The sequence below is a fragment of the Neodiprion fabricii genome, chromosome 4, assembly GCF_021155785.1.
Source record: "Neodiprion fabricii isolate iyNeoFabr1 chromosome 4, iyNeoFabr1.1, whole genome shotgun sequence".
Taxonomy (NCBI): Eukaryota; Metazoa; Arthropoda; class Insecta; order Hymenoptera; family Diprionidae; genus Neodiprion; species Neodiprion fabricii.
The window spans coordinates 37,230,898-37,439,670 of NC_060242.1; the positions used below are offsets into that span (position 1 = coordinate 37,230,898).

A 208,773-nucleotide genomic window follows, 5' to 3' on the forward strand; every position below is an offset into this window, starting at 1 on the left:
TCCCTGGAGCAAGCCTTCGTCAATTTTCCTCCCAATTTGCTGAGTCCCTTTGCATACGTTGCTTCCAATTCGGCCCTTTGCGAATAAAAGGTAATTTGTTAAATCTTAGATTCGCAAGCTGGATTATCGAAAAAATTTCGCTTTACCTTTCGTGCAGAATAGCAGCGAGTTCCTTGCAGAAATCACCGCCCTGTTTAACGTATCTGCGAACATCTTCAAACCCGCCTTGACCACCCTGAAAGATAGAAAATTAAAATTCGTAGACATTTTTTTTCACTCGCGAAGTGCAAAACCAAGTATCCGTATCACGTGTACGTTCTCTTGCAATTATATATGTACTTAACGAGTGAAAGTATTCTCTGGGTGTAATAACATTTTCTTGTCGCGTGTAAAATGATTTTTTTTTTTTTTAAATCGTAATTTAGTGCATTATGAAATAAAGTGGAAAATAAATATCAACACGTTCTCTTTACATTTAAGAAAGTTACATATAATACCAAGCGTTTAATACTATAGTTTTATTTTCGAAACAGTAAGAATTATTGGATCGCCAATAAATCTTAGTTTAATAAAAAAAATAAGCTTGCCTTTGTGATAGATTTCAAACAAGATGGATTTTTAACAGTAAATGAAAAAGAAAGCCCAATAAACTGTGAAGAAAATTTCAGCTTATTGTTGCGAGTAAGAATAGACACGATATTACACTGCTCTATTTACGAAAGGATACTTTGGGAAAGAAAAAAAGGAATAACAACGATTCCTCGCCTCGAGACGCTTGAATAACCTGAAGAACCTGACGGTAACCGTATTTCGTGCCGGGTCAAACGTTCTCCACTGTCTTTATTGTACGACCGTTACTTTAGATTTTCTAGAGCCTAGAGAAATTGCGAGCGACTGCATAAACCCGAGTTATCGCGAAATTCATCGAACGTTGAAGAATATAAAAAGAAAAATCATCACAGTTCCGTTAATCTCTTGTCTACATCGTTTTACCGATTCGGTTTCGCAATCAAACCCAACTCGACTCTACCACAGCTGCGCCTGCAATTAAAGACATTTGCCGATCTCCTCCGCGATTCTCGATTAACCAGAATTGGAGCTAAACGGTTGTAAGAGGTGTCGCAAAAGTCGTGAAAGTGTATTTAATTTCTTTTCCCAATCGATGCAAAGAAGTAGCCGATGAACTAACTTCGATTTTGCGGTAGATGATTATAACAGCTTCAACGTCTCGTAAGACTTGTTATATATACCCGCGAAGCCATCGCGTTTTTACCTCCCCTCTTCGGAAAAAGAAAAGCCCACGTTTTTGCTTCTCAAATTAATCGACCCGTTGCATTTACCGATTTACTTCCGTTTGACATTTCGCCTCGAATCAATTTCACTTTTCACTATGTACATATTTACAATGTGTGTACATTGCACGTATAACAATAATACATTGGCCATGCCTCACGCGTCGCTCTGGATATCAAATAGAGCCAATCGCGGGGATCGATTTAAAAATAAAATTACTCTTTTACAGGTACGGTACCGCGTACGAAAGCAGAAGAGTTCCTTGGCCAGATTTGACTACCAGGTCTTCTATTTGTTCATGCGTATGAGCTCACGTGGTATCGGGGATATATTTACACCCGTGTATACCATCTCATGCTCGATGGGCGCGATCGAGTCGTCGACTTGGCATAAGGTCATGCTTGGCTAGCATTTTGGAGGAGTATAACAGTGACTGCTATCCTACGGCAGGCTGATCACGGTTCAGATAACTCGCGAACAGCTATAACCAACAAATCTAGTTTTACTACCGTAGAGTGAAACTGTATTATAAGTTATTCCGCGTGTATAAGCCCTGTATATATTCGCATTGGCGATCGGAATGCGAAAAATATCGAAGTTCAGAATTCTCAATGCGATAGATTCTGTTACGCGTTACGTTATACGTACGTTTATCCAGTTCTGCAGTAATCGTAAAAAAAAATAAATAAATAAATAAACTTGCTTTTCGAAAGAACAGAAAACGTGCCGTTTTGTACAGCGATTTCTCTCTCTGGCGAATCTGCCCCCGGAGGCGTGTGTACCGTACTATTATATTATATTGTACACCTGTAAGTCACTTGAAAGAAAACTGTTCTTCGAACAAGAATCGCGTTAATGCGAAAAAGACTCTCGCCTGCATGACTACCTTGTATCCTTTACATCTGCACAGTGCACTCGACTCGGCAGCGGTTATAATCTTAAAATTACTGTTTACGATTGTATTATGGTTGCTGGTTTTGTTTGGAACAAAATTAACGGTGCACTTTCAAAGAAAATGTTATATTCCTATACACTCTATGCGGCCTTAAAATAACGACCCGCAGTCTTCATCCTATGACGAACTCGCCGGGGACTAATGGAATTGTAAATCTTACCACAAGCCTTTCTCAGATATCCGTACTATCATTATGTACCTACGGAAGTAGGATTCTTACCTTCCAGCTAATTCGAACTTACCCATTCTATGTGCTTATTTATCATACGTACATACGAGTGTTCAAGTCTCGCGACGAATCTATACCATTTTGCTATTTCATGTCAGAGTCGACGTAGAAAAATCGGGCGCTCGACTTCGCGGAATGAACGAACAGCCATAAACGTACTAGGTGCATAGATGGACGCGTGATTCCTGAAATGCTTTCTTTTCATTTAATTTTGCATTGCACGTACGTACAACGTCCAAGAGAATTTCTCTAACGCCAAACCGTGTCTTGTCTGCAGACTGCGTAGACAATCATCACGCGATCGAGGAGGTTCAAGGAGAAATACATATACTTGTACATGTATACCAACAGCTCTAGGTATGCCTTTATAAATGTATGGATGATGCGTACGCGTGTGTATGTGTGATATATGTATGCGTGGTATAAATTGTATACGTGCGCCTGCCTGCGTACGAACACAGATATATTTTCTCTACACCACTTTCCCACACTTTCCATGACAAACGGTTGCACTCCGCGGCACTACACCGCGCGATTTTTAAAAAAACTCAATTGGATACTTAAAACTTCTGTGATATGCGCAGCGCGTGATTTGCGAATGAATAATTTCGGAATAAATGTGCGAGAGAAAACAAACAAACAAAATTTCAAACTTATCCCGAACGAGACTGCGGATCTTCTTCTTCGGTGTCACCATGCACAGACTGAGAGTGTCGTTCGACACTTCGCTCTGGTGTAATTATATGTTCCTTTGAAGAATACAGCCCACAATATACGGCTCTGCTTGAATTAACATTCGCGAAAGGATGTTTCTTGTTTCTTATTGTTTTTTTTTTTTCATTCACGTTATTTTGTTTTTTTTTATTGTTCTCCAAACTTGTGCACCGAAACGATATTCCACTTACAATATCTGACCGAAGCGTTCTTCCTTGCTGATATGCAATTGCCTTGCCAGCTCGATACTGACCATGTAAGATCGGACCAGCGAACGATCATCGTCACTATTTGCACTACCATATACGAATATGAGTAATGTGTAACGTTTGTTCTAACGGTTGACTGACCTTTCATAATAATTAAATTCTACAAACCGAACCTCCACCCGCGCCCACATTTATATGTATATGTACATATAGGTATAACATACCTATGCATATATCTATGCATGTTACGTATTACCAAAAAACCGTGACGCGCAGATAAGTAGATGTAAATATGCAACCTGTCGTCCTCGGACTCTCTACCTGTCTTCGCCAATATACCTATATTTAAACCGTAACGCTTGTATTTATCCGTGACTGTTAACTAACTAAATGAAGATCGCTATCCGCATTCATTTGCGACATGTAATGATCATTAATAGGTTCCCTGTGGATTACTATTTTTTTTTTTTTTTTGGACCAATACTCGAACGAGTTTCCTTTCTAATCAAAACTTATGTGCCAGTGATTAGCGAAGGAAATGACAGGAGAAGCAAACGATACGTTCGATACGTTGATCATAGACACGTGACATTTCTATACATATAGAGAAAACTAGTTTTAATTTTGATTTTAAAAATAGCGAGTCACTGAAAACCTATTGATGAACAGTAATGTTCATTAATGCCTACCTCTAATTCTGGCTACCTTGTTTTCGGCCCGAAACAAAATGCGAGTTCGATTCTATACGAATTATGTGACAATGACTGGCGATGCAGCCAACGTTAGAGATTGGAAGTCATTTCACATAATTCGCATATAATCGGAACTCGCATTTTGTTTACGACCGAAAACAAGGTAGTCGGAAGCTTAAGGCATTGACGAACATTACCGAACATTCCTGAAAGACTGCAATATTTAAGTTTATTCTGCCCAACGCGATAGAACGTCGCTTGACATTTAAAGGACAAATTGAGTTAGTTAATCGGTTAATGACAATCTCCTGATTACACCCATTACCTCCTCTATTTCGTGAGCTTGCAACAGATGGGTGGACGCCATTAGCCCCCTGATTGACCCGAGCATTCTCCGCCTGATTAGGCCCGGAGCCTTTCCTCCCGATCCGGTACCAGCAGCGACATTCTGATCCTTTGAGACGTCCGACTCATTGCAGGCAGCCGCGGTGTTATTCTCCTCATTCTCACCGTCCGAACAAAGCTTGTCCATACTGAACGAAACCGGTACGAATTTCAGCCTCGTACCGATCAAAATATTCTCCGTACTTTTAGTCTTTTTACCGAGGTGAAACGGGCTCGGAATCGTCAGCTTGACGCCGCCACTACGCCCGGTTCCCTCTCCCGACGGCGATGATTCTCCACCGATCTTTTTATCCGGCTCAATTGGCGATTCGCGCGAGTCTTCCTCCGGACTTCGGTTCAATCGAGAAGGACTCGACCCCTCAACGTCGGTCTCCGATGCCTGGCCCTCCTCGGATACCGAGGACAGCCCGAATTCCTCGACCCTGGGCATCGAGCCGGCCTCGAACTTTCTCTGCCTGGTCAGGTCGTAAGACCCGGTCTGACCCTGAAGCCGCTCGAGCTCCGGACCGTCCTGGCCCATCGCACCAACGGCCTGCAGCTTGGCGTGTCTCGTCACGACGTCGCCCAGTTTCGTCTTCTCCTCCTTCAACCAGCTCCGCATCTTCCCCCAGGCCTTGCCGATCCGTCGTTTTTGCTTCTTCATCCGTCTTTCCCGGATGCCACGCTGTGCGTCCGGAGGACCGTCGACGCTCTCGAGGTCCGAGGAGGATCCGCAATTCGAGAGGACGCTGTCCCGCGTCCCGGACGCCTGCGTGTCGACCTCGGACTCCTCGAGGATCCGATTCGACGTCGAGGATGAGTCGGTGTTAGGCTTGTGATCTTCGTCCTTCGAGGCAACGGTGGCTGCTTTGACGGACTTTGGAACGTCGTACCATTCGTCCTGCACCACCGATTTCTGTACATCCGCGGATCCGTCCTCGAGTATCCTCGTCGGGGATTTTTCCGTCCCATTTGTACTCTGGACTTTTAAAGCCTCCCGTGGAGTTTCGGCGCTCGCAGTGCTCTTCGGGAAGTCGTAAAGCTCGTCCTGCGTCACCGGATCGTCGTCGGTTTCCGGGGTCTCCGGGTTGACGACCTCCTCGGTGCTCCGGGTCACGATCACATCCGGAGTCCTCGAGGCAGTCTCGTCCGCGCCCAAAAAGCTGAAGCTTATCCTCGGCATTCCGTCATCGTCGACCTTCAGGGAGGTCGTCGCTGTAAGCTCGACGCTAGAACTGTGTCTCCGGCGTTCTCCACCTGTCGATTTTTCCGCCCCGGAAACCTCTTGAAACTCGATTCCGTCCGCCTTCAACGGCTCCGCACAGACCTTGCTCAGACTGTTCAAAGCCGCCTCGACGTTGTTCTGATAAACTACCTCCTCCACGATCCGCACCTCCGCGTCCTTCGGCAGCACGTCGAGGCGATTCGTTATCACCTGCGGCTCCATTTTCGACTCGACAAAATCCCGGCTGTGAACAATCGTGGGAGACGGTAAGTCGTACCAGGTTGTACGCGGGTCTACGGTCTCCGTCATCGACGATCTTGACGATTTCGAGGATCTAATCGACGTCCAAACTTGTCGAACTTCGTTCATAGTTTGTGTAAACTGGCCTCCTTTCCTCCCCTTCCCCCCGCCCCTATTACCTCTCGCAAACTCGCAATAACGACTTTCATCGTAGGTTCGTCATCGGAACAACGACGACGACCGTATCTCGGGGTACACAAAAATTTTCGCAATTTCTTTGTTTCTCCAAGGTAAACAAGCGTTATCTCCTCCTCCTCCTCGTCACCTCGTTCATCGCACCGATGACTATCCTCGCAGGGATGCAAGTACCAGGTCTGTGTTGTTTTTATATCGTCAATGCTCTTGTCTCGCGAAAATTTCTCTCTTTTGCAAATTCGACTCGTCCGTGATACCCGTCGATATCACCCACCTGCAGCGGTAAGATGTACGATCGCTGAATACCTCAACTCGAACTTAACCCGTGTAGCATAGCGGGCTGCAGATAAACACATACCTGTCTATAAACTACCGCTTATAACATCCAGACACACACGGCGGAGAATCGAAACTCAACAAGCATACATGCACGACACTTTTTGCGAATGTAGTGAGTTCGAAACGTATCAAGCTCATAACATCGGTTCCCCGTCGGCCGGCTTGTATTACGTAAACAATACGCTCGTTCTCTTCTCTCTCTGCTTAACGTTTGCTCCTTCACCTCTCCTCCAGGCTACTCGACATTCGTATTTCAAAATTCTTTTCCGAATAAGCATCAAAATTGTCGCCAACATGTGGAGAATTTAGCGTAACCGTCTTGTCGTGAATCGAATCGGCGCTGTAGATCCCTGACGATTTCGCGCATCGTCGCCGCAGTCCGAAACCTCGGTGTAATCGTCTCGTGGAAAATGAATTGTCGATGTTTTTCACGAGGCAGTGACGTCAGGTGGTCGGTATCGAGATTCCGTGGAGCGGTTGAGACGGCTGTAGCAAGATTCAAGATAGCGAGATCAGGCGCGAGTAGCGACCTTGATCCCGGTCGTAACTACGAGCCAATTACTTTTCTTCGATCGTTTCGCAAGTCGGATACAACGTATTAACAACGCGCACATTTATAACGTGATAAAGTTGTTGGTTACACCTGTTTCAGGCGGCCGTTTCTAGGGAGAAATATCGCGGTTGAAAAACTACCGCGGAAACCAGGATCGCCGCTGGAACACGACTGGTGTTTCACGTTTTACGTAGGTTGTTAGGTACGAGCTCGCATCAGAGTACCGAGAGACGAGGCGTGGGACCTCGAATTACACAACTGAACAAACGCTCGGGCGTTATCTGTGCTAAAATAACCCGTCGCGTATACCGAAATTGGTGTCATTCCAATTAAAATACACTCGAGACTGTCGGAGCGGCGTAAGTTTCACGTTCGACGATTATCCACGGCTGCAACTCGGCCTGTACCGGGACCCTTCGCATTTCCCGCGATGATCATCGATTACGATCATTTAACAACTGCGGAGAGAATTTCCTGCCGCCGCCTCTGCACACGCCAAGTTTAAAAGTCCCGCCCTCTTCCAGTTCTTTGTCGGCTTTTAAACGCGACTCCCGAAATCCCGAGGGTGACTGAAGCTACTCCCGAAGCAAAGAGTCACCGAGATCTGCAGGGTGTAGGGACGTAGACGCGGAGAGTCAACTCCGGGACGAAAACTAATGCGAGCGCAACTCTAGGCGGGGGGGCCTGCTCTTATACTCTTCTGTGATTATATTTAGCTGCAACCGCACTACCAGAGACTCACTATTATACTCGGGCACACTGCGCGTGGCATATGTAGCTGCTAGTCGTTCCTGATAAACGGTCCGACGATGTATTGTCCGATGTCTACGCAGCCGCGTCGAGAACCGATCCTCGAAACCGCGATGCAACGACGCTGCAACCCGATGCATGCCACTCGATGTAGGTCGAAACATGCTGCCGCCCAAGTTCGAACATTAACGTTAACGAACGTTAAATTGTCACGAGCGATAGGCGAGCTGTTCGCTCAAGACACTGCGGTAATTGCTATTAATTTTTATACGTTATTTATTTATTTTTTTTTTAACGATTGCACGATCGAGGTTTGACCCCAGTTCAAATGTTCTTACGACCCACTGCTTGTATAGGTATATCTACTAATTCGTGTCAAATGGGAGAGAGGAGAACGGTAATTACGATTCGTGGTTTTGCAACATCTCGGAAGAGTTTTCGTTAGTTTTTAATTTTTTTTTTCACTTTCAGAACGCAAAGCAATTAATCAGAGAAAATATTATACCCATCAGCGTTGAATTTTGTTTCGTGAAAATCGGCTTTTGCTCCCATTTTTTACTATTATATAATATATATTCATTAGCTATGTCAAGAGACGTTTTCTTTGCTACGATATTCTTCGAGGTACTTTCTTCCCTCCTTTTTCACATATTATTCCGAAGTTCAGAATTGAATATAATATAATTTATAATAAAAGATTATATCTTTGAAACGTTTTGCTCGCAGTTCCTAGACGAAGACAACAAATAAGGATGAAAAGAATGTCTGCCGGCGGGCTAACGGATCCCATGAGAAATGGAGAAATTTATAAAATTCCGTCTCTCTGCAGGCTGACTGAGTTGTGACAAATAGAGAATAAGGAGCAACGCGGCTGTCGTCTAATTCCGGGACAGCCGTGTCCGGGAGGCAGCAAATTCCAAGGCACATTCAGAGGATATCATCTTCGCGGCACGTCCGTCTATTATAGACTTTGAGAGGCCGAAGCACGGTTTTGGACCGATCTTATTTACTTTTTGAGGGCAGTAACATTTGCAGACCAATCGACGCCATGCAGGTGTAAATTGTCTAATTCCAAAGTGGTACGTAGGTACTTTCAATACCTTTAAATCCAGACATCGAACTGGTCGACGAGTGGCGATGATTTAGAAACGGAAAGTCCCTGTCGGTTAAACTGGAAGAAGAAAAAGAGAGGGAAATAAAAAAAAATTTTTAAAAAATTCAAGACTTGTTTAATCGGCGGGACGCGGCCTCATTATAATAATTTCTACAACGTGTGCTACTTGAAAGAGCACAACACAAAATTATATTATAATATATCGTGGATATTATTCTCTTTTTTTCTATGTGTATACATACGTACACACGACGAGAGAGGGGAGAAGAAAAGATGCTCGCAAGTCCTTCACGTGTTTTGTGTCCGGTTTAAGCGAGGAATAGTACAAAAAATCTTGTATGATATACAAGAGCCGGATTCAGCAAGGGTACGTATATCGAGACACCATGTAGACACATGGTGTATAATTCTTATGTGGGAACAAGCAAACTACGAGAATACTTAGGCACAGAACCGTTGAATGGTATTATTAAAACAGAATAGGATAAAATGGAGAAATTTTTCAGTGAAACCGACGCTCAAGATTTTGCGATTACAATTAATTGCTCGACTAGACTTTGCACACGGGTATATAAGTTATACCTAGTTGTCGGTGCTTTTTCTCTTTTTTTCTTGTATCTACTTTCGAGTATGAAAAAGGCACAGGTGTTAGACTCTGTGCTCTCACATTTTTGGACGCGATATTTATCGCTGTAATTGGGTCAACGAACCGATCCGTCATTATAAACACCGTTAGGTTCATCTCGGGAGGGTATCTAACCCTCGGTCGGGCGAAAATTACTTTCTCTTCAAGATTTCGCCCGCGGGTTACAGGTGAACATTGGCACAATTTTAAAAGGCCCACATCACTTAAACGGTGAAAATCGCGAAGCTATAGTATATTACATTTTGCGGTAAAGATATTCGAGACAGCCGTTTATGAAGTTTCACGAAATTGCTGCACACTCGTTGGTGCAGGGTCATTTATTCAAAAACTTATTTTTTATTCTCCAGAATCCCAGTACATAAAATACATATTCAAGTAATTTTTGTGAAAACTGTCCTCAATTTCGATTTTGTGATGAAACCTAGATTACTGTATAGTAGACGAGATAAATGAGCCGTACAGTCCGAATTAAAAGTTGGTGAAAAAGTTAAAAAAAAAAAAAAAATGTTCAAAGAATGTCCAGTGATGATATTTGGCCAATGGTAGTAAACCCAAATCAATTAATATTCCGATTGCGTGATGGAGATAAATCTGAGCAAATTCGAATAACACAACTTAAGGTATAAACGAATTAACGAATGGTTTCTTAATTAGTACGTTGAAAATATTTAAACTCTTGCGTGTTTGATTGGATTCTAATGTTTTTGGGCTTATTTTGCGCGTTTATCGGACACCCACAAATTGTCTGTAATACATTTAAAAATCAGACATTATAATACAGTTATAACGAGCGAATGTGATTATTAACGAACATTTGTTGTCCCGTATTAATGAAAATCTATTTTTATGCTCTACGAAGAAAACTGTGCGTAAAATACTTTTCATGCGATCCTTGGAGATCTCTATAATGGTGAATAAAATCAACAGACATTCAGCAAACATTAGAAGTAATGAGATAAAAAACAAAGTACACGAGTACAATCACTTTGAACGGTCCAATTATAAAATCTTTTCTCAAATTGTTGATATCTTAGCATGTACTGATCTAATTTGCCAAGATCCATTCTCACAACGCAGTATTTTGTTTCTTTTGTATTTACCATCATTGACGCATATAACATTTGTGGATAGTTTCAAACGATATTTTCACCATATTTAGACATTTGGTGAGTCCCATTCGTACAGTCAATTTCACTCATCAATGGTCACATGACTTGAATTTTTTTTAATTTCAAAGCGAGTGCTAAAATGAGGATTGGAACGTTTCCAGACGTTAGGTATAGGCATAACAGCGCAGTTTAACGCAGAGTATTCTCTCGCATATTAAAACTTATCCACACAAGTCAGCATGCGATAAGGTATTTGTGCCTTATACTGGCCGTGCATGCGTGTGTCTTTATTATGCGATGGTTTCAGCCACGCATCACACGTGCAGAGCCATGGATGGCGGTCCGCAGCAGGCGTAGATTATACATATACTTTATTAAAATAGCGGTATCGGACGAGCGACGTACACAAGGACAGACCGGAAATAACCAGGGAACCGGAACCGGGATCTTTCACAATGAATTCCCCCTCCTCCACAACGACGTGCTTAACCCACGTACGTATCGTGCCGCAATGGAGATGCGTTATGCGTGTACGCGACGTATGGATGGACGTACGTAACTGCAACATGGTTAAAATTATAGACGCCGCCTTGTCTGCAAGTTCGTCTCGCCATTTTGCGTTGTACGCGATTATTGAAATACAGTCGAAGGCTTTTACGACTTTGTGCAAGTTGTTTTTGTTTTTTTTTCTTTCGAAGGATAAATCACGTCGCCATTATTATAACAGATGTGAAAAGTCAGATTGCCATTTTTTAGGTAGATTTGTATATATATATATATATATAGGTATATAAGCGCTTGGTCTTCGCTGCAAGGTCACTATTCGACTGACTCGAATTGTCAGGGTATCTGATCTCTTCGAAAACGAAGCCTGCATGTCGTATCATGGACGAAGGAAATCAGAACAAGGATCAACTTGGCTGGATGGGATAATTTATACACGTCTGTGTAACTGTGATCATGATTCACTATATAGTGATCAATAAGCCCAAACAGTTAACTCACACCGAACCCCGCAGAATTTTTCACCGTTTAATTTCGCGACGAAATTATACCTAGGTGATATATTCCGCAGACTCCTGACGTGTGTAAACAGTCTAAAAATTACCCGTACCCACGTGTTATTTACCTGGTAAAATATTTTTCTCGACATTTTAATCAAGAATAATAATATATGCAGTATTATGTTATTATACGATTGAAGCAACGGTTCGCAATGGGAAATTTTGACACGGTTTTCGTAAGTTGAATAAAAAATAGAGGCATTTTTATTACGATGTGAACAACCGACTGACGAATAGGTAAAGTAATGTTCATTAATGCCTTGAGCTTAAGGCTAACTTGTTTGCGGTCCGAAACAAAATGCGAGTCTCGATTCTATACGAATTTTATGACAGTGACCGGCTGTGCAGTTGATATGAGATTGGGAGGCATTGTCACATAATTCGTATAGAATCGAAACTCGCATTTTGTTTCGGACCGCAAACAAGTTAGCCGTAATCTCAAGGCAATAATGAACATTACTGTACAACTATTTGGCTCATGAATTACATGAATTTTTTGCCAGTTTATTGCAAGAACTAAAAACATACGAAACCGCTGTCTGATCGTCTCGATGAAAACTGATGGTATTTTTCTTGCGTTGGTAAAGCAATAAGGGGAGAATAATTTTTTTTTTTAAATTTGGTATAAATTACCGTGCAGGTTTACAAATGCCTATTTATTCGTCTTTCCTACCGCTCGACAGTCAGATGTTACGTGGTTTAGAGGAATCGAAATAACCTCCGGATCATTCGAAGACGAAATGTGCGCGAGGGCGGGCGATAAGATATCTTCACTATTGTGGGCATTCACGCCTATACACCGCACTTAATCGCTAGATGAAGTTTCGTAAACAGTTCTATCGCGTTGCTCAATTGGTAATAACCCGCTCACAATCATAGGAAGTTTACGATACTCTTGAACGGAAAGTATAGTCTTGTACACTATTTCGGAAATATTTACTTCAACTAATCACGAAGTCAGACATGCGTTTCGATTATTGTTTCAACATAACGGAACTGAAAGAATCAAAACCCTGTCCTCTGCTTAAACGAAATAAAAAATTAACGGAAGCCAATCAAAGGAATATTCGGTATTGTCATTTTAATTGGGAATTAAATTCGGAATGGCAAATCGTAAAGTCAAGCCGCTTTAACGATTCTTTCCAAACGGTTTTAATTAGCTGGGATGTTCCCGGAACATCTCTCTGCAGCACTATCTCTGTATTAAATTGTGTAATTTTAATGATAAACAGGAAAAAAATCTTCGCCACTGTGCGAACTGTGATATTTCAGTAACGAGTCGATTCAATGCAATAATATTATAAATCTGTGCTGAATCTGCGACGGCGACAATTTTGTAGGCCACAATCAACGCGGAATCTATAAAAATGAAAGAGAATCGTAACCTTAAAGATGGAACGGTTTTTATCGAATTTCAAAACACGCTAAAAGTTAATATATCGCGTTGATTACTGTACGCGTATTCGCTTACAACATATGTATAAGTCGGAGTTCGAAAGAGAAATGATATTTAGGTTTACGTAATTATTGTATGCCTATCTGTATGTATGCATATATATATATATATATATATATATATTATATGTACAAGAAAGAGATACATCCGTATGTACACATTACACATATACATATGTATAATAACTGAATAAATTTTACAGACTGTTATAATGTCACACACGTGTGTGCTCGTCGTGCGGAGGAAGACGTGCCAATTTGTGTACGTATAATATATGTAAACACATTAATATGCGTATCCCTCTTGTTTTACTCCTCTCCTCATATTATATGCAGCCGTTTGCGTGGGAGGCAGTGGTCCAGTATAATAAAACAAGATGCAAACCTCTGACATAAGACTTTCACCCCTGAGGGCCCTTCGATTATCAGGCTTGTATTAGACCACGATCACGCGTTACGTTCGTAATTCTTCTAATCTATTATCCGATCCCTGTATAATTATGTAACGAAAATAAAAGACAAGGAAGTGGAAGCCGGTTGAACTTTGCGTTTGTGAAGCAGGCTATAAGGCTAAGAGCTGCGGTCTTAGTACTGTTAAAATAGACTCGTGGGAATGGACTTGCAGGCGTAGACGCACCTCGATCGTCGAAGGAAATGCAAACACTGCACTTCATTACACTTATAGATCCAATAAGAAAGAGGAAATCGTCATGGCGTGCGAGAGCGCCGATTCACACCGTACGTACGAAATTCGAAGTTAATAAATATTATACGCTTTGTGTGAACATCGCTCCGAAGTATAATATACACACACACATATATATATATATATATATATGTATATATACAATATGTATGACGTATAATAAAACGAACCTGTTTCTGTAGGTTAGCTGCACTTTTTTTCCTTCGTTTGGCAAATTTTTTTTTAAGAAACATATATAACAGATATATTTATCCCTGAAGCTCTTTTGTTTTTTTCTTCACTCGACTAAAGTGTGTGCAATTTTTATACATTTATTATTATCACCGTACGAAAGTTCGATTTATAATTATTTATAAATTTTAACCAACATTGCAACAGTCGAACAGGAATGTCCAGTTTTTCATTCGACTTGTACTGCACGTAGTCATATATATTTAGGCAACAGATTATAGCTGATAATTTCACGATAGCATCATTTCTCCTTCTCAATTTAACGGCACCACGTGACATCATGATGTGTAGAAAAAAAAAGGGAAAAAATAAACAACAACAGATACGAAACCTGCGAGCTCGCGATGCATCGAATACGGTGCGTGTGTAACGGATTGATCAACATTTAGTGCCGATTAAGAAAATTTATTTTTATTTCTACATGCGGTATCAATCTGTTCGTGTATCTAATTATATACATACATCTACTTTCTGTTTCTGTATCGAAAGAATTAAACATAAAGCAATAAATGCATCACGAAGTGTATTTCGTATTTCAATTCATTTCATTCAATTCAGTAGTATCATTTTTGTATTTTTATTAAATTGTCCAGTGTGGGCAGTTGATTGCTGCGTAATTAGCAATTAATGCCTGCGCCGGACAGGTGATTCACATGAAGTCATGCCTGCATACGGATATAAAAGAATAGCTGAATATAGGTACGCATATATGTAACGCGATGTGCATACGTTGCAATACGCATAGGTGATTACGTATTAAACCTTCTGGATCTGCAATAGCGTTAAATAAATATACTCACCGCATATTTGTCCTTGTAGAAGAGCGAACTTGTAGACATGGTGTTAATTTTAATTAAACAAACAAGCACTGATCTGGGCTACCTCAAACAAACAGCAAGTCAATACTCAGATTTGATACGGTCGTCATGATTACTTTATTTAAGATACATGCAATACGATACTGACTACATAGTTTAACACACTGCAGTCCACTGGCCACTGACGGATTGTACACATTGAACCGAACCGAGTTTTATATTTATAAAGAAAAAGCAAAACGAAAAAGTACTTCGCTGATCGGAGATAATGATGAGCGCACAGTGTCTGTCCATGCCATGGATGTACGTATGTGGCAAGGCATCAAAGCAGACGCTCGCCGTGTCGCAACTATAATTATTTAACTAATTTATTATGTATCTCAAGTATATAGTAGTGGACACTCGGCGGTCTATTCGTCACCTGGATTCAACTCGAAGGAGAAAGAGACTGGAAAACCTACTGTGTATGTCCAGTTAGATCGTCGCTACCAGAAGGGTACAGCCCCTCCATATCCATTGCAAGTGACCTACAATCTAAGTGCTGTTCCTCCCTACCACCTTCTCATCTCTTACCGATCTTAAGGAAGATTGGAGAGTTTGGTCAATACGGATTCCTCGATACAAACGGGTGGATTCGGCTTCTACGATCGTTTCGACACAAAACGTTGATAAAAAACTATCATCCAAATGATAATTATCACTCAAACGGAAACGCTGTAAGAGGGATAGATTTTTCGAAATATATACGTTTCGCGAATATTTATACTTATCGCGGAAGTGCAAATTTCAGAATTTCATATATTTCTGTCCTCGATTTTTGATATTAATTTATTTATGTTGCAGCTATACTCCACGTGCGTAAATCTTCTACTCACTACCTGCGCAATAGATCGAGAAAGTTCATCACTTTTTTTTTCTCTCTCTCTCTCCTTCTTTTCATTCTATTTTAGTCGTACGTTCAACTTTGCTGCTTAAAAATTATTATTGTAAAAACTTTGACGGAAGTATAGAACATGGCGTATGGCAAACGTTACTAAAGAATCGGTAGATTAATTATTTTTAGAATTGTTGGGATTGTGTGATGTTACACTTTTGACTAAAAGTCAGTTGAAAAGATGCAAACATTATTGTGCTGTGAATTTGAAATTTTACCGCATCGATGCAAATACGTATAGCACGCAATTGCTTTCGTTTACTCTTAGGTAAACCGAGATCGCCGAGAGATCATACTCGTATATTGATGCAGGTAGTCATCTATTATTGAAACTGACAATATGTATCATTACAAACGCTGGGTAATTCGAAAATGACTCAGTTATATTATAATTGATGTCTTTCTGACTCAGTCACGATGAAACGATTCATCCGATTTTCTTTACATAACGATTCTGTGAGTATATGACGATGAGAACTATTTAGCATAATCGATTAAATAATATCCAATGTGGTAACCTGTGCTTACCTATAAACCGTAATAGCAGTCAACATCCATCTTTGTCGAAATGCCGGTTTTCGCATCAAGATACTATTACGACCACATTCAATATGCGTTGCATCATTTTGCCACTTTGAATTCCCCGGGCTGAGCGTATCCTTCGATTATCTCGAAATCGATTTCGATTCGGATGAAAATCGATCTTCTCTCGTATCGAGATATCGAACCACGAATACATTGTTGATCGCACGGCGATAAAAATATATTTTTAACCTGTACACTTTTTGCTCGCCGCTAACAATTGCGAAGCGAGGGATACTTTTAGAGTTATTCCATCAACGGGATTCTTTGTTCTGCGGTGTTACAGGCATTATTATACGTTTTAAGTTTCGAGATTTGCCCAATAATAATGGCCGACGCTCTATTGTCCTGTCGATATGAATACACCTCGAAGATTGAATATCGAAAACATTTCTCGAGTTAGTTGTGCGGCGCGGTACGTAAGTCTTGCACGTTTGTTTCTTTTCGCTGGAAAAAGCAGCTACAAAATGACTCAAGAGGGACAGTAAGTAGCTAATAATTGACTTAAGCCTAGTTCAAAATGTAGAGTTGGATTTCGTGTCGAAACCCGGCTCATCGTCCGGTATATTATTCGTGCTAAATTGATTGTAAAAATACGCCTGCCGCCCTGCAGGCTTTCGAAACGCCGCCATGTTGTGAAATGGTTTTATTGATTCTCGAAATTTCTAGAAAACTAGTTCTAACCGACAATATTTACCTCGGGAGGGCTCCCTTATTAAATTATCGAATAAACTATTATGTATTCCTGTAATCGACGTCATGCCAACCGAATAAAACACCCTCTCGACCTCTCGAGTCGCTTCGAATTCCCAAGCGGCTTGATGCGGCTCATGCTCGTAATCGTGTAACACGAGAGTACGGAAATGTTTTCTCTACTGATAAATCTGTCTTCTTATCAGCAGCCCCTCGTTATTCGATTGCTCGCTCTCAGTGTCTACCCTGGATAATTTACGGCGCCATAAAAAAAAATACTGCCCTTGGTCGATACATCAATCGCCATTCGCACTTCCGGCGTATTATGACTTGCCATTATTTTCCTTCCCCATGACCACGTTTTGAATACCACGAGTTCAATAAACCAGTCACATTTTTTCGTAATTCGAATATCTAGCTCATTCATATCGCGGCTCGAAACGTCATGTTCATAACCAAGAATTTTTTTTTTACGTTTTACTTGATATTTACGAATTCTTGTTGTCCTTGTTTATTCTCAGGGTGACACCTCCGCCGGTGATGTGGGCGCAAAGAAGTAACGTAGTGTACGTTACTATATGTCTGGAGGATTGTAAAGATCCCACAATCAAAGTTGAGCCCGATAAAATATATTTCTATGGTATTGGTGGCACTGAACGTAAGGCGCACGAGGTAACAATCAATTTGTACAAAGAAATCGACCCAGAAAAGACAATCCAAACTCCAAAGGGCAGAAATTTCGAATTGGTCCTTACAAAAAAGACTCTTGGACCATACTGGCCGCACCTGACGAAAGACAAACAAAAGTATCACTGGCTGAAAAGTGACTTCAACAAATGGCAAGATGAAGACGATAGCGAAGATGAAGCATCCTTCGGCGGTGGTGGTGGCGGTAACCGTGACTTGGAAGAGGTAACATTGATTGATCTGCTTAATTAATTCATTTTCATGAAAAGAGTCGTAATGTTTAGTCTTTTCACATGAAAATTGATAAACTGTACACGAGGGTGGTTTGTGGAAAACAATTGTGTATTTTTCCATCCTTCAAATATGTCGTTTCAACTGTATTTTAAAAATTTCACAATTCCATAAATCTGTTTCTAAATTACCCAATGATACAACAAAGTAAAATAGAATGTTTTTCAAATTTATAAGTGTGCATTAACTGAGCATAGAGTATAAGTTTGTCGATTCTCTTTGTGAATGATATTGATGGCGGAGTATAGTCTTTGGCGTTGTGATGACCAGTCAGGCGTCAAACAACAAATTTCATCCAAGAAAGCAGCTTTAAACTAAAATTCTCTCAGAAGTAAATAGTACTTTATGTGGCATACCCTGTAAAGTTGGTGTTTTCACGGCAAGGATAATGAACGAGTAAATTTCGTTACAAGGTAAAAGCTAGCCAAAAGCGAGTAATGAAATCATTATACGAGCCAAAAATACTTTACGGGTGCACCCCGCACAATGTTTTTTTCTGGCAAAACATGATAAGTCCCTTTGATGTCTGTTGAAATCTATACCTCGGATCGTGCAACAGAAGTCGGAACTGCTGTATAAAGTCTATATGCCAATTCTGAGATGCACACTTAGAACTGGGGATCGAAACTGCCGTATAAAGTCTTTGTATTCTATTCTGAGGTTAGCGGTACAAAGTGACACTTTACAAATCAAAAACAAGCGTCAAAAAATGACTTTTTCATGCCTGTGTTGAAAAAAACGAGTATATATGTGATATTCTTTATCTACAATTGTCGGTAGCTATTTAAATAGAAGAAACTTTGATTTATAGCTTCATATTCTTAAAATAATCGGTATCTCGTTTAAACAATTTAATTAAATGTATTTTGAGGTTTCACGTGAACTTAACGCTATTGTATGTAACAAAGAAATGTTTCAAGCTTCAGGATTTTTAACTCAATAAGAGTTCAATATGTCTTTTGTTTCATTTACATACGCTTAATGTTGAGCATACTGCATTGCCGAATGACAAAAAGCATAATATAATCCGTCGAACTTACCATAAAAAATAATGTAATAGTATATTGCGATACGAGTGCGTGAAGTTGGCGATACCTGACGAGCGTGAAGTTTGTTGCTCGAGCCGAAGGCGAGTGCAGCAATGAAACCCGTATTTATGACTCGTAATAATTTTTGTAATACCTGTAATGGGAAGTTTGACTTGAGACAATTGTAAACGTGGTCTAATGCTAATGTAGATGTGTTACTGCAACACAACCGACGAAACTGTAGTCACGAGTCGATCGCGTCAAATAGCACTAGTTGTACTAGTTTAGCTCAGAAAACTGTTAAGAAAATACCAGTTCCTAACACTTGTGTGATATTTCCCAACAGTTTCTGAATGTGAGGAATGGGGTACTTCGCACATCCGCCACAGTGCACAAAGTCGAACTTCCCATGCAGGTGTTACAAAAACATCTTTTCATTCGCGTTTGGATACAGTTATAGTATTTCGTTATTAAGTCTTGTTGGCAAAGTACCCACTGTAAAGTTACACCTTAAAACTTATTTCATATTTTTTACCTTTAAAAGGCCTACCCGGCTCTTTTAGGAGTCAGCAGATAACTCTGAACCTCCACCTGATGTGTTGACTATTTATATACATAAATCATACCTCTAAATAATATTGATTTTCAAGGACAAAATGCCAGCCCTCTAAAAGATAAAAATTATTTTTGCCAGAGTTGAAATTTTGCAAAGTTTCTCATTGAGCGCTCTAATACAGAAAGTTCATATTTTTTTTTGCTTCTTCATTTTACAGATGATGCGCCAAATGGGAGGTTTGGGTGGTTCTGGAGACCGCAAGCCAAGTTTCGACGATTTAGATGACATGGGAGATGACGCCGATGGTCCAGACAGTGATGACGATGATATGCCAGATTTGGAATGAAATTGTTTGAAAAAAATCAACTTACCCTCTCGGAAAGAATTGTGAGCTAAAACAGGTGTTCTTTACAGGCGGAAACTTTCGCATGGCCGTCTTGTTTAGGAAAAAAAAAAAATTCCATTGCGAATGCTTTTTGCAATTTTAGAATCAATGGCCAACAACGTAATACCTAACTTTTAGCTAAGCGCGGTGCGCGAAAGACCGAAAACTTGAAGAGAAGAAAAAATATATAATAACATCTCATAAAAAAAAAATAATGTTGCTGGTAAACGACGAGCAGCCGTACAGTTTTCGACCTCCCCCACCACTACCCATCCCTTAGTCTTTAGCTCGTAAACTAAGTTATAATGCAAAAGCTTTTTTTTTAACAATGAATGAATTAAATGTGTAAAATATTAAGAAGGATATAAAGAAAACCAATAAATGGAAAAAAAAAACAGTCTGTTTATTTGATAAAAACTGTCGAGGCTAGATCTCCACACGTGTGAAATGCCTGCTCACACTACGTTAAGAAAAAGAAAACCGGTACATGAACGATTTATTTGATTATTCATGTAAGTGAATAACAAGGAAGTTGATTTCTTTTATATGTAAAAAATAGTTTATACCAAAGCAGGTTATGAAGTACATACATAACCATTTCATCAATATTAAAAACTTCCATCAACATTGCGTACAGTAGAAGATAAATTGCTGTACCAACGACCACTGCCTAAAATTCAATGTATAAAATTTGTAACAAAATATTCAATATAGAACTGTAATAAATTCATTTACAGAGATGACTTTCATGGCAGGTGTCATAACTGATTTCAGAGCTATAAATGTATTTTGTAAACCTAAAACTCACACTGATTATACCTTGACTTTAATTATAATTACAATGATGAGTTTCACAGCCTGACGCAGTATGTTTGCGTGAATAATTATACTTAAAATATAATAATAGTTATTTTTTTTTTATTAACTAAACCATGTTTAGCCTACAATGCTAGATGCGCCTCGCAATGCTAAATATCCAGCTGTGATGTCCATTGGTAGACTTCGTACAGTTGCATATTCTTCAGCGGTAGCGAAATGCAACTTTGTCTGTGGATCTGTGTACCTTGACTGAAAATAAATATAACAAAGGTTTATATAGAATATAGAGTGCACGAATCTAATTAATAAAAATAATCATTCAACCTACTAGGTAACGAATACTTACAGGAAGGCCAGATATGTCTGAATATTTTTTGGCAGGTTTGAAACTGGGCGGTGCGTTGATTGAGCTATCTGAGAGCAAAAACATATATGGTTACACACAAGTTTGAGTTTCAGTTTAATAATTGATTTGAATATTATAACAGAGATATATAACTTGCTGTATTTACTTACAGAGAACAACTTCCGGAGACCAAGGTAATGATCGCTCTTGAGCAAGCACCTGCTTCAAGGATCGCCAGATTCTTTTTTTTCCCGAACTGCTTATGGGGCGAAATTTTTGTTGGAATGTTGGATCCTTGAAAACCGGTTGCGGTTTTTTGCTCAATTCCACAATCTCCTCATTCACCATGTTCCCAAATTTATTTGCAGATTGCAGGAAGCAGAGGTCAACTGATTGATGGTAAAAAAAATTGCCTGATTTCTGTGAGTGTGATAAGCGAATGCAAAGTACGGAATTCGTCAGACCTGATTAAACACCAAACTCAAGTTTACGAACATTTCGGTATTGTTACCAATGACAAAAGTACTTTGAACGAAAGTGAGAACTTTGCACATCTCAAAATAACAGGTTGAATTAGAGGTTATGTATGTATAGAAGTTACATGACAAATGCATTACGGAATAAGGTTACAAATTTTCGATTCGTAGATAAGTATACTATACCTTTATATCGGTATTATTAAGCTTGAAATGATGAATCTGGGATTGGCAATCGAATTGTATTTACCAGATTGTAAATTTCAAACTTACGCTCGCCTGTAAAAAAATGGCAATCTGCAAATTCGGTTAGATTCGTCGTTGACTGAAGATTATAAAGCCAGTTAACCTTATGGGCTTTGGTGTGACCAGTGACAATTGAAATTCGTCGCGCGCTTGCGCCCTCTGTGGTGATCCAGCGGCAGAGTTGGGAACTTATTGCAGAGCATCAGAGGGTTACCGATCACGATATGATGTTGGCTGCAATAACCTTCCGAGTAACACAGTCGTCGTAATGGTAAGTCCAAGTCAATATTTAGCTTGTGCGTACTTACCGACTTATAACGTTACCGAATCGTCAGCGATTCAAGAAATTAATGATGAGAATCAATTTCTTCCAAAATTCGTAGCAAAAACGTGATTTCATTAAAGTATAGGTACCTGGGAAAAGTATGTATACATGGATGATAAATAATGATAGATCAGATGTCATAATGATGCAGAGACCAAAAAGTATATGTGTATATGCGGTCCATGTACGATATTAATATATATGATCCATTTACGATTAATACGTGATGCATACTGTAAATTTTAGAATTTTCCAGGAAACAAACTAGATTATCTACAATAATACGTTTATAATAGGAAATTAGAACAATTATTCATTTCGAAATGGGATTCTTTTCGACACGCGCTCGATGTATTCCACAATATTAATATTCGTAATTATTCCAACAACTTTTCTTTTGCTCTCTCGATCTTGAATTTTCGTAGGCTTAGAATCGAAACGCTGTTTTAGCTAGTCGCAAGTGATGTACCTACGTTGGGTAAAGAAGCAATGTTGTCTTTCGAAAAGTGTTCGTATGGAAAAAAATTCAGAGTAACTGTAATACATCACGGATGCGCTAATTTTGGTGGAGATGTAATGGGATGCTCCGTATATGAGACAGTATTGAACGCAGTGTCCTGATTTAGAGGCCTAGAAACGTGATTGTCGGCGATTTTTTTTTGATAGGGAGAGAAAGAACGAAGGTTCTAAAAACTTCTGGTGTAATTTAACACACGTTTGAAAGGTATGAGCAAAAGTTTTTATCATCCAACTGTCGCAAAATGGCAGCATCATTAGCTGACCCGTTAACTGTAGAATATATCTTTAGTCAACGGCTGACCATCGAAGAGCCTCGCTACTTGAGCCTGGATCGGCAGGAGAAAAAACGAGTGCATAATTCTTGTCTGAAATGTAGAAACTAAACTTATTTTTAATTCTCACATCATTTTATTATCGATGTACCAAAACAACCCAACAAACCGTGATATCATATTAATTGTCGAGCTCGAACGTACAAAGTAACGATTTTTACAAAGAAAATTCTGAACGAAAATGAATGTGATTTAACAGTTTTTTCGGGGTTTTTTAGTTCATCGATGATAAAAATATATGTCGATTAAAAGTAATTTTAGTTTTTACATTTCAGACAACAATTACGCACTCCATCTTTTCTGCCAATTCGAGATTCCAACGGCGCACTTCAATGGTCAGCTAATAACTTCGCCGTTTGCGACAATTGATGATAAAAAATTTTTCTAGTACTGTCTAAATGTGAATTAAAATACACACGAAATTTTAAGAAGCTACGTTGGTTATCTCCGGATCCAAAAAAAACCGACAATCACCGTTTCGTATTTGATTGAGTAAATAAAAAATATATGTGTACTTTTCCCGATCTTTCATACGGCATCATTTAAAGAACCCGGTTTCCAATTTGACTCGACGTGCAAGATATTTTTTCTTCATTATCTGACTTTATTATTCAGACCATTCTTCGTTGTTACTTGTTAATTTAGCTACACAATTATTGATTGCTTTCAGTTTTTAACCATTTTTATACGATAATAGTACAGAATAAATCATTACAATCAACTATTTTCCTTTAAACCAATAATAAAAAGCGGATTTGGGCTGACTGTGAGCCAGCCTTTGAACTTCCCGTTATTTGTGCTCGAAACTAGTATATTTCGATACAAGAGGCCAAACGAGCGTTTCGCGCACTGCGAGTCTGACTAGCAGCACGAAGCCGAGGTAGAGCCTCGACTTAATGCGGCCTTCAGACGAGTATCGAACACGTGTATCAAACAGACGGCGTTCTCAATATCACCCGACTCGGAGCTTCGACGCTACCGCGAGTGGACTTAAATCTAAACTTGACAACTTGAATTAAGATAAACGTTATTCTCTACTTGCCTCAACCGAACAAAATCTTCCTTCGAAATCGTCGCTATTCCGTCACTCCGCAATTTCCTCGGATTCATTGCCGACTTTACTGCTTGATGCTGTTGGAACTCGAAAAATAATAAAAAGACAAGAAGCCTGAAATATCTTATTCGCTATATACTCGCTACAGTGCCCCCTTTCGGAATTTCGGATGTCCAGGGGTTCCAGGGCCTCTACTTTACCAACAATTTGTCCTGAATGTGACATAACTAGCATTAGAAATAAAATAATTAAATATCTGGTCGTTTGGTTCATTCATAACGTCTTTATTGGACGCGAAATTTCACCTGATTGTGAGCTATTGTTAGGCGAACCGGAAGTCCGAATCCACCAATTAGCCCGTTGTTTGGCTAATTTTTCATTATTCTGTTCAGTTTCTCTTCTAACTTTCCGGTACCCTGTTGCTGATAGTTTCTTCGGACACATTTCAACCGAATGCCGCATACGTGTGAGTCGGTACACATCGAAGAACGTACTGGATTACCAGTTTTTGGTTATTGAGCATTGGGTAGCGCGTATACGAATCGGGTAATTATTACAAGGATACAGGAATCACACGGAGCAACCTTGGTGATATTCATTTAAACTCTAAACTAGCACTGATGCTCAGCTGAATTGTGAAGTCTGGTCATCCCCGAATTGCGATCGAAGAATCCAATTGCAACGTTCACCGAAAGAAACCAATTCACAATATTGGCAGAAATACTTGTACACGTGTGAACTGAAAAATTCCAACGATCAGCCAATTGCACCACTTGGCCAATTGTGTTCTGCGGCAGCACGTTTGGCACATATGTAGCAATAATGATGATAATGGTAACAATAACGACAACGAAAATGATCGTGATAATGATAGTGATAATAAACAGGCTAGCTCACCTTCGGTCATTTTATTGGGGCATGACCACCTTGGATACTTCTGAAATATCTTGTTTCAATTTTTCTGCCGTACTTCAAAAATCATCAGAAAATTTTGCGTACCATTTCCTTAGCTCACTCAAATGATCGATGTGTTGTTATCACCTGCACCTTCGCAAGTCATTAGAATCGTTGATAGCATTCAATTTCTCCCGTAGAGCCATAGCGTAACGAAATCCGTTTTACATGGCCAGTGGATAGGCAAATCGCCTAGAGTGCTTAGCTCGGTATTGCTTATGATGCAAAGAGCCAATGACCCAGCCATGAACAAAGTCGACGGCCTGCTCCCTGCCTTGAACCTGGAAACGTTTGGAGTTGTACGTACATGACGAGCCTATAGTATAATTTTAACTTTTCCACAACCTAGCTTAACCTTCGTTATCTACCAGTTTCTCGTAGATCGCAACACTGCTCGACATTTTCGACGAGTGACTACGGAAGCAGATAATCCGTAAGGTCACAATGCTTTTGTAGCATCAAGGTATGTACACCATCTTCCGCGTATGTGCCAGTCCGTCTAGTGATTTACACTCAGCAGCCAGGTGACGAAAATTTGATTCGTCCGTTGTTCCCCTTTTTCACTTTACGTGATAAAATCGTTATCCCTAATATGAGATATAATGCGAAAAGCAAATAAATCAAGTTTTTAACGAGGTATTGCTCAGTGAGACTTTGGAAGCTGGCAGGTGTATTGTGACGATCTTTTTCAGTAAAACATAATAGTTATGTGAAAGATCGAATGCAACTTTGGTTCATGTGATCGCAATAGCTGGAACGTAGAATACTCTGGAAACCATAGAATAAACGAATAATCGAAACCACTAAAAAGAGCGTCAAGTGTAGTAGAAATCTTGGTGAATTTTGCAGCAAATTTCATCCAGACTCTGCCCACATCACACACGTTTTTGCACAAATCTTTCGAATACTTTTATAAAAGTGGCTGATCGGCCGAATCGTTCCAGATCGTGAGACCCGGGTGAAACGGTTGCGTCGGTCATACTCGTGTTCCGCGACGACTAAATGACCCAGTACGTGTAAGAAATGTCGGTGTGTAACAATCGGAGGTTATATAATGTTTCGAAAGAGTCGAGAATATAAAATACATAATTCTACAGTTTGCGTAATGTAATATAAAATGATGAGAAAGGCGACTCCAATTTTTCAGAATCATTCGAAAATCTGAAAGGTTCACAACCTCGTCTACATTCTAATCGATGGAAATCAACAAAGCGCTCCAGAAACTTGGAAGACAAACAATCGAATTTATCAGAAAGCGAATTGCAATTAAGTAAAACAGAAGATGCAATTATTGTGAATTGATCAAAACCTGTTCTATTATGTAAACTTCGTTTTTGAAGAAAAAAACCATTAGAACGTGATCTCAGATTACAAGCTTACTCCGAATACACTAAGGCAGTTGAGCACGAGTACAGCATTTCATTGGGCTACTTGTAACCAGCGTGACTTATTGTTAGTTGGGGCCGTGGCAACGTCTCAACAAAATGAAAACGATATTACTCGATGTCGCGTTCAATATTCGCGGAGTCAAATCGCCGCCAAGACACTGTAGGCGAAGCTTTCTACAAGTTATCACGTCGCTGCTCTTCGGGCACCGATAACATTTTGATCTAGGTCTTAATGGAAAGTTTCGAATCTTTGTCGATTGGGAAGATCTTCCGATACGCGATATTGAACGGCGTCGAAGTATTACGGAGAAGTCGATGGCTGCTACTCCCTTCGAGCTCCTGCGGCGTCCATTTGGCGTGAGACTTCTTCGAGTATCTCGACGGATTCGATTTGGTGGGACACCGTTTCGTATCGTTACATTATTCTTAGTCACTCTTTTTGTTCGCATTGTAATTGAATGTGCAATTTGACAGCAGAGCTCTCATGTTATTCTGTAAAGTTGTATCCCCGTGAATTATGTGTCCACGTACGACGTTGCGTCCGACGAATCTTTTTGAGTCGCTGCATTCATATGTAAAATAAAAGCAACAAATCGATCTGATAAATTATCAAGTCCGTAAGTACCTCGTAACACATAATTGAATGTACATTAATCAGCGAACAATTTATCAATAAACTTCAACTTCGCAGCTCCCGTGTTCCCACACAAGTGCGAATTCCAGTCAGCTCTGCAATTGAGCCGAGTAATTCCAAATTTCCCAATCAACCGTTGATGACAACGACTGTATGTGACAGAGACTGAAAGGGTACGACCATAACCATATTCAACGTAGCAGAATGAGCCAATGGTTTTCGAGATGTGTGGTTCCGTTGATTCTCGAGAAGTATAAGAACTCGATGGGTGGTCGGTCGAAGTTGACGAGAGAAAAAATTTTCTTTTTTTTCAAACATCCATGCCGTTGTAAAACTTGTAGGGATCTCCTCGCGGTTGAACATAGTGCGTCGGGTCGCGCGCGTTCATGTTTTCATTGTACTTGGTGCGATTGACGACCGCCGATCTTGACCCAAAAAGGATATAACTTATCGAGCGATAACGGCTACCTTAACACGTTCGTACAGTCATATGAAAATAACATGGAGGACGGAGAATGTTGTACGGACGCTACGTTGAGGAACGTATCGTGAGGAAAGACACGTGTCGAGACATGAGTTGACAGGGTCCGCATAAATGCGGAATAATTTTAATAACGTAAGTGCTGGGACGTAACGCAATGCTGTCGATGGAGACAGCGTCTCTCGATATCAAATCAATGCTGAATCTTCGAACGTTGAAAATGATGATATAAATTTCACTTTCCCAAAAGTAAATCTGGTACATTATTCGAGGATGCTATCAAATAATGAAAATTTGTGTAAATAAGTTCATCTCCCTGCCTTTTGTCTTGTCAATAATGAATTTTGAGAAGAAAATTTTCATGAAAAATTAAAATACATTCAACTAGATAAAATATTTCGATTTGTCATACGGTTGTTAGACGCTGATGTGGAACATCGGTTGAAAATTCGAAATAGGTACGCCAAAATTACGCACCGCGGGGAGGTAAAGTCGATCTCATATTTCATGTGCCTTTTTTCCTCTCTTTTTCACCATTTTTTTTCCGTATTCAGGCCAACACCGAGTCTCCTGTCATATGAAGGCCGAACTCATTTCAACCTTTGGGCTTCGACTGGGACTTCCGTGTTTTCCGTACGGAATACGGTAAGCGCACCAGTTACTGAGCCTGTCCCAATTATTGACCTTTTTTGGTTGTATCTGTTTAATCCTTGGATCTAAAGTTACCAAAAAATGAATTTCTACTGTGTAACTCTCTAGCAATTGGTTTTAGTCATCGAGAAGTTCGCAATTTCTACCCTCGATTCATAATTTTGGAGAATAAAGGGTTCGGTAGTTGGGTCTAAACCTGTCGATAACTGGTACACTTACCATAGTGTGTTGTGGTTATCTCCTTAAGGAAGTCAAAACGGTAATTTTTTGCTCTTCAAATTCTCATTATCTCGGTGATCGATAATCAATTGTCGAAAACAGACGCCACGGATATCGTACTGTCAGTTCCTGATATTGCGAAAACTTGACTCCTTCAAAGTCATTCGAAAATCGCGAAATAGTCGATTTTTTCTTCGTCTTCCGGTATGACGACGTTACTAACTTCAACTTCTATTATATCCTCTTGTCACATTGGATGTTTCAAAGTGCAAAAATTCGTCCGTAATGCGGCAGAATTAACACAGACAATTATTTTTCCGCATTATTAAGTGTTGTCCTTGACCTGTCATCCAGACGAGTCACACTCGCATGTGTATATTGGCTAATCATTTATCGCCGTTGTGGTTAAAAACAAGGCGTGACTCAACGGTCACGTTGCGTACAACGTATCCTTGGCTTAAAGTCTGCGAACCAGAAGGCCCCCTCCGCATACTTGTTTCAGTCAATAGTTAGCCAGGAATCGCCGAGTTCTACCTCGTTGGAATTAAACGGCTTTTAGCTGCGTGCCGTTCTGTCGACGGACTGCGCAAAACACGAAGCAGATATTTCTTACAATCAGCGTAGATCCAAACGGCAAGTAAGATTCATTGCCTTCTCATTGTCGGAGAAGGAAAGAACGGAGTAGCAGACCTTGAGTTTCATTTCTCTAAAATATTTACTGTGAAATGAAATTACTGTACGAGCGATGGATCTTGGAGTATTCTGACTGAATTTCGTAATCCCTGAATAACGAGTAAGTAGCTGGTGAATATTTTAACAAAAAATATTCACGTTGATCTTCATAAAAAATGTCTAATGGGCGCCAATCGTGGTACATGGAATCATTGTAAAGTTCAATAATGTGTTCATGAATATTACTCATGAAATCTCCATCATTTTATTTTCCGAATGTCGCAACGAAGTTGCATCCGTTCGTTGAAAAACAAAACCAGTTGTTCGACGTATATGATTCTTTAACTCACGCATCGTTAGTTTCGCATTCTATGAAATCCTTCTCACTGCATAATTTACAAATTGACAAAGTTTTTCAAAATCCGTGAATCTAGATCCTCCTCTCTGCTAAAACATTCAATGCATTATCATTCTTCAGTCTTACGGCATTTAGGATATTCTCGTGGAATACATCGCAGGCGCTCAACTTGACCACAATTACGACAATCCAGTTTCCAATTCTTCTCATAGCACTTCGAGTCAACACTCATTCGTGTGCGCTTGTCGTTGTTAGTGAAGCTAGTTTTAGCTACTATTCTGCGGGTGTGCTGTCGAAGTTCCGAATTGTCAAAGCTCCGACAGGTTGAAGTTCCGGAAATCTTACAAGCGAATTGTCACTGCCACAATTATTTAGTGTACGAATTCAATTTTTTTTGGCCTCGGTACGTATTTTTGAACACGCTGGTTGTTGACTGTTTTACAGCCGTCGGAAAATAACTCCACATCTTGATGAAAAATTTTCTCCTCGGTTTTTTCTATGTTAAATTTGAAAAGGATACCTTAACCTGCAATTCCGTTTTTTAGAAAGTTTCGGACGAAATTTGTGCGCCCAAGGATTCAATTTTTGACGGAGAAAGACATGTTTCAGAAACAAAGCTGCGAATCAATAACTAGGGGGTTTCAGAGAAAATTTCTCGAGGGTAAAAGATTGCACGGGTTCATATTGGAAAAGTTTTAACGTGTAAAATTGGCAAAATATAAAAAACTTCGTATTTAAAAACGAGGCATGATTATTACTGTACGTGATCAAGGCATGTCATATCTAATCATCGTTAAAAAATGAATGTATCCATGATTGTGGGCTGGTCGGCGAAAATGCAATTATTTATTTACAACAAAAATCTCATACTGATGAGGAGAGAGACGCGATTGACCATTTTCTTTTTTAATGCGTAAAGAATCAAGTGCAAAAGCTTCAAGTTTCTTGTCTTCAATATTTTATTTTGAATCTAATAGTTTTCGAAACACAACAATTTAACTGACAAATTTGTAATTAAAAGAAGTATAAGTTTTCATTAATGGATTATCTATTTCTGCTTTCAATCAAATCAACAGAATTACGGATGAGCGTTACATTCGGAAATAATATTTATTTTCGAGTATTCTTTGTAATGAATCAAAACGTGAAAGTTACAGCACCACTTCTCGCGCTGCACATTCGTTCATAAAAGTATCCAACTGGAAAGTTTACAATGCAAGCTTTCCAGTTCGCTCACTATATTCGTCAATATGCCGACATGTGACGATTAATTATCAGTAGAAAAGTAGGTGTCGTAAATATGCATTTTTGAACCTCACGCACAAACCGCAATGTATTTCAACAAGGCGCGATTCTGTCATACCTAGCAATACTTCAGGAATTTATTTCACATTATTTGTTCAATTTCACCCTATAATTTCTATCCGATTGTATGGAATCTTTGATTAATTTTCTTCGAGTTCTTCGATGATTTATTTGATCGTCAAACGTAATAATCATCCGATTCTGTTTCTTTAACCCAGCAACGTCACAGCATCAACTCCATTCTCGCATTTCGTTTCGTATACTACGTTAACAGAGATAACTGAATCACAAAAACCTCGCAATGTTACTCAAACTTCGGCATAACGGTTATAAGGTTTTCGTAAAATTTTGTCACTTCTCGTGCTGTATGAGTCCACACATACCGAAATCGGCTGACGATGACCCGTATCTTCGCAATATTTTCACGAAGGTAATTTTAACAAGATTTCTCAACGTACGTCGATGCCACTTCATCTCGACGATGATTTACGATAGACAGCTAGCATTTTCATACGATATCACCGATTAAGTATTCTCTGAGTTCTCACTTGTACCGACGCTTGGCGCCCATTATTTACGGCATGCACTGGTATCCTTTAGCTCACGTCAAGTCTATTTGACAATTGGAACAGACTAATCCATTGGTGGCTCCTCACCACCCAAAGAAGAATTTGAAATCCGGACAAAGTTCGACAGAAAGAAGAACTCATAAGGATGTACTTGTCGGTAGAGACGACGATTCGCTTCGTAAAAATATTGTCGAGACTGATGTTCGGTTGGCCGTTGCCTCTTGGCACTGAGCCTATCATCATCCTGAAACGTCAGATTTTGAAGCTCTTATCGATGGCTCATATGATACTTATATTTTTAGCACAGATATTCTATGTTTACCGCAACAGAGAAGACCGCCTCAACATCTTCTTGTGCATGACAGAGTTGTCGGCACTATGTGGTACGATAGCAATGATCTTCATCTGTCATACCGACGAAGACCGCCTTCGAGTTGAGTATAAACGGCTCTTCATTGCCCTATTAATATGTGTTAAAAGAAAATGAGTTACAGGCCGATGTTTAATTTTCTGACAGTGAACGTGAATGGTCAATTTCACGCGGAGGGAAATTCTGTGTCTCAGTTATGGTCGATGAAAATTATAACACTTTTTAAAACTTTCGCTGTACGTAGCACAAACTGACTGGATATTTTCACTGCAGCAATTCATGTGACTGATGTGACTTTACGGTATTTTGTCCATTCTGTCTTAGTGGGTCTCGGGATTTCGAGCTTTGGAATCTCTGTTTGGTCGTTAGTAGTATAGCCATTAGAGTTCTACACGCAGATTCCTGTTACCGACACTTACCGACATTCTCCCCAGACTCAAACCCTTTTCCGAGATGACGTCACAGTCTGCCGTATCGACTTGCGGCCAAAACCGTGCAACCTTACCGACAGTTTTATCGGTCGACGGTGAAAAATCGCACTGCTTTACCAACAATTCTCATCGGTCGAAGGTCAAAATCATGCTGTTGTACCGATTATCTTACCGACCGAAGATCAAAGTCTGTAGTGCTCGCCTGACAACGGTAGAGGGCGCAGCGGGGGCGAGAACTTTTTTACCGTCCCGCATTCTTTCTCCACGATAGGACTGCTGATGTGTAACATCAACCACTCCACATCCCTTTCCCAGGGTAGGACTGCTGATGTGTAACATCAACCACCCCCCACATATTTTTCCCACGTTATCAAACACGTGACATTCCGAAATTAATAGTTCCGAGAATTGTTTTTTATCCACTCGGATATCGCTGATGTGTAACATCAGCCACCTCACATTCCTTTCCCACGTCATCAACCACGCGAAATTCCAAAATTAATGATTCTGAGAATGGTTTTTCACTTACCCGCATGTCGGTTTGATATCAACCACGTGACATTTGTTTGGCTTGTAACTGTCATGTGAATTCAACGATGAATTCTGAACGGATTCATTTAAGACCAGAGTGCAAGGTCGACCGATAGCCGCGGTACATTCAGAGCCATGGATCTGCGGTGTTGGGTTACTATCGCTCTAAGAATGCCAAAAGGTGCGCGCGCATACACAAACATACGTACAGCTGTCCCATAAAAAGGACGCTCATCACTGCAAACGATAACTAAGTCAAAACTTGTCAAGTATACGTGAGGAAAAAGCTTAAGATGGTATCCACGAAGTGTTTGAGATTAATCGATATTATGGAATCGGCGTACAAAATCTTGGACAAATCATCATCGACAGCAGAGATTCAGAAATGGATAAAATTTGGAAGTCAAAATTTTCGGCTTCTGAACAAAATTTTGCGAAAGGTTTTCCTTTTCCTGGAAATCTTCCACCGTTTTCAACAAACGTTCCGTCGCTATTTCGATGAACCATTCGTTGATATCCGTTATCTGGAGGATGATTTCATATCTCGTATTAAAAAATTCGATCTCTTCCACCGTGTGATCATCTTTTCTAACTTCAAAGTTACAAGCCAGGATAACGTTGGCTTTCAAGCTCCTGTCTTTCTTCAGAGCGTTTTTTAGTCTCGTCACAGCTAGTACCTTTGCGTCTTCTAGAAATCTCTCCACATCTTTATGCTTCAAATTGACGATGGATCCAGTTTGAATTCTCCCCTCGAAAGCTGATTCCAAATCTTCCGAGTGAACTCGATCGCTTCTTCTTACTTTCCGCGTACCTCCACCCGTTTTCTGAAGACGTTTGAATTTTTTCGCGAGCGCTTTCAATATTCCGATCGTTGTGATAATTCTCGTCTTTCCTCCAATCGATGAAACCTTTAGCAAAATTTTGTTCAGAAGCCGAATATTATGACTTCCAAATTTTATCCATTTCTGAATCTCTGCTGTCGATGATGATTTGTCCAAGATTTTGTACGCCGATTCCATAATATCGATTAATCTCAAACACTTCGTGGATGCCATCTTAAGCTTTTTCCTCACGTATACTCGACAACTTTTGACTTAGTGAACGTTTGCAGTGATGAGCGTCCTTTTTATAGGACAGCTGTACGTATGTTTGTGTATGCGCGCGCACCTTTTAGCATTCTTAGAGCGATAGTAACCCAACACTGCAGATCCATGGCTCTGAATGTACCGCGGCTATCGCTCGACTTCGCACTCTGGTCTTGACTAAACCCGTTCAGAATTCATCGTTGAGTTCACATGACAGTTACAAGCCAAACAAATGTCACGTGGTTGATATCAAACCGACATCCGGGTAAGTGAAAAACCATCCTCAGAACCATTAATTTTGGAATGTCGCGTGGTTGATAACGTGAGAAAGGAATGTGGGGTGGCTGATGTTACACATCAGCGATATCCGAGTGGATAAAAAACAATTCTCGGAACTATTGATTTTGGAATGTCACGTGGTTGATAACGTGGGAAAAATATGTGGGGGGTGGTTGATGTTACACACCAGCAGTCCTACCCTGGAAAAGGGGTTTGGAGTGGTTGATGTTACACATCAGCAGTCCTATCGTGGGAAAAAAATGCGGGACGGTAGAAAAGTTCTCGCCCCCGCTGCGCCCTCTACCGTTGGCAGGCGAGCACTACAGACTTTGACCTTCGGTTGGTAAGATTGTCGGTAAAACAGCATGATTTTGACCTTCGACCGATGAGAACTGTTGGTAAAGCAGGGCGATTTTTCACCGTCGACCGATACAACTGTCGGTAAGGTTGCACGGTTGTGGCCTCAAATCGGTACGGCAGACTGTGCCGTAATCGCGGAAAAGGGTTTGAGTCTGGGGAGAATATCGGTAAGTGTCAGTAGCAGGAATCTGCGTGTAGAACTCTCATAGCTATACTACTGTGCCCGATTCTCACATTTGCAAAGTCAACTTTTTGATGGTTCGATATTTTTGCAACTCAATATTTTTCCCTTCGTGATATTACCTATTCTCAAATAGTGATAAAAAAAAAACAAATCTGTCGGTATAAGTTTGATCGTGGGTACATTTTTCCGTTCTCAACTTTTATTTTTCTACAAGTCACCTTCTCGTATTTATGGTCTTCATAGAATTTTGACTATCGTTAGTTTAACTTTCGGGGTTTCGTCCCGTCGACTCTTTGGACTTTCGCATTTCTGTACACCACCCATCACCAAGTACTTGGAAACATTTGGGTCTTTGCAAAGATAGTCGCCACATATTCGGTGAATTCACATCCTGCCTGTCTTTTTTATGCCCAAGCAGTTTCCGAATTTCTCAACCTACGATACGCAGAAGTGTTCACATCGTATAGACACGCAAAGCTGCAAAAACTAATTGTCGGTTCTGTAATTCATGTTCTGAAAATAGCCGTTGCGTTGAATGAAAACTGTGCGATTTTGGTACGGATGCATGATGTTTCAGATGATTCGATGGAATTTTCCAATTTACTTGTCGCAATATCAGTGAAGTGTCTCGCATCACGAATACATGAAACTAATCGTAATTCAATTATTTGCAGACTCGCGCACCAAGTAATTGTACGCACAAATTACCTATTATAATGCCATGTTAAATTATTCACAAAAATACGGGGTTTATAGAAAAATACTGGTTAAAAACTGTACGCATCTTTCCCAAACTTGCAGTTAGAAGTCGCAATTTATATTCTTTGTCATGGTAACAAAAAAGTGTTTTCATTTCAAAACCTTTTTACCAGGCATTGATAACCGAAATGACGACGTTCGTGAGTAATGCTACGGATCAAGAATTAGCTGTGATTCGGTTCTACGTGAAAAAGTGTTCATTACTCCATACAATGGTTATGGCAGTGATCTTTCCCGGTGGGGTTGTGTACCTTTTGGCACCCATTGTTCTACCTCAGCCCTTACCGATTAAGGCCGCATACCCGTTTTCAATAGAGCCATTTTGGATTTGGGCTCTTCTGTACGGCTTAAATGTTGTCATTGCTCTCCAAGTTTCATCCGCATTGTTTATGAGCCTGATCTTCGTTGTTTTAACCTGGTTCACCGCTGCCAGATTTGATATCCTGAACACGGAAATCCAAAGGGCGAGCAACCTGAATGAAGTCAACAAATGTGTTCTACGTCACCAAGAAATGCTAGAGTATGATTAATTCGTGTCCGTGTCAATTTCAATTTTTTGATGCACCTTTCACAAAAATAAACGGGGCATTCCATACCATTCCGACCTGGGCCTGACCCTTGAGCTCTCGAATTGGGCTCGTGATTATTCGTGTGATAGTTCTCACGTTAAAGGGCGTTCAGTTTTCGAAAAATATTTTTTCGACTCGACTTGAATTTGCTACAACTTTTTAGAACGATTTTATTCATCGACGCAATTCGACGATCTGACAAAATTCCAATAGATCAAGTGTCGAGTATAATGAAATTTCACCATCGCCTATTTTCCATGTTCGAATTTTCGGGAAAAACAACATTTGTAACAACAAATGCATCTGTTGTCCTCTTGCCCCAAGGTACTCGACGGATTTGTACCTCGGGCAAATGGAACATTGCGAAATATCGTCGTTTGGAAGCATCCTCTTTTCTTTTGCCCTCTGAAATACTTTTGACAGGTGCATGAAACCTCGAGAAACATTTATTCGTGAGTTCGATAATTTTTTCGTAAAAAATGAAAAAATCACCGATCTCCAGCAATTACATTCCAAGGCCGATTAGCTTTTCCTGCATTTTGCAGTAGAGCATCAATGTACGCCCTAACATGAAAAGCCTGTTTTCCAACATTTCCCTGCTTCGTAGTTTTATTTTCTGCAGAGAAATACACACTTTAGTTTTTGCGAAACAAGCGTTCAGCTTGTCTTTCCGGTTTAGTCGTATAGCAGGTGAAATGAGGAATCATGGGCAATTCAAATGATCGATGTCGCGTTGAGAAAAAAATGATGTCAACTCTTTTGATACTGCGCCACCGGCTTGAAAATGTTGATATTTCCCAGAAAATTAAATGGGTTTAGTTAACGTTTTTACAATTTCCAGGTTTGCGAGCAGACTGTCGAAGACTGTGGGTCGTATGGCTTTAGTGATTGCCGCATCGAACTTCACTGCAGTTATGTTTGGAGGAGTCGTGATCACTTTTGTAAGATGGATTTGTAACGGATAAAATTATTATGGTCTGAAACGTTGGGTGCCTATTATCCGTGCAGTCAGTCAAAATTTTTTAATTTTATTTTGCATTCCATGTCAATACAGAAGCAATTCTACTCAATTGATTTCGTCAAGGTGGTGGCCTTCGAGATGGTATCCATGGTCCATCTTTTTTTGTACGCCTGGCCAGCGGACTACATGGCTCAGTTGGTAAATGACTTCAGATTTGCTTGTCGAATTTTTCTAATCACGTCTGGCAAGACTTCAGTTTTGTGATGCTCGTGATTTTCGAACTGACCGAAATCGTACGTCAGCAATCGTTATAAATGAAATGATTGAAGCTCAACAGTAGATTGTCCATAGCGGAGGCAAAGAAGGTCTTTTTAAGCCGAGGGTAAGTTTGCGATATGAGTCTCAGACGAGCGTCTGCGCCTGTTGAACACAAATTTGCAAGAAAGACTATTCTGCGTTACCTACGTCGACAACTAGGCTACTTTATAGTTTTTATGACCACCAGTGCTTAAAAGTCAACTATCAAGTAGTGACGCTTATTAAAAGTACCAGTGTTCTTGTTTTTGAGAGAAGGTGGTACGGAACATAGGATTTGTAGCATGAGCGCATACGGCGTGTCACATTAATGTATATCTGGTGAGAAATATGTATAATTGAAGTCCGGTCTCCGTCTAAAGGTTGGTGATTAACAGAATTAAATGGGGTTGATGTTTCAACATCCACAGAAAATGGCCGAATAAAACGCAGAGAATTCGTATGATCGTACGCCGTTTAATAGTGCAGCTCAACAAATGCAGGTTAACGTTTTGGTACGCACAACGCAAACATTTTGCTCGGCATCTTTGGTGCTTGACGAAGTAGGAGTAAACGAAAAATATCTCACCCTCCTTTCCGAGAAGTTTCGCGAGCACAATCTTTCACGAAAATTTAATAAAAAATCCTCACCTTCTCTCCAGGGTTAATGTTATTAGGCTCTAAGTGAGCGTGAAGGTGTCGAATGACGGTATTAAAGCCCGGATCAATTTTTGATCATTCGTTTGCAATATACCACGAAATATTCTCGTTCAAAAGCTATATTTGTGAAGGCAAGAAGTTGCCACGGTATCGGAAGTTCGCTCGTTGCAAAGTCATTAGAGTTGAGTGTAATGTTGGATGTGTACAAATATATCGTCAGTCATCCAACAACAGTGTCCACAGTCAGGGTAAACATGGAAATATCAGAGAAATTGACATTGATCACGGAAATCAAGAAAATGTCAGAAAGTTATGTCAACGGTGAGGCATTTTTCGATTTTATTGCGAAAGATGAAAGCTTGTATCAATATCCGATGCGATAACCTCCACTGTTGATACATTTACGGTGCTGTGACCAATGGACGTGAACATACGTGTGAGTCGTTACACATCGGAGAACGTACTGGATTACCAGTTTTTGGTTATTGAGCATTAGGTAGCGCGAATACGAATTGGGTAATCAGCACAAGGATACAGGAATCACGCGGAACGACCTTGGTAATATTCATTTAAACTCTAAACTAGCGCTGATGCTCAGCTGAATAGTGAAGTCTGGTCATCCCCGGATTGCGATCGAAGAATCCAGTTGCAAAGAAACCAATTCGCAATATTGGATGAAATACTTGTACACGTGTGATCTGAAAAATTCCAACGATCAGCCAATTGCACCACTTGGCCAATTGTACTCTGCGTCAGCACGTTTGGCACATATGTAGCAATGATGATAATAATAGTAACAATAACAACAACGAAAATGATCGTCATAATGATAGTGATAATAAAGAGGATAGCTCACCTTCGGTCATTTTATTGAGGCATGACCACCTTGGATACTTATGAAATATCTTGTTTCAATTTTTCTGCCGTACTTCAAAAATCATCAAAAAATTTTTCGTACCATTTTCTTAGCTCACTCGAATTATCGATGTGTTGTTATTACCTGCACGTTCGTTAGTCATTGATATCGATGATAAATTTCAATTTCCCCCGAAGAGTCACCAAATATCGGAATCCGTTTTACATGGCCAGTGGCTAGGCAAATCGCCCAAGATGCAACGCTCGGTATTGATTATGATGGAAAGGGCCAATGATCCAGTCATAATCAAAGTCGACGGCCTGCTTCCTGCCTTGAACCTGGAAACGTTTGGAGTTGTACGTACATGACGAGCCTGTGGTATAATTTTAACTTTTTCACAAACTAGCTCAACCTTCTGATTTTCATTCTTTATTCCAGGGGTTATCAACCAGTTTCTCGTATATCGCAACGCTTCTCGCTATTTTCGGCGAGTGAATACGGAAGCAGATAATCCGCAGGATCGCAACGATTTTGTTGCATCACGACACGTACCCAATTTTCTGTATATCCGCTGGTCTAGTAATTCAAACCCAGCAGTCGGGCATCGAAAATTTCATTCGACTGTGATTCTCCGATTTCATTTCACATGACGAGATGATCATACCTACCTAGTCTGAGGTATAACAGGAAAAGCAGACGGTTCAAATTTTTCATCCGTCTTTGAATTGCTTGGTGAACATTTGGGGAAAAGCCGGTGTATTGTAACGATACTTTTCAATAAAACATAACAGGAACGTGAAATATCGAATGTAACTTGGTCTCACGTGATTACAGTAGTTGGTACGCATCAACCTAAGGAAGAATGAATAACCGTAACAATCATAAATAGTGCTAGGTGTGGTAAAAAACGTCCGGATATTTTGAATGTACCGCCAAAAATGGATAATTCTCATGTTTCACCAATTCGCGAGCATTGATATCATTTCGTGAACATATGATCATAATATATGAGAAGCTACCAAAGACGAATCAGTGATCGAAAACAATAGATTTTCTCACCAAAGGTTCTGAAACAAATACAATTGCATGTTTATATATAAATCATTCTGCGTATTAACGAACAAGAAAGAATTTTTTCGTCAAACGTTCCCGGAATGACGGTATCTCATGACATGTTCTCTATAAATAGCTCTTAACCCCTTATGCCACGAATTACGAAGAAGATGAAATAAAAATCTTACATTTACTCAAATAATTTGACAGTTTGCGCTTAATCTAGAATACAAAAAATAAAAATACCTTGCGGTACACGAAAAAATATATAATTATTATTCAAAGTTGGTTTTGAACAAAATCTTTCAATATACTGAAAAAATATTACAAGCAAACATGGTTTTGTATGTAATGAAGGGTTAACTAACGTGATTCTAAATTCTAAGCTATACTTCTTTAGGCGCGTTATGAAAAACTGATGAGAGTGAAATTTCAAGATGCGCGCGCATCACTGTAACACAAAATTGTAACACAAAATTAACAGGATGAAGTTGCCCACTCACCGAATTCATTAAGTCTCGAAACAAGATGCGCGCGCATCACTGTAACACAAAATTAACAGGATGAAGTTGCCCACTCAACCGAATTCATTAAGTCTCGAGTCACAACACGTGTTTTATATTCATACAAGTGCGAATTATACATGTGGCAATGAAATATATTCAGTAGTGATTTAAATTGAATATTTGGATTAATATTATTTACTATTGGTGAATATTAGTGAAAAAATTGTGCTAAAATACTTTTTTAAGTGCTCCAATATAATTGAGGTTAGTTATCCGTATGTATTATTTATTGATATAAATTAAAATATCATTATTTAATATAATTAATACTATATATTATTAAATTATCAATGTTGAATATTTATTATTGGTTTTTTAATATTTACAAACTGAAGAAATAAATTTAATAGAACATTTAATAAAAAGTTCGCGACAAAAATTTAATAGGTTGATTAAATATAATGTAAGACATCCGTTATTTGTTTTATTGTTTTTTAATGATGCCAAAGAAGTATAACTTCTCACGCGCGTACATAAGTACACGCACCCGATTTTTTGGTTATGCACTGAGAAAAATTTCGTTTGTTACAGTGACTAGAAAAATTCTGTGAAACAGGTATCGTTGAAAAAAAAAACTGTTTGAATATTGCCGGAATTACGAAAATCGAGGTACGCCTAACCATTTTGCGCTATCGTCGCTCCTTTTTTGGTTATTGCAACTCAAAATCAGTTTGTCCGGTTTACTCTACTTTTTTAGCTGAACTAGGCTTTAACGTCGATTTATCGTTGCACAAGCGTTAAATTTTCGCAACAGTTGCAAGAAAATATAGTAACAGTGATCGCAATGAGAAAGAATAGTAACGTATACTGGACTTTCCGGTAACAGCTAGAAATCTAATTTTCTTTCTCTACCTAGAACTATATTTCTCGATTCTGGTAGAAAATAAAAATAGTTAAGGACTGAGCGATAACCGGAACTAAAAGTTTTTCTCAGTGCACATTATTCGACGTTATAATAATTCCTTTTACCAAAATTGACGCCCATTCGATATTGTGTACGAAAATCACAAGAAAAGAATTTGGTTTTTCAAAATGTTCGAAAACTACTAAACCAATCACAGCCAAAGTCTAGTCAGGTCTAAGTCTGAAAGAGGTGCGTCGATTAAGACCAAGTTCGTCAAAATCTAACTACTCGTTCTCGAGATATCGTCGGACAAAAAATTGATCACGCACGTACATACACACTGTAACCAATACTTATTTATTTAAACTTTAACTTTAAGATAAAGTGCGAGGGTTAAAGATAGGTTACCCTACGGCGCAGTTACTAACCTGAATAATTAGATACTGAGAGATGATGAGAGAGAAAGATATGATCGTTGGGCGCCAGACGCACATATGCGTCAGAAAATAGATAATTAGAAGAAAGGATATTGATGAAGACAAGATCAGGTTCTACGACGGTTTTGCACAGCTTGCTCAGTAGAGGCAAGATAATGGCAGAGGGTAGGGGTTGAATCCAACAGATAAAATAAGAGACAGGTGAAGCAGAAAGAGTATCAGGTATATTGACCAAGAAGCGATAAGTATTAATAACAAGCGAATAACTGAAGAGATTCAGATACACTTAAGATATGTGAGACAATTAGTTTACAGCCAGAGAAAAGTTAAGCGAGAGATTTGACAAATAATAGAACGTTTTCATCATAAACGAGAAATGTGCGTAGGCTCGCGATACTATTATTCGAGGTAATAATTAATGCGGTTTCGCCATAAGTCTATCTAGCACTAACAATGCGTAAGTAAGAGTCAACCAGTCGCGAAGTTACTTGTAATTAGAAATACAAAGGGATAAGATGAGAAATAGAAAAGAATAAGATACGAGCCCACGTGGCTCGCGCAGCACAACTGCAAGAGAGAGAGAGAGAGAGAGAGAGAGAGAGAGAGAGAGAGGGAGGGAGGGAGGGAGGGAGGGAGGGAGGGAGGGAGGGAGGGAGGCAGGCAGGGAGGGAGGGAGGGAGGGAGGGAGGGAGGGAGGGAGGGAGGGAGGGAGGGAGGGAGGGAGGGAGGGAGGGAGGGAGGGAGGGAGGGAGCGAGAGAGAGAGAGAGAGAGAGAGAGAGAGAGAGAGAGAGAGAGAGAGAGAGAGAGAGAGAGAGAGAGATTTTTTAGATTTAGATTTATTTTGATTTTATGCCGTGGCCCGTAGGAGCCAATGGGCAAGTTGAACAGAGACAGAGAAAATAGAATATAAAATAAAATATCTAATAAAATATAATAAAATAGAATATCTTAATAGTATAAACATAAACAGGAAGAGTAACAGCAAACTTATAATACTAAATAGATGTAATACTATACAGTTATAAATAGGAAAAGAAAATAGAGAAGTACATTTCTCAGAATTTTTAAGGGCAATGTAGCAAGATAACAAAATAACACTTACAATTACGATAATGAGGTAGGGAATAGACTTAACCTAAAAGGGGGTGAACGAAAACTAAGTAATCAAAGCCTCGGCGACGATGCTAGGTTGACGGCTGCTAACTCCAATGCGAAAAGCCGATCGAAGAGTTTAGCCTTGAACACCGCCAGAGAGGAGGATTGCCGGAGTGATAGAGGTAGGCTGTGCCAGAAATATATAGCCGACAGGAGAAATGAATTTCGGTAGCAAGTCGTGCGATGAGCAGGGATATGAAATGATGCTGGGTAGTCTGTAGTTGCAAGCCTCAAAGAGCGACGTACGTCGGGATATTAAAGAAACTGCAGTCGAGAGTGGCATCAGGAATAGAAGAGGTGGAGCCGCAATCCAGTCCAACGAGGGTAGATTCAGATGGCTTCGACATTAGTCAAGTACGATGCGAAAGTAGTTGAAGATCGGCCTCAGATTTTATCAGGATGTGATCAGAGGACGCATCCCGCTTGACGTATACTAATCCATTTCGGGTCCAGATGAAGCGATAGCCTCTCTCCTTGGCATAGGCTCTCACCTTTCCTAGAAATTTGGAAAGAGTAGGGGGCAGATGCTCGTTGATGAAAATAGGAGTCCGGGGCTGATCGTGCGGCAAGCCAAGCTGATTTGCATAAATGGGGCCTTTAGCTCTTTTGGCGGCAAGTAGGCGATTTCGACATTGGACGGATCTGAGTTTGCATAGAATCAAACGAGGCTTGTTGGAATCCAATGTGCTTTTGATGCGCCCAATCTCCAGAACATCGGTAGGCGGCACGTCAATAGAGAGTTGGGTTGTAAGGGCGCCAAATGTAGCCAAGAGATCCTCGCCTTCTAGCTCGGGAACTGCAGAGATAATTAAGTCGCTGTTTAAAGAGTTTCGCTCCAGAGACGCCAGCCTGTCCGTCAGATTTGTGTTGCACAATTTTAACTCGGTATTTGATGTCACAAGACGGGTGATCTCAGCCGCCTGTGATTTACTGGTATCCTCGAGGTTGTCGATACGAGTACTGAGAAGTGCATTTTTGTTGGTGAGATCCTCTACTTTTGCCGTGAGGCTGCTGAACATCTCCGTTGTGGATATTGAGAGCTGATCAAACTTCGATGTCAACGATTCTAATTTAGCTGGCAGCAAGGTCAGACCATCGATTTTAGCCAAGAGCTCTGCGGACTCTCGAGCACGGGAGTGCGAATTTTCCTCTAAACCTTTCACTTTAGTAGAAAGTTCACCAACCTTATCAGGCAAGGTTACCAATTTGTCAAGTTTTGCATTGATAGCTAACGACTGTTTCGAAGAGGCTTCAATAGCTGCAAGGAGCGTTTCGAGCGAAGGCGAACCTGTGGGAGGAACTAGAAGCGATGCAGGTGTGCCAACCTCAGGCAGAGGAGTAACAGTTCCAGCGGTATCGACGGAGAAGGGAGCAGCCGGTGTTGAGTATGTGGCAGCAGCTTGGGCCGTGCAAAACTTGCATCTTGCAGCCGGTCTACCATTGGCCTTTGTAACTTTCGTCGCTTGGGCGCAACTGGGATGGAAATAACCAAGGCATTTGTAGCAACAGATAGGTGTTTTGACATCCTTTTTGCATCCTTTGCAAAATCTTGTTGCTGCCTGTGCAGAAGTCTCGGTATTGTCGTCGGACATGATAAGGCTGATGTGTATAGAGTGGAGAGAGTTAGGCGGATTTACACGTGACGACGTGAAGAACGGGTTAGAAAGAAAGTAAACAAATACGCTATGGCGATAATAGAGTGTGTTAATCCTCAGAGATCAAAGATCACAATAGCACAGACACAACCACGCACTGACACACTACGTTTGCACATGTACACCAGCTAGAATTTGAAAATTGTAAAAGTCGGCAATAAATGCAATGTATGCACACTAGAACTGGACACTGACAGTATTGAAGGGAACGGAGGCGATTTCACTACAACTTGTCCATAGGTGAATAATTGAAAATTTGATTTAAAGGTGACAAAGAGAGTTTGACTCAGGAGGCGAAATTTACGTGACAGTTGACGTTGACAGAGAGAGAGAGAGAGAGAGAGAGAGAGAGAGAGAGAGAGAGAGAGAGAGAGAGAGAGAGAGAGAGAGAGAGAGAGAGAGAGAGAGAGAGAGAGAGAGAGAGAGAGAGGCTTAGTTGAAAACGTACAGTGTCGTCTCGAGCGATGATCCTGATTTTCCTCGTGCTGCTGTCACGTGCTTCTTCCTCAAATCTGCGTTATTCTAATTGGGCCAGTACGTCGCGTAGGTCGGGTCTACAGGTAGGCGGCGATAATCCCTCCTTGTTTGCTTTCTTCTTCTTCGCCGACAGGTATCGAGGTTTCGCGACGTCGGACGATGGTCGGAGATGTTTTCACTCATCTGTGCGGTATCGTTGGTGAAAGGGGAAGTCGTACCACTCGTGTGTTGCGATATTGAAGTGTGCGAGAATATTGCGTTATCGATATTTTGGACTTGCGACCGATTATACTTCACTCCTTGCTTTACTGGTACTCCCCGTTGTGGCTATTTCGTTGGCGCTGCATCCCGGCACTCGCCCATCGGAGCCCTCATGCCGGAACGATCTGGTGGTGATGGCTCTCAACCCGGATCCCCACACTGTATCCACCAGATCCACGTGGTCCGCATAGTCGAGCGTGACCCACGCCACAGCCCTTCGATAAGACGGTTCATTAAGAGACAACCGTCCTTCTTTTTTATAAACAACGTGTTGGTAGATGTCATGGTCGGTTCAGCTCCAGGCTGATGAGTATCGTCGACAGGAGGCTTTATTGTGTTTTTGACGCACGGCCCTGCCGTCGGCGATGCATCCGAGCGGTGGAAGCGTTGATTCGTGGTTCGGCTCCTGGCCGATAAGTCTAAATAGTTGGAGGTACTGTTTGTGCATCACGCGCGACCCTGTGCACAACTTGGGTAGGCATCCATCGGGAGTGGCTTCAGCGGTATTCGTTAGTCCGTAGTCGGTGGTGGTCGGTGTTGAGCTGGTACGTGACCCCTGTCAGACAGTGTCCTGGTATCTCGAAGCGGAAGTCTCGTGGTCGGTTCTTGTAGAGCGTTAAAAAAAGAGAAACTATAATAGAATAAGCTTAATAAAGAGAATTTCACTTGAAGATGACAAGTCGTTCTTTTTGGAGTATTGGCCTCAGACGTGCTTTCGGTATTTTTAGCGAAATTCTGTGCGTAGGGAAGTGCGATAGGTTAACAAATGTGACGGGCTATGAACTACTCGTCACGATACATACATACATCCATATATACATACACACACACAGACGTCCATTTGAAAATGATTGGAGGTGATTCTCCGGACCTCAAAACGTGGAGATCTAGTGAGAACTCAACTTTTCATTTTCTGGGTGATTACAATAACTTCCTATTTTCTCTGAAATCAGAGAAACGGAAAGTTAAAATATAAAAGAAGTGATTCGGAATTCGCTCTTTGCGATACAAAATTAAACAACAGAAAATTATTCGTAACGTACGCTCTTTCTTGATCTACTGAGCTTGCAGCTCCTTGACTAAAATCTAACTCAATATTTACGAGTCACAAGCGCGCAACTCTCAATTCAAAACCTAGAAACTTTAGCGCCACAGCAATAATTGCTCGAAACCGAAACTATAACTAATTTCTCGACGGTGCGCCGCTGGAGTATCGAACAGACGGCGTTCTCAATATCACCCGACTCGGAGCTTCGACGCTACCGCGAGTGGACTTAAATCTAAACTTGACAACTTGAATTGAGATAAACGTTATTATCTACTTGCCTCAACCGAACAAAATCTTCCTTCGAAATCGTCGCTATTCCGTCACTCCGCAATTTCCTCGGATTAATTGCCGACTTAACTGCTTGATGCCGTTTGAACTCGAAAAATAATAAAAAGACATGAAGCCTGAAATATCTTATTCGCTATATACTTGCTGCAGTGCCCCCTCTCGGAATTTCGGATGTCCAGGGGTTCCAGGGCCTCTACTTTACCAACAATTTGTCCTGAATGTGACATAACTAGCATTAGAAATAAAATAATTAAATATCTGGTCGTTTGGTTCATTCATAACGTCTTTATTGGACGCGAAATTTCACCTGATTGCGAGCTATTGTTAGGCGAACCGGAGGTCCGAATCCGCCAATTAGCCCGTTGTTTGGCTAATTTTTCATTATTCTGTTCAGTTTCTCTTCTAACTTTCCGGTACCCTGTTGCTGATAGTTTCTTCGGACACATTTCAACCGAATGCCGCATACGTGTGAGTCGGTACACATCGAAGAACGTACTGGATTACCAGTTTTTGGTTATTGAGCATTGGGTAGCGCGTATACAAATCGGGTAATCATTATAAGGATACAGGAATCACACGGAACAACCTTGGTGATATTCATTCGAACTCTAAACTAGCGCTGATGCTCAGCTGAATTGTGAAGTCTGGTGATCCCCGGATTGCGATCGAAGAATCCAATCGCAAAGTTCTTCGAAGGAAACCAATTCGCAATATTGGATGAAATACTTGTACACGTGTGAACTGAAAAATTCCAACGATCAGCCAATTGCACAACTTTGCCAATTGTGCTCTGCGGCAGCACGTTTGGCACGTATGTAGCAATGACGATAATAATGGTAACAATAACGACAACGAAAATGATCGTGATAATGATAGTGATAATAAACAGGATAGCTCACCTTCGGTCATTTTATCGGGGCATGACCACTTTGGTTGATAAGTGACTTTTAAGTATTGGTGGTCATAAAAACTACAAAGTAGCCTAGTTGTCGACGTAGGTAACGCAGAATAGTCTTTCTTGCAAATTTGTGTTCAACAGGCGCAGACGCTCGTCTGAGACTCATATCGCAAACTTACCCCCGGCGTAAAAAGACCTTCTTTGCCTCCGCTATGGACAATCTACTGTTGAGCTTCAATCATTTCATTTATAACGATTGCTGACGTACGATTTCGGGCAGTTCGAAAATCACGAGCATTACAAAACTGAAGTCTTGCCAGACGTGATTAGAAAAACTCGACAAGAAAAACTGAAGTCATTTACCATCAGAGTCAAGTAGCCCGCTGGCCAGGCGTACAAAAAAAGATGGACCATGGATATGATCTCGAAAGCCATCACCTTGACGAAATCAAATGAGTAGAATTCCTTCTGTATTGACATGGAATGAAGAATAAAATTAAAAAATTTTGACTGACTGCACAGATAATAGGCACCCAACGTTTCGAACCATAATAATTTTATCCGTTACAAATCAATCTTACAAAAGTGATCACGACTCCTGCAAACATAACTGCAGCGAAGTTCGATGCGGCCACCGCTAAAGCCATACGACTCACAGTCTTCGACAGTCTGCTCGCATACCTGGAAATTGTAAAAACGTTAACTAAACCCATTTAATTTTCTAGGAAATATCAACATTTTCAAGCTGGTGGCGTAGTAACAAAAGAGTTGACAACATTTTTCTTCCAACGTGACATGGATCATTTGAATTGCCCATGATTCCTGATTTCACCTGCTATACGACTAAACCGAAAAGACAAGCTGAACGCTTGTTTCTCCAAAACTAAAGTGTGTATTTCTCCGCAGAAAATAAAATTGCGAAGCAGGGAAATGTTGGAGAACACGCTTTTCATGTTGAGGCTTACAATAATGCTCTACTGCAAAATGCAGGGAAAGCTAATCGGACTTGGAATGTAAATGCTGGAGATCTGCGACTTTTTTATTTCTTACGAAAAAATTATCAAACTCACGAATGAATGTTTCTCGAGGTTTCATGCACCTGCCAAAAATATTTCAGAGGCCAAAAGAAAAGAGGATGCTTCCGAACGACCATATTTCGCAATGTTCCATTTGCCCGAGGTACAAATTCGTCAAGTACTTTGGCACAAGAGGACAATTGATGCATTTGTTGTTACAAATGTTGTTTTTCCCGAAAATTCAAACATGGAAAATAGGCGATGGTGAAATTTTATTATACACGACACTCGATCTATTGGAATTTTGTTAGATCGTCAAATTGCGTCGATGAATAAAATCGTTCTAAAAAATTGTAGAAAATTCGAGTCGAGTCGAAATAATATTTTTTGAAAACCGAACGCTTTTCAACGTGAGAATAATCACATGAATAATCACAGGACCAATTCGAGAGCTCAAGGGTCAGGCCCAGGTTGGAATGGTATGGAATGCCCCGTTAATTCTTGTGAAAGGTGCATAAAAAAATTGAAATTGACACGGACAGGAATTAATCATACTTTAGCGATTCTTGGTGATGTCGAACACATCTGTTGACTTCATTCAGGTTGCTAGCCCTTTCGATTTCCGTGTTCAGGATATCAAATCTGGCAGCGGCGAACCAGATTAAATCAGCGAAGATCAGGCTCATGCACACTGCGGATGCAACTTGGATACAAGTGAAAACATGAGTGCTGTACAGAAGAGCCCAAATCCAAAATGGCTCCAATGAAAACGGGTATGCAGTCTTGATCGGTAAGGGCTGAGGTAGTACAATGGGTCCCAAAAGGTACACAATCCCACCGGGAAAGATCACTCCCATAACCATTGTATGGAGTAATGAACACTTTCTCACGTAGAACCGAATCACAGCTAATTCTTGATCCGTAGCATTACTCACGAACGTCGTCATTTCGGTTATCAATGCCTGGTAAAAGGTTTTTGAAATGAAAACACTGTTTTGTTACCGTGACAAAGAATGTAAAATGCGACTTTTGACGGCAAGTTTGGGAATGATGCCTACAGTTTTTAACCAGTCATTTTCTATAAGCCCTGTATTTTTGTGAATAATTTGACATGGCATTATAATAGGTAATTTATGCGTACAATCACTCACTGCGCGATTCTGTAAATAATTAAATTATGAGTAGTTCTACGTATTCGTGATGCGAGACACTTCACTGATATTGCGACAAGTAAATTGGAAAATTCCATCGAATCATCTGAAACATCGTGCATTTGTACCAAACTCGCACAGTTTTCATTCGACACAACGGCTATTTTCAGAACACGAATTACAGAACCGACAATCAGTTTTTGCAACTTTGACGTGTCTATACGTCACTTCTGCGTATCGTAAGTTGAGAAATTCGGAAACTGCTTGGGCATAAAAAAGACAGGCAGGATGGAAATTCACCGAATATCTGGCGACTATCTTTGCAAAGACCCAAATGTTTCCAAGTACTTGGTGATGGGTGGTGTACAGAAATGCGAAAGTCCAAAGAGTCGACGGGACGAAACCCCGAAAGTTAAACTAACGACAGTTAAAAACCTATGAAGACCATAAATGCGAAAAGATGACTTGCAGAAAAATAAAAGTTGCGAACGGAAAAATGCACCTACGATTAAAGTTATACCGACAGATTTGTTTTTCTTTTATTACGATTTGAGAATGGGCAATATCATGAAGGGAAAAATATTGAGTTGCAAAAATACTGAACCAACAAAAAGTCGACTTTAAAAATGTCAGAATCGGGCCTTTTTCGAAAGTTGGCGAATCCGAATTTATCAGTGACTATCGAACAAAGATTCGAAAGCTCGAAATCCCGAGACCCACTAAGGCAGAATGGACAAAATACCGTAAAGTCACATCAGTCACATAAATTGCTGCGGTAAAAATATCCAGTCAGTTTGTACTACGTACAGCGAAAGTTTTAAAAGTTGTTATAATTTTCATCGACCATAACTGTGAGACGGAATTTCCCTCCGCGTGAAATTTATCATGCACGTTCACTGTCAGAAAATTAAACATCGGCCTCTAACTTATTTTCTTTGACCACAGATTAATAGGGCAATGAAGAGCCGTTTATACTCAACTCGAAGGCGGTCTTCGTCGATATGACAGATGAAGATAAATGCCATCACAGCAAAGATTGCCGTCGTCTCTGTCATGCACAAGAACAAGTTGAGGCGGTCTTCTCTGTTGCGGTAAATATTGAATATCAGTGCTAAAAGTATACTTATTATATGAGCCATCGCTAAGAACCTGAAAATCTGACGTTTCAGGATGATGATACGCTTAGTGCCAAGAGGCAACGGCCAACCGAATATGAATTTCGACGATATTTTTACGAAGCGAATCGTCGTCTCTAGCGACAAGTACATCTTCGTAAGTTCTTCTTTCTGTCGAACTTTCTGTGGATTTCAAATTCTTCTTTGGTTGGTGAGGAGCCACCGATGGATTAGTCTGTTCCAATTGTCAAATAGACTTGACGTGAGCTAATGGATACTGGTGCATGTCGTAAGTAATGGGCGCCAAGCGTCGGTACAAGTCAGAACTCAGGGAATACTTAATCGGTGATATCGTATGAAAATGCGAGCTGTCTATCGTAAATCATCGTCGAGATGAAGTGGCATCGACGTACGTTGAGAACTCTTGTTAAAATTACCTTCGTGAAAATATTGCGAGGATACGGGTCATCGTCAGCCGATTTCGGTACGTGTGGACTCATACAGCACGAGAAGTGACAAAATTTTACGAAAACCTCACAACCGTTATGCCGACGTTTGAGTAACTTTGCGAGTTTTTTTGTGATTCTGTTATCTCTGTTAACGTAGTATACGAAACGAAATGCGAGAATGGAGTTGAAGCTGTGACGTCGCCGGGTGAAAGAAACAGAATAGTATGATTATTACATTTGACGATCAAACGAATCAGCGAAGAACACGAAGAAAATTAATCAAAGATTCCATACAATCGGATAGAAATTATAGGGTGAAATTGAACAAATAATGGGAAATAAATTCCTAGAGTATTGCTAGGTATAACAGAATCGCGCCTTGTTGAAATACATTGCGGTTTGTGCGTCAGGTTCAAAAATGCATATTTACGACGTCCAATTTTTTACTGATAATTAATCATCACATGTCGGCATATTGACGAATATAGTGAGCGAACTGGAAAGCTTGCATTGTAAACTTTCCATTTGGATACTTTTATCAACGAATGTGCAGCGCGAGAAGTAGTGCTTTAACTTCTACGTTATGATTGATTACAAAGAATACTCGAAAAGGAACATTATTTCCGAACGTAACGCTCATTCGTAATTCTGTTGATTTGATTGAAACCAGAGAATAGATAATCCATTAATGAAAACTCATACCTTTTTCAATTACAAATTTGTCAGTTAAATTGTTGTGTTTCGAAAACTATTAGATTCAAAATAGAATATTGAAAAGAAACAACTTGAAGCTTTTGCACTTGATAATTTACGCATTAAAAAAGAAAATAGTCAATCGCGTCTCTCACCTCATCTGTATGAGATTTTTGTTGTAAATAAATAATTACATTTACGCCGACCAGCCCACAATCATGGATAGATTCATTTTTTAACGATAATCAGATATGACATGCCTCGATTACGTACAGTAATAATCATGCCCCGTTTTTAAATACGAAGTATTTTATATTTAGCCAATTTTACACGTTAAAAACTTGTCCAATATGAACCCGTGCAACCTTTTACCCTCGAGAAATTTTCTCTGAAACCCCCTAGTTATTAATTCACAGCTTTGTTTATAAAACATGTCTTTCTCAGTTAAAAATTGAATCCTTGGGCGAACAAATTTCGACCAAAACTTTCTCAGAAACTGAATCTTAGGTTAAGGTATCCTTTTTAAATGTACCGTAGAAAAAACCGAGGAGAAGATTTTTCATCATGATGTGGAGTTATTTTCCGACGGCGATGAAACAGTCAACCACGAGCGTGTTCAAAAATACGTACTGAGGCCAAAAAAAATTGAATTCGTACACTAAATAATTGTGGCAGTGACAATTCGCTTGTAAGATTTCCGGAACTTCAACCTGTCGGAGATTTCACAATTCGGAACTTCGACGGCACACCCGCAGAATAGTAGTTAAAACTAGTTTCACTAACAACGACAAGTGCACACGAACGAGTGTTGACTCGAAGTGCTATGAGGAGAATTGGAAACTGGACTGTCATAATTGTGGTCAAGTTGAGCGTCTGTGATGTATTCCACGAGAATATCCCAAATGCCGTGCGACTGAAGAATGGTAATGCATTGAATGTTTTAGCAGAGAGGAGAATCCAGATTCACGGATTTTAGAAAACTTTGTCAATTTGTAAATTATGCGGTGAGAAGGATTTCATAGAATGCGAAACTAACGATGCGTGAGTTAAAGAATCATATACGTCGAACAACTGGTTTTGTTTTTCAACGAACGGATGCAACTTCGTTGCGACATTCGGAAAATAAAATGATGGAGATTTCATGAGTAATATTCATGAACACATTATTGAACTTTACAATGATTCCATGTACCACGATTGGCGCCCATTAGACATTTTTTATGAAGATCAACGTGAATATTTTTTGTTCAACTATTCACCAGCTACTTACTCGATATTCAGGGATTACGAAATTCAGTCAGAATACTCCAAGATCCATCGCTCGTACAGTAATTTCATTTCACAGTAAATATTTGAGAGAAATGAAACTCAAGGTCTGCTACTGCGTTCTTTCCTTCTCCGACAATGAGAAGACAATGAATCTTACTTGCCGTTTCGATCTACGCTGATTGTAAGAAATATCTGCTTCGTGTTTTTCGCAGTCCGTCGACAGAACGGCACGCAGCTAAAAGCCGTTTGATTCCAACGAGGTAGAACTCAGCGATTCCTGGCTAACTATTGGCTGAAACAAGTATGCGGAGGGGGCCTTCTGGTTCGCAGACTTGAAGCCAAGGATACGTTGTACGCAACGTAACCGTTAAGTCACGCCTTGTTTTTAACCACAACGGCGATAAATGATTGGCCAATATACACATGCGAGTGTGACTCGTCTCGACGACAGATCGATTACAACACTTAATAATGCGGGAAAAATAATTGTCTGTGTTAATTCTGCCGCATTACGGACGAATTTTTGTACTTTGAAACATCAAATGTGACAAGAGGATATAATAGAAGTTGAAGTTAGTAACGTCGTCATACCGGAAGACGAAGAAAAAATCGACTATTTCGCGATTTTCGAATGACTTTGAAGGAGTCAAGTTTTCGCAATATCAGGAACTGACAGTACGATATCCGTGGCGTCTGTTTTCGACAATTGATTATCGATCACCGAGATAATGAGAATTTGAAGAGCAAAAAATTACCGTTTTGACTTCCTTAAGGAGATAACCACAACACACTATGGTAAGTGTACCAGTTATCGACAGGTTTAGACCCAACTACCGAACCCTTTATTCTCCAAAATTATGAATCGAGGGTAGAAATTGCGAACTTCTCGATGACTAAAACCAATTGCTAGAGAGTTACACAGTAGAAATTCATTTTTTGGTAACTTTAGATCCAAGGATTAAACAGATACAACCAAAAAAGGTCAATAATTGGGACAGGCTCAGTAACTGGTGCGCTTACCGTATTCCGTACGGAAAACACGGAAGTCCCAGTCGAAGCCCAAAGGTTGAAATGAGTTCGGCCTTCATATGACAGGAGACTCGGTGTTGGCCTGAATACGGAAAAAAAATGGTGAAAAAGAGAGGAAAAAAGGCACATGAAATATGAGATCGACTTTACCTCCCCGCGGTGCGTAATTTTGGCGTACCTATTTCGAATTTTCAACCGATGTTCCACATCAGCGTCTAACAACCGTATGACAAATCGAAATATTTTATCTAGTTGAATGTATTTTAATTTTTCATGAAAATTTTCTTCTCAAAATTCATTATTGACAAGACAAAAGGCAGGGAGATGAACTTATTTACACAAATCATCATTATTTGATAGCATCCTCGAATCATGTACCAGATTTACTTCTGGGAAAGTCAAATTTATATCATCATTTTCAACGTTCGGAGATTCAGTATTGATTTGATATCGAGAGACGCTGTCTCCATCGACAGCATTGCCTTACGTCCCAGCACTTACGGTATTAAAATTATTCCGTATTTATGCGGACCCTGTCAACTCATGTCTCGACACGTGTCTTTCCTCACGATACGTATCTCAATTTTCTTCGCAAGGTCCAACGTTTCCACCGTCCCGTACGACATTCTTTGTACTCTATGTTATTTTCATATGACAGTACGAACGTGTTAGGGTGGCCGTTGTCGCTCGATATGTTATATCCTTTTTGGGTCAAGATCAGCGGTCGTCGATCGCACCAAGTACAATAAAAACATGAATGCGTACGAGCTGACGCACTATCTTTGACCGCGAGGAGATCCCTACAAGTTTTACAACGGCATGGATGTTTGGAAACAAAGGAAATTTATTCTCTCTTCAACTTCGACTTACCACCCATCGAGTTCTTATACTTCTCGAGAATCAACGGAACCACACATCTGGAAAACCATTGGCTCATTCTGCTACGTTGAATACGGTTATGGTCGTACCCTTTCAGTCTCTGTCACATACAGTCGTTGTCATCAATGGTTGATTGGGATACTTGGAATTACTCGGCACAATTGCAGAGCTGACTGGAATTCGCACTTGTGTGGGAACACGGGAGCTGCGAAGTTGAAGTTTATTGATAAATTGTTCGCTGATGAATGTACATTCAATTATATGTTACGGGGTACTTACGGACTTGATAATTTATCAGATTGATTTGTTGCTTTCATTTTGCACATGAATGCAGCGACTCAAAAAGATTCGTCGGACGTAACGTCGTACGTGGACACATTATTCACGGGGATACAACTTTACAGAATAACATGAGAGCTTTGCTGTCAAATTGCACATTCAATCACAATGTGCAGAAGAAGAGTGACTGAGAATAATGTAACGATACGAAACGATGTCCCACCAAATCGAATCCGTCGAGATACTCGAAGAGGTCTCACGACAAATGGACGCCGCAGGAGCTCGAAGGGAATAGCAGCCATCGACTTCTCCCTAATTCTTCGACGCCGTTCAATATCGCGTATCGGAAGATCTTCCTAATCGACAAAGATTCGAAACTTTCCATTAAGACCTAGATCAAAATGTTATCGGTGCCCGAAGAGCAGCGACGTGATAACTTGTAGAAAGCTTCGCCTACAGTGTCTTGGCGGCGATTTGACTCCGCGAATATTGAACGCGACATCGAGTAATATCGTTTTCATTTTGTTGAGACGTTGCCACGGCCCCAACTAACGATAAGTCACGCTGGTTACAAGTAGTCCAATGAAACGCTGTACTCGTGCTCAACTGCCTTAGTGTATTCGGAGTAAGCTTGTAATCTGAGATCACGTTCTAATGGTTTTTTTCTTCAAAAACGAATTTACATAATAGAACAGGTTTTGATCAATTCTCAATAACTGTATCTTCTGTTTTACTTAATTGCAATTCGCTTTCTGATGAATTCGATTGTTCGTCTTCCAAGTTTCTGTAGCGCTTTGGTGATTTTCATCGATTAGAATGTAGACGAGGTTGTGAACCTTTAAGATATCCGAATGATTCTGAAAAATTGGAGTCGCCTTTCTCATCATTTTATAGTACATTACGCAAACTGTAGAATTATGTATCTTATATTCTCGACTCTTCCGAAACATTACATAAGTAGTGTATATATGAGAGTTCTAACTCAAAGATGGCGGCGCTCCCCCCTAGCCCCCCCCCCCCTCCGGACTCACGGCGCACCCTCTTTCACGCGCACCCCCCCCCCCCCCCCCCCCGGTCATTTTCGGCGGCTATTTCCATAGATTTGACACACGCGCACACACACACACACACACACAGTCGCGCACACACACACACACAAAATAATTCCTGTCGAGACTTGTTTGGCGCCGGAAAGCCGCACACAAATCGGATAGGGTAAAAACCCGCTAGATCTATTGAAAAAATTCCAGGAAATTGCTCTTTGAGATGGTGCCGACAATGCACTTAAACCAATCTGGGGCAGTGGTCCCCATAAAAATTCCTCGCACAATATGCGTGTCGAGACTTGTCCAATGGAAAAATTGTAGTGGTGGTGGGTGGTATATAAAGCGTACGTCTATCGTGATCGTCACTCTGTTCTCATCGTATTCTCATTGTGAACTGTTCTCGCTCGTGAAATAACCTCGAAACGCGATGGATCTAGCAAAAGTTAACCACGTCAGCCGCCTGGAGAATCTGCCAACCAAGAAGATGTCGGAACTCGAAATTGGAGGAGTGTATGACGTCATCGGATTACGACTGGTCAAAACAAAATTCGGGGTACGTGTTCTGACGACAATCGATGGAGAATACAATGTCTTCTTACCACCGAGAATCGCAAGAGTTCTACAAGAAGATTCCAGTCAGCTGACTGAAATGTGTAGCATGGCCGGGGAAAATCGTCTGCAAATGAAATACCTTGGTGGAGAATTCAACAAGTTCGAATTTTCATGCAGTTATGCGCCTTAAATGAACTATGCGATCCCCCTCTACTTCCACAAAATTCATCCACGAGGGGGTAAAAGCGGGTGTGCTGGAGATGGAATAGTCAGTCTTCCACATACAATCCGTCAGTATATAATCGAGCGCAACATTCCCACTCCTCAACATGGCGATGATCCTAGACGTGCAATGTTTTATCGGTCATAACATGAAGTTTGTACCCAAGGAAGTGGCAGTCGTGAATGTAAACGGGTCGGGTCTGGATTACATCATTTTCAAGCCGCCCTATGATTTGGCAAGCTTACCACTTGAATGTAGAGCTACCAATGTATGGTTGACGCACAATCACTACGGAATATCATGGAACGCGGGCAACAAATCTCACGAGGATGTGACGAAGATTGTGAGAAAAATGGTTGAAAATGCGTGTTACGTATACGTCAAAGGGGCGGAGAAGAAAGCATGGCTGACGGAGATCGTCGATGGTACAACGAGGGTTATTAATATGGAAAATTTGCATATCATACCCCCTGAAATGGAAAAATTGAGGTATATGGAAGCGGCATCGTAGCACGACGCGAACCATAGATACTCTCCAGCGAATAACCTCCAGCAAGCAGCAGCGCCAGGCTCAATTTGGTATGATGACAACTCTGAATACATCCCGGCATACAATTGCGCCTTTGAAAATGTGCAGCGACTAAGGAGTTGGTATTCGAAGGAGTGTACCAGCTCCCTCGAGAAATCCTTCCGTCTGTACAAAGAATTGGACGGTTTAAGGGGAATGATGTCCGAGGATATAGCTTTTTTACCAAAAGAATTTATCTGCGCGTTCGCATCAAACTCCATCAATGATGCGTGGGATAAACTACCAGAGAATATGAAAATGGACCACGCCGGCGCAAGGTTCCGCAGATGTAGCATACATTACACACCAGGACCCGACGGCGATATCGTGGATGGACCGAATCCTCTAATTAAAGACTGTTTAGCTTGCAATCGCGTGTATAGATAATATGGACAATATTTACCAAAATAACAATAGAATTTATTACGATATATACAATTATATTGGCGTTTATATGTAGAATATTCGATAGAATTAATCTCAATTATATCATAGCTTATACATGGAATTAAAAAAATTTACTATTCGATAAAATTATAATCTAGAAATAGGATACATTACAAATATATATCTTTATAACTTTTACCCATTCTCCTCATACAAAATGTAAATGTTATGAATTTTTACTTGTGAAAAATATATAATCAATAATTATGAATTTAGCGTGGTTTATTTAAACGATCAAACGAACTTACCTGTTGTGAAGTTCGATCGTAATTATATGTAGAGTCTCGTTTGAGATGATTACATCGTAGTACCGTCTACTTCACGTTAGTGTGTCACGAATATTCAGAGCTTATAAAAAAAAGAGAGCGCCTGGCCCCCTGGCGCTGCGGTTGTTCCTTCTCCAAGTCATATTGTTTAAAGTACTCCATAAGGATTGAAAATAATAAAACAAACACATTTCAATAAATAAAGGGGGAGGGAATGATAGAAACGAACGAAAATAAAACGTTCAATGGGTGGGATGTAATCATCTCAAACAAGACTCTACATATAATTACGATCGAACTTCACAACAGGTAAGTTCGTTTGATCGTTTAATTATATTACGAGTCTCGTTTTCGAGATTACATCGTAGATGTTCAGAGAAAAAATTATTTTATTATTTTCTAAACAGCCTCAGGCAACAAAAACGTAACTTTTATCGAGACCAGTGGTCTCTCGAGAGCAAGAATCAGCGGTTTTTTATTCGCTTACTTCGATTGTAACAAAATGTAATTAATAATATCTTATGCAATAACTTATAAATATTATGAGAACACGGTTGCTGCAAAGTCTTTTCTGCCCGATTTAATCGGCCGATTATAATACTCTGCAAGTACCTGCGAGTCCTTTGACCAGCCCGCGGTATTTCTTATCGCGCTAATATCCAACCCCTTTGCCAAGGCAGCCGACGTAGACGCGTGCCTTGTACTGTGCGCCGTGAACTCAGGACCTATGCCGCTCTTTGCCAACACTGACCGGATCCAACGACTTATTGTCTGGGTACTCGCCGATTTGAAGGGTTTTCTCGAAGTGATCGGTACGTTACTGCAATCGCCTCTGAGTGGTTTTGTTATTTCCAAATATCTCTTCATCGTGCTCGCTATGCACAGTCTAGGCTGTTCGCGAAAGTACGGCAATAACAAAAGTGGCTGGAAAGCCCCTGGTCTCGACGTTTTAATGATGTCCGAGATCCTTATCTCGAAGCCCTGTGCCGAGTGAGAAATATTGTCAAGTCTCATGAGCGAGAAAGTTTGCACTCGATGAGCCGTACCTAAAGCTAACAGCGTAACTAATCTCTCTGACAATTGTTGATTGTTTAGTGATTCGAGAGGATATAAGTTCGCAATGTACGTAAGTACGATGCCGACGTCCCATGTTTCGTCGTATCGAGGTTTCGTTGGTCTAAGCCGAAAAATCCCTTTAAAAAATCTACTGATAATCCGATCGTTAGTCATGTCGTTCGTCGATATTAACGAGATCGCCGATCGCGTCGCGTTTAATGTGCCATAGGAGGCTCCTGAACCGTATCTCATTTGCAGAAATTCGAGAATGCGGTTCGCGCTCGCTTTGTAAATGTCTGTTTTCGTCTCTCGACAGAAATTCGCCCATAGTTTAATAGGTCCTGAGTACTGCTTCCATGTACTCTCGGCGAGAGAAGCCAACAACGTCTCGATCACTGAGTCCGAGAATTTCTTGCGGCGGTAAGATTCGCCGACAATTTCCCGGCAATCAAAGTCAGTGATTTCTGTAATGGGTGCTGGAGAGACCTACAAGGAGACAATAAAAGCCATTTAGCTGGAGCGAAGATCATCGGTTTCTCTACGAGAAGGTCCATAAATATAGGGAACCATGGTTGCGAAGGCCAATTCGGCACTATCGCAATTCCGCAGGCGCGATCTGCGATAACTTTTCGAAGGAACCTGAGTACCAACGCGAACGGTGGAAATGCATAAAAATACTCCGATTTCCAGTTGATCGTGAACGCGTCAATAACTAAGGCATCAGGATCTCTGTGCCACGAACAATAAGCTTGACATTTCGCGTTAATCCTGGATGCAAACAGGTCCAATTTTGGTTTGCCAAATTCCGAAATTACTTTCTCGTATGCCCAACTCGACAGTTCCCATTCCGTGTCTATATTCTTTATCCTCGACTCCCTATCGGCCTCGACGTTTTCCTTGGACGCTATGTAAGATGCGAAAATCCAAATTTTCCTACACTCGCACCATTGCCAAATCTCTTTTGCTATCCCGTGAAGTGCGGCATATTGAACTCCTCCCATTCGATTCACATATGCAATAGCTGTCGTATTATCGATTCTTAGTAAAATTTCTCAATCGTACAATTCGCTTGCAAAACATTTAAGGGCCATAAAGACGGCAATTAGTTCGAATTGGTTAATGTGCAGCCCCCTTTCGGTGTCACTCCAAAAACCGTGTGTGCCTTCATTACAACAATACGCGCCCCAGCCCGTTTTTGACGCGTCCGAGTAAATCTCCTTAATAAATCGACAACTTCTTATCGGACCAAATGACGTTGTAATATTTTGTTTCCACCAATCGAATTCGATCTGCAAATCTGCGGATAATTCGAGCTGTGCATCGTAATCCCCCCCGCTGACTAACAGGGCGAAGAACTTTTCTCGTTCGAATCTCTTGGTGTATAACCATCCATACTCAATTGCACGACAACAGTCGACTAACTTCCCGATGAGGTGAGCGAATTCCCGAATTGTACAAAACTTGCGATGGCTAAAGTCGTCGATCACGGCTACCATTTTCTTTCTCTTGACTTCCGGTAGCTCCAATCTCATTTTTCGAGAGTTAATAACGAATCCTAAAAAAGTGCAATCTTTCTTGGGAATCAAGCTACTTTTTTGATAATTCACTATAAACCCTAGTGACTGCAGTTCTTTAATAGTGACTTCTACGTTTGTGCGACATGCGTTAAGATTCGAGCCGATGCAGAGGATATCGTCTAAGTAAATTGTCGAGATGAATCCTTTCCCTCGTAAATAATTCACTACCGGTTTTAGAATTTTTGTAAAAATATACGGCGCTGTGCATAGACCGAACGGGAGGCATACAAATTCGTACATTATATCCCCGAAAATGAATCTCAAATATTTCCGGCTTTCCACGTGCATAGATACCAAAAAATACGCATCTTGTAAATCTATGTTACACATAAAATCACCTCGCGAGATTAGTTTCGTCGCAGTTCTAATGTCCTCTAACTTGAAATGCTGCGTGACTATAAAGTTATTGAGCTTTTTCAAGTTTAACACGAATCTCATTTTTCCGTTTGATTTTGGTACTAAGAAATACGACGAAATAAATTGTCCCGTGCATGGCAAGCAGGGTCTGACTGCGCCCAGATCTAACAATTTGGCGATCGCCAGTTTCATATGTTCAAGATCAATCCTAGAATTGAATTTTTGCTGAGGAGGCGGAAGAGATTGGTGTACTGACTGGTCAAATTCAATTTTGTACCCTCTTACACAGTTTAAAATGAATCGATCCCGCGTGATCTTTTCCCATTGAGGGAGAAACTTTTGCAGCCGCCCCGCTGCTTTATTTACCTCTAAGGCCTGTCCCGCGAGCGTTGGTACGAGCTCTGCTTGCGACTCTGGCTCCAAGCTCGTTGTTGATCTCGCTGTTGATACGACTGATTCGACTTCGGGACAAATTTGACAGTCTTCCTCGATCCTCTCTGGTTCGCGCCCGCCCGAGATCCCCCTCGATACGAGTTGGACGACGGGCCTTTCCAGTTTCCCGAATTCGAGTAACGAAGAGGCGCCTTGGGCACCGATGGTTGAGCCTTCAACTCCAAGCCCACCTTTTCGATCGACTTTGCCGTTTTTATTTTTCCGGGCAAATCCTCGCCGAATAAAAAAGCGTCGGGCTTAGTTTCGTCCAGAAGTCCCTTGATCTTCTTGTCGAGAGACGGCGTAATGCACGATCTTCGTGTAATCGAGTCCAGACGAGAAGCGTGTGCCAGCAGTCGACCCGCGTCGGCAAGATACTCCAACAATTGATACTCGTTAATGCCGTCTTCCTTGGGGGTCAACAGCAACGAAATTCCAGCACCCAATGCGGCCATAACTGAACCGCGAATATTTTGCGCATTTCTCAAGTATTTGTCTCGTTTCGTGGCCGACTCGAAGAGCGATGACGCTACTTCTGCGTTTAACACTGGCGCTTCCAAGCGAAAATTGCCTGTTCGCGCATACTTTGACAACAACTCCTCTAGGTCGTCTTTCTTGAGTCCTTCGGCTATCCATTTTTCCCAATTTTGTGCTAAAGTTGAGTTTAGTTGTAATTCTGGCGCACCAGATTTTTCAAGGGCACCCAGGATACGCAGGGTCTCTTCGTCGAAAGCCTGTGCTGCGTCCTCTGTAGCCTGACTCTCAGCATCCGCTGGAGTTTGTCCTTCGGTATCTCGCGACGGATCAACCGATACGACGGGGAGAATATTTCCCCCATTGTTGTCGTTCGTTGGTGACAAGCCTGCAATGGATTAACCTGCGATAAAGACAGCCTCTCGTATTTGTTACGCAAACGAGTCTCATTTCGCAACAGCCTCGTGATTGACAAAATTACTCTATCTTTGTTCGGCTAATGCCGTCGAGTTACGCGACCGTAACCTTGGGCCATCTGCCGATTCCTCCATACAGGGGAATCGTACTGTTCGACTCTAAGAAAATACTCTGAGAGATTTCCTTCGTACGGCCTGGGCCGCCGAGTCATGTGGCCATGATAAATGCGGAATATGCAATAATCATTCATTTTTGCGAATTACATTCACAATCGACTCAAGGCAGAACTCTGAGAGTCTGCCTTCGTACGGATAAAACCGCCGAGTCTATGGCCCGCTATTTCCGCGAGCGACACCCGCTCAAACCTTTTTATGTTTTGTTCGACCCGAGACAATTTCTGTCAACTTGTCTCCGTACGGCAAAGCCGCCCGGTCTACGGAAATAACGAAAGAAAAACAGAAGAAAATACCTTGACGACTTGTCGATGCCTCCTGATTGCCAGCAATTGTTTGCATAACCTCGCGTCTCGGGCTACTCGAGGTCGTATCTGAAGAGCTATCAGGCATCGCATCAACTATCTTCTTCAACTTTTTAAAGAACTTCTCGCTCTTATTCTCCTTATTCTTCTTCCTCTTGTGTGATTTTCCCATGATTTTTCTTGATTAATAAACTGGAACAATGCTCTAAACGTGCTACACTTTTACGCACGAAAAACGTTATGACTTGGAGAAGGAACAACCGCAGCGCCAGGGGGCCAGGCGCTCCCTTTTTTTTATAAGCTCTGAATATTCGTGACACTAACGTGAAGTAGACGGTACTACGATGTAATCTCGAAAACGAGACTCGTAATATAATCTATGATATGTATGTTCGGTTTCAAATGAGCTACTATAACAAAGAAGCTGAGCCTTTGCTATCGAGGCGTGAATTTATAAACCAAGCTCCCCTTATCGTCATCGATTGCTCCAAGCAGAACGAAACATTGAAAACTGGACCTGTGGACATTCGATTGGAATTTGACTCTAGCACTACGTTCCCACCACACACTTCTGCCTACTGCATGATCTTGCATGATCGCATTGTTGAATATAATCCGATCAGTGGTACAGTTTAAACATTGGTATAAGTCAATTTTGGAATAACAATATGTTTGATTAATATGGATATTGAAAATAATATGTATAATTTGACTCGTTGAAATTTAGAATAAGATAATTGAGAATACAATAAGAAAACTAAATGTAATTGATGTTAAATAAAAAAATTGTTAAAAGCATTCAAAACGCCATTTTAAACCTTCCTTCAGGGGTCATTTCCTAGAATTTTTTCAATAGATCTAGCGGGTTCTTACCCTATCTGATTTATGTGCGGCTTTCCGGCGCCAAACAAGTCTCGACAGGAATTATGTAGTGTGTGTGTGTGTCGAATCCTATGGAAATAGCTGCCGAAAATGACCGGGGGGGGGGGGGGTGCGCGTGAAAGAGGGTGCGCGTGAAAGAGGGTGCGCCGTGAGTCCGGAGGGGGGGGGGGGGGGCTAGGGGGGGCTAGGGGGGAGCGCCGCCATCTTTGAGTTAGAACTCTCATATATACACTACTTATGTAATGTTTCGGAAGAGTCGAGAACATAAGATACATAATTCTACAGTTTGCGTAATGTACAATAAAATGATGAGAAAGGCGACTCCAATTTTTCAGAATCATTCGGAAAAATTTCATTCGACTGTGATTCTCCGATTTCATTTCACATGACGAGATGATCATACCTACCTAGTCTGAGGTATAACAGGAAAAGCAGACGGTTCAAATTTTTCATTCGTCTTTGAATTGCTTGGTGAACATTTGGGGAATAGCCGGTGTATTGTAACGATACTTTTCAATAAAACATAACAGGAACGTGAAATATCGAATGTAACTTGGTCTCACGTGATTACAGTAGTTGGTACGCATCAACCTTAGGAAGAATGAATAACCGTAACAATCATAAATAGTGCTAGGTGTGGTAAAAAACGTCCGTATATTTTGAATGTACCGTCAAAAATGGATAATTCTCATGTTTCACCAATTCGCGAGCATTGATATCATTTCGTGAACATATGATCATAATATATGAGAAGCTACCAAAGACGAATCAGTGATCGAAAACAATAGATTTTCTCACCAAAGGTTCTGAAACAAATACAATTACATGTTTATATATAAATCATTCTGCGTATTAACAAACAAGAAAGAATTTTTTCGTCAAACGTTCCCGGAATGACGGTATCTCATGACATGTTCTCTATAAATAGCTCTTAACCCCTTATGCCACGAGTTACGAAGAAGATGAAATAAAAATCTTACATTTACTCAAATAATTTGACAGTTTGCGCTTAATCTAGAATACAAAAAATAAAAATACCTTGCGGTACACGAAAAAATATATAATTATTATTCAAAGTTGGTTTTGAACAAAATCTTTCAATATACTGAAAAAATATTACAAACAAACATAGTTTCGTATGTAATGAAGGGTTAACCAACGTGATTCTAAATTCTAAGCATGTTTCTCTTCAATGTTATAGACGTATAAACCCATCTAGCAACGATCCAAGCCAGTTTTCAAGAAGATGACTTCAAAAGATATTTGCATCCGTGAATTCCAAGTCGGAATTAGCGTCCTTCGTGATTTTCTGCCATATGTCCGGTTCAAATAATAATAACTATAAAACCAGGACGATATTTGTATTCGAGCATGACTCACATTCGGTGCAACCCGACAGATTATTGGAGAAACTCGACAGCGTGAAATATACCGAAATTAGTTACACATTACGTACGAACATCAATTGGCCGATCACTGGTAAAAACGTTAGGGTGTCGACATTTTCATTGGGCCGCAAATTTGATGTGTTATTAGGCGTACATATAAGGATAGGAAAATCGGTCAATCTTCCTTCTTTTACGCCTTTCCAATTACCAGAAACTTGAAGATATAATCGTCACCGCAGACGACTTACACTTATGTGGAAGGTGTGGAGATCTCCACACTCGAAATGCCTGGAGTGTGGAATTCCACACTCGAAAATTCTCCTGACTAACATTGAATTTCACAAGTATGATCATAACAATTTTCTGTTTGCTTTTCCTGCTTGATTCGATGTATAAAAAAGCGATAGACGATGCGAAAGATCTAGATTTGCAATGAAATGATTGATGAATTTATATAGAAAATCCCCGTCAGAAGTTCTACCTTCGCAATAAAGAAATAAGACCCAAAAAATAATATTCGACTCCTCTTCCCCCCCGCCGGCGTGCCGCAGCTCCACACTAGAAATTATGAGAAGTCGCCGGCGCTGATAATCGTCATGTTCTAACGGGCCAGATGTTTGCTTAGATCGTGTCGCGTCCTTGGCATCAAGAGCCTCGCCTGTATTGCCCTGATCATAGCCTGTCTGTCAGGCGTTCTTCAGAGTCGACAAGTTTAAAAAGCGGTCAATCAGATCGGCGAATGATAATTTTCTCACTTTACGCACCCTCGCCACCTGTTACTTCGAAGAATAATATCAGGGTTGCAAAATTAACGCCGTGCTGGGAAATAAGTGATCGATACGTCAATTATGAGTTCCGCTTCGTTGTCGAGTTTCACTTAAACCTTGTCGTAAAGTTCTCATAATCTCAATATGGGAAGAAATTTGCTGCTGGTGCATTTGTAGTTAAAAATGGAACGTCAAGTATCTTACAAGTTATTATACAATGTCGACGAAACCAGTATACTGTATTATATTCAGATTCAACTTCGTTCTATTGTACCGATTGGCCTTTTTAGTTGTCATTGTACTAATTAAATCATTTCAGTGACTCGATTTGTTTGTAATAAAGACTGTCGCATGCAAGAATACGACGAATGGAAGGTATATGTATAGTAGCAACAGACCGAATCTCAACAAAAAGGTCATCGCTTTTTTTGATTATGCACTGAGAAAAATTTCATTTGTCACAGTAACTAGAAAAATTCTGTGAAACAGGTATCGTTGAAAAAAAAAACTGTTTGAATATTGCCGGAATTACGAAAAACGAGGTACGCCTAACCATTTTGCGCTATCGTCGCTCCTTTTTTGGTTATTGCAACTCAAAATCAGTTTGTCCGGTTTACTCTACTTTTTTAGCCAAACTAGGCTTCAACGTCAATTTATCGTTGCTCAAGCGTCAAATTCTCGCGACAGTTGCAAGAAGATATAGTAACAGTGATCGCAATGAGAAAGAATAGTAACGTTCACTGGACTCTCCGGTAACAGCTAGAAATCTAATTTTCTTTCTCTACCTAGAACTATATTTTTCGATTGTGGTAAAAAATAAAAATAGTTAAGGAGTGAGCGATAACCGGAACTAAAAATTTCTCTCAGTCCACATTATTCGACGTTATAAGAATTTCTTGTACCATAATTGACGATGTGACATGTATATGAAAATCACAAAAAAAGAATTTGGCTTTTCAAAATGTTCGAAAACTTCTAAACCAATCACAGCCAAAGTCTAGTCAGGTCTAAGTCTGAAAGAGGTGCGTCGATTAAGACCAAGTTTATCAAAATCCAACTACTCGTTCTCGAGATATCGTTGGACAAAAAATTGATCACGCACGTACATACACAATAACAATAACAATAACCAATACTTATTTATTTAAACTTTAACTTTAAGATAAAGTGCGAGGGTTAAAGATAGGTTACCCTACGGCGCAGTTACTAACCTGAATAATTAGATATTGAGAGATGATGAGAGAGAAAGATATGATCGTTGGGCGCCAGACGCACATATGCGTCAGAAAATAGATAATTAGAAGAAAGGATATTAATGAAGACAAGATCAGGTTCTACGACGGTTTTGCACAGCTTGCTCAGTAGAGGCAAGATAATGGCAGAGGGGAGGGGTTGAATCCAACAGATAAAATAAGAGACAGGTGAAGCAGAAAGAGTATCAGGTATATTGACCAAGAAGCGATAAGTATTAATAACAAGCGAATAACTGAAGAGATTCAGATACACTTAAGATATGTGAGACAATTAGTTTACAGCCAGAGAAAAGTTAAGCGAGAGATTTGACAAATAATAGAACGTTTTCATCATAAACGAGAAATGTGCGTAGGCTCGCGATACTATTATTCGAGGTAATAATTAATGCGGTTTTGCCATAAGTCTATCTAGCACTAACAATGCGTAAGTAAGAGTCAACCAGTCGCGAAGTTACTTGCAATGAGAAATACAAAGGGATAAGATAAGAAATAGAAAAGAATAAGATACGAGCCCACGTGGCTCGCGCAACACAACTGCAAGAGAGAGAGAGAGAGAGAGAGAGAGAGAGAGAGAGAGATACGATATACTGTAAGTAATTTCGTGGCTCCGCAAAATAGAAAAGGAACCTCACTTACGTGAAAAGAAGATGGAACAGGTACTGGAAAATGCGACACAATAGCGAGAAAATTTTACTAGCGATAGCGATGACACGTCTGGCTTAGTTGAAAACTGAACGTAGAGTGTCGAGACGAGCGATGATCCTGATTTTCCTCGTGCTGCTGTCACGTGCTTCTTCCTCAAATCTGCGTTATTCTAATTGGGCCAGTACGTCGCGTAGGTCGGGTCTACAGGTAGGCGGCGATAATCCCTCCTTGTTTGCTTTCTTCTTCTTCGCCGACAGGTATCGAGGTTTCGGGACGTCGGACGATGGTCGGAGATGTTTTCACTCATCTGTGCGGTATCGTTGGTGAAAGGGGAAGTCGTACCACTCGTGTGTTGCGATATTGAAGTGTGCGAGAATATTGCGTTATCGATATTTTGGACTTGCGACCGATTATACTTCACTCCTTGCTTTACTGGTACTCCCCGTTGTGGCTATTTCGTTGGCGCTGCATCCCGGCACTCGCCCATCGGAGCCCTCATGCCGGAACGATCTGGTGGTGATGGCTCTCAACCCGGATCCCCACACCGTATCCACCAGATCCACGTGGTCCGCATAGTCGAGCGTGACCCATGCCACAGCCCTTCGATAAGACGGTTCATTAAGAGACAACCGTCCTTCTTTTTTATAAACAACGTGTTGGTAGATGTCATGGTCGGTTCAGCTCCAGGCTGATGAGTATCGTCGACAGGAGGCTTTATTGTGTTTTTGACGCACGGCCCTGCTGTCGGCGATGCATCCGAGCGGTGGAAGCGTTGATTCGTGGTTCGGCTCCTGGCCGATAAGTCTAAATAGTTGGAGGTACTGTTTGTGCATCACGCGCGACCCTGTGCACAACTTGGGTAGGCATCCATCGGGAGTGGCTTCAGCGGTATTCGTTAGTCCGTAGTCGGTGGTGGTCGGTGTTGAGCTGGTACGTGACCCCTGTCAGACAGTGTCCTGGTATCTCGAAGCGGAAGTCTCGTGGTCGGTTCTTGTAGAGCGTTAAAAAAAGAGAAACTATAATAGAATAAGCTTAATAAAGAGAATTTCACTTGAAGATGACAAGTCGTTCTTTTTGGAGTATTGGCCTCAGACGTGCTTTCGGTATTTTTAGCGAAATTCTGTGCGTAGGGAAGTGCGATAGGTTAACAAATGTGACGGGCTATGAACTACTCGTCACGATACATACATACATCCATATATACATACACACACACAGACGTCCATTTGAAAATGATTGGAGGTGATTCTCCGGACCTCAAAACGTGGAGATCTAGTGAGAACTCAACTTTTCATTTTCTGGGTGATTACAATAACTTCCTATTTTCTCTGAAATCAGAGAAACGGAAAGTTAAAATATAAAAGAAGTGATTCGGAATTCGCTCTTTGCGATACAAAATTAAACAACAGAAAATTATTCGTAACGTACGCTCTTTCTTGATCTACTGAGCTTGCAGCTCCTTGACTAAAATCTAACTCAATATTTACGAGTCACAAGCGCGCAACTCTCAATTCAAAACCTAGAAACTTTAGCGCCACAGCAATAATTGCTCGAAACCGAAACTATAACTAATTTCTCGACGGTGCGCCGCTGGAGTATCGAACAGACGGCGTTCTCAATATCACCCGACTCGGAGCTTCGACGCTACCGCGAGTGGACTTAAATCTAAACTTGACAACTTGAATTGAGATAAACGTTATTATCTACTTGCCTCAACCGAACAAAATCTTCCATCGAAATCGTCGCTATTCCGTCACTCCGCAATTTCCTCGGATTAATTGCCGACTTAACTGCTTGATGCCGTTTGAACTCGAAAAATAATAAAAAGACATGAAGCCTGAAATATCTTATTCGCTATATACTTGCTGCAGTGCCCCCTCTCGGAATTTCGGATGTCCAGGGGTTCCAGGGCCTCTACTTTACCAACAATTTGTCCTGAATGTGACATAACTAGCATTAGAAATAAAATAATTAAATATCTGGTCATTTGGTTCATTCATAACGTCTTTATTGGACGCGAAATTTCACCTGATTGCGAGCTATTGTTAGGCGAACCGGAGGTCCGAATCCGCCAATTAGCCCGTTGTTTGGCTAATTTTTCATTATTCTGTTCAGTTTCTCTTCTAACTTTCCGGTACCCTGTTGCTGATAGTTTCTTCGGACACATTTCAACCGAATGCCGCATACGTGTGAGTCGGTACACATCGAAGAACGTACTGGATTACCAGTTTTTGGTTATTGAGCATTGGGTAGCGCGTATACAAATCGGGTAATCATTATAAGGATACAGGAATCACACGGAACAACCTTGGTGATATTCATTCGAACTCTAAACTAGCGCTGATGCTCAGCTGAATTGTGAAGTCTGGTGATCCCCGGATTGCGATCGAAGAATCCAATCGCAAAGTTCTTCGAAGGAAACCAATTCGCAATATTGGATGAAATACTTGTACACGTGTGAACTGAAAAATTCCAACGATCAGCCAATTGCACAACTTTGCCAATTGTGCTCTGCGGCAGCACGTTTGGCACGTATGTAGCAATGACGATAATAATGGTAACAATAACGACAACGAAAATGATCGTGATAATGATAGTGATAATAAACAGGATAGCTCACCTTCGGTCATTTTATTGGGGCATGACCACTTTGGATACTTATGGAATATCTTGTTTCAATTTTTCTGCCGTACTTCAAAAATCATCAAAAAATTTTGCGTACCATTTTCTTAGCTCACTCAAATGGTCGATGTGTTGTTATCACCTGCACCTTCGCAAGTTATAAGATTATTTGAAGATTAAAAACTATTCAAAATCGATATTAAGAATCTTTTATAAACTATGAGTAGTAGAGTGAAAATTTTAATTTATTCATAAATATATCCACACATGAGCCGTCATTAGGTTTAAAATTCATTCATTCATCCATTCCACAATTCATTCATTCCAGGTGTATATGGTTTAAAACAGTGTATATGGTTAAAACTGGTGGATATGCTTGAGATTATAAATAATTGTCAATAACCGCCTTTCGTCAAGGCACTATATTTGTATGTGTATTGCACTTTTATTATTTCTCGTTCTATATCGTCTCGTTTTGAATTTGGGCTTGGGTTTTGGAGTGTTTAATTTTTAATTTAATAGGTATGTCCTCGTAGTTTAGATATACTTTATTATTTTTAAATGGTCGATTTTGGATCGATTACGAGTCCTTTTCAGAGAGGAAAACCTCCGCACCTCCTTCCTCCTGGAGAGACGTAGACCAAGCCTCCTAATTTTCTCCTTAAATTTGCGACCAGGTGCCCCACTCCCTGGGTCTAACCTCATCCGATCGTGCCGTGTACAATGAGCGGTTATATTTGAATCATTACAAAGTCATTAGAATCGTTGATAGCATTCAATTTCTCCCGTAGAGCCAAGGCGTAACGGAATCCGTTTTACATGGCCAGTGGATAGGCAAATCGCCTAGAGTGCATAGCTCGGTATTGCTTATGATGCAAAGGGCCAATGATCCAACTATAATCTAAGTCGACGGCCTGCTCCCTGCCTTGAACCTGAAAACGTTTGGAGTTGTACGTACATGACGAGCCTGTAGTATAATTTTCACTTTTTCACAACCTAGCTTAACCTTCGGATTTTCGTTTTTTTTGTTTCAGGGGTCATCTACCAGTTTCTCGTACATCGCAACGCTGCTCGCCATTTTCGACGAGTGAATATGGAAGCAGATAATCCGCAGGATCGCATTTACACTCAGTAGCCAGGCGACGAAAATTTGATTCGTCCGTTGTTCCCCTTTTTCACTTTACGTGATTAAATCGTTATACCTAATATGAGATATAATGCGAAAAGCAAACAAATCAAGTTTTTAACGAGGTATTGCTCATTGAGACTTTGGAATCTGGCAGGTGTATTGTGGAGATCTTTTTCAGTAAAACATAATAGTTATGTGAAAGATCGAATGCAACTTTGGTTCGTGTGATCGCAATAGCTGGAACGTAGAATCCACTGGAAACCATAGAATAAACGAATAATCAGAACCACTATAAAGAGCGTCAAGTGTAGTAGAAATTTTGGTAAATTTTGCAGCAAATTTCATCCAGACTTCGCCCACATCACACACGTTTGTGCACAAATCCTTCGAATACTTTTATAAAAGTGGCTGATCGGCCGAATCGTTCCAGATCGTGAGACCCGGGTGAAACGGTTGCGTCGGTCATACTCGTGTTCCGCGACGACTAAATGACCCAGTACGTGTAAGAAATGTCGGTGTGTAACAATGGGAGGTTATATAATGTTTCGAAAGAGTCGAGAATATAAAATACATAATTCTACAATTTGCGTAATGTAATATAAAATGATGAGAAAGGCGACTCCAATTTTTCAGAATCATTCGAAAATCTGAAAGGTTCACAACCTCGTCTACATTCTAATCGATGGAAATCACCAAAGCGCTCCAGAAACTTGGAAGACAAACAATCGAATTCATCAGGAAGCGAATTGCAATTAAGTAAAACAGAAGATACAGTAATTGTGAATTGATCAAAACCTGTTCTATTATGTAAACTTCGTTTTTGAAGAAAAAAACCATTAGAACGTGATCTCAGATTACAAGCATACTCTGAATACACTGAGCCAGTTGAGCACGAGTACACCATTTCATTGGGTTACTTGTAACCAGCGTGACTTATTGTTAGTTGGAGCCGTGGCAACGTCTCAACAAAATGAAAACGATATTACTCGATGTCGCGTTCAATATTCGCGGGGTCAAATCGCCGCCAAGACACTGTAGGCGAAGCTTTCTACAAGTTATCACGTCGCTGCTCTTCGGGCACCGATAACATTTTGATCTAGGTCTTAATGGAAAGTTTCGAATCTTTGTCGATTGGGAAGATCTTCCGATACGCGATATTGAACGGCGTCGAAGTATTACGGAGAAGTCGATGGCTGCTATTCCCTTCGAGCTCCTGCGGCGTCCATTTGTCGTGAGACTTCTTCGAGTATCTCGACGGATTCGATTTGGTGGGACATCGTTTCGTATCGTTACATTATTCTTAGTCACTCTTTTTTTTCGCATTGTGATTGAATGTGCAATTTGACAGCAAAGCTCTCATGTTATTCTGTAAAGTTGTATCCCCGTGAATAATGTGTCCACGTATGACGTTACGTCCGACGAATCTTTTTGAGTCGCTGCATTCATGTGTAAAATGAAAGCAACAAATCAATCTGATAAATTATCAAGTCCGTAAGTACCTCGTAACATATAATTGAATGTACATTAATCAGCGAACAATTTATCAATAAACTTCAACTTCGCAGCTCCCGTGTTCCCACACAAGTGCGAATTCCAGTCAGCTCTGCAATTGTGCCGAGTAATTCCAAGTATCCAAATCAACCGTTGATGACAACGACTGTATGTGACAGAGACTGAAAGGGTACAACCATAACCGTATTCAACGTAGCAGAATGAGCCAATGGTTTTCCAGATGTGTGGTTCCGTTGATTCTCGAGAAGTATAAGAACTCGATGGGTGGTATGTCGAAGTTGAAGAGAGAATAAATTTCCTTTTTTTCCAAACATCCATGCCGTTGTAAAACTTGTAGGGATCTCCTCGCGGTCAAAGATAGTGCGTCGGCTCGTACGCGTTCATGTTTTTATTGTACTTGGTGCGATCGACGACTGCTGATCTTGACCCAAAAAGGATATGACTTATCGAGCGACAACGGCCACCCTAACAAGTTCGTACTGTCATATGAAAAAAACATAGAGTACGAAGAATGTCGTACGGGACGGCGGAAACGTTGGACCTTGCGAAGAAAATTGAGAAACGTAGCGTGAGGAAAGACACGTGTCGAGACATGAGTTGACAGGGTCCGCATAAATACGGAACAATTTTAATAACGTAAGTGCTGGGACGTAACGCAATGCTGTTGATGGAGACAGCGTCTCTCGATACCAAATCAATACTGAATCTCCGATCGTTGAAAGTGATGATATAAATTTCACTTTCCCAGAAGTAAATCTGGTACATGATTCAAGGATGCTATCAAATAATGATGATTTGTGTAAATAAGTTCATCTCCCTGCCTTTTGTCTTGTCAATAACGAATTTTGAGAGGAAAATTTTCACGAAAAATTAAATACATTCAACTTGATGAAATATTTCGATTTTTCATACGGTTGTTAGACTCTGATGTGGAACATCGGTTGAAAATTCGAAATAGGTACGCCAAAATTACGCACCGCGGGGAGGTAAAGTCGATCTGATATTTCATGTGCCCTTTTCCCTCACTTTTTCACCATTTTTTTTCCGTATTCAGGCCAACACCGAGTCTCCTGTCATACGAAGGCCGAGCTCATTTTAACCTTTGGGCTTCGACTGGGACTTCCGTGTTTTCCGTACGGAATACGGTAAGCGCACCAGTTACTGACCCTGTCCCAATTATTGACCTTTTTTGGTTGTATCTGTTTAATCCTTGGATCTAAAGTTACCAAAAAATGAATTTCTACTGTGTAACTCTCTGGAAATTGGTTTTAGTCATTGAGAAGTTCGCAATTTCTACCCTCAATTCATAATTTTGGAGAATAAAGGGTTCGGTAGTTGGGTCTAAACGTGTCGATAACTGGTACACTTACCATAGTGTGTTGTGGTTATCTCCTTAAAGAAGTCTAAACGGCAACTTTTTACTCTTCAAATTCTCATTATCTCCGTGATCAATAATCAATTGTCAAAAACAGACGCCACGGATATCGTACTGTCAGTTCCTGATATTGCGAAAACTCGACTCCTTCAAAGTCATTCGAAAATCGCGAAATAGTCGATTTTTTCTTCGTCTTTCGGTATGACGACGTTACTAACTTCAACTTCTATTATATCCTCTTGTCACATTTGATATTTCAAGTGCTAACATTTGTCCATAATGCGGCAGAATTAACACAGACAATTATTTTTCCCGCATTATTAAGTGTTGTCCTTGACCTGTCATCCAGACGAGTCACACTCGCATGTGTATATTGGCTAATCATTTATCGCCGTTGTGGTTAAAAACAAGGCGTGACTTAACGGTTGCGTTGCGTACAACGTATCCTTGGCTTCAAGTCTGCGAACCAGAAGGCCCCCTCCGCATACTTTTTTCAGCCAATAGTTAGCCAGGAATCGCTGAGTTCTACCTCGTTGGAATCAAACGGCTTTTAGCTGCGTGCCGTTCTGTCGACGGACTGCGCAAAACACGAAGCAGATATTTCTTACAATCAGCGTAGATCGAAACGGCAAGTAAGATTCATTGCCTTCTCATTGTCGGAGAAGGAAAGAACGCAGTAGCAGACCTTGAGTTTCATTTCTCTCAAATATTTACTGTGAAATGAAATTACTGTACGAGCGATGGATCTTGGAGTATTCTGACTGAATTTCGTAATCCCTGAATACCGAGTAAGTAGCTGGTGAATATTTGAACAAAAAATATTCACGTTGATCTTCATAAAAAATGTCTAATGGGCGCCAATCGTGGTACATGGAATCATTGTAAAGTTCAATAATGTGTTCATGAATATTACTCATGAAATCTCCATCATTTTATTTTCCGAATGTCGCAACGAAGTTGCATCCGTTCGTTGAAAAACAAAACCAGTTGTTCGACGTATATGATTCTTTAACTCACGCATCGTTAGTTTGGCATTCTATGAAATACTTCTCACCGCATAATTTACAAACTGACAAAGTTTTTTAAAATCCGTGAATCTGGATCCTCCTCTCTGCTAAAACATTCAATGCATTATCATTCTTCAGTCTTACGGCATTTAGGATATTCTCGTGGAATACATCACAGGCGCTCAACTTGACCACAATTATGACAATCCAGTTTCCGATTCTTCTCATAGCACTTCGAGTCAACATTCATTCGTGTGCGCTTGTCGTTGTTGGTGAAGTTAGTTTTGGCTACTATTCTGCGGTGTGCCGTCGAAGTTCCGAATTGTGAAATCTCCGACAGGTTGAAGTTCCGGAAATCTTACAAGCGAATTGTCTCTGCCACAATTATTTAGTGTACGAATTTCGATTTTTTTTGGCCTTGGTACGTATTTTTAAACACGCTCGTTGTTGACTGTTTTATAGCCGTCGGAAAACAACTCCACATCTTGATGAAAAATGTTCTCCTCGGTTTTTTCTGTGTTAAATTTGAAAAGGATACCTCAACCTGCAATTCCGTTTCTGAGAAAGTTTCGGACGAAATTTGTGCGCCCAAGGATCCAATTTTTGACGGAGAAACACATGTTTTAGAAACAAAGCTGTGAATCAATAACTAGGGGGTTTCAGAGAAAATTTCTCGAGGGTAAAAGGTTGCACGGGTTCATATTGGAAAAGTTTTAACGTGTAAAATTGTCCAAATATAAAGAACTTCGTATTTAAAAACGAGGCATGATTATTACTGTACGTGATCAAGGCATGTCATATCTAATCATCGTTAAAAAATGAATGTATCCATGATTGTGGGCTGGTCGGCGAAAATGCAATTATTTATTTACAACAAAAATCTCATACTGATGAGGTGAGAGACGCGATTGACTATTTTCTTTTTTAACCCGTAAAGAATCAAGTGCAAAAGCTTCAAGTTTCTTTTCTTCAATATTCTAATTTGAATCTAATAGTTTTCGAAACACAACAATTTAACTCACAAATTTGTAATTGAAAAAGGTATAAGTTTTCATTGAAGGATTATCTATCCTCTGCTTTCAATCAAATCAACAGAATTACGGATGAGCGTTACGTTCGGAAATAACATTCCTTTTCGAGTATTCTATGTAATCAATCAAAACGTGAAAGTTGAAACACTACTTCTCGCGCTGCACATTCGTTGATAAAAGTATCCAAGTGAAAAGTTTACAACGCATGCTTTCCAGTTCGCTCACTATATTCGTCAATATGTCGACATTTCATGATAAATTATCAGTAGAAAATTAGACGTCGTAAATATGCATTTTTGAACCTGACGCACAAACCGCAATGTATTTCAACAAGGCGCGATTCTGTTATACCTAGCAATACTCTAGGAATTTATTTCCCATTATTTGTTCAATTTCACCCTATAATTTCTATCCGATTGTATGGAATCTTTGATTAATTTTCTTCGTGTTCTTCGCTGATTCGTTTGATCGTCAAATGTAATAATCATACTATTCTGTTTCTTTCACCCGGCGACGTCACAGCTTCAACTCCATTCTCGCATTTCGTTTCGTATACTACGTTAACAGAGATAACAGAATCACAAAAAAACTCGCAAAGTTACTCAAACGTCGGCATAACGGTTGTGAGGTTTTCGTAAAATTTTGTCACTTCTCGTGCTGTATGAGTCCACACGTACCGAAATCGGCTGACGATGACCCGTATCCTCGCAATATTTTCACGAAGGTAATTTTAACAAGATTTCTCAACGTACGTCGATGCCACTTCATCTCGACGATGATTTACGATAGACAGCTCGCATTTTCATACGATATCACCGATTAAGTATTCCCTGAGTTCTGACGTGTACCGACGCTTGGCGCCCATTACTTACGACATGCACCAGTATCCATTGGCTCACGTCAAGTCTATTTGACAATTGGAACAGACTAATCCATCGGTGGCTCCTCACCAACCAAAGAAGAATTTGAAATCCACAGAAAGTTCGACAGAAAGAAGAACTTACGAAGATGTACTTGTCGCTAGATACGACGATTCGCTTCGTAAAAATATCGTCGAAATTCATATTCGGTTGGCCGTTGCCTCTTGGCACTGAGCGTATCATCATCCTGAAACGTCAGATTTTCAGGTTCTTAGCGATGGCTCATATGATAAGTATACTTTTAGCACTGATATTCAATATTTACCGCAACAGAGAAGACCGCCTCAACTTGTTCTTGTGCATGACAGAGACGACGGCAATCTTTGCTGTGATGGCATTTATCTTCATCTGTCATATCGACGAAGACCGCCTTCGAGTTGAGTATAAACGGCTCTTCATTGCCCTATTAATCTGTGGTCAAAGAAAATAAGTTAGAGGCCGATGTTTAATTTTCTGACAGTGAACGTGCATGATAAATTTCACGCGGAGGGAAATTCCGTCTCACAGTTATGGTCGATGAAAATTATAACAACTTTTAAAACTTTCGCTGTACGTAGTACAAACTGACTGGATATTTTTACCGCAGCAATTTATGTGACTGATGTGACTTTACGGTGTTTTGTCCATTCTGCCTTAGTGGGTCTCGGGATTTCGAGCTTTCGAATCTTTGTTCGGTAGTTACTGATAAATTCGGATTCGCCAACTTTCGAAAAAGGCCCGATTCTGACATTTGAAAAGTCGACTTTTTGATGGTTCGATATTTTTGCAACTCAATATTTTTCCCTTCGTGATATTGCCTATTCTCAAATCGTGATGAAAAAAAAAAAATCTGTCGGTATAAGTTCAATCGTAGGTACATTTTTCCGTTCGCAACTTTTGTTTTCCTACAAGTCATCTTTTCGCATTTATGGTCTTCATAGGTTTTTAACTGTAGTTAGTTTAACTTTCGGGGTTTCGTCCCGTCGACTCTTTGGACTTTCGCATTTCTGTACACCACCCATCACCAAGTACTTGGAAACATTTGGGTCTTTGCAAAGATAGTCGCCAGATATTCGGTGAATTTCCATCCTGCCTGTCTTTTTTATGCCCAAGCAGTTTCCGAATTTCTCAACTTACGATACGCAGAAGTGACGTATAGACACGTCAAAGTTGCAAAAACTGATTGTCGGTTCTGTAATTCGTGTTCTGAAAATAGCCGTTGTGTCGAATGAAAACTGTGCGAGTTTGGTACGGACGCATGATGTTTCAGATGATTCGTTGGAATTTTCCAATTTACTTGTCGCAATATCAGTGAAGTGTCTCGCATCACGAATACGTAGAACTACTCATAATTTAATTATTTGCAGACTCGCGCACTAAGTGATTGTACGCACAAATTACTTATTACAATGCCATGTTAAATTATTCACAAAAATACGGGGCTTGTAGAAAATTACTGGTTAAAAACTGTACGCATCTTTCCCAAACTTGCCGTCAGAAGTCGCATTTTACATTCTTTGTCACGGTAACAAAACAGTGTTTTCATTTCAAAAACTTTTTACCAGGCATTGATAACCGAAATGACGACGTTCGTGAGTAATGCTACGGATCAAGAATTAGCTGTGATTCGGTTCTACGTGAGAAAGTGTTCATTACTCCATACAATGGTTATCATACTTATCGTTCTCGGTGGGATTGTGTACTTTTTGTCACCCATTGTTCTACCTCAGCCCTTACCGCTCAAGACCGCATACCCGTTTTCAACGGAGCCATTTTGGATTTGGGCTCTTCTGTACGGCACACATGTTTTCACTTGTCTCCAAGTTGTATCCGCATTGTGTATGAACCTGATCTTCGTTGTTTTAACCTGGTTCGCCGCTGCCAGATTTGATATCCTGAACACGGAAATCGAAAGGGCAAGCAACCTGAATGAAGTCAACAGATGTGTTCGACTTCACCAAGAATCGCTAAAGTATGATTAATTCGTGTCCGTGTCAATTTCAATTTTTTTATGCACCTTTCACAAGAATAAACGGGGCATTCCATACCATTGCAACCTGGGCGTGACCCTTGAGCTCTCGAATTGGTCTCGTGATTATTCATGTGATTGTTCTCACGTTGAAAAGCGTTCGGTTTTCAAAAAACATTTTTTCGACTCGACTGGAATTTTCTACAATTTTTTAGAACGATTTTATTCATCGACGCAATTTGACGATCTAACAAAATTCCAATAGATCGAGTGTCGTGTGTAATAAAATTTCACCATCGCCTATTTTCCATGTTCGAATTTTCGGGAAAAACAACATTTGTAACAACAAATGCATCAATTGTCCTCTTGTGCCAAGGTACTTGACTAATACGACTCGGGCAAATGGAACATTGCGAAATATGGTCGTTCGGAAGCATCCTCTTTTCTTTTGCCCTCTGAAATATTTTTGGCAGGTGCATGAAACCTCGAGAAACATTCATTCGTGAGTTTGATAATTTTTTCGTAAGAAATAAAAAAGTCGCAGATCTCCAGCATTTACATTCCAAGGCCGATTAGCTTTCCCTGCATTTTGCAGTAGAGCATCAATGTAAGCCTCAACATTAAAAGCGTGTTCTCCAACATTTCCCTGCTTCGCAATTTTATTTTCTGCGGAGAAATACACACTTTAGTTTTGGAGAAACAAGCGTTCAGCTTGTCTTTTCGGTTTAGTCGTATAGCAGGTGAAATGAGGAATCATGGGCAATTCAAATGATCCATGTCGCGTTGAAAGAAAAATGTTGTCAACTCTTTTGTTACTACGCCACCAGCTTGAAAATGTTGATATTTCCTAGAAAATTAAATGGGTTTAGTTAACGTTTTTACAATTTCCAGGTATGCGAGCAGACTGTCGAAGACTGTGGGTCGTATGGCTTTAGCGGTGGCCGCATCGAACTTCGCTGCAGTTATGTTTGGAGGAGTCGTGATCACTTTTATAAGATTGATTTGTAACGGATAAAAGTAATATGGTTCGAAACGTTGGGTGCCTATTATCCGTGCAATCAGTCAAAATTTTTCAATTTTATTTTGCATTTCATGTCAATACAGAGGCAATCTTACTCACTTGATTTCGTCAAGATGCTGGTCTTTGAGATGGTATCCGTGGTCCATCTTTTTTTGTACGCCTGGCCAGCGGACTACTTGGCTCTGTTGGTAAATGACTTCAGTTTTTCTTGTCGAGTTTTTCTAATCACGTCTGGCAAGACTTCAGTTTTGTAATGCTCGTGATTTTCGAACTGACCGAAATCGTACGTCAGCAATCGTTATAAATGAAATGATTGAAGCTCAACAGTAGATTGTCCATAGCGGAGGCAAAGAAGGTCTTTCTACGCAGAGGGTAAGTTTGCGATATGAGTCTCAGACGAGCGTCTGCGCCTGTTGAACACAAATTTGCAAGAAAGACTATTCTGCGTTACCTACGTCGACAACTAGGCTACTTTATAGTTTTTATGACCACCAGTGCTTAAAAGTCAACTATCAAGTAGTGACGCTTATTGAAAGTACCAGTGTTCTTGTTTTTGAGAGAAGGTGGCACGGAAAATAGGATTTGTAGCGTGAGCGCATACGGCGTGTCACATGAATGTATCTCTGGTGAGAAATATGTAGAATTGAAGTCCGATCTCCATCTAAAGGTTGGTGATCAACAGAATTGAATGGTGTTGATGTTTCAACATCCACAGAAAGTGGCCGAATAAAACGCAGAGGATTCGTATGATCGTACGCCGTTTAATAGTGCAGCTCAGCAAATGCAGGTTAACGTTTTGGTACGCACATTGCAAACATTTTGCTCGGCATCTTTGGTGCTTGGCGAAGTGGGAGTAAACGAAAAATGTCTCACCCTTCGTTTCGAGAAGTTTCGCGAGCACAAACTTTCACGAAAATTTCATAAAAAATCCTCACCTTCTCTCCAGGGTTAATGTTATTAGGCTCTAAGTGAGCGTGAAGGTGTCGAATGACGGTATTGAGCCCGGATCAATTTTTGATCATTCCTTTGCAATATGACACGAAATGTTCTCGTTCAAAAGCTATATTTGTGAAGGCAAGAAGTTGCCACGGTACCGGAAGTTTGCTCGTTGCAAAGTCATTAGAGTTGAGTATAATGTTGGATGTGCACAAATATATCGTCAGTCATTCAACAATAGTGTCCACAGTCAGGGTCAACATGGAAATATCAGAGAATTTGACATTGGTCACGGAAATCATGAAAATGTCAGAAACTTATGTCAACGGTGAGGCATTTTTTCGATTTTATTGCGAAAGATGAAAGCTTGTATCAATATCCGACGCGATAGCCTCCACCGTTGATACATTTACGGTGATGTGACCAATGAACGTGAACATACATGTGAGTCGTTACACATCGGAGAACGTACCGGATTACCAGTTTTTGGTTATTGAGCATTAGGTAGCGCGAATACCAATCGGGTAATCAGCACAAGGATACAGGAATCACGCGGAACAACCTTGGTAATATTCATTTAAACTCTAAACTGGCGCTGATGCTCAGCAGAATTGTGAAGTCTGGTGATCCCCGGATTGCGATCGAAGAATCCAATCACAAAGTTCTTCGAAGGAAACCAATTCGCAATATTGGATGAAATACTTGTACTCGTGTGAACTGAAAAATTCCAACGATCAGCCAATTGCACAACTTTGCCAATTGTGCTCTGCGGCAGCACGTTTGGCACGTATGTAGCAATGACGATAATAATGGTAACAATAACGACAACGAAAATGATCGTCATAATGATAGTGATAATAAACAGGATAGCTCACCTTCGGTCATTTTATCGGGGCATGACCACCTTGGATACTTATGGAATATCTTGTTTCAATTTTTCTTCATTCATCATTATAATCGATGATTAATTTCAATTTCCCCCGAAGAGTCAACGAGTATCGGAATCCGTTTTACATGGCCAGTGGGTAGGCAAATCGCCTAAGATGCAACGCTCGGTATTGATTATGATGCAAAGGGCCAATGATCCAGTCATAATCAAAGTCGACGGCCTGCTTCCTGCCTTGAACCTGGAAACGTTTGGAGCTGTACGTACATGACGAGCCTGTGGTATAATTTTAACTTTTTCACAAACTAGCTCAACCTTCTGATTTTCATTCTTTATTCCAGGGGTTATCAACCGCTTTCTCGTATATCGCAACGCTTCTCGCTATTTTCGGCGAGTGAATACGGAAGCAGATAATCCGCAGGATCGCAACGATTTTGTTGCATCACGACACGTACCCAATTTTCTGTATATCCGCTGGTCTAGTAATTAAAACCCAGCAGTCGGGCATTAAAAATTTCATTCGACTGTGATTCTCCGATTTCATTTCACATGACGAGGTGATCATACCCACCTAGTCTGAGGTATAAGAGGAAAAGCAGACGGTTCAAATTTTTCATTCGTCTTCGAATTGCTTAGTGAAAATTTGGAGAATAGCCGGTGTATTGTAACAATCCTTTTCAATAAAACATAATAGGTACGTGAAATATCGAATGTAACTTGGTCTCACGCGATTACAGTAGTTGGTACGCATCAACCTTATGAAGAATGAATAACTGTAACAACCATAAATAGTGCTAGGTGTGGCAAAAAACGTCCGTACATTTTGAATGTATCGCCAAAAATGGATGTTCTTTCATGTTTCGCCAATTCGCGAGCATCGATATCATTTCGTGAACATATGATTATAATATATGAGAAGCTACCAAAGACGAATCGGTGATCAAAAACAATAGATTTTCTCACCAAAGGTTCTGAAAAAAATACAATCACATGTTTATATATAAATCATTCTGCGTATCAACAAACAAGAAAGAATTTTTTCATCAAACGTTCCCGGAATGACGGTATCTCATGACATGTTCTCCACAAAGAGCTCTCAACCCCTTGTGCCACGAATTACGAGGAAGATGAAATAAAAATGTTACATTTAATCAAATAATTTGACAGTTTGCACTTAATCTAGAAAACAAAAAATAAAAATACCTTGCGATACACGAAAAAATATGTAATTAGTATTCAAAGTTGGTTTTGAACAAAATCTTTCAATATACTGAAAAAATATTACAAACAAACATGGTTTCGTATGTAATAAAGGGTTAACTAACGTAATTCTAAATTCTAAGCATGTTTCTCTTCAATGTTATAGACGTATCAACCCATCTAGCAACGATCCAAGCCAGTTTGCAAGAAGATTACTTCAAAAGATATTTCCATCCGTGAATTCCAAGTCGGAATTTGCGTCCTTCGTGATTTTCTGCTATTTGTCCGTATAATAACCATAAAACCAGGACGATATTTGTATTGGAGCATGACTCACATTCGGTGCAACCCGACAGATTTTTGAAGAAACTCGACAGCGTGAAATATACCGAAATTAGTTACACATTACGTACGAACATCAATTGACCGATCACTGGTAAAAACGTTATGCTGTCGAAATTTTCATCGGGCCGCAAATTTGATGTGTTATTAGGCGTACATATAAGGATAGGAAAATCGGTCAATCTTCCTTCTTTTACGCCTTTCCAATTACCAGAAACTTGAAGATATAATCGTCACCGCAGGCGACTTACACTTATGTGGAAGGTGTGGACATCTCCACACTCGAAATGCCTGGAGTGTGAAATTCCACACTCGAAAATTCCCCTGACTAACGTTGAATTTCACAAGTATGATCATAACAATTTTCTGTTTGCTTTTCCTGCTTGATTCGATATGGAAAAAAGCGATAGACGAGGCAAAAGATCTAGATTTGCAGGAACCCAAATTACCGCGCGTCCGTAGAGCCCCAAAACATTTGGAGAAAGCTCAAGTGCAAGTGTTTAAGACACCTGAATAATACAACCGAAAAATTTTCTACGAGATTCTTGACCAAGTCATTACTTCGTTGCAATTGAGATATCGTTCAGAAACAATGCGATTTTTGAATACTTGCGAAGACTTTGTCACTGGCAGAACAAAGAATGTAGCAGAAGTTGTTGAATTTTACTGAGACGATATTGATGGAGACATGCCGCAACGCCATCGCCATATGTTTCTCGACCTAATTCAAACTCGAAATTTGAAAGTCCGTAATTTGAAAGATGTCGTCACATTTTTCAAAGAAAATGAATCTGCAGCCGACATTCTTACGTCATTTTCGAAATTCATTAGAATTCCGCTAACAATTCCTGCATCATCTTGCACTGCGGCGAGGTCCTTTTCCGCTCTCGGTCGACTAAAAACGTACCTCAGGCCAACCATGCTGCAGTACCGTTTGAACAGCGTTGCGATTTTCCATATACATGGAGAAATCGCAGGAAATCTGAGCATCCATAAAATGATTGATGAATTTATATTGAAGAACCCTGTCAGAAGTTCTACCTTCGCAATAAAGAAATAAGACCCAAAAAATAATATTCGACTCCTCTTCCCCCCCGCCGGCGTGCCGCAGCTCCACAATAGAAATTATGAGAAGTCGCCGGCGCTGATAATCGTCATGTTCTAACGGGCCAGATGTTTCCTTAGATCGTGTCGCGTCCTTGGCATCGAGAGCCTCGCCTGTATTGCCCTGATCATGGCCTGTCTGTCAGGCGTTCTTCAGAGTCGACAAGTTTAAAAAGCGGTCAATCTGATCGGCGCATGATAATTTTCACACTTTACACACCCTAGCCACCTGCTACTCTGAAGAATAATATCAGGGTTGCAAGATTAACGCCGTGCTGGGAAATAAGTGATCGATACGTAAATTATGAGGTCCGCTTCGTTGTCGAGTTTCACTCAAACCTTGCCGTCAAGTTCTCATAATCTCAATATGGGGAAAAATTTGCTGCTAGTGCATTTGTAGTTAAAAATGAAACGTCAAGTATCTTACAAGTTATTATACAATGTCGACGAAACCAGTATGCTATATTATAATCAGATTCAACTTTGTTCTATTGTACCGATTGGCCTTTTTAGTTGTCATTGTACCAATTAAATCATTTCAGTGACTCGATTTGTTTGTAATAAAGACTGTCGCATGTAAGAATACGACGAATGGAAGGTATATAGTACCAACAGACCGAATCTCAGCAAAAAGCTCATCTCTTTTTTTGATGATGTACTGAGAAAAATTTCATTTGTTACAGTAACTAGAAAAATTCTGTGAAACAGGTATCGTTAAAAAAAAAAACTGTTTGAATATTGCCGGAATTACGAAAAACGAGGTACGCCTAACCATTTTGCGCTATCGTCGCTCCTTTTTTGGTTATTGCAACTCAAAATTAGTTTGTCCGGTTTACTCTACTTTTTTAGCTAAACTAGGCTGTAACGTCGATTTATCGTTGCACAAGCGTTAAATTTTCGCAACAGTTGCAAGAAAATATAGTCACAGTGATCGCAATGAGAAAGAATAGTAACGTATACTGGACTTTCCGGTAACAGCTAGAAATCTAATTTTCTTTCTCTACCTAGAACTATATTTCTCGGTTGTGGTAGAAAATAAAAATAGTTAAGGACTGAGCGATAACCGGAACTAAAAGTTTTTCTCAGTGCACATTATTCGACGTTATAATAATTCCTTGTACCAAAATTGACGCCCATTCGATATTGTGTACGAAAATCACAAGAAAAGAATTTGGTTTTTCAAAATTTTCGAAAACTACTAAACCAATCACAGCCAAAGTCTAGTCAGGTCTAAGTCTGAAAGAGGTGCGTCGATTAAGACCAAGTTCATCAAACTACTCGTTCCCGAGATATCGGACAAAAAAATGATCGCGCACGTACTACATACTTACATACATCCATACATACATACACACACACAGACGTCCATTTGAAAATGATTGGAGGTGATTCTCCGGACCTCAAAACGTGGTGATCTAGTGAGAACTCAGCTTTTCATTTTCGGGGTGATTACAATAACTTCCTATTTTTTCTCAAATCAGAGAAACGGGAAGTTAAAATGCTATGTTACTATTTGTGCACGGTGAGTATAACATTTTTATAAAATGTAATGGCAATTGTAATTTTATTTTATCTAAAATTTTTTAAACTTGTCATGTTTACAATAAAATATTTTATTTCATTTTTCGCGCAAACCTAAATTCAGTAGCTATCAATGCGCTAATACAATTTCTATGATTGTTTATAATTTTCTCATAATCTTTTTGGTAAAATGTAACAAAATAAAAATGATAATAATCCTTACACTATATTCTTGATTTATCCTAATTTTTACTGAAAATACCTATTAGTATTCGAGGTATACCCGTCAATGTAACTTGTTAAACGGCTCTTGAACAATCAACTTTTTTGAAAATATGTTACATACGTATTTTCTTCACGTTGAATCCATTACAGTTGTTTACATTTACGTAACTCTCTCAGTGGTGCTGGAAATAGAACTCGCCTTATCGATCACTGTTCTCGGAATATTCGCGATTTAAAATGGAAATTCTGTAAATCAGTAGGAGTTATTAATTATGATATTAAAAAGAAATTCCCCCCTACCTGATTCCGAATTTCGGCCATTTTTGCTGATCGACATTTTTAGGTTGCGGTTTCACGTTTCCTCACGGGGATGATCGAGCTAATCGACATATGGGAGGCAATGTCAGTTGGCCTCCTCGTGGCGTCCCCTGGAAATGCTCGTGAGCAAACGAGTAGCCAATAATTGACATCATAAGTACGTCATCAATATACAAAACAGTAATCACAATTATAAGTTTCAAGTATTTACCTCACAATCTGTTGCATGATCTTTTATATCATACAATTCAGATGAATAAGGAACTAATGATAAGTATATATTATGAAATTCGTCTCAAAAAGCACAATTATAAATCTTTGTGTGTATGTGACATGTTTACAAGTGTATGACACTACTTGTTAAAAGCCACGTAAGACGGTCCCGGCCGTCTATGAAGTGATGCGAAAATACGTCATATCTATTTTAGCGAGAAGAAAAATGCTAGAGAATGTAAATTCGAAAATTTTTGGTGATTTGAAAAATTAACGACGGATCCAGGATCGAAACTGTTGTTTTTATATAATGATTGTAACAAATATAATTATTTGGATAATTATGACAATTTTTCATGTCTCATATTAATTCGCTGTATTCAATTCTGCAAGACATTTTGGTCGAGTACAGAGAAATGAGGGCAAGCGATTTTAGGAAAATTATGTCACATTGGAAAGGCATATCCGTATTATTGGAATAAAATAATGACTATGTCGATAAAGATATCTTACTAGCATTCACAATCGGTACGTAGTTTTACGTACTCGCTTCGTACCGTCTCAATCTGAAGCTTCCATACCGACACTACTTTGGCTGCTACGAATGTCGGTAGAAGCCCATTAGGTAGAGTCGATAGAGCAGAAACCTCCTACGCTCCCAGACCCACCTGGACCCACTTGCCCGTCGAAAACTGATACACAAAAATTTACCCAGGGGTAACTGTCTTTACAGTTTTCAGTCAACGGTCGAACCAACAAACTTGACGATGGAAAATTCTCTACAATTTAATGGTGTACGGACCAATCTGTGGCGTCTGAATACAAACAAACGACAAACGATCAAATCACTACCTTCTTGATTATTTTTTCATTTGTTCAACTGGCGAATCTCGCTATATCGTTGGTACATATATGTCATCTTGAAACAGAAAGAAATGTGCGACGTCGTCGCGAACATTTTCATTTATACTTATAATACGCTCCACGGTGAGATTTAAGCCGTGTAGAATCTGTCAACTGGCACCGCAACAGCGTTTGAGCTAACAAAATCTCGAGAAAAATCCGATCTTTCTATGCACGCAGTTCGTCCAGTCAAAATATAGCAAAGTTCAATACTAGCGTGTAGCATATATTGAAGTACAGTTTTGTTCCATTTTCAGGGCCAAAAGATGTTGTAGATTTCCAATCCGTGGTATACCGTGAGTTTCCGTATATGCGGAACAGTCGTGCGCTTGATGCACTGAAAAAAGCAACTGGAATTACTATCACTCATATTCAGGTTGAGTACCGCATCCAAACGTCAATTATTGTTTTTCGCGGAGTTCAACTTAAAATTAAAAATTATTGCCGGTTGCCTTTCTCAGTGCATCAGGCGCAGGGACACGTATACATATAAGTATACAGAAACTCACGGTATATCACGTTAGAAAGAGTGATAGCGATCATCCGTGCCGGACATCCTGTTTCATTTCAGGATGCAGCAAACGATTCGTCAAGGATGTAATTATTAATCTGCAATACCAATTGTGAATCTAAAATTTATTGAGCGTTTTTCACGGAAATATAAAATTAACTCAATGTCTTCCAGATAAATATGAAATTTATGCAATAACGAATCAAATACTATAATAAGGCAACTTTGATCGTTGCAGATGTATCCAGATACTACTTATAAAATGAGGAGCTTAGCACAACAATCAGTTAGTCACTTACTACAAGCCCAGGTAATTAATTCCATTTTAAATAAACCGGGTTCAGTGAAGACACGGAAAACCAATCTGAAACTTGCATCCAAGAATCTTTTCATTCATATGCTGTGCGGCGATGACTCGAATATACCAGACGAATGGAAGATTGAGAATCACAGTAAGCGGATTGTGTAACGTAGTTTGCTTGACCTACAAAATACCTTAAAATCCTTTTCTCGCAATATTTTAATTGACAATCATTCAACGGCAATTCGAACCGCCATCAGTCTGGAATACGCAACTACTCCAATAAGTTTTTGTTTAGCCAGAAAATATACTCTGGGGCAGCCCAGCTGCGATGCTTGTATTGAAACAAAAAAAATAATAATAAACGTGAATATAATTATCAAAGTAAAGGGATAATATAAAGCGAGGCTAGTAATATCAGATATTGTTGAGGCACAATCATTGTGGCTTGCATCAATAAGCTCAATGCAGTCCGAGTTTGTGTATAAAAAAAATAAATAAAATGGTGAGGAATACGCATTAGAAATCATTCAACGGTCACCATTATCGGATGTTATATTTTATTTTCACAACTGTATATTGTATCTAAAATATGCGTGTAGCGATGAAAACGAGACATGAATTCTGAACATATTCTATTAAACATGACAATACGATTTTACAATCGTGCTTTGATGAGTATTAACGATACAGTAAATACCTATAAGACGTGGAATTGCCATACAAAAATGATGTGATGATATTCTGAGACAAAAATAATGAATATAATGACCGGTAAAAATCGTTGGTTTCTTTCGGAGAACTTATTATCAAAATTCTTTAATATTCAATGTATAATTTCAAGTTACGTATAGATACATACACTTTCGGTTTGCTACTGAATCGTGAGTTGATGAAATTGTCACCATCGATCATTCGATGTTAAAATGTTATACAATATATTGTTTAATAGTAACTAAAGTCACTCGTCTTGTATATAAAAGAACACCCGCTACACTAAATGCTATAACTGCATTGCAAAACTTATACAATAATCAATAAAATGGCATATTCTGTAAGCTTACAAAATAATTTCCATTTGTTAACAATTCTTTATAGGCAGACTGCTCACAGTCAAATTTTACTAAAATTTTCAACTCAGGTATATATAAATTTTTTCTAAAAATAACCTACAACTCGTTTAATTTATCATAATTTCTCTACCCTCGCGATATTTTTTCAATCGAAAGCAACTCGCTAAAATTTTTGATCCTATTACAGGGAAACATCGACTAATATTTTGACTGCGAAATTTGTCGCAATAAATATTTTAATCTATATAGGTATATATTTTTACTAAATCTATAATCATTCAAATATTTTCCAAAAAAATATCTGCCGTATTTCAATTCAGCCTATCTTCCATGTTACATGGTGTTTTTTTAATTTAAAATTATTTATTTCACGAATCCAAGTCAGAAACAATTATGATATTTGAGCACTATGCATACCTATATAAGTATATGTATACATATGTGTGTGTATGTATATATATACATAATACATATATGTACTAAAAGAATCGCACGTCAAACACAATTCAAAACAAGCCGCGATTCAAATATATCTTACGAAATAAATATTCCATTTATTTTTAGCTTGTTTGTTTATTTTTGATTTCTACCAGCCGATCAAAGAATTCTCCATAATGTTATTAAATTTTCTTTTTCTAATTCGGTTTGCTCATAGTTGTTTTTTGATTTCAATAAATAATTCTTACCATTTAAAATATGTAAAACAACATCATTGTACACATCTTATATAATTACTTATGTCATTATTGTTATTATTGTTATTCCTATACATAAATATAATAATAATAATTACTATTAACTACAAGCTATACAGTTTTATACATCAAACTGTTGTATTTACAATCATGACACAAATACTTTTTGAGTAAGTATTTATATGTATGTATATACGCCTATGTGAAATGTAGTACGTTTGTCACATTTTCATATCACACAAGATACAAATACAATAGACAAAGCGACAAACATCATTTCACAACATAACACATAATGTACATATATACATATATTTATATAAATATATTACCTGTTTAATCTTTCCATGGAGCTTTTGAAACAAATTTACGTACACGGATAATACGCGCGATGCCTCTCCACAAAATTGCCTGTACCGTTTTATTATAATTACCGATTCAATCAGATATTCTTTCAATTTTACATATCATCATACGAACTCCTCAAGGTAACGTCCAAAGAGGTATATTTCACGCGACTAGATTGCATTAAAAAAAAAAAAAATCCAAAAGCTTTCAAAGCTGTACAAGTCTCCCCCCTTCACTCTCCCCCAATATGAGGAAATACTGACTACACGTCCACGCCATTCTCTTGACGTATTTTATATTTCCAGGATTATTTGATAATAATATGTGCGACATTCGTTTGTCCATTTTGAATACTAAGTTTTGGCTCCAAAAATAAATAGGAACTAAACTGTTTTTCTTTGAATTATGTAAAGATCGGAACACAATCTGCTCGGAATCCAACACATCCCGACTGTCATTTGACCTTGTAATTTACTCAATTTTGTTTTCTTCTTCATATAATGTAATTTATCAATCGACGTGTAGCACTCGTCCCGCATTACGTATGGATTGTAAAGATCAAAAAATACCGGTATGACTCCTCAATAATCTCAGTGCACATAACGGTCAGGAAATGGGATTCCGGACGTCGCAGCGATCGGATTCGATACCGAAGTTCGTTTCTTAACGAGGTGTAATTTTTACACCTAATTCTATCAACAAACTTGTTCTCATTGATAAGAAATCTGTCTGAACATGCTGCTGATCTCCTCCATGGTCTTGTTCTTTGTCTCCGGTACTTTTCTCCATACGAAAAGTATGAACACCATTTGGAGGCCGGCAAATATAAGGAAGACGTAACCTCCCAGAAGGTTCTTAAGCGGCAGAAATCCCATACTGACAACGAAATTGGCTGCCCAGTTGGTGAAGATCGCCACAGCGGTTGCCGCGGGTCTTGCGCCCTGGGAAAATAGCTCGGAGACCAAGAACCAGGGTATACTTCCGGGTCCGACAGCGAAGAACAGGACGAACATGATCGCAACGAAGATGGACAAGTTAGCCACAACGGGAACGGTCTCCTGTAAGAAAGTTGAAAAATAAAAACGTTAGTAAGTTAGATTCCTTAGACGCTATAAATTATAGGTGCATGTTTTAATGCAAGTCAATTACGTCGTAGATATAATATTCGGCGAAAAACCGAGAGCTAATTTCGTCAACTTACCGCGAAAGCGAGACACGCTGTTAGGACAATACTGCTGACGAACATTCCGCTGAAACCGACGAGCAGCAAAGTTTTCCTACCGGCTTTTTCCACCAGCACAAGAGACACCAGTGTCATGAGTACGTTGACACCGCTGGTTCCAAGGGTCGCGTACTGGGCCGATATCGGGTCGAGACCAGCGGCTCTGAATATGTTTGTTGAGAATATCATCACGGCGTTTATACCGCAGAACTGTTGGGCGAGCATAATCACTATCGATATTATTATCGGAATTCTGAGTGCCGAATTGACGAATAATTCCCGCAGCGTCACCGTCGGAATCATCTTAAGCGACTCGTATTCGGCTCGCATTTCTTCCATCTCATCGTGAACTTCGATCGTGCCACGGAGCCAGGCCAGGGCTGAAAAACAGCGAAAAAAATATTGGTCAGTATATCTGTGCGGTTTAACTTGTAGATAATAATTACGATTTCTCAAAACTGTGATAATTTGAAAAATCGTTCGACGTGATGCTTCGGTTTCATCTATACCTGTCTATAGGGCCGCTCTTCATACGGCATTTCGCCAGAACGTCCTTTTTTAATTACGGTACTTTGTAGATTTACGGCTAGGTAAGCATTTTTGTAAGAAATAGAACAAAATAAAATGCTTTATGAATTAAAAACCATATTATTTTAGAAAAAATTGCAATAGATCCAGTTGACTTTGTATGGGTTGGTGAAAAAATAATTGATTCGTTACACGACTTTTCGTTTTATGGCCAACTTTTCCGTAACGTATCTAGGCCGTAAAGCGATGTATGGGTATTGTATTGACTTTGATTTTTGTCTTTTTGTTAATTACAGGTGATTAATGTCTGGCCGATTTACGATCGGTGAATCCTCACCTTTCTGGGCCTTCAAATCCTGTCCCTTGCTAAGCAAAAGGTATTTCGGACTTTCCGGGCAAATAGGTAAAGTGGCGAGTTGAAATATCGCTGGAACGATCGTGAGGGAGAGAAGTAGAGGCCACTGCTCGGCTGTCCCGAGAAGTGTCTCCATTCCAAGGATTTGGGAAGTCAAGATCGAGATGGTGATGACCAGCTGATAAACGGTCCCGACCGCGCCCCGCAAATGAACCGGAGATATTTCTGCAAGATACATCGGTGCCAGGCCGGCATTTAGGCCCGAATTTATGCCTATGAAAAATCTGCCAATAATCAGCATCTCGTAGCTTCCGGCAGCCTTAGCCGGACCTTCGAACAGCACGGTGAGGAGGACCAGGACGTTGTTGGCTAGCAGGCCTCCCTTTCTGCCGAGTTTGTCCGCCACCACGCTGATCAGGGATCCGCCTATCATTCCACCGATGCAAAATATCGCAACTGCCGTAGACCATATTGTCGTCACCTCCGATTCCGTCGGACGAATATTCGTCCGATTTCCGTTCACGTCTGTTATCCACGCCGTAATAAGCTGCAAAGCAAAAGTCAATTCTTTATCTACTGCTCCACAAATTAGTCGACGTTTATTGCGTGATTTTACGCTATGTCTATGGCTTTTGAACTATTGCTACAGTCCCGACCTCGAGTTATAAAATGAGCGGTCTTATGACTGACGGGAATTGAATTCTGAATACTCATCTTCACGTAGATAACATTACAGCAGAACCATGATAAAAAGAAAACCTAAATCAAAGTTTAGTAACCTCTATAGTTAGCATGTAAAAAGTTTATATAAATCACGAAGATTACTTGTCGGTCATATTTATATATTATCTGCGTTTATGAGTCGGATTTTTCATCGAGGCTTGCGAAACTTAGGCAGAGGTTTAACTTTTTCAATAAATAATTCATTACGAGTGAAATGTGGGTAAAAATGTAAAAATATCAAAAAATATAAATTTCTAAATCTCACCTTTTCCGGCGAATTCACAACTCCGGTGTTGTAACCGTGCTGGAAAGACGAGCCAAGGGCTGCGGCCGCAATAGCGAAAGCCAGGCGCCCATTGAGACCCTGAAACAATGAAAATACAGATGTTTGATTTGTTTTCGTGTATAATCAAGTGGTTAAACGAACTTAATTCTGCTCAGCGGCACTTTCTTGAAGTCGGTGTTGAAATTAAAATTAATTTCGCACATTTTTATTGTTTGCACATCTTGAAAATCAGTCTTGCATGGTTAACGATAAATATACCATGCGAGCTTTAAGATCATCACTTAGTCTTTTGGATTTATCGCAAATATACAGGTGTAACATACAACGGGTTGAAATCCTTTGTTTGTTCTTCAATAAATACATTCGCCCGAGGTTTGAAAAAGACAACTTGCATTGCACGTTTTGTAATCGAAACCTTCGACGTTTCCGCGACAATTTCCGCCTTTCAAATTCAACATTCATTCCCGCGTTGTCGACGTCGTTTCCTCTATACAAGTTACACATACAACCTACAGCAATAGCAGGAATATGTATAATTCAGTATATTCATAAATATTTCCTGATGACCGTCACTGATATTGAAACTGAATTTAATAAACGTGAGCGCCAAATGCAGACGAACGCGATCCTTTATACATCGGTTTCTCAGGTTTTCTTCTTCTGTCTTCTTTTTTTGTGCAAAAAGGGTGATTCAAGCGAAGTATACGATGTTCGGTTGATAGAAAGCGGCCGATCGATCGACTACGATGATACCCCGCGGAGGTAACCGACGGTGACGTCAACGGTCTTCTTTTCCATCAACCTAATGATTTCTAGGCATAATTACTGCACCTTCGTCTCAATAAGGGCACAAAACTTGACGAAACTATAAATCCGGAACACCTTCGCAATAGCCATGAATGATAAATAATAAATTTAAAAATAAAAAAAAAATAAATAAAAAACAAAATATAAAATATTGTCTGAATAATTGTACATGTCGACGACACGTATAAGGGACAAATCATTGAGTTGTCGGTTAATTTAATTAAAACGATAAGAATAAAAATTTCAGCTCACTGCGGATAACTTTCACCAGCATTGTTAAAATATATTTTTCGAATGTAAATTCTTCGAATCAAGGATCAATTATTATACCTATAAATAGAGTTTTCACGACACGGTACATATAAAACGAAAAATTACTTACCGATCTTTTAATGAACGGCATTTCTCGTCAAACGTTGAGAAAACAGTGCAGAGTAAACTGCGAATGTCAAGTGTATTATATTTTGTGCTGCGTGGCAGCAGGGGACTATAAAATCACGGAGTTTTGTTTTCTTCCTTATTCTCCTTCTTCAATTCACTCGAAATGTCTCACGCGATTTATTTCTTAGTCGTACAACTAAAAGTTTTCCAAAATCGACCTGTCGATTCAATGGTTTGTTTGTACGGAGTGTTGTACGGTTGTAGGACACGCGATGTGTACGTACAGCGAAACTGTATAAAAACGCGCGATTCTGGTTACGAAACGTGTGTGCGAAGACGAAATACGCGTTGCCGCCACGTGTTTCAGAGTTGGACTGACGGGAGGCTCGTCGCCGGCGATCCTTTATATCTGAAAGAGAAACTTACGCCTGGTCCAATCGCAGTCGCAGTTTCCACTGCACACCCAACGCACACCTTCCTCCACTCCGAACGACGACGTACGTGAGTTTTTAAAACCCAGTGCTCGCAAAGGCTTAACGGGTTAACACCGCGAAGTCTAGACACACCGAGTTATGCAGCAGCTCGATAAAGTGCAACGGTTAACGACTGGGTAATACCGCCACGTACGCAGATCCACGTGTAGGTAGGTATAATAATAAGATTACCTTAGACGCGGTGGAAAATCCTACGCAACGAGTGGCGAACCACTTGATTTTTCCGTGATACAAGCTTCAACGATAATTATATGCATGCTGATAAGTCGGTATACCGTAATAAATATGTATGTGCGTCAAGGCACCCTTCATGTGTGTCAATTACGAGATAAAAATAAAAGATGAAGGATCGATAGCCGAATTATATTAGAGTAGTAGGCGAAGTTGTTTGCTTTTTTACAAGGTCGCAGGACGCGCGCCTGATAACAACAGCTTCGATTCGAACGTCACGCGCATTGACGAAGGACGACAAAGTTCGTTTAACTCGGCGCAAAATGTTTCCGCGAAATTGAATTCGAAAGATCGTTTCTTGTGTCTTTCGTCGGTTGGGCTATTTTAATATTCTATAAATGCAATTCTTAAACTCAATGCATCGGGAAGTATTTGGTGGAAATTTCGCACGCGATGTCTTATAAAAATGGAAACGGGAAATGTCAAATCGCGCCTAAAGAGTGTAGAAATTCAGATTTTAGCTCAACTCAGCAATTAGTGCAAGAGTGCGTGCATGGAGAGCAACGTCGCTCCGTAGGATTAATTTTATCGTACCTTATATACGCGTATTTATAATCGCGGGCCCCGCGATCTAAGCAAAATTTGATACTTTGGTTATTGTATATGCGATAGTTGAATAAAACCTATGCCCGTGTCTGTAATACCGACGGATACGAGACGCGCGTAGATGTCACGAGATAGATAAATAAAACGTGTTTGCCAAAATGGCACAAAGACGAAGCAAGGTTAAATTTTGCTTGTTAATTCGTACGGGCAATTATTCGGCATATCAACGTCGGTAAATTGAAACACACCGAAGATTACGCCGCGTTGTCTGACGTCTTTGCCGTCTTTTATACACGCCCGGCTAGCGCTCGTATTAACGTGATTTGCACTTTTCAGACTTCCAGATTCAATTAATCCAGTGACTCGGTTCACGCCACGTAGAATAATTATTTTATCAATGATTCGGTGACCGTCCAGAATCCCCCTGCAACGAGTTCTCTCCGGATAAAATCTCGAGGACAAAATCACCCCGGACAAAATGTCCCCAAATAAATGAATAAATAACGGTACCGACATTAATAAGCGTATATTTGGGAAGGGAATTTTTTTCGGGTGAATTTTTTCAAGGGAAATATAGTGAAACTCGCGGCTTGAATGAAGAAACTAAACCGTAAATAAATCTTATTATAATACTTTCGGGGTAACGTCATCGAGATCTGTGACATAATCGATATATTTTACGACAATTGTTCGAACTACGAGGTTTCTCTAACCTTTAGTTTAAGTTTTAATATTTTCCTGTGTTGCATCTGCAGCCTATACAAACTTTTGCCGGAGCGTGTACTTATACTTATAACTTATATGTATATTATCATATACAGCAGCGCTCAAAAGTATTGTGATAATATGAAATTGAATGAAATTCGTTACTACTTTGACGAATCGTTTTCCTTACTTTTCTTTATTTTAACTTTATTTTCGGGCAATCGAGAGTTAGTTTTTTACAATTATGTAGGACATCGAATTTCTTTCAACAAATAATATTATTGATTTTTTTAGTTTATTCTTGCATGTAATTAACTCAATTACTATTTTTGTCAAAATACTTTTGAGCGCTATAAAAATTGGTTTTTTCTAAGTAAAGAAGAACGACAGATTTAACCGTCGATATAACGACGTCGTGGACCATAGAGTTTGGAAAACTATTATTATAATCGGCGACAATATGCTAATTATGATCTCATTTGTGGAAATTAAACCTGCAGCATAGCACAGATTGAAGGAACTTTTACAGATTGAAGATTGTCGACCTACAAGAGATAGGCTTGTGTGCACGTTAATAGCGTAATTGAATATATTTGCGGTGACGACGGAGGCGAGCTATCTGAAAAAATCAGGCTATCAGATATAAGTGTGCCGATTTAATTCTCCGTGGAATGCGGTGCGCACCTTGTTTGGTGAACGGGGTACAACCTGTGCAGTACAGGTATATGTATAGTGTTTCAAAATGTTGTTAGTTTATTGCGACAGAGCAATAGAACGGTAACCTGTCTGCATCTACGACGATATAAACGTTGCAGATTGACTGATAATTAAGCGTATTATATTGCACGTATAACGATTAATGTTAAGTATATTACAATGTATATAATAATAGTGTCGAGAACTTGTTTGTCATTGCAATGTAAAATTATATAGGGTATAATGTCAAAGTTACGCGTGTACGGTATTATTATATAATTTTAATACACTCAATTTCAATTCTAAGCAACTGATTATTTGAACAACATCGGAGTAAGTCCCATTGACCTATAATTATTTTATCAAAAAATTTTTACTGCTGCCAATTACTAACTAACGAAAACAAAAGTTAGATTTTGGATAAGGGCGATGGTTACGTATTTCTTGGCCGAATCCAAACTTTGTCATCTCGTCGAAATACTATAACAATATAATTTCACACATTAGATTATTTTTTATCAACTTACAATCTGAGGATAAAAAAACCTCTGTCTCACAAATGTTGTACATTAAGCTAATTAATATATGAATCGAGTGTGCTTGCCCGTTTTATTAAAATGGCGGAAAAACCGTACACGGAGTTTGAAATTCAGTTTGAAGAAAAAAAAAACGAATCACAAGAATTTGACTCTGTTAACTTAATTATTTGAAATTTTCGATCCCGACCTTCAATTAAATCGATGCACATCAGTTATCGGGAGTCAGTATCAATGAGAAAATATTGTAAAGGTTTGGTTCGTGACCTCTAAGCACCGGCAGAGGACGAGGGCCCGAGTTAACGCGAATCGTAGTTTCCAGACCTCGGTCGGACCCCGATTAGACCAGACGCAATGACGGGGAGAAAGAGAGAGAGAGAGAGAGAGAGAGAAGGAAAAAGGTAAAACCGAGAAAGAAGGAGAGGTGGAATAAAAGCAAAAAGCTAATGCAAACAAAAAAGGAAAGAAAAAAACCGTCGTCGAGGGGGAGCGCCGGTCGCCTCATGCGGCGACATTCCGCGCGACGCGACGGCTGCCGCGTCATCGTAACAGCAGAGCAACGGCACAGCTGCTGACGCGTGGAGGCTCGTCGAGTTGAGCCAATCGGCGTGAAGCAGCGCGCGCCATACCTCCGCGGCAACCAATCAGAGCTCGGCGACACACTTTCGCGTCGTGAAGGCGCGTCTGCGACCTCGGAGAGAAGTTATTGCTGCTCATAAAGTGACTAGGTTCACTTCGACGAGAATATACTCGAACGCGTTCAGCGCATGCGTTTGCGGCAATTATACCCGTGACGAAACGCTGGATGGAATATTAAACCTACACAATCTATGCGTGATGCGATTTGCACGTTTTTTCCCTATCTACGTGTGTAAATGATATAAAAGAACGTGAAATCCCGGTTGATTCATTTCATATATAAACGAACACCGCCGCCGAGATATCGAAGGATCATTATTTGCTAGCAATAAATTCGTCGAAATTAGATTATCTCTCTTCCGCATATTTGCGCACGTGGCGTCGCTGCTGCCTTTTCATATGTACAATATACGTATGTACATACGGATAGGCGTATGTATATATATAGGCGTGTTTCATGTGCGGTGTTTGCGCAGGGTTGCGCACTTTGGACGTTAAAATATTTACATCGTCATCGTTCGTTACCAAATATATCCTCATAAAGGACATTGAGTAAAATTTAGCAAATTACTAGGCAATGACATCAATTTATCTGATAGTTTATATAATAATTTTTCAACCTGAGGGACACATGTGTCGATACGCTGATTTGTATTAATACTGTTCATGATTTATTTTTTTCCAATTTGTTATACACAAATCGACGAACTGATTATCGATTATTCGTAAAAACGAATTTGCTCTTCTCGTTTTTAGTTACTCAATGTTTTTCGAATATGTATTTATGCGCCAAAGTGTCGGTAAAAAAGATGCAGATTATAGGATGGTAAAAAATTGATAACAATGTAGAAAGATCAGAAAATATAAATATCTCAATATCGAATTTTCAAAGACGGTGAAATATATTTGACAGAAATTTGAAATATACAAGAACTTTGAAGTATATAAAAGTTATTATGTACAGTAAGGTCAAATTATAGAAAGGTCAAGATACGTACATACATTTCAATTTTTTTGCTCCGGTATTCAGAATTTAAAAATTCTTTAAAATCGATTATCCCCACCTGTACGAATCGGCAAGAAGGATTCTGGTGGGGGGATTGGGGACAAAATATTATATTATACAGGGCGGATTATGCTGTGTGTGTCGGTAACAAAAGGCGAGTTAGCATATCGATCGCGAAATACTTGCTGCGTCTACCGCTTCGTCATACTTCGCAGCTATTGGTCGAATGGGAAAGGCTCGTCACGGCGACGCGACGTAGATAGATGTAGTGCACCGTACACGTATTTTAAATAATACCACATAACAGCTGTATACACGTCTGGCTGCACGTAGGCATGTTGTGGCTTTGGAGAAAGAAGGATCGCGACGTCGTTGAACGTTCGTTGTTACTAACGGGATTTACCACTGTACAAAGTTTGTTAGATGTATACAATAGAGAAAATAAATATATCTATAATATAGGTTATGTTTACACTTTCCTACATGCGCGTAAATTTCCAGAGGGAAACAACTTTCCCATTATAATTCGTGTTAAATAAATACGTTCTTTTCAAATGAATACTTTATTGTATATAACTGTAAACGATTATAATTCAGTGAATGAATTATTCTTGTTTCTACGTAACATTCATCATTTTACTCGAATTAGATGAAAACGAGAAAATTATTATCGCGATTTGTTAGCTACAATCATATTAATATTCTACTATATTTCTATGTACAAAATTCGATCGTTTTTGATTATCGATATCGATTTAAACATTACCGTGTTAAAGATAATTATACAATTTGATAAATCAAACTTAGTATATATTTGTGTTAGACGATGACGTAAATGCTGTACTTTAGTCCATGGACGGTACGCACTTGTGCATGTAAAAGAAACCTGTCCGCTATGCGAAAAACTCTCCGAATTAATGATAAAAACGTGTTTTTCATCTCTCTTATACTGTTTTACCCTTATAAAGTTGGTACACCCCAGAAGGATAAAATTATTTTCTTATCGCCTCGATTGCAGCTGTACAAAGGCTGAAATTTACTAATAAAGATCTAATCAACCTTTCTCTCATTACTACAAACTCTATAATAAACCGGAAATCAGCGGTCGAGCGTTTATTCAAATATGTTGCGTAGGACACGTTCAGCGTTTCGTACAAGCTACATTACGTATACAATATACATATATACCGTGAGTTTTTCTAGAATGGACTTGCCCGACAACTGCAACCTTGGAACTTGTCTAGTTTATAAGCATAGCCACCTTCGTAAAAATTTTACACTATTCTAGAAAATAGTGAGCCGGCCATTGTTAATGCACCAAGGATTACGGTTGACTGTCACTTGTTAACCTGTCGATTCTAGGGAATTTGTTCTTGTCGGAAAAGGTTTGCTTCAGGCTGGGAGAATGGATGTCGGCCAATCAAAATTAAGCAAGTTGAATTGCGCGCGCTACGAGCAGGTCGTTTCAAGAAGAACTCTCCGTATGAATATGTTCATGACACATGTCGTATGAATTTAAAATTCAAACTCTTGACGAGTTTGCGCGCGTCATTCACGAGGTGGAGACCTTTACATCGGCTATTCTGCATTTCAATTCGATATCTATATACGAGGCCTTCGTCTCTGTTAGCTGAGAAAAGTAAAACGTGTATAAAAAACGACGGTATGAAATACAATTTGAGAATATTCCGACGTTTCAGCGGTACAGCTATTTGTCAGTTTGAGGTTCTTCAAACTTCAAACTCCGTGCCTGTACATATATAACTATACATGTATAAAGTATACGACTCGAAAGTCGAATAATCATTACCCAGGAAATTTGAATTTCCGCCACGTCACGCGTTAACGTTCATTAATTCCTTCACATCTTTCGATGGATTTAAACGTGGGCTGCGCAAAATTCAGCAAAGGCTTATAGGTGTTAGGTGCAAATATGTATGATTTACATGTAATAAAATACTTGACCGACTGTCTATTGCATTCAACTTTTGGCTGAACGTGCAAAGAATTTCGTCCGTCGGAGTCGAGTTGATTGGCGTTATGAATTACGTTCTAAAATCACCTGTTATACGTTTGTCGCTGTAGCTAACTGCCGATGTATAAAAGTCAAGACTTATTATGTTGCAATTCCTATAAACCGTCGGCTCAGGACGACATTCAAAGATCATTATAAACTGCAGCAGAGAGCGGCACCGAAATCCAATCACTTGTAACGGCCGTGAACTTACAATAGCGTCTAGACGATATTATGCATGATTATAGTACGTCGAAAAAGAGACATCACGTACTTATTTGCTGTATGCATAATACAACGCGTAGCGAAATCGAATTTGAAGTTTTTTTCTTCATCTCACCATACTTTTCATGTATAAAAAATAATTATTTCTGTACATACAAGATTGAAAAGTGACCTTTATGATAAACATCAACATCATTAAGATTATTATTTAGGAGAGGAATGAATTTTCAAAATTTGCAGCCTGCAAAGAGTTTGATATGTTGTGTATGTACATGTAATATAACATAGTTACATGTAGAATGACCTCGCTGATATTCAATAACCGAGCGCTCTTATAAACAAGAGGTACAGTTGGCCCGCACACGCATCGCAAAGATATAGGTGTACATATAAAACTAATGTATGCCTTTACATTATTATGGGAGTTATAAGGTATACACTTGCAAAGTTTGAAGAAAAAATAAAACACAAGTTGACAAAGAAAATGGATGAGGAAAAAAATATGCAAAGATAATAACAACAATATCGTCAGTCATTCGATAAATTTGGAAGGAAATATGATCAAGCGAACGCTCACGGAGCGAATTGATGTGCATATCTGTATATGTATATGTATAATGGTATAAAATGGGAAACGGGATTCGTTCTGGACTCTGCTCTGCACTTTAGCCCACGCTTTGTCTGCCAGAGATAATTCTGCACTCATGTGTACGATAGCGAATTATTGTATTATACGCAGCATTCCTTGACTTCTCTACGCCGGTCAATGCTCCGTTGCAAGTTAGTTCTGATTTGAAAATTTAGCGTGTGATTGTTATACGCGAAGCTTCCGTACGTCGCTTCTTTCCCTGCCTCGTAGTGTTGAAAAATGAAATGAAAAGAGGTTGAAATTGGCGACGATGCATGGTTGCGAAATAAAATCGTTGTTATGGAACATTGTGCGATAAACCGTATAAGACTAAGTAATAAAGCGGAATATTGTTTTGCAAAAATTCAATTGATCATTAAACCATTAAAATGTTAATCGTCACACAAACGTTATTAATTTCAACCTCAGTATGTTACAAATGTAACGTGAAATATAAGTGCTTATAATTTGAGACGTTACCTGCGGATTTCTCAGAGGCATGGTTTGAATAGTGTCCAAATGTTCGCGTAGCTTCTCAAAGAGTCAGAATCAGAGTAAACGTTGGTCAGATACGTTTGACGAAAAAATAATCTACGAGTCTGCAGCTTCTCGATATAATATCTTCGTATTCTTCTCGCTTTCGTACGTGCACTAAATTATACAGAACGAACGTAAAAAACCTGAGACCGTTTCACATTGGCACTAAAAATTACGGAAGCAAGTATCGTCGATCTACCGCGACGGTGTTAACGCACGGATAAAATTGATCGATCGTTTTTCAGGTGTTGCTGGATCGCGTGTGATCGAGACGCGTGAAAACAGACGACGGATTCTCTGCTGCAACCGCTGCAACTGACGCGGATCGGTGGATCTGCGGATCGGTACGTATAATATACCCCCTGAAGCATGCGGCTGAAACTCCGGTTGGGGAGAAAAAAGCAACTACGTTATCAACGGACCGGCTCTGTAATACCGATACAGACTGAGCACGGTAGCTACTCAGTGTAATTATGACCGTGCACATGAGTGCGCAAACTTGTATATACCTGATTGTACGTAAAAAGCGCACATATACACTTCGGCTCCGTGAATCTTCCCTCCCACCTTCGCTACCTCCCTCCTCCTCACCTTTCGTTGCATGTATATACCTACAGACACGCAAGCACGAGCATCCTCAAACGAATATCGGAGTGTTTGCACGAGGCGTGCGCGCACACATGCACACACACTCGCTCCTCTCAGAGATATGGCCAATGTCTGTAATAAACGAAATTTTCGTTTTGGATATGGGTGTGGGTACAATCGTTATACCTATAAAGCTGTTGATCGGTTGACGATGAATCGAAAATTTTGTCTCTCGAGAGATAGGGCATCTACTACGCATTGTTAACGCGTGTATTTATATATATATATACATAGACGAAACAGATATATTATATTACACGACGGGATGTCGATGAATTATATAATGGGTGTATTATTCTAAGACGAATTATAAGTTGTTAGGTATTATTGAGAGACGGGTATGGGTATATTTTATAACAACGATCATCGTCGTCGTCATTATTCAGACATTATAACACATTGCGCTGTTGCGTATACACGCATGTGTGAAAATTTAAGCCACCGCCGCCACATCGCATCACACGGGCAAAGTTCAAAATAGCTACCTGATGTTCGATATGAATGTTGCATACGTGTACAATACGTACGTATGTACGTACGTCTCGGCTTTCCGCGCGCTTGAAAATACAGCTACGATTTATCAGCCGGTCGGATCTTAGCGCAAAATGTTTAATTAATCGCGCGTTAAATATTTCAAATCCTCGTATATTACGATATGTATAATATATAATATCGAGTTTGTCTTTGAGGATATTTCAGATTGTATGAAAACGTGTGATAGATTTTATCGATATTACGATCAATTGCTTTTTCAAACAACATTTCCAGTCTCGTTACAATCTGTCTCGTTTCTATACTCGGTTATCGCAATATTACCCAAATGGCGCCGTGCGATTTTTTTATGTTGACCACGGGTTGCCACGGGGTTATCGTTCGAGAAAGACCGGCAGACTCGAACAGCACCACCCACTGTTTACGTTACGCCATGCACAGTTAATTTGGATTGCAGCCAATATCACTTGCGCAAGATTTATCATTTTTTTTTTTTTTTTCCTTCAAAACTAGACGTTCGGACGATAACAATATCATTCCGAAAGCGATAATTATGGGTTATTTTCCATTGATTCGTACTTCAGAAGAAACGTATTCGAATTTCGTCAGTTTCACGCATTTTACGGTATATTCGATATTATGGATCGTTAAGTTTTTTATGCAAAAACTATCCGTGTATTTCTTTTTTTTTTTTTTCAACAGCCCGACTAATTTTCACTATAAGAAAGTTTTACTTGCAAAAACCTGGTGAAAATAAAAATTACGATAAATACAATGCTGACGTAGCATATTTGCGCGGCGTTACGTCACGCTGCGTAATAATTATTACACACACAGGCACATGAGTATGTGTGTACATAATTTTTATGGCAACCCTGCAGTGTGGTTGAATGTTTCTGCACACTCTGAGCAATTTGTCTGTTGTAATTTATAGGTGAAAAAAGTGAGTATAATTAACGGTAGTCACTATACAGTGACTAGAATAATTTTATACTCAATACAAAGTCTAATTTTGCTCCAAAGTATTTGGTATTATAGACATCGCGACATATATATAACTATTGAGTTATTATACAACTATAAAAAAGTTACAAGTGATGAAAACCAGAGGTCAGACGGAACGTTTCTCGGTATTATGGGTTGTCAGTTTTTTTTAAACAATATCTTTGCAAGCACTTAGCTGAAAAATAAATTGTAAAACTGCGGCTGGTTCTATTCGAACATAAAAACAGAACAAAATAACAAAAAAAAAGATGTGTTTATTATACACGTGAACTTTTCTATCCGCGGTTGTGATAATATTCGTGCATCAGCTAGTGAAGAGGAGAAAGAGAAAATTCGAGCAATTAGGCGGAGGTGTAAGGTTCAACGGGTTACAAACGTCGGGAGACAATTGATACTGAAATCAAGAGTAACTGGGACTCCGACAAACACTCGTCATACGATCACAGTTAATTAAATAACATGAGTACGAAAGATCCACACAATATGCATATGTGTAGCGGACAAAATGAACTTGCCGTAAACTTTTACGAGAACGTTAAACTACTGATAATTATAGCAAACGGGTCATTGGGTGACCCCTGTCAATTATCTAATGTGTTCGCTGCTGCTGATGCGCGGTGACTGAATATAAATTTATAATCGAATATTACAGATGTTGCACTAAACGCCAAGTAAATATCCATTTCAGTATTTTCAATGCATGTATTAGAGGAAAATTATCCGAAATCGAAAATGCGCTGCAAGTTATTTCGTCTCGTTATTGGCTCATGGAAGAATAATCAAAGCTTATAAAATACGAATCTTAAATCGAGATTGAATTTTCTAATATCTCACGCTCTTCTCAAGTAAATTACGAAGGCAATTCTTCATTATTATATATTTTTGAACATCGTTTCGAGTCTGAAAACCACGGCGAAGGTCGGACGTACCTGGTTTAAAAATACGATGGACATTTTTGTGACGAACGACTGGCCTAGAGAATTTAGTCTGCGTAGAGTGACTGGTTTAAATTGTATTTTATGCACGTAGACTAGGGTGTTTAAAGAAAAAAAATAATTTCTGTTCAACCTCCAAACAGGTTCGAAAGTTTCATTTAGGTATAAAAATACGCATGTTAAAATTTGAGCTCTTAATATTAACATTAAGACGTTGCGCATCGCACTTTTTTATTTTCCTCAAGAATAACACGGACAAAATGGTTGTTGCTCCGTCTAATTATTGTAACTGGCTAACGATGCGACGTACAGAAAATTCACATACATATTTTTGTAGAGAATTGAACGCTCTCAATTCAAAAAAGATTTTAAATAACTTTTGAAAGAGCATATTTATCATAAAACGACTAGAGACCTTTTTTCGGAGCATTCGATTATTTATTTTACTTATTTTCTAATAAATTCACTAGATCAAAATTTATTCAAAGACTTTAAATAAATTTTTAAGGAGTAGATTTAGGTAAGTTAGATTTTTTTTTCTCCAAACACCTCAATGTATACCGTGCATGTTGTTTTTGACATACATGTAAGTAATTACAGAGTGTATAATTGAGGTGAAACAATCGTGGGAATGGATTAACAAATATTTAAATGAACTAGTGAAAGGACAAAACGCGGCGACATGTTTCACATCATGTAATAAAAATCTAGACCGCGCGCAAGGTTATAATCGGATATATCACACGAGCTAGTTGTAACGAAATGTATATCGGTTAATTAATACCAAGCAGTTATCCGTAAGGAGCATTTTTTTCTGGTTGCGATTACACGCATGCAGGTATCAATCGGTTCGACCGCATGAAAGTTATTCGCAGCCGCTAACTGTGTACATACAAAACAGACTTTATTCACACAATTTGCAAGAATAATTATTACTGCAAAGTAAATAATATCGCGTGTATTATAGTTGCTGTACCGAGGTAATACGAGCTGTATAAGGTTCAGTTTTACGCCCTCGGGGTTGTTTTCAGAGTATCGATGGACAGACGCTACGATAATCAGCCTGCAAAGAGTATCTCGTTGTTGCTAAGCAGATATTGTATCTTTGGCGGTCGGCGCGACATGCGAAACTCAAATTTTCTAATCGAAATTGCGATAACGTTGATTTTTACACTGTTTTCTGTGATTCTTTGCCTTCTATGTATTTTTCAAGGAGAGAAGCGAAGAGTTAATTCGTGTCATCCTTTTTTTTTTTTAATTCTACGGTTAACGCAATATTTGATCTTAATTGTTGATCGGAATAGATATTGTAGTCGAATGTCAAGAAAATATTTACGCAACATTACCAACGCGGTGATGAAATAAAATCTCTCATCGTTAGGAGTATTCTATAGAAAATAATGTTACAGTCAAAATAAATCACTTCAGCATGAAATCTCACGAAATCTACTAGATTTTTTAAGATTTTGAATTGATTTGAAATAAAAAACATTGAAAGACATTCTAAACGACTGATTTAATCTTGGTATTTTTATTTGTGCGCATTATTTATATGTGAAAATGAAATAATTATTCAACGTGCGACTGTATGCCATATAGCAATGAATATCTGATGTAGAAGTATCGATCCTTGACTATCAGAGCTTTATAAATTTGAAAAATTGAAATTGGTAAAAATCGCTCGGATTCTTCTTGAAAAATCTGAAGACACGGTTTCCTTTAGTGTCGTTATTTAGTGATATTTTCCCAAGATACGGGGTATAAAAACATGCGTATTCCGTGAAACCGACGGACTAAAGTTTAAACAAAATCCACGATAAGCTTGTGTACCGAGCGTTGGTCAAGTGCATCGTCATTTAGCGTGTCGAGCACATGCGACGTACGGAGATAATTATACGGGGGAATAATACGCGACCCGTATTTCAAAGGTCAACCACTCCTGACTTCTGTTCTGCGGTTATCTGCAATCCTGCATTTGCGTTTCACGCATTATTTACGTCGTACACGTATTTTTTTTCAAAAACTCGACTCCTGACCTTAAATCTTTAGTACAACTATCAATACCGATAAATATTTACCACAGAACGATAAAAACGCGGCGTTTCGTTTTTTACACGTATAAATACCTGAATTTCATTGATAGGTAGAAGGTTTCTGGTCCTGTGTACATAATTGAATCAGGTTTTAAATAGAAAAATAAAAAACACCTCATACGGTAAAAATACCGCGTAAAAGATGCTCTACAGCCGAATTCAATTTATTACACACGTGACCCGATAATTTAACTGCGCGTAATTTCAATTAAATTTTCTTCCAGGGACGACTAATTTGGACGGATGTACTAACTGCGTAGGCTGATGATACATGTCATATACCGAGTGTGCAGGGTTACATACGCTATATATGCAGCATCCCTGGATATAATCCTCATGCGGAGATGAATTAATCTAATTAAAGTTGCATAATGATATGCGTACCTTCAATCTATTGACAGCTAAAACGCAACCTACTGCATTGTGACTCGCTAATTGTTTGTCATTTCAGACACGGATGGTTTTGTGATTTGATAGATTACAATCCGTCAGCGAATTTCCAACGATTACAATCAGATCCATGCGCGAATTTTTTTTTCCAAGAATATAATATACGCAACATAATTATTAGATCGATTAAAGTTGTAAATTTTCAAATCGGAAACAACGTTTCTGGAACAATGAATCATCATTGATCGGTATACTGAAAAGTTAAATATCTCCATGTGATACGTGGGTGTACACGAATTGATAATCATATGCAGAAATGAAGAAGAACACAGACGCGGTTTATTTATGAGAGTTTCTCCGTCAACTCGGCCACTTGTTTTTCGACCATCTCAGATCTGCCTCATAATTGGTTATATCAAAGTATTACTAAAAGGTACTCTATGTGAATTTTTTTTACCCTAGAACCTTGACCTATGCCACTTTGGCGATTTTTTTTGTGACATTGTCACACATATTGGAAGACTCTGTAATTTTTTCAGCAAAACAAAAAAGAGTCCATCTTGAACAAAAAAAATTATTTTTTCCTTCTTTAGTAAAAAATCAGCGTTACCGGAACGTAAAATTTTTTTCAAAAATTCCTCTCGAAAGCTAACAAAAAACTGCAACTTTTATACGAATTCGTATTTTTTTTCAGTTACTTCAAGTTCCCGAGGTATATTCATTTGAAAAAAAAACGGCAACTTCTCAAATAATGAATTAAAAAATCTGAAAAATTTCACATAGAGTACCTTTTAGTAATACTTTGATATAACCAATTACGGGGCAGATCTGAGATGGTCGAAAAAAAAGTAGCCGAGTTGACGGAGATACCCTCTTATAGATCTCGATGTCAATTTATTAGCTCTGGTGGATGCTGCACATCGCTATGCACGTCGTTGCATCCATTCGCGGTCTTTCAATTGTCACAATAAAGTCACGGTATAGTGGGAGTAAATCACGCCCGCACATTAAATACGAATGTGTGCATTTTACGCGATGCAGTTGTGTTAACTTGCACGTACCAGACTAACCAGACCGAACAAAACTAGGATTAAGATTTATTATAACTGAATTAATCAAAATCCGACAAATTTTTTTTCAGCACAGATCTGACTGGTTAGGCGTACCTCGTTTTTCGTAATTTCAACAATATTCAAACACTTTTGTTTAACGATACCTGTTTTGCTGAATTTTTCCAGTCACTGTAACAAATGAAATTTTCTTCAGTGCTGACACTTCCTCCGTGGTCGGAAAATTCTTATATTGTAATCATGTTGTATTAACCGGTTACAGTCTGTGGGTTTATAAACCGGAAATGGCCAAATCTTGCCAGACTTTCGGTTAATAAGTTTCAATTCATCAAATGGAATATATCGTGCAGCGTATGTTGTTCGACTTGTTTGTCCGCGATCATAGGGTAGGTATGTATCATTTTATTAGATAAGCGGCGATGTCCTACCGGCAATTTCGTCATTGTCGCATACGCACGGAGAGACCACCGTACGAATCAAATACATGGTACATGCACGAGTATATCTGTTGTCGCAATTTCCGCACGCGTATAATTCGCGTTACGTTGCACACAGCTGGTTCAATTCGACCGAGCATTGGAACAATATTTAACGTCTCATCGCCTGCAGTTGCTTATAAGTTGTATAAATTTTATCACGTATAAAATTTACCAAAAACATTCTAATAATCGTTCCGTCTACCTTGTACTCACCCAATCCTTTTCTCCAGCTCTGTATTGCTTCGAATAAAAAGAATAACACGTTTTATTCATTGAAACGGTTCGAATTTTTTTACACGCATGCAAAAGATGCGGCGCATGCTTTATACATACTACTCTAAAAACTTCTAATATCCGAGTATACGGATTATTATAATATTCTATAGTTTAACGCCAATTGTATGAATATTAAACTTAACGGTTGGAATATTTTTCTACGTATTTTACATGCAGCGAGCTCTCAAATGATATATTTTTTTTCTATGTTACAGGATTTTGTTCAACTTTTTTGTTCTATCTTCAGGTAAACATTTACTTTCTTGCTTGAGCAAAGATTTTTACCTTCGTTGTCGGATTCAAGGCTGTTGGAGTCGACGGTTGTTCCTCGATTACGTTTTTTGACTGACAATGTTAGATAAAGACAAAAGCAGTTAGTCAACATTTTTCAACGTTAGATATGCATAAAAAACATCGTCTTTTTATGTAAAAATTATACATAGAGATTATTTGTGATATTGTAATATATTATGCACGATACATATATCACTTAGGCGGATTTATTATTCTTTACCTTTTCCTCCTCCATATTTAGAGCTGCTTGAAAACAGGAAAGAGATATTTTTTTTTTTTTATTTCGATTGAAAAATTAACCACCAGCCGCTTTGCGGTTTATTACACGTGCGATAAAATATATAAAATGAAATATATGTATAATATATGTTACATATCGAAGGAAAATAACCACATTTTATATCGTGTGATAAATATAAAATCGCGTGCAAGTAGTAAACGATGATAATAACATAATATTCTTCGTGTGTTTAATGAAGTAGTTTCTGACATGAGTGCGAATATAATATATATATATATATATATGTGTGTGTGTGTGTGTGTGTGTGTGTATATATGTAAATACACATCGCAGACTCGTGACAAAATTTACACCCATTATCGACGAGTCTGAGACGCATTCGCAAGCGAAGAATATACACGTATAAGATACGTCGATATACGTTTAGAGCAATTATTACGTATCGGCAAATAAATTCTGCAGGTAAAAATAGATCAATCACTTCAAAGCTCAAAAAAATTCCCGCGTAAAATCGACGAATGAACTTGAACAATCAGTGTGCACAAAATGCGTGAGTCGTTCCGTTTTCACTGTTTTTCCTTTCTTTTCTCTACTCAATTTCGTACACCGATTCGAAAGATCAACCGAACGGGTCAGCCGTAGATATAAATATTATACATTCATAAAAAAATAAAAGACACATTTTGAAATAGTTTGCAGACCACGCGACGCGTACACGTATAATTAGATTTAACGGTGATGTACCGGTTTGCTTTCTGTACTCGTTGATAAAAGTGGGTGTGAACTCGTCAAGGGTAACCAGAGGTCAAACCGCGCCACTGTTATTACGGATTTACGCACATTATATTGCAAGTATCGTACATTCCAAGAACGATCATTTATCGCGAGTTTCAGCTTTGCAAATTTTTACCAACACTATTTACTTCTGCGTTAACGCATATTTATATTATAATACAATTTCTTGAAAGATTTTTTTATAAGAATAAATGTGTAACCGATTCTATTACATCCTACAAATTTTATACGTGTAAGATTAATGTAACGCAATAGCTCCAGCCGCATATATTGTAACGTCACGTGTGTGTAAATGTACAACATAGAACAAGAATTAAATCGTTAGCCACTAATTGCTTTTGCAAAAATCAATTAGCGGTCTTCCAGTCGGATGATCTGTACTGCAGCAGTGAATTTAGAGACGGTTGCTATTTAATTCGTATTAGTGTTATCGAGACCTCGAGCTTAAAAAAAGTCGAGACGCTAGCTCGCTTCGTTTTGAGTGATTAATCTCGACATTTATATCGTTAATACAACCTTATACTTGTACGTCGACGACCGTCAGCTATAAAGAAGAAAAATATTCAAGTGTGCAAAGTCGATTCTTTCGTATGGATGAATAAAATGCAGTAAACAAAGTTATTTTTGAAATTCGACTTACAATTAGTTGTATTAAACTGTATAATATAACCTGATTGTTTTCAACAAATATTATCAATCAATGTAAGATTATAGAGGAGGTATTTTATTTACGCAATGCAAGATATAGATACGAGGCGCAACTCTACAGATTTTAATAAACGATTTTCAATTCGATAAACCCGCAACATTCGACACAATCAGAGCCAAGTTAATTGTTGTTGTAATCACTAAACGCAACGATTTTATCGTAGGATCTGTACGATATACATTCCTCACGAGTTAGTGATAAGCGGCGATTTTTCGATCAGAACTTAAAGGCAGAAACATGTTGCCAAAGTTATTAAAAAGATTTTGATGATATTTGCACTTTCATTGCCAGTACACACACGATGCGTTGCTAAGATATCTAATCTGCAGCTAATCCGCGTGTATTAGTTAAACTGTATGCACAATTACATGCAATCGTTTAGTGAAAATGCGACGATGAAGTGGACTTCACATCTGCGGAGACGGATTTATTTATAGCGTGTAGTAAATTTTTCTATCACTTTCATTTCACCGAATGATTGACAGGTGTTCTTACGTCTTGTAGAAGATATTATTATACATAATAATATAACATAAGGTAAAAGCTAGACGGAAGTTACACGGATATCATAATTCAAGGCTCATATAGAACAATCGGATAATTATTATATCGGAGCAGTGTACACATATTACAAAAAGTATGGCGCGAGTATTTTTTTTTTTTTTTTATCAGTTTTAAAGGAAGAAGGAGACACTCTCTTAATGTCGTGAAGTTAGAATTCAATCCAATCGAGTGAAATTTAGAGTGATTTTTTTCACTCCCAGCGTTTGGAGTGTAAAAGTTCGCTATTGAATATTGAATATTCCACTCCATAACGCGAGTTGAGCAGTTTTCACTCCAAGGAAATTTAGAGAGAAGATTTTTTTACTAACCGTCAAGTACAAATCGCGGTTCGTAAATCTGTCCTCGAAATCGCGGGAGTAAGTTGATTAGATAGTAAATAAATATTTGACGGATTTTATCGCGTCTTTCATTCGACTTGTTTCCCGTACGATATGTGATATATATCGTACCTATAATTATATCGGACGTCAGATTCTTGCAGATTGCACAGTTATATGTATAATGTATTTTCGAATTTGTCGAATTCGCGTAATCACTTCTATGTAAGAGATAACTACAGACGTTACAGACCAAGGAAGAAGAGAAAAAATAATCACTCTTGCGTTACTGCTGAAAAATATTTTCGTCGCGGTACTCCAATATTGTTCGTTCATTTATAGTAGAAAAAAGGTTAGCACATTCTGTAAATTTTACGAATTACGCATTCTTTAGATTTTTTCGAAAATATAGTCTAAGGAGAATAAAACGCAAAAAGTGAAAAACGAAACACATCCAATTAACTATTTTACATCCTCTCTTTTATTATTTTCTTCGACAATCGTTGCGTTGGAGTTGAAAATAACCTGTTTTTTTCTCTTTTATTTTTACAGCTATTGGCGAAAGGCGGGACATTAGCGGCTCACTGTTATCCTTTCGGCAAGGTTTGCGGGATTTTCAAGTACACCGAAGGTCAAGGATTGATGATGGAAAGCCGCGCGCCGGTTTCCGCGACTTATTATCGATTCTTCACGTGATAATTAGCGACTAGCGATCATCCGATCCCTTTATTGTGCGTCACGTAGTAAATTACAACACATAAAATAATAAAACATATTTATGAATATAACAGAAGTAACCTACAGCACAGAAATTCATCCGTACCGCAAGAAAGTTAAAGAAAAAAAAAAAAAGAAGATTTTTGCGTGCAACGAAAGTGTAACGAATGTGACACGACAAAAGCGAACTACTTAAGCACGTCGCAACTTTTCAGGGAAAAAGACTGACCTGCAGCAATACAAGTCGTTGAACAGAGTGCAATCAGGTATAATTCGGTTTTCGCGTGTTTCGCGAAATGCGCTCACAGGGTGAAGCGAATCGACCAGCTCGATTCGTGGCGATGCGAGTTATGCGCCGTCCACCTATGCCTGGCAAAACCCGAAGCCCGCCACCCCCGCCCCCGAAACGGGGGTGGCGGCGAGCCCTCTTTTCGCACGAAAAGCGCAGACGCGAAAACGGCCGCGATTCCCGTCATATAGTCAAGTCAAAACTAGAGAATTTTCTTATAATTTCAAAAAGAAATCAATATAAATGCTATTTTACCTCACAATTTCTTCGTAGTTACATACATGTATCTTTTTTATTTCTCGTGATTTTCGTCATTAGACACCGTTATGCGATGTAACGACGCACCGAAATCTTCCCTGTAAATTGCGTCACGGGTTTCATCGCTACGCGGAGATTATACCTTAATGTGAGATTCCTATTCGAGGGGGGATGCTCGATCTCTGTTATTAAAACATGCAGGTACCAGTGTACGCATCCGAGTCTTCTGGGAGTCGGATTATATATAAGAGACATCGACCCTCGCTTATACAGAATGGCTGTTCGTCGATACCGCCCGTCTCGTCCTCGACCTGACCTCCACCGGGATATTCGAACGCTCTATATGGCATATGTATATAGGTATACCCATATACCTATGGCTGCACCGCCAGTCATTGTCACATAATTCGTATAGAATTAAACTCGCGTTTTGTTTCGCGACGAAAACAAGTTAGCCGAAAGATTGAAACAAGTTAGCCGAAAGGTCGAGACGTTAATGAATATTACTGTACGTATAACGCATGATTACGATTTTATGAAGGAGGAAAATATAATTAATCTTATTATACATTCTAAGAGTTCAACGGAAATAAAATTTAATGAAAGATAATGTATATGCGGAAATGACGTGCGTCACCACAGACGCGGGCATGCCGAGGTTTTATGGGAAGAGAGGCACGTGACTCGAGTCATGGCAGTAATCAAGCACACGCGCCTCGCAGCACGAACGATCATCCAGCCTCTGTGATATATGTATACCTGTGTATCTACCTACCGTTAGCCCAAAATCCGTTCCAGGATTCGGCTGATGTAACAAGGCGTAAGACATTCGGGATACGCGTTGCCTCGCAGGCTTACAAATCGCTCAATATGACGCAATCGTAAAAGATGTAGATTATTGCAGATCAACGATTTCATAGATTTTGATCAGTGTAAATTAATCCTCCGATTATTTGCGACATTTCAATCTGAATCATCCTTTGCATTATTTATACGCTACATGGAAGTACGCACGTATAATAAGCGGAATGATTTCTGGGCATATTTTTTTCTTATTTATTTTTTTATTTAAAATTTATTATACTAAAAATATATATACTTGGAAACGCTGCATACGTTCAGCTAAAAACTTTGATATCGCATGCGGAAGGCAAAACGCGTAATTGGGGTTTTCCGTCTCTTGACTTATACGCGGAAAAAAGTATGTGAACCAGGGAATTTCGTAATTGATTTGTTGCATAGCTAGAATTTTTCAAGTTTTATTTTATTCACAGGTCAACTCGTCATACATTCGGAAGCCCAATTGGCCAGGCTTAGAAAACCTCTGTTATCGCAGTAAAAATACGTTTCATGCTGTCTTTATGTATTAAAACTGAAATTGTCTGGTCCAGTGAACTATTTTTTTCCAATGATAGGATAAAAAATTTCAGGAAGTTTAGCTCGGTATATTTATATGCGAGTCTAATCAATTCGATATACTGCTATGTACGTTACAAGTCTCTGATTATCATTAACATTACAATATACACGTGTTTGCAAGAATGACGATGTAATATGTACACCGTATCTACATCCGGTTGAGGTTTTTATCCTACAACCTCAGCCCACCCCGGACGGACTGTGTGGCTTGAAAAACGTGACTAATACTGTAAACCGTGCGTACATGCATTCTACGTTTACACGTGCAGAATAAACGAACGAATAACCCACGACGCAGAAAGGTTGCGTCAGCCACGACGCATCACCGACGAATACTCCAAGGACCCTTCGTCCTTCGTTACGCGACAGAGGACGAACCTCCGAGTCTTTGACCAACCCCCCTCTTTTTTCTTATACTCAGGTCTTCACTTTGACAGATTGTATACTTGGTCGTAGTTTCTGGTCTGCCGTCTGCACCCGTAAAGTCCGTTTAGATCATATATATAGGTATCCATTGTCGTATCGTCTAAATGGTTACTCGCCCGTCTGACCCAAATAAAGTCCGAGAGGAGTTCATATCATTATATAACGAATAATGTTTATCAATGAATTGTAGACTTTTGGTGTCGGCCATAGAAGGTTTGTTAATTAGAAAGGACGTTTCTTGCACATGTATGCGTCTAACTTGTCCGTCGGACCTTGGTCTAACTACTTTGCATTACGGTTACTTCATTATTACACCTGACAGTGAAATATTTTTCGCTTTTGCGCAATTTTCGAACATTATTTCAGGAGCAGTTTAAGCACAAGCCGGACCGCTTCGTGCAGCATGGCGGCGCCTATGGGTATGCTCGATTCCAAGAAAAATGCGGGCGACACTGTAACTTATCGTTAGTATTCACTCAATGAATCATTCACGCAACGTTCTTCGAAACCGTTGCAAGTGAAAACTAAACTCGCATTACGAATAAACAAATATAGGTCAAAAAGTAAAATCAAAAGTAAGAGAAAAAAATTTGTGAAAAAAACGAGACCGACTGCTAAATAGTCGCTGATAATTCGTGTCTAATCGATCATGTATTATCAAACGTCTAATTTTCATCGAAAAATTTATTTATTCATAAGCAACGGTTCGGACGAAAGTGACCTAAGGAGTAGGAGAAAACCAGTTCTGAATCCAGGCAACGCCGCGAGGCGACCTTTGGATAAATTCGAGAGTCGGGATCCCTGGCACGGCTCAATGCAACAGTCGTGACGTCATTCCGAGCGCCGACGGGCCTCCAGGCACACCCACGACTCTAGCCAATCAGAGGGCGAGACTTTGGACGCCGGTTGCCAGTCGATATATCAACGTGGATTGCGTCAGCCGAGGACCTTAGCTCGAGACGATGAGACTCTCGCTTTCGGCCGGCTGTGCAACCTTTCTATGCGTGGTCCCATATGGCGCAACTGCGTGGATGCGTCAGATTCCGATGGGTTGAAAGGAGAAAAAAAAAAGACATGCCGGAAAAACTGTTTTTTCCCGATACTATTCATCACCGTGAAAAGGAACGAGTCTGTCGGTTTGTTCGAGAAACTACCGCGATGATCTGGAAAACGACCGAGCAAAAGATCTGAAACTGATAGAATTTGCCCGCCAAATGAAAATGTTTTAACAGAAAAATTAGAAGTATAATATTTCTGGAAAATAAAACATTTATTCATTTTTTTTTTAAATTCATCGAATATTTCATATAATTCATATAATAGAATAAAAATTTAATACGAGATTGAATAGAAGGTTTTTCACGAGTTGCGCACAATTATGAGACGTATACGCGCGTCTTATAATTACCTCATAATCTTGTCTCTTGTTCATAGAGTGATTTTTTTGTTAAAAAAATCGTTATTATGTGTAACAAAACATGAAAATATAGCGAGACTTTATCGACACGTAACATAAGCGTAACGTACCTATTTTTAAACAGCTTATGTGCCGTTAAGGGAAAAAATGTATAGCATATACACGCATGTAAGGTATAAAATGTAATACTACACTTGGTCTGACGGTAGAATGACAGTAATCTGTGTCAAGATCGTTAATTTTAAACATTAACTCCGGAAACTGATAACGTCAAGGGATGATAAAACGAGAAACGTGCGTATAAAGCTGCATATATTATAATGTCTTTGTGGAAATCACGTGTATAGCAATAAAGGTAATTTATTACATACACGTGCATATTTATATAGTTAAACGTTAAGATTCTTATTTTTAAGCTCATAAGATAGTATTTAATATGTATTGTATATATTGATAACAACTTTTCGAAGGTGCGACAAAAATAGAAGCTGCAGGATATCCTACATTAAGAATCAAGCGGCTATGGAAAATTTGACAAATTTTAGACCCACACTCTTGTACTACACACCTTGTACGATAAACGAATTATCTGTCATCTGGAAATAATTTACCAGACCACAACGTTATTCGTTTTCATTTCCAGTAAATCGAAACTGATTGTGTAGGTATATAATTAGCAATGACGTTTATTCAGAAGTACGAAACATTTGCGTTGCAGTTCAAGCTTAACCCTTTGTGTGTCTTGGTAGCATATTTGATACAATGACGAAACAGTTATTTATTTAAATATCTTGCTCAACTTCCATTTTTAAAATAGTAAACTAAGTTTTAAAAAGTAAGTTTATTAATTCGTAAAAATAGTTAACGCGCTCTGAAGAAAGTTTTCACTGAATAATTAATTGTGAAAAACTGTTTTATTTAAGCATGAAAATTGTAAATTTCGAATTTTAAAAAGTGTAATTTTTCAAACATTTTGATTGAGAAAAATTTGAAGCGGTTAAGGAAAACGAGTTTTTTCAACGGGAAAGAGGCTTGGCCGTTACCGGATTAAACTGACAATATAGAATGTTATGCAACAATTTCATCTACACCTACAATATGCCAATATATGTAATATCATGCGACGTATAGATGGTTAATGCAGTTCGCGTCTCTGTGCAACCGACGTATAACTACTGTAATTTAAATCTAATTAACCTCTGCAGCCTCTCCGACGTACTCCAATTTGCGTTCACGAAACATGTTGACATGTACGCGTTGGCCGCTTGAGTTGATATGTCATAGGTCAATAATGTCATGGCTTATAATATTGCACCCTGCAGCCGAGAGTTTAACTCAATTAAATTACGATAAAAGAGCAATTTGATAAATTTGTGCATGCATCACGTGTTTGCGAAGAGGCGCTGTTTCGTTTTTAGCCTACTTTCCGTCATTGCGATAATTAGCCGTGCCCTCCCACTAAACCAGTGCTCAAAAATCGATTAGCCAAATTTTCTAGCTCTCCTTCGGCGTTATGTCATATTGCTCGTGACGAAGGTCGAGAACAGGTATCTGATATACTACTAGAACGTTTCGCATTAGCGGAGGTATAGCTAATCTTACCGGGGTTAAAAATAAATTTTCGAAAGGCAGAGAGTCGGAGATACGCTGTCTGGAAATAAATCTTCGAGAAACTTGTACACCTGATGGCGTTAGCCGTTAGACGTTATACTTCGGTTCTTTTATGCGGTGAACAAGAAGTTGAAACGCATCTCGAATTGCAATGTTGGTAGGTATACATATACATGACGGTACTCCAAGTTCCAGTATAAATTGGATATAGACGTTGATTTATTGGTTGTATTTCAGTTTCGCAATCAACTCACACTCGCCGTATGTGATGATGAATGGAGTTTGAAATTTGACACGTATTCAATAACTTGGTCAACAAATGTACCTTACACGGATGCATCACTGCAGCGTGTAATTAGCACCGATTAACGAATATCGAATGACCTCGAGAAATTCTACCGATGGTAAAGGAATTCACATTCCAATGAATCTCTTTTAGAATTTTCAAGGCAGTATCGGCAATAATAAACGACAACTACAGCAGCAGTTGGCGTGTGAAAATTGTTACACAAGGAAAACAATCGTTCAATATAATACCCGCAAATTCCTGAAATGACAAAGGTACGAATTGAGAATCGTTCTTGGTATGATGTACGGTATTTACTATCCCTATTCAATTTTTCCTTGTATCTCTTTGCGGCCGAATGAAGAACGCCGCATGTCTGAAGTCTGACGGTCGAGTGCATAAATCCCAAGTCGTTGCGCGATAAAACCCAGTTTCACAAAAAAAAAAATATAGTCTCGAGTTGCTTTTTTATCCAAAAAATGTATGATGTATTCAAATTTCAATGCTATTACATGTATGCCGTGATAATTTGTGACTATAAGATGGAAACGGTTACCTTCCATTCGTATTCTCAAACGAAATACCATAAGAGGTCAAAAATAGTGTATACAAATATCGCAAAACGTCAACAGCACATCGCATATGATATACAATAACATCCTCGTGCGAGCAAAGGAAGAATTTCTGCTCGCCGCGCCGTGAGAGCAGAACCAGAGGCATCGATCGGAAGACCGAATGACGTACCTGCAATAAGGTCTTGCCCTTCGAAGGGTCTGACAGTGGGATACGTGACCCGCGGCATGCCAAAGGACTCCAGGGATTATTTTTTTTCTCGCATGAATCGACGCCGGCTTAACGCGGAGAAAGTTGGGTATAGAGACAGCGAAACGACGAGGGTCGAGGAAAGAGAAGGCGAAACGGAGGAATGGAGGTTTTTAAAACACCTTCGCTCCTTTCACCCGCAAAGGGAGGTAGCGACGTGCTTCAATGCACGCAGATCTCCATGTCTGGCACGCGTCGTCATCCCAATTTTCCTTGCGTTGCTTTATGGCGCCGCTCATATTTATATCTTTGCGCGCCAAATCTTATGCGCACGGTATGCCTGTACCTACGTGCAAAATCTGGGCTTCTAAAAACGAATAATAAACATCTGTACCTAAAGTAAAAGTCTGTACCAACTCGTAATATAAACGTTACGATTTACCGCGAAATCGATCGTTTATCCCACTGAATTGGTTCATTGGGATTTTTATTTCTGGCACATGCACATATGCATCATTTCGGTCGTGAAACATGGAAAGGTAAGAATTGATCGGAAATGATTGTAGCTATTCGCTGTTTTTCAAAATAAACACGACAATTTTTTTTCCCTGTCGGTATAATTTCGACTACGATTTCGGTCGGTATCGCTCGGAACTCGGGGTGTGTTCTTTCAACTTCTTTGCGAAAACTGCAACTCCATCTTATTGAAAACGTGCGAATAAGATAGAGAAAGCAGTTTTCGGACTGGATTGAATAAAGGACGATACTTCAAGTTTCAGATATTATACCGACGGAGACGATTGAAATTACCGACGCGTAAAAACCTCCGCTGTTATACTGTTCCAGCAAGTACGCGACTGACAACGTTAACAAACTTCAGGAAGAAAGCTGTTTAAAAACAATGGAATAAATTTGATCTTGAGTCTGCTTATCTTTTCAGGTCGAGTCAATTCACTGAGTTATTTGTCAGTACCTGAAACCCACTGGCTAAAAAGCAAACTGCGACTGTACTTATTGCTGGACAACATGTTCAATGCTTAAGTCTGCTTACCCCTCTCGCTGAAACGGGAACGGTGGTTTCCCTCGTGTAGATGGGAACGTCCAAATCGCTTACACTGCTGCTGATACTTGGCGCTCTTGAATTGTTCATACCACCGGCGGGTACCGAAAGATGCGTCGCCCTCAAAGGGTGGGATTCAGCGATAAAACCCTCCCCGAAATCGTCGTCGTCCCGGTTCATCACCGCAGAGCCTTTAACATAATTGAAAACACGATCTATTTCTTTTTCCCCAAGTTGGATCGACTGATTTTTTTTTTCTCATCTCTTTCAATACTGCAATTTCGAACGCAAAATTTCTTCGTGACTCCGATTATGGCACCTTGTTTTAAGTCGACGCGGAGCTGATGTCAGTAAAATTAGATCTTCGGTTGAAGCGAGAGAGTCCGCAGACTTTCCCTGTCAAATACTTGGCATCTGATCAAGGCTACAACCCAGTGACTGTGATGCTCGAAATCAATGAGCGAAGAAGACGACAGGCATATCGAGATAGCCGAATTGATTTTTCTCATTATTGCGGTTGAGGAGCGATTGTTCTCCGATTTTCGATTTTCGGTGGAAAATAATGAGGTCAAGTCGTTCGTACCCCGGATATCGCGTTTCGAGTTAAATTCTCACGAAAAAAACGAACCCGGGGGTAATTTTATCCCGTCAAAAACGAATTACATTGCGCGCATAATTGTTTTATGCACTTATAAATGCATGTAGGTGCAGTGTATGCAGATATTGAGACGCGTGAATGCAACAACGAGAGATAACTGCGCTTATTATTTCATCCTTCGAACCGCACGTGGTACGTGGATTACCGAGGATGCCACGGTAAATGGACAATAGAAACTGCGCAAAACGATCGGAATAGATAAAATTGATTAACCGTCATCAATTCGGATCGAAGAGCAATAAACGGCACCATATGCAGCGGCTCGTAATATCTTATCTACCATACGGTCCTATTCGCGAGATGGAACATTGCCACGAAAAAAATTGTTTGCCTAGAAAATTTGGCAAGAAAAATTTTCACCTACATCTAATATTTACCAATAAATATCAAGTCAACTTTGTAGCATATACCAGTTGCATACATAACTCGCATCCTAAGTGAATCATACGAAATGATCGCACAGTCAGACGTCATATATTTTATTATTAGAGTCACTGAGTGAATTTTTAAAGTAACCTGAATCTGTTTCAATTTAAAATACCGTTGTTTCTTTTTTTGGATAAAGTTGTTTTTTTCATATAATACAAAAAAAAAAATGTATTTGAGTGAAAATATCCAACTCCGTACAATGTCAAATGTAACATCGGAAATATTCTACAAAAGATCACTTCTATATATCTGGTGTCATAACAAACAACCATGAGAATTATTTTGGCCATATTACGCCAAACAGTGCGGACTTTTATTGACACCGCCAATTTTCTAGTACTGTACTCTTTCCTCTAAATCCTAGTAGAATCATTTGAAACTTGTATTCATAGTGAAGTCTAAGTTTTTTTTTCAGCGGTGACATATAAATCATTGGATTCAGAATAAAATGACCGACCATTGAAGCAGCGGTAGAATAGATTCGAATGATTTTCAACGGTTTCTGTCTTTATCGATTAATCACGCGTAGGTGCTCAATTGAACAGAGCCTTGACGGCTCGATTTTCCTGCGTTGTCCTCCGTCCAGGGGTTAATAAATTTGAATCGGCGATTCAGTTATCTTACATATAGTTTAATTAAATCTGTTGGATAATGTAGACATAAGAAAATTAAAATGACAAAGACGATAAAAACAATAACAACGACAATAATTTACCTGACGATTTTATCCAATTGTTTAGAATTATTTGGAAATATGATCGATGCAGGAGAAATCGATTCGCGAATGAAATCGGTGCTGCGAGATTTTTTGGACTAAAGTATGCTGTTCGAATCCTTGAAATACCACCACCGATTTTTTCTCGAATTCGAAATGCCAATAGGAAAAAGAACAACCGAAGCACTGTCTCGACGAAATACGTTCTTGAGACTGAGCTAGAGGACGCATTTCGTTTAGTTTCGTCGCGACGGCGACGGGCCTACGTCGACGTGAAATCGACGTCAGTTTGCTAAATTTAATTCAACTTAAATTTAACACAGGGCGTCGTCGTCAGGCGAGCCTCCGTGCACCGTTACCGAGGTGTCGAGCTAAGAACAGTTTCAACTCTTTTTTCACCCTCTCGCCTCGCCTCGACGTCGGACCACAGAACTATTACGGTTTCACCTACACAGATGTAGCTATTTCGGTCAGAGAATGAAATTTTCACGTACTGCACGTCGGACCGTGTTATCAGCAGATTTATGTATACCGCCATTCATCCTTTAAACAATCAAAAAATCGGTGAAATAGCAAATAATATCCGACATAATTTTCCTCAAGTTGTTCAGTTTGCAGAAATATATTTTCATCAAAAGCGCACAATGTGTAATTTATTAAATAACCTCCGAGTATAATTTACGATGAAATGGATCTGCGTCCGATAATCCACTTTAGGTATCTATTCCTTCTGAAAGTGCAATGATATACCACGTAATCGTGAAAATGACGTTATCGACATGACGTCATTTATCACCAGCGAATCGTGGAGTCGCGGGAAATTTGAAATAAGTGATAACAGTGCACTTCGATAAAAGGCAAGGGGCTGTGATATTTTAAAAAAGAATCTAATTTTATAGACAGAAGGAAAAAATACTTTGACAAATCAGTGATCAATTTAATTGCATCACATGCAGCAAGATTGTTTGGACAATTTGTGGATAGCTGACCGTACCGCGTGATGATTTCTTATTTTTTCATTTGCAAGTTTTCACCCAACGGTAGGCATCGTGGTCGTAAATAACGGTTATATGCACATGGATAATGTACAATGCACGTGTGTATAATATTTTCGCAAATGTGTCGAGTTGCGTCAGTAGTGAAGATGTTCTTTCTCGTCGGGGTGAAGTAGCGCGTGATCAGTCCCGAGTTTCTGCCGGCGCTTCTATTCATATATCTATTTCAGCATTGTAATACTTCTCCGACAGTTTCAGTATTGTCATTGAAATCGTCATTTTATTCCAAATCATTGTGCAATCTTCTCCGAGGTGATTGCACGTGGCTAATTGAGTTCAATGCTCCAGAAATATTAGCCGTGTGTCTACGAATAACTCATACGTAGTTCTTCAATCTTACTACCTTCTGAAATTGTAGCAATCGAAGCAAACATTCTGTAATGCCGTTCTAAATATATGAGACCGTAAATAACTTATAATACAAGTTTTGGAATCTATGTAATTACGTCTGACGCAAACATAACTCGGCAAAAATTTTTCATGAACATCCTATTCATCAAAGCCGCCTGTATTCTGATTGAATTGGTTATTAATTACATTCAATGATTAAATCCGCAAAACACGAATTGATGGATAGGATTGAAGTAGTTAGTAGTGACATCTATTGCCAGAAAGCAAACTAACCAAATCAAGTCTGTACATCTACTTGCAATAAAAAGGTTCCGCTCGTTTTATGTATGTATTGAGAGTTGAGACATACGTATGGCCACATTGGCAGTAACATTACTATCAGTCTATATTCTAAAAAGACGTTTATGTTTTGAAGAAAGACTACTTTTACGCGTTTCCTTCGGTTTGTATTCATTTTTACACATATTTGAGCCGGCTCTGACTCGGTCGATAACACAATCCAGAAACTTTCCTGTGCTTAGGTTGTAGCATGGGTTGTAGCATGACGGTAATATGAAGTAATATCTTACAGCGTTTCCGTAGCTGCCATGCGTGAAGGTTCTCTCTGCGCGTGGTTCGCTTTGACCAGATCAGATCTGATCGCAATGTCGGTGTAAATTACACCGTGTAATTTTTCTTCAGTCAGCACGTCTGCATGAGAATGGCCGATGCGATTGAAAAATCCGCCGACGTTTCGTTGGATATTAAAGAAGAGAAATTGAAAGGCGTATGCCCCATTAAACCAGAGTAAGACAAGTAATAGAAGATATAATTTTCCAACCAAATTAAAATCTTGTCATTCGTCAGTTTTTTTAAGTAGCGCTGAACTACAATGAATTATGGTGTGCTAACCTCAAAATGCATAATAAACACGCTATGTCAAAACAAGAAAAGACTAGGAGTTGATAGTTGATTATAGACCTGAAAAAAAATTATGCTAACAAAAATTGCCATTTTATCTTAATTTTTTATTTTCATTCATAGGTTCATTATCAAAGATCACAAAAAGCTCTTAATAGAAGAAGCATTGACTGATGTCTACAAGGAACAAACAGCGTCGCAGACAGGCGATGTTGAGCATGAAACACTGGCTGAGGAGCCGGTGGATAAAAAAATAAAGTTAGATGACAAGAAGGAGAAACCTCGCGGGCAAAACAAGGCTAGGCCTCCACCATACAAAGCACCTAGAGAAGAAAATTTATGTCCATGGGTCGTAGACCAAGCGGTTGGAGAGCCTGATAAAAAATGTGATAACACAAGGTGTCAGTTTATGCACGACAGGGTGGAGTACATGAAAATGAAACCGAAAGACATTGCTGACAGCTGCTTCTTCTTTGATACAATCGGTCGATGCCCTAGAGGCACGGCTTGCAGAATGGGTGCTGTGCACTTAACTGAAAAGGGACTAAATATAATTGATGAAGCCAAGCTTGAAGAGTACAAAAAAAAACCAATGTCTACCAAAAATCAACTGCCCAAGGATTTACAAAACAAACTTAGAAAGCATAAGTATAATTTTTCTAGAGCGGAGAAAGTGGTCAAGGCTAATGACGCGGCCAAGAGGAAGAAGGATGCTACAATTGCTGCAGGGAAGAAAACTGCACCATGCAATCAGGCTGAAATTATCGCAAAGACTGACGAAAATGTTGAATTCAAATCAAAAGAAAATAATTCACATGAAGAAGTAAAACATGAAACGAATCTGGATGCTTCCAGTAATGGCGTCAAGGATGAAACGATTAATGGCTCTGTTAGAAACTCTGGAAATTCAATCAAAGTGGACCAAAAGATTGGCCCAGTGTCTGATTACGACGTAATAAGGCAACTACCCTCAGAAAGGCGAAGAATCGACTGGAAAGATAAGATTTTATTAAGCCCGTTGACAACAGTCGGTAACCTGCCATTTCGTAGAATTTGCAAAGAATATGGAGCTGATTTTACCTGCGGAGAGATGGCACTGGCTCCCAAAATATTGAAAGGTGCCACTGAAGAGTGGGCATTGGTTAAGAGGCACGAAACTGAGGATATATTTGGTGCACAAATATGTGGCAACAATCCTGGAGTTCTTACCAGGTGTGCTCAACTCCTGGACAGCGAAGCTGAGGTCGATTTCATCGACCTAAACCTGGGATGTCCGATAGATCTCATATATAGACAAGGCGGAGGGAGTGGAATGCTTAATAAACTGAATGTACTGGAAACAACGATCAAATCTATTAGCCAAGTCATGCAGATTCCTTTGACCGTTAAAACCAGGATGGGAGTTTACATGGACAAACCTATTGCGCATAATTTAACTCCATTGTTCCGAGACTGGGGAGCTTCGATGATAACGGTGAGACCTTTATTAATATTGTCAAAAAAAAATCGGTAAAGCTTAACTTCTTTATATCAGACTTTACCAGGTTCTGCAATTTCTTATTGTTTGCTCAAATTTCCAAGTGTCAACATATTTAATTTCAAAACCCCCTAAATCTGTGATTTAAAAATGATTTAAACAACAAACAAATTGACTGATATTCACTGTTGATTCAATCAGTTTACCCTTGTTATGTAAAGACAAAAATAAATCGGCAGGTACACGGCAGATCGAGAGAGCAGAGGTACACTAAGATGGCAGACTGGCAATACATAGAAAGGTGTGCTCAGGCGGCGAAGCCAATTCCGGTTTATGGCAACGGGGATATATTATCATTTCATGATTACAAAAGTGCAAAGGAAAAATACCCCTCTTTACAGGGTGTTACTGTCGGGCGTGGTGCTCTGATTAAACCGTGGATATTCAGAGAGTTCAAAGAACAAAAACTGCTGGACGTGCCAAGCACGGAGAGATTTGAAATTGTTAAGAAATATGCCAAGTATGGACTTGAACATTGGGGCTCTGACACAAGGGGCGTGGAAACAACCAGACGATTTCTACTTGAGTGGATGTCGTTTCTGCACAGGTAAAAATTTTACAGATTTGCCGAATTTGAGGGAAAAATTTTGATATTTAGGTACGATTTAATCTAACGGAAACTTCATTCTTATCGACTCGTTACATATAATGTTCATTCACTAGGTACATACCTGTGGGAATATTAGAGCGACCACCGCAGAAGATAAACGAAAGACCGCCATTTTACAGGGGTCGAGATGATATGGAAACGCTTATGGCCAGCTCGAATTGTGCGGACTGGATAAAAATATCGTAAGTTGTTAAGACATGTTTAAAATTATTTGTAAATTTGTCTGAAGATCTCGTTTGACGTTTCGTGCTGCGTTTATTTTTCAGAGAAATGCTTCTCGGCAAAGTACCCGAAGGTTTTCACTTCCTGCCAAAACATAAAGCAAACTCCTGGTAAGATGTAAAAAAAAAAGGAGTAAGGAAAGATGAGTCACAGGTAGCATTTTGTAAATAACTTCAAACGCTATAAACTGTGTATATCGTTCAGAAATATAATATTTTAAGCGACAATATACAATTTGATTAGTTGATTTTTATTTATCAATTCAATATGCTGATATACATTACATTGGCTTTCAGTGATTCGACAAAGTGATTTTTTTTTATCAAGCTATCCTTGTTGCAGTAGCTACATCGATCGCAGTCATCTACATCGATATTGTAGGCTTGCACTTTCAGGTATCGCGCAAGTTGGGCAACGAAATAATTAGACACGGATATATCGGTTTCGTCTTTTATCTATAAATCCGTAATTGTGTCATCAAGCCACTTTCATCTTCATTGCCATTATAATCGTTAATAGTGTTCGGTTATATCGCCCAGGGTTGAAACTGGCCACATGCATTCGCATCCGCTTGCCACCTGCATCGTGTGAGACTCCCAGCAGTCGCTTTCCCAACGTCGTCTTACCGTGAACAGGGTCTTGCTTCTTTGAACACAGTGGAAGCTCGGATGTGCGCACATCTGAGCAAGCGAGGAAAAAAAGAGGCGGATTTACAAAAATCGCTAAAGTTACATCCTTTAACCCGTCTAGTACCCAGAGAAGGGAATTGGCGTTAAATCGCAAGGATTTTACCTGCTGTGAAGGTCTGGCTAGAGCCTGGACTCGTTCGATTAAGGAATAGGCTTTACAGAAGACCTCGTGATAATGTGGCGGTTGGTATTCGTACTGCGAATCGCTGAGTTGGACTTTCTTAGTTTTGGTCTGGCAGAGGCTCCGATATTCCTGAAAAATTAATGAAAAACATGTTTTTTTCTCCCACTTTTCTCAGGATCGATAATATTTTACCGGAAGTAAGTTTCTGTCGTCCCTCTGGAAGTCCGAGAATTCCCGATCACTCGCCAAGCCATCTTTTAGGTCGTAATCGTCCTCGGGAAGATATGCAGATAGATCTTGCAATACCGTTGCCGAGGGGGTGAAGGAAGACTGGAATTTCACGGCTCGCCATGGTTGTTCGATCGTATCGATCTTACCCGAGTTTGGATACAGTTGGGAGAGCAATCTCTTCTCGAAAATTTGCGTGTAGTTCAGTTGTTGGCCCAGAGTACCGGATATGCAAGACAGAAAAAGTACTTTCGTGATCTGAAATGAAAGGTGGAACAAACGTGAAAACGTGTTTATGCGCCGTCATTTTCATTCCGAATGAAAGTCATCGACGATTGTCTAAAAACTAAAAAAAATTTCAACATTCTCATAGAATATTTGGAATATTTTGAAGACCGAATCTCGTGATATCGTATGTGATCAGATAATTGAGCTCACATCGAAGAAAAAAAGCTGATGTTTTGCGGTTCGCTCGTGGAAAATAGTATGAGGCAACGATTTCAATTCCACGACAAAAATGTACCGTGCATTCGTAATTACGATCATTATTGTTATTGCTATTATTATTGTTTTAATATTCTCAATTTTTGTCATGAAAATTTGTGTAATTAATTGAAACGCTCTGATAACTGCAACACAAGGACGAAGGGTATTTGTGCGTTAATATTGTGCCAACGTTGCAACGAGATCAGTTTTGTTACTGTCGGTTGAAACCAGATTTCTGAATCGCAAAATTGCTCACAAATCACAATCACTGAATCCGGCTTATCGTGAGCCTTGTAAACATTGTCTAGACCGTTGAATCTTAATTTCATATCAACGATTAGATGAAATAATAGCTGCGCAATAAGCGAGTCCAAACCGCAGTATGTGAGACGGGAATATTTACACAGTTTTTGTTTTTGGAAATTTGTGTAAATTATGAAAAACTTGAAGAATCGATGATTGAAAGCATGGAAAATAGTCAGTCTGAGTTAGTCAGTTCATAGCTATTCAACGGTCGACTTGGCGTTGAAATCCCCTGCAATATACTTCATTATACGATGTATAAGCGCGTTATTTAGACCAATGTTTAATAGCGCGCGACGATTTGTTACAATCGATTGGTGTAAAATTGTATACCTTGAACGGTATAAGGATGCCGAACGAGGTTTTCTTCGCATAAACCCAACGTTTTATACATCACCCAGTTAAAATTCAAGGTCGGTTTTGATTAGCCCGAAGTGACACGAATTATTCTTCCCCTGGAGGAACGCTCAATTAATTTACGAGACCTCTCTACCTCTCTCTGTACCTGCTTCCTCATCTCTAAATATATAATATTGTACGTTATGCATAATACACACTCCGTTGTACACAAATTCGTTGAACAATATCCCACGAAAGGAAAGAGAATCCGATCGATCAATTTTGCGCCTAATCGCGATGCAGCTACTTATAAGCCTTAACTATCCAACTTCCGGTCGCTCGATTAGGTAAAATTCCACCAAACAAGTGCAGACTTATTGTGCTTGACTGTATCTTTGATCATACTTTTCAAAACAGACGTGTGATCTCTCCGCAATATTTCGTCAATAATTTAAAAATAACAAAATGGAATGCCTGACTTATGTATACTAAAAAATTCCGTTGTACCAATAAGTCGAAAATCGTTTGTCCGCTATTCCACAGGAGAGAATGTGTCGAATTATTTCAACAGTCGTATCACTCTGAAATATACCTTTCATTTGAATTCGGAGATTTTCGTCATCGGAGGCGAAAAATTTCCGTACATCGTGCAATGTAATATCTGCCTGCTTATATCGGCCTACTCATACTGTTTTTGGGGCTTGCATGTACTGCTTACCATAATGCGAAGGATTTACGACTAACGTAAGAGCGATCGTAAAAAGTTATTACATAATTTGCGCAATATACACAAATTACCTCATACGTTAATCTTCGTATATTGCACATCCTGCACGCCGGATTAATGAAAAATGAAGTAAGGAATTGGCGTAATTTGGTGCGCGAATCCTTCTTATAATTGTATAAACTTAAGATTCGTTGGAAGTTTGCGAGCATCGTTTATCCGTTCGGTTTACGAGGAAAATATAAGGTATAGTCGAGTGTCATACGTGCATGTATTACCCGGTATAATGCGAGCGTTTGTACGGCGAAACTGTGGCTACATAGTTATCCAATTGACGACGGGTGGCACAGAACCCCGTTCCTCATGCTCTTCAGTGCATACACATAAACACAGATGTTATTACAGGACGTCGTACAAATGTAAGTAAGCGATGCCCGAGGTGGTAGTGATTCGTTTCGTTCAGTTAGCGACGAACTAAGGATCATCCGACCTGATCTCTTAGTGCCCCGTCCGTCCCTCTGGTCGATCCGAAAATTCTACCACCGATACAGGATCGTTCGGTGATACCGGAAAAACGAGTAAAAGAAGAGAGGAAACGTTTAAAGAAATCAATCGTTTGGAGTAAACTTTAACGCCGAAGTTGCAAACGGTTTTTAACCGCGATTGTGCCGAACGGAAACGGAAACTATATACAGGAATGAAAAGGGGCCGATCTATTGTGCGAGCCTAATTGCGACAGCATCGATTTTACAATTTTTTGTTCGGTATATTAGTGCAACGATTTCGAAACAGTAGTTTCCTTCTTTTTGAACAGTTTATCACAGATTATTATATCTACGCGTTTGCTTCGATATGGGAAAGCTAAGTAACAGTTCAAAAGTTTACTGATATGGCTACTGATTTATTTCCGGACTTGTATCCTGTTGGATCGGTAAAAGGAGCGTCTGAGAGGTGAGCCTGTATACATGATCATATTTTACCCTTTACAGTGATACTGGATAAATTACGTTGTTTCAAATATCAGAGGTTCGAAGATGATGCGTATTGGAATTGAAATTACGAGATCGATGGGTTCACCTGCACTTGGATAAAATGTACCAGTTGAGATAGTTATCGACTAATTTTTCATAATATTATTATATCATACGCATGTACGTGTTATATTCTTTGTAAAATTGCTACGTATTCGATCGATTATTTAATTCACCGGGACCAATTTATGTTTGTTCGTTAAACGGTCTTCACAATTGCAATTTGTTCACTCGTCAGGGACGGTAGTTTGCGAACAATTAAAATCTACGACAATTTACAGCTACGAATGTATAAGCTTGTATACCTCAATAACGCGCGTTTACGTTTGCCTGGACGGTTCCGTTTCTTTGATTGGAAGATATTCTTATTCCATTTTATCGTGCAAATATATCATAAATATAATATGTAAAACCATAAACGATCGTTGCATTCTATTAAACACTGACTGCGTAGCCTGTGTAACGATCTATCCGAGTTTATGACACACACATATATGACATGTGTGCGCACACGACGAACACTTTATAGTTGGGTGTGTCATGACTTGAGGGTCAATTGATCATTAACTTTAACCATTGCTGCAACCGTTCGCAAGTATAAATTGTTTTTCGCGGGTTTGAGTAAAAGGAAAAATGCTGATTTATATCACAGATATTAGAGCACAACAATGATTTCGTTGAAATTGCATTTTTCCTGATTCAATTTGAGGAAAGAGATTCCGTTTTCAAATGGCACAATCTGACATCAAAGCGTTTTCGGAATCGAAAAGAACGATCGATCGAATCTGTGGATAAGAATATTTCTGAATACGATTATCATAAGGGAGGGAAAATAAAATCAGAATCTCTGCTAGTCAACAAAAAACTGACCAATGAAATCTGAACGGAAAATATACGGCGCAAATAGAACTCTGGGTTATGTGTGGCTATTTTTGAAAATGAATTTCGACGATAAGACTTGACGTTGAATCAATACGTCTGTAAACTTGAAGTAACTAATTGGTATGCGAGTTCGCACGAAAGCCTTCCTTACTGTACTTGATTCTTCAGTTTGTAATATCACTTAGAATCCGTATTCAAAGTGACCTACACCACGTGACTTTGCCGTCAGGCGATCCTGCACTTATACCTTGGCTATCGGTATTGGGAGTATTTAAGTGCTTCTCATTGTCAAATCACGAAGTCATACCTCTCAGAATCGGTAAACAGGATAGACGATTCGTGACCTGCTTTGTACCGATACATTTTTGCTACGCGAATATTTCACAGAAAGACTAAACAATAATTGTATGTTCCGTTCCGAGATCTGAACGCGTTTTCTTGCAATGACTCGGATTTCCAGTTTTTCCGTAAAGTATATATAAGGTACCAAATGTCGCGAACGTTCAGTCGGTACACAGTCTAACGGCCTTCTAGGTGACAAGGACGTTTCTTTTGGAAGTGAAAATACAAGACCTATCAGAAGTCACGTTTTAAATTTTTTCCCAATACTGTTTTAGTCAGACGCGGACGTCACTGAGCCACGGTTTCGGTTGTTATAACGATGTACGATCGTGCTTCTACCTTATTGTTTCGTGTAAACCATTAACTTATCTGTTCCATAATTTTTACCCAGTGCAAGATGTTCCTCGGTGTACGAGACTAAAAATTATTTGTACAAGTAAAATAAATATACCGGTTCTGCCATACGTTATACATATGTGTCACGCACGCGCATCGTATAAAAGGATCTACGTAGGCAGACACAATATTGTATGTACGTATTTTGTTATGACGCGCGTGAGGCATATTTAGGTACGCTAATCTGAATGCTGTTGAATCCGTAGATTAGGAGCGGTTCCCTCAATGGACTGCAGCGGCGTTAAACTTGAGATAAAAGGAATTTTCGGATGTTTGAGGTATGAACAATAAGCTGCCTTTAATCGACCCACGAACAAACATGTGATAAAATTTCACCGAAATTTTCACAAATATATATCATACGTTATTTGCACATCTGGAATATAGGTATGATACAAGGGTACGGGAGAAAAAAAATTTAGATATTTACAGGGTTGAAGAAATAATATTAAAAATCAAAATCACACCGACAGACGGAAGTAAAGCCAGACAAACAGTTGTTCATTATCACTATTGCTATTTTTAGCTAACAGGATAAAATTCACCCCCCTTCAAAGCTAAATATAAGTTGTGAGGCCAATCCGGTTGCAATTATTCTATTTAGGTGACAAGCGGTTGTCAATTTAGAAATATTCCATGCCTTTCAAAGGGTGTACAGATAGCTTCGTAAAGCTGCAGAGGCACGGCACGCACACAAGATGCGAAAACCGTTGTACGGTCATTTATACACGATTTACTGTGATTCTTGTTGGACTGTATCATTAATGGTTCGTTCACGATAGCATCGATGGGTAACAACATTATTTTGAGCGGACGCCTCAAGTTATGTGACATATTTTATCGGACAGTTTCAAATTTTCTGTACGAATAACGCCTGTAAACTGGCAACCCATTATCTTGTTCGCGCGCCTCAAGTTCTGTGAAATTCTATCCAACGGTTTCAAATAATTTTCTACAAATAGCGCCTGCATACCGGCAACCCGTTTAACATCCAAGTTTGTTTGGTTTCATACACAGAGGCAACATGAGGCAGCCTAAGACGGGGGCTTTGAGTGCCGCGGCGCCAGTTTCCACTACCGATGGGCAATTAAAGTTCCAAGACACTAGATTCTTGACAACTTTAGTACTGGGTAGAAGCAGGTAAGCCCAAAAGATTTTCTCTTACCCGCGGGAAAAACGCCTCTCTAGTAACAGTGCCGTGTTTTAAGTGTAATGCAGATTATTATACCTTCTATACCGAGTGAAATTGAATGCGTGGCATACACGTGATATAGCAGAAATTATAAATAAACATTCCGTCTACTCGCTGTTTTTAGAAGTAAATTTGAAAGATCGTTGAAATTTCTCAGTACTCGTAATCAAGTCTTAATTTTTATCAGTATGTTTCCATTCGTCGTCGCTATATTAATTCTTACGGTGCAATAACATTCAAATATTCGTGGCATATTCCATGCATTATGATTTATTGTATGTACGATTGAAGTTCATTGTTTCTCTCACTCTCCCCCCGCCTCTCTCTCTCTCTCTCTCTCACTCTCTATCTTTTGCGCGGTATGTATATTATTTGAAACTAATGAGTAATTTATATACGGAAACTACATAAATCGTTCGTCCGTATGTATTTGTTGTACGCAGTGTATATATTGTGGTTCTTGACGATAATTTCTGGTGGGGAAAAACTTTCAACAGATAATCAACGATACGTATCTCTTTTCGATGTGTATAGAGAAATTTCTCCTTCGCTGACAATTAACTTAACAAATGTTGGACATATAGACAGTTCGAGTTATAGGTATAGTAAGTACATGGATATTAGGCACATTTAAAGCTTTGTGGTATTCAATATACCTGCGCACAGTTAATACATGAAACACGACATATGCGTAGCATATAATTAATTAACTAACCGTCTGTCTTACGAGAAGGTACATTTTTCGATATTTCGTTTGCATGCGTTTTTTTTTTTTTTTTTAATTCAATTTCAATTCTCTGTTATGCTATTGCGTTTTATTATATTCGTGTGGAGCCTAAAGCGTTTAGCAGTGCACTGAGAGCAGGCGCGATTTTCCACGGTATTTTATAGCTGCTGGCTTCCGTTACATCGGTAAATCGCTTTCTGTGTGCGTAAAAACGGAAAAGCCTTCAAAATCTTTGTGCAAATACTCGAGCGATAACCCGATGTACGAGTAGCCAGGCATATCACATTTCCTCTTGATTTAATTGAATTTCCTAATCGTACTAATTGAAACATCGGGGAAGAACACTGATGTCGATATACGAACTCAGCCAACCCTGTGAACAACAATCCATCCCTACGATACAATAGTCACGGTCGTGTAAATTCCGTCGACGAATTACAGATACACTAATTTAAACCATAAATCAATCGACGCGTCAAGGGCGTTTTAATCAATTTTTGTACACCGAATTTGGTCGACACTGAATAGTTTTATCTCTGTGTAAAGCACCACTGATCTTTATTTGTACAAAAAAATTTTATGGTCAAAGTTGAGTGTGTGAAACTGCAAACAACGATTCAATCCTTCTTACACAGACGTTTTTCATATTTGTATCACTATTTTGCAATGGGATAAAAGATTATCTACGTGGTTATTCGCGATATTCTTACGTGTAACACTCACCAAATTTACAGTCGTACAATTATGTATATTATACAATCTATTATAACAACCTATGGTTTCACGTTATATTTGATTAGAGAATAACACCCGGATGAGTCAGATTAGCCCAAGGTGTTTGCTCTCTCGTACATAATACGTATATAGGTATACGTTGTAATCAAGAGTAAATTTATTCCTGTAATCCGAACGCTAATGGTTCTACCGTATCCACACATTTCATTTGCAACTATTTCAATTTTATGCTGCATTGATACAGTTACTGCCGATATGGGCTCAAGTAGATTTCAGATACATCTCTGTCGATCCTTCGACTTTTAAAGCACTGAAAAATTCTCGACGTTTATTAATTATTCGAATAAACACGCATGCACAAAAATATTTGAAAACACACTCTTACTTAACACATCGATGATTTGTATATACTCTGCAAAGTGTATTCATTGATATATATGTACATATAAATTGCTGTGAGTCGCATTTCCGTTCAATTACATTGATTGAATCCTGACATTCAATTGGACCGGTTCTTTTATTTGTATTTGAAAGAAACAAGCAAAATTCGAGTGAATAGAATCTATACGTATCTGAATCAATTATTCTCATGTGCGTACGACATTTTTCTACTCCTTTCGAGTCTGCAAGTACTGTGTGCAATTGCATAAAAATATAAATGTTATCGATTACGCGTATCTGCGTATCATTCTAAACGATATAACACATTGCGCCAGTGATACAAATCAAACAGACAGATACTGGTCAGACCGAGCTTTTGCGTACTCAATTTCGCAACCTGCTAGATTTTGAGAATTTTCAAAGCTCTGTGAAGATAATGTGCACACACATTCTTATCGATTAAACTCTTAATCCCAGTGACAATAACATGTACCAATATGTAAGCTACCTATGACTAATCTTCCATCCCACGCCAATATTTGCTCAATCGTATAAAACTGAACCGTTTTTTATAATTAAGGTCCAGGCGGTTTAGCTTCAATTATTGATTTGCCATACAGCGATTCACATACACAAAAGATTTAAAAAAGTGCTTCACACAACTATAACTACGAATCATTGCTACAATTTTAAGTAGTGCTATAGAATATATCGTTCTTTGGCTACAGCTCTTCCAATTACCCATAAACGAAGACGTAAAATTCAATTTTCCGTCTTGCATTACGGTATCGTTTTTTGTTTGAAAAGCTAGATTCTGGAAACTGTCTTGTGCATAAGTTGACTGTTTTTACTGGGTAAAAATTTGTATATCGCCCTTCTTTAGATCACGCGAAGAAATTGAAAACGTTCATCTACAATTCGCGTAGGTACATGTACACATGTACATGTATTTCATAGTGCTGTTAATTTCATTCGAATAGATAAGAAAGTAACAGCGATGTTCGGTGTCCATATTCGAGATTGTTCGATATAGATTTTCATACATGAAAAACCGTAGTCCGCAACCTGCAGTGCAGTTTATACCATTGATACGACGGCATTCATGGAAGAGATAATATGTATAAGGTATACATATACGACATCGCCTTAATTCAATTTCGCCGGACTACACGAATCCGTATGAAATCTCGACACGTCGTCACCGTACATAGGAATAATATTATCCTTCTTCACCCCAATAATATTCGGAAAAGAATGAATCACCGTATATTTATGATACGTATCTATTATTTCATCCATGTACTGTTTTGTCAGACAAAACACATCGTTGCGTACATACATTTAGCACGAACAATATTCAAAATATCGACAAATAGTGGACCGTTGACGCGTTCTTCGCCGATAAATAGGTGCCGTCGCAGTGGGATCAAAACCAAATACAATAGATACCCACGTCGTATTTATATATGTTCGGCTAGACGCGTGTATTTATTTTCGGTTAAAAATAGTTATGTATAGTTACATGCATGTTGACAGATGTGGAACGACGGGTAACCATGCGTAGATAGATAGATATAGAGAGACGGTTAACGGGGGGAGGGAGGGGGAGAGCGAAAGAAAAAGAGATAGAAAGACAGAGAGAGTGAGAGAGGGAGAGAAAGAGAGAGAAAGAGAGAGAGAGAGAGAGAGAGAGAGAGAGAGAGAGAGAAAGAGAGACATAGGCATATTGGTCCCGCATTTGAATTACACGTGTAAGGAGAGAGAAGCAGGCTGGATAGTATAAAACTATTTGATATCTGCAGGAAGATATCCCCGGACGTATTGCCAGCGTGTTCGCCGGGGATATTTCGACAGAAGCCTTTTCGCCTGACGACAAACCAATGCGCGACTTTACCAAGTCTTGCGCATACCTATCGTAACTACTCGGCACGGGGTTCCAAACACTCGCGTCTCGGCACTGCATTAGCCCACAAAATGGCGTCGGCGAGTTCCACTGCGGTCGTACAGGGCTGGCCCAATACCAAAGACGACTACGACCTCAAGGAAGTTATCGGTAATTATCAACACCCTAATCGCTTATTAATCCCCCTCAGCTTATTTAAGAAAAAATTCTTGTATGATAATTGGATCTTGCAGCATATACCGGGTTTCGGCTATTTAAATCCACCTATATCACCTCGCACGTATGTTGTGTTACGGTAAAAGATCGAGCCGACTTAGGCTTCGTTCCAGACGTGAAGTTCCCTTCAAATTTTCTCTCCTAACTATAAATACGGGTGTTATTTTTTGGCAAGGGTAATCCACCACCGTCTCTCTTTGCGCGTCAAACCGGCCGTCAAGTGACCTAACCTAGTTCCGAAACCTGACTAACCGATGCAAACCCATCTGACCGGGGTCAATGCTTTTAACAAGGTTAATAAATATTTTCGGTAGTGGTACACTCGCTGCGACGATGCATTTGTATTAGTGTAGCGTTCTTCTCGCCCATTTTCCCCTTCGCCTCTCTCCCTTCCTTGCCTCCTCTCCGCCTCCAACTACCTACGCTCATCTCCTAATAATTCATTTTTATTAGAACAACGTACTACGTAAATATGTATGTTGAAATGTTTGAACATTTTCTGTTTATCAATGGAATGCCACCGGGAAATTTACAGTTTTATTCTGTTTATATAGGTATGTGTACAGGCGTTCTACACTCGCTGTACAGACACGATAGTATCAATTTATCGGTAAAACAAAGATACATATCACTTAATTCTTCACTTACTCGTATAATTAATAAAATTTCAATCGTACTCTCTTATCTCCCAAGAAGATCTTTATTATTCGTTCAAAATAAGAACCTACAATTATTTGTAATTTCTTACTCGTTGATATATTCATTTACAAATCAATCGTGGCAATCTGCGCGCAGCTTTGTTTTACCGTATATACATTATATACTTCCAAGTTCCGCAACTGAATTTTTCGCAAAACCAGAGAAAGGAATATAAAAGATCCTGCAGTGCGAAAATGAAAATCGATTTCACGTCTCCGCTCACGAATTATTGTGAAGAACCGCAGCAATGCGAGACGAGGGTTGGTTCAGTCGGTCAAGAAGGGGTTTCGATTTACTTTTTATTCGTGATTCCGCGCTTCATCAATCGTTCGGCAAACTTTATTGAATGGGAAATCTACTACGTGATGGATTAGACTCCCCTAAAAACGCGAAATGGGTAGTGTTGGCGGGTAATGTGAATTTCCATCGACCGCTGGGAGAGGGGAATTGATTTTCGTACTTTGCTGTCTTTGGAGGGTCGATATGCGCGTGCGGTACAAACTATGAATATGCAATGCCGCGTGCAAACCCGCGATAGCGGATGAATTAACATCGTGAGGAAATTTCACCGATCACACAATAATGAACTCTACGTTTTTTTTTTTTTTCCCGTTTTTTATCAATAATCTGCGAGGATCACATTTCTTCCTTTATGCACCTTGCTTCAGTACCATTTTACCATGATCTTCTCTTTTGTAGACCCTATTATAGTCTGATACTTGAGAGCTCATTTTGTCAGTAAACAATTTGTTGAGAGGATTTAATTGTTCTGATGATGAAATGAGAGAGGAGTCAACTTTTCTTCTTCTCTAAATTGTTGCCATCAGAGATGTGAGGTCATCATTTCAATTCAAGAATATGTCCCACAATATCTCCGGCTGCCTCGTTTACTGCATTACATTGTTTCATTCTAGGTGTTGGTGCCACGGCTGTAGTACATGCAGCATTTTGCATCCCTCGTCAAGAAAAATGTGCAATCAAACGAATAAACTTGGAAAAATGGAACACGAGTATGGACGAGTTGTTGGTATGCAACTTCTGGAACCCTTTTTTTGAAATTTTACGATTATAGGGATTTCCACACAGGCTATTCGAATCCCTTGAAAATTTTTAGTACAATTCAACCATTACTCACCGTAATTAGTTTAAGTTTTCAATTAATCGGAGTCATTATATTAAAGAGATGTAATGACTAAACTTTAACAGATCGGTCAGTAATTAGGTCCAATAATTTCCTTGCACATTTTCTTCAACTGAAATGGAAGTACATGTCAGAAATGTCCAGCCCTCAATATTTATCTAACCTGAATTGTATAATAAAATACAAAGAGTATTGAAGACTTGAGTCAAATAGGAAGATAAAAATTGTTCGAACTCGGTATGGACTGATAAGTAGAAAGCCCTTAGTTAGACCTACTGGGATAAAACTTACCGACTTTATATTTTAAAATGCTGTAGCGTAATAATAAGATTTTTCTATTTTGTATTGTAGAAAGAAATCCAAGCTATGTCGTCATGCAATCACGAGAATGTAGTAACTTATTACACATCGTTTGTGGTGAAAGAAGAACTGTGGCTTGTTCTGAGATTGTTGGAAGGAGGTTCCCTACTTGATATAATTAAACACAAAACACGGACTACAAATTGCAAACATGGAGTGTTTGACGAGCCAACAATAGCAACGGTACTTCGAGAGGTGTTGAAAGGTCTAGAGTACTTTCATAGTAACGGTCAAATTCACAGGTAATTAGTATAATACAGCGTTTAAAAAATGAACAAAAACGAAAAATACAGAACAATCATGATAGCAGAGTATTACTTTCTTGAACAATGTCCATGTTATTTCGATTTCTACCATTAAATGACTTACCTTCCTGAAATTTTCACTTCTTTTCAGGGATATAAAAGCGGGTAATATACTGCTGGGAGAAGATGGGACTGTTCAAATTGCCGACTTTGGCGTAAGCGCCTGGCTTGCGACTGGGCGAGATTTGAGCAGGCAAAAAGTTAGGCACACCTTTGTTGGAACACCATGCTGGATGGCACCTGAGGTCATGGAGCAGGTGAGAGAGGAAAGTTGCTCTACAATTTCTTAGCCTGCAATTGATGCGTTAATGTCAGCAATACCATGACATATTGTAACGGAATATACAAACCGTACTTTTTGCAGTTTTAAAGTTTGATTATTAACAACATAATCCGTGCAAGAGTTATGAACCGAGGTATAATTTCATCGCTTCTACCTCTAGTATGTCTACAGACTTTCACAACAGCTTTGCTTCACATTAAAGCATCCAATATTAACATACACATGTTATCGGTTTATTGAAATGTTCATAACAATGTATGCTATTTAATAATCCCTTGCACGTAACAATAACAGGCTTTGAATAATTATTAGATATAATGCTGTACTTTTTAAATTATCTTTAATTTCTCTGGGATTCGATCTGAGCTAGTGCATCATACGAGTCTAAACAAATTATTTCTTATCAGGATATGTACTTCAACGAATGTTCACATATAATTTATACCTGTTATAAATATAACTGGAAAAAAAAGAAACAAACTTCATATATTGGCATCAATAGTCATATTTTGAAAAAAATTACATGATAAGCAGGTTTGTACCTGATGATTTTGCGCATATCCCTTTCATACCATTCAACAGCAGTTCTGCACATACATATTGAGCATTTTCTCGCAAACAAGAATCAGGATATGAATATAATCTTGTTCGCCGTTGACGCATGAATTTGGCGACTGATAAAATTGACTGTCAGATTGAAGCATACTTATTCATGTATTGTGTTATCATAACGTGACGAAATATCTGGGTACAGGATCACGGTTATGACTTCAAAGCGGATATTTGGTCACTGGGAATTACGGCTATTGAAATGGCTAGTGGTACAGCGCCTTACCATAAATACCCACCAATGAAAGTTCTCATGTTGACTTTACAAAACGATCCTCCTACCCTTGATACAGCTGCGGATGACAAAGATCAATACAAAGCATATGGGAAAACATTTCGAAAAATGATTGTAGATTGCCTACAAAAGGATCCCACAAAAAGGTGATACAAATTATGTAATAATTAAAATTCCATAAGGTACCTGTATCTAAATGTTAATCTATGACATTAGTTTTTACTGTGCTGAACTTATGAACCTTTTGCTGTACTTCTTAGCAGGCTTAAATATCTCAAATTTTGTCCAGTATATAACCAGTTAATAAACACCTACTCACTCTCGGCTCATCCGTCATCTATTAAACAGTTACATTACCAAAACAAGTTAACGCGTCATACGTTTGCATTGCAAATTCACGCCTGTGAAGATATTCTACTGTGTTTCTTCTTCTCCTTTCAGACCAACGGCAACGGAGTTGTTGAAACATCCGTTCTTCAAAAAAGCTAAGGATAAAAAGTACTTGCAACAGACGTTGGTAGCCATTGGTCCTAGTTTGGAAACTCGAGTGCAAAAAGTACGTTCATATTTGATTGTTGTAGAAAGTTAAACAACACGTGAGGTGTCGAATATTCTTTGTTTAAATAAATCTATCAAACGACAGAATGTATCGTAAATATGTTACAAGAAAATTACCAGCAGAGCAGGTAAAACTAGATTTGTAAATCTTATTTATTCATTATCGTGCGTCATTAACTGATTACGTAATTACATAATAAATTTCAACATCTCTATACTGACAGGCTTCCAAGAGACAGCCAGGAACTTCGGGTCGATTGCACAGAACAGTGACCGGCGAATGGGTGTGGTCATCGGAAGAAGAAGACAGTGGTGGTTCGAGCGACGGAGAAAGAGAGGAGGCTCTGCCGGTAAACACAATTGACAATGGTAGTAGCGAAGACGAAGTTGTCGAATCTGAAGAAGATTATGGTATGGTGAAACCTGCACAGAGCCACGTTGTCATCCAAGCTGCGGAACAGAATGTACCAATAAATTTGGTCCTTAGATTACGGTGAGTTTCTAAATGTCTTGAAGTTTCTTATTTCCCCACCCCATAATTGAAAATTATTGTGGAACACATTTTGTACAATAAAATAGTCTAATCTTCGTGGGTACTTTATAATTCCAGTCGTCCAGATGCTCATTTCAGTTGCGAAGAAAACTCCAAGTATGTGCCTCTCCTAAACTTCCCTTCTAGCACATTCTATTCCATACCAAATCTAAACTACATACCTGAAAATCATCCTCCAATCCGCATTTTCGATCCTGTGATTAAAATTTATTTTGTTTGCTTATCGAATTATAACATATGAATAATTCTGATGAATTTTCATTCAATTCTTACATTATTTTGAATTAGAACTAAAACTTAACCCATCGGCACTTAATAATACATACTCACATATTCAGAGTAAGATAGAATTCGTAAATTTTTCTGTAGAAATCAGAAACGAGAACTGAATGATATAAGATTCGAATTTGCTGTTGGAATCGACTCTGCAGAAGGTATTGCTGCTGAACTTGTTGGCGCAGGGTTGGTTGACGGCAAAGATATTGTTGTCATAGCAGCAAATCTACAAAAGCTCATCGACAGTGCAGGTCAACTACGGACTGTCACATTTTCCTTGGTAATTATTATTAAAATCAAGTGATAGTAGTAGATGGAATATAATTCAATTGCATTGAATTTGAATTAAGTGCATTGAGTTTCGACTTTTTTTTTTCGGTAAGGATGGAAGCTTGAATTATACTCTATAAATCAGTTCTCCAGATTGACCAAATAAATGTTTCATTCTAGAATTCGGGGTATGCGGCAAACGAAGTACCAGATGACAAAGCTTTGATAGGCTTTGCACAGATTTCCATTACGGATTAAGTGTGCGTGGAAATATTTTCAACCCTCAGGATCAAGTTTGCAATCGATGCTTTTAAGTGATAACGAATAGAAAAGACTCAGATTCTGCATTAAATGTTGCGTTTTTGGTTTCTGAAGTCAGTATGTTTTCGTTTCTGTAGAAACAATATCTTAACGATTATGCGTAACGTAAATAAGTTATATGTGTGACAAACAGGGTGTTGAGAAAGAATCAGTTGAATGTCAAGTATTAGTTGTTGAAATGAAGAAACACTTTATTTTTATAACTCTTGAATGTCACCCAGGAAGCCAAAGTTTTGAAAGACTTGAATGAATAGTGGGAGCTGCGTTACATTGAAAATTAATCAATGTAGTCATAGTACTGCTAGTTACACATAATCATAAAATATTGTTCGTATTATATTTCCCTTGTACATATTAGCAATTTAATTACTAACATCAGGCATTCTGGCTCTCTGCTTCAAGCATGAAAAGGAGAAGACTTAATCAAAGTAAGTCTTAATACGTTCAATCTTTGATAGATCAAATAAATCGATAGTTATACATGTGCATCATTTACATATTAGACGGTTTGGTTTCGAGAGCCTGATTCCTATGTTGCTGCTAGATGCAACAATGCCAATATTAGTTTTATTTACTTATCATTTAATGTGGCAGGGGTTTGATTAGGTGATTTCATAAAGAATTACGTGAAGTCACCGATCGTTTTTTCTGGTACAAAATAAGAATAACCGAAATGTATCTACCGTGCTTCGTATCGTAGGACTTAGAAAGATAAAAAGTACTAAAAACTGTTTTGTACTTAATTGAAAACAACTATACATATATATATTTCAACGGCTTAAAATAGCTGTATTATTGATATTCTAAATTTTCACACGCGTCTTAACATTTTTAAATATAAGGTTGAGAGTATTGAATTTAATTTGTTTTCACCTATCGTACACATATAAATTATAAAATTATTTGTAAATATTTCAAATTTTATTGAATAAATTTGAAGGAACTAATTAAAGGTTCATGAATAATGGGCGAACATCCGATGCTTAAACTTGAGAGTAGATGTAATTTATGTGTAAGCTATAGATTAACAATCATGTAATAGTTTGTATTGTCAAGTTTTAGTTGTAGTTGAAAAGAGAAAACACCCGCACTCAAGACTTTCTCATAATAACGTACTTCTGAATATCTATCAAAAAAATTTTGATTTATTTTAGCGTAACTAGACATGATACGTGCCTTACTCTTGACACAATACGGCCATCCTTAGTCCCGCTTCAAAAATCGGCTTTTAATAGTGATCAAAATCGGTTACGGTTATTGCCAATCAATTGCAACATCAATCTAGTGCCAAAAACGGCGTGCTACATGTATAGCAATTAGCGCTATAGTATAATTTATCTGTACTCATATCAAGGAATATTCAGTGAGAAATAAAACGTGTTTGAACGCATCATGCTGAAAAAGTTTTAAATCAATTCTGTCTTATTATCGTCAGGAATGGGCAGGTAAGATGAAATAAACTTCTGTCGCGGTTTTATAATACAAGATAGAAGTCTTTAATGACTATTAAAAATATTAATAAAAATAATCATAGCATCTTTATATCTGATAACGAAAACAAATTAGGCAATACTTATTACAAGTCTGATTTCTGTGTATTTCGCCGGACTGTCTTTTCTTCACACGAGTATTTACACTTTTGCTTGTCGATTTCAGACGATTCTCGGCAGCAGGATGTTAATTTTTTATGGATTAATAATGCCACATTTTTTCCACCTATAGCACTCATCTCCATTGCACTAGCAGCCCACTCTATTGCATTAACGTGGTATAGCGAATCATGGAGTTGAAAATTATCCAATCGTGGAGCTGTTGAATATTTCGGATATGCTTTCCACGGTATTTCTCGCAGTTGACCGACCTGAATGTAAAATATCAAATCGTTACAAGTAATTTAAATGAGCAAACGGATCTTTTATTAGTTGAAACTGAACTTCACAACGCGAATGAAATGTCACATGACAAGTTAGTTAAAAATCAATAATACCGAAACTCAGAATGGTTAAATTTTACTGTCACTTCTTGAATGAAGGTAGAAATTCTTACGTTTGAAAACATGGAACTAATTTGACGCGAAGTCAGACGATGTTTACTGAAAACTTTCCAAACTTGAGAGTCCTTTCCAATTGGTCCATTCACTGGGAATAATTTACCAACAGAATTAATTTCAGTGTTGTTTGGATCGCAACTTAATATTGCATCTATTGGATCATCCAAACCAAAGTGGCTTGGTATTAAATCTCCTTGAATAAATGTGGCCACTGTTGTTTGATAATTCCCTGGGAGTTGCAGGCTTTCAATTTTTTGAAAATCCATAAATTTTATTTCGTATTTTTGATCCTCCGTCAATGGTGTTGCTATAACGACTATATCGTAAATATTTTTCATCACATTATTGCTACCTGATGATAAAATAAAAAAATTACGTCAATATAAATCACAAACAGAACTGTTTTGACAGAATAAAATTCGTAAGGTATTTAAATTGTACCTGCGTTATTGTATGAAATCTCATACTGAGGTAGGGAATCATTATTTAACAAGTACCGAATTTCCTTAACTTGTGAAGGCACTAAGTTTACCTTACTATTTCTGTATATAAGATGTATAGGTACCTGAAATAGTGATGCCATGATTAATAATTAATTACCGTACTTTGTCATACATGTCTCACTCACGTATCATAATGCTTTTTAGTTCATATAATAATTCCTTCTTACTTCTTTATTTCCTCCCTTAACAGACCAAAGATCAGCTCCTGCACCAGCAACAGACACGCAACCCACAAAGCTGTGCACATCTGTGTTCTGTCCGTAATTTACGACTAAAGTAGCTTCGACTAGCTCATTGATAATCTCTTTAGAAAATCCTAGGGAGTGGAGATATTCTGCTGTCGATATTTGTAGAAGTTTTGGAAATTCTGGACTCATAGCTGATATCAAATCGTGAACATTGTCATACGCAACTCCTTCATCTTGATATCGATATATATTTTCAAAACTATCCAGAATGGTATTAACGTGCCTGGTGGAAATAGAGATATAAACACATGTTATCAAGTCAATTATTTCAAAGTAGGCAAAATTAAATACTAGAGCAGCTGATTCAAGAAAAAAAAATTTCTTTACGTTTCAAGCAGCATGAAAAATGTAAGGTAAATAATTATTTCTTTCTACTGCGTACAAGAGAATTTTTATTTATACCTGTAGAGCTTAAATGGCTGTATGCCATATCTATAAAGTAGCTTCATCATAGTCACTATTTTCCAATTGCTCTCCATGATGACAAACTCACCTCCGTTCCACACGCCTGCTCTCATCCCCTTAGAAGTAGGTCTCTCTTCCATTCCTCAATTTACCATGCAAAGAAGAACGATTTACATTAATTCTAACACATATAAATTTTGAGTGAAATTGATTCATGTTGCAAATCAAAGAACCAGCTAGCAGAATATAAAAATTAAGAGATAGCTGTTCAAATACATATCATTTGTTTGTAGTAGTGCTACATCATACTTACCGAGCAATTCAAGGAAAGCTTTCATGTACTTATTTCGTGAGTGTATTATGGATCCACCAGCCTCATATTCTTCATCATTAACTCTAACAGTAGCCAAACGACCGCCGATTTGATCTGCTTCAAAAATATCAATTTCTAAATTTCCGTCAAGTAATTCTGTGAGGAAATGTGAGGCTGAGGCACCACCGATCCCTGCGCCAACAATTGCTAGTAAAGAAAATAACCGGTGATATAGTGATCGACATTCGTGTGTACTTTGGGTATTTCAGTTATTTTATAATTGAAAAATCATTGTTATCGTTACCAATTTTTGGCCTTGGCGCATCTTCACACAAGCTTATCGCTACAAAAATCAATCCGACAAACAGCAAAACTCCAAACCAGTGCATTTTTAATAAGAATTGGTTGCAGATATCGATATAATATAAACAATTATGAAATGATAAATATAGGTTTAGATAACACACTGTAAGGTGGATTATCGTTCATGTCTTCACCTGTCAATTGGATTGGTCACAATTCTTGGTTCATTACTCCAAGTTGTGATGGAGAGATTAGTGCTAAGTCGTACATGACAGTTCGTTTCAAAACACCGACAGAGTTCAATAATACTGCATACATATGCATATAAATCATCGCTGTACGTCACAATATCGTTACATGACGTCACTATTCAGCAAATTTCCAAGATTGTGATTGGTGGAAATATTCGCAATGATATTCTTCTATTCATTCTCCGCGCACGCTTGATGACGTCACATGTAAGCACGTGCTGTGCACCATCTGTGCACACGATTTTTATAAATTTCGGTTTTTTATAGCTGCTCTTATTACGAGGCGTTTACGATGAATTGTCGTCGAGGTTTCTCGATTTTATTTGTTATACAATTTGTTAAGAACAAATGATACCGTACACATTTTTGCGACTACAATCACATTATACGTAATAATTTCAAGTCCTCTCTTTTATAATTTATCTTGGTGTTAGCTTGATTCGAAAAATATTTTTCAGCTGTCCTAAAACGATCTATAATCCTAACGAGGGATCAAATGCCATTTAGCTTACGTCAAACGAATGCCGGTATTTACCACCATATGCACGCACGCGTTCCAGAGTTAAGGTCTTTCATTCATTCCTAATTCCTATTCCTAAGACTTTTTTGTGTTTAAATCTACTTAGAATTTAAAAAATAAAATCACGTGCAAAAGTTACAATTTGATATGATTTCAGAATTTCAACTTCTGTCAGAAAATGTCGAAAATCTAAATCATTTCATGGAACAGATTTTTAAAAATTCCCGGGCAAAACACTGGTAATTTTCCACTGAAATTTCTAGCAGCTAAATAACCGCCATCTACGATGGAGAGCGGCCGATGCCCGATCCATGCCAATCGGTCTTTCTTAATTTGACGGCTTTGCCATTTGTACGCACACGTGAGCCATCAGTTTGTTAACGCCGCATTTTGCCACATATAATTAGGTATTTATCAGCAAATATACATTTTTCAGTAAAAAAAATAGTCATTCTATCATAGTCGATAAACTAACTAAATTTCAATGCGTACAATCCAAGTTAACGGATGTCATTCGGGTCGTGTGAAATACCTGTAATCTTTTGTCTCAGCTGGAAGCCACGCACGTTTCTTGAATTTTGAGCAGAGATTTGAGTAATAATTTTATCCTCCCAACATTTAATACCATTAAATCATTTGAACTATTGAAGTGACAGATGGTTAACCTATAAATTACATAACTTAGAAAGTTTGTAGGAAATAAGAAATAAACGTCAGTTTCATAACCGTGAAAATTCATGAATCTGAGTGAGTTTGTACAAAAAAAATTTCAGTTAAAATGCCGTCCGACGCAAAAAAGAAGCAGCAACAAAAAAAGAAGGATGCAGCTAAGGCTAGGCAGACCGGTAAAAAGGCTACTCCTCAACAGGGAAAGCCTGGAGACGATAGCAAAGAACAGAGCCCTGTAAGCGGAGAGCTGCAAAACGGATCCAATGGAACGAGCATCAGTGCTGAAGGTGACTTATAAATATACCCCTAATTTAACATTTTTATTTTCATAGCGGTCATCCCTCGAATTGAGCTATTCATTATTTTCTCATCCAAACTGTGCCACATAAAGTTTTTGTATGCTGAATTTTACAGCATTTATATGAGATGCAACCCTGAAATAGCTATTATCTAATTCACAAAACATTCTTCTTTCACGTCTGCAGAGGCTTTGTGCATGAAGTTGGAATCTGATGCACGCCTCAATGCTGAAGCTCGTTCGTGCACCGGATCACTGGCTTCACATCCTCGTAGTCGTGACATCAAAATATCTAATTTTTCCATAACCTTCCATGGTTGCGAGCTCCTACAGGATACAATGTTGGAGTTGAATTGTGGTCGGCGTTACGGTTTACTGGGTCTAAATGGCTCTGGTAAATCGACCTTGCTCTCCGTTGTCGGTAATCGAGAAGTTCCAATTCCTGATCAAATCGATATCTTTCATTTGACCAGAGAAATGCCCGCTAGTAACAAGACCGCTTTACAATGTGTTATGGAAGTCGATGAGGAACGTGTTAGACTTGAAAGGTTGGCAGAGGAATTGATTGAATGTGACGAGGAAGATGCACAGGTAATACATGAATCTTAGAAATCCTGTCAAGATAACGTTAATTGGAATATGGATAGATACAGATGGAATATTCCACTAGAATTATGATTTATCCAAAGCACAGATTTCAGTAATGTCTTTACTATTACAATTGGCAGGAACAACTGATGGACGTTTACGAAAGGTTAGATGACATGAATGCAGATACGGCTGAGGCTCGTGCTGCTCACATTCTGCATGGTCTGGGCTTCAGTTCAAAAATGCAGCAAACTCCAACCAAGGACTTTTCTGGAGGTTGGCGCATGAGAATAGCTCTCGCTAGGTAAAACTTTACTAGAGTTGAAATCATTCAAAGATTTGATATGATTAAAATGTTGAAAAGGGGTTTACACATTTGAAAAGCAATGTTTTACATTACCACAACTATGGACTGTATCAGTTTGAAGATACCAATCTTAAAGTTCATAATTATTATTACATATCCGAGTTTTACTGTTTTGTTATTAACGAAATTATATTTATATTATTAGAGCGCTTTACGTGAAACCACATCTGCTGCTGCTGGATGAACCTACCAATCATCTCGACCTCGATGCTTGCGTGTGGCTTGAAGAAGAACTAAAAACGTACAAGAGAATTCTTGTCATCATTTCCCACTCTCAAGATTTTCTCAATGGCATTTGCACTAACATCATTCACGTCAATAAAAAACAGCTCAAGTATTACGGTGGTAACTACGAAGCTTTCGTGAAGACCAGGTAAATGTCATACTTCGTACACAATATGAATACATACAACAAAGAATACAGTATGATGCTGGACAAAAAATATTATAATTTGTTTCAACCACTCATGCGTTTTCTTCTCTAATGTAACGTTATTCTTCGAAATGTAGAATGGAGTTGCTGGAGAATCAAGCCAAACAGTACAACTGGGAGCAAGATCAAATAGCGCACATGAAGAACTACATTGCTAGATTTGGTCATGGATCAGCAAAGTTGGCCAGGCAAGCACAGTCCAAAGAAAAAACTTTAGCTAAAATGGTTGCCCAAGGTTTAACTGAAAAAGTGACCAGCGATAAGGTTCTCAACTTTTACTTTCCCTCGTGTGGAGGCATTCCACCTCCAGTAATCATGGTGCAGAACGTTAGTTTTCGTTATACTGACGACGCACCATGGATTTACAAGAATTTAGAGTTTGGAATAGATCTTGATACAAGACTTGCTCTGGTTGGGCCTAACGGTGCTGGCAAAAGTACATTACTTAAACTTTTGTATGGAGAAGTAAGTTTCATTCTGTACTCTGTGTTAGATAAGATATATTGCTTAAATTACATGTAAATCAGATGCTCTAAAACTTTGTTTGAACACATTATAAGACAACGTATTTTAATTGTTAGCAATAGAAATATGCACTTTTCATCACCAATATTTGTTACGAGAAATCAAATGTCATGTCATTCAATTTAAACTTTCCAGTTGGTGCCCAGTAGCGGCATGATTCGTAAAAACAGCCATCTCCGGATTGCCAGGTACCACCAACACTTACATGAGTTATTGGATCTGGACCTATCACCTCTAGATTACATGATGCAGGCTTTCCCTGACGTCAAAGAACGCGAAGAAATGCGGAAGATAATCGGTCGATACGGATTAACTGGGCGACAGCAGGTATTTTAACTGTTTAATCGACTGCCTGGAACTCACTGTTATTTGTGTATTTTTTGGCACCAAACGTTTTTTCTAATTGGGTATTGGCAATAACTTGTATGATTTGAAATAGGTATGTCCCATTCGCCAGTTGTCCGATGGACAACGTTGCAGAGTCGTATTTGCTTGGCTCGCCTGGCAAGTTCCGCATCTCCTACTACTTGACGAGCCAACCAATCATCTTGATATGGAAACGATTGATGCTTTGGCAGATGCAATTAACGACTTTGATGGGGGAATGGTCTTAGTGTCCCATGACTTTAGACTAATTAATCAGGTGCGTTTATACTTAGTGACAATTAAATAGTTTGTTATAATCAGGTTCTCCGATTATATCTCATTTTATTTTTTTTTTTTTTTCAACAGGTAGCGGAAGAAATTTGGGTGTGTGAAAATGGTACCGTAACAAAATGGCAAGGTGGCATCTTAAATTACAAAGAACACTTGAAGACCAAGGTGTTGAAGGATAATCAGAAAAATCAAAAAGAATTTGCTAATAGAGGCAAATAATTGATGTTATTCTGAAAACCATTTTATTCCTTTTATATTGCACCCCCAATTATATAGAAATTTTACCGAAAAATAAACTTGCCTGCCGTCTTAAATTGGTGCTGCTGTGTAGCACGAAGATGGCTTGAGCTATCTTAGCTAATTTATTTAAAACGATAAATCAGTAATAACTAATTACAATTACCTAATTGATTAATTAACAGAAACCGTTGCCCTTTGGGATTAAATCCCTATGGTCTCAGAGATTGTAATTTGAATCTAATTATTGAATATTAATAAAATACTTGAAGGAATATGGTAATTAGTAAAAACTCACAATATCCTTTTTCATTCGTTTAACATTGCAGTAACAAATTTTATACATTAGATTAAATTTTTTAAATTTTTTTCAAAAATATTACGTTGCTTACTCGTCGTTTGATGTGGATTAGTAAATACAAAATATATCTGTGAATACAAGTGTAAATGTATGGCTTATTTCTTGATATGCATGTATTAACAAAAATAGAATCATTGCGCCGCAACATATACTGGTTTATTCCAGTATTAGGTGAATATTTAAATAGAAACATCTCAAACTTCAAAATGATATACAATGTAGCAATATAGATATATAAGTAATAACAATGCATTAGTCAGCCATAGTGAGCCACTCTTTTATTGACGTATAATAGATTTCGTTCCAATATTGTTATAATCTGTAGCACTGATGGCTGAGTTGAAATTATCTACCACGAGTTTGCTTGTTAAATTTCCGGGTTTGAAATGATATTAGATTATTTTTAGTGAATCAGGTTGATTCAGTTAACTAGAGATTCCAATACTTGAAACTTCTCGGGCGAATATCATTCACGAAACGTCGTGTAGCTTGACAGAATCATTTGAATAGATAAAAATTAACATATTTACAAAGGTCAAGTAGTAACAGAATTCTCTTTGTAGATCTGTCAAGTTTCTTTCGTAAATTGTTCGTATAAACGCACCATATATATATATATTGTAGTAAAATCGTATAAAAATTTGATTGCGCATTTATATAAATATATGACATACGTAAATATAGTCTATTTTATAATCTAAAAACCACAAAATATCTTCATAAAACATCAACAATGAACAGGAGTTTCAAAAATTGAAAATACTTTAAGGTTTTGGAAGTTAATCATATTACTTGGAATACATATACAAATGAAACATATTGTCTTGGTGTAAGAGGGCAGCGAATCATACGATAAAACTATGCCGCTTCAAAAATTGAATGGTGACTCACAGCTTTGATATATCAACTGTAAATATCACGAAACGGAATTCATAGTTTTAGTTATCATTTTACTCTGTGAAATAAACAAGAGGATTTGACCCTCCATACTTGCATTTTAAAGGTAGAAAAATTCCCCATGTCAAGACAAAACTTCTTGCTCTTGCTGATCAACATTTATGGAAACTTACACTGAGGTAGATGCTGGGATGGCACAAGCTGCTTCCTGTGCCAGTGCAGCTTCCCGTAAAACTAAGAGATGTAAATCCATGTCACTGAGGGCCTGATCGATAAATGCCAACTTCCTTGCCTGACTTTTCGGTATTCCATGTTTCGTAACGAGGGCCAAGTTGGTGACTGCTAAAACTAGAGCTGCTACTCTTGCTTCCAGTAAACGAGCATCTAGGGGTGGGTAGAGGCTACGTACAACATCATCAACCCTTGGTGGTATGCGTCTGGCAACCTAAATTGGAGTAATAGTGAGCTTGAATTTTAATCTAAATTATTATACATATGTGTGTATAGGTTTGAAATGTTTTTATCTTTTTCTTTGGTTTCAACTTACGTCTACAATTTCGAAAGGTACTGTGTTGCTGTTTACTGTTCCAGCAATTTTGGTCAAACTCGCTGCCAGGGAATGGCATGATCTTAGCACTGCTATACACGGTGGAGCCAAACCAGTCGCGTCATCAACCCACCTTTAAATGATCAAAGATAATTATACTTCAGGACTAAGTCTAATTCATCCAATTATCAAAAGCTGAGTTTCACCTCTCAGCATTAACCAGCCATTCTTCGCCCTCCCAAGCATCCAAACTCAGAGCTCCACCATTTTCGCTTTCCAACAAATCTGAATTCAAGTCATGGGAATCCTTCTGTTTCTGAAAAGATTACATCAGTTTCGTTATCAAAAAATATATTTTGTGATCACCTACAAAGCTGAAGACTTTGATGATGAAACTAATCCAAGAAAGCTATGAAAGCGGTATCTTGCTTATCGGTAATAATATTCAAATAAAGGATGCAATGCAATATGTGGCATCCAAGTATATCGAAACTGTACAGAACATGAACAGAAATGGTTCAATTTTTCTACTGGAAGGCCATTGGTGTAACGTTACAAATAGCTTGGAAGTAAGTGAATAATTTCACCGTTTTATAAATAAGGATACAAAATAATACAGGCTACGACCACTGAGCTATTTACCTAACTATATAAAGTTGTATAATTGGCAAACTTACATGATAGCATCGTTGTCTTCTACAAATGACTAACAAAACGAGAAGCGCGCCAAGAAAAACAGCAGCAAGAGCACCAAGGGCGACTGCAACAACCGTCTCCATACCAGCCATGCTCCCAACCGGTACCGAAGAACTCATGTTGTTGTTACGAGCTGTTCAAGCCAGGGTAATATCCAATTACTAATAAGCCTTTGTAGCCGTCTCTGCAAGGCTGCAAGCCACTTGTTGCGTGAGTAAAATACAATGTGTCATGAGATTAGGATAACTAAATAACTAAGACTTGTACTTGTAAAAAAAAAAGAACAAACTAAGACGCGAATTAGCCACACCACTTGCCACCTCTTAATTAATTTTCAACAGTTGTTCATTTGTATACGCATCCTTGGTTTCAGTGGGAGGCAGAGACTGTCACGGGCTTTATACTGTACACACATACTACTTTCAGCTGGTGAATGTTGATTTCAACGTGTGTGAATATGTCACTGATTGTCAATAGCTTTCATGCAATTGTGTGCATCTAGGCGTGCAAGTCGTGTATGGTCAATCACACGGATGGATTAAGGAGTTGCTGTTAATCGTTACACGTTTGCTGCATCAGATTCATTGCATCAAGCTGGATAACTTCTATATTTATTCGTTATACGAATTTAGAGGTACGACATACCAGCGTCTGTGCAGTTGGGCCCGATTTGTCAGAAACACGAATACATGTACGGTACTAATTGAGTGAACTACTTGTTACAATATTTTTGACAGAAACAGATCATTCGCGATTTCATGAGGCAGCAGTCATTCCTTAGATCCAAAAATTTGCCCTGAAATGACGTGGCTTCGGTAAAAATTATACAAACATCATACCAAAAGAACTTTTCTAAAATATTTGACAAGTCAATATGAATATTGTATTTCAGTTGATATGTCCGTTAAATTTTCGGATAGAGTGCGACACTATCGGTTTTGTATGTCCCCCCCCCCCCCTTATTATTAGATGGCCCCTAACTCATCCCTAAAAACTCGCATTCGGAATTCGTGAAGCAGTGTGGTACATACCTCGAGTTCATGGATTGTTTAATTCAGTTTCAAATAAATTCCACATTTATCATACACGTAGCGTAGTTGTCAAAAGATTTCTTGATAATCCCACTGAATAAAATTTCTTCCTTTCAAAAGCGAGAAGCACATAAAATTGCAACTGTCATGTCGTCATGGGAGGCGTGACGAGCCTTACGTCTGTCGGATTATAGTATTTAATCAAAGGTAATACTGAATACACGCAAACATGACTGACCTGATGAAAAATCTCGGTTCCGATGACTTTAATCCAGAAAAATGTAAGTTCTTCTACTTTTGAATAGATTTTAAGCAATATTCTTATATGCTAATACAGGTTATGTTCTCAAATGAGATAGAATCATGAAATGAAACGATGCGAACAATGCTCTATTCAATAAGTGAACCAATACAATATGTTATTTATTTAAAAACTTTCCGCCGTATTTAACAAATTACTTGAATCTAAAAATAAGGTCCTCATTTGCTGTGCTGTTAATTAACAGAATTTAGTGCATTTACATAATATACGATTATCAATTCTACTACTCACGTGTAGTTTATTTCGTCTATTACAGTTGTCAAAGAGTTGAGCAGTCAGTGCGTCGGCGTGGACGAGCTGAGACAGCAGAGAGCAAAGATTCAAATACTCGCTGACAGCACCTCGGCACAATTGAAAAAAAATGTTTACCAAAATTATATGCAGTTTATCGAAACAGCCAAGGAAATATCTCACTTGGAAAGCGAAATGTATCAGTTGTCACAATTACTGGGAGAACAACGCTCACTTTTGGGAACTCTTGGTGCTATCGGTGCAACTGGGGTTGTTTTTGATGAGAACATAGAAACTCAAAATGGGGAATCTCATAATGCTGGTACCAAAGAAGAGGAACAAAAATCGAAACTGATTCAACTACTGGAGAATGTTGAAGGTGCCATGGTCAGTTTCAAATTAAAATTAAAAATTTATTAAATTATTGTTCATTATTATATTAGATGCCAATCGAATTATTTTGTCAGCTATATTTCAATCAATTTGGTAAGATTGTATCACAATTTCTATGTAAGACAGATTATTCACCACTTTCTTACATCCATAACTTATAGTATATCATTGGATGAAACGCATTTTCTGATAGCTGATTTTTTGTAGTATCTATTTTTGATAGAAATTTGGTATCAGAAAAAATCTAGAGACTCAAATCTAAGCTGAAACATTTCACTTGTGATATCTGAAACCTTTCTTATTGCAGAGCTTGGTAGAGACGCCAGGTCGGATTTGTTTACACGAAGGATCTCTGCTTGAACTTGACCCATTGGAAGGAACACCCCTGAAAAGGATTCACGCTTATTTATTCAACGACGTTCTAATGATCGCCTCATGGTTAGCCACTGGTGGAAGGCGTGGCCCACCCAGATATAAAATGCAAGCTGTTTATGATTTGCAGAGTTTAGCCGTTGTCAATGTTAGAGATCTGGGAACTGTCAAATTAGCCTTCAAACTCTTGGCTTTTCCTGACACGAGGGTCTTTCAGTGTGCGACAGCAACAAGCAAGGTTATTAGCAGACCTATTTTTCCTATTACACAGTCCGATAGTAACTTTGTAGTTGAAACACGAATATATTAAACTCTCCAAGATTTTGGAATATATTTTCAATGCTTTGTACGTTTTTGCAGAAAGAATGGTTGGATAAATGTGAACAAGCTAAAAAAGCAAAACTAGTGCAAGAAGATCAAACTAAATCAGTTGATAAGGATAGAAATTTAAAAGATGAACACATAGCACCATCTCGCTCAATGTCTCTAGATTCAAACACAATAGGTAAGTTTCAGTAAGTAGAGTTTCACATTTTAGGCGGTGATCAAGCTTAATCCTCTGTATTTAAGGATATTACGTAAAAATTAATGATCGTAATTGTAACCAGGCACGGAAGATAGTCCAGAAGCAGAGGGTACCGAATCTCTACCCGAATGGTTGTTAGAAGTTGCCGAAGACCTAGATTCTTGTATAGCACAACGTCATTTTGAAGAAGCTTACAATTTGTTAGAGAAAGCAAGATCTTATCTGAGCGAAGCTCAAACAACGCCTGTATTAGTTGGTATCAAGGCTAAAGTTGACGATAGAGCACAGTCTCTGGTCGACGTTCTTACCAAAGAATTGGAATTGAGTTCTGAAGCAAAGTCACTTCAAGGGGGGGGCCTGAGGAGTGCGAGAAGAGCTGTAAGATTATTAATTCAGTTGGATCAAAGTGTCCAAGCTTGTCAACTGTTTTTAAGATTATGCAATGCTGCACTGAAAGCTCAATTGAAACGAGTTAAAAGAGAAGGCCCCACAATACCTTACGTCAAACAGCTGAGCGCCATCGCCTTTAGCAACGTGGCTGAAATGGCTAGAGAGTTTTTACGTATTTTCCCAAATTCTGCGAATTGCACTTCTGGTAAGGTAAAATACACTAGATCACATTTAAACCTGTCCAGTACATCACGTATGTTGAAGAATTCAATGAAGCTAACCAATAATTACATCTTTTACAGCTCTGGTAGTCTGGTGTGGTCAAGAGGTCAACCATTTGACGTCACATTTGATTAAACAAGTTTTCATACCACAAGTTTCTACGAACACGCTTGCAGAATGCATTGTGGCTGTAAGGAGCCACTGCGATCAGGTAATTATGGTCACAGCAATTGTTAAGCGTTTAATTACAGTAATATACTATTGAAATTGAATACAGAAGTCGTTTGTTCTTATCAATAACATCATATGTAGCTAACGCAGCTGGGTATAGATCTTCGCTACCAATTGGATGGCCATCTCAGAACTCCATTGGCTAGAGCTCTGCAAGATGCTGGCGAAAAGTACGTTGACGCGATCAAGGTTCGGGCAGCTGAGGATACTTGGCGCCCGTCCAATCAGTCTAGCCAAAACCTCCAGAAGCTTATGACAGAGCTTGAAGATCTCGGAATTGGTGTTCCATTGTCTTACATGACAAGTGAAACATGGTTATCACTGACAAGTAATACACTGGCATTCTCAAGACTGTACGTTGGATTACTTGAGGATTGTCTTAGCGTTAATACACCACAATTGATGATAACCATAGACAGTGTTCTCGTATCTGTAATGCGAGCTCAAGTACAACACCTCTTGGCATCTCTAAGTAATCCAAAATTTAAACAAGAGGTAATAATTAGTGATCGTCACTACTTGAGGATTGATCACGAATGTCTAATCAATATGATTTACTGTTACAGAGAAAAGTGGTGGAAGATAATGCAGTTTATATCAGAGACATTGTAATTGGTAGAGGACTTGAACTTTACCAAAGTGCGACAGCAAGACCATTTACAAAGCTAGTCACGTTGAAAGATCAAATTGTCTTCGAACCTGTTGCCGCAACGAAGCCTAGACCTGCGCCAAGAACAGCAGTTACAAAGTACTCGACTACAGAATATATATGACTCATTTTTCACTTGTAAGGTATGTCAAATTTTATATTAATATATATGTAAAATAAAAATTTACAACGCCTAATAATATTGAATGATTGTAATTATTTGTCATGGTAAGTATTGTATGCTTGTATGTGTAATGAATAGTTTCACGACGCTAAAAACGCATCTACCATTTCTACAAGACGTTTTTCTTCTAATTATATTTATCAGAAAGGAACGAGAAATTGAACTATTATTATATCGCATTATCAGTGCTTACAGGGATACAAATGGATAACGAGAAAAATTGGTATAAAAAGTCTTGACGACATATTTTTTGCAAACTTTAGTAACATTCGAATTTATGGAGTAACAATACATGTACGTGTGAAGGAACTTATGCAATAAAGAACATACTCTCGGACATGAATAATTAACGAAATTATTCTTATTCACTAATCAGTCTGTCGCTGACATTTCTCCTATTTCATGTATTCTATATAACTAGAGTACTTTTTAAATCGCATACTAATTCTACAAATTTAAAACTAATACAGCATTACCTAACTCATCTTTTTTCAATTGTTAACGCTGAATGAATATTGTTTCGTGTCGATTAAAGCATAGTACTAAAGTTTGTCCGATGAACACGTATTAAATTGAATTTAAAATAAATATGGAGTGCATTCCATGTAAATATATTTAGGATTCAGGTAATAAATTAATATGTGTTATGTTTAAATAACAAGCTACACGTAGATTAATAATATCATTGTCAGAAGATAATGACGATCTCTGTACAAAATTGGTGCACAGGTTACTTTGCAATCGGGACTTGATTAATCACATGTGGCATCTTGAAAGAAACGGAATAAAGCTCTGTAGTTTATCCGTAGTATTTCAATGCCAATGAATGATTGTGATTCATCTAATGTACGATAACTAATTGTATTAGAACAGAAAAATACTTATTACCTATTTACAGTTTAGCAGTGCAATTAATTTCACTTTACAACATAATTATTCAACTAAGCTACCATCATTCAGGGACATTTTCTTCTTCTGGTTCCAATGCTTGATTTGCTGGTTCTTCAGTCTTCTTCTTTTTTGCACGAATATCTGCTAGAGTTTCCTCAATACTTCGCTGATCTTTTTTGTTTTCACTTGGGACTGAAAAAAGAATCGAGGTGGTATAAGACAAATTTTCGTTGGTGAACCACGAGCATGATGCTGGGCAAAGTAACTTGAATAGTTGAATAAATTTTTACCAAATCCATAACTACGATTAGTTTCAGTTTTTCTGGCTGCTTGTAAGGCAGCTTCTTCTCCAATCAGATGCTTATACTTGTCTTTATAATTGGTTATCGGTACAAATTCTTGTTTTCTCTTCCTAGATTTGTTTGCTTCCTCATCTTCTTTAGCTTGTCTCTCTCTTTCCTCGTTTAATCTCTTGGCTATTTCCTCATTCCATTCTTCTCCTCTACGCAATGCATTTAAGTGGTCTTCGGTTGGAGCATATTCCCTTTTAAATATTATTATATATCTATCGATTCCCTCCATCCCAAAAGAATATGCTAATACATTGGCCACTTCTGCAACATCGTGTCTGAAAAACAACGGTTTTTCAATATAGAGTTAATTTCTAGCTTTTCATATTTTTTGGTAGAAACAATTTTCAGACTTGAAAAAAAGATTGAATTGAGAGAGTAAAAGTGGTCTTGGTTACTCAAAGTGTAATACATATAATGATTGGGGCGCGAAATAAATTAATAAATTACATAATGCTTCTGTAGACCTGTTCCATAGGTTGAAATTTACATTCTCGAGCCGCACCATTTTGCAGAAATTTATTTATCTTTTCTTCAACCTACAAACAAAGTAAAATATCTACAATCATGGTCAAGTGTTTTTTGGAATATCATAATTGTATCCCTCAGGATCATTCGTCATACCTTTTCTCTAAACACCTTCAGTTTTTCCGCTTCCACTATTTGACGTTTCTCAATTTCTTCTCGCTGCTCTATAAAAAGTGTAAAATTGATTGCATTAAATAAACGGTACACTTACTATACGTGGTAATTGTTTAATCGTTATCGTAACTTGTTTGAAGAGTGGAAAAAAAAATTTGCATAAAGGAGGGTTATGTACGACTGACTTTTCATCAATGCTTTCTGCTTATCGCTCACACTCGGTGGCTTGTCCATTGAATTTAAAATTGAGCCAAGCAGGTCCATGATTCTCAATTAATCAATCAATTCCGAAATCACGGTGTTAACTATTAATTTATTAATCTTGTCTGTTCGATACGAAGAATGTATGTAATAGTCACGCACTCTTCTTATCATAAGCGCAATGCCAAGCGCAAAGTCAAGCAAAGCAAAGTCGGAATCTGTCGGTAAGATAGTGTAAAAAATTATCCGTTACAGGCAGTTTTCAATTTCGCTAACTGATGGCGTTCTGGTCGACCAGATGTCCGTTGAAGTTTCAGTTTGAATTTAGTTTAAAAGGCTGAGATAGAAAGAGCAACAAGAACAAACATCGTCACGTTCGCGTGAACGTTGATCGTTGGTTTTCGTCGCATAATCGAATTAATTATTCAAGTTTAAATGCTAATAAACAACGGATTAGGCGACGTTAATCTACTGTTACTTTACTTTAAACAATAAGTGGTGATCGGCGTGTGTGCTCAATATTTTGTCTCGAACAAATAGGTGCTTCTATTTTAATCACTGAGTGAGAAATGTTACTCAATTCTGTAAGTTCTTGGCACTAAATAAAAATACCTCATTTTCTCGTTATTCGGGAAGTAATTATACATCGTCAATTGACCGTCACACGAATGTGACGAGACTCCGAAACGTAACGTCCGTTTAGCACACTTTATCTTATTACTTCAATCTTTAAGGCGTTCACTGATTCTGTAAAAAGTATACAGGTGTATGTTTATTTATTTATTTATTTATTTATGTATTTGCATATTTATTTTAAGTGACAGTTGACCTATCCGCAGTCTTATCTATCCGGGAACTTGACGCTTGTGATAATTTCAGTGCATAGGTTATAAGTTGTCAAAGTTTCGTAAAAGTTCATTCCACACTTTGGCAATTTCTAGCCAACTGTAAACAAATTCTGAAGAAACAGTTGAACAACGTTTTTCTTTAAACCTCTGATACCAGATTTGTATATTTTTATTTAAAAATGAGACAGTCGTGTTTCTTTGTTGTACTTTTTACCGTCTTGACGTACCAAAATGGAAATGCTTCGATATATGATTGGGTCTGGAGTAAAAATTCCGAGGAATCAAATGATGTCGTGCCATCGGATGGCATTCCCTTGGTTTCCATCCCTTATGAATCCATGACGGAAGATGAAAAGTTTCTCCAGGAGGCAGCAAAGTTTTCAGAAATTCAAGTTTCCTCAGCGCTGGATACTTGTCAGCACAAAGTCGTCATGAAAATAAAAACGTCATGCAGTGACATGACTGAAGAAGAACTTGCTAAAATGAGCGTCAGCTTATTGAATTGTCAGTCTGCTGCCGAAGGGAGAAAATTGTTTCCGTGCACCGAGGAAATGGTAATATGATTTAATTTATTTTGAGCAATAAGAATTTCAATAGATTATGATTTTCTTAGAAATTATAAAATTGAATGATTTCGTTCATGCAAACTGTTACGGCATTTGTACTTTTTTGAATTTCAAGCAAGTAACTTGTGTTTAGCAATTCGATTCTGCCTCCGCACAAAAAAAAAAAAAGAAGAAGAAAAACGTGTTCAGAAATGTAAAAGAAATTATCTTCCATAATAATGAAACAATTCAAGGAAATAATTGTAATTTCCTAGATTAATTGATTTTATTTCCAATGAAAAATGGTCAACTGTGAATAATTGATTTCTGTTACTCATTTAAATTAGGCATTTTTATTGTGGCTCCATCCCATACCCAAATAGTCGGGGATATATTTAGGGGTATATTAGTATTCCCAGAGTATAGGACAATGACGTTTTGTACTAGGGGCTGGTTGCAAGCGTGTTTAGACTTGCACATACCTCCCCAGTCCCATTCCCCTCTCTATACCCACAGGCGTAAATTTAAACCCGTGCAGACCTCCTGGAAGGTTTAGTTCTCATTTGACTTTGGATCTATTTGCTTGCTTGTGCCTGTATGGTCTTGTGTTAATTCTTACCATATCAAAATTTTTACATAACAGAGAGTTTCGTTATTGATATTTTTTTTCGTTTGTAATTCAGAGAAAAAAAACAATCAGTAAAGAACATTAACAGTGTTTACCGCCATTTAGCAGCTGTACTCGTAGCTTCGTGTACTGTGCTGAACTCTTGATGAGCTTGAGCCAAGCATCTTAGACTAAGTAAGTATTTTATTTTTTATATCTATTCCTAGACGCTAAGACAATGCACGACGGAAATGGATCCAGATATGTGGAACGCGTATCACTTAATGAGCAACAGAGCAAGAGCTGTATGTTATGCAGCTAGAAATATTCAATTTCGAGCTCTGACTGAAATTACAGTCAATAAACTGATGAACACTGCGCATTCGCAAATCAAGGCGATGGGCTCTCTGAAGGTAACGAAACATATTTCTTATGCAGGAGTATTGAACATGAGGTCTTTCGTCTACGTTCTTATACGATTCAGTCATTCGATTGACCGCTCTTAACATTCACGCCTCATTCTTCGTCTCTCCTATCTAACAGACTCTTCATTTCACCTGACAATCTTTCTTCAATCAATCAAAATGGATATTCTCAACATACCTAAAGTTATTCAACCCTCATCCTATCCCCTCGTTGTCCTAGAACATAAAAGTGAAGCTGAACCAGCCGATTCCGTAGTGCTCGGGAATAAAAAACCTCAGGAATTACACAAATATTTTCTATCCTTATAAATCAGGAAAGTCAAGAACGTCTTGAAGAGCAAACCATAGATGCTTTGAATTCCGTTGCAACCGGCAACAAGGTTTTGCTTGAGCAACAGGAATCGTTAAAGGAAGCCCAATCCTCTGCTCATAGTCTTGTGGCCAGGAATCTTCAGATATTAAACAACGAAAAAGCTCTCATCAGGTCTGGCCATGCACAGCTACTTGCAATGACGGATGACATCAGGAAGAAATTAGGTAAGTAATTGATACTTTTTCAGTATATTTCCATAAAACTTTTATTACTAAATCCATAGTAGATTCAAAGAAGTATAATAAAAAAATTTAAGCTCTTTTCAATTTGTTAACCATTAAAAGGTATTGTGTTCACATTACAGAGAAAGCAAGCCAGGAACTTGCCGATCACTCTACAGAACGGAATGAGAATCATCAGGAGGTTTTAGCTGATTTGAAGAATATGCAAGAACAAGCTCATCAGATTTGGGATAGAATTGAATCCAGTACCAACCATATATTAGAGCATAATATGGAGGCCGCTGAACAATATGAGCAAACTCTGAAACAACTTGATCAAATAAACCAAACCGTTCATTTTCTGTTGGACTTGACCAATACATTGAAAACTGAAGTTGACCAAAAACTTGGTTGGATCACAAATTACATTGGCGACACTGGTGCGATTTATATAACTTTTTTTTATTTTTTTTATCGAAAATGCGTTGTGTTCAATTAAAATTTTCCCGAAATAATTACTGATGAATTTTTATTATGTTTCAGGGGACCAATTTGAAAAAGTGTATCGCACCGGGCTGCACGCTATATACTTACTCATAGCCATGATTGTTGCATCTTTTTTGCAAGCACCTTTTCTAACTAGATTTACTATAATGGGTATTTTACCACTGAATCTTTTGTCATACTTGAAAGAAGGTGCCGAAGCTTCTCTCGATTTTGGCTCAATAACTGTGCTCATATTTCTAATAACTGGAAGTATGTATTTGTCTTCATACCGTATATGCAATTTTGAAGAAAATAATTATGAATGTAGAACTCTTTGACTTGAGCAAGCTATTTTAATATTTGTAAAAGTAAACCAGAAATACTTGGAAAGTAATTTGCACCATTAATCATTTAGTAATATTAATTTTTTACTTCCAGTGCATTACCTGATTGTTGCAATTCATTATATACTCAGACCTAAAGACGTAGCTATAAAACCAACTAATACTGGTGTCATGCCATCGATAAATATACTGGGTGCCAATAGTACACCAATTAATTACATGAATGGTCATAATGTGAGAAAAGATGCTGCAGTGAATGATACAAAAGAATCTGTATTGTTTACTATGTTGCATAAAATTCTTGGCATCCCATCGGTACTTATTTACCAAGCGAACTCATGTAAAAGTAAGTTTGGCCAAGTAAAAATTCAGCAATCTTTGTCCAAAAAGCTTATAAGCTCTTGAAAAGAATGTTATCAACATCTGGTGCCCGAAAAAAACTAACGTTTTCTTTTTTTTTTTACAAAAATATGTATCCTATGTGTCTATTAATATACAGCACGTCATCTATATCTACTATGATTTATTTCAGATAAACTTTGGTCCTGCGTACCAACCATGCCGTCTTGGGGTAAAGGTAACTCACAACTGCTTCACGAAGAAATGTCATGTTCGTATTTACCTTCAAAGAAATCTCGCGAAGAATTAATTACTGATTACACAGGACACTATCCAAATATGTCAGACGATATGTCGTCGCCGTCAATTCACGAATCACGTAATTTATTAAACGAACATTATGATAACTACAACGAAAGCGATGATCTTGTTGATGCGACAGAACTACGCCGTCGTACTACGAGAAACGGGTCGGTAACTAGAAGCAACTTTGTTTATCCACCGTCACCTTCGAGGAGGTGAGTTAAAATTTGATTCATAGCGAAAGATTCAAGCTGTAATTCATTTTGAAAGTTCGTTTGTATTGTTTAATAAGTTGGTGAAATAGGGTGGTCCAAAAAATTTCACCTTTAATCTTGAATAACTTTTGAAAGAGTTGAGTTATCGAAAAATTATAAGAGACCATTTTTGTAGATCATCATTTCCTACAAAAATATGTAGTTGATATTTATGTATGTATGTATATTGCCTCGTCACTGAGCTACGAAATTCAGAATGCAAGTAAAATTATTTTCGCGTACTAATTAAATGGAAAATGAAAAATGGGGTTCAGGAACTACTAAATATTAACATTATGGGCTCAAATTTTAGCAGACATCTTGTTTCCTCTTCCTACAACTGTTAAAGGTGTGATGAAGACGAGTTTTCTTGACCTTGATGACTTGTTGATGAATGTTATTCTTGGATATGAAGGTCACAACTCAAAACACTTTTTTATAGTGTTAACGTTTCAGCCCTGATGGGGGCCCTCCTCAGAACCAATTTATTTAAACATCTGTCACGAACAAAAATAATAAAATAATGTACAACTCCGTTATAACAAAATTAAACATAAGTGGTTTAGATAATAAGCAGGGATGTTTATGCAGATATAAATGAGAGGAATTACCTAGTGTGGGATGACACTTTCAATTACAGCAGACAGAGAACACTCTTAAGTAGTCAAAGCGTGTTGGTAAATAAATAATAAATAGAAACAATAAAAAAAAAAACAAAAACCGAAGCACACTGCGATCGCGATACGTAATTCCCAAGACTTCATCCTTGTAGTTAATTTGATAAAATAAAACACACAGCCGTTATAGGTTTAAATCAAGAGCACATTTGCACATGTGGAACGTCCAGTGTGTAGTGGGGGGAGATCGATATCGATAGTTATCAGAGCAAACGCAGAGTCAACGGGTTAAAAGGAAACCAAAATTTTGTTAAGAAGGTAAAATCGAGAGCAAGCTCAGTCGGTAATGGATAATTACAATGGTTGTATCACAGAGGTGTAAATAGTACTCAGATGTTCGATGTCTTGTCTTCGGTTGACAGAATTGGGATGTGCAACAATATTGCACATTTCTAACAATAGCCTGTTGTAATACAATGGTTCAACGTCAATAATGCTGGCTTGAGAATAATTGAAAGAGTGGTCGAAATCGATGGCATGCCTCGTCAGTGCAGTATAATTTATATAATTTAAACCTATAACGGCTGTATGTTTTATTTTATCAAATTAACTACAAGGATGAAGTCTTGGGAACTACGTATCGCGATCGCAGTGTGCTTCGGTTTTTTTTTTTTTATTGTTTCTATTTATTATTTATTTACCAACACGCTTTCACTACTTAAGAGTGTTCTCTGTCTGCTGTAATTGAAAGTGTCATCCCACACTAGGTAATTCCTCTCATTTATATCTGCATAAACATCCTTGCTTATTATCTAAACCACTTATGTTTAATTTTGTTATAACGGAGTTGTACATTATTTTATTATTTTTGTTCGTGACAGATGTTTAAATAAATTGGTTCTGAGGAGGGCCCCCATCAGGGCTGAAACGTTAACACTATAAAAAAGTGTTTTGAGTTGTGACCTTCATATCCAAGAATAACATTAATCGTTAAAGCTGTGACTTTGAAAAAAAAATTATGGATTTTTTTGATCCACCCTATTCTGTATGTTGCACAATAATCGTTTTGAGCTTTACTTTTCAGCAACACACCTTTTATGACTGGTACCAGCAAAAACCAATGTGGTGCATTAACCAGAACTGGAAAACGATGCCGTTTATCTTCAAATCTTGGAGGGAATTTTTGTCACCGCCACAGCAATGGGTCTTCCTTTATGGGTGACTAAACTCCAAGGGACGTTAATACGAGTCTAGAAATATAGATAATAGACAGGAATGATTCCCTCAAAACAATCGATCTTATCCTATTATGTGATAAATATTGACAGGCAGTAGTAAAATGAACCAAGTCACTGAAAGTGATGTATAAATACCAATTTTTCCGTGATCGTTTTATCTTTACAATGAATTAGTTTTTATCTTGCTCAGTAAAATCTTTAGAATATCTAAATTTACAAAATATTTTTATGTCGACTTCAACAGTTTTTCGGTTTTTATTTCATGTTTTTTTATCAATGGCATTGAACAAGTAATAATACTGACATTCATTTATCGCGACGACGTAATACAACAAGATAGAAATAATTGGCTGCGGAAATTAAAATTTGTTTTACTGAGCGGTTCGTTGTTTACTTCATTTTATCCCAAGAATGTCATTGAAGTTCATTAGTGAATACCGAAGCGATTGAATAGAGACGTGAATAACAAGTAATAGTTAGTCGAAAGGTGATGAGTGAAGATTGAGGTTTAAACCGATTAAGTAGATTTTTCAAGCAGTTATCGTTTAAGAATTATAAATATTGTGTGATTATAAACGTAAATTTCATATTTGATGAGCGTAACGGAGAGTGATGTCAATAACCAATGCTACTTAGAGAAAAAATAAATGAATAAATTAGCGTTACCTATAATTTGTAGTCGAAAATATTCGTTGGTTAACTATAATGATTTAATCCCTAATTTTTACCAATTCAGACTTCAAATTTTTAATTAAATTATAAAGTAAAGTATGTTGATCATCTTAAGTAACTGACAAAAAAATAAATAAATGCAAAACCTGGCCAAACTGGAATTGAGCTTATTTAAATCTTGACTATTTGCAAGTAATCCCGCCTTTAATCCACGAAACATTAATCTACTACTGTAATAACTCTTAAACTGTGTAAAATGAAAAACAAATCTTCATTAAATGGGCGAAAAGTAATTTCAAACGAGAAAGGATGCCGATCTTTATTAGCTCCAAGAATTAATACCCGAGGCAATTGTCCGTACAACAGGTCGAGCAGTGTATATACATAGTAATAAACGTTGTGTCTTGATAAAAGTATATAAATAAAACAGATGTCTTTTTCGACACTCTCAAAGCCATATTAGTTACAGGATGCCATGTTCAACTGCGTACAAACAGCGTTGTTGGTTGACTCGAAAAAATTTTGATCAGTATCAAGACCTGCACCAACTACGAGATTGTGGAGATTACAGTAGTTCGTTCCATAGTCAAATATAACGAACCAATCGTTGGACTGTGAAGTTGCCTGTAAAAATTATTCTTCGTTGATTAAAGCGAAAACGATAATTTCCAAAATTAGATGTAGTGCGAAAAATGTAGCGATACGATGTGGAAATAATCTTGTCTGGAAATGCAATATCGTAATTTTTACGCTTTCGATATCTTATATACATATAATATGTTGTATAAAATCGAAGTAACCACTTACCACTGCCGTGCAGCTATTGTTAGCCGTTTTTTGAAAGATCATTTTAATGCCATCGACCAAACGGATGTTCGGCGTAAGGTGCGTAGCTTTTATCGTATAATTATCATTCGGTCTTGGATCGTGAAGCTGCGATTAATGCATGTAATTCATAGTTTATCCGTTAGCAGGATTAAGTCGACGGTGTATATCTTAAAAAGCCTTCCCAGCCGCGTCACCGAGTCATTTTAACAACGTTGTGCGTATGTATGCACATTAACGCGTTTGTCGCAAAAGAAAATAAACATATCACAAGGTAAACTTTGGTTCAAGTGGGGCTCAGAAATTACTTGAAACTTGTGTATCATACACTATAATTATCAAGCGCTCGGTGACGCAAATGAGTCTAACACTAAGACACGAGATAAATTATGCTTGAAGTTAAGTCTACGGGTACTCGAGTGTTTTGAAGTCACGAAGTCACTCGAAATTTCGCAGTCCTTAAAGGAATGCCTTAGTCGATTTCCATCTTGTCATATGTATCTCCAGAGATTGAAGTCCACGTATCTCAAACGTGCAAAAAGGACTCAACATCCCCATTCCATACACAATTCTTAACAAAAACACTCCTGTATGTTTTTATTTGACGCATAAATAAAGAAATGGCATGAATTCTACAAATTTACTATTACAATTTCGTAAAATCCATGCCATTTCTTTATGTCTGCGTTAAATAAAAACGTAACGGAGTGTTTTAGTTCAAAATTGTGTATATAATGGAGCTGTTAAGTCTTTCTTCGCGTTCAAGATACGTGGGCTTTGATATTCGGAGATACTTATACGTCAACGTCGAAATCGACCAGGGCACCACCTTGAGTCAAGATTATCACGGAATGGTTGACTTCCTCGTTGGACCAAGATCCCGGGATGAAAAGAGACGAAGCAATATTGAGGAAATATAAAAAGCCGAAGAACTCACCGAATACAAGCACCTGGTACCTCGAGGACCGCAGCCGTGACACGTAGACCACTTGAGGATCTGGCACCGGAGTCTCTGCATCACGTATACGCATGGTTCACCGAATTTCCTGAAAGATACGACACATTCGAGGTCTCGACGGTATCAGTTGCGGAGGGTGTAGAGTATAAGCAACGATATAAAGATGGTTTTCGGTAATTTCCCAAGATTTTTATCCCATGAATATTATAGTATAGGTATAATTATACGCGTTCTCATGGCTTGAGTTGAAAAGCACCGCTGCTGCAGTGTCTAGTTGTGCGTAAATGTATATTTTTGTAACCAGAGCCAGGCCAAGAGAGCAAACATAAGCCAACCCCATGACAAACAAACGTGCGGCTCCTGCAATATCGAGTTTCCACGGAGGCCCGTTCGCTCCATGTATCCATCAAAACCTTGGTGGGGTGGTCCAGGAGCAAATCTCTTTGCCGTTCGTGAGGAGCGCCCCAAATTTTTTGGGGTGAACCGTAAAATTTGTTATCAATCAGTCCCAGGATTACGGTGAAAAATCGCTTTCTTAAAAAAATTGGTGCAGTGGCTGGAGATGCCTTGCAGGCGTCGTAACGACTTACGGGTAGGTCATTCAATCGCCGAATCGTCGCAATTGCTTGTTTGCTGATATGCCGCGTGCTGAAGAAAGGAGATTTCTCGCCGATGGCTCGTCTATCGCCTAGTAAACGTACCACGTTACAGTGCAGGACGCGTGCATCGGGTATGGGAAGAGAGCGCTGATGAAGAAGATGGACGCGAGGATGACGAAGACGGCACCGATGCAACAGAAGCTGAAACGGCATCCTGAAGATATCCGACTCGTCGCCCGAACTTCCGGTATAACGTCTGCCGAAAAAAATCCCTTGAATTATTTAAAAAACACGAAGTACAGCGCTCGCTTCCGTTTTCTACGTCTCAACCGATGGATGGCGTAAAAAAAATCAAGAACCAGAACCGCGCCGCAGATTAATTATCGCACGCGAGAGTGCGGCGTGATTCCCCCGAGGATTTATCGCGTGCCATATCTTTGTCGAGTCGTGGAAACTGAATAATACGTGAAAATGAACCATTACGCGAAACTGACAGAGGCTCCTCAGGCTTAAGGACTCTCTCGGTCTCATGACGAGAATACGGTGGCGGATAATCGGGCATCTGGAGGGCCGAAATCCGCTGCTTGTATCGCGGCATCGCGAGCCTTTTTTATACGTCGACACTTCGAAACGGTATACTTTTCTGAATGTCAGTCCATCCGTGTCGTCAACATTCTCGCCTTACTGCGGACAGAGGTAAAAATTTATTCTTCCTGCGGCACCGCTGCAATCGTGTACCAATTTCGATGATTAATATACGCTCTCGTTCCGCACCGCGAATATAAGTATAATAACACCCGGCTCTCGGACAATCTTGTTCTCCGGCTATTTTCAACGTGACGTAAATAATTCACTCCATGCTTGTTTTACCACGTTCATTTTTTTTTTTTTTTACTTTTATTTACACGCAATTCAATGTTTTCCACGATATTTTCATACTGATCTTCGATTGCGAGTCCGGTTGCCGTGTATTCAAAAAAAAAAAAAAACATCCGAAAGTAATATTTTTCGATACCACTATTTTCTTCTTCTAATCGTCCAGGTAGAGGGGGGGAGATAATTAGTGGTCTAAATCGAGAATTTCGAGCAGATACTGCAGCAGCTTCGGCCGTCATCTTTGAATTTGTGGTGGAATTTGTTTTAGTTAAATAACTCACCGATATTCAACTTTTTACTCAAAAATGATCGTAACTAAAGTTGTAGGAAATTGAATTTTCCACAACTTTTGTCATTATCATTTTTTGTAACTTAAACCATACATTCAAGATGGCGACCAAAGATATACTGCAGAATCTGATTGAAATTGGGTATTTACTCTCAGGGAAATTTTTAGTTCCGGTTCAATCATCCGGCACAATCGAAAAATATAGTTCTAGGCAGAAAATGAAAATTAGTTTTTTAGCTGTTACCAGAAAGTCCAGTGTCCGTTACTATTTTTTCTCATTACGATCACTGTTGCCATATTTTCCTGCAACTATTTATTTAGCTAAGAAAGTAGAGTAAACCTCAGAAACCGATCTTTCGTTGCAATAACCAAAAAAGGATCGACAATAGCGCAAAATGGTTAGGCGTACCTCGTTTTTCCTAATTCCAACAATATTCAAACAGTTTTTTTAACGATACCTGTTTTACTGAATTTTTCTAGTTACTGTAACACATGAAATTTTTCTCAGTGTAGAATATTAATGAGTAATGATACCCCCCCCCCAACGATTCGAGAAAGAAATTAATGGTATCGAAAAATTGACATTCCAAATGTAGATTTTTAATCGAGTGGTGCTATTATCCGCTACCATGCTAAGGCGGAGGAGGGCTTGTACATTATAGGGCTTACGAAGTGTGCCGCTCACGTTGACGAGCCTTAGAATTATCACGTATTTGAATAGTTTCGAAAATAGAATGCGAGACGCGGTGCGGTACAAGGTATGCAAGTACGTACACCGTACGTGGGGCGAACGGTGACGACGGAGGAAATGGAAGAAATGGCGTGACGAAGTGACGAGACGACAAACCACTGCGGCGTCGCGACGTCAGTCGTCTTGTACGAAGCCGTCCCCTGACCGCCCTGAGAGTCGGGATATCTTTTCTTGACATCTCGGAACTTTGTCTCCAGTTGACGAAGCCTTGTTTCATTGATTGCGTACAGCCGTTATTACAAAAGCTCGGAACCAGTGCTCGGAGATTTTTATCCGAATGCGAATGACAGTTGTGGAGTACAATATTTGAGCCAATCGGAACCGCCGACTAATCAATTACTGTACAATGCGTCACGTTTATTGACGTTGAAAATTAGGAGCCGCATGGGATGCGTAGGTATAATAATCAGGTTACAGCGCATAAAATTTTAGGGGTGTCTAATGCGTGCCGATGAAATGCCGTTTGTCACCTCGTCCGCAGCTTAGGGGGGGTCCAGGAATATCTCTTCTTCCCGGTGACGAAAAAAGTGTAAAAAAAAAAACACTAACCCGTGGGAAGATTACGTTTAGGGATTGGGATGCGCCACGAAGATGCTGCAACGCGTCGCGTGGACCCGAAACACAAATTGTTTCGGGCCAAAGAATCATGGCCGCTTAATTATTCCGTTTCTTATTTATTGCTCGATCCATTCCGGCGACGACTTTTTTGCCACTACGCTTCCTTGTTTCTTTCTCCTTCTTCTTTCTTCCTACCGTTTTTTCTACTTCAGTAATATTCTGGCAGCGAGGTAGAAATTTATCAAGAGCTGTATAATTCACTCACAGCCTCCGAACCGACGTGTCGTTAAAACTGTGCATCGAACAGGAATAAATGGAATCAACTAATCAATGATAACCAGACCACGATTACTAGGAAAAATACTCTTCGTTGTTGTTGTTCTTGTTGTTGTTGATTTTACGAGTCACTAATTATAGACGCCTCTTTATTACGCCTTAGCGGAAAATGATATAAAGGTCGTAAAAAGCAGCCGGTATACATTCCGTCAAACACATCTCATGTATCCGTGTAGTTCGACTCTCTCAGCCTGAGTGCCGAAAATCAAAGAGGGGAAAAAATGAGCAAAAACAAAGCCTGACCCGACGGGCCAATTCCGCGTATATGGGTCACGAAGGGAATTAATGAATGAAGACACTGTCTTCACCAGCTCTCTTTATCGGCCGCATTCGCCGCCCTGACCGTTCAATCTCATGGGTTTCCATACAGGCTACCCATGCACGATGCGCTTTGTCTTACCTTGCCATTTATTGGCTTCTCTCGATAATCGTCTAAATCCTGGCAAACAAATCGTCAATAATAAATGGCAACGATTCGAATCGAGTTTCGTTTTTTCAAGATCTTCGTATCACTATAGTCAAAGATCCATTTGGCATTCTGTCGGCGGTGCTTTTGAACCAGGATTTGGTTAAACGAGTTCTGCGCAAAGCGGATGACTGAACCGACCGACTCTGCCTGTTGGCAGCGGTGAGAATTCTTCAAAAATGGAAAAAGGATCCGGAGGCGAACAAAGAGTTGGCCATGGTCCAAAATTCGGCTTCATCTACATCTAAATCTACATATCTGCAACGAATGTAACGGTTAATGGTACTCGCGAGTGGGCGTCAAATATGCGTACAGGGGGTCAGCAGGTTCGCATCTCAAACGTAAATTAGCCGACGATGCTTTCCACGAGTCATCATCGGGGGCGTTCGCTTCGGTGATTTTCAGCCGACCATCGCTTCGCCACTACACGCAGTTTCGCGAGCTTAAAATTTTCTCTGGCAAAAAAACCTTTGCAATATCTTTTTTCTTATTTTTATCTTTATTTCTCATTTTCTTTTTATATTCTCGAAGAGAAAAAATGTCGAGACTTTGGAATGCTGACTCATCGCGCTCTGATTAAATTCACTTCGAAGCAACGAATTCGACAATGTCGACTTGGACAAAGAATGCGCAGGAAATTCGACCGCAATTTCTCTGTTCTCCGTTAACTAATTTTTTTTCAATTCATGGTGTTCGGGTACCGTTTGATACATCGTTTCGCAACCACCGGTGAGAATGGACTGAGCGAATTCAAAAGAGTCGTTTATAATAATCGCTAACTGGTACCGCCTATTTTCCGTCTTTGGTTTTTATATTAAGTCGGTGGTTGGAAAGAAACTGATAATTGGCAATTGAAAATCAGTGTACCAAGTATGATTCGCTGTTGAATAAGTCGTATAGAATTTTGGAATTTAATCCGTGTCTGAATCACTGCACGTGAGTTATAATCGAAGCACACTGTTGAGTCTAGCTCGCTTGATGATGCATTTCAACGTGGGCAACGCTCCATTTATAAGTTGCGAGATCACTTATATAGTTTGTCTGGAAAAAATGTTAACACACACAATAATTAGATACATGTTGCAGTAATAAATCAGTAACTTTATTCTGGCTCAGTGAAAATATTCGTGATCGTGTTCGTGAGTGAGGTGAAGATGGTTTTCCGTATGAAGAAAATTAGGTTCATCCGTCAGCTGATAGACACCGTGAATTTTCCTCTGCCTTTGAATTTGATGGCAATTCGAAGGCAAAAAGCTCGTGGTTTACTGTACCAAGGGAGTCTTGATCTAGACAGCGACGACAGTCATGTGAACCGGATTCTACGACCGCAGCTGTCTTCGTGTCGAGTAGAAATTGTCTTCTCTTCTTTTCTCTTCTCTCCTGACGTTCTCCTTTGCTCTTCGTGCGAGTTTGTGTCACGAACGCGTATTAACTTGACGCGTAAAAAGTTGAAAAAAGTAACGTCCGGGCTGCAGACTCGGTTTCATCGTAAGTTTGAGATCTCCGAATGCTGAAATTCAAACGGTTATAGATTAAGTAGACGTTTACGGTACCGAAAAACTCATTGATTTTACTTCGCGTTATGACTAATTACACCAGCATGGATTTCCATTGATACGATTTTTATTTTGAATCAATCGTCATCGATCATAATTGATTGTCATTCTATTTTGTATATCACACTTTTTCCGTCTTCTCAGAACACCTGTGAAATAAATTTTATAATTTAATAATAACCGATTGAGCAACTCCTGCGATCTAAGATATTGAGAAATATGTTTAAGATGCACACTCGCGGCTTTATTTTAGGATCGTAAAAGAAGGGGAATTTTGAGAGGGTGGAGCAGAAGAAAAATAATGTTTAAAAAGTAAGAAAAAAGAAAGAAAAACGATCGTTGGAATAATATTTTTCGAAACTCTTTCGTTATATCATTGACCGATCACTTGGCTCGGGATAATATCTTCGACTAAAAATTAACCGTGTGATCATGTGCCGAGTTAAGCTTTGAACCGAAAGGGGATATCAGCTATAAATAACAAATTTTCAAACGGATTATACAAAAACGTATCTTCAAGTATTTTATTCGGTCCGAAGGAAGAGCAATATAATAAAAAACAATTTACGTTATTGTCAGTGCGAATCGGTCCAAGTTCATTTTGTGCACACCAAGAATGAAAGATAAAACCGTGAATGAATCGGTGAAACGGGCGATGAAATGTGCAATAACCGCAGACTTCGGCGCTGTAAAGAATGTAAAAATAACGACAAAAATAAGAGAATTAAGAAAACTGCAGCGGATGAAGATAAGGAAAGACGAAGACGGAGACGCGGAACATGGAAGTCAGATTCGAGACGTTATGCGGGAACCCGCGAATAAATTTATCATGCAGCCCGGCATTGGTTTTCAATAAACGAAAATTGCCTCGGAGGAGAAGTGTTAATGGAAATACGGAGTGTGCTCCCCGTTTCCTCGACCTCATCCTCATCCTCTTCTGTCCTCCCTCCTATGCTGGGCCACACCGGGCCCCGGGTGCCCTGGACCCCGCCGCGACAGCTGCCCTGATTAATGAGGACGACGGGGCGGCGTCTAAGAAATCTTCGTCGAAGGTCAGAAAGTTGAAGCGTTTCACGCTGTCGTCGTAGGCAACCTGGGGAAAATTAGGGAGGCGAATAGTACACGGAATTAACTGGCAAATATTAACGAAAGAAAGACGAAACTAACACTGAGAAAAATTTCATTTGTTATAGTAGCTAGAAAAATTGAGTAAAACAGGTATCGTTGAAAAAAATTGTTTCAATATTGTTGGAATTACGAGAAACGAGGTACGCCTAACCATTTTGCGATATCGTCGATCCTTATTTGCTAATTGCAACGCAAAATCGGTTTCTGAGCTTTACTCTGCTTTTTCAGTTAAACAAGGCTTCAACGTCAATTTATCGTTGCACAAGCGTTAAAATTTCGCAACAGTTGCAAGAAAATCTAGCAACAGCGATCGTAACGAGAAAGAATAGTAACGGATACCACACTTTCCGGTAACAGCTGGAAAACTAATTTTCATTTTCTACCCAGAACTATATTTTTCGATTGTGGTAAAAAATGAACATGTTTAAGGACTGAGCGGTAACCGGAAATAAATATTTCTCTCAGTGAAACTCTTTAGTTACAATTTTCTAACGATTTAAAGCTCTGAGTAAATGACTGCTTCTTCAACTTACAGTTCATTTGCGATGGTAAATTACAGCCACATGCGGCATTTATTATATTTTAGGAATAAGCTTGGACCTCAATTGTTAATCGTGCTTTTACCGATTCCCGTACAGTGGTTCTAACTCATACCACTAAACACGCGAGTACATTCTTGATTCGTTACCGAAGAACCACCGTAGCGAAAAATTTCAGCAATTCCCAGAGTGACTATTGAGGAAAGACTAACAGATTTTTTTACTCTTGGCGCAGAGTGGAGCCGGAAATTGGAAAGATTGTTCGAGAAGTGGGTGTTCCGCTTATATTCCCTCTTGGGGAATATTGTCGAGGAATGTGTCGGAGTATTCGGGTTCACGGTTTGAGACGTTCTCAGAGGTCGATTCCTAACTCACTAACCACTTTCGGTGAGGGTCGGAGCTAAGAAGCTGCAGAGGACGACGTTGAGGGTAAACAATTATAGATGAGATCGTTATACATGAGTACGAACCGAATTCTCTCTGCATCGGTGTTGCAGTAAAAATCTAGTTGAAACTTGTGGAAACCATTAGTGGAACCCACTTAGCGGTTTTTAGCCAAGTTTATTGCCTCCAAGAAATTTTTGACTAGATTATCATATCGTGTAAGTATATAATAAGAGGTAAAGTGTATCGCATTAGTTGTATTTACACGGACTCTACATTCGTAATGCAACCTATAATATACATATATTTAAACTTGAATTAATATGAATTTTTGAAGTAAAGTTGGTACATTGAGAGAAATTTTTAGTTCCGGTTACCGCTCGGTCCTTAACTATTTTCATATTTTACCACGATCGAAAAATATAGTTCTAGGTAGAAAATAAAAATTAGTTTTCTAGCTGTTACCGGAAAGTCTGGTATCCGTTACTATTCTTTCTTATTACGATCGCTGTTACTAGATTTTCTTGCAACTGTTGCGAAAATCTAACGCTTGTTCAACGATAAATTGACGTTAAAGCCTTATTTAACTAAAAAAGTAGAGTAAACCTGAGAAACTGATTTTGCGTCGCAATAACCAAAAAAAGATCGACGATAGCGCAAAATGGTTTTCGCGTACCTCGTTTCTCGTAATTCCAACAATATTCAAACAGTTTTTTTTAACGATACCTGTTTTAGGCATCGAATTTTTCTAGTTACTATGAAAAATGAAATTTTTCTCAGTGTACAAGCCATAACGTTTCCGGAGATTTAACTTCAGCGCTCGAAAATATAAGATCAGAGAAGAGTCACGAGATCAACATAGAGAAGGTCTCCATATACGTGAGGTACCTGCATGCACATGCAGATACATGTAGAGATAATCGAGTAGTAGACTAATTTATAGCATATGTGTCGCCTGAAAGATATTCTTAAAATTTTCCCGCAGTTCGCTGAATGGTTGGTGGACGATATATAGAAGCCGGAAGTACGGTGTGAATCTGTCGGTGGTAGTTGAGCGTCGCGTCGCGTCGCGTCGAGCTCGAGTTCGTGTAAGACGCCAGTCCGCGTCTGTCGGCGTCTTCTAGTCCTCGTCGTTGTCGTAGTTTCGCCGTCGGCGTCTGTAGTCGTATCTATCGGTGCGCGAACCACCCTTGTATTATGCTCGGCTGCAGAAAGGGGTGTCGACTAGAAGAAACTCGGGAGAAAAAAAAAACAAAAAAAAACAAAAAAAATAAAAATCACCGCCACCCTCGTTGCGTAGGTAAAGTGAAAAGGGTTGTTTTCTTACGATTTATGATTAGATTTTTAAAAGGGTTCAAGTAGAACGACGACGGGACTTTTTATAGAAACGAAACGCGCGCATTGAATTCTCTGATGTAGTCTTTATATTCATGTATATATATATATAGGTATATATAATATGTATATGCATGGTATGGTAGATATATATATATATATATATATATATATATATTAGTCTCGGGAGATAAGGGACGACAGCGACGCGTAATATGTCTTCTCTTCACTTTTTTATGTTGAGAGATATCAAACTCAGCTATGGTAGCAAGGCAGAAATTATGTTATACATAATTGTAAGAATTTATATAGGTACAAGGATTAGGTCAGTGTCTATGGGATTATGTACGGTATAAATTGAGCAACATTCGTTGCAGTTCGGACGCAAAATGGCCAGCTGAAATGTCTTTTGGTCTGATGTACATACGTAGATATCGTACGTAATACCGTATTCCGTTTCGTCGCCGCCCCTTCCATCGATATCACCTTTCAGTCAGCCAGTTCCACGCCCCGTAACTTTCTCAAGGACTCTTAGATTAGCGGGTAAGATGATTCAAGAGCTTAGGTTTCACAGAATCCGCCCCGCTGGCGCCATCGCGACAAAAACTAAAATAATCAAGCGTGTCTCCTTTTCCCTGTGTCTCTCTCTCGCTCTCTCTCTCTTCCTTCCTTCTTTCCCCCCGCCGACCATCTTCGATGTAGGCGGAGATCGCGATAAATCACAGCTTCTACAACCGAACGATGCCCACCGATTCTCGCTGCGCGTGGTAATTTTATTTTCTCTTTCTGCGGGAATAAGAAAAACAACCGTCGCATATTTTGCGAATTGGAATGATCAGCTGCAGAACGGACGCCATCTTTCAACATTTACACGACCGCGCGTTCGACGAACAATTTCCGTGTATAATATATTGAAGGTAGAGAATTGCATTGGAGACTGTTATTTCATTTTATATATTTTTTTTTTTTTTATTCTCCAAAAGAATTATCGTTTATATCGTTTGTCGTCGCAGGTGTCGGGCGACGGCCAGATATGCAGAAACCGGAGTGCGACGCGACTCGTAGCTGCATGCGGATGAGGCTCGAAAACGCGTGAATAATGAAGACCCCGAAAGCTCTTAACGGTAGGAAAGGATGGAGATAACACGTAACAGCTGGTCGTTTGACGCCAGAGACGCAGCTGGTCGGTCAAGACGAGTCGGAGCTGAGCTGTAAGACACCGAAGACGTCTACGAGAGGAACACGCGACACGACGACGCATATGCGAGCCGAGGAATCAAGCTGGAAGGAAACTCGAGTGGTGCAGCTCTAAACAGATGCGCCCTAGCCTGAACCTCGAATGTAACAGGTGCCCGTGCCTCCATGCCTATCTGCCTGCCTGCTGAGGATTACCGAAAACAATTGATTCTCGATTGGATTGATAATTCTGCTCCGATTGATCGAATGTAATCGATTAATCGACCGATTCGATTATTTTTCCTAACAATCGGCTTTTGTTTTTTATTCCCATGAACGACGCTTTATAAAGCGTGTTTACCGGTGTAACAAGTTATAGATAGATGAATATTTTTACCTGTAATTGAAAAATATTTTGAATAAAACTTTAAATGATGAAAAAACTTATCCGCTGTCAAGACTGCGTACTGAAATTAACGGAAATTTTGGTTTCGAATGCACGGTTTTTAAAAAATCCGAAACGATCGATTAATCGATTAATTTTTCCGACTCAATCGAGTCGAGTTCGATTGTTTTTTTCGACTCGATTAATCGATGCGTCGATTACTTTTAGGTTAGGGGCCATCGCTGCAGTGCCTGCCTTCCAGTTCGTCGACAACTTCACGATCACCGTTAGGATGGGCGGGGTGTTCGCCTCTCCGAGATTTACCTGACGTCGATTTTTACCTGGCCGGCTGTCCTCCAACGGACGCGAAAGGCCGGCTGGAAGGTGTTCACCAATTTTACCGAGTATCAAAGATGGCCGACTTCCCATGGCGGTCGGTTTTGTCGCTCCAGGATACGTATTATAAGCTGTTCAGACATCCGTGTCTGCACTGCGGACTCCGCTAGTCGTGCACTACAAGTTCTGAAAGAAAAAATAACCGTCATTCTGTCATCGTTCCTGCGGCGTGGGTGTCCTGCTGGCACGCTTCCTTATCCCGTCTATGCATGCAATGGCTTCTTCAACTTCTTCGAGCGCGGTGTCGCGTGTCCTGGTTTCTTAAGTTCCTGGTAAACGTTGGCCGTACATATGTAGGTATAATTTACGGAACACCTAGATCTGTGTAACGTCATCCTGCTGAGAGAGGACAACAGCTTTCTGCAACTGCGTCTTAGCTGTATCGCACCGATAGCATTCGGCGAGGAACTATCGAGTGGTTTGTTCTAATTTATTCGGCAAGGAGAAATTATGTACACACGGAGAAGAATTTCATTTGTTACAGTAACTAGAAAAATTCGGTAAAACAGGTATCGTTGAAAAAACTGTTTGAGTATTGTTGGGATTACGAAAAACGAGGTACGCGTAAACATTTTGCGCTATCGTCGATCCTTTTTTGGTAATTGCAACGCAAGATCAGTTTGTGAGGTTTACTCTACTTTTTTAGTTAAATAAGGCTTTGACGTCAACTTATCGTTGCATAAGCGTTAAATTTTTGCAGCAGTTGCAAGAAAATCTAGTAACACTGATCGTAATGAGAAAGAATAGTAACGGATACTAGACTTTCTGGTAACAGATAGAAAACTAATTTTAGTAAAAAATGGAAATAATTAAGGACTGAGCGGTAACCGGAACTAAAAATTTCTCTCAGTACAGTAGAACCTCGGTTATTTTAAACTTGAATTATCCGAACCATGACTTGATGTATCCGAACGCTGGCTCAAAAAATACATTTTTGGTGGGAAATTTAGTAAACTGTACAACGGATCTTAAACCTATAACTCAATGCTCTTTCGTTATTTTAATAACCTGTGAGGAACAAGTATTATTTCATTAAATTTACCGAATCAAAATTGAAATTTCTTATTAAAAGTATATTTTTGTTGTGTCTCAAAAATTTATCTTGCCGAAGAAAGAAAAAGTTTTCGTCGTAGTCTACAATCGTCTTATGACAAATCGGGTGGAAAATTTATTTGTAAATATCACGTCGACTTTGTTGAATAACTTTAGAAAAAATTGACCGAATTTTTCAGACACATTTATTCGGCACCTTACAGAGACCGGATGGCGTTGAGCTATCGAAATAGACGGAGGAATCGCAATAGTTATTGAAAAAATGGGTCAGAGATCTGTTGGTAAAGTTGAAGAACTTATAAACGACTTCTGTGAAAATACCTTCGTTATTCTACTTAGCGACCTCGTCTTATCGAATTTTCATCACGCTTCGGAAAATTTATATTTCTTCAGTGTACACGATACGTGTATTAAGTTGTAAAAATACTTGGTAGTACCTAAAATATTTTACGAGGAGTCTGATTATACGAACAAAAGGTCGTCAACAACGCAGCAGTTCGAAACGGTCTTTAATCATCCACCGAGCTCCGGCATGGCGGAGAAATTTCGCTTTTGAAAAAGAAAAATCATCGTCTCAAGTCGTCGCCATGATTGACGCGATGCGACAACTGCAGTTTCAGTATAACATCGGCAGCATCAACAGCGTCTCGGCGAGTTCGATAAAAAATGAAACCTCATGCGAGACGAAGAACTCGGCAGGGGGGAGAAAATTGTTGTTCTTTTCATTGTCGTTTTTCGGTGCCGTAACGTCTGAGGATCGTTCTTCCTTCCCAGAATTAGGGACAAGTACCATATGGGCGTTGACAGTCGGTTGCAAAGCAACCGCTAGGCGAGAACCTTGCAGCCATTGTTTTCCCAGTGAAAAATTTCGCCCTTCTCTTCATCCCTGCAGCCTCCATTTGCAGATATTGAAGGACGGTCAGCCTTCGGTCAGAAATGAAGGCAGACGCAGATTGCGGGTCAGGTCAGAATTTCGGCATCATCCGCAGACCTCGAACTATTCTAATTTTTTACCACCATCAGCGGGAAAATATCTAATTATGAGAATGTACAAGTATCGACAATTATCGTTACCCGCACTCAACGTTTACTTAAGTAAACGGAAAAAAATATATTTCGCAGCGATGAATATATAAATACATACATATATATACATATATATATGTGGACAGCACTTTTTTCGAGTTAAATGTACAGGAATTCTGGAAAGATTTGGAAATCCGATAATAAGATGTCATAGTCGTAATATTATATATACATATATACGTCTTATACACACACACACACACATTGTAAAATATACATTTCATTTTATTCCGTGTGAAATATTTTCTGGCAATATCAACAAGAATCGAGCAATTTTTTTTTTTTCTCTTAGGTCGAATTATATTACAGTTATTGAAAGAGCCTGCGAGAAAAAACAGTGCTCCTCAAACTTTATATAACCGCGGCGGTTTAAATGCCAGGTTGTTTGTTTTTTCAAAACTTCTAAAACTCACCGGTCGACTTAATTTTCACGATAAGATAAATAAATCATCCGGCTTTCTCGAAGCCAGCACGTCGCAGTTGGAGCGTCACGAACAATCGGGGGAAAATGTTTTTATTGTTTTCTCACAAGAGCGTCTTCACGCTGCGTTAAAATATAGGTATGTGCAATGCGCGAGCACACACAGGCATACGCTCAAATACGCTCGTGTTCAAATCTTATCCTATCACGCGGGTTTTGACGAGGTGGAAGAAAAAGTGATGGACCAGAGTAGCCCGATCATTATATTCGATCCCACGGGTTTTGAAAGTCGTCTCGACACCACAAGATCCAGAGATCACGACCCCTGTCATTTAGATATCCTTAAATATATATATATATATATATTTTATACATATATATATATATATATTGTAACGAACTAGGCGTTACGGAATAGATGGAACAGGTTCGTGAGTTGATGAAGCGAATAAACAGGAAGCGAAATTAAAAGATGAGTAAAAATGCTTTAATGACAATGCGTGTTTACAGTATAAAGTCTGAAACAAGACTGTTTTGACAGTAATGTTGGTTCATGCAGCAACTTAATTCATTTTTTGACATATCAAAGCTTTTATACTTATTTTATCTATGACAAGTACTAGATCAAAAAGGGGGGATAAAACGGGAGATTTTACCTTTTGTAACAATATATAAAAGTATATATATATATCTAATATATGCGCGGTGTGCATTTTAATATTTCAAGGCTAAAGATAGCTTCTTAAAATGAATATAGTTTGAGTTTTCCTCGTGACAGGGAACTGATTTGTGTCTCCGGTCGTCCCAGTTAGCACTGCAGCTCCTCTGCATCAGCCTTCATTTATTTGCAATTCCGCTCCTTTTGCTTCTCGGTTTTTCTTTTCGCTATATCGTACACATATAGGTACGTATACACGTTTATACGTATTTGTATATATATATATACATAGGTATGTATAAACTCCGACCGTTCCGCTTATTTTTACCCTTTCAAACTCGTCCTGTTGTACCTTTTTTTCACTACTTACTCGCTCTCTACCATCCTCGGCTTCGTCCTCCTCATCGACTCATCGCTGGTCCGCAGTTCCCGGACACATAAAAGAACTCCCGCTATACAAGCTGTGTGAATATACTTTTATTTTATAACGTATAATGTTCGAAAAATAATACATTAGAATATTAAAGTAGACGCTAGTGGTGGTGGTAGATTTTTGCCGTGACTCCTTCTTTCCTTTTTTCTCATACCTATGTCACATAGGCAAATTCATCTATACCGAAGCTTGATGCGAAATTTCACCGTCATTCTGGTCTTTTGATAATTCACCGTCAACGTCGGAGAGGAAGCGTCCACAAAGAGGAATATTGACGCTTTTTAACAGTCGGAAACATAGCGATAGGTGTAGTTCAACAAATGTGGGGATTTAAACTTGGAAGGATCAATATTTCGAATGTCCCCGCGATATAGTATCGAAATTCAAGAAGAATCGTTCGAAAATCAAGATAACGAATCATTCATCTTTCGTTATATTATTTTCGCATGTTTGAAATTTCGATACTATACCGGCTATTCGGAATATCGACCCTTCCAAGTTTTAACCCCCACCCATATATCAGCAAGTACGATCGCCTCTCGGTACAGTTTGAAATACGACGAAAGAAAAAACTCGCAATAAAAAACCAAGGTCAAAAAAGCGGTCAAAGTCACTGTTACGGCTGTAACGAACGACGATGGATCAAGTATCCGAATTGTTGAAAACAACTCTCGTACATGACTGCACGCTACATCATGTAACCCAAGCTCAACCAACTCTGACCCGATCCGATGTCTCGACATCACTGGATTAGGTTGAAGGTCGCTTCATCGATATCGGACAGATATGGTTGTTAACTGGGTCACGGATTTGTTCACATAGCAATGAAATCCCTGCACGCGAGAAGAATCGTGTGACACCCGGTACCACTCCCTCCCTTCTCGCCCACGCTTCGCCCACGTGGGGGACGGACCGTGGAATCGAGGGAGAGAGAGTGTAGGTCCCGTGACGGTCGAACAAGCGGCATTTACTCGTTCGCATCGATTCGTTTGTGCCGAAGAGTATCGGACCGCCCCTACTGAGTTGCGTGCAGCGCATTTATATATACTGAACGAGACGTGATTATTGCATTCGCGAGAAAGCAGGCGCATAGTTATCGAACGCATTCCCGCCTTTGGGAATACCCGTACTTGTAAAAAAGGTGAAGACCACCTGTCCAGAATTATAGGAGTTTGTTTATCCGCTAAAAATTGAGCGGACCATCGATTCCGCATCGCTGTTTAAAAGGAATAATCCTCAAACTCAGTCCACAAGCTATCGTTTCATCGCATGCGACACCTTGTGGTCAGTTTTACAAGTACAAAGTGAAACGTCGCTGCAGTTTGACTCGTCGTTGACTGCCTCGGAAACGTTCATTGAGTCACGTGAGATTCTCGCCGGAGGGGGAGGGGAATGTACGTGAATAGATCACGATCGATCGCGATCGATCACGTTGGTGAAGCGGGGGAGGGGTGGTGGTGATCTCTAGCAATATCGCGCGTATTATTTTTTTTTTTTTTTTGTACTTTTTTTCCCCACAAACACCGAGTGGATTTGAGTTAAAGTTTAGTTTAATTTTCAATAAAGTTTATTATTTTTGGTCGGTAAATTATGGACAGAGTATACAATGATAGGCGCTATGATTTAGGCCAACCGACATACGAGTTTATAGTAGGAAAAATCTACGTGATAATGTGCAGTGGCGGGGGGGGGGGGGATCACGTGATTGATTTTTATATTGTACTTTATATTGTACGCCACTTTATATGGTAATTTAGACGTTGGTAAAAAATTACAGTTCTACCGTCACACTGGTTTCACGATAATTGTGATGGAGTACTAGAACATCGAAATTTCGATTTACACAAGCTACCGCAGATAATATAATTAATTCACCTAATTTCACATGAGGAATGCTATTTCTGTAGAGTGCGATTAACCCTTTAACGGCCAAGCTTCTTTCCCGTTGAAAAAAACTCGTTTTTCACATCAACCGCTTCAAATTTGTCTCAATCAAAATGTTTGAAACATTACGGTTTTTAAAATATGGAGTTTTTTTTAATTTTCATGCATAAATAAACAGTTTTTCAAATGAAATTATTCAGTGAAAAACAATCTTTGGAGTGCGTTACTATTTTACGAATTACTTCAGGATTTTTAAATTGAAATTTAAGAAGATATTTTCAAAAATAACTGTTTCGTCACTCTAGCAAATATGCTACGATGGTAGTCAAAGGGTTAACAAATCTGCGTTCAGGTTAACTCAGGTACGAGTTCCGTTCGACCTGAATCGGAGAGCATGAGATAAACTTGTGTACTCATGAACTGAACCACCGGTATATTTTCCCAACAAGGAATGTATGGTTGCAGTAGCAACAAGTGTTGACAAACTTCCGACAAGATTCGTTGACGAAATTCTTCGAGGATTATGCTAGTCGTTTGTACGGTACCAGGAAGAAGTCTGCTTGACATCTGCACGTTATGACGCGTGGATGTACAGTATAGTACATATCATTGAGTACACCATGGTGTTTGGTATCCGGATTTTCACCTTACAACGCCAAGTGAAAGACTGCCTGCGTTTCTACCTGCGAAAGGCGGACCGGAAGTACTCTTTGGAAATACTCACTGTAAAAAGTGGTGGTGTTCAAATTGGCCAAGTGCAGATTGATTCTAATCGTGGTCAATTCCTATATTCAACATCAGATAGTTCCTCTATGCAAATAGATTGACACGAATAATTACAATCTATAAAAGTCCACACCGCATTTTTTACACTGTATTTTTCGATTTCTATCGTGTTCAAAGATTTTAGAAAACACAACGCCGAAGTTACAGCGATTGGAATCCTGCAGTTTGAGGGCGGTAACAACGGTGCAGACGACCCTTTTCGGGGGTGGAGTCTTGCCCCTGTTTCTCTCCCCTCGAGCTCTCTCTTCAAGTCTCCCCTTCGCCCTATGGTCCAAAGTTTTTGCGAGGGTAAGCATTGTTCGTGGCAGCCTGCAGGGTCCAATAAAACAGTGAATTCCTTGCCGAGTACCTTGACGTCGGTCGGTCGGACGGTCGCTTCGGTATCGCGGACAAGCGTCTGGTGAACACATGTCAGATGGTTTGTAAATAGCTATATGCCTTCGAACCATTCTGCGACATGGACTGCAGGGAAAACTCTCCATGTCTCAATATTCGCTGCATGCCAAATTTACTTCGCTGCTGAAGTCGGCCGTTCAAAGCACAGCTCGTTTCACTTGTAATTTCGATGCATGCGCGACGATCGGCTGACTCATATGCGTGTGTATGATAGAGGTTTACACTTGTGAAAAATTTCCACTACTAAGAATTTTTACAGAAATTGGAAAATTTCGTATTATTTCTTACAAGATTCTGAATATTCATATTTTTTCGTAAAGAATCGTTAATTTTCGTGAGAAAAATTGTAATAGCTTATAGATTTTTTAATGAGAATCTACAAATTTTTATGAGCAATTATCGATATTTACAATTTTTTACGAAAACTATTTTATTCCCGACACAACCATAAAGTTGAATTTTTTCACCTCAAAAGCGAGACGAAAGTGGCATATTTTTTTCTAAAACGCATCTGCGGGTATTCTGAGCTTATTATTTGCCGCAAATCCAAATCAGCGGGAAATATGAGTCCAATTTAAAAGTCCCAATTTTCAAATAAATATAGCGGCCAGAGTTGAATCGGAAGTAAAGTCCTACATGTAACACAGGAATAAAAGTCGACTTTATTTCCTTGTTACATAATGTACTATTTTGCACAAAATTGTACGAAGTATCCCAATATTCCTAAAAATTCGTATAAATGTTTGAGGAAATAAGTAATTTTTCTGAAAATCAAAGCTATCGTTCCGGCTTTTACAAAAGCAAACTTTCTACAACAAAACTATTTTTTCTTTTATTAGTTTCATGTAAGAACTAAAAATTGTACATCTAGAACCCAGACTGAAAATTCGTGTTGACCAGTGTTATATAAGTTTCATCTGATTACGTACTGATTATATAGCGTTATTTCTATATTGAATAATATACCAAACACCGAATCCAACTCACACTATACATCTACCTTTTCTATAATAACCCATAAGAGGTACACGTATAAACCCATAGTTTTTATTTATTTTTTTTTTTTTTGAGATACGACAAGTGCAAACCGCGCCGTCGCCGATCGAGCCGAGCTTACGTGTTGTATAAAAAAGGTGCATAAGACCGGAAGGTGGAAGATGAAAGGTCGGGAGGTAGAGAGATAAAACAATATACATAAGTGACGGAGGAAGTAGCGAAACTTCCGTCTGTCACGCGGCCTGGATGCGGCGTCTGGAGTGAACCTGCAGTGCAGCTCGTCGTCGGCCAGATAGAGTAACTCGTCCACGGTTCGTGTTTGTTTGATTTCGGGCGTCGCGACGTCTTGTATCTCACGACGTCTTGCGGAGCAACCGGTGCTCCGCATCGTTGTTGCTGCTGTAACCCGGGCTGGACCACCCTGATCGTCGCGAAGCAGAGTTTCGTAATTTACCGGCAAAAATAGACGACCTGCGCCTGAAGAAGGAGTGGGACACTTTATTGCATCGGTGAAAAATCACCGCTGACTGTCCGCACAGCCGTCCCGGACGGCTGAATCCATCCTTTCCACGCAGATATGGATTAGGAATAGCGTCGAGGAGGCCTTCATCAGGCCTCCCAAATCCGGAAATCAATCCGGACTACTGGCCAAAATAGTTAGACAGTATATTTTCGATCAAGGATTACGGTTACCCGACTGCTTCCACACCTCGGAAAGAAATGCTGACTCCCTAATGGTTGGTGCTACAGAGACGTCATGGTGGTTCATCATAAGTACGCCGAGTAAAAGCATTACACTGGGAATGTCCGAAACTCGTCGAGGACTCCTCGTCAACTTTTCGGCTGGTACTAGCCCTGTGCCACCAGCAGGATAACAATGACTGGTCATTGGGGTGCAATTAAGTACCCTATCCGGGAGGAAAGCCGGGTCAAAGGGACGGGTGGAAATCCCGGTATCGACGCCAATAAGCGTATTATGGGAAACACCCAGCTGAGGTTCCATAATCTGTTGAAAGTCGGTGGTTGTTCCGTTAAGAGTACGTCTCTTACCTCGTCGATCGCGTTGAAAGTGGTTTGAATTATTGCTCGTCCTTGGATCGTGATCTACGCTTTCGTATAATCGGCACGTTTCGGACGCTCGGTAGATTATGGCGTGTATTTCATCGATTGCATGCGTCCGGAAACGAGAGTTAATAATCTTCAGCCACAATTTATGTAACAAGATGTAAAGTTTCGTATTTTGTGCGCAAGGAAAAAAAAGAAAAAAAAAAACAATTTTTGCCACAGCGCGCGAGAACGAAACAAACGGCAGATGGAGGCTGAATATATTGCGGAGTCGGAATCGCGTCTTGCAAAGAGATTATAACCGTCGCAATAAAGCCTGGTAAAGTAAACTCGTAGTAATCATGAGTCTTACTTTCATTACACATCTCGTAAACATCGCTGGAAAATACGTGGCTCAAAGGCTTGTAGACACTTTTAAATACGTGATATGGTTAGGCGTATACGTGTGTGTATTTGATATACTGCACGGGTGAGGATAATTCTTTGTACGAACAATTATATCGGGAGATAAATCGTGAATCGAAGAAGACGAGACAAACGGCTTACATCTTGTTACGATAATAATACTAGATTCTCGCCTACGGTGTTGCCGTCAGCTGTACAAGATTCTCCCATCTCTTCCATTCCTTTATTTTCTCGTTTTCGCCTCTCCGTTTTCTTATTTTTTTATCATTTTTTTTTTATTTGTTTTTAATTTATCTCTCTCGTTTAACTGCTTGACGCGAGAATCGAGACTACAGATCTCTTGATCTAGATGGCTGTTAATTGTGTCGCGCGTTGTAAAAATGTTGAATATAATTCGGAGTGAAGTTAAACACTGCCGGTGTAAATCCATAACCTGATGGAAATACGCAAAATTACACGGACCGGTCGAATCGTGACCAATTTTCATCAGCAGCGATTATAAATGGAAACCGTGCTCCAAACAATGGACTGTGGCATGACAACGACTTTATCCAGCTTTGTCAGCATTATGATGTTTCCTCCCAGGTTATCTTTATCCGGGGATTTTCTAAGTTTATAGAAGCTGTCTAATCGTTATCCTTCTTCTTCTGCCCGTAAAATATACTCCTCGCACAATATTAGGACTCCGTAGTATTTCCTCAAAATTTTATTGTACAGGCCTTCCGTTACTTTCTTCCGGAGTATTATAAGGACGGGAAATTCTCAGACGATCGATAAGACCACAATCATGGAAGCATAAGCTACACTCGGTGACGATGAATCTGAGACGGCTAAATTTTTTCCACTAGACAGTTACGTTGGCAACACATATAAACGTACAGCGCCACAGTCGGCCGAGCGCGAAACAAACTCAGTCTCAATAAACTTAACATAACCCATGACCGTCGAATATAACCTTAAAATTGACGTGTCAATCCAACAAGTCCCCGCGGTATTCTAGGGTTAGATTCGACGGTCATGGGTTATGTTACGTTTATTGAGATTGAGTTTGTTTCGCGCTCGGCCGACTAGCGCTGCAGGTATCTCAGCGTCGCCAACATAATTGTCTACTGTAAAAAATTAGCCGTCCCAGATTCATTGTCCCCAAGTGTACATAGGTTTTGATTTAAAAATTGTAAAATAAGTTCTACCGCGACGTTAGGTAAGTTGAAGAAATGTTTTTTCAATTATCGTCAGTACGAGTAACGAGTTTTCTTCCCTTCATATGTTCTGGAAAATTTTTGTCGGGATAAATCTTAGATCTTCGAAATTACAAAGACTGCAATAAAGTAAAATAAAATTGTGACAACACGTGGCGGGACGGTTGACCATGTGTCGGCAAGTAGCGAGTACAGATAGTTTAAGAGTCTGCAGCACATGGTTTGCGATTGGCAACGTGACTGGAATCTCATTAAAGTCGTATACTGTAACACGTGCCGGGATGGAAATTCTCCCCCTCGCCGAATTTCGTACGGTGTAAGATACACGTTGCTGGTGACGATTTGTTTCACTCGGAGTTGTGCCTGCTGGACTACCTGGAATTTATATACCTTAAACGTAAATGAACGACTGAAGGACTGCAGTGCCACCGACACACGTGTTGACCATCCTGAATGAAACAAACGGCTTTGCTTCATCGGCTAAACTGTAAAGGTACTCGTGTGCCGGCGCAGGTAAGCTTGGAAGAGTCGAACGACGTGAAACTGACAATAAGATGGTTTTAAACATAAGCTCCATTCACCTTTCAAATAAGAATGACAAAAGATGATCGATTATTCTTTCCCGACTAACCGTGTGTAATCGATTATTTTTCAATCTCGATTAATCTACCGACACAATTATTTTGCCTCACAATATCACTCCTATGAACGGCGCTTCACAATATCAATTTATGGGATTAAAGTACCAATTGTTATCATCGTCTTACTTTCTAAGATACCTGTTTGATATAACGATCGTGAAAGATGGATGAATATTTTTACCTGAAATTGAAAAATATTATTGAATATAACTATAAATTATCAAAAACTTTTCTGCTATTAAGACTACGTACTGAAGTTTACGAAATTTTGGTTTCATATGCACCGTTTCAAAAAAATACGAAACAATCGATTAATCGATCAATTTTTACCGATTTAATCGAGTCGAGTTTGCTTGAATTTTCAAAAAATCGATGTTTATCTACTGCAATTTTCTATATTCAGATCGGAACGTTAGTCACGATGATCGTTGAAGCATTTCCAAGAATTGCACGTTTAGAAGTGAAAAAGTTGTTTTGTTCACGTTTACAAAGGTGATGAAATCTTAGCGATGGTAGAGAGGGATGATTTTTTTAAAAATAAACCAAATATTCAACAACTAGCACTTCACTCACAATTATTTATATATACTGATCTGAATATTTTGATTTACCAGAAAAGTATTTTAAACGAACTGTCGTTTAGGATATTTGGGGCGATTTTTGCCTAATTAAAAAAAAAAAAATTTTCTCTTTCTTTTTTTGTGTTCAACTTCTAAGTAATACGCACCAAGTTTTTTTTTTCTAAGAACAAGTCAGAAAATAATTGCTATTCAGCGTGCACGCGGCTGAATTGATTGTTGTTCGAAAATTGAATTTTTCGTCAGACCGTTGATCAAAAAATCATTGCAGATGTACCTATACATTTATTCATTGATTATACACTGCAATTGGAAGTAAGCTAAATCGGGATTTCTGTAAATTATTTCATTTATCAGCAAATATTGGAAAATGTCCTCATGACGTCAGAGCCTGGTTGTCGGCGCCATTTTATCATCACATAACATAAAATTTTTGAATTTAATTGAGACAAATCGTAATTTTTCGGGTTTCAAATTACTCATATAACATACATTAATGAAACGTAATCAATGATATACCTATTCTACCATCAACACGCGGAAAAACGTGTTCAACGGTCAGCTTTCAGCCTGGTTGCATAAGTTTGATTTTTTTCCGCGAGCTATCGCGTTGTAAAGTGACAATCCCAACACAATTTAATAGCAACAACAGTAATAATAATGATTATTCACAAAAAGTACACAGATCACTGCAATTGAATTGCACACCTATAGGTACGTAAAAAAAGAAATACCAGTCTATTTACATTTTTTCTTAATAGTTATTATTCTTTGGTTTCATCCTCTGTTATAAATCTATGCAGAGAAAGATGGATGAGTACTACATTTGGTCAATTTTGATAATTAAAGAAAAAAATTTTTTTTTACCCTTATTCAATAACAGCAATAATTCTACTACTACTAGAATACGAGTAACTCTTGAGTTCGCGAAATGTAAGGCCATGAAAAATAACAAAAAAAATTCTGAAAATATATGGCAAAAGGCGGTCAAAGTTGCCATTACGGTACGAGATCAGGGCGACATTGCGCTCTGGAACTAGTGAGATACCGGGGAATTATTGACCCAGCCGGTATTCGCCCCAATGAATCCCAGTAGGCGGTCTCCGTGCATCACGTGTGATTACACGTCGTGACGTACGCAACGTACCGAATGACGTCGGACCGCCTCCGGCCGCATAGCATCTCGCTATCGCGTCCTAGTGTTCGACAAGAGAAGCGGTATATATCTTGAACGTAGCTGATGATCGTCGCTTGCGAGAGAAGCCGCGGCGTGATTGAAACCGGCTTGCTGAGCTGAGGGTGAGTTTTGCCAGCCAAAAAAATACCCCTCGTCATCACGAAGGGGTTGTTTCAATTCTCACTCGGCTGGATCGCCGCTCAGCCATAACGGCGGATCGATTTTTAGCGCAGTTCTATCAATTTTTACAAAACTTTTATCAAACGTGGTGTGTGCGACGCCACGCGGTCGGTTTTGTTAGCGACGAATTGACGCTGACTCGCGTTATGCAACTGCAGCGACGTTTGCAATTGGAATCGATTAGACCGTTGAGCGATAGCGTAAGTGTCGGTAAATTAGCGTAGCTATTTTACCGGTACAATATTTTCTTTTTCGTTAGTTCATTTCTTTTTTTTGTTTTTCTTCGTTCCATTACACTCAGCGCGAAGATAAATACATTAAGAATATACGCGTACCACGTATATTTTCTAATGCTTCGGGATGACAGGCTACTTATTAAAAAAAAAGTGGTACAGTGTCAAATTTCTTACGATTTATAGATAGAGTGGAATAAAACGAAGTGCGGTTGTATGTTTTCATTGTTTAAAAATACTTTTTGTCATTTCGCACAATTTTCTTTTTTAATTCACTCTGCCACCAACGATATTATGTAGTATTCCATGATTAATCTTATATTATCTTAACGGAATTTGTACCTTGTTCCTACATACAAAATCTTGTTATTTCTTCGAAATCCTAAGTATGCTGAGGATGAGAAAAATATATACTTAAGGGTACGGCTTTAGACCAGAAACTGTAACCGTACAAGCTTTACGACCTGTGCAGAAAATCCTCGCAGCTGCAGCTTTTTGGACTCGCCGTGGGCTTAAGTCAGGATGATTGTTTTTGTTTGAAAGACAGATTCTTGTCAAATATTTAATCCCAGGACATTTTAATCCTTGACTTTTCTCTTGAGGTAATAATTCAAGCCTGACAGCACGAGTCAAGTTCCCCTCTTTCCAAAACTTTCCCCCTTTAGCCTGCAATCCTTACCCTCGGCCAGCCAAAATGGACGATCTCATCGACCTCGACTTTCTCACTCGTCGGCGTCCCGGAAATTTCCCATTGCTTAACCATTCCTACTAATTAACTTCTTGAAAATTTCGCAATGCAAACTATTGGAGTATCAAGTAAGCACCTGAAACTGATTACCTGAATTATTTGGAAATTTTTGAAAAGCCTTAAGTGGGTGAAAAAGAGCCCAGAACGAAATTGAACGTGTTGGCCGACGACGTCAGTAAAAAACCACATGACCGCCGGAGGGGTAAATTAAGTAAACTATTTTCTCTACCTATCTCCAATTCATACGTATACGTGTAGAAATGTTTGATCTAACTTGAAGAATCGCAATTATACCTAATCTAAGGCTAGTTAACGAACAAAAAGATAAAAGCGAAGTCGCGTGGCACCAAAAATTGACCTTCCGTTGGCCGCATAATTATTGCGGTTGAGATGAAAAGTTGAGTTTAAGCTCCTCCGGAATATACAATTAGATTTCTTTCCCGGGTCTGGCCAATGGCTAAGCGGTCTTTTCAGACTGCTATTGACCATTATGCGGGGTGCCTTGGGCACTTGTCGACATTCAAGCGGGCCATTGTAACGCAATAACGTGATTTCCATTCGGTTGCTAGCATCGGCAAACGCCCACTGGAAAATCGGCATGGAGTCTTTAAAAATTTTCTGCGCTAAAATTTCGCAAGAATAAACCATCCGCCATTAAAGAATTGCGACTGAAATTTTTATTCGACAAACCTCCATATAACCGTAGTACGGTTTCTTGTTGTTAGTTAGTTGTGAGTTAGCGATCGAGTAATCAAAAGAAGTGCGTTGAACGAACAAGATTTTCGAATGTTTAGTAACAATTCGATAATATGATTTAACGAAATATATCGCTGGATACACAGTTCTTGACGAAAACATGAATAAAGTACAAAATTTGGGTTCTAGGTTTTAAATTCAAAATTTTACACTTGAAACGAAACAGGCGACGTAGTAAAAACCCGAAAGTGCAAACAACGCAACTGGTTTTAACAATGTAAACGAAATACGTATGTATTGGTGGTTTACAGTCTCAGGTGATTATCGAATTTCATTCAAATGCGTATACCGAGAAGAATTTGTGGATTCGCAACGTACGGCGTAACATTTGATACTTCTCGACGAACTGATGCGTAAAATTACAACTTTTTATAATTAACGTAGCTTCGGTTCAACGGTATTAAAGTTGATGTTCAGGATAAAGTTGATCTCATGATTAAGCTTAGCGACGAGAGATATAATTTCATGTCATCCTTCGTTGTAAATAGATTGAAAAAAAGTTTATTTATCATCAAAATATTCATCATCGCTAATTTGTTGAATATTCTAGGTAAATTACAACGATTATAATGACAAATTAAGGGATCACTCGATTCGTTACAGCGTTCTAAATCGGTTTGTAAGACCAGAGAACACAATCGAATCTTTCGAATTACGTATAGCTCAGGTACGAAACACAAGGACCCAGCGGCGTACTGGTGCTGAGAAAATCGACGATACTTGCAAAATTATGCAAATCAGTCCGGCGATTCAGGTACGGCGGACACATCCTGCAGTAAGAGCGCTTACAAAGCGGACTTTGGTAGCGAGGAAACGCTACAGGTAGAAAAACACGGTACCTAGAACACTACCTTACTGGTCTTAGCAATGTGTTGGCGGTATGTTCAACACGTGGCTAGCATGTTGCGGTGCACACGGTTATACTGCCGATATTTGCAGGAGGGCTCGCCATAAACACTGTGCATTCTAGGTAGAAATTTAGGGAAGCGTCAGAGTTTCTTAGGGGCCGAAGTCCACGCACCAGGTGGCGAAAAGAGAATCGGACGGGAGGCGTCCGTTAATTACGTGATCTTAAAATGGCGGCCGGGGGGAGGTGTCAATGAAAGTCTAATGTCGACTTTTTAATTCAAAAAATTAAATACGTTATTAATAGATATTTACTGTTACGAAGCAAAATACATGAACATGTCAAATAAATTTCAATTATTTAGAAATTATTAGGTAAATCTCTGTTTGCTGTAAAGTTACTGCTTTCCAGTCGTCAGCAGCCAGACTGCAGTCCTTAATGCACTCGGTTGTAATTAATTGAGAAAGTTGAAAAAATCGATACTTTTTTCTAGATCTTATTGCGAGACGGTCGTACATTGAGTAATCTACCAAATTGTTATATTCGTACAAGCTACGATCGAAATCTCTTTAAAAATACAAAAATAGATTACACTAGGATATATAATCATAAAAAGAGCTTGGATATCGACGCTTTGTTACAAACCGCTTCAAAATTGTTTAGATAAAGAAAAAAACTAGTAGATTCGTTCGATTTCACTCTAGGGTGGCTCTTTTTATAGTGTCTTTACTGAAAGAAATTTCCTTTTTTTCACTAGTGAATTTAACATTGCCATTTGAATCGATCGTAACCCATATATCGGTGGAATGTTGTGAAGTTAAATATTTAACCACGTCAAAGTGATAAGAAAAAGTGTTTCATTGAATTTGTGGAAAATGGCATAGATCTGAATAAAATGACCGATCTAAAACGAAGCATAAATACCCAAGTTTCTGTTTATAATTTTTATGCTTTCTATTTTTGCATTTTCAAGGAGATCTTCGATCTTTATGAATATATTGATTACTTGTATTAATTACCTTGCTGGTGGTTAATTGACCATCGCTCGGCGGCATGGTTTTAGGGTGAAATTTGAAAAAAGCCTCCGACTTTGCAAAAGGCTGCACAGTTTCCGGTCGATTCTTTGTGGGGGTTCCCAATTTCATTGTCAGACAATTATTTGGCTCACATTTGTGAAATATCCTTTAAAACTAATATAATCATTGACGAACACGCCCAATTCTGCAGTCGATAATAGATTGACTGATGTTCGAGGGCGCCGGAAAAGCGTTAATATCGAAGGATTTCAGCGGCAAGACTACAACACCAGGCAGAAGAGCGACGGTGATCGAGTGTTTCCCGATTACGAGTATCCGGGCGGGTGAAATTTCCGTCGCGCTATTACGTTTGTGTCTATATTGGCTCGACGAGTTTGAGTAATGGGTCGTTGGACGATCAGTGGCGAACAGGAAGTGTAATAACTCCCGACGACATTTCGAGGCGTCTTTGGTTCGTCGAGTGAACTTTTATTTTTCCCTATTTTTCACTCGCGGCTGTATAAATACTCCGTTATTATGTGCCGTATATTATATGTATTATAAAAAAATTTTTTCCGATCTTCCACTTCATGAAATCATAGCTTCTAACATAATATCGAACCTCGTGAAAGGAAATCGCCGTGCGATTTTTTTAAGCGGTGTCGCATTCAGATTTTGTATTCACCATTTGATTAACACGTAAGAAATGCAATTATGACGGTTGGAGAGAGATGATAATTGTTTTATACAACGGACGGAACTACACATTTTCTTCGAATCGGTGCGTCGTAGAAAATTTTTAATCGCACGGTAATATCTCTCTCGCACCGATATGTCAGATAATCCAACTTCACAGACTCTTAAGAATTTGAATGGAAAATTATCGTTTAAACAAAAAAAAAAGTATTCAATGAATAAATACCATTTCTAACGGATCGAAACCTAACGCATGGAAATGTTAGGTGTGAAAATAGTATTTATCGAAACAAAATATTTTGTTTGTAACACGAGAAACTTTCAACTAAAATTTTTGATTGTTTGACAGACACACGGAGTTCGATTAAGCGGCGACTTTGGTGAAAAAAAGACCCGTATGTCTGGATCAATTTTATTGAAATTTGGACCATTTATTTACAAGCCTAAAACTAAAATCTGATCGAAAATTCAGCTCGATATGTCAAGTAATCCCAAAGTAATTCATGTGTCCCTCGTCATCAGTGCCTATCGCTGTTTCGATTGATCTTCAATTCCATTCCTACGTGCCAGTTTCTGTCCAATCGTCTTTTGCACGTCTGTTCTGAGGTTAACCCTCTTCTTACTCCGCTTCTTCCTCAAGAATCATTCAATTTCCAATGAACTCGTTCCGGGACATAAAGGCAAAGAAAAATCAAATTACTTTATCGTGGAATGATTATCAGGACTAGACAAATATTTCAATAATATACTGACTAAATGAAAACGATCAACTAATATTTATCCAGCCCCCACTCGAGTCTACTATACAATAAGGCACGTGAATTTAACTTTGGACCTGACTGCTTGCAAATTAAATCCTGTGAAGAAACCCTTGGAATTCCTCAGCACCATGCGTTGTCCTTTCTGCTTCCGTTTCAGTCTTCTCCGTGGTGGTTTTTTTAATTTTAACTTTTCGTCCGTCTTTCTTCAACTCCGTCATTGCCTTCCATTCGGCCTTAAGCTTTCGTCTGGCATCTCGTTGCTGGCTCATTTTTTTTGCACTATCTGCCACCTTCTCAGACCTCACTGACATCTTTGCCTTGTAAGCATGGAGCGTTTCCACGTTGAAGTCAACTGCCGTTGCCGCTGCTAGTTCTATTCTCTTTTTGGAGATGAACACCTCTTTCGAATATTTTCGCCAGACCAGGGAGTGCAAGCTTTCGTTAGCATTCTGTGTCACACAGAGGCTTCAGCTTTTCTACTACTCTCGGGTTGAGCTTCAGTCGCATCTTTTCATCGCTCTCCGGCTCTTCTCCCTTGGCCACACTTTCGTTGCAGAAACACCATGATTCTGGTCGACTGGGGCGTTGCTCGTGTGGTTTTCTCTCTGATTCGTGATCATCTTGCCACACTGCAAAATCAGGCGAAGCAGGCTTTAGTTGGGCTGCGACAACGACGAATAATTTTCGAATAACCCGATGATCGTGCGGTTATTAGACATTTTCTACGACGCGCCGATTCGAAGAAAACATAAGTCGTCAAAAGCTACCGTACAGAGTTCCGTTCGGCTTTACGGCACTGTTAGACGCTTAGTTGATTCGCCATCTAGGGAAAATGTATTATACAGAAATAAGTTGCGCCTACTTACGCCTGTATATTAATTGGGAAATTCCCAATTCCAGCAATTTTACAACCAACATTTTTCCATAGCTGAGGCTGCAAATTTATGGTTCGGTAAATCGCATCCCACCCTAGCACTTCTTCGCCACTACAGGGGGTGCATATGGGACGTTGGGAAAATCCCAATTGACTTCGCGTTCCGTTTCTCGGTACCGCTTTAAGCCGGTCTTGGACTGTCGCCGATTCGCATTATTCCCAAGTTTATCCCAAATATTTTACGTACACTGTGAAAAATTTTCGCCAAATTTTCGCAAAAGTAAAAATTTGGTCTTTGAAAGTGAATTACTCAGCATTCTTATTAAATTTGCATTCAATTATCTTAATGTTACTTCTTGCTTCGAAGAACTTGAAAACGTATCTTGAATTTGTTAAATTGTTGTGGTAAATTTGTTATATTTGTAAATTTAAGATACATTTACTGTACGGCATTTTCAATTTACTAAACATGATGCTGAAATTACCAGACACATATGTAAAAAAATTCGATCAGAGTCAGTTGAAACAAACACTTCGAGTTCACTTAAATTGAAATAAAGTTAATGTATTTCATAGATATTATTTAATATTTTACTGTGTGTGGGCGTTTATCCTAGGTACCCATTTTTCGAAAAGGTGAAGAACCACGTTTTATGCAATTTTGAATATTTCGAAGATCCTGCAGCTAAAAATTTTCTACCGTACGCCGATTCGAAGAAAACATAATTCAGAGTTAAGTTCGGCTTTATGGCATTGTTAGACGCTAAGCTGATTCGCTGTTTGGGGAAAACGTATTATACAGAAATAAGTTGCACCTACTTACGCCGGTTTATTAATTGGGAAATTCCCAATTCCGGTAATTTTACAATCTACATTTTTGCAAAGCTGGGGCCGCAAATTTATGGTCCGGTTAATTCCACCACGTCGTTTCTTAGCACTTCTTCGCCACCTCAGGGGGTGCATCTGGGACGTCGGGAAAATCCCAATTGACTTCGCAGGCCGTTTCTCGATCCTGCTTTCAGCCGGTCTTGGATTGTCGTCGATTCGCGTTACTCGCAATTTTATCCCGAAAATTTTACGGTGTTTCAGAAAAAAATAATTCGTGATTTTCCTCCATGGCAACAGTTGAAAAGTTTGTTGAGGATAAAAGAAAGATTCTGTCAAAAAATGAGCGTTCTAAGTTATGTGGAAGATCGCAATCGATTGATTTGTCACTTTTCTACATTATTTTAAATTTATGAAGTATCGTGAATAATATTTTTTTCTCATTGCTTGCGTAAATCGTAATATCAATTTACTTCACGAAGAAGATTAACACTTGTAATATGAAGTCTCCAATTGACGTTTGATAAGTTTTTCATTATTAATTCAATCTCATAAAATAGTCATAATTCAATGTGAACTTTTAATTTAGGAGAATAAGATTCCCGGACGATGTATCGTTGTGTTACAGATCGCGATCATTAGGTCGAACATAAATGTCGGGAAAAAAGTAATAATTGAAGTGCTACAACGTGTTTCATCGCAAGTTGAAAAAAAAAAGTGAAAAAATGCGAAAAATCAAATGAGCGCGATCTTCCACATATAAGCGTAGAACGCTCATCTTTTCACAAAATCTATCTTTTAACCTATCCAAACATTTCAAGGGGTGCCACGATGAAAAATCGTAAATTATTTATTTCCTACATAATCACTCCGTCAAATATACGTTTGTATAAAAAATTTCCCTCGTTTATTAAATCCTCCGAGTAGCTGCACAATTTCAATTTACAGATTAATTTTTACAAAGCTGAAACTTCTCTGTATATATTATTTATAATACAGACAGAAATCACGAGTATTTACGTCGCTGGAGAGGCAACAACTTAAACCTGTTTCACGCTATATTTCGAGAGCTCGAGGCGATCGTGTCTCTTACACCACGTGTTTGGTCCACGGACCGTTTGGCGATATTAACGTGGATTTAATTGCGCGTAATGTGCGTAGAGCGCGCGTTTAATCGTTGCGTGCAATTCAGAGACGCACGTTGCTCACTTACACGGATGCTTGGAGGTCCGGGTCAGTGTTGCACTTTCTGCAGATGCTGAAATTGTGTAGGAAAATCTTGTTCGTTGGTTTATAGAGTTATTCGTAAATGTTTGATCGGTAGAAAATAAGTTCAAGTTTAATAAACAACGCTCTTTTCACGTGACCGTTGTGAAAAGGGAGGAAGAAGGCATTCGGTAAAAAATGTTGTGTAGAAATTGAAGCGTCTTGTGAATAATAAATAAAGTTATTTACGAATTTCATATCGATGGTATCATCAAGTGCACTGGAAAAGTTTGTTCGAATTCATTGTTCAATTTAAGTCGTTCCACATCTGTTGTGAAAGTTCATCAGAGAGATTCTGGCAACTATAGTTTATGTGAAAGGAAAAGTCTTCCAGATAACTAAAGACCAGGATTTAACCAGCCGGAGATTTCAAAAATTCATAAAACTAAAAAGGAAACATCTTAAACAAATCACCGATTCATCTTACGATAAATTGATAAGACTTCTGGTAACGAACCAAATTAATAAATAATCGTGATAAAATAAAGTGGAATATAAAAATTCGGGAGACTAAACCTTCCATCGTACAATAAAATGGAAAATGATGACGATTCGAGGGAGGATCTTCCCCGGATCAACATCCTTGAGATCGAACATTTTCGACAACTTTATCCAAGGCGATATATCGATCGTACGAAAATCAGGCGTCAAGTGAAATCGGATTATCAATTTCAGCCGATGCCGAGTCGCGATGCAGGCTTTATAAAGCGTAGCTGCCACCTGATGATAAGTATACCGGGTGTCCCATTTTAATCCCACACCTGATTTATCTCGGAAAATACGACACCGATCGAGTATTGAGTACAACGAAATATTTAATGTTCGACGTATATAAATATTTAATGGTGGACGTTGAAAAAAAAGATTTATTTTCCTTAAAAATAAAAATTGTCGGTGTTGAGATGGCCAACATGTTTTTTTTTAAACGGAAAAAATGAACATTTTTTTTACCAAAAAATTTTTCAATCCGAAACGAACAGCGTTTGTGGGAAAATCTTTTCCATTAAGGTTCATAATTTTTCTGTCAGATTAAAATGGTACACACGGTATACCCATGTATACGTATGCGGGATTTGGCTGAAATCCAATGGAATATTAGATCGCCAATACGGGGACTAATAAATAACCAAACAAGCTCGGCCAAAATAATTTCTCCACGTCCCGCGGTATAATTTTCCCGCCGTCCTATATATATACATATATATAGGTATATACCTGTCTTATATCACTGCACGATGATCAAAGGAAGTGATCCGGCCAAATAATATTGTCGTTATCTCCTTTTTACGGGGGTAAATGGAAGCGTTGATCGCTCGCTTCGCGTGATTCGCATATCCCAATTTTTAGCTCAATTGTCTTGTTTTTCTCCTCACATATTTTTTGACAATAATTGCATCAGCAGCAGCAGCGGATTTGTGAGATACAAAAAACGGTTTCGGCTAATTGAAGACCGTGCTGACGATTCGCGATAAAAACGCTATTCGTCATAAAATATTCGCAAATCGCGTACCGACGTCAAATTTCAGGTTTTGAGCGCAGACTTTTTTTTCATCAGACGATTTTTAAACCTTCAACCTGCGCACTTGCGCTGCCGGGACTTCATTGTTTATTTGCGGATTTAAAACTTACTTCTTGCACTCTACTCTCAAGGTTCGAAATAGATTTTACACTTGAGAATTTCCGACCGCCAATTAGCGTCGGAATTTTGACCTGCACGCACGATACTTTAAGGTCTCAAACGCACAGTTTATACTTGTTTTATATACCTATGCATATTTTTATTTCTCTTTCTCAATTTAAGAATCGGGGAATGAATTTGTCGGCTGTGAATCACCGTACAATTCAGCTATTCCGAAAATGGTGAAAATTCTCGAAACGGCGAGTTTCCAAAAAGCGGACTGACTCAGGCTTGAAATGAAATTTCGCGCCCAGTTTCAATGTATTTTTTTCAAAGAATCGAACATTTCCTTTAAGCGTCAAGAATGAATAAATTCTGTGTTCAAGGAAAAGCTCTCTTGTTTAATAGCGATGGTTACCAAGCTAAATATAATCGATGCATCGATTAATCGAGTCCAAAAAATACTCGAACACGACTCGATTGAATCGGTAAAAATTAATCGTGTAATCGATTATTTCGTATTTTAAAACGGTGCGTTCGAAATCAAAATTTCGTAAATTTCAGCACGTAGTCTTAATAGCGGAAAAGTTTTTTTTGATAATTTACAGTTTCATTCGAAATATTTTTAAATATCAGGTAAAAATATTCATTTATCTTTCACTTATTGTATCAAATAGGTATCTTAGTAAGTAAGACAATAATAATAATTGATACTTCAATCCCATAAATTGATATTATATTGCGTCGTTCACGGGTGTAAAAAGCAAAAACCGATCGTGAGAACAAATAATCAAGTCGGTCGATTAATCGAGTTTGAACAATGATTGTTTTAATCAAATATCAATCATTTTTGGTCATTATCACCATATTGTCACCCGTATAGGTAAGTATTTAGAATATTTTACGAAAGGTTGTTGAAAATGAAACAGCCGCTGATCTGATTCTCGACGACAAGCGTCTTCTTTCGCTCTATCTACATATTACAACCACGACACACGGCATCTGACAGTTCCTGACTTTTACGTGATTATACATGAAAAGAGTAGCCAACGAAAACGATAAGCGGTGAAGTCCTATCAAAAAAAAAAAACAAAAAAAAAAAACAAAAAAAAAAAAAAACCTCTTCCCAGACATAATTCTGATTTTTCAAAGAACCCCGATTCTCGTCTTTGAATATTTATAAATATAAGACTGTATTAGGTATAAACCGTCGCACTGCTGCACGCATAACGAGATGATAAAATAATTATACGTTAAAGAGCGGGGTAAAAATATTAGTCCAAAGTTCCGAATGCAGAACACCCCGAAGCAGGAAAAGAAGGGACGAAAAAGATTAAGAGAAGAAAATTAACGTGAGTGATGGCAACGCGGTGTCGGTTTAAAAATAAGCCAACTTCGTATTGCTTAAAAAATATATTCGCGGGCGCTGCGGCAAAACCGAGAGAGCTTTATACAGCTGCTGTGCTTTTCGGTGTCTAATGACAAACTCGGCAGCGTCTACGCCAAAATTGGAATGCACCTAACGCCTGCGTTATACTTTCTATTTAACCAGCATTAGTTAACTTATATGCCTCCCTGATTGATAACGAACGGGATTGCGAGGACGTGTTTGTTGTGACAGAAGCAAGCCGTACGAGCCAATAAATTCCCGCCAGTGCGTTTCGCCGTGACAAAAAAAAAAAAAAAAGAAACAAAAAAAAAAAACCAACTTTTAAAAATACCCTTCCACCGGCAATCAAACGGCACTTGTATTCACCGCGCGCGGTGAAAATTTGTGTGACAATGAAAGTTTGCGAATTAAATAATAGACGATTCGTTTTATTTCTAGGAAATAAAGAAAAATAAGAAAATTTATCGAGTAGTTTCAGCTTGAGAAAAATTTCATTTGTTACGGTAACTAGAAAAATTCAGTAAAACAGGTATCGTGAAAAAAACTGTTTGAATGTTGTTGAAATTACGAAAAACGACGTATGCCTAACCATTCAGAGCTATCGTCGATCCTTTTTTGGTTATTGCAACGCAAAATCAGTTTCTGAGGTTTACTCTACTTTTTTAGTTAAACGAGGCTTTAACGTCAATTTATCGTTGCACGAACGTTAAATTTTCGCAACAGTTGCAAGAAAATCTAGCAACAGCGATCGTAACGAGAAAGAATAGTAACGGATACCAGACTGTCCGGTAACAAATAGAAAACTAAATTTCATTTTCTACCTGGAACTACATTTTTCGATTGTAGTAAAAAATGTGAATAGTTAAGGACTGAGCGGTAACCGGAACTAAAAAATTTCTTTCAGTGTTGGTTATTGGTCTAAAATCGATACTAGTTCAGTATTTCTAACACGAGTTAGGCGAACGTCGAGTATTTATTTTTATAGGGTCCATTTTCAAACGTATACAATAATAGAAAATTTGGAATTATAAAGCAAAAGGTTGGATTATATGTGTATGTAAACGCTGCGTTAGAAATTCCTTTAAAAAAATTGTTAAAAATCTAGAAAGTTGATTCAATTTCACTCGACGTATTAAATGTACAACATTGTACCGATGTATTGTTTACGATCAAAATATTGCGATATTTAATTACCTGATGAAGAACAAAGAGAACATCTGTTTCCGTGAGTCTGTAGAAAATAGTCTTCCGAGTAAAATGAGCCACCCGCGAGGAGGAAATATTATTCACTTGTTAAAATCGCAAACCACTTTGGTAAGCAGTCACTTTCAAATAGCTTGAAATCACTTGAAAAATCACTTCCAAAATCGCTCGAAATAACTTGAAACCACTTGAAACCACTTCAATCGATTATCGAACGAATCTATTTTAGATTTTCAACAGTTTTGAATGCTTCGAAACAAAGCATCGATAACTAACAATTTCCCTACAATTCCAGTATACGAGTACATTCAAAATTTTTCTCTACTGTTAATAAAATATAACAAAGTAATTTCGCAAAAAAATCAACGAAACCCATATTTACTCTTGACGAATCAAACTCCCCAATAGTCGAAACCCTGGATATCGTAACGTAACGAATTTCTAGTAAAAAAAAAAAAAAAATTCAAATTAAACTATACACGTATAATTTTTGCTCTCTGATAAAAATCCCCATTCTGCGAGTTTGTGTACTCACATAACAAAATACGTATTACACGTACGTACGTACGGATACTATTTTGATGTTCGTCCGGAGAAAGAAAAAACGAAAAAAAAAAAAAATAAAAACGCTACAAAAACTTTTCTACAAGAAATGATAACGGCAAGAAATTGAGAAGAAAAATAGATAAATAAAAGCAAAACGAACCGAAAGACAAAGATCCGCGCTCTGCGGAGCTTCGGCAAACGACGTTGTTACGATATAAATATTCAAGATGGGTTTCTCTTTCTCATGCGCCTCCCGCTTCGCTCGGTTATCGACATCTCTCTCTCTCTCTCTCTCTCACTCTTTCCCGAGGGAAGATTCCCACTTTCCTTCGGGCAGCGAGCGGGCACCGCGGGGGCATCCCGAGGAGGATCGAGCGGGGGCGGGGAGGGGAGGGGAGGGGAGGGGAGAGGGGGGTGGGGCGGAGGGTAGTGGGTGGGGACAACTGACAGATCGGATAAAAGAAACCCTCCGCCGGCATTCGGCGTGGCGTACGAAAGAGGGAAAAAGAAGAATCGTCGGCGGGCGGGGGAGGAGGGGAGGGTTAAGGGGTGGGGGGAGAGGGGGCGGAGT

At 38.9% G+C, this 208,773-nt stretch overlaps 17 protein-coding genes and 2 long non-coding RNA genes across 38 annotated transcripts in view; 10 read left to right on the plus strand and 9 right to left on the minus strand.

Moving 5' to 3' along the window:
* The window catches only part of LOC124179427, an 11,576-nt gene extending 3,715 nt beyond the window's left edge, over window positions 1-7,861 (minus strand). Inside the window, exons 1-3 of one of the 2 annotated variants that reach the window (XM_046563771.1) lie at window positions 4,418-7,861; window positions 147-235; window positions 1-75 (exon numbers count right to left, since the gene is read on the minus strand). The exon at window positions 1-75 is cut by the window's left edge and continues 5 nt beyond it. In XM_046563771.1, the coding sequence (XP_046419727.1) occupies window positions 1-75; window positions 147-235; window positions 4,418-6,070 (1,817 nt within the window). In that variant the 5' untranslated portion in view covers window positions 6,071-7,861. The remainder of the gene's footprint in view (window positions 76-146; window positions 236-4,417) is intronic. The other variant, XM_046563772.1, reaches the window with a different exon arrangement.
* Window positions 7,862-16,697: 8,836 nt separating this feature from the next.
* On the plus strand, window positions 16,698-20,249 carry LOC124179716 (co-chaperone protein daf-41). 2 transcript variants are annotated; one of them, XM_046564400.1, is made up of 3 exons: window positions 16,698-16,852; window positions 17,652-18,042; window positions 19,910-20,249. In XM_046564400.1, the coding sequence occupies exons 1-3, from the start codon at window positions 16,794-16,796 to the stop codon at window positions 20,036-20,038; spliced, it is 579 nt and encodes a 192-aa protein (XP_046420356.1). In that variant the 5' UTR covers window positions 16,698-16,793; the 3' UTR covers window positions 20,039-20,249. The 2 variants fall into 2 exon arrangements, with proteins under 2 accessions (XP_046420356.1, XP_046420355.1); XM_046564399.1 differs by having other exon boundaries at window positions 16,714-16,921.
* Window positions 20,181-22,096, minus strand: LOC124179717 (INO80 complex subunit C). 2 transcript variants are annotated; one of them, XM_046564403.1, is made up of 4 exons: window positions 21,905-22,096; window positions 21,413-21,631; window positions 21,243-21,310; window positions 20,181-21,145 (listed from the first exon to the last, which is right to left on the minus strand). In XM_046564403.1, the coding sequence occupies exons 2-4, from the start codon at window positions 21,588-21,590 to the stop codon at window positions 21,014-21,016; spliced, it is 378 nt and encodes a 125-aa protein (XP_046420359.1). In that variant the 5' UTR covers window positions 21,591-21,631; window positions 21,905-22,096; the 3' UTR covers window positions 20,181-21,013. The 2 variants fall into 2 exon arrangements, with proteins under 2 accessions (XP_046420359.1, XP_046420357.1); XM_046564401.1 differs by having other exon boundaries at window positions 21,413-21,604; window positions 21,905-22,095.
* A 6,946-nt stretch (window positions 22,097-29,042) lies between these two features.
* On the plus strand, window positions 29,043-83,250 carry LOC124179948 (odorant receptor 46a-like). 2 transcript variants are annotated; one of them, XM_046564834.1, is made up of 5 exons: window positions 29,043-29,314; window positions 36,835-36,934; window positions 37,048-37,152; window positions 82,643-82,801; window positions 82,884-83,250. In XM_046564834.1, exons 2-5 carry the CDS (start codon window positions 36,869-36,871, stop codon window positions 82,938-82,940), a joined length of 387 nt encoding a protein of 128 aa, XP_046420790.1. In that variant the 5' UTR covers window positions 29,043-29,314; window positions 36,835-36,868; the 3' UTR covers window positions 82,941-83,250. The 2 variants fall into 2 exon arrangements, with proteins under 2 accessions (XP_046420790.1, XP_046420789.1); XM_046564833.1 differs by lacking the exons at window positions 82,643-82,801; window positions 82,884-83,250 and adding exons at window positions 38,962-39,120; window positions 39,203-39,468 and having other exon boundaries at window positions 29,045-29,314.
* LOC124180736 lies at window positions 31,571-35,954 on the plus strand. The gene is made up of 2 exons (XM_046566482.1): window positions 31,571-31,858; window positions 35,538-35,954. The coding sequence occupies exons 1-2, from the start codon at window positions 31,571-31,573 to the stop codon at window positions 35,952-35,954; spliced, it is 705 nt and encodes a 234-aa protein (XP_046422438.1).
* Window positions 49,254-53,293, minus strand: LOC124179949. Its single transcript, XR_006870179.1, has 3 exons — window positions 53,142-53,293; window positions 50,595-50,964; window positions 49,254-49,425 (listed from the first exon to the last, which is right to left on the minus strand). It is a non-coding gene; the product is annotated as an uncharacterized LOC124179949 (long non-coding RNA).
* On the plus strand, window positions 75,307-80,815 carry LOC124179947. The gene is made up of 4 exons (XM_046564832.1): window positions 75,307-75,581; window positions 77,997-78,127; window positions 79,296-79,702; window positions 80,591-80,815. Exons 2-4 carry the CDS (start codon window positions 78,053-78,055, stop codon window positions 80,712-80,714), a joined length of 606 nt encoding a protein of 201 aa, XP_046420788.1. The 5' UTR covers window positions 75,307-75,581; window positions 77,997-78,052; the 3' UTR covers window positions 80,715-80,815.
* A 5,664-nt stretch (window positions 83,251-88,914) lies between the features above and the next one.
* LOC124179422 lies at window positions 88,915-89,895 on the plus strand. Its single transcript, XR_006870040.1, has 2 exons — window positions 88,915-88,965; window positions 89,118-89,895. It is a non-coding gene; the product is annotated as an uncharacterized LOC124179422 (long non-coding RNA).
* On the minus strand, window positions 89,724-124,420 carry LOC124179421 (solute carrier family 2, facilitated glucose transporter member 4-like). Of its 4 annotated transcripts, XM_046563763.1 has the most exons (8): window positions 115,110-115,244; window positions 111,758-111,780; window positions 111,529-111,588; window positions 111,181-111,207; window positions 94,390-94,488; window positions 93,384-93,948; window positions 92,498-92,898; window positions 89,724-92,354 (listed from the first exon to the last, which is right to left on the minus strand). In XM_046563763.1, the coding sequence occupies exons 2-8, from the start codon at window positions 111,770-111,772 to the stop codon at window positions 92,007-92,009; spliced, it is 1,515 nt and encodes a 504-aa protein (XP_046419719.1). In that variant the 5' UTR covers window positions 111,773-111,780; window positions 115,110-115,244; the 3' UTR covers window positions 89,724-92,006. The 4 variants fall into 4 exon arrangements, with proteins under 4 accessions (XP_046419719.1, XP_046419717.1, XP_046419720.1 ...); XM_046563761.1 differs by lacking the exons at window positions 111,181-111,207; window positions 111,529-111,588; window positions 111,758-111,780; window positions 115,110-115,244 and adding exons at window positions 122,400-122,599; window positions 124,211-124,420; XM_046563764.1 differs by lacking the exons at window positions 111,181-111,207; window positions 111,529-111,588; window positions 111,758-111,780; window positions 115,110-115,244 and adding an exon at window positions 103,799-104,171.
* A 1,607-nt stretch (window positions 124,421-126,027) lies between these two features.
* On the plus strand, window positions 126,028-129,083 carry LOC124180424 (tRNA-dihydrouridine(47) synthase [NAD(P)(+)]-like). Its single transcript, XM_046565911.1, has 5 exons — window positions 126,028-126,402; window positions 126,640-127,990; window positions 128,233-128,600; window positions 128,717-128,845; window positions 128,930-129,083. The coding sequence occupies exons 1-5, from the start codon at window positions 126,311-126,313 to the stop codon at window positions 128,997-128,999; spliced, it is 2,010 nt and encodes a 669-aa protein (XP_046421867.1). The 5' UTR covers window positions 126,028-126,310; the 3' UTR covers window positions 129,000-129,083.
* A 28-nt stretch (window positions 129,084-129,111) lies between these two features.
* LOC124180433 lies at window positions 129,112-136,466 on the minus strand. The gene is made up of 4 exons (XM_046565931.1): window positions 136,337-136,466; window positions 129,891-130,184; window positions 129,678-129,827; window positions 129,112-129,565 (listed from the first exon to the last, which is right to left on the minus strand). The coding sequence occupies exons 1-4, from the start codon at window positions 136,379-136,381 to the stop codon at window positions 129,398-129,400; spliced, it is 657 nt and encodes a 218-aa protein (XP_046421887.1). The 5' UTR covers window positions 136,382-136,466; the 3' UTR covers window positions 129,112-129,397.
* LOC124180425 (serine/threonine-protein kinase OSR1) lies at window positions 132,240-146,596 on the plus strand. Of its 5 annotated transcripts, none has more exons than XM_046565912.1 (13): window positions 132,240-132,729; window positions 134,636-134,707; window positions 135,447-135,569; window positions 139,267-139,517; window positions 141,197-141,309; window positions 141,775-142,025; window positions 142,180-142,354; window positions 143,126-143,361; window positions 143,657-143,771; window positions 143,998-144,266; window positions 144,384-144,422; window positions 144,696-144,882; window positions 145,053-146,596. In XM_046565912.1, the coding sequence occupies exons 1-13, from the start codon at window positions 132,668-132,670 to the stop codon at window positions 145,128-145,130; spliced, it is 1,971 nt and encodes a 656-aa protein (XP_046421868.1). In that variant the 5' UTR covers window positions 132,240-132,667; the 3' UTR covers window positions 145,131-146,596. The 5 variants fall into 5 exon arrangements, with proteins under 5 accessions (XP_046421868.1, XP_046421869.1, XP_046421870.1 ...); XM_046565913.1 differs by having other exon boundaries at window positions 142,180-142,345; XM_046565914.1 differs by lacking the exon at window positions 144,384-144,422.
* Window positions 145,248-149,352, minus strand: LOC124180428 (prenylcysteine oxidase-like). Of its 3 annotated transcripts, none has more exons than XM_046565921.1 (7): window positions 149,210-149,352; window positions 148,713-148,919; window positions 148,397-148,541; window positions 147,914-148,217; window positions 147,685-147,808; window positions 147,240-147,595; window positions 145,248-147,054 (listed from the first exon to the last, which is right to left on the minus strand). In XM_046565921.1, exons 2-7 carry the CDS (start codon window positions 148,735-148,737, stop codon window positions 146,770-146,772), a joined length of 1,239 nt encoding a protein of 412 aa, XP_046421877.1. In that variant the 5' UTR covers window positions 148,738-148,919; window positions 149,210-149,352; the 3' UTR covers window positions 145,248-146,769. The 3 variants fall into 3 exon arrangements, with proteins under 3 accessions (XP_046421877.1, XP_046421875.1, XP_046421878.1); XM_046565919.1 differs by having other exon boundaries at window positions 149,017-149,337; XM_046565922.1 differs by lacking the exon at window positions 148,713-148,919 and having other exon boundaries at window positions 149,210-149,321.
* Window positions 149,353-150,047: 695 nt separating this feature from the next.
* On the plus strand, window positions 150,048-153,831 carry LOC124180427 (ATP-binding cassette sub-family F member 2). 2 transcript variants are annotated; one of them, XM_046565917.1, is made up of 9 exons: window positions 150,048-150,193; window positions 150,560-150,742; window positions 150,941-151,344; window positions 151,482-151,645; window positions 151,854-152,081; window positions 152,219-152,606; window positions 152,802-152,993; window positions 153,106-153,309; window positions 153,399-153,831. In XM_046565917.1, the coding sequence occupies exons 2-9, from the start codon at window positions 150,565-150,567 to the stop codon at window positions 153,540-153,542; spliced, it is 1,902 nt and encodes a 633-aa protein (XP_046421873.1). In that variant the 5' UTR covers window positions 150,048-150,193; window positions 150,560-150,564; the 3' UTR covers window positions 153,543-153,831. The 2 variants fall into 2 exon arrangements, with proteins under 2 accessions (XP_046421873.1, XP_046421874.1); XM_046565918.1 differs by lacking the exon at window positions 150,048-150,193 and adding an exon at window positions 150,258-150,380.
* Window positions 153,549-156,945, minus strand: LOC124180432 (transmembrane protein 98-like). Of its 3 annotated transcripts, none has more exons than XR_006870259.1 (6): window positions 156,707-156,943; window positions 156,043-156,253; window positions 155,572-155,681; window positions 155,366-155,498; window positions 154,916-155,263; window positions 153,549-154,828 (listed from the first exon to the last, which is right to left on the minus strand). XR_006870259.1 is itself a non-coding variant. In XM_046565930.1 (6 exons), the coding sequence occupies exons 2-6, from the start codon at window positions 156,178-156,180 to the stop codon at window positions 154,825-154,827; spliced, it is 657 nt and encodes a 218-aa protein (XP_046421886.1). In that variant the 5' UTR covers window positions 156,181-156,253; window positions 156,707-156,945; the 3' UTR covers window positions 153,549-154,824. The 3 variants fall into 3 exon arrangements, 2 of the variants coding, with proteins under 2 accessions (XP_046421886.1, XP_046421884.1); XM_046565930.1 differs by having other exon boundaries at window positions 154,992-155,263; window positions 156,707-156,945; XM_046565928.1 differs by lacking the exon at window positions 156,707-156,943 and having other exon boundaries at window positions 153,549-154,876; window positions 154,992-155,263; window positions 156,043-156,322.
* Window positions 156,946-157,232: 287 nt separating this feature from the next.
* LOC124180422 (exocyst complex component 8) lies at window positions 157,233-160,628 on the plus strand. 2 transcript variants are annotated; one of them, XM_046565903.1, is made up of 8 exons: window positions 157,233-157,373; window positions 157,671-158,032; window positions 158,346-158,648; window positions 158,771-158,915; window positions 159,019-159,531; window positions 159,629-159,759; window positions 159,861-160,274; window positions 160,346-160,628. In XM_046565903.1, the coding sequence occupies exons 1-8, from the start codon at window positions 157,322-157,324 to the stop codon at window positions 160,550-160,552; spliced, it is 2,127 nt and encodes a 708-aa protein (XP_046421859.1). In that variant the 5' UTR covers window positions 157,233-157,321; the 3' UTR covers window positions 160,553-160,628. The 2 variants fall into 2 exon arrangements, with proteins under 2 accessions (XP_046421859.1, XP_046421860.1); XM_046565904.1 differs by having other exon boundaries at window positions 157,236-157,373; window positions 157,652-158,032.
* Window positions 160,441-170,415, plus strand: LOC124180423 (protein brambleberry-like). Of its 3 annotated transcripts, none has more exons than XM_046565908.1 (9): window positions 162,878-163,280; window positions 163,515-164,098; window positions 164,924-165,109; window positions 165,436-165,658; window positions 165,799-166,095; window positions 166,199-166,411; window positions 166,580-166,831; window positions 167,018-167,342; window positions 169,083-170,415. In XM_046565908.1, exons 2-9 carry the CDS (start codon window positions 163,724-163,726, stop codon window positions 169,222-169,224), a joined length of 2,013 nt encoding a protein of 670 aa, XP_046421864.1. In that variant the 5' UTR covers window positions 162,878-163,280; window positions 163,515-163,723; the 3' UTR covers window positions 169,225-170,415. The 3 variants fall into 3 exon arrangements, with proteins under 3 accessions (XP_046421866.1, XP_046421864.1, XP_046421865.1); XM_046565909.1 differs by having other exon boundaries at window positions 163,702-164,098; XM_046565910.1 differs by lacking the exons at window positions 162,878-163,280; window positions 163,515-164,098 and adding an exon at window positions 160,441-160,571.
* On the minus strand, window positions 160,857-162,878 carry LOC124180430 (sperm-associated antigen 7 homolog). The gene is made up of 5 exons (XM_046565926.1): window positions 162,681-162,878; window positions 162,478-162,545; window positions 162,304-162,392; window positions 161,794-162,131; window positions 160,857-161,695 (listed from the first exon to the last, which is right to left on the minus strand). Exons 1-5 carry the CDS (start codon window positions 162,757-162,759, stop codon window positions 161,565-161,567), a joined length of 705 nt encoding a protein of 234 aa, XP_046421882.1. The 5' UTR covers window positions 162,760-162,878; the 3' UTR covers window positions 160,857-161,564.
* LOC124180737 lies at window positions 170,199-172,031 on the minus strand. Its single transcript, XM_046566483.1, has 4 exons — window positions 172,027-172,031; window positions 171,671-171,779; window positions 170,716-170,841; window positions 170,199-170,532 (listed from the first exon to the last, which is right to left on the minus strand). The coding sequence occupies exons 1-4, from the start codon at window positions 172,029-172,031 to the stop codon at window positions 170,368-170,370; spliced, it is 405 nt and encodes a 134-aa protein (XP_046422439.1). The 3' UTR covers window positions 170,199-170,367.
* Between the last annotated feature and the right edge of the window lie 36,742 nt (window positions 172,032-208,773).

Bases quoted from the DNA above. Each gene is read 5' to 3' on its own strand.
- LOC124179716 (XM_046564399.1), top strand. From the start codon at position 16,794: ATGAATACACCTCGAAGATTGAATATCGAAAACATTTCTCGAGTTAGT. The intron at 16,922-17,651 runs GTAAGTAGCTAA...GTTTATTCTCAG, and splicing joins AAAATGACTCAAGAGGGACA to GGTGACACCTCCGCCGGTGA. The intron at 18,043-19,909 runs GTAACATTGATT...TTCATTTTACAG, and splicing joins GTAACCGTGACTTGGAAGAG to ATGATGCGCCAAATGGGAGG.
- LOC124179717 (XM_046564403.1), bottom strand. From the start codon at position 21,590: ATGGTGAATGAGGAGATTGTGGAATTGAGCAAAAAACCGCAACCGGTT. The intron at 21,311-21,412 runs GTAAGTAAATAC...TTTTGCTCTCAG, and splicing joins GTCTCCGGAAGTTGTTCTCT to ATAGCTCAATCAACGCACCG. The intron at 21,146-21,242 runs GTAAGTATTCGT...ATTTATTTTCAG, and splicing joins CAGACATATCTGGCCTTCCT to TCAAGGTACACAGATCCACA.
- LOC124180736 (XM_046566482.1), top strand. From the start codon at position 31,571: ATGTACTTGTCGGTAGAGACGACGATTCGCTTCGTAAAAATATTGTCG. The intron at 31,859-35,537 runs GTTGAGTATAAA...CCTTTTTACCAG, and splicing joins CCGACGAAGACCGCCTTCGA to GCATTGATAACCGAAATGAC.
- LOC124179948 (XM_046564834.1), top strand. From the start codon at position 36,869: ATGGCTTTAGTGATTGCCGCATCGAACTTCACTGCAGTTATGTTTGGA. The intron at 37,153-82,642 runs GTAAATGACTTC...TTTCCCCCGAAG, and splicing joins CGGACTACATGGCTCAGTTG to AGTCAACGAGTATCGGAATC. The intron at 82,802-82,883 runs GTACGTACATGA...TCTTTATTCCAG, and splicing joins ACCTGGAAACGTTTGGAGCT to GGGTTATCAACCGCTTTCTC.
- LOC124179947 (XM_046564832.1), top strand. From the start codon at position 78,053: ATGACAGAGACGACGGCAATCTTTGCTGTGATGGCATTTATCTTCATC. The intron at 78,128-79,295 runs GTTGAGTATAAA...ACTTTTTACCAG, and splicing joins TCGACGAAGACCGCCTTCGA to GCATTGATAACCGAAATGAC. The intron at 79,703-80,590 runs GTATGATTAATT...TACAATTTCCAG, and splicing joins CTTCACCAAGAATCGCTAAA to GTATGCGAGCAGACTGTCGA.
- LOC124179421 (XM_046563761.1), bottom strand. From the start codon at position 122,588: ATGAACCGGGACGACGACGATTTCGGGGAGGGTTTTATCGCTGAATCC. The intron at 93,949-94,389 runs GTGAGATTTAGA...TTTGCTTTGCAG, and splicing joins TTGTGAATTCGCCGGAAAAG to CTTATTACGGCGTGGATAAC. The intron at 92,899-93,383 runs GTGAGGATTCAC...GCTGTTTTTCAG, and splicing joins GGATTTGAAGGCCCAGAAAG to CCCTGGCCTGGCTCCGTGGC.
- LOC124180424 (XM_046565911.1), top strand. From the start codon at position 126,311: ATGAGAATGGCCGATGCGATTGAAAAATCCGCCGACGTTTCGTTGGAT. The intron at 126,403-126,639 runs GTAAGACAAGTA...TTTCATTCATAG, and splicing joins GTATGCCCCATTAAACCAGA to GTTCATTATCAAAGATCACA. The intron at 128,846-128,929 runs GTAAGTTGTTAA...TTTATTTTTCAG, and splicing joins GCGGACTGGATAAAAATATC to AGAAATGCTTCTCGGCAAAG.
- LOC124180425 (XM_046565912.1), top strand. From the start codon at position 132,668: ATGGCTACTGATTTATTTCCGGACTTGTATCCTGTTGGATCGGTAAAA. The intron at 141,310-141,774 runs GTATGCAACTTC...TTTGTATTGTAG, and splicing joins CGAGTATGGACGAGTTGTTG to AAAGAAATCCAAGCTATGTC. The intron at 142,026-142,179 runs GTAATTAGTATA...ACTTCTTTTCAG, and splicing joins AGTAACGGTCAAATTCACAG to GGATATAAAAGCGGGTAATA.
- LOC124180433 (XM_046565931.1), bottom strand. From the start codon at position 136,381: ATGCAAACGAAATATCGAAAAATGTACCTTCTCGTAAGACAGACG. The intron at 130,185-136,336 runs GTTAGTTAATTA...CTTTCATTTCAG, and splicing joins ACCTTCTCGTAAGACAGACG to ATCACGAAAGTACTTTTTCT. The intron at 129,828-129,890 runs GTAAAATATTAT...TTAATTTTTCAG, and splicing joins ACGACAGAAACTTACTTCCG to GAATATCGGAGCCTCTGCCA.
- LOC124180428 (XM_046565919.1), bottom strand. From the start codon at position 149,101: ATGCACTGGTTTGGAGTTTTGCTGTTTGTCGGATTGATTTTTGTAGCG. The intron at 148,218-148,396 runs GTATAAATAAAA...TATTTCCACCAG, and splicing joins CAGCCATTTAAGCTCTACAG to GCACGTTAATACCATTCTGG. The intron at 147,809-147,913 runs GTAAGAAGGAAT...TCACTATTTCAG, and splicing joins TTAAGGGAGGAAATAAAGAA to GTACCTATACATCTTATATA.
- LOC124180427 (XM_046565917.1), top strand. From the start codon at position 150,565: ATGCCGTCCGACGCAAAAAAGAAGCAGCAACAAAAAAAGAAGGATGCA. The intron at 152,994-153,105 runs GTATTTTAACTG...GATTTGAAATAG, and splicing joins GATTAACTGGGCGACAGCAG to GTATGTCCCATTCGCCAGTT. The intron at 153,310-153,398 runs GTGCGTTTATAC...TTTTTTCAACAG, and splicing joins ACTTTAGACTAATTAATCAG to GTAGCGGAAGAAATTTGGGT.
- LOC124180432 (XM_046565928.1), bottom strand. From the start codon at position 156,180: ATGAGTTCTTCGGTACCGGTTGGGAGCATGGCTGGTATGGAGACGGTT. The intron at 155,682-156,042 runs GTAAGTTTGCCA...TAATCTTTTCAG, and splicing joins GAAGACAACGATGCTATCAT to AAACAGAAGGATTCCCATGA. The intron at 155,499-155,571 runs GTGAAACTCAGC...GATCATTTAAAG, and splicing joins TGGCTGGTTAATGCTGAGAG to GTGGGTTGATGACGCGACTG.
- LOC124180422 (XM_046565903.1), top strand. From the start codon at position 157,322: ATGACTGACCTGATGAAAAATCTCGGTTCCGATGACTTTAATCCAGAA. The intron at 159,760-159,860 runs GTAATTATGGTC...CATCATATGTAG, and splicing joins TAAGGAGCCACTGCGATCAG to CTAACGCAGCTGGGTATAGA. The intron at 160,275-160,345 runs GTAATAATTAGT...TTACTGTTACAG, and splicing joins ATCCAAAATTTAAACAAGAG to AGAAAAGTGGTGGAAGATAA.
- LOC124180430 (XM_046565926.1), bottom strand. From the start codon at position 162,759: ATGGACCTGCTTGGCTCAATTTTAAATTCAATGGACAAGCCACCGAGT. The intron at 162,546-162,680 runs GTCAGTCGTACA...CACTTTTTATAG, and splicing joins GCAGAAAGCATTGATGAAAA to AGCAGCGAGAAGAAATTGAG. The intron at 162,393-162,477 runs GTATGACGAATG...CTTTGTTTGTAG, and splicing joins TGAAGGTGTTTAGAGAAAAG to GTTGAAGAAAAGATAAATAA.
- LOC124180423 (XM_046565908.1), top strand. From the start codon at position 163,724: ATGAGACAGTCGTGTTTCTTTGTTGTACTTTTTACCGTCTTGACGTAC. The intron at 165,659-165,798 runs GTAAGTAATTGA...TTCACATTACAG, and splicing joins TGACATCAGGAAGAAATTAG to AGAAAGCAAGCCAGGAACTT. The intron at 166,096-166,198 runs GTGCGATTTATA...ATTATGTTTCAG, and splicing joins AAATTACATTGGCGACACTG to GGGACCAATTTGAAAAAGTG.
- LOC124180737 (XM_046566483.1), bottom strand. The intron at 170,842-171,670 runs GTGAGTTCTTCG...CATTAATCGCAG, and splicing joins GTACCAGGTGCTTGTATTCG to CTTCACGATCCAAGACCGAA. The intron at 170,533-170,715 runs GTAAGTGGTTAC...TAATTTTTACAG, and splicing joins ACAATAGCTGCACGGCAGTG to GCAACTTCACAGTCCAACGA.